At 37.2% G+C, this 271,297-nt stretch overlaps 3 protein-coding genes across 5 annotated transcripts; 2 read left to right on the forward strand and 1 right to left on the reverse strand.

Moving 5' to 3' along the window:
* The first annotated feature begins 252 nt into the window (after positions 1 to 252).
* Positions 253 to 43,009, forward strand: GGA1 (ARF-binding protein). The gene is made up of 13 exons (XM_051216625.1): positions 253 to 518; positions 561 to 721; positions 753 to 851; positions 1,653 to 1,826; positions 6,405 to 6,473; positions 9,079 to 9,159; positions 10,869 to 11,006; positions 13,724 to 13,808; positions 16,842 to 17,339; positions 19,938 to 20,100; positions 21,619 to 22,078; positions 26,741 to 26,854; positions 40,911 to 43,009. The coding sequence occupies exons 1-13, from the start codon at positions 494 to 496 to the stop codon at positions 40,998 to 41,000; spliced, it is 2,157 nt and encodes a 718-aa protein (XP_051065215.1). The 5' UTR covers positions 253 to 493; the 3' UTR covers positions 41,001 to 43,009.
* A 23,554-nt stretch (positions 43,010 to 66,563) lies between these two features.
* MS3_00008268 (uncharacterized protein) lies at positions 66,564 to 107,227 on the forward strand (the record flags this gene model as incomplete). 2 transcript variants are annotated; one of them, XM_051216626.1, is made up of 10 exons in its annotated part: positions 66,564 to 66,900; positions 68,451 to 68,582; positions 89,505 to 89,663; positions 92,447 to 93,068; positions 95,466 to 95,970; positions 98,309 to 98,711; positions 101,352 to 101,413; positions 103,077 to 103,211; positions 104,916 to 104,992; positions 106,224 to 107,227. In XM_051216626.1, 8 exons carry the CDS (start codon positions 89,519 to 89,521, stop codon positions 106,237 to 106,239), a joined length of 1,965 nt encoding a protein of 654 aa, XP_051065216.1. In that variant the 3' UTR covers positions 106,240 to 107,227. The 2 variants fall into 2 exon arrangements, with proteins under 2 accessions (XP_051065216.1, XP_012799108.2); XM_012943654.3 differs by lacking the exon at positions 68,451 to 68,582 and having other exon boundaries at positions 66,891 to 66,900.
* Positions 107,228 to 108,712: 1,485 nt separating this feature from the next.
* MS3_00008269 (uncharacterized protein) lies at positions 108,713 to 178,180 on the reverse strand. Of its 2 annotated transcripts, XM_051216627.1 has the most exons (18): positions 178,071 to 178,180; positions 170,909 to 170,967; positions 170,787 to 170,866; positions 170,651 to 170,737; positions 163,368 to 164,112; positions 161,458 to 161,589; positions 159,613 to 159,678; positions 156,751 to 157,001; positions 143,157 to 143,270; positions 140,607 to 140,949; positions 134,944 to 135,105; positions 132,836 to 133,320; positions 120,434 to 120,585; positions 118,284 to 118,363; positions 117,482 to 117,519; positions 115,370 to 116,016; positions 113,483 to 113,738; positions 108,713 to 109,698 (listed from the first exon to the last, which is right to left on the reverse strand). In XM_051216627.1, the coding sequence occupies exons 2-18, from the start codon at positions 170,963 to 170,965 to the stop codon at positions 109,695 to 109,697; spliced, it is 3,699 nt and encodes a 1,232-aa protein (XP_051065217.1). In that variant the 5' UTR covers positions 170,966 to 170,967; positions 178,071 to 178,180; the 3' UTR covers positions 108,713 to 109,694. The 2 variants fall into 2 exon arrangements, with proteins under 2 accessions (XP_051065217.1, XP_051065218.1); XM_051216628.1 differs by lacking the exons at positions 108,713 to 109,698; positions 132,836 to 133,320; positions 134,944 to 135,105; ... (8 more) ...; positions 170,909 to 170,967; positions 178,071 to 178,180 and adding an exon at positions 110,819 to 112,744 and having other exon boundaries at positions 120,434 to 122,918.
* Between the last annotated feature and the right edge of the window lie 93,117 nt (positions 178,181 to 271,297).

The raw sequence follows: 271,297 nt of genomic DNA on the forward strand, positions 1-271,297 counted from the left end.
GGTTGATTCAAGCAAATTGCTCACGACAATGTTTGACGAGATCAAACTTTTTTCAACTACTCTAGGGTTAAATATTGACTTACTTTGGGACTTTCGTGGATTAATCTCTATTTTGAACCTCACTAGTGTGATAATCAACTAAAAAGGGTAAGACAAAACGGGTTTTAAGAAAAATTCAGACCGTAGATGAAATGAATTAAGTCAACTTTGACAAATCTTCTTTGATGCAATAAATACTCCATTGACGTTTTAGGGAGTAGCTTCGTGTCTTCTTACTACTTCCAAGTGCTTTTATCATTTAATAACTATGGAGGATTCAGAAAATAACAGTACTTATTTTTAGTGATGAACGACATCATATTATCGGAATGAAGCGTCCAAAGTACAAGCAGTTTACTGTTTACAGACTGAAAGTTCAAAGGTTGAGGTTTGGGTTCTGAAAGGTCAGCGGATAATTTGAGTTAGTGCGGCTCTTGTAAAAAGACTAGTGGTAATGAATGAGCTGGAGAAGTTATTAAGTTAGTATCGAGTGTTTCTCTTTACACAAAACCTTATTATAGGTAAAGCTACAAACCCGATATCAGATCAGTATGACTCTGACACCGTGAATGAAATTGCAAAGCTGATTGATACTCAACCTAATGGTCCAATCTTTACTCTTCGACTTCTTGCCCATAAAATTAAGTCTCCACATGAAAAAGAAGCTCTTAGCTCTTTAATGGTAAAATTTATTGCTCTTTTATAAGTTTTAGCTGTTAGAGTTTTTATCCAAGCGTTGTGGTCCAACATTTATATCCGAACTCGGAAAGTTCAAGTTTCTCAACGAACTAATCAAAGTTCTCTCGCCCAAGGTAAAGTTGAAAATTACGAAATTTTTATAAAATTTGCCGTGTGAGAGACCAGCAGTCATAGGTCGCACTATTTTTCCCATGTGTCGGTCTGAACATCCTAAAGCTTCTTCCATGTTATTGTCCTTTCTTAGTCAGTTGTAGTAAGATTTCAGCCTTAATTTCCATTTGTTCTTAAAGTGATATGATATTTTACGTCAGTTCTTTTACGAACGGCAATAATAAGCCCACCTAACACTAGAACTAGTGAATAAGTCCTGTGAAATGTTTTTGTCCGAATCCGTCTTTATTATTACTTCAGTAGTTTTGTAGGTTGACTGCTTCTCTCGTGTGAAAGTCTTTTAAAACCTGTTGAATTAGATGCCGATAAAACGTCCTGACTGATATGAGAAACCTTTATTTTCTGCTGAATTACGGCACTTGTAATGTTCGATTGTCTTACGGTTAGTCGTACTGGATAGCAGTTCACTTTATCTCGTTCTATAAGTTTCAGTTTCATCTATGCTTCAAGATCAACTATTTTATTTGACATTATCCGGCGTTCTCCGTATATTTTTGGATTGTTTCTGTTCAATTCCCTTCCGTGTGCTGTTATAATATTTGGTAATATAAACGACCCCTACTTTCGTTTATCCTTAACTTTCAATGTAAACTATCACCTGGTTTAACATGTGTTCTTTTATACTTTATTATATGGCTTTAAATACTGCGAACTTTTGGTTTTTTATTTCCCTTTGTTTATAACTAAAATTTCAGTCAGTACACATTTCACATTTCTACAACTTCTGGTTTTTTACTTTTTAGTATCTTGGTGACCAGACATCTTCATGTGTAAAAAACAAATGTGCTCAGTTGCTTCATAATTGGCAGCGTGATTTCTCACCAAATGAACCGAAGTTTGCTGAGGCATACAATATGCTTGTTCGAGAAGGTATTATAACTGCGAGTCAGATAGTTTCTACTGACTCCGTTTCAGAGGTAATATTCACTATCTTTCAAACTGAAATCGTAATATAAAATTATTGGATTGTTTGTGATATGAGACAAAGTATTGGGAATCGACCATCAGCAATGAAATCTGTATTCATGCGATTAACTCAGCCCCAATACGCGTTGCCTGGTAATAGTTCCTAAATACTTAAATCAAAATAGGCAAAGCGGTTTGCAACTCATAATTCAGTGAACAAACGTTACGCACCTATCTTACTAACGGTGAAGTCCAGGGGGTTTATTCAGCCGTGTACTGACTCAAACAGTACTGGTCTAGTCAGAGCTTATTGAAAACTGTCATCAGAAGTAATTACTTCATGTGGCGTTCAGGAGGAACCCTCACTTTCACCATCTTGACCCGAATTCGTCATAGAAATGCTCTTAGCGATAACACTATCATCTAGGTTTTCAGGTATTGATGTTTTTCCAGGATATTCACTTGTTGACTTAGAATATTCAAATGATGTAGTTTTCTGGTGAATACTAGAAAAATTCGATCTTTTGACAATATCAGACAACAATGTATGGATGTTTGGGACCTCATTCTCTCCATTCAAATGTAAAACATTGTTTTAGGACCGGCCTGGCTCAGCTCCCAAATTATTGGTAAGGAGTGAAGTAGTTGGGCGTATCGACCGCTCGACTTATCTTGGGAGTCTCTCCAGTCCAGATGGGCTAGTGTGTGACAAAATGTGGCACGGAATTAGAAAGCTTGATTGACTTTTGCCAACGTGCACCACTTGGCGTAATCAAAGTATTTGTGCGTCAACCAAAAGACGAGTTTATTGCTCAGCAGTTCGCTCTGGTCTGTTTTATTAGCGTGTAACATGGTCATTGGGAATCTAGGATATTTGTAGGTTACTATTATTCAGTTATAGGTGTCTATTATTTATTCGTTCAGACGAAAATATTGGTACAAGGGCCACCAAAATTTATGTGCCACACAATAAAAACAAGGTTGTGGAGGGATAGAGAAAGGATGGTCAGTAAAATAGAAAAATGGACAAAAGCGAATACAAGTTAGTGTATGGGAGTGAAATGATAATAATAATTAGAGAAGCAGTTCATTTGGGAAAAATACAGCCGGGAAGAATTTCAATTAAAGTTCCTCTCACTTATGTGAAGAAAGTAAAAACAAGTTAAAGCAGGTTTACCACTGGCTTCTATTCTGAGCTATTTCTATAATAACATTTAAAGCCGGTGTTGCACTATCTCTAGGACCCCAACTAGGAAGTCGTTAAAGATCAACAGAAGCCAGTCCTGTACAGCTGTCATTCGAACTACGACAGCATGCCCGACACTGACCACATCACTTTTTCCAATCAGTCTCAGCGTCAGTAAATAATGTGCGACATTCTTAGTACATATCCAAGACACCGAAGTCGATGTTTGAAGATGGGGACACCAATCGAATTATCGTTTCTGCTTCAAAACATACATTGCCGGATCTCTTCATTACTAACAGCATCCACTTATCTAGGTTCAGACTATTTAGTTGGTTTGCGCGTGATTATCGTAACTAATGATTGGTGAAATGTGATGTAACTGAGCTTCTTCCTCAAGAGTACAGATGTATCCACTCTTTAGATCCTGAGTTTTAAAACTACTTCATACCTTTTATTCCGAGAATCCATTCTTTTCTGAATTATATTTTCCGTCCAATCGTTTTTTACTATCCTTGATACTACTGGTACTTCTACTACGTTAGTAATCGCCTTGATAATTTAACCTCAGTAGTGTGGCGAGTTAGGTTGATGGATGTATGTTAGCGGAATATAGATTGGATTAAAGCACATTCCGTGCAGGATTGTTCAACCGTATTTTGATTTGGGGAGTTATCGAGTAAATTGATGTCCAAGAATATCAAGCAATAGGAATAGCTGGGTTGTAATAAGAGAAATTATACCAATGTATACGCTAGATTCTACACTAAATAAAACTGACTCAATGACAGTTTCAACTCAACGTTAAATTGGGTGATTGGAAAGTATTGTCAAAGTATCAGTTATTATATTTCGAATTGTTATTGCTCATGGTAATAACTTTGTTCATTTCCTTCAAGGAATATGTTAAATACAATTTTTTAAAATAAACTATATATACTATATCTTCCTAAATACATATTTTGTAAAATGTTTAAAATTGGTAAAATAATTACTACTACGGTGAAGGTGTGGAACTAATTTATTGACAATATTCTAAATGATTTTTTTTTTGACAAACAATTTGTTCTTAAGATATTCGACGACTTTTATAGTTTTTATGTCTTATTAATTCAATAATATTGACCTTTTTCTTCATTCATTCATTCAGATGTATTATTGTTAAAATAAGTAGGACTTATCAATATAACAGTATAAAGTAGTGACAATTGTGATCGGATTTCACATTTGTCTGAAATAGCTGACGTGTGTGTGTGTGTCATTTAGTGAATTTTTGTGCATGTATCAACATGGTACTGTTCTAGGAGATAAGATTATCGATAATGTTGAACGTTATTCACTTAAGATTCTCTCTAAGCAATGTGATTGCTTTTAATTAGATGATCTTAACCTTGACATGATCAAGTTATTCCATATAGGATTTAAGATTTAAATATATGATCCACCTTTTTCTGTCTGGATTCTTGGGTATCTTCATTGGACAGGAAGTCCAGCTTAAAGCTAAGCAGTATGAACTGTTGCTTGGTAAATTAGTTAACTGAATTAACGTTCGATTGCTTGAAAACATAAACATTGGTATAAGGAGGCACCAAATATATATGCGCCACACAAAACAATGAGAATGGGGAGAGAAAAAAGGAAGGTAAAGAGCGTAAAAAAGAGGAACAATAACGACCAGATTAGTGTAAGGTAGTGTAATAATAATAATGATAATAATAGGGGAAGCGGAAAGATACAACCAGAAGAAATCTTTCAGTTAAGGAAGATACAACCACTTTTTATGAAAAAAGTAAAAGAAGGTTACAGCAGGATCGCCACTGGCTTCTATTCTGAGCCATATCTGATAACGTCTCTAGCCACTGTGTAGCACCATCTCTCAGACCCCAACCAGGGAGTCGTGAATGACAGACACAAGCCAGTCCTTTGCAGCTTTCTTTCATGCCACGACACCATGTCATACACTGACCACCTCTCCGCTTCTTCCAACCAGTCCCAGAGTCGGCAAATAATGCACGGCGTGGAATCCTCTGGGACGACATTCGGAGAACATGTCCAAGCCACCGAAGTCGGTGTTTCAAGATGGTGACACCAATTGTATTATTCTCTCTGCGCCCAAACACACGATGCCGAACCTCTGCATTACTAACATGGTGTTGCCACTGGATGTCAGCAGTCCTTCAGAGACAACGATGATCGGACACAGAGTCGTCTAAAGAGTTTCCACCATAGGCGAGTTGCTGTATAAGTTGAAAAATAAGGATACAAAAGGTGGGAATAGAAGAGAGTATATAAGTGATGTAGTATATAAAAAATAAAAATAAATGTTATCAAATGGATATGAGTTGTATGAATTTTAATTGAAACAAGAATAGAATTTCTATTAAATATTTTCATTTCATTCTAATTTATGTGTGGGCTGTGATACTACCCGAGTGCCCGAATCAAAGCAGGTGGTTTTCTTAAGGGGACCACACTCGGAGCCTTTGACCTAAAGGTCTGACCCACAAGGCAATGGAGTATCTTGAGGAGATGCAGTCCCATGGTAGCCGGTGACCAACAATTGGTTCATACGCCATTCGTTCCTTCAGGATACTGGAGCCAATGTGCACCATTGGTTCGGAATCAGAGTTTCTCAACTCCCCTAGATGAACTTACAGTGTCCACCGGCCGGATTAAAGCGCCGGACATTGGATTACTTCATATTTTCCGTGCTCCAATTTCATTTGTTTGTCCCAATATATTTCTGTTTATTTTTAGTTTACAACTACTTCTAACGTCATTACTTTACCTCCTTTGATTTTCTTGTAACTGTGGGATGATTGTGAGATTTGTAAAGGTTAGAACTGGTATATATTTGTATCAGATATGACTTCACGACTCGTATTTTGAATCGATTTATTTGAGTGACACGAGAACTGGTTAGGTGTTAGGTATCACAAACCAATTAATTGGATTTTTGAGTCGATAATTTATGGCATAATATGTATAACAGAATTAACTAAAAGTGGAGATAGTGAGCTGCTCTGGCATATACCACATGATGTGGCTATTTCAAATTGCTCTTCGTCACTAAATCTCAGTCGACGAATAGTACTTGAGTAAATTCTTACGGGCCCGCCGTAACAGGACTCCTCAGCCAACAGAGTTGAATTCTGTCTTTAGGTGGGGGAATATGATTACATTTGGACGGCGGCATCTGTTTTCTAGGATCTACTTAAGGGTAAAGGTTTGGTCAACAGATCCGTAGCCAGGATCGAAACTTGCTTGGTTTTATTAGATTACCTGTTCCCAAGCTGCATTTAAGCGTCTAGTGACACTTCATTTCTAATATAAAGAGTAACGTACGGTACATTATCTCATTTTTACTCATGTAATATTTTCGTTTCGTTCTCTTTGTTTGCAGATTTGTCGCTCAGGCTCTTCAGCCGCTGAAAATAGGCAAAATATTTTTGAACGTAACAAAAAATCAGAGGTAAGTGTTATTTGTGAAAAAAAGTTGTCATGGTGGAAGCTTTTAATAACTAAAATGACAAAAAGTTCGATTTTTAAAGCTAATGACTAGAATGGTAATCGATAGATAAGCACAATAATATGATGTGACCGAGTAATGGCTGCTTACGGGCCGTATCACTTACTTAAAGCTTTGAATATTTTGATGTTAAGATCAAAATCATTAGCCATATGAATAGGTTTTTCTGCAATGAAATAACGTGCTTCTGTACAGAAAACAAGCCTGAAATAAACATAATGAAATGTCGACTGGTCGAAGGAAATGAGCTTATAGTTTGCTCATTTCCTGGTTAGTCAAGACATGACTGTTAAGCCTAGTTTTTGGACTTGATGCCACCTCCGCCTACAATACTATCCTTCTTTGGCAACATTAGTTAGACGGTGGGACCTCTAACTTGTTTCATATATTCTTCAATTTAATAAATACCGTGCTTTTCTTCCTTCTTCCGACTGAAACCGTCTTACTAGCGCGAAATGTAGGCTAATTTTTTCTCAAAAATACTGAGGTAAACCTTTTCTTTTGAAGGTATTTATTTAGATTGGAAAATACGGCTCACATAAAAAAAGACCTTTTCACATATTACTAAACCAAATACAACCTTGACACAATTGTTCCATCCCTAGTTTGTCTACTGTTCAACCCTCTTTTTGATTTTGCTTACATTGAAAATCGATAAGTCTTGCGGGAGTTGTTTTATTTCTTACAATCTTCTTCTCCACAATGATCTTTTGATTGAGTTGAAAAAAAATCCCACAACTATCAGGATAATAAAATATGTTAAATATTTAGTTCTCATGTAGGTTTTACAACATGTGACGAAACATTTATTAAATTGTTTCCAAAGTAATAAGCAGATATATAACCATATTTTTCAACCAGAAAAAATAAATGTTTCAATAACTCAATATTCAATTCACCTGGTTTTGAGTTTCCACATTGAATGATGGTAAATCAATTGATGAGGTTGTGAATCTTCATCGATTAATATGGTTCGATCACGTGTTACGTATGCCTGAACACCGACTAGCACGACGCGCAATACTGACGAATGCTGGAGACGGTTGAAAGAATGTTAGAGGCGGCCAAACCACAACGTGGCATTAGTCCTTGAAGTCACTAACTTCTAGTGTTAGCCAGTTTGGTAGATGCAGATTACTTGGTTGGGGTCCACGTGACTATCGTAATCAATAGTTGGAGACTCTGGATGACATGGCTCAGAATCGATCACAATGGCGTCAGTGTATACATTCTCTGTCTTCCTTTAACTTCTGAAATTAAAATTGTTTTATATCTATCTTTCTACGAACTAATCCCTTCTTCCTGTATTATATCCTCATATGCAATCTCTATTTTACATTTCTATCATTGAATTAACTGCTTCTATGAGTTTTGTGTTCATCTTTTTGTGCTAATGAAGCGTGTCGACTTGGACCGATACATATATGTGCCTGGTCCTGCATTGTAGCTGATTGGCTGTCTGACACTGTTCTCATAATGGTTGCTAAAAATTTTGCACTACTGTTTCATTCTTTGCTTTCATAATAGAATTTCTATCATAATATCTCTGAATGAAAGTAACGATATCTCCCATAGATAGTTCATTGATTAGTTTTATTCTACATTGAGTTATATTTGTATATAACAATATTGAACTGTGTATTGGTCAGCTCTTTTAATGGTTGTCCAAAATCTATAGCCCTTGTTTTCGATAGTTGTTAGTTCTCACCTCTACTTTCATTGTTAGAATAAAACTTATCATTCTAAAACATAAAACCATTTAAGCAAAGATGGATAGTGGCTAGCAGTGGAATCCAGGACGCGCGTTTCGTCCTGTTTGGGACTCGTCAGCTGGATGTACCTGCATCTCAGAGTTGATGTTCACTCTGGGACTCGAACTCAGTACCGTTCGCTTCAAACGCCATCGCGTTATCCACTTAGCTACTGAGTCCTGATAGCCACTTGCTTGTGCAATGGGTTGAAGTTTAATTAACTCAGTAGCTAAGTGGATAACGCGATGGCGTTTGAAGCGAACGGTACTGAGTTCGAGTCCCAGAGTGAACATCAACCCTGAGATGCAGGTACATCCAGCTGACGAGTCCCAAACAGGACGAAACGCGCGTCCTGGATTCCACTGTTAGCCACTATCCATCTTTGCTTACAATGCTTGTAAATTAAGGCAATATCGAGGCATACGCACAGTATGCACATATGCCAATAAGAGACTGATCAATTTCAGTCCTAAAAATATCAATGGGAAGATTCAAGTGAAACAATACCAAGTGAATTATAAAACCATTTAATTCTATAATAATAATAATAACAACGCTTGTGAATGTGTATTTAATTGGGAATAGTCCAGTCATGTTTTAGACTTATGACGTTGACACATTTCCAATTAGTCAAGTATCGTATTAACTAATGTTTTGCGAAGTTTATTGACACCAATTTGAGTGCTCAAAAATGAAATAGATTTAGCGTGATTCATATTTACAACCTAACAATTAAGAATCAAATGATTGAATCAATTTACTACGCTTAAATTTATAAACTTCTTTTTTTTTTTTAGCGTTTAACCCAATTACTTCGTAGTCGTAATCCAGCTGATCTACGTGAAGCGAATGCGCTTATCAAGAGTATAGTTGAAGAAGTGAGTTTGTTTATATGAATAGTCTACTTATTTTAATTTCACTGTATTAAAAAAAGATGAGTATTTCGATATTTGGAATAAGATGATACCATTCCATTCACTTAATATATGAATGTAAATCATTTGGATGGAGGTTTTGATAATATTGGTAAAGCCTCATATACATAACTCATGTGATACCAACTTGTTAACCGGTTTCTAAACTCGAAAATTTACGATTATCAAAAGCTGAACAATTCTAGAAGGTAGACTACCTGGTTGGGGACCACGAGATGATAACAACCGATGGTTAGAGACCCTGAATGACATGGTTCAAAATCGTTTGCAATGGCGCAGGTGCATCCACTCTTTGTGTTCTCCCAAATTCTAATCTCCTGAATCCTCCTTGTCTCTTTTTTTTCTTTTCCCAAATTTATTTCACTGGATTATACTCTTTAAATAACATCTCCAAACCCTAATCTTCCCGATTACTGCTTATACTCTTGCTACCTCTACCACTACGGGATTTGAATCGACAAGTGCATCTCTATGCTAATGTGGTGTGGCAACTCGAACTGATGTACGTACGTACGAAGTTCTACGTTGTTACTGACTGACTGACTGACTGAGAAGGTAGTCTGTCAAGCTTGACTCTCATGATTGTTTTTAATACAGAACCATGCCACATAAAACCTTCAACACAGATTACAGCTATTGCTCAAAACTGAAATAGGATACCTAAATGTACTGACACATGGCTTAGACCTTTAATTAATGATTTGGTGAACTGATATCGTATCCTAGTTTCACATCTTTTATTCTTTTCTGAACCTATTTCTGTGGTAGACAGTACTGTAATTTAGGAGTAACGCGGTAGTTATGTATATATATATATATATATATATATATATATATATATACCTCTCCAGTTGATAAACATTTAAAGCATTATCAATCAACTCTTTTCTGGAGAGTGTATACTGATATGTAAAGCGCTTACATGTATATTGTATTCTTACTTAATATAATTTTTTATTGAGTACATTATTGTTGACTCTGTCTTACCTGTATGTAATATCATCACTTATGTCTAGTAGCCGGGTCAAATTTATTTATCCTAATTACGATTCAAAATAGTTCTTATGTGACAATTTGTAACAATTTACATCATATATCCTTATTAGTTCAAATAAAAATGAATTTGAAGATTGATCTATCAATTTTTGCTTCGTTAAAGTGATGATGTTTCTTGTTACTTGTCGTACAACTACATTTAATCAATTAAATCACTCAAATAGTGTATGATCGAGTAATACAAGATAACTCAGTGATCAAGATAACTAGTGATGTTACACTGATCGGATTTAACCCGTAACATTTAGTGATTTAAATATCAAAGATCAGTTATTATTTATACTAATATCTATGAAATAGGGGGCTTGTACCAACCCACAATCTTTTATCCAGTCCTGTGTTGATAATGACTGACTAATTAATAAATTATGTAACTAAACAGTTTGTTGTGAAATATAATTAATCTTTTCAGGAATTTCTCATTGCTCTAACGAACCGTGCATATTTTTTATTGTCGACGTTCATTAACTACTCATAAATTAAATCAGTAGGCAAATAGTGTTTCCTTATGTTGTGGAATTATTTACATCAATTTCACCATTTGTTGAAAGTATCTATTTATTTATTTATGTGTCTATTACACACTTATTTTAAAGGATCAAGTACGTATGGAAAAAGTAAGCCAAAGAACTAGTGAAATGGAAGCTTTAAGGAACAATACAATATTATTAGAAGAAATGATTGGGACATATTTATTAGGTGAAAGTACTGAGGCTGAATTAGAATTGATGAGTGTAAGTGATTAATCTATTTGTTTTTTTACTTATGCACTTTCATAGTACACCAATTATAAATTCATTGAATGTATTTGAAGAAATGACTGATTATTTCATGACCGTTGGCTAGAATAATATCTTCCTACAGGTGGAATGGGTAGTTAATTTGAAGTTTACTTAGACCCTTTATCGGTTGTTTCTTTGTTTTTTTCCTTACCCATTAAAAACTGTATGGAAATAGATGATGATCATCGTAAATTGACTGAGATGATCTAGATCTATGTTATAAGTGCACAGCTACCTCTTATCCTGATGTTTCATAATAGCTAGATTATGGGTAGTCGTATATAGAGTAACATAATGTAACCCAGTAGACAACTGCAAAGTTATGTGGTTGGTTTTGAGATGCACGTTTAGCCTAAAAGCCAGTGACTTTATCGGTTGCCTATAGAGAATTTGATCGAGTGAGTTTCAATATTATGATTAAATGGTTAAAATTTGATTGTTTTAACATTTTTCCCACTGCTCTACAAATCAACTGAAATAAGACTAACATATTCCAAATAAAAACATGGTTTCAGTCTGTGAACTTGTTAACCGTTAGTCTGGAATGTATGGAAAAGTGCAGACTTCGTCTGATACTCAAAAAACTTAAAATAGTAGTCGTTGTTACACAAATCTTGTTTTTCTTTACTTTGTTTTGCGTACTCGTATTACCCATTGTGAAACATAGGTCGCCGACCGGTATTCTCCAACCAACACTGTCCTTGGCTATCTTTCCTAGTTTTTGTCAATTGCTGTTCATTCTTTTGATGTCTGTCTCTAATTCCCGGGGCAATATATCCTTTAATTAGTCATTTTTGCTTTTGCCCTCAGGATTTTAAATTTGGGCTTGCCTCGTGATGCAGTTTGATTATATCTTTATTGTGTGTCCTATCCACTTTGAACGTCTTTTCCTAATTTCCTCTTCAGCTGAAAACTGATTTTCTCTCTCCCACAATAGGCTGATGCTGATGGTATCCGGTCAACGGACATTTAGTATCTTGCATAGAAATTTCTTAAAAACACTTGTCTTTTTTGATGATGGTGTGGTAGTCGTTCTGCAAGTTTCTTCTCCGTACAATAGAACTGTCTTGACGTTTTTATTAAAGATTGTGACTTTGATATTGGTTGATAGTTATTTCGAGTTGTGCAACTGTAGGAATGATGTCCTTGCACTGCGAATCCTTGCATTCACATTTGCATCAGATCTTCCTCGTTCATAGATGATAATGACCAGGTACGTTAAATTTTCAACCTTTTCCAGAGGTTCTCCATCAACTGTGATTGGGTTAGTGCTCGTTGTGTTGTATTTGAAGACCTTGCTTTTTCCCTTGTCGAGACCTACTGCTGCAGATAGAAGCTGCTGCTACACTGGCTGTCTTCATGTGCATTTGTTTATGTGTATGGATAGAAGAGCTCGGCCACTTGCAAACTCCAAATTGTTTAGTTGTGTCCAACCTGTCCATTGTATTCCATACTTCCCTTGAGATGTCGAGGTATTCATAATACAGTCAGCTACTAGAAGAATGAGAGAGAGAAAACAGCCTTGTTTGACTCGGGTTCTTACTTGGAATGTGTCTGTCAGCTGTTCTTTTTGCACCACTTTGAGTATATTCGGTCATAAGAATTCCTTATGATATTAACGATCTTCCCAGTTATAGTATATTGTCGAAGAAGTCTCTTTAAGGTTATTGTATCCACACTGTCAAACGCCCCACAGTCAATGAAGTTAATGTATAGTTACGAGTTCCATTTAATCGAACATTTAACGACTACCCGTGGTGGCGTGATTTTATCGGCGCATAATCGATCCTCATGAAATTTAGCTCATTGGTCTCGAAGCTGGAGGTCTACCTAATCTTTCATTCTTTTCACCAACACTCTGTTGTGAATGTTTCCTAGCACTGATAGTAATGGGATGCCTCTGTAGTCAGCACACTTGCTCCGACCTCCTTTCTTTATTATCTTGGTGAGGTATCCTTCTTTCCAGTTTACTGGCACTTGTTCTTCCTCCCAAATCTCTCTAAATAGAGCGTGGAGCATATTTGCCGTTGCTTCTATGTATGGCTTCATTGCTTCAGCTACTATATTGTCAGGTCCTTCTACTTTTCCACTTTTGATTTGTCTGATAGCCATCCTGATTCCTGCTGTCGTAGGCGGAGTGACATCTATAGGAAGATCTCTGTGTGCTGCTACAATGTCCGGTGGGTTTAATGTAGCTAGCCATCATCCATCTCCGTGTAGAATGCTTGTGAATTAATGGGGACATCGAAGAAACCCTCACAGGACAGATATATACCAGAAAAGACTGGTTAATCTCAGACCTATACATCAATGTGAAGATCCAAACAACCGGCATATATGTATTAACTAGAATCTTCATTATTCTTACCATTAAAACTAGTACACATGTATTCATACTAATTGTACTTTTCACCCTGTTAAGTATAGTTAAACAATCTATTTCTAAATGAAAACTATTATTTACTTATATTTATGTTATTCTATTAGTCTATTCACTAGAATTCACTCTATAACATCTACTTCTATCTAAGCAACCATTAGAGATATTATTTAATAGTACAGTGAATTGTATGAGCATGTAATTCTTTCTTAATTGATCCTTAACTTGTCACACACACACACACACACGTACATATACATCATTATCGTTATTTTTAATTCTTATACAGGAATTGACACAGAATATACGTCGAGCACGTCCATTATTATATAGTTTCTCTTTAACACATGAAGAACAAGATATTGAAACATTGAGTAAGTTTATTTTTTCTTTTCCTTTTTCTTTTTCTTCTTCTTCTTCAAATTATAGAGATTGAAATTACTTTTTTTTGAGGAATAAATAATGATTGCTGTATATTCTGTCAAATTTTAAGTTGTATTTAGGAAATAGTTTTACATTCATATGAACTATTGGGTCGTTAACTCATCTAAGTCTAGTGAGTTGATGCAGTCGAATGCCCTGGTACAGCCGAGAGTGGGGAGAGTCAGCTCATCCTGTTGAAATGCTCTCACATGGCCACATGCCTACAACCATTGTCAGGAAAGTCATACTCAATGCTTTCTCGTACCACTGGTGTTTTTTACAAAATTGAGATGAGAAGCGAATATCCGGTGCTTTAACCGGGTGGATATGGAGGATTCACCTAAGGGAGCTGGAAAACTCTGATTCCAAACCAATGGTGCACATGGGCTCCATAATCCTGAGGGAACAAATGGTGTATGACCCAATCGTTGATCACCGGCTACCATGAGACTGCATCTCCTGACGTTTTTCCACTGCCTTGTGGATTAGACCTTTAGGTCAAAGGCTCCGAGTGTGGTCCCCTTAAGAAAACCACCTGCTTTGATTTGAGCACCCGGGTAGTATCCCAGCCCACACAAAAATCGAATGATTTACGTGGCGCATATCTATTTGGTGTCTCCTTGTACCAATGTTTATGTGTTTAAATAAATAGATTTGTTGAGTTGGTGAGTTAATACACATCATAAAGTATGTATATATATCCCTGGAGTTTTCGCCGATGATGTCGTTCAGAGGGACGATGAAAGCTCCACAACCAAACCATCCAGCTCACAGAACCAAACTCCATCAAAGTATCTACAAGTTTCCAATTTAATTTCGTACTACAAGTTATTATGGCAATACTGTCGGGTTAGTTAAACCAAAGTAGACGAACCATAGTTCTAATATGTAATTCAATTGATTAAAAACTGACTAGGTGATTAGATAATAATGCTTAAAACAGTCAGTTATCATTTTGATAATTGTCGTTTCATTTAGATCACAATTAGATGATGAACAACTAGTGGGTATATCTGATACAACGGTTGGAATAAAATATTTTTGTCACCACAATATACTACGCCATTATTATAATGCGACTATAACTCAATAAGACTGGTTTAAGTGACCGAGTTTATACTATCAAAAGATTGGATACTTGAAAGATCCTTTATACAGAGAATAAATTAGGTTATATCAGATACCCGATTCACGACCAAAATAAAGAACCATCATATGGACTAGATAATACTATTAAGGACTAGACAAGCATGAGATTAATCACCACCCAGTGATCAATCAATTGTGATTACATCTCAGTCCTACAGGAGGTTAGTCACGGCTCGGATAGCTCAATGGTAACGTCTCTGACTGTGAAGCTGGGTGACACGAGATCGAATCCGCCAGGGAGCACCAGTCCCCTCAAGATTACAGGTACACCTTGCTGACGAGTGCCAAGTAGCACGAAACCCGGGTCCAGGGTTTCCTGTTGACTACCTCCAACCACCATCTAATCTCAACTAGATAATACTTTATTCCACACAATCACAAGCAGTCACTCTCAGTAATTCCGGAATAGAAGTCAACAAGAGGAAAGGAAATCACATATTTAATCGTTAGTAAGCTACCTGACTGTTTATCCATACTCATTAACTAATCACATTTATTTTTATTAACACATATCAATTCTTGTAACTCATATAGGTTCCTTTTAAGCTCTTCCATCTGATATCATAACTGTATGTTCAAAGAATTGATCGATGATTTGTCCTTATTTGATAAAGGTTTATTTTCCAAAACATTTTATGATTATTACCAACTACCTCTGTTAGTATTTCTCAGAATTTCTGATCAGTTTACAATAGTTTCTGTGACCTACTAGTTAAAAGTTGAATAAATATTGCATTACAATCTATAGTCTCAATTCAACTGTTTGATTTATGCTTACCTGCTCCGATTCGGGCGCCCGGGCAGTATTCCAGCTTTCACACAAATTAAATGATGAAGTGTCGTACATGTATATTTGGTGCCTTTTTGTACCAATGTTTATATGGTTAACGAAATAAGTAAACAATAATTTTAATAGTTGAGAACATGAGTTAATTGAAGCTAGACCACTATGGAAACCAATAGGTCCTGGGTTAAAGTCTCGCGAGGCGGGATCGTTGATGCGCACTGCTGAGGAGTTTCACATCAAGACGAAACGGCTGTTCAGGTTTTTCATGATGTTCTAGCTTCAATTGTTTCACTGGATTATACTCATTGAATAACATCTTCAAACCTTAATCTTTCCAATTACTGCTTAGACTCTTATTACCTCTGGCCCCCAAACGCCCTGGTATGGCCGAGAGCGGTGTGGGTTCGCCCTCCCTCTCGAAATACTCTCATACGGCCGTGCGTATACAGCCTCTGCCAGGGAAGTCCTACTCACTGCCTTCTCGTGGCGGGGGTGTTGTTTACGAAAATGAGAGGACGAAAAGCGAATGTCCGGCGCTTTAACCGGATTCCAAATATATGGTGCACATGGGTACCAGTATCCTGCGGGAACAAATGGCGTATGAACCAATTTTCGGTCACCGGCTACCATGGGACCGCATCTCCCTACGATGCTCCACTGCCTTGTGGGTTAGACCTTTAGGTCAAAGGCTCGGGTGTGGCCCCTAAGATAACCACCTGCTTCGGTCTGGGCACCCGGGCAGTATCGCAGCCCACACGCAATTAAAGAACTGAAATTGTGTGGCGCATATATATTTGGCGCACTTCTGTACCAATATATATCTGTTCAAATAAAATTATTACCTCTATCACTACGGGATTTGAATCGACAACTGCATCTCTGTGCTAATGTGGCATGACAACTCGAACTGATGTACGTACGTACGAAGTTCTACGTTGTTACTGACTGACTGACTGACTGAAAAATAATTAGTTATCAGTCTTAATAATGGTATATGTATTTTTACATTTATATCTTTTTTTTCTCGGTTATAAATTTTTTTTTTAAGCTGAAATTGGTCAAATATGTGACAAAGCTAGTGAAGTTTTAGCAAATTATGAACAAAAAATAGCCAAACAAAAGTCATTATCTTCATCAAAATCATCATCTATCACTGAGGATAATTCTTCTTCTCAATTATCATCATCTAATCATATTACTGATCTTTTAACACAAGATTTAATGAATTTAGGCTTATGTGATGATTCAATCACACCTATCCCATCGTCTAATGCTAATCTATACTCTCCAGATGTTTTATTATTGAATACTTCAAATTCATTTCTTGTTAATCATCTTCATAATTCGTCATGTAATCAAGTATCACGTCCAATTGAACCAAAATATTCATTAAACAGTAGTAGTAATAATAATAGTAACAATTTTATTGGTAATAATCCTGGTATTAGGAAAAAATCAAACTATGATGACTTACAGGATATTTTTTCCACAAATGCTACTAATACTTCTACTACTACGACGACGACGACGACTTCTGCGTCAACAGGTAAGTCTCTTTAATATTTTTACCCTGTCTAGTATCCTTTTATTTCAAATCAATTGATCAGGTAGTGAAGTTTTATTCATTGAGAGGTGGCTGAGATTTGTGTTATTTATGCTCAACCGCCTCGATGCGCTATATTTTGATGGTGTCGGAGTAGGTCGGAAAAAAGCTAGTGGGGGTCAAATTAAAGCATCAGTTCATAAAATCTGTTGGACTGAGCCATGTATGTGGGTAGTGACTACCGTGTTGGGGTCCACATGGTTATCATAATCACTGTCGATTAGAATCTATCATAATTTTGCAGATGTTTCTAATGCTCACACATGGCCACATACATACAACCACTGCCACGGAAATCCTACTCATTGCCTTCTCGTGGCGGGGGTGTTTATGAAATTGAGAAGAAGAAAAACGAATATCCGTTGCTTTAACCGGTGGTGGGTACGGAGAATCCACCCTTGGAAGTAAGAAAACCTTGATTCTAAACCAATGGTGTACATGGGCTCCAGTATTCTGAAGGTATAAATGGTGTATGAACCAATCGTTGTTCATCGGCTATTATGGGACTGTATCTCCTGACGTTGTTCCACTGTCATATGGATCAAACCATTAGGTTGAAAGCTCCGAGTGTGGCCACCTAAGAAAACCACCTCTCACACAAATCGAATGGTTTATGTGGCGCATATCTATTTGGTGCCTCCTTGTACCAATGTTTATATGTTTAAATAAATAAAAATAAGGAACACTGTGAAAGGGTTAATAATTTACTGCGAAACTATTTTAATTGAATGGTACTATGCTACGTACCAACAGCTGTTATTATTATTGACAACAATATAATTGCAGTATTCAGTTACTCATGTTAGTTGTAAAATTTCGATCTTATGAAACTTAGAAATTGTTTTCATCCAGTAAGTTATTGATATTAAGCAGTTGTAAATGGTACTTGTTTAAATGTATTTAAATTCGAACTATTAAGCATATAGAAAAGATTATATTCATGATATGTTGTTAGTTTGTTAGGTGGTGGAACATAGTGACCAGAAAACCTTGGAACTAGGTTTCATGCTAGTTAGCACTCATTAAATAGACTTACCTGGAATATTAAGGAGGCTAACTCTCCGGGTGGAATTCGAACCTATATCTCCAAGATACAGTTTGAGGTATTACCACTGAGCGACAAAGTTCCTATGGGACTAAGATGTTATTGATTTGTTTTTGGTGTATCATAAATTATCATCTATCCTCTTTTCTCTATTCCATTAGTCGAATGACATCAGTTTCTATTTCAGTCATAACAGATAGCTATGCATATAGGATTACATGGGACCTGATATAAATGATGTTGTTTACTCCATAGGATTTCTTAAACCGGTTGTAAATGAAGTCGTTCTTCATTGTCAAAAACCATAATATATGATATTTTTGTACCGTAACATTTTTGGTTATTCTATCCGTTGGAAACGCTTTCGGACTGGTCTGCGTCAACACCTGAACTAAGGATAGGGAGTGAAGTAGTCGAACGCGTTGGCAACTTCACTTATCTTGGAAGTCTGATCAGCCCTAATGGATTGGTATCTGACGAAATCTCTGCACGGATTCGAAAAGCTCGCTTGGCTTTTGCCAACTTGCGTCACCTTTGGCGAAGGCGAGATATCCGTCTATCAATAAAAGGACGGGTATACTGCGCGGCAGTCCGTTCTGTTTTATTTTACGGCAGCGAAACATGGCCACTAAGAGTAGAAGACACTCGTAAGCTATTAGTATTTGACCACAGATGCCTTAGAAATATTGCTGGCGTCTGCTGGGATCACCGGGTAAGTAATAGTGAGGTTAGACGCAGGGTATTAGGGAATGATGGTAAATCAGTTGATGAGGTTATGAATCTTCATCGACTGAGATGGTTGGGCCACGTGTTACGTATGCCTGAACACCGATTACCACGGCGTGCAATGCCTAACGGTGCTGGAGATGGTTGGAAGAAAGTTAGGGGCGGCCAAACCAAAACGTGGCATCAGTGCCTGAAGACACTAACTTCTAGTCTGAGCCATGTTGGGAGATGCAGACTACTTGGTTGGGGTCCGCGTGACTTTCGTAACCAATGGTTGGAGACTCTTGGTGACATGGCTCAGAGTCGATCACAATGGCGTCGGTGTATACACTCCCTGTCTTCCCTTAAACTAAGAGATTAAAATCATCTCATATCTTTCTTTCTACGAACCAATTCTTTCTTCTTGTACTATATGCAATCTTTCTCTTATATATTACCACCTTTGACCTAACCACTGCTATGAATCCGGTGTTCATCTTGTTGTGCTGATGCGGTATGGCAACGTGGACCGATGCACATATGTGCCTAGTCCTACGTTGTAGCTGACTGACTGAGAATTGAGTTGCAAGTTTTTTGTTTAAGAGTATTATAAGAGGACGAGATGGATATCTAATTCTTACTGGTTTCTAATGCGTATCACTTTTTTATATTGATAATATTCAAATGGAATGATATTTCATAATTTCATTTGCTAATTATTATTTCAATGAACTATACTACTACTAACACTAATAAGAATTCTTAATCTTTACTTTTCTCTTTCCTCCCAGTACTCTCTACTTCGTCAACGCTTTACCCATCAATATTCAGTTCTGTAGATTCTAAAACTTCAAAACAATCTTTGTCTCCTGAACATGGATCTTCTGTAAATTCCAATCCCAACGTCTTCAGTGAACTAGATTGTTTGAGTCGTCAAATGCTTAACTTATCAAAGTAAGTGTTGCTCGTTGCATTTTTATCTTTTTGTAGAAATCCTTTTTTATTATTATTTCCTGGATGATGACCATTCATGTGTAAATGGATGGTGATGTACTACAAAGCGATGATGAATAAATATTGTCATCTTACATTGAGAGGAGTCTTTGTATGATTTGTGGTAATGCAACTCTTTTTGCACTGACCTCTTTCATCAAAGCAAACATCACCTATTCATGGTTAATCCTTTATTTAGCGATCTGATTATCATGTTATTGTAATTCTAATGATCATGTATTTCTATTTTGGTGATCCGTAATCTTGAATATTTCATGGACGATTATTAGAGTATTTGCAATGATTTACTTTTCTGCCAATTACAAAGTGTTATTTCGAGACGGACATTTATCGATGTCGAATATGACCTTAGGAAGCAAATTTATCAAGCAGTTTAACTGGTTCAATTGCGTTTGTAGTCTCATCAGCTCTGATTCTTTGGGGGTTTGGTTGGATCTGTTAGCATGGACAAAAAAAGCTTGTTCGGTTTTTAAAAAAAAACTAATCCACATGTGATTCGGGTTAAATGTCGATCTACTAATAAATATGAGAATAAACTGAATAATAGTTTGATTTGTACTACTTTAAGATATTTAAGAGCAGGAAGACGGAGTAAACTGTTGGTATTTGTATGCTCATGTCTTCCAAGTAGTGTTTGCATAAACTGTGCTACTACTACTCTACGCAGTATCGAGTTGAGAACTTTCAGACTTCACTGTGTGCATGATATATCAAGATCACTGAGTCAATCCATATATATATATATATATATATATATATATATATATATATATATATATATATATATCCATTCAATTGATGATGTGTAGCACAAAGATCATCTAATAAGATTGATAATAAGTGTCCTTTGGCTATCAATGTTTCTGTAACTAATATCAATCGATGATAATTAACTGTTTCCAAATCACAAATCTCTTCAATACGAACGTCAAGAAAGTTCTACTGTACTAAGCTGAAACTTGGAGAACTACTACCACAACCATCATCAAGAAGGTACAAGTATTTATAAATAGTTGTCTACGCAAGATACATCCATTGGCTAGATACCATCAGCAACAGCCTAATGTGGGAGAGAACAAATCAACTTCCAACTAATGAGGAGATTAGGAAAAACAATGGATAAGACATACATTACGAAAATCACTAAACTGCATCACGAGGCAAGTCCTAACTTGGAATCGTGAAGGGAAGCGGAAAAGTGGAAGGCCAAAGAACATATTAGGTAGGGAAATAGAAGCAGATATGAAAAAGATGAATAATAACTGGAAAGAGCTGGAAAGGATTGCTTAGGACAGGGTTAGATGGAGAGTGATTGTGGATAGCCTATGCTCCTCCACGAAGAGTAATAGGCGTAAGTAATTAAATCACAAATCATTTCGGAAAAAATAATATACTTGCATGATGGATTTTTTTATGTAGTTTTAATATTCTATTTACGTTTCTTTCATATCTACATAGAACAAATGCTTTGACAGATACAAATCTATCAATATTACTAGCAAATAATTCTCCAAGTAAAATAAAACCCGATGGTGATGATGATGATGATGATGATAACACATCCTTATGTATTAGTGACGTAGTTGTAAGCAGGAATAACACTCCCACCAGTAATAATCACAAAGTGGAAGAAGTAACACCATCAGAAGTTACAACACAAAGTGTAATTGATCTTAAATCATTTGATATTCAACTTTCTTCTGTTCAACCTCATTCAATACATAAAACACCATTGACACTTTATCCAACTGATATATCACAAGAGAATGACAATAATGATAATACTTATAACATACAATTAACACTACATTATGCTAATAATAAACCACATCCTGAAGTGATGGTTTTTGTTGCTGTTATATCTAGTCGAAATGTTTTACCCATTACTGAAATCAATGTTAGATTTGGTGTTGAAAAGGTGAGATTATTAATATACATTATTATTATTATTGTTATTGTTATTGTCCGACGCTTTAACCGGGTTGGTCGATATGGAGTATCCACCTAAGGGATTTGAAAAACCCTGATTCCAAACCAATGGTGTACATGAGCTCCAGGATCCTAAGGAAATAAATGGCGTATGAACTAATCGTTGGGACTGCATTTCTTGACGTTGCTCCACTGCGTTGTGGATTAGGCTTTTAGATCAAAGGCTCCGAGTGTGGCCTCCTAAGAAAACCACCCACTTCGGTCTGGGCACCCGATCAGTATCCCAGCCCTCATATAAACCGAATGATTTATGTGGCGCATATCTATTTGATGTCTCCTTGTACCAATGTTTATGTTTTTAAATAAATAAATGATTAAATAATAATTATTGTTTATAATTTGTATGCAACATTTCTTGTTCACTGTTAGTCCTATAGTTAGTATTGATATCTGATGAAGAAGATTTATAACTTCATCTAAACAATTTTAGGTATGTTGTATCATATAAAGCAGATAGTTGAATGACTGGACAATATTCACTCTTGTTTTTAAACAAACAAACAAACTCACTTCTACCTGTAATAAGCTCTCATGTTGTTCGCCCCCAAACGCCCTGGTATGGCCGAGAGCGGTGTGGGTTCGCCCTCCCTCTCGAAATACTCTCACACGGCCGCGCGTATACAGCCTCTGCCAGAGAAGTCCTACTCACTGCCTTCTCGTGGCGGGGATGTTGTTTACGAAAATGAGAGGACGAAAAGCGAATGTCCGGCGCTTTAACCGGATTCCAAACCAATGGTGCACATGGGCTCCATTATCCTGCGGGAACAAATGGCGTATGAACCAATCGTTGGTCACCGGCTACCATGGGACTGCATCTCCTTACGATGCTCCACTGCCTTGTGGGTTAGACCTTTAGGTCGAAGGCTCGTGGTGTGGCCCCTTAAGAGAACCACCTGCTTCGATCTGGGCACCCGGGCAGTAACGCAGCCCACACGCAATTAATGAACTGAAATTGTGTGGCGCATATATGTTTGGCGCACTCCTGTACCAATATATATGTGTTCAAATAAAATAATAAAATAAAATAAAACTCATGTTGTTCAAAACAACAATGAACTATCCAGTTATCCAGTTCAGGAAATTCAACACTATCGAATTTGATAACCTTAACATATCACCACTTTTACTTTATCTCTTGTTCATTTGTTTCTTTTATTTAAAGGTTACTATGTGAATTGAATGAAAAAATTCGTTGATTGCTAACTAACTAGCTAAATCAATCAAAATTACCATTTTATGAATACACTTTAATTCATACTTAAAATAACAGTTTGTATGAATATGATTTATTTTATTTTATTTAAACACATAGACATTGATACAAGAAGGCACCAATTAGATATGCACCACATAAATCATTCGATTTGATGTGAGGGCTGGGATACTGCCCGGGTGCCCAGACCGAAGCAGGTGGTTTTCTTAGGGGTCACATCCGGAGCCTTCGGCATAAAGGTCTGACCCACAAGGCAGTGGGGCATCGTGAGGAGATGCAGTCCCATGGAAGCCGGTGATCAACGATTGAGTCATACACCATTTATTCCCTCAGGATACTGGAGTCCATGTGCACCATTAGTTCGGAATCAGGGTTTTCCAACTCCCCTATGTGGACTCTCCATGTCCACCAACCCGGTTAAAGCACCGGACATTCGTCTTTCGTCCTCTCAAGTTCGTAAACAACCTCCGTGGTGCGAGAAGGCATTGAGTAAGACTTCACTCGCAGAGGCTATATACGCGTGTCCATGTGAGAGCATTTCGAGCGGGAGAGCGGACTCTCCTCACTCTTGGCTGTATCAGAGCATTTGGAAACCATGAATATGAATATATTGGCCTTTAAATTAAAACTAGTGATTAGAGACTGATCCATCGCTCTCATAATGCTTACGAAAAAGAATGTAAGTTGTTCACATCAAACAGTATCGGATGATAGTATACTTGAACCCCAAATACACTGGTACGTTTGAGGGTGAGGAGATTCCTCTCTCTCTTTTGAAATGCTCTCACATGGCCTCGCGTATACAGTTTATGCCAAGGATGTCCTATTCAATGCCTTCTCACGACAGAGGTGTTGTTTACGAAATTGACAGGACGGAAAGCGAATGTCTGGCACTGAAACCGGGCTGATTGCCACAGAGGATCTACCCTAGACGAGTTAAGAAACCCCGACTCTAAATCAACAGTGCACATAGACTCCAGGACTCTGAGGGAACTAATGGCATATGAATCTATTGTTGGTCACTGGCTACCATGTGACTGCATCTCCTAGCGTTCCTCCACTGTCTTGTGAATAAGATTTCTAGGTCAAATAATCGGGGAATCGCCCCCTAAAAAAACCACCCGTTTCCGTATGGACGCCTGCACAGTATTTCAACCTAAACAAAAATTCAATAATTTGTGTGGTGCATCTATATTTTTGTGAATGTTTGCACTAATGTTTGTGTTTAAATAAATAAATAAATAAATACTTAAACCTGTTGATATCTCATGTAAGGTAAACTCGAATACTAGGAACAGTCCAACAAAAATGTGACATCAATCCATGAAATTACTGACTGTCGAATGAAGTCGTGCTGGAAGATATAAACATATCCTGTTTATGGTGTCAGTATGATGACTCGATTCAATGATGGAAAATTATTAGTAACAATTTGTGTCGCACACACGAAACAACTGTTTTCTCGGTTTCTGACTATGATGATTTATATTTTAAAAGCCAGTTATATCTTGTTTTCTTTGATTAGCTATTCTGTTAATTTGATATCAGGATATTTTACGATGATTTTATGTTTACGTTTTACATCCTTGTCAGACATGATATGACTCAGAATCGATCACAATGACGTCGGTGTATACACTCTCTATGGGATGAAAATTGCTTCATATCTTTCTTTCTACGAACTAATTCTTTCCTCCTGTACTATGGCCATATATGCAATCTTTCTTTTATATATTACTACCATTGAAGTAACTACTTCTATGAATTTGGTGTTCATCTTGTTGTGTTAATGAGGTATGGCAACTTGGACCGATGCATATATGTGCCTGGTCCTACGTTGTGGCTGACTGACTGACTGACTATACTCGCCTATAATGTTTACTAAATCCTCGAAAAAGGTGTACTGTTTCCGTATAAATTTAACAAGAAAACAAGTAAATGTATGTCAAAAATAAAAATGCAATTTATCATTGTTCACCAATACTCCAGATGCCCTGGTACGGCCGAGAGTGGGGAGAGTCCGCTCTCCCCCTCGAAATGCTCTCACACGGCCACGCGTATATAGCCTCTGCCAGGGAAGTCCTACTCACTGATTCTCGTGGCGGGGGTGTTGTTTACGAAAATGAGAGGACGAAAAGCGAATGTCCGGCGCTTTAACCGGATTCCAAATCTATGGTGCACATGGGCTCCAGTATCCTGCAGGAACTAATGGCGTATGAACCAATTGCTGGTCACCGGCTTCCATGGGACTGCATCTCCTTACGATGCACCACTGCCTTGTGGATCAGACCATTAGGTCAAAGGCTCGGGGATTGGCCCCTTAAGAAAACCACCTGCTTCGGTCTGGGCACCCAGGCAGTATCATAGTCCTCACACATATCGAATGAGATTTGTGTGGCGCACATGTATTTGGTGCCTCTTTGTACCATTATCTATGTGTTGAAATAAATAAAAAAAATACACACAGTATTTTAAAAAACATTCGACTTTCAACCCCTTATTTTCATGTTCGAACTCTGCCTCACTCACTTGAGTTTAAGCAGTCAAGTAATATCATTACCTCTCATACTTCTAGTGTGGCTCATATATAAGTACGTGTTGAATAAACTAATCTAACTTAACACATACGTACAAATATACAATGGGTAAGTACACTACTACTGTGGTGTATGCTACTGATGTCGATAGATATAAGTAGTATATATCATCAATTGAAAGTAAAAAGCCTAGTTGCCGAGAGTTAAGAAGGTCGAAGGAAAGAGAACGAGAACAGAGAATGATTACTATGGAAACTGTTGAGTCGGCTTTCCAAGAACTGCAACATAGCCTCCAGAGGCCCGTAATGAGCCGAAGAGTCCTAGCCAATCAGAGCATTATGGTGTTTTGTAGAATATCACCGTGGCGTGCTACTATTGGTCAGTAGCATAATATATCTTTTAGCGGATTGGCCAAAATATGATGTTGATTTCACAAATGTTAACATCTATAAATACCCGTGTTTTTCTGTACAAAAACGAACTCTTTGGGTTAAAGTGTTTTCGGTTATTTTGCTCCTTTTCTCTCGAGTCCAGTTCTCTGCGTAGTTCTAGCTTGAGGGTTACCAGAATAGCTTAGAAACTGAATAAAGTGTTCAAATTAACAAGACTTATCAGAAACAAAGAAACAATGAAGTCTAGGACAATTAATTGACATTTTGTAGATGAAGTATTTATGGTATGGTTCTTAGATTTTACTAGAACATTGATCAAGTCCATTGAAATCGAATGATTTTTGCACTGTATTTCAAGTACATTGTTTTCTATAGTTTCAATTGAAAATTTGCTATGCTAAGTTGAACAAATAGATACTAACTTGTATTGATTCTATTTACTCTTTTAGCCTTTTAAAATACGACAACTTATTGCATCTGGACAAAATCTTCCATCTTATACAACATTTTTACCACCTGCATCAATTAGTCAAGTATTATTAATTTATAATCCATCTAAATTAGTAAGTTAATCATTGATATATTTTCTTTGAGAAAAAGTTAATTTTCTACGAGATGGGTTAGCTAACCCCCCTATACCCAATCATTCTCTTTTATCCGAGTTTACGACCGGCAGTAACCCTAGAGGGTCTCCAGGTGGAGTTTTTGAGAAAAAGTCCAATTTGATATATATATATATCTATGTCCATATATATCGACGATTCTGATGTTATGTTGGATGTTAATAATCTTTTATGGAACCGTTTAATACTAAGTTTAGCCATGAATAGGCTTTGATTATAACAGTTAATGACAATGATGATCATTATAATCCTGATAGGGAGTGAAGTAGTTGAGTGTGTCGACCGCTTCACTTATCTTGGAAGTCTCATCAGCCCTTGTGGTTTGGTGTGTGACGAAATCTCAGCACGGATACAGAAGGCTCGACTAGCTTTTGCCAACTTGCGTCATTTATGGCGTAGGCGAGATATCCGTCTATCAACCAAAGGACGTGTTTACTGTGCAGCAGTTCGTTCCGTCCTACTTTATGGCAGTGAAACATGGCCGGCAAGAGTAGAGGATATCCGTAGGTTACTAGTATTCGATCATAGGTGTCTTCGAAACATTGCTCGTATATCATGGGACCATCGAGTAAGTAACACAGTTGTTAGGAAACGGGTACTAGGTAAAGATGGCAAATCAATTGATGAAGTAGTGAAATTTCATCAGTTGAGATGGCTGGGACACGTGTTACGTATGCCCAACGACCGACTGCCTCGACGTGCGATGTTCAGTGGTATAGGAGTAGGTTGGAAGAAAGCTAGGGGCGGCCAAACCAAAACATGGCGCAAGTCCATGAAGTCACTGACAAGTGAACTGAGTCATGTTGGTAGGTGTAGACTACCTGGTTGGGGACCGCGAGATGATAGCAACCGATGGTTAGAGACCCTGAATGACATGGCTCAAAATCGTTTGCAATGGTGCAGGTGCATCCACTTTTTGTGTTCTCCCAAACTCTAATCTTCTGAATTCTTCATGTCCTTTTTTCCCTCTTTCCAAATTTCTTTCACCGGATTATACTCTTTAAATAACATCTTCAAACCCTAATCTTCCCGATTACTGCTTATACTCTTGCTACCTCTACCACTACGGGATTTGAATCGACCACTGCATCTCTGTGCTAATGTGGTGTGGCAACTCGAACTGATGTACGTACGTACGAAGTTCTACGTTGTTACTGACTGACTGACTGACTGATAATACAATAAATCGAACCGGTATACTTTTATTCAATCACTTGGTGTAACACGACTTAAAAAGATGTTTTGTATTCTTGAATAATCAAGTCTTCCAATTACTAGACGATGGATTTCGTAAATGCGTTATTCACTTTTTTTCTTTAAATACTCATTGAGCAATGTTAAACGAAGCTTGTAAAGACATAAATTTATCTCTATACTCCAAGTGTAGAATCTACACTAAAGGTTCTAACTAAAGTATACATGAAATGTAGTTAGGAGAGGCCAAACTACAACGTGGCATCAATCCTTAAAGTCATTAAGTTCTACTCTTAGCCATGTTAGTAGATGCAGACTATCGTAATCAATAGTTGGAGATTCTCGATGACATGGCTCAGAATCGATCATAGTGGCGTTATTCTCTGTCTTCCCTTAAACTCGGAGATTAAAATCGCTTTATATCTTTCTTTCTATGAACTAATTCTTTCCTCCTGTACTATGGCCATATATGCAGTCTTTCTTTTATATATTACTACCATTGAAGTAACTACTTCTATGAATTTGATGTTCATCTTGTTGTGTTAATGAGGTATGGCAACTTGGACCGATGCATATATGTGCCTGGTCCTACGTTGTGGCTGACTGACTGACTGACTGACTGACTGAATCCATGATATTAAAACATGATGAAACTAGTTGTTAACCAACTTGTATCCAAAGTTGTATTGGAAATCTTTACGTCGCTCTCGAGTTCGACCAAATGGAAGGACTCTCAAACGCTACGCCCTTAACCAAATCGATTCTCTAAACTCATACATTGCTGAGATGGTAAAAAATATCAACGAGAGAATTTATGCTGTAGATGATCATCTCCCTGATAAATTAAGAGATCAGTATCTGGACTATGTGGAGATGGTTGTTAACTCAAGAAAGGAAAAGAAAAGAATGAAACTTAAGAAAAATCTAGACAAACAGATCCCAGAAATGAAATTTCCATCCAATCCAGGTCGGCTTTTCCCATTGTTGCGGTTCACACTTGCTTGGACTTTTGGCTGCTTGTAGGCACGATGAAAAATTGCGGCATCTGGTTTCAATATCTTGATCCATCGTAGGCCAGTATGTGTAGCTTCGAGCCAGCGCTTTCATCTTATTGATACCAGGATGACCGCTATGGAATTGTCTCAGAACCTTGTAGCGTAATACTTTTGGAACAATAATTCTGTCACCAAACATAATACATGTGTTATATCCGGTGAAGATTAAATAACAGGTAACTTCCGAGGACTATTCATGGACTAATATTCTATAAATATTCTTATTGTATAACTACTCAACAATTACACTATGTATATTTATATTATTTTTATGATAAGCTTTATTTTGACCTATAATTTATTATTGTACGATTTACGGTTCTTAAGTTATGTTCAGTCTATTAACTACTGCCTCCCTCGTTCACAGCCACTTTTTGGGCTTATTTGTGTACAAATATTATTTCCTATTTTATGGTACGTTGCGGTCTGTCTGATTGATATATAAACCGGGTATGTCTGAAATAAACGATCTGCTCTGATTCGGAAGCTGGTATTGTGTTCTGGACTCAAGTGGAAGGGCTCGGAGGACATAGGACTAATAAGGACGCTAAACTGCCCACACCTGTTGAACGTCATTGTTTGGCCTAGTGTGAAGATTCGTATAAGCCGTACTCGGATTGGTAGAAAGTCGTGTGATAGAAAGACCAGACATTCAAGGTCATAACAACATGAGTCGACCATCATAAGTGAGTCCCGTCGGCGAAAATATTGTAGCATTTCTCCTTGAAAACGACGGTTCGGCCACTTGGTGAGAAGATAACCACTAACCTCTCCTAAAGTCTTGTCACTTTCCGTGACTTCTTTGATGGCCTTGAAAGTAACTGGTAAACCATCGACTGCGTCTTCCAATACTCGATGTACTTCTGTTTCCGTCTCGATTGCTACCACCGAAGTGTCTTCTTCCTGTTTTGCTTGTGAGCCAATCAGTCTAGATAATGCGTCAGCTTGTACAAAATCAGTAATGGGCTGGTATTTGATCTTGAAGTCATAACCCAAGAGTGTAGTTCCCCAACGTTGCAGTCTGTTTGCAGTGTATACAGGTATACCTTTCTTCGACCCAAAGATGGCTAGTAATGGTTTATGGTCAGTTAATAGGGTGAACTGACGTCCAAATATCATCTTGTGAAATTTCTTGACAGCGAAGATAATCGACAATGCTTCCTTCTCGATCTGACTATAGTTACGTTCTGCTGACGTTAACGATCTAGCCGCATGTGATATCGCCTTCTCAGATCCATCTGGCATGATGTGAGAAATTGTTATAACGTGAAAAATATTTGCTGATTAAGGGATAGCGAATTATTGATCGGACCAAAGACGCGCAAACACGTAGAACGACCTAGGGTTCTGATTGGTCTCGCTTCCCTGTATAGCCCAGCCAATTGAGTCCAGAACACAAGTCTCAGCCTCGGATATATGAATCATTATATTTCAAGCATACTTTGTTTATATACCAGTCAATCAGTCCACAACGTACCATAAAATAGAAGATAACATTGTACAATAATGGCCAACAGGAAAATAACACGTTAAATAAATATTGACCAATAAGATGATACCATTTCATGTCCAAGGATAGCTTAGGCTTAACAGGATAATTTTTGGGATATTTTCCTGAATATCCCAACACCTCCCCTTTTTTTGGAGATCCGGAGTTGATGTCCGGATTTTAAATTTTTCTCGCGTCTATCCTCCCCCTCGAAATAATGTTGGGTCTTCATAAACCCAAATTACAATTAATTTGATTGTATTTAAAACACATTGCACAGGGAATCCAGTAAAATCGACCAGATAATGAGGATAAACACCACTCAATTCGAAATCATCCGAGTTCAAATCTTCTGAGATATTGTTGTCAAATTTATAAGGAGCATCATTAGTAGATAATGGATGATTATGGTAATCCGCGTCCAACAAAACTGTGCCAGGTTCTTGATTATTAGTTAATGCGTGAAACACATTTTCTGGCAAAACAATGAGATCTTCTCATGAGCTGGATATGTTACTGTCTGCACATGCTGTTTCGGGGTTGATGGAGTTTGCCTCCATTACCGGGCATGTTTCTGGAATAGAAAGTACTGGACCACTGGGCGCATGATGGATGACTGTTTCGTTTGAAGTACAGTTCATCGAGGATTCATGGAGGCTGCTGTCATTTTCCAACACACTGTGTATTTCAGATATCAATCCATCCACTTCCGTCGCGTCTTCATAGCATGAGTGATTTAGCAGCTGCGTGCGGAATTTGACTAATAACTCCAAATGTCGTTCATAGAGCAGCTGTAATCGATCGGAAGGAAGAGTCATTTTTTCGAATCAGCACCTGTGATGAAAATTACTGTATGACTAATGACCAATGTCGTTGAAGGACACTGACGACAATCTGGATGCTGATTGTTTGGATAATTAGACTGGATTTCGTCCAATTACAGAATGACTTTGGATTGTATTTTTTCTTCACCCCGTCGCCAATTGTTATAACGTGAAAATAATGCTGCTTAAGGGGTAGCAGATTATGATCGGACCAAAGACGCGCAAACACGTAGAACGACCTAGGGTTCTGATTGGTCTCGCTTCCCTGTATAGCCCAGCCAATTGAGTCCAGAACACAAGTCTCAGCCTCGGATATGTGAATCATTATATTTCAAGCATACTTTGTTTATATACCAGTCAATCAGTCCACAACGTACCATAAAATAGAAGATAACATTGTACAATAATGGCCAACAGGAAAATAACACGTTAAATAAATATTGACCAATAAGATGATACCATTTCATGTCCAAGGATAGCTTAGGCTTAACAGGATAATTTTTGGGATATTTTCCTGAATATCCCAACAGAAATAATTGCTCCAATGCCGTAGTTTGACGCGTCTGATGCCACTACAATGGGTAAAGATGGATCGTAATGTGTGAGCAGCAGATCCGAGACTAGTACTTTCTTGATTTCATCGAAAGCGGCTTGGCAAGTTGCAGACCAATTCCATTTTACATTCTTCGACAGAAGGGTATTCAAGGGGCACGTAATTGATGAAGGTTTGGAATAAGAGCTCCATAATGGCTAACTAGTCCCAAGAAGGATCGTAGTGTGGGGACATACGTCGGTCTGGGCATAGTTTTCACTGCCTGGGTATTCTCCGGATCTGGTCTTCTCCCATCTTTGTCGATTATAAACCCAAGGCAGCGTACTTTTTGCATACAGAAGTCACATTTCTCTGGACGAAGTCGAATTCCATATTCGGCTATTCGCGTCAGCACCTGGTCAAGCTTCTTTTCTAAGTCTATTCTATCTACTCCCACAATTATTATATCATCTAGATAAGCTGCAGCACCTGAAAAATCTTTTAGCATAGTATCCATTATTTGCTTAAATATGGATGGGGCCGTCTTGACTCAGAAGGGTAGTCGACTATACTGGAATAGACCCTTGTGTGTGTTTATGGTAAGCAGGTTTTTAGACTCGTCAGCAACAGGGATTTGTAAATAAGCTTCTGATAAATCCAACTTTGCAAAAGCTTATCTCCGTTCAGTTTAGCAAAAAGATCTTCAGGTAAGGGTAATGGATACTGATGAGTTTCTAAGGCTTCATTCAACCCGGTTGAGTAATCGGCACATAAACGAACGCTACCATTAGTCTTCTTTACTACTACTATCGGTTCGGCCCATTCTGAGAAATTCACTGGTTCAATGACATCTAGTTTCTGAAGTCGTTCTAACTCTTGTTCAACCACTGGGAGAGCAGCATATGGTACGGGTCTCCTATGTCGAAAAACGAGAGTAGCTGCAGGTTTTAGGGTTAACACTGCTTTGGCCTTCGTACATTCCCCAATTCTTCTTTAAACACGTTTTGGTGTCTTTGTAGCATGGCATTTTTCTGGCTCCATTCTGAGGTGTTGTCAGTACTGACTCGTCTGCAGATACTGTTAATAGAATAGTCTGCTAGTTTAAGTGTTTCTATAAGATCCAACCCCATCAAGTCGAGTGCTGGCTTCTTTGTAAGATATACTGTTGCATTTTTTGTTACAGTACCTTTAGAAACAGTGCATGGCACTTCTCCAACAATATTTAACTTCCCCCCAGATGCACTGTGTGCCAGTTGTGTTGCTGGGAAAACTGTGGGTCTTCCAATGTTCTTCCATGTTTCTGGGCTGATTAGAGTAATATCAGAAGCTGTATCAAGCTGAAGGCGAGTACGGCGTTTATTAATATTTAAGGTTACGTACTTTCTTTGGCGGCCACTTCGTGCTTTGTTATGTGATACCAATATTTTGTTGGTTGGAGCACTATATCTGTATTTCTTTGAGTAAGGTTTCAAGGAATGTTGTTTATAGTTTCTTCTCCTGCAGAGGTTTTCTTTATGCCCCTTCAGATGACATTTGTTACAACGATGTTCTTTATATGGGCAAAACCTCTTATAGTGCCAACATCCACATGCCCAGCTTGGAGATGATGGTTTGTCGCTGTTTTTACGATAATTATGTGTGCTGGAACCTTAAATGACTTTTCTCTTGACTGCATTGACATTATGGAAACAGTTACCGTTTTCTACCATTGAGGTATCATGCTTCAAGTTTACTAACCTTTGACACTCAGTAGTCACTTCCTGAAGGATCATGTTAGGGCATTGTTCGAGTTTGCTTAGGATTCTGGTTCGGATATCGGCGTCCTCGGGTGAACGCAGGCTACAGATAAATACTAAGCATTTAAACTGATTTTCAGACATGGACGACAATCTCATTCTTCCGAAGAATCCACGAGATTTTAGTATTGATGATACAGACAAAACCCTGTCCCAAATCTTCGGAGAACAATCATCTCTATTCAATATCCGTTACCAGTGCTTAAAATTAACGAAAGAATCAGGAGATGACTGGGTGAAGCGTGCAGGAACTGTGAACCGAGAATGTGAGAGGTTCAGATTGTTGTCCATGTCTGAAAATCAGTTTAAATGCTTAGTATTTATCTGTAGCCTGCGTTCACCCGAGGACGCCGATATCCGAACCAGAATCCTAAGCAAACTCGAACAATGCCCTAACATGATCCTTCAGGAAGTGACTACTGAGTGTCAAAGGTTAGTAAACTTGAAGCATGATACCTCAATGGTAGAAAACGGTAACTGTTTCCATAATGTCAATGCAGTCAAGAGAAAAGTCATTTAAGGTTCCAGCACACATAATTATCGTAAAAACAGCGACAAACCATCATCTCCAAGCTGGGCATGTGGATGTTGGCACTATAAGAGGTTTTGCCCATATAAAGAACATCGTTGTAACAAATGTCATCTGAAGGGGCATAAAGAAAACCTCTGCAGGAGAAGAAACTATAAACAACATTCCTTGAAACCTTACTCAAAGAAATACAGATATAGTGCTCCAACCAACAAAATATTGGTATCACATAACAAAGCACGAAGTGGCCGCCAAAGAAAGTACGTAACCTTAAATATTAATAAACGCCGTACTCGCCTTCAGCTTGATACAGCTTCTGATATTACTCTAATCAGCCCAGAAACATGGAAGAACATTGGAAGACCCACAGTTTTCCCAGCAACACAACTGGCACACAGTGCATCTGGGGGGAAGTTAAATATTATTGGAGAAGTGCCATGCACTGTTTCTAAAGGTACTGTAACAAAAAATGCAACAGTATATCTTACAAAGAAGCCAGCACTCGACTTGATGGGGTTGGATCTTATAGAAACACTCAAACTAGCAGACTATTCTATTAACAGTATCTGCAGACGAGTCAGTACTGACAACACCTCAGAGTGGAGCCAGAAAAATGTCATGCTACAAAGACACCAAAACGTGTTTAAAGAAGAATTGGGGAATGTACGAAGGCCAAAGCAGTGTTAACCCTAAAACCTGCAGCTACTCTCGTTTTTCGACATAGGAGACCCGTACCATATGCTGCTCTCCCAGTGGTTGAACAAGAGTTAGAACGACTTCAGAAACTAGATGTCATTGAACCAGTGAATTTCTCAGAATGGGCCGAACCGATAGTAGTAGTAAAGAAGACTAATGGTAGCGTTCGTCTATGTGCCGATTACTCAACCGGGTTGAATGAAGCCTTAGAAACCCACCAGTATCCATTACCCTTACCTGAAGATCTTTTTGCTAAACTGAACGGAGATAAGCTTTTTGCAAAGTTGGATTTATCAGAAGCTTATTTACAAATCCCTGTTGCTGACGAGTCTAAAAACCTGCTTACCATAAACACACACAAGGGTCTATTCCAGTATAGTCGACTACCCTTCTGAGTCAAGACGGCCCCATCCATATTTAAGCAAATAATGGATACTATGCTAAAAGATTTTTCAGGTGCTGCAGCTTATCTAGATGATATAATAATTGTGGGAGTAGATAGAATAGACTTAGAAAAGAAGCTCGACCAGGTGCTGACGCGAATAGCCGAATATGGACTTCGACTTCGTCCAGAGAAATGTGGCTTCTGTATGCAAAAAGTACGCTGCCTTGGGTTTATAATCGACAAAGATGGGAGAAGACCAGATCCGGAGAATACCCAGGCAGTGAAAACTATGCCCAGACCGACGTATGTCCCCACACTACGATCCTTCTTGGGACTAGTTAGCCATTATGGAGCTCTTATTCCAAACCTTCATCAATTACGTGCCCCCTTGAATACCCTTCTGTCGAAGAATGTAAAATGGAATTGGTCTGCAACTTGCCAAGCCGCTTTCGATGAAATCAAGAAAGTACTAGTCTCGGATCTGCTGCTCACACATTACGATCCATCTTTACCCATTGTAGTGGCATCAGACGCGTCAAACTACGGCATTGGAGCAATTATTTCTGTTGGGATATTCAGGAAAATATCCCAAAAATTATCCTGTTAAGCCTAAGCTATCCTTGGACATGAAATGGTATCATCTTATTGGTCAATATTTATTTAACGTGTTATTTTCCTGTTGGCCATTATTGTACAATGTTATCTTCTATTTTATGGTACGTTGTGGACTGATTGACTGGTATATAAACAAAGTATGCTTGAAATATAATGATTCACATATCCGAGGCTGAGACTTGTGTTCTGGACTCAATTGGCTGGGCTATACAGGGAAGCGAGACCAATCAGAACCCTAGGTCGTTCTACGTGTTTGCGCGTCTTTGGTCCGATCATAATCTGCTACCCCTTAAGCAGCATTATTTTCACGTTATAACAATTGGCGACGGGGTGAAGAAAAAATACAATCCAAAGTCATTCTGTAATTGGACGAAATCCAGTCTAATTATCCAAACAATCAGCATCCAGATTGTCGTCAGTGTCCTTCAACGACATTGGTCATTAGTCATACAGTAATTTTCATCACAGGTGCTGATTCGAAAAAAATGACTCTTCCTTCCGATCGATTACAGCTGCTCTATGAACGACATTTGGAGTTATTAGTCAAATTCCGCACGCAGCTGCTAAATCACTCATGCTATGAAGACGCGACGGAAGTGGATGGATTGATATCTGAAATACACAGTGAGCTGGAAAATGACAGCAGCCTCCATGAATCCTCGATGAACTGTACTTCAAACGAAACAGTCATCCATCATGCGCCCAGTGGTCCAGTACTTTCTATTCCAGAAACATGCCCGGTAATGGAGGCAAACTCCATCAACCCCGAAACAGCATGTGCAGACAGTAACATATCCAGCTCATGAGAAGATCTCATTGTTTTGCCAGAAAATGTGTTTCACGCATTAACTAATAATCAAGAACCTGGCACAGTTTTGTTGGACGCGGATTACCATAATCATCCATTATCTACTAATGATGCTCCTTATAAATTTGACAACAATATCTCAGAAGATTTGAACTCGGATGATTTCGAATTGAGTGGTGTTTATCCTCATTATCTGGTCGATTTTACTGGATTCCCTGTGCAATGTGTTTTAAATACAATCAAATTAATTGTAATTTGGGTTTATGAAGACCCAACATTATTTCGAGGGGGAGGATAGACGCGAGAAAAATTTAAAATCCGGACATCAACTCCGGATCTCCAAAAAAAAGGGAGGTGTTGGGATATTCAGGAAAATATCCCAAAAATTATCCTGTTAAGCCTAAGCTATCCTTGGACATGAAATGGTATCATCTTATTGGTCAATATTCATTTAACGTGTTATTTTCCTGTTGGCCATTATTGTACAATGTTATCTTCTATTTTATGGTACGTTGTGGACTGATTGACTGGTATATAAACAAAGTATGCTTGAAATATAATGATTCATATATCCGAGGCTGAGACTTGTGTTCTGGACTCAATTGGCTGGGCTATACAGGGAAGCGAGACCAATCAGAACCCTAGGTCGTTCTACGTGTTTGCGCGTCTTTGGTCCGATCAATAATTCGCTATCCCTTAATCAGCAAATATTTTTCACGTTATAACAATTTCTCACATCATGCCAGATGGATCTGAGAAGGCGATATCACATGCGGCTAGATCGTTAACGTCAGCAGAACGTAACTATAGTCAGATCGAGAAGGAAGCATTGTCGATTATCTTCGCTGTCAAGAAATTTCACAAGATGATATTTGGACGTCAGTTCACCCTATTAACTGACCATAAACCATTACTAGTCATCTTTGGGTCGAAGAAAGGTATACCTGTATACACTGCAAACAGACTGCAACGTTGGGGAACTACACTCTTGGGTTATGACTTCAAGATCAAATACCAGCCCATTACTGATTTTGTACAAGCTGACGCATTATCTAGACTGATTGGCTCACAAGCAAAACAGGAAGAAGACACTTCGGTGGTAGCAATCGAGACGGAAACAGAAGTACATCGAGTATTGGAAGACGCAGTCGATGGTTTACCAGTTACTTTCAAGGCCATCAAAGAAGTCACGGAAAGTGACAAGACTTTAGGAGAGGTTAGTGGTTATCTTCTCACCAAGTGGCCGAACCGTCGTTTTCAAGGAGAAATGCTACAATATTTTCGCCGACGGGACTCACTTATGATGGTCGACTCATGTTGTTATGACCTTGAATGTCTGGTCTTTCTATCACACGACTTTCTACCAATCCGAGTACGGCTTATACGAATCTTCACACTAGGCCAAACAATGACGTTCAACAGGTGTGGGCAGTTTAGCGTCCTTATTAGTCCTATGTCCTCCGAGCCCTTCCACTTGAGTCCAGAACACAATACCAGCTTCCGAATCAGAGCAGATCGTTTATTTCAGACATACCCGGTTTATATATCAATCAGACAGACCGCAACGTACCATAAAATAGGAAATAATATTTGTACACAAATAAGCCCAAAAAGTGGCTGTGAACGAGGGAGGCAGTAGTTAATAGACTGAACATAACTTAAGAACCGTAAATCGTACAATAATAAATTATAGGTCAAAATAAAGCTTATCATAAAAATAATATAAATATACATAGTGTAATTGTTGAGTAGTTATACAATAAGAATATTTATAGAATATTAGTCCATGAATAGTCCTCGGAAGTTACCTGTTATTTAATCTTCACCGGATATAACACATGTATTATGTTTGGTGACAGAATTATTGTTCCAAAAGTATTACGCTACAAGGTTCTGAGACAATTCCATAGCGGTCATCCTGGTATCAATAAGATGAAAGCGCTGGCTCGAAGCTACGCATACTGGCCTACGATGGATCAAGATATTGAAACCAGATGCCGCAATTGTTCATCGTGCCTACAAGCAGCCAAAAGTCCAAGCAAGTGTGAACCGCATCAATGGGAAAAGCCGAATAGTTCCTGGGAGAGGCTGCATGCAGACTTCGCCGGTCCAATACGAGGAAGAATGTATCTAGTCATAGTAGACGCGCTCACAAAATGGCCACAAATCTACGCCATGGTGAATTGCACAGCCAGTGAAACAATCAGCAAGTTATCCGACCTGTTTAGCTGCTTTGGAGTTCCGGAGACTTTAGTGACTGATAACGGCTCACAACTCACTGCAGAATCATTCAAGCACTTCTGCAACGTTAATGGGATTGCACACATACGATCTCCACCGTATCACCATCAATCAAATGGCCAGGCAGAGCGCTTCGTTGATACATTGAAAAGAGCACTATTGAAAGGGGGAGGCGAAGGGACGACAGGGCAGGTGATCACAAAATTTTTGACATCCTACAGATCCACCCCGAACCCGAATGTTCCAGACGGCAAGTCCCCTGCGGGAGCCTTGTTCGGAAGGCGTATTTGAACCGTCTTCGATGCCATGTTCCCATCCAAATTAGTGGATGAGCGCAGTCACGATCCAAGTATCCGGAACTGCAACGTTGGCGACAAAGTTTACATTAAATCCTACATCGGGAAGAACCGATGGGAGCCGGGAGAAGTTGTACAAAGACTGGGAAGAGTTCGAGGAGCTTTTGGGACATGTATACGACACGCAAATCAAATCCTTAAGGACAAAAGAACGGTGCAGACTCGAAGTAACCGGCCGAACTTCCCGTTAGATTTAATCTTAGATGCACCAATGCCACAAATGCCCAGGAACACTGAAAAGAAGCCTTGGACAGGGAAAACGGCAAGAATAATGGGACGCCGTCGCACCCCAGTCGTCAAACTACAAGTAGATCCCAGAAAGAAATCTTATTCGGGGGAGGTGTTGAGTCGGCTTCCGGAGAACTTCAACGGAGCCTACAGAGGCCCAAAAGGAGCCGAAGGGACCTAGCCAATCAGAGTATGATGGAACGTTCTGGAATTCCAACGTGGCCTGCTACCATTGGTCGGTAGCATAATATGTCGTTAACGGATTGGCTGAAATATGATGTTGATTTAATAGACGTCAACATCTATAAATACCTATGATTTTCTGTACAAAAATGAACCTTGGGATAAAGTATATTCTCTCATACTTGTGTCTTAGTCTGGTGTTCAAGTCGCTGTGTAGTTTTAGACTTCGGGTTACCAGAATAGCTTAGGTAATCGTATATAGCGTTTCTTAGACAAGACGTATCAGAAGGATCATCCAGTCTGCAAAGATCAATATAAAACAATTCTTTATACTTCTTAAACCACGACTGGAAAGTTATACCTGCTACACCATCAAAATTAAATTCATGGATGGCGTTAATGATTGAATCAGTATGTGATACTTGAGATTCACCAGAAGCAGGGTTTCTCTCGGACAGGCAGAATGTCTGCATCAGAGTTTCCGTGATTCTAATTTGGGACTTTTTAAACCTTTTTTCTTGACGCATCATATAGGCTTCTAATTGCTCCAAGGAAATATTCATCGTAGTTTTCATCCCCGTCGCCACTGATATGTCTTGTTGATCGATCGCTATTTACGATTACCTACGCTATTTCGGTAACCCGAAGTCTAGAACTACACAGCGACTTGAACACCACAGAGAAGACACAAGTATGAGAGAATATACTTTATCCCAAGGTTCATTTTTGTACAGAAAATCATAGGTATTTATAGATGTTGGCGTCTATTAAATCAACATCATATTTCAGCCAATCCGTTAACGACATATTATGCTACCGACCAATGGTAGCAGGCCACGTTGGAATTCCAGAACGTTCCATCATACTCTGATTGGCTAGGTCCCTTCGGCTCCTTTTGGGCCTCTGTAGGCTCCGTTGAAGTTCTCCGGAAGCCGACTCAACAGATTGTTTTCTATAAGGATAGTATTTGAAGTTATCAATTGTCTTTTATTGATATTTTGTCCTGTATGTAAATGATTCATTAAATTCTTTTGTTCTTTTTTTCTTTCTTTCTTATTTCTATAGGAAAAATTTGTATTGAAATTTCAACTGTCCTTTATATTAGATGGTGAATCGATTCTAGAATCTGGGAAGTTAGAATTACCATGTGGTTGACATTATTATTATTGCTACTACCACTATCCTTACTAACACCGCCGCCATCACCACCACCACCACCGCCACCACCACACATTTTCTGGCTATTTTTCTTTATTCTCAAGTGAATATTTTAGAGGATTGATGTTCTTCTCGTGATAATGATAATAATATAAATCTTATTATATAAAAGTATTAGTCATTTCCCTCTGATTGATGATGGTTTGTTTGACATGTGAAAAAAGAAGATGGATGATACTTGCCTTTGGCAAATTTACATTGAGTCTAGGAAAAAAAAGCTTTGTGATACATTTTTTTAATACATTTATATGTTAATTTATTAATTGCTTCTTGTAAAGTTTCATAAGTTTTTTCTCATCTTTCACTGTCTTCAATAAAATGTCTAAGCAGATATTTCTATGGATGCTTTTTCAACTAATATAAATATACTACTGATTTAAAGTTAGTAGTTAAATGTATTTCAATAAATTTATTTGTATTACTGGTATTCCTGTGAAGTTTCAGATTTCTTGAAGTGTCACTATTGTTTGTTCTCGAAATATTTGTTCACATCTATTGTCAGTTTTGTTTGTAAATCATATATGTTCTCTTTTTTTTTTAATGAAATGTTGCGAATTTACTTCAACTAATTGTCTTCTATTTCGTTTGTTATTATTTTTACTAATCTCATTCAATGTGTAATTCATTTATTCAAAAATGGTTTTGTCATAACAAAAGTTGAATCACTTCACAGACAAAAATGATTGTCCTTCGGAGTCGAATTATCTATCTTCAGCCATTTTTGACTGTTCAATATGTTTATTCTTTTGAACTCCGTGTTTTTGATTCTTTCAGTATCGACTGTGTTCTATTCTGTAATCTTTTCTTCTTCTTCTTCTTCTTCTATAGTCATGAACGTTTTTCAGATGATTACTTGATGCAAACAATAAGATTCTATTGTAATACAATACTAATATGGCTATAATTTATTAATATTCGTTCTTTTTTCCATCATTTTTTGATGTAATGTGAACTATGGTGATCTAGTTTGTTTGAATGCTGAGTTTAGTTTCAAATATATCCATATATATATGTAGGTATTAGGATCTGTTAGCTTTAACTGACACTCTCAGTGTGTTTATTTAATATGAATAACCAGTGGAACTAATTACTTTATGTTTATAAAAATTTTGGTCATTGTGGTGATTTATTTTAAAATTTAGTTTCTAATTGATAAAGTGAAATTAGGCCAGAATTTGCAAGTTTCCATGTATTTTGACAAGTAAAACCGATGAGACTATAATTTATGGATGACCTTTGAGTGACACTGAAGTGATCTTATGAGTATCCACTTAATAATCACAAGCAAATGAGGGTTATAAACTAGTGTAAGAAATTAGAATGATGATTTATCGAGTTGGTGATTAAGGTTAGAAATTAGATTTGAGATTTTGTTGTGACGTGTGGACTGCAGGTTATGATAAGCAGCGTATTTATCGATCGGTTCAGTGACACGTAAGGACGACCTAGAGTCCCAATTAGTCCCGCTTCCATGTGTAACCCAGCCAGTTGAGTCTAGAACGTAAGTCACAGCCTCTGAGTTATGAATCATTATATTTCAGACATACTCTATTTATATACCAAACAAACAAACAAACCACATCGTACCATAAAATAGAAAACAACATTTACACAATATTTAACGAGTGAAATAAATAACAGCCAATAGGAAATGTTCATTTAACGTCCAAGGACATTATTAGACTTAACATGATAATGATTGGCACATTATTCTGTATCCATAACAGATTTTCATCATAAACTGACATCAGCTTTAATGTCAAAACTCAATTGATCCAAATACTTACTTACTTACTTACGCCTGTTACTCCTCGTGAAGGAGCATAGGCCGCTCACCAGCGTTCTCCATCCAACCCTGTCCTGGGCAATCCTTTCTAGCTCCGTCCAGTTGTAATTCATCGTTTTCATATCTGCTTCTATTATCCGACGCAATGTGTTCTTTGGCCTTCCTCTTTTTCGCTTCCCCTCAGGATTCCAAGTTAGGACTTGCCTCGTGATGCAGTTTGACGATTTGCGTAATGTATGTCCTATCCATTTCCATCGTCTTTTCCTAATTTCCTCTTCAGCTGGAAGTTGCTTTGTTCTCTCCCACAGAAGGCTGTTGCTGATAGTATCCGGCCAATGGATGTTGAGTATCTTGCGAAGGCAGCTATTTATAAATACTTGTACTTTCTTGATTGTGGTTGTTGTAGTTCTCCAAGTTTCAGCTCCATACAGTAGAACTGCCTTGACGTTCGTATTGAAGATTCTCACTTTGATATTGGTTGAAAGTTGTTTTGAGTTCCATATGTTCTTCAATTGTAGGAATGCGACCCTTGCTTTGCCGATCCTCACGTTTACGTCTGCATCTGAGCCTCCTTGTTCATCGATGATGCTTCCCAGATATGTGAAGGATTCTACATCTTCCAGAGTTTCGCCATCAAGAGTGATTGGATTGCTGTTCTCCGCTTTGAATTTGAGGACCTTAGTTTTCCCTTTGTGTATGCTGAGGCCTACTGATGCAGAGACTGCTGCTACACTGGCTGTCTTCATCTGCATCTGTTCGTGTGTACGTGATAAGAGGGCTAGGTCATCTGCGAAGTCCAAATCGTCTAATTGATTCTGAGCTGTCCATTGTATTCCATGTTTTCCTTCAGATGTTGAGGTCTTCATAATCCAGTCGACCACCAGGAGAAAAAGGAAGGGAGAGAGTAAACAGCCTTGTCTGACTCCGGTCCTTACTTGGAATACATCTGTCAGCTGTCCTCCATGCACTACTTTGCACTGTAGTCCGTCGTATGAGTTCCGGATTACATTGACAATCTTCTCAGGAATTCCGTAGTGTCGAAGAAGTTTCCATAACGTCCTCCTGTCTACACTGTCGAATGCCTTTTCATAATCAATGAAGTTGATGTATAATGATGAGTTCCACTCAACTGATTGTTCGACGATGATCCGTAGTGTTGCAATTTGGTCTGTGCACGACCGATCCTTACGGAATCCAGCTTGTTGAAATTGATCCAAATGGATGAATGAATTTTGTGCCAAAATCTAAGACCTGCTATCTTATACGTGATTGGTTCGCAAAATCATTACTTATAGAGTATTCAAAACAGTACAGATACAGTACTTTAATTGATTGTAAATAATTGATAAAATACAACAATGAGCAAAATAATTTACCTGAAACTTTCCAATTTCTATTGAATGAATATGAATATGAGGGGAAACACAATTCAGTATCTTAACTTGGAGATTATAACATGTACTCAATCGACTAAATATTTAAGTTGATAATCATTTACAGTTTATTGCAATTAGATTATAAGTGTGAGTTGTAAGATTTTTGTAAAGGTAGTTGTTTTTCTTATTTAGAAATTTCTACAATTGTATATTTATTATTTAACAGACGAACTAATGTTGTGGTATATGCTACTTATGTCAACAGGAGATAAGTAGTATGTAACACCAATCACAAGAGGAATACATGGCAGGTAGAAGGCTAAGAAGATGAAGTTGAAGAGAATAAAACCGAATTGCGAATAGGAAGAATCGTACAGGATGTGAAGGATAAATGATGGAAATTAGCAAATGAAGTATTCAATTTATGGTTCTTATATTTTATCTAGACATTCTGTAATTATATATCAAAATACATTGGTTGTCCCCAGCTGTGTTCTCGTTCACAACACTTATCCGGACTGATCATCAACAATTTATCTGTCATCTGATTTCCAGTCATATATTACTTTTAGTCTCAGTTACTTAAGCCTGTTACCCTTAATGGAGCATGGGATGCCGACCAGCATTCTCCAACCCACTCTGTCCTGGACCTTCCTTTGTAGTTCTATCCAATTGTTTTTCATTCTTCACATGTCTGTCTCGATTCCTCGGTGTAATATATTCTTTGATCTCGGTGACGAACTTTTTTTCTTAGCGACTGATCTATTGATCGATTCCAATACGTTTTTTTAAATTTAGGTACATGCCTCTCCATCTATTTGCTGTCTTAGTCCTTTATAACTTTTGATCTAAATATTCTATTTTCCAAATTAAATCTTGAAAGGAAGATTTCATTTGATTTCGTGGAATCGTCCGTCGTATTGAATTAAATCACGTATGAATTGTCAGTTAAATGGAATATAATTCATTTATATTGGAAGAATCATACAGAATTTGATAGACAAATGATAGAATTTTGCAAATGAAGTTTTCCATTGTAGTGGCTTAGCTCCGTTATTATATAGATCCTAACAGTGTTTGAAATCAGAAGGCAATAATAAGAAGCGCCAACCACAATTGATTAGCGGATAGTACAAATCACAAAGGTATAAGCACATCTAGCGAATTTGAAGTGAAGAGTCGTGTGTGTGTGTGTGTGTATATGTGAGAGCAAATACCGAAGCAAATTTATAGTTAAGTTACATAAGGACACAGCAAAGCAAAACAAAAGGCTAAAATTTGGACTGAAGTACATATATACATTGGATAAGAGAATGAATCATTGAATGATATTTAAGCGGTCAACATTTTAGTTAGAGTCTGTCATGTGATCAAGCGTACACGTTCATACAAAATAGATAGTGATCATAATAGTACAAAAAAATATGCAGTTTGTTACTATTCAACAAATAGCATTGTCTGTTCAGTTAATAAAAGAGCTTAATCAACATTCAACCATGATCGAAATGGGTTGTGCGTTAGTTACTATACAAGTGATTCAATGATTTTATATATTAAAATACATTGATTGTCCGTATTTGTGTTCTCATTCATTACAGTATACGGTATTTAATTAGATTGTACAGCAATGAAATCATATGAATATGACAGACTACATAAAACTTAATTTCACATTAAAATCTCTTATATCATTATGAAATATCAACAACTGTAATGTTTTCCCCTAAATGCCCTGGTACGGCCGAGAGTGGAGAGAGTCCGCTCTCCCTCTCGAAATGCTGTCACACGGCCACGCGTATACAGCCTCTGTCAGGGAAGTCCTACTCACTGCCTTCTCGTGGCGGGGGTATTGTTTACGAAATTGAGAGGACGAAAAGCGAATGTCCGACGATTTAACCGGATCCCAAACCGATGGTGTACGTGGGCTCCAGTATCTTGAAGGAACAAGTGGCGTATGAACCAATCGTTGGTCACCGGCTACCATGTGACTGCATCTCCTCACGATGCTCCACTGTCTCGTGGATCGGACCTTTAGGTCAAAGGCTCGGGTGTGGCTCCCTAAGAAAACCACTTAATTAGGTTTGGGCACCCGGGCAGTATCATAGCCCTCACACAAATCGAATGATTTGTGTGGCGCATATGTATTCGGTGCCTCCTTGTACCAATGTGTATGTGTTTAAATAAATGATAAAATAATAATAGTATTATAATGATACTGTGTGAATTCATTGCAGCTCATTGTTATACTGTAAATGTTTATATTAACAAATTAGATTTTAGGCTGTCTTCCTTAGGATTATGAACCTGTATCACTTAGTTTCATATTGTGACACGTTATCATTGAGCTATTCGAACAGGGTATATCATGTAAGATTGAATTATCTACGGCTAACTAGTTAATGTCACATTTGGATGTTTGACCCTTGATCATTCAGCAGACATATTGAATGTGCTCGATAACTAGAGTAATATCCAATGAGTCAATTCAAGTTAGACCACCTTGGAAGCAGTGGGCAGCCATTTCGTTTATTTTTATTTTAATTTTAAAGCATAGATACTGGTATAAGGAGACAACAAATACATATACACCATACAGATCTCATTTGATATGTGTGAGGGCTCTGATACTATCCGGGTGACCAAACCGAAGCAGGTGGTTTTCTTAGGGGGCCACACACGGAGCATTCGACCTAAAGGTCTGATCCACAAGGCAGTGGAGCATCGTGGGGAGATGCAGTCTCATGGTAGCTGGTGATCAACGATGGGTTCAAGGGCCATTTGTTCCTTCAGAATAGTGGAGCCTATGTGCACCATTGGTTCGGAATCAGGGTTTTCCGACTCCTCTAGGTGGACTCTCCGTGTCCATCAACCCGGTTTACTCGCCGGACATTCGGTTTTCGTCCTCTCAAGTTCGTAAACAACCTCCGTGGTGCGAGAAGGCAGTGAGTATGACTTCGCTGTCATAGGCTATATTCGCATGGCCATGTGAGAGCATTTGGAGAGAGAGAGCTGACTCCCCACTCTCGGATGTACCAGGGCATTTGGGGGCAGCCATTTCGTCCTGACATGTGACTCTTCAGTAGTGTGCATCCACGATCCAACACACGGGATTCGAACTCAGGACCTCCGGTCTGACCTCTAGACCAGTGAGGTCATACTGTATCTGTTGTGAGTCAGTTACTCACTGAACATAATGATGGAAGGTTGCGGATTATCGTGGATTGGTTTAATTTAGAGGCTAAACGTTCGCGCGGGAAACCGGAGGTCTTGAGGGACCGTAGATACACAGTACTGAAGAGTCCCATATTAAGACGAAATGGTCGCCCAGTGCTTTCAGCCTTTTCAGGATGTTCTAGCTTAAATCAACTGATGAATTCAACCATTAAAATATTTCCTCTGTTCCATTTTTCTTTTTTATTTTGAAAAAAATTATGGTTTGTGACTGATAAAATTTAATTAGTTTTATGTAATCACTATGTGTGTGTGTGTGTTTTAATTAAAATGGAATGATGTTGTTCTTATTCAAACATATGAAACGTATTGTTTAAATCAATTCTATAATAAAATAAGTTTTTATTTGAAGAAATCAATTTATAATATACGAGGTTTTGGCAAAGTAAGGGCGGCATTCCTACAAGTAAAGAACATATGGAATATTCAGTACAAACGTCGAGGAAGTTCTATTGTACGGTGCTGAAACATCGAGAACTACTACCACAACCATCATCATAAAGCTACAAGTATTTATCAAAAGTTGTCGCATGATACTCAGTATCCATTGGCCGGATACCATCAACAACAGTCTATTAAGAGAGAGAGAGAAGAAACCAGCCTTTAGTTGAAGAAAAAATTAGGAAACGATGCTGGGAGTGGATAGGACACACAATGAGAAAATCAAAGAACTGCATCACAAGGCAAGTCCTAGCTTGGAATCCTGAAGGGAAGCAAAAAAGCGGATGACCAAAGAAAACATTGTATTGAGAATTGGAAACAGACATGGAAAGGTTGAATAGCAATTGGAAACAAGTGGAAAAGATTTTTCAGGACATCAATTAGTGGTCAGACGCCAATGACATATCCTCACTTATATCAATACATATGGAGAAATGTAGACACACATTCGACTGGGAAAATTTAGAAATTTTAGATAGAGGCAATTCTGAAAACACCAGAGAATTTTCTAGAAGCTTCGCCGTCAGTTCCATCAGCAGTGAACAAGCACATTGAAATCGATTCAACTTATCAACCAATCAGGAAAATTATGGACAAACATAGGACCAAAAATCAAACCAATAGAAGATACAACAAAAACAAAGAAGTAAACAATAACAGGTTTAAGGTTAACAAGAATCAATCAACATCGAGGTTTACAGGAGAAGCTGTGAGTCATATGTGGAGAAATTCGAACATTTCACTCTTAGCTGAAGTTTATGCTGATGATGTCATTAAGAAGAACGACGAAAGCTTCACAATCAAACTATCCAGCTCAGAGAACAAAACTCCATCAAAATACTAGTTAAGTCTTCTACTACCATTCAGACTGGTAAGCAATTAATTTCAGTAGTTTAACCATTTATGTTTTTAAACAAAAAAACGTTGTATTTGTACATTTATTGAGGTTTATAAATTGCAATACACTCTAATTCGATATTTTATGTCTGATAGTTCAGTGGTGTGGTGGGGTTAAGCGCTCGTACATGTGAGACTAATAGATCCTGGGTGTGAATCTCGCGAGGCAGGATCATGAATGCTCACTGCTGAGGAGTCCCACCATAGGACTGAACAGCCATCCAATGCTTCCAGGTTTTCCACGGTGATTTAGCTTCAATTGACTCATGATCTCAACTATTAAAATTACTTTAATATCCACATCACCCTCTTGTAATAGTTGTGTCAGAACAATTAAAATACTTCTCATTATTTACTTGGTATTTTATTGTTTCTAATTGAAGATTTAAGATACTTAGAGATTCTATTGCTCATGAATCTGTGGAGGCCCATTATTTAATCGTCATTTAGATTGAACGATGTTGTCGAAAGAGCTCTCCACTTTAGTGGTCCGAGATTTGACTCCAAAGAGATTGTGATGATGATTGTTGTTGAAATATATATCGCCTATCCTCGTATATAATCCATCGACTTAAATCACGTTAGTCAATAACGGAATTAAATAAGCCAAATAACGAGAATGGACTTTTGAATAAATATATTTTGTAAATAAAGTGAATAGAATAGAGAGAAGAGAAACGACGCGCAGTGGAGATGGCGAGTAAGCGAACTGTCGTTTAACAAAGAGTTAATGAATATTTATAGTTACACAAAAGTAAGTTACAGACATGTGATAAGTTATGGGATAAGAAGTATATCCACTCGTACGCGCTCATATAAAAACGGTCAAGATTGATAAACGAATAAATAACACAGTCAGAATTTGACTCAAGTAGAGTGTATAGAATGGGCTGTCCGAAAGCTAGAATAAGGTATATGGGCTTAACATAATGACTGACGCTACAAATCATGCGAATAAGTGCACTAATAAAGTTGAACAATGTTTTTTTTCAATGGTTAAGATCATGAGTTAGTTGAAGGTAGACCACCATGGAAAACCTGGAAGCAGTGGACCACCGTTTCGTCCTATTGTAGGACTCCTCAGAAGTGCGCATCCACGACCTCGCCCCCCTGCTGTCCAGTGCTTCCGGGTTTTCCATGGTGGTCTAGCTTCAACTGACTTATAATCTTAACCATTGAAATTACTATAATATCCACAAAACCCATCTGATACTAATGTTGTTTTTGTTAGTAGAATAGGCAGCAGAATAATTGCGAAATCATATTGATTCCTAACAGTTTAAAAACCTATTCAACAGAAGTACTTGTTGTCATAATACATGTGAAATAGTAAAAGATGTAAAAATACATTTCGATATTCATAACAGGCATTAAACTACTTTGATTTCAATCTTGGAACTATTCCATCAATAAAGATTTCTGTCTTAAATATATCGTTTTGCATTATACTTGTTCCTCAGAATGTTCTCTCCTGGTAGGATTAGTTTGTATTACATATTTGCATTTCCACTTTCATATACAATTTTACGCATTAGTTCCTGTTTTATTCTATTATGATCTCCGTCAAATGTACGTATGATGTATGTATATTAGTTATTTAGCTTTTGAGATTGTTCCGAAGTGAATGGACTTTTTGTCAGTGTGTATGGTACAATCAAGAGTGGGGAAAGACAGTTCTCCTTCACGAAATGCTCTCACATGGCCACATGCATACAGCCACTGCCAGGGAAGTCCTACTCATCGCCTTCTGTGGCAGGGGATGTTTACCAAGTTGAGAGGGCGAAAAAACGAATATCCGGTGCTTTAACCGTGTTGGTGGTGGGTATGGAGGACCCCCCAGGGGGTGGGAAGACCCTAGTTCCAAACCAATAGTGCGCATAGGTTCCAGGATCCTAATGAAACAAATGGTGTATGAACCTATTGTTAGTCAACGACTACCATGGGACTCCATCTCCTAACCGCATGAATCACGGGCGGCCTGCTTGAGCATCTGGGCTACCTGTTCCTGCCATCTAGATATTTCAACAAGTTATCTATTGTTGTTTGTTTTAATATATCATTATGTTTATTAATCGCATAACCTATTCTGCTGCGTTTCTGAAAAGTGTACAACCTTTCGTTGTCAAAGTTACAAACAACTCAATAAGAGACAATATGGTTGCTGGCAATGTACAACGAAAAGAATGTACATTATTCAGTTGTTCATTCACTGAAGTACTAACATCTAACTGGCGATTCCTCAATATTTATCGCCAGGACCGACGAAGAAGAAAGAAACAAAAACTTGTTGAAATACTTTGCGCTGAGAATTCTATATTGTACCAAAATTATAATATTGAATAAAGCTAATAATAATAATAATAATAACGTTGTTCCACTGCTTTGTGCATTAGACCTTTAGGCCGAAGTCTCCGGATGTAGCCTCTCAAAGAAAACTACGTGCTTTGGTTTGGGCACATGGAAAGTATCCCAGCCCTCACATATTTGTTTGGTGCTTTCCTGTACCAATGTTTAGGTGTTTAAATAAATAAGTAAATAAATTTGTTTGCTTGTATCATCCTATTGTTTTTTAGGACTGCAATGGATCTGTCTCTTGTTGGCATATTTGCATCCTCTGTGGACTTCCTCAATATAGCCTTAAGTCACAAGCTTTAAAAACAACGATGAGTAGTGATTAGCACTGGAATCGTGGTCGCGCGTTTCATCCTGTTTAGGACTCGTCAGCTGAATGTGTCTACATCCCAGAGTTGATGTTCACTTCGAGACTCGAACGGTACTGGGTACATGTCCTAGATTCCACTGCTAATCACTAACCATCTTTTCTTATAATCATAATTTTTCCGTCTGTTGTATATTTCACTGAATATAATGATCGTGTTAAAAGGTTTAAGTATCAAAGATTGATCTGAATCACATGTGATGTAACTGTTCTTGTTTCAATAGATAAGTAATTCATTTTTTAAATAACTACTATTGATATTACATTGTTTATGCTTTACATATTGCACATTATGGTGCATTCAATCACTATCTAAGTCATTTGATAGATTTACACTTAATAAACAAGTGAATGACCTTATTATTTAAGGACTTTGTTAATGAGATTGTTTACTATATTGATGTTTGATCTTTAATACCTTCCTTTAAGTAATCAATTATACTTGTCTAATTAGAATTCTATTAGAGCTTCTGAAATAGTGTAATGATTATCTTAAAACATAAAAACATATTGCATATTAATGGGTTTGAATGGATTATTTGTAATCATTGTATTTCTTGAATATCTTGAATTCAAATTTATTCAGCTGATGAGTCCCAAATGAGACGAAACTTACATCAAACTGGATTTCACTGCTAACTACTATCCATCTTTGCTTAAAAAGCTTATGACTTAAGGCTACATCGAGGCAATACTCACAGGATGCACATATGTCAATAAGAGATTGATCAATTACAGTCTTAAACATCAATGGGAGGATACTAGTAAAACAATACCAAGTGAATTTAAACTTCACCCTACTGCACAAGCAGGTGGCTATAAGGACTCAGCAGCTAAATGGATAATGGGATGGCATTTAAAGAGAACGGTACTGGGTAGACGTAAATCCATTTGATGAGTTACCGAATAATATGAAACGATTGTCCTGGATTCCACGACTAGCAACTATCCATCTTTGCTAATAAATATAATTTCTATCAGAATGAATGTTTGTGTAACTAACTATAACCCTATGGTGTTTGTCTTCACCTTTTATGAGGATTATTTATACAGTCAATTAAGTTTTAATGGATGAGTTTATGAGTCGATTTAAGCAAGACCGAAGGTCCTTGGTTCGAATCTCGCTTATGGGATCATTGATATGCATTACTGAGGAGTTCTATACTACGACAAAACAGTTGTCTAGTGCTTCTAGATTTTCCATGATGATCTAACTTAAATCAATTTATGAATTCAACCACAAAATTCTATTAAAATTCTAAAGATTAAAACTCAACATAATATTGATTAAGATCATGAAGCGACTGATGTTAAACGACCGTTGAAAACCTGGAAGCACTGGACGTCCGTTTCGTCCTATTGTGGGACTCCCCAGCAGTGCGCATCCACGACTGCGCTCGCGGTATTCGAACCCAGGGCCTCCAGTTTCGCTCGCAAGCGCTTAACCTACTGGACCACTGAGTCGGCATCCAGTGGTGTCGGTGTCTAATCCTGCGAGCGGGATCGTGGACGCGCGTTGTCGAGGAGTCACACAATAGAACGAAACGGCTGTCAAGTACTTCTAGGTTTTCAATGGTAATCTAACATCAATCGGTTCATGATCTCAATCAAAAACTTGACCATCTCCACAACCCTTATACTGATAATCAACACAATATGTGTATTTGTATTTCATCTCATATGATTATGTAATTTTATTGATTTTAATTACACAATTTTTTTTTTTTTTTTCTGAAGGCAAAGTTTTACCTTGTATTATTGATGTGTATAGTAATTATTATTGTATATAAAACTATTACATGTATATCTTGGTTAGATCAGATGTCTTCATTAGTATTACATAATATCATCTACTCATAGTGTTATTATTATTATTATGGATCATATGGATATTGATTTATTTTAGGAATCACATGTATGCACTTTAATGTATCACATTTGATCAGACTACATTGGAACTATATGATAATGATAATAATATGTTGTTTTTAAAGTAATCCGGTGAGTAGCGAAAGCAAGAGAGATGGAAAACGTAGCACCATTAGGTAACAGGAGATAACTGTTTAAACTTGTCAAGAAAACTGGTATTAGGAACCTAACTGTTAGCGAAACTATCTCGGATAAAGATGAAAATATTATTCATTCTCAATCCAGGAGGTTGAATCAATGGGCAGTTCAATTGGCCTTCAGTCACACTACGGTTTCTCACGATCTCCAGACGACCTGGTATATAAGCCTCGTATGTTTGAAATAAATGATGCATGTCACAGGGGCTGGGATTGGTGTTCTGTACGTAACTGGCTGGGCTAGACAGGCAGCGGAACCTATAAGGACTCTAGGCTGCTCATACGGGTTTACGCGTAATTGATCTTATCGATAAGTCACTGCTCCCTAATTGGCGGTATCGTTATACTGTACAATAACAGGGCACACAGGTCACAAGTTATAACAATCTCATTACTAAAGAATATGAAAGTAGGACAATATACCTGTCCAGTATTACTTAATCTCTAGGTAATTCTCTAACTGGTCCCATTTGGTGTCCTAAGCTTTAAATAAGCTTTAAATATTTTTTTCTGTTGGGTATAGAATACTAACTTGATCATTTATATGATGAATTTCAATATTCATCATTGAATGCAAGTCAATATTATGTTTTTTTTCAAGCCCTTAGTAGTAAACGAATTTGAGTTTCCATGTGGGTGTATGATCAATAATCTCGATGACTCGATATCATGGTATTGAACTTTGGTATTAGATAATCGAAGGTGTCAAGGTCTCTAAATGTGGCACTGAATGACACAAGTTAGAATTCAATAAACATCACTAGTTCTTTCAGCTTTACAGATACACTTTGTTGACGAATGTCAACTAATCCGAAACCTAAATTGAAAACGTTTTGGTATTTGCCTTAAACTGCATAACATATAGATAGAACTTGTGGCTGCTCTATGCATCAAATCCATTTCACTAGATTTAACTTGGAAATAAAAATCATGTTTTCAATGCTTACAATTAATTTGAAAACGATCATGCAGCTGTTTACTCCATAATCAATGATCAACATCAAAACAATTTAATTCGCTAGTCTGTGTCGGGTATGAGTTAGTTACCTACCTAAGACAATGAAAGATTGTCTCGGAATGTCATGGATTGATTAAGATTAGACACTGACATTTTTAGATACCATTTCAGTGATCTAGAGGTTAAGTGTTTGAATGACGGTTTTAGGGCCGAGTGTCGCGTATGGGATCATGGATATTCTTTGGTGAGAAGTCCCATACTAGGATGAAACAACCACCTAGTGCCCTCAGATTTTAATAGCGGTCTAGTTTAGATCGGTCCATAAATTTAATATACTAAAATGTTCAAAAGAATTTATTCTTACTGTTATAACTTGAGACCTTGTGTTCCTATTAATGTGCAACGTAATGATATCACCAATTAGAGAACTGTGATTTATCGACCGGATCAATGATGCAGAAAACTCGTACGAGCAGTCTAGAGTCTCTATCGATCCTGCCTCCCGTCTAGTCCTGTCTGTTAAGTCCAGAACACAAATCTCAGCTTCTACTACAATATAAATCATGTATTTCAAACATACTGTGTTTCTATGCAAACCAAACCGATGGCATCACACCATACAATAGGAAATAACATTTGTACAAGATGTTACCAAAATGTGTCTGTGAATGTGTGAGACTGTAACAAATAGACTGGGTATAACTCAATAACGGTAAATCGTATAACAATCATCAATGGGTCAAAATAAAGCTTGTAGTAAGAGGAGTATAGATATACATAATCTAACTATTGAATAGTTATACATTAAGAATATACCGTATAAATAGATCCCAACAATGACTATTCATTCTACTCATCGATGTATAACACTTATTAGATATTGATGTTCTGTGTAGTTTGATGAACCAATTCAATGAACACATTCACATTAACAAAAGATCTTCTAGATCTAGATCTATAAACACCTTTAATCAATTCTATTAAGATGAATTGAATAGTTTAAGGGTGATAAAAGGCATTAAGTGTTAATAAGAAAATTTCATTATAAGACTGATAATAGAAGATGTTAAATGAATTAGATAATTAAGTATAAGTGTAAAAGGTTTATTCAATTTATATTCACTTTGATTTTGTTTTAGAACATTCCATGGAAGGATCTTTTACTTTCTTAATGACATTTAATATGATATTCGGTAGAAGGTTATCGATGAGATACTTGAAGGAATTTGAATAGAAATGTTAGCTACAATGTAGGATCTGGCACATTTATGCATTGATCCAAGTTGCCATATCTCATTAGCACAATAAGATGAACAGCAATTTCATAGAAGTAGTCATATCAATGGTAGTATTATATATAAAAGAAAGATTTCATATAAGGATATAATATAGGAAGAAAGAATTAGTTCATAGAAAAAAAGGGAAAACAGTGAGTGTACACACCTACTCCATTGTGATCGATTCTGAGCGATGTCACCAAGAGTCTTCAACTATTGGTTACGATAGTCATGCGGACCTCAACCAAGTAGTCTCCATCTACCAATATCGTTCAAACTAGAAGTTAGTGATTTCAAGGACTAATGCCATATTTTGGTTTGGCCACCTCTAACTTTCTACCAACAGTCCCCAGCATTAATGAACATTGCGCGTCGTGGTAATCCGTGTTCAGGCGTATGTAACACGTGACCCATCTATGTCAGTCGATGAAGATTTACAACTTCATCAACTGACTTACCATCATTCCTTAAATACCCCGAGTCTAACCTCAGTATTACTTACCTGGTTATACCAGCAGATGAGAGCAATATTTCTAGGACATCTGTGATCAAATGCTAATAACTTACGAGTATCTTCTATTCTTAATGGTCACGTTTCGCAGCCGTAAAGCAGAACAGAACGAACTATCACTCAGTATACACGTCTCTTCAATGGTAGTAAGATATAAAAGAAAGATTGCATATAAGGATATAGTACAGGTAAAACGAATTCGTTGGTAGAAAGAAAAGTATTAAGTCATTTTAATCCCACAGTTTAAGGAAAAACAAAAAAACACCGACGCCATTGTGATCGATTCTCAGCCAATGTCACTTAGAATCACCAACCAATGGTTATATATTAGAGTAAAAGCTGATTATGATTTAATTAGAGATCATATTGTTCCATTCTATTTGGGTTATTTTAATTTCTACAACAGAAATCTTCAATGATATTATAATGATACTTTATGATGTATGAACTGTTGCTGAAACATTATTTCCCAAGTGTTTACATTACTTTATAATTTATCTAGTTCATTACGATTCCAAGTGATCACTTTTATGCTTATCAGATAATAGTCTTTATTTTATTTTATTTAAACACATAAAGATTGATACAAGAAGGCACCAAATACATAGGCGTCACATAAATCATTCAATTTAATGTGAGGGCTGTGGTACTATCCGGGTGCCCAGACCAAAGGAGGTGGTTTTCTTAAAGGGCTACAACCCAAGCCTTCTACCTAAAGGTCTCATCCACAAGGCAATGGAGCATCGTGAGAAGATGCAGTCCCATGGTAGCCGGTGACCAACAATTGGTTCATACGCCATTTGTTCCCGCAGGATACTGGAGCCCATGTGCACCATTGGTTTGGGATCCGGTTAAAGCGCCGGACATTCGCTTTTCGTCCTCTCAAGTTTGTAAACAACCTCCGTGTTGCGAGAAGGCAGTGAGTAGGACTTCCCTGGCAGAGGCTGTATACACGTGGCCGTGTGAAAGCATTTCGAAAGGGGGGGTGAGCCCTCCCTATTATCGGCCATAGCAGGGCATTTGGTGGAAGATAATAGTCTAATCTGCCTAGACTCGAAAACATCTCGTTACTAATGTGTTATGTAACTTAGAGATCATTATTCAAGATTATAATGTCTTACTGTTTATATAATTTAACAAGTATGTTATATATATGTTTACTATGGGTTCAGGATCTGGTTACATATGTATCGATGTATTACTAAGTGCTAGTATCAAAACAATGATTTTCTCATTATATCTAATTGCTCTTTAACAAAATTCAACCAATAAACAAACCATGAATAAATTTCATTATCATTCAGCTGATCCTCTTAGAACAATATAAACTGTACTCTTCAGTGGTAATGTTAGACGTCTAACAACAACAACAACAACAACAACAACAACAACAACAACAACAACAACAACAACAACAACAAGGGAAATGAGATTTTGTTTTACTCTAGTTTAGTAACTATAGTAACCTTTTAATAGTTGACATTATCCTACAGTAACTAACGTTATTTTTTAAATCATTTTAACAAATGGGTTATAAGTTTGAGTTCGAACCCGAACAATTCAGTTTTGACAGTTGGGCAATATCAGTGAGTTTCCTATTAGTCATGTGACTTAGAAAAGATTCTATAAACCTATAATTAGGAAATGAGTTATGAAATTCCATATTTCTTTATGTCTCTATTACTACTACTGATTAGCTAACCATGTACTATCCTATTATTAGACTATCTTAGATGACATTTTAGTGGGTCTATTCCTTTTCACATCAATTAGATCTCACAATGTTGTTGATGGGCTCATCACTTTAGTGGCCTATGATCTAAAATCAATTAGATCGTATGTATGTTTGCTGTCGAAATATATATATCTTGACTATTCTCGTACATAATTATCGACTTAGATCGTGTTAGTGAATAACGAAATTAATTAAGTCAAATACGAGAATGGATTTCGAATATAAATATTCTGTACAATCACTGGTCTGAACAGACAATTAGAGGAACAGAGCGAAACGATGCACGGTGGCAAAGACGTGCGAGCCAACTTCATTTAATCAACCGTTGATCGATATTTATCGTCACACATGTAATGAATGGGATAAGAAGTGTACATACATACGCTTACATAAGAACAGTTAAGGTTGATAAGTGAATAATTAATAAGGTCAAAATGTAACTCAAGTGGAATGAATAGATTGGCCTGTCTAGAAGCTAGAATAAGTTATATGTGCTTAACATATCAACCGACATTACAATATAATCAGAAAGGGGTTTTGTGTAGATTTTAATAATTTTAATAGTGAACTTCATGAATCAATAAATGCTAATGCACTAAGGAAAACCTGGAAGAATTGGACAGCCGGATCGTGAATACTCACTTCTGCAGAGTCCCATACTAAGACGAAGCGACCGTCCATATGTGAAAATCTACAAAATACCTAATTGATAGTGTGTGATATTGTAATGAATATGATAAATAGTTCATCATTCGTTAAACTATTAAAAAAACGGTGGGGGGGGAAAGGGGTCAATTGTCACCATACAAACCTTTACATAGTTCACTATTATAGGTCTCAAAAGAACGATTGACAATCTGTTCCAATATGATGTCTCTTAACTGAAGTTCAACTATATTAAATTTATATTTGAAATTCTATTGTCATATTACATCATTGAACTAACTTGAAATTCAAATCACTTTCAAGTATTCAGATGATGTAATCAGTTACACTAGTGGAATCATAAGAAAGGTGATTGTATTTCAATAAAAATTCCCTGAATTTCATTACCCATAAGATAGGTGTTATGATTGTGATTCCCATCTACTGATTGTCCTGAAGTGCGATGCTTTATGGTGTAGAAGTAGGTTGGAAGACAGCTAGGGGCGATCAAATCAAAACATGACACAAATTTATGAAGTCACTGACAAGTGGACTGAGTGAGCCATGTTAGTAGATGTAGACTATCTGGTTGTGATCCACGAGATGATAGCAACCGATAGTTAGAGACCTTTGTTATACTTTGAATAACTTATCATTATAATTTCAAATTCTATCATCAAAATTAGCAACTGGTAAAGATTGTCAAGAACAGGGTTGAATGAAGAGTGCTGGCAAGTGGCCAATGCTCCTCCAAAAGGAGTAACAGTCGTAAGTAAGTATATATCATCAAAATCATATGAAAATCATTCATACTAATCAATTAAGAATAAAATATCATAGAATTATCTTTTCATTGAGTGAATTGATGAGACATTCAATCTACCTATTCATCATATATTTCACGTGAATTTTAATGATAAGTAAATAGTGAAGTTTAATGAGACAAATTGATGGATGATAATCTATGGATGAATGTTTATTTGGCTGACATTCCTTAAATTAATAACACCAAACGTACTATAATCTAGAAAAATTGATGGCTTGTATTATAACTTGGGGCTTTGTGCTCTTATTAATCTATAACGTAATGATCCGGTCGATAATCGACCGGATCAATGATGCAGAAAACTCGTACGAGCAGTCTAGAGTCTCTATCGATCCTGCCTCCCGTCTAGTCCTGTCTGTTAAGTCCAGAACACAAATCTCAGCTTCTACTACAATATGAATAATGTATTTCAAACATACTGTGTTTCTATGCAAACCAAACCGATGGCATCACACCATACAATAGGAAATAACATTTGTACAAGATCTAACCAAAATGTGTCTGTGAATGTGTGAGACTCTAACAAATAGACTGGGTATAACTCAATAACGGTATGTCTTATAATAATAGTCTATGGGTCTAAAGGAAGCTTACATTAAGAGGAATATGAATATGTTTAGTTTAGTTACTTAACAATTACCATACATAATGGTCGTTGGGATATAACAGAAACCAATGAAATACTTTCAATGTCACTAATTGATTATTCTCATTATTGAACTCAACATATGTATTTCACGTAGAGTATGCTTTTGTTTACTAAGTAAATTCACATATAAATCGATCTAAATGTCTTTTTGTAGGCGTATGAAGGACTAAAAATTTTCAACTATGCTCTTATTTATTATAATCTAACAGGTGAATGCTGATCGGCGGCCTATGCTCTATTGGGAGTAACAGGAGTAAGTAAGTAAGCAACAGGAGTTAATTAAGGAATCCATCTATTTTGTTTTATTCTTTTCGTAGTGGTGGGATTATTACTACTGATGTCAACAAATATAAGTAGTATGTATCATCAAACGAAAATGAAATGTCTGGAGTCAAAAGGTTAAGAAGATCAAAGAAAAAAGAGAACAAGGGAAGAGTATGATTGTTATAAAAGCCAAGAATTAATAGTCTGAGAGGATTGATTGATATTTCGCAAATGAAGTATTATATGTTCGGAGGAAGAAATCAGGAAGAAGCACTGAAAGTGGATGGGATACACAATGAGGAAAGCACCCAACTGCGTCACAAGGCAAGCCCTCACGTGAAATCCTCAATGCCAAAGGAGGAAAAGAAGAATGAAGAATACATTACATCGAGAAATGGAGACAGAAATGAGAAATATGAACAAAGATTAGACAGAACTAGAAAGGAAGGCTCAGAATAGAGTGGGTTGGAGAATGCTGGTTGACAGCCTATGTTCCATTGGGAGTAAGTGAGCAAGTAAGTAATTATTTTCAAACACATTTGGTTGTCTCACACTTGGTGTTCTCTTAAGCCAAATTGGAGGGAGTTACGTTAAATATCATGTTCATAGATTATGACTAAAGTTCATATCTGATCAGAATATTTTGCTTACTTCAATACAAAAAGGTTGTAATTTTTAAAGTTCGGTTTGTCATCTTAGAATCAGAATCCAGATCAGATTGTTTTTAAATGTTTGAATTTGGGTACAAATCATTCTAACTATTCATCATAGTTATCAGTTGAAGGGTTGTGGAGATTATTAAGTTTTTGATTGAGATCATGAACCGATTGATGTTAGACCACCATTGAAAACCTGGAAGCACTGGACGACCTTTTCGTCCTATTGTGGAACTCCTTAGTAGTGCTCATCTACGATCCCGCTCTCTGGATTCGAACCAAGGGCCTTCAATCTCGCGGGCGAACGCTTAACCTACTGGACCAGTGGACTAGTATTTGAAATCATTCTGTACAAATTGATATGTAGAGCTAATTAAATAAAGTTGTAAGGGAATACTCTGATGATCACACAAGGAGATTCATCTCAGTTATTAGAATTTACATGACATAAGAACATCTTTTTTTAGTGAATCTTTACATAACATGATTGAATCGCAATTGAATTGACAGTTACCGTTATATTTCAAATGTATTGAGCTCAAAATGTACATTCTAAGTATTGATTCTGACTGGCTTACTTATTTACACCTGTTACCGCTAGTAGAGAAGTATAAGTCGCCCACAAGCATTCTTCATCCAACAATGTCATGGATAAACCTTTCCGGTTTTTTCTAGTTGCTATTCATCCTTTATATATCTACTTCCAGTTACCGATGTACTGTATTTTTCGGCTTTTCTCTTTTCTGCTTCCATTCAGGATTCCAAGTTTGGTCTTGCTTCGTGATGTAGTTTGATGATTTCTTCAATCTATAACCTATCCACTTCTATCATCTCTTTCTAATCTTCTCCTCATCCCGAAGCTGGTCTAGTTTCTACCATAATACTCTGTTGGTAATCATATCCAACCAACGGACAGCTGTTTACAGATACTTTTACCTTTATGATAATGGTAGTAGTAATAGATTTCCAAGTTTCAACTCCGTACCATAGAACCGTCTTGACATTCATATTGAAAATTGTAACTTTGATATTGGCTTGTATACATAGTTGTTTTAACTTCCATATATTCTTCAATTGTAGGAATACTGTTGTCGTTTTGTCAACCCTCCCCTTCATATCTTCATCAGTTCCTCATTCTTCATCAATGATACTGTTCAGATGATGACTGAAAGATTCCACATTTTCCAGAGTTTCATCATCAAATGTGATTGTATCGATGTTCTTCGTGTTGTTGATCAGCTTATAAACTGTAATAATTCATTTTATCAATAACACTTAAAAAAATTAGTTAATTGACATACTTTGACTGTATTCTTTCTTCTTCTTGTTGTTGTTGTTGTTGTGGTTGTTGTTGTTAAATTGAACAAACTTTCTTTTTCATTAAATATTGATTGAATACTTCAAGTTTTCTAATCATAAGATGAGTGTTTTTTTGTTTGTTTTTTTGCTTGTTTCTTTCTTTTTAGAGAAAGAAAAATAAAACATACCAATAAACAAGAGTCTATCACATGATCTATTGTTTCTTCTAATGTAATAACGATAATGAAAATGTTTATTATTATTATTACTAGTAGTGTTAGTAGTGCTAGTAACAGTAGTAGTAGTAGTAGTAGTAGTAGTAGTAGTGGTAGTAGTAGTAGTGTTAGTAGTGCTAGTAACAGTAATAGTAGTAGTAGTAGTAGTAGTAGTAGTAGTAGTAGTGGTAGTAGTAGTAGTGTTAGTAGTGCTAGTAACAGTAGTAGTAGTAGTAGTAGTAGTGGTAGTAGTAGTAGTAGTAGTCGTAGTGGTAATAAGTATTTCTCTGATTTTTATGTTATTGATGTTCACTCCGGGACTCGAACGGTACTAGGATTCAGTGCCAGAGTGAACATCAACTCTGAGATGCAGATATATCTAACTGACGAGTCCCATGTAGGACGAAACATGCGTCACTGGATTCCATTACTAGCTACCATCCATTTTTGTTTACAATACTTGTGACTTAAAACAATATCTAGGCAATTCGCACAGGATCCATATATATATACCAATAATAGACTGATCCATTCCAATCTCTTAAACATCAATGGGAAGATTCAATCAAACAGTACACACATCATATAATTCAATGATCAAAAATTTTAGATCATTATGAAATACGATTAAAGTAATAAAGTTAACTCTATTGATTTGTGTATTATGTACTTAGGAATTGAATCAATTAAACTGATCACCATTTGATTGATTTACTATTGAGGACTATTGATTTATTGATTTTTATATTATAATTCAAAACTATTTATTATAAGTCAATATTGTCATTGAATTGTTTGAAATTCTTCAATTATTTCATTGATATAATTACATAATTGATTATGTAATTATCAATTAGGGTAATTCGTTGATTTGTCAAATGATGAAATGTATATAATACACTGGTTGAATCTCGCGGGGGGGGGGCGGGATCGTGAATGCGCACTGTCACGGAGGAGTCCCATAGTAGAACGAAACGGCCGTTCAGTACTTCCAGGTTTTCTATGGTGGTCTAGCTTCAATTGACTTATGAATTCAACCAGTGAAATTTCTAAAATCTTCACAAAACCTATTCTGATAACAACTTTTTAATTTATGAAAGTTAAGTAGGAAATAAATAAATAAATAAACAAGTGAATGAGATAATGAGATAGATTAGTGAATTTGTGGAGATTGTGGTATTTTCACTGTTGTAGTCACGAACTGACCTTTGTTAGATCTTATTTATTTACTTATTTACGCCTGTTACTCCTCGTGAAGGACCATAGGCCGCTCACCAACATTCACCATCCAACCCTGTCCTGGGCAATCCTTTCCAGCTCTTTCCAGTCTTTATTCATCCTTTTCATATCTGTTTCTTTTACTCGACGTCATGTGTTCTTTGGCCTTCCACTTCTCCGCATCCCTTCAAGAGATCAAGTTAGGGCTTGCTTCGTGATGCAGTTTGATGATTTGCGCAATGTATGTCTTATCCATTTCAATCGTCTTTTCCAAATATCCTCTTCAGTTGGAAGCTGGTTTGCTGTCTCCCACAGAAGGCTGTTGCTCATGGTATCCGGCCAATGGATGTTGAGTATCTTGCGAAGACAGTTATTTATAAATACTTGCACCTTCTTGATGATGGTTGTTGTAGTTCTCCAAGTTTCAGCTCCATACAGTAGAACTGCCTTGACGTTCGTATCGAAGATTCTCACTTTGATATTGGTTGAAGGTTGTTTTGAGTTCCATATGTTCTTCAATTGTAGAAATGCGACCCTTGCTTTGCCAATCCTTGCCTTTACGTCTGCATCTGAACCTCCTTGTTCATCGATGATGCTTACCATGTATGTGAAGGATTCTACATCTTCCAGAGTTTCGCTCTCAAGAGTGATTGGATTGCTGTTTTCCGTGTTGTATTTGAGGACCTTGATTTTCCTCTTGTGTATGTTGAGGCTTACTGACGAAGAGACTGCTGATACACTGGCTGTCTGCGAAGTCCAAGTCGTCTAATTAGTTCTGAGCTGTCTATTGTATGCCGTGTTTTCCTTCAGATGTCGAGTTCTTCATAATCCAGTCGACCACCAGAAGAAAGAGGAAGGGAGAGAGTAGAAGTCTTTGTCTGGCTCCGGTCTTTACTTGGAATGCTTCTGTCAGCTCTCCTCCATGCACCACCTTGCATTGTATACCGTCAAGTGAATTCTTGATGAGGTTGACAATTTTCTCAGGAACTCCGTAGTGTCGAAGAAGGTTCCATAACGTTCTATCTACGTTATCTACACTGTCAAATGCCTTTTCATAATCAATGAATTTGATGTACAGTGAAGAGTTCCACTCAACTGATTATTCGACGATGATCCGTAGTATCGCAATTCGATCTGTGCACATCTTTGTTAGATCACCAATGTAAATTTGGAAGTAATGGAAAGGCGTTTTGTTCTCGTGTAGGACTTATCAAAAGTTTGCATTCATGAAAATTGTTTGATATCAGATTGGTGGTTTTAAAGTTAGACGTTTGCACTGGAAATTGAACGTTCTAGGTTTGATTCATGCCTATAGGGTCGTGAATGATCATTTCTGATGTGTCTTATATTAGAACAGATCGGTCGTTTAGCTCTTTCAGGTGTTCAGCAGTGTTTTATCCGAGATTTGTTCATGAATATAACCGTTAAATCTTTTTTTTGTGTGGAAAAAATGTTATAGAAGCAACTGTTATTCATCGAAAGGTACTATTGTAATACGTATAACCAGTGATGATGATATACACATAGATTGGCTGTTACTCCCAATGGAGTATAGGCCACCGACCAACATTGTCAAACCCACTCTGTCCTACGCCTTTCTTTCTAATTCTATCCAATTTTTGTTCATTCTTCTCATGTATTTATTTCTAGGAGTAATTTGTTCTTTGGTCATCCTCTTTTCCTTTAGACTTAAGTGTTCTAGGCGAAGGTGTATATTCTATCCACTTCCAGTAGTTCTTCCGGATTTCCTCTTCTATTCGAATCTGGTTTGTTCTCTCCTACAGTAGTTTGTTGCAGATAATGTACTCATTTACTGATCTCAGTCACAAGGCAAGTCTGATATTGAATGATCCATATTCTTGAATCCAGTTCATTTTATTCTGATCCAAATTCAATGTAAACGTAATTTACGTAAAGACTTAAAGTGCTAAACATTTTACTTATAACATGAAACTATATTGTAGACGTTTCTTCAAGTGAATCTGAATAAAAGAATTGGTCAGTTTCCTAAGTGAGACATGAGTTGATTAATTGTGGTATAGTCATTTTATCCTAGTATGGAATTCCTGAGCAGTACGTATACACGATCCCACTAGCGGGACTCTAACCTAGGATGTTCGGTTTTGAGCGTAAACGCTTAACCATTAAACCATTCAGACATCATCTAACAATGTTAATGTTTAACTTCAACTAATTCATGATATTACGCAATCATTCATCTATTGTCTTAGGTAAATACCTGTCTCTACCCGATTGTACTTTATTGGTCATGTCTTCTTACTAGAACTTCAGGAAATCCATTGTTTCAATGGTGGTCTAGTTTTAATTGACTCACAAATTCAACTATTAAAATCATTGCATTCTCCACAAGTTCACAGTGTAAAAATGTTTAAGAATTGAATGAATGCTCTTACTACTGCTGCTACTACGTATACTACTACTGCTATTAATACAATACTACTAATTACAGCAATGATAATAATGGTATTATTAAGAGTAATAATAATGAAATCGACCACCACCACCACCACAACAACAACAACAACAACATTATTATTATTACTATACCTCAAATCTGTTTAACCATTAAGTACAAAAAAGAGTATGATATATGTTTATACTTTCTACTGATTGGTTAATGATTCATTTGAGTTACATAAACACACCCACCCACATGTAAATTCTATGCCTATATATATATATATATATCTACATAACCATGGCAACTATTGAATATCATCATCATCATCATCATCATCACTAATATGCATGTTTCCTCTTCATTTTAACATCAAATTCTCCTCTTTTTTTGTTTGTTTTACATACTAAGGGGAGGGGGGAGTAGCGGAATGATTTCATCAAATAAACTGCGGAAATATTATTATTATTATTATTTTGATTTAACAAATTAAGGGAATTATTATTATCATTCTAAATAATTGATTGTGGGTAGCAACAACAACAACAACAAAAATACAAAAAAAAACTTCATTGTGATTTGATTCTATTGAAGTGTGATGATAATTCATGATCAATTTTTCATTAGTTCAAATGAATAATGGGTTCAGGTAAGTCAATCATTGAATGAAATTATCATTGATGGACAAGTTTTTTTTTTTTAAGGATTCCAAAGTGATCTTAAGAGTGTTCACTTAGTAACTAGGATCAAATAAGAGTTATAAGACAGTAAAAGGAATTAGAATTATGATCTGAGATCTATGATCTTATAACTGATTGATGTTGTTTATAAATTATAGTCTTGCCGTTGATATTGAGATCATACTGGCTTCCTGAAAGTAAAGAAGTTTTTAATGTTGTAAGTTAGTTACTTACTGAAGATAATGATGGACAGTCGAGTGATATCGTTGATTTATTGAAAATAAAGACTAACAACGTTGGATACTGGCTGAGTAGCCTATCTGTTATGCTTTCACGTGCGAGACTGAAGATCCTGTGTTCGAATCTCGAATGCGGACACATACTACTGAGAATTCCCATACTAGGAAGAAACAGCCGTTCAATATTTTCAGGCTTTCAGTAATGTTCTAACATTGATCCATTCATAATATCAATTTAAACCATGAATATCTGATTGGAAATCTTCATTCAGAGTGCTATCTTTGTGTTAGATCCCGAGAAAAATAATGAATGGTAACTCTAGGATCCTTTTAAGGACCAATACTAAACGTATCCCGATGTGAATATTGAATAGTAACTGTGGTGACCAATTTATGGACCAATATGATCCATATATTTTGCATTGTATAATTATTAAGTAGCGAAGCTGTGCATATTCATGTTCCTCTTATTATAAGCTCTATTTTGACCTATGAACTATTATTATACGTTTTACCATTCTTGAATTAGGCCCTGTCTATTAGTCACTATCTCGCACATTCACAGCCACAGTTGGCCAAATTTTGTCCATATGTTATTTTCTATTGTATGCTACGTTGTGGTCTGTTTGATTGGAATATAAACTCAGTATGTTTGAAATATAAGGATTCATATTGCAGAAGCCAAGGCTGGTGTTCTGAACTTAACTGGCTGGGCTAGGCGGAAAGCAGGAGCAATCAGGACTCTAGGCTGTTCTCACGTGTTGTACGCGTCCTTGGTCCGATCGAAGTTTCGTTGCTTCTGACTGGCGGCTTTGGGCTATAACACTATGCGTGTGTGGAATTTTTCTCATATCAAATAATTATTGTCTATGAGTATTAGAGGACCATTCTAATAATTAAATTAAACTAATTTAACAGAAGTCAATCATTGTCGAATAGCATTTTGACATAAAAAGAACAGACAATATGATTTGGTTGTGTGGTTTATTAAAATCTGGGTGGGGGGTCTGGGTTCGAGCGCTACTAAAGTAATAAATGGTTACACTACTGATGAGTCCGATAATAAGATAAAATGGCTTCTCTATACTTATTAGTTATCATGATGACTCTGAATATGGTTGAACTATCAGTCTAGCTATACCATATTTAGTCTTTGGTGTTCACCACCTCAATAACATACTTAGTTTAACCATTAGTATAGAATTTAAGATGAAATTAGTTTGTGTATATGTGTATCTATGCCAACCAATTGTATAGTAGTTATCTGTATGTATTTGTAGCTAATTGAATAAAGATCATTTCGGAACGTTAGAATTTCACTATCTAGATATGATCAAACGTAATTAATTGACCTTGGAAACTAAATCTAATAGTCAAAACAAATGTATTCAGAACATTCACAAATGATCTAAGTGAGTTTATAATCAATATTTATGGATTATCCCCCTTTTATGAACGGTTTTATGTATTCTAACCTTGAATAATGTCATCAAGTTATTATGTATTACATAATCCAGTAGGATGAGTTACATTTAGAAAACATATGAAGACAAATAAGTACTTAGCAACTACTAGACATCTATTCTTTATGATACTAATCAATGTTCATTGAAAGAGATTTGTTTTATTAGTGTGTTGTTGTATCCCAACAAGAATATTGAATAGTAACTGTGATGACCTATTTATGGACTAACAGGATGCATACATTTTTATTGTATAATTATTAAGTAACTAAGCTATACATATTCATGTTCTTCCTATTATTTGCTCTATTTTGACCCATTGATGATTTACCGTTCTTGAGTTATGCCCGGTCTATTCATGACAGTCTCGCACATTCACAGCCACATTCTGGTTAGATCTTGTATCAATGTTATTTTCTCTTTTATGGTGTGATGTGGTCTGTTTAGTTTGTATATAAACACAGTATGTTTGAAATACATGATTTATGTCGCGGAGGCTGAGATCGATGTTCTGGACTTAACAGACAGGCGAGGCTAGGCAGAAAGAAGGACCAGTATAAACACTAAACTGCTCGTACGAGTTTTATTCATTATTGATCCGGTCGATAAATCATAGTTCTCTAATTAGCAGTATCATTACGTTATAGAATAATAAGATCACATGGCTACAAGTTATAACAGATTGAAATAAAAATTGTTATAATTTAGTCAAACATAAGGTCTACTTTCTCTTCTTCTTCTTCTTCTTCTTCTTCTTCTCACCGCTTAAATTCTTGTAGTTTTCATAAATCTATGTATCCATTAAATGAGAATGTTTAGTAGATTGTGCTTAATCTGGTTTCTATGTTATCTAGTATCTATTAGTAAGCTGTATCTACACTGTTTAAGGTAAACATTGTTTCATAAAATCGCATCTGGTCAACTATGCTTTTTATGTGGTCGTTTCGTCCTATTGTGAGACTCCTCATCAATGCAAATCCATGATCCCGCCTCGCGAGATTTCAACCCAGGACGTATCGGTCTTGAGCGCGAGCACTTAACCTGTAGACCAGTGAGATGACATCCAGCGGCGCTACATCAGAAGGCGTTTTTATGGATATTATTGTAATTTTAATTGAGGCTGGATTACCATGGAAAACCTGGAAGCACTGGACGGCCAATTCATCCTATTGTGGGACTCCTCAGCAGTGCGCATCCACGATCCCACCTTACGAGATTCGAACCTAGGACTTATCAGTCTCTACCATATACTGTAGTATTGTCAATAAGTGTTTCACCTTACATGGTTGAAGTACTTCAAAGTATGAAATCATTAAGGTGAAATTAGTTTTAGTTCAGGTTTAAATGATCCCATCATATTATAAGCTATAGTCATTGAATCTGGATATTGTCTGACAAACATTACAATCACTGGTGTTTGAAAAACATTCCACTTGTAGGAACTAATTTTAATTACAACATTTAATACTTTGCAGTGGATATCTAAGAGAGAATGTTTCGTAATTCAATGCCTTTAATTTGTCAATCAATTATAATATAGTAGTAGTCTTTATACTTAAATAAAAAGATTGCTCAGTTCCACTACAGTACAAAGCATTATACAGTATTGTTTAGTAAAGCTTATTTATTGTGTAAACACTTTTTTACTGAGATGGTGGAGAAGATTTGTAGCTCAGGTGGATGATTTTGATGGAGTTTTGTTCTCTGAGCTGGATAGTTTGGTCGTGGAGCTTTCAAACTTCAGATAGAAGTTTGTGCTGATGATGTCGTTCAGAAGAACGATGAAAGCTCCACGGTCAAACCATCCAGCTCAGACAACAAAACTTCATCAAAAACACTTTATTATTATTATTATTTGTGGCTTTATTCAGTATTATAGTTTTGGTAGAATATAGAATTTTCAGCACAAAGTATTTCAACAAGTTTCTGTTTTATATATTTTGATCGATCCTGGCGATAACATAGTTGAGTGATTGCCAGTTAGGTGTTAACAGTTCAATAATCGACATCTGAATCATATTCATTCTTTTCAATACATATTGCCAGCTACCACAATGTCTCTCATTGGGTTCTTTTGTAAATTGTACAACGAAAGGTTGTACACTTTTCAGAAGCGTAGTTGAATAGGTTATGCGACTCTTAAGCATATTATTCTGTTAAAATAAGCAAGAAAACAGATAACTTATTGAAATATCCAGATGATAGGAGCAGATAGCCCAGATATTTGAATAGGCTAATAAATATATGAAATTATGAATCAATTGAAGCTAGACTACCATGGAAAACCTGTACGGTGGCGCATTTTCGTGGATTGGTTGAAGTTAGACATTAATACCGTTGGATGTCGACCGGCTTAGTGGTCTAATGATTAATCGCTCGCGCGCGAGACTGATAGGTTCTGGGTTCGAATCTCGTGAGGTTGGATCGTGGATGCGCACTCCTGAGAAGTTCTACAATAGGATGAAAAGGCCATCCCGTACTTCCAGGTTTTTCATTGGTAGTCTAGCTTCAACTGACTCATGATCTCAACTATTGAAATGACTAAAATCTCCACAAAATCCCTTCCAATAATAAATAGATTATTAGTTGAACTGTATCTTGTACCATTAGAGATATCTTTTTTCTTTACATGGTTTGTAATGTATAACAAATGTGTCTTACTTACTGACCTACTTATGCCTGTTACTCCTCGTGAAAAAGCATAGGCCGCTCACTAGCATTCTCCATCTAACCCTGTCCTGGGCAATCCTTTCGAGCTCCTTCCACTTGTTATCCATCCTTTTTGTATCTGCTTCTATTTGAGGAACCTGTTGTATTAAGTAGGAACATTTCTTAAATTATCAGTATAAGGTTATGGAGATCATGAATGGATCATTGTTAAAACACTATCGAATACCTGAAAGCACTGAACGGCTGTTTCATCCTAGTATGGGCGTCATAGTTCTTCTATAGATGGAGACCTTCTAACTTCTAGGGCAGAGTTTAAATGGTTTGAACTATTTTTTCTGGTTAGCGTCTTTTAGCAAGTTAGTTTTCTATAGGATAGGGTCCTTAACCCCATGCCCAACCCTCCTCCTTTATCCGAGCTTGGGACCGGCAGTAACTATAGAAGAGCTACAGGCATAGTTAACAAATGTGTCTTAGGATACTAAAATCTTCATCATCTTTACATTTGAATATGGTAACTATGACTAACTAACAATCTAAATAACTGAATAGTTCCAATTAATCATTAGTCCATTTCATTTTATGTCAATCATTTACTATTGTTTATTCATTCCTTGATCATATTACAATATCAACAATAAATCAATAAATATGAAACAATAATCTTCTTTTTTTTAAAAAAAAACAAACAAATTTAATTAAGATCTTGAATGGATCCATGTTAGATCATCATTGACAAACAAACTGAAAACATTCAACAATGAATTCATCTTAATACATAGAGAACTCTTAACATGGATCAATTCATGATCTTAATAATCAATATCACGTCAACACACTTTATAATCTAATACTGACAAATATGACTATAGAGTGAGTGAGATAAAGAGAAAGAGAGTGTACTAGTCTACATTTTGTAATGGGTCTTAATTATTATTGTTTATATAATGATGTGAAAGAAGTTACGATTCATGTGCATTGCTGAGGAGTATCACAATAGGACGAAACGGCCGTTCAGTGCTTCTACGTTTTTCATGATGATCCAGACACAATTGACTCATAATCTCAATCATTAAAAATTACTATAATATCCACAAAACTCCTTCTGATACTAATCAACATATGCTCACTAGTGTTTGGCTTCAAGAGGTATTTCTTGGAGTTCTAATGAGAAGCAGTGACCAGTGGAATTCAACCACGTTAGTTGTGAAATAGTAACTTATGATTGTCAAATTGTGGATATGTCGCTCAATTTCGTGGATTAGTTGAAGTTAAACATGAACACTATTGGATACCTGCCGGCTCAGTGGTCTAGAGGTTAAGCATTCGCGCACGAGACTGACAATTAGGACAATGGGTTGATATCCTGATATCTGTCGATATCAGTAGCACACACATACACACACTACAAGACATTCATTGACTTGATCTTTTTAAAAAAAGTGGTAATATTGACCTTAAATGTAGAATAAACAAGAAAAAAAACAAAAAAAAAGACAAAAGAAAAGAAAAAAACAGAGAAAAAAAGTTTTTCTATTGATGATGAAAATGATCAATAAAATTGATAAAAGTTTAGAAAAAAAAAGGAAAACAAAATAAAAAGAAAAAAACAACCCGGATTGATTTAATCAATAAATCGATCTACAGTTTATTCATTCATTGAATGAAATACAAGTTAGATGTAAATAATAATCGATAGGGGGATATTAATAGAATCCGATTTGGATGCATGTTTCATTCTATATAAGACTTATCAACTGAATGTACCTACATCTTAAAGTTAATATTCGCTTTAGGACTCGAACTCAGTACTGTACGGTTGAGTGCTATCGTGTTAACTGCATAGATATTGAGTCATGGATTCCACTGCTAGCCAGTATCCATTTTTGTATATGATGCTTGTGAATTAAGGCAATATGCAGGCAATCCGCACAGTATGTACATATGTCAATAAGAGACCGATCAATTTCAAGTCTTAAACATCAAGTGAATCTTACAAGTCAAATGGTTACAAAAAAGTAGAAATACGAAGTTACTAAACGATTTATTTAATATAAAGTCAGTATTTCAAATTAGTTTTCAACCGAATATGAAATGAAAGTATGTGAAGTTTTGTGTGTAGTTTCTTTATACTGAATTACAACCGTTGAATTATTTACTGACTTACGCCCGTTACCACTCATGGAAGAGCATAGGCTGCTCACTAGCATTCTCCATTCAACTCTGTCATGGACAAGCCTTCCCACTTGTTTCAATCTGCTATTTATCCTTTTCATATCTGTTTCTAATTCCCGATGAAGTATGTTCTTCGGCTTCTCTCTTGACACTTTTCCTTCAGGAGTCCAGGTTTGGTTTCGCTTCGTGATGCAGTTTGATGATTTCTTCAATGTTTGCCCTATCCACTTCCATCATCTCTTTCTAATCTCCTCCTCATCTCGAAGGTAGTCTATTTTCTCCCACAGCAGGATGTTGTTGATGATATCTAACCAACAGACATCTATTTACAAATAATTGTGTCTTTTTGCTCATGGTCGTAGTAGTTCTCCACGTTTCAGCTCCGTACCGCAGAACTGTCTTTACATTCTTATTGAAGATTGCGATGTTGATATTGGTTGACAGTCGTTTTGACTTCCATAAGTTGTTCAACTGTAGGAATGCTGTTTTTGCTTTGTTAATTCTCAAATTTACGTTTTTATTGGATCTTTCTTGTTCATCGATGATGCTGCCCAGGTACGTGAATGTTTCCAACTCTTCCACAGTTTCTCCATCATGTATGATTGTGTTGGTGTTCTCCGTGTTGTATTTGAGGATCCTGCTTTTTCCTTTGTATATTTTGATGTCTACTGATGCAGCAGCTGCTGCCACACTAGTTGTCTTCATCTGCATTTATTGGTATGTATGCGATAGAAAATCTAGATCATCTGAGAATTCTGAATCATCTAGGTGATTCCGAGCTATCTATTGTGTTTTGTGCTTCCTTCCAGATGTCGAGGTCTTCATAATCCAGTCAACCACTAGAAGAAAAAAATAAGAGCAGGTAGAGAACTACTTCAACCATGATCTAAAGGACACAATTATGTGTAAATAGATGTCCGTTGGTCAGATATCATCAGCAACAGCCTATTGTGGGAGAAAATAGACTACCTTCGAGATGAGGAGGAGATTAGGAAAAGATGATGGAAGTAGACAGGACATACATTGAAGAAATTATCAAACTGCATCACGAAGCATGATCAAACCTGGACTCCTGAAGGAAAAGTGTAAAGAGAAAGGTCGAAGAACACACCATATCAACCTTTGCTGAAGATGTAAATCATATCTTAGATGTTCTTGCTTTCGGTTATACCCAAGGCATCTCTTTAAATTCAACTATAAATATGTGTATTTTCTTTGAATGGTATACAATGCAGATAATATACCTTAATGTTGTATGTTGTGAACTCTACACGTCTGAAGCTGTTTGAATAGTAGTATAGTTACATTTAGTAAACAAAATTCCATTAATAATTACAATATAGAACACCTTAGGTATAATCTAAGAATCATAGAGTAAATACTTCATTAGTGAAAAATGTCAATCAATCTTATCAGACTTCACTGTTCCATATTAATTATTCTTTGTGTCTCGTTCTTATTTCTTTGATTTTCTTAAATTTCTACCGCTAGACATTTCAATTTCAATTAATGATACACATACTACTTATATATATATCTGTCGACATCAGTAGTACATATCACAATACCAAAGATATGTATATGTAATATGATAGTATGATAACGGTCATTTGATGGACATTTTCTGTAAATTAAACACTTCGCTTTGTCAGAATTCTGTTTTTGGAAAATGGTTAGAAAACTGATGAGATTATAATTTATGGACGACATTTGACTGATGCTAAAGGGACCTTGAGAGTGCCTACCTAAGATCAAATGAGGGTTATAAATTGGTGTGAGGAATTCGAATGATAATTAACAGATGATGGTTAAGGTTAGGAATTAGATTTGAATTTTTCATCAAGAACTGACATTAGCTATACTGCCAAAAGTACATTTAGGCAAATGAATGAATGAATTTCGCGCCAAAATCCAAGATCTGCTCTCTTATACGTGATTGGTTTGTTCAAAAATTATAATCTTGCTTTTAATTGTATTTCCAATCGATTTACAATAATCATAAAAATTCGATTTAACCTGGTTCAAAATTGATCCAACTCATATTACAAAGTTATGTCATACTTTAGAACACGCAGAGCCTTCAACCTAAAGGTCTAATCTGTAAAGCACCGGAGCAACGTTAGGAGATATAGTTACTTGATAGCCGGTGACCAATAATAGGTTCATATATCATTTTTTCCTTCAGGATGCTGGAGCCCATATGCACTATTGGTTTGGAATCGAGATTTTCCAACTAACCTAGGTGGATGCAATACATCTAACAATCCGGTTAAAGTGCCGGACATTCGCTTCTCGTAAACAACACCAGCGCTGCGAGAAAGCAATGAGTAGGATTTCCTTGGCAGTGGTTATATGCACGTGGCCATGTGAGAGTTTTTCGAGTTGGAGAGCTAACTCTCGTCACTCTCAGCCGCACCAGGGCATTCATTATGGAGAAATTGTTATTGCTTATACTGAATGATACCAACTTGTTTACTTTACACAGTAAATAATCAATAATTCATACTAACAATCCGAAAAGTGTCCAGGTTTAGGGCAATGTGAATTTAGGATTGTTAAACAAAATAAAATAAAGGAGTCATGTATTTGGAAGAATAATAATGATGTTACGCTAATAATGATAACGATAATAATAACAATATCAAGATATTTGAATCTGGATAACAGACAGAATGATATTTTCAGTACAATTGAGATCATGAACTAATCAGTGTTAGACAATTATTGAAAACATGGAAGCACTGAAAGTCTGTTTCATCCCAGATGATCGCGTAATATCGTGGATTAATTGAAGTTATACATTAACATTATTAGATACCAGCAGACTCAGTGGTATAATGGTTAGGCACTTGCGCGAAACCGCTGAGGAGTCCCATATTGGGACGAAACGGTCATTTAATACTCCCAAGTTTTCAATGATTGTTTAGCTTTAATCAATCTTCATGGTCAATTCAATTATGCAATTTTCTTTCATAATCCTTAATTCAAATGCTTTAATCTTCAACGAAACACTTCACTTTATATCTGACCATTTAGATTATATCACTGTAGTATAGATAGTACTTATAAAGACTTTATTACATTATATTAATCTTTTAAAGATCATAAAAGTTTTTCAATAATCAATATTATCATGCAAAACATAAATTCAATTTAAAAAAAAGCATTTTCCCCCTTAACTTTGTCTACATTAATCACCATGGCAACTATGGTGAAATTTATGGATATGTATATTCTTATGAGTTTAATTTATTTTTTTTAAACATTTCAATATTGATTTTAATCTAAATCAATAAATCAGTTTATTGTTTGTTTTTCCGTTTTTCAATTAATCAACAACAACAACAACAAAAAAAAAAGAAAAAGAAAGAAAGAAAGAAAGAAATTTTATGGGTGTAAACCGACTGAACTTATTATGTATCTGGGTTATAGAAATAACACATTCATTATGAATAGAATGAATAAGATTATCAGGCGAGACTGTAATTTATGAAGGAGTCAATCAGTAGCCGGTTAGAGATTTCAAGGTGACGGTGCCAACTTCAGTGCTTAAGGCTAACGTACAATCGGTTCACAGGGAATTTTGTACAAAACATGATAATTGAGCGGCTATAACAAATAAAACAGTGAGACTATAATAAGTGGACGAATTAATCAGGTATAAGATAATAGATGTTGGATTTTCCATGAAAGTCGTTCATTCATTTGGTTAAATAGAGTTTCGGCATTATACCTGATGTCAATTCATGATGAAAACACCATATATAGTTCATAACTAGGATGAATTATGACAACTATTGTGAACTGGATAATAAAAGCACCAGTAACACTGGCTGCAGCCAGGTACTACAATATATACGGGTGATTAGAGAACGTACGGACTCCTACATAGGCTTGGTTATTTGCATCGTGTCGTTATCCACGTGTAGCATTTTGTGTACTCAACAACTGGAGTGCACACAAACAATATTGAAGCTATGTGGACTAGGCTGAAAGAGTTTTTGAGACTTTATCATGACTCCAGATTCCGACTATTCTGCAGCCATATGGATGATTTCCTCCACTGCATGCATTACGATTTGAGAACAACCGATCTGATTTCTAACCTTGAATAGTTATTTATCCATGTATAAGAAGTGTATCCATTTTATGTTCATGGTTTTGCATAATATGTTTTCACTGTATACTTACTGTTTGCTGATTGGCTATTATTTCTCATGGTCACTTAAGATTCGTTCAAAGGTCGTCCATAAATTAGAGTCTCGCCGATTATCATCTTATGATGGATAAATTATAATCCATAATTTGACTTTTATCCCATTTAAGGAGTCATCAGTTACATATATTTGGATCTTAATATTGATGTACACATGATTGAATTGATCCTAGTACCTTTTTAGTGAATAAGAACATGAATGAGGCAACCCAATATGTTAGAGCACAAAATTAAAGAACGGCTTAATAAAATCTGAGAATCATACCGTAAATAGGTCATTTGTAAATATCAATCCATTGTGTTAGATTTCATTGTTCGTGCATTTTCATAGTAATTGCTTTCTGTTCCCATCCTTTCCTTCTCGATCTTCTATTGAAATACATTCTCTATTCCTGACTATTATTATATACTACTTATGTGGATATAAGTAGATCACACAACACCTTCACTTACAGAAAATAAAGCTACTGAATGTAAATAGTTACTAACTTGTTAATAGAACATTAATATACTTGAACTTAATAGTTTATTTTGTCAGTATGAGGTTGTGGAGATTATTAAGTGATTGATTGAGATCTTGAACCGATTGGTGTTAGACCATAATTGAAAAGCTGGAAGCATTAGACAGCCGTTTCGTCCTATTGTGGGACTCCTCAACAATGCACATCCACGATCCCGCCATAACCAGTGGAGTTATTCCGTGTCGGGTAGAGACGAGTATCTACCTCAGACAACGGAAAATGGTAGCGCGATTTCGTGGATTGGTTGAGGTTAGACATTAACACCGTTGGATGCCAGCTCAGTGGTCAAATAAGTTAAGCAAGACTGGAGGTTCTGGGTTCGAATCCCGCGAGCCGGATCATGGATGCTCACTGCTGAGGAGTCTCGTAATAGGGCGAAAAGGCCATCCAGTGCTTCCAAGTTTATTTTTTATTATTTAATGTCAGTAATTTATTTATTCTAAAGAAGTAGCTTACATTAAGTTACGAAACGTTATAAGAAATACGAACTATCTAAGATAAATTACATTATGAAATTCTGTATTCAAGATTTGTTATTGTATAAGGTATCAAATTTAAAATATTTCAGTTTCATATCTACTACAATACTGTTTAATGAGAAGAATTCATATATATCCAAGTTTATTCAATTCACTATTGAGTATGATAATCATTTCATGTTTCTCAATGAAAACTGAAGGGTTTATTACAGGAACTCGATTCATTTAGTTAAATGAGTAACATGCTCCTCGTGAGAATGAAAAGAATTTGATTCAATCTTTAATGAAATAATAAGCACTAATGAGTTAAAACTACTATCGAATATTGTCTGGTTTGAGATAATCCTTTTTTCAATGTTACACATTTATTTATTTACTTATTTGGACACATAAATATTGGTACAAAGAGGCATCGAATACATAGGTGCCACACAAGTCAATTGATTTGTATGTAGGCTGTGATACTGGCTAGGTTTCCAAACTGAAGCAGGTTGTTTTCTTAGGGAGCCACACCCGAAGCCTTCGACCTAAAGGTCTAATCTGTAAGGCACTGGAGCAACATCGGGACATACGGTTACATGATAGCTGATGATCGACAATAGATTCATATGTCATTTGTTCCTTCAGGATACTGAAATCCATGTTCACCAGTGGTTTGGAATCAGGGTTTTTAAACTAACTTAGATGGATTCTCCGTATCCACTAACCCGGTTAAAGAGCAGGACATTCGCTTTTCGTTTTGTCAATTTTGTAAACAATACCTTCGCCGCAAGAAGGCAGTGAGTAGGATTTCTATGACAGTAGTTGGCCTTGTTTGAGCATTTCAAAATGGAGAGCTAACTCTTCCCACCCTCAGCCGTGCCAGGGCATTTTGGGGGGTAATGTTAAACAGTAATAAAAACAACCTCAAATCACCTAACTACTAATACATATGTAGATTTTCAGGAAATGTCTGGTTGAATATAGTAAAATAGAAAGATGAAAAACAAACAGTTTTACATGATCAATGAAAGCTGATTGAAATTTAGCTATAACATAAAACGAAACTGGATCAGAATCGTTTCCGTTTTAATAACTCATCAGTATTCTTAGCTTATCCTTTGAAGATGACTATTGTAACCTTGGTAATATGTATAGGATTATGAAGAGACCTAACGTGAATTTCAGTTCTTAAAACAACGTCAATTTTGAAAGTTTCATTTAGATCATTCTAAATGTTACAAATGAATACTCAATCTAAGTCAATCAAGATCTTTGGTTGATCGCGTTCAATTGAACATGATCAAGTCAGTCTTCATATCCTTCTATTTTTTTAAAAAAAAAAGAAAATGTATTTCTCTGATTAAAGATAACATTAGACAGCTAATTCATTTATTGAAATAATATGTACTACTTATGAAGCAAATTTAAGTAGAAAGATTAAGTTTTAGTAGCTTGAGATCTAACTTCTATCGGATTGTATGATTATCATTGAAATGTATACGTCGTCGTTTATCCTTGTATATAGTTATCGACATCTTAACTTATGTTAATGAATAACAGAATTGAATAAGTCAAATATGAGAATGGATGTTTGAATATGTATATTTTGTAGAACGGTTGATAGGAACAGACAATAAGAGAGGATCGTAGCTAATGAAGCAAAAGGAAAGGATGCGTATTGGAGAAGGCATGTAGGTCAATTCCGTTTAGCCAAGAGTTAATCAACATTTATAACCAAACGAAAATAAGTTACAGATATGTGATGAATAGGATAAGAAGGATACACACATATATGCTCATATAAGAACAGTTAAGATTGATAAGTGAATAATGAATAAGATCAAAATATGACTCAAGTAGAATGGATAAATTGGCCTGTCTCGAAACTAGAATTAGTTATATGTGCTTAACATAGTGACTGACACTACAAGCTGATTGAAGGTATTTGATAAGAAGTTGGAGACTTAGATTTCATTTTACTAAACAAAAGTCTATATCTTCTATCGGTGAGACGATCTTTGAGGGACGCTAAAGAGACCTTGAGAAGGTTCACCTTCATCCTACGGCTAAATGAGGGTTATAAATTTGTGTGAGGAAATAGAATGAATATTAACAGTTGATAGTTAGGGTTAGGAATACGATTTAGTGTTTTTATCATGAACTGACATCAGCTTTAATGTAAAAACTCTATTTAACCAAATGAATGAGTGAATTTCGCACCAAAATTCAAGATCTTTTATCGTAAATCTGATTGGTTCGTCCATCATTGTTCATCATTGTTTCGCCCTTCTATCTTATAGTCATTGATGCTTGAAATCAGATTATTCATTTATTCATTCAGTTAACGGCGTTGGGCTTTAGTTGTCATTCAACCCATATAAGCTAACTAATAATTGTCTGGAATAATTAACCTGTTAACATGATTGACCTAATTAGATTTTCACGTTTAACTTCATTTCAATTCCCCCTTATCTATATTACTTATATCATCAATTAGAACGTGAAGAGAACTTCGTAGTTCCTTTGAAGAGTTCTGTTCCTGACAACGACAACAACAACAACAACAACAACAATCTATGGTCTAATCTAACTGTCTTCTTATAATCTACATGCCATTTTCTAAAAATTATTTATTGTGATGAATAGGGTTTAATATAAACGATTTATCAATCAAATCTAAGTGTAATAGTAAAATTTTCTTTAGAATTCAATATTTTGATGAAGTTTTATTCTCTGAGCTGAATGGTTTAATCGTGGAGCTTTCATCATTCTTCGGTATGACATCATCAGTACAAACTTCAGATAGAAGTAAAGGGTTCAAATTTCTCCACATGTGGTTCACAGCTTCTTCTGTACACCTCAATGTTTGATTGATTCTTGTTGACTTTAAACTTGTCAAATTCGAATAATTCACTTCTAATTGAAGTTTTTAATGATGATGTCAATCAGGAGAACAATGAAAGCTCCACCATCAAACTATTTAACTCAGAGAACAAAACTCCATCAGAATCATCTAACTGAGCTAGAAATTTTCTCCACCATCTCACTAACAATAGGATTATCAGTAGTAATAACAACACAATAATGAATATAAATATTTGTAGTCAATACTTTAGTCAGTCAGTCAGTCAGTCAGCTACAATGTACGACCAGGCATATATATACATCAGCCAAATTGATGTTGTTTTTTTTACAAAAGATTCTGAATGTAAAGTTGAACGTATTGAATTATAATCGGAATGCACATTGTCTAGACACTTCTAGGTGTGAACTTATTAGGCTTCGACAAAATATGGAATGGTTTATCTGTCTATAATCAATTCATCCGTCAGTCAGTCAGTCAGTCAGCTACAACGTAGGACCAGGCATATTTATGCATCGGTCCAAGTTGCCATACCTCATTAGCACAACAAGATGAACAACGAATTCATAGATGTAATTAATTCAATGGTAGTAATATATAAAAGAAAGATTTCATATAAGAATACAGTACAGGAAGAAAGAATCATAAAAAAGGTATAGATCAATTTTAATCACACAGTTTAAGAGAAGACAGAGAGTGTATACACCGACGTCATTGTGATCGATTCTGAGCCATCTCATCAAGAGTCTTCAACTATTCATTACGATAGTCACGCGGACCTCAACCAATTAGTCTGTGTCTATTAACATGGCTCAGACTAGAAGTTTGTGACTTCAAGGATTGATGCCACATATGGCCAACTTTTTTCCAACTATCCCTTACATCAGTCAGCATTGCTCAGTCAATACTTACATAGATTTAATGATTTGCCTTAATAGTCATAATCATTTCATTTACACGTTTTATTAAAAGTAGATTAATAATAATAATGGTGATAATAATAGTAGCAATAATAGCAAAAAGCTTGTGAATTAAGGCAACATCAAGGCAATACGCACAGTATGCACATATGCCAATAACAGACTGATCAAATGCAGTCTTAAACTTCAACCCAAACAATACTAAGTGGATTTAAATTCACCCCGTTGCACAAGTAAATGGCTATCAAAACTCAGTAGCTGAGTGGATAACGCGATGGTATTTGAAGCGAATGGTACTGGATTCTAGTCTCAGAGTGAACATCAACTCAGATGCAGGTACATCCAGCTGACGAGTCTCAAATAGGACGAAACGCGTGTGCTGGATCCCACTGCTAGCCACTATCTATTATTGCTTACAAAAATGATATTGATAATAGTTATTACAATAGTAGTGGTAATAATAATGATAGTAATGGTAATACTCATAATAATGGTCATTATGAAAAACATTAGTGATAATTTCAATGAATAATCGAATAATCAATATCAGAAGGGTTTTTTTGTGGATATTATAGTAATCTTAACAGTTGAGATCATGAGTCAATTGAAACCAGATCACCATGGTAAACCTGTAAGCATTGGACGGCCGTTTCGTTCTATTGTAGAACTCCTCAGCAGTGCACATCCACGATCCCGCCTCGCGAGATTCGAACCTAGGACCTACCTGTTAGTCTCGTGCGCGAGCGCTTAATCTCTATAGACCACTGAGCCGGTCTGTATCCAATGGTGTTAATGTGGGTACATTTGGCTCGAATACAAGAAATTAAAATTTCCAAAATAAAAATTACGAAAATATGACATTTACCAAATGAATTCTGGGGATCTAACACCCTCAACAGATACATGGTCAATCAATTAAGTAATACACTTGTTCTTATTCCTATCAAAGATTTATTGTTGTAATTATGCACATAAAAAACATTCAGCTATTCAAATAGATCTTAAATAATCAATAACTTCTCATTTCATTTGTTGCTTGGTAAGAACTATCGACCAAGAATCCAAGTTTTCTTTGCCAGTCCTACACGTACTTACTTACTTACACCTGTTACTCCCAGTGGAGCATAGTCCGCCGACCTGCATTTTCCAACCCACTCTTTTCTGAGCCTTTTTTTCTAGTTCCATCCATTTGTTATTCATACTTCTCATGTCTATCTCCATTTCTCGGCTTAATGTGAGGTCCTGCCTTGTGACGCAGTTGGGTGCTTTCCTTGATATGTGTTACATCTACTTCCAGCACTTCTTCCTGATTTCTTCCCCCTCTACAATCTGGTTTGTTCTCTCCCATAGTTGGTTGTTATTGATAGTGTCTGACCAACAGATCCGAAGTATTTTGCCTAGACAACTGTTAATAAACACTTGTACCTTCTGGATGATGGCTTTCGTAGTTGTTGACATTTGTATTAAAAATTCTGACCTTGGTTTTGGTTGACAGCTTTACACATGGGGCTAATATCAATTGGATAACAGTATTGTGGTCGAATGTATTGGGTGCAAGACGTCTGATCTCAAAAACTAATCCACTCCAGACAAATCACGTGCACATACACACACACACAAAGAAAATCAAATGTTATCCATCCTCATCACACAGCTCAAGCCAACTCTCACTCATTCGAACATTGGATTAAGAGTGTTTCACAATGAGTTTCATGTGAATGAGTCTAGTTGACCTTTCTTATCTACTAACAAATCGTAGTTATGAGTAGTGCTTATGAACTGTTACTGATTATTGTTGAGATTGGTATTCGTGTTTGGTGTATTATAGTTTCTCAATAGTTGCCTATAAAAGCAACCATAAAGACTAGTTCATTGAACTCATTCATTTAGTTCATCTAACTTATTGGAACTTTTTATTTGTTTCCAAGGGTAATACCTTCAAGTTATTCTTCTTCTTATTTACCTTGATCATCTTTTCAATTACTTTTCAATTCACTAATATCAATATTTATTTGTTTTAATGAAATTAGTGATAATTCAATTTTAAAAAAAAAGTACTTCTTTTCTTTCTTTTCTTTTCTCTCCTTTTTCTCTTTTTTCCTTTTTTTTCTTTTTAAAACTGAATTCTTTTGAACTATTCAATGATAAGGGTCATTAGAATGTGTTAAAACAAAAGAGATGACCATATTCTTTCAGTCCATGTTTAAAAAGGAATTCTTCTTCTTCTTCTTCTTCTTCTTCTTTTTCTTTTTGTTTTGTTTTATACTCAAAGTAAACTATACAATGACCAATGGTATTCATTAAAATGGTTCTATTGATTAAGATCATAAATGGTGGATATATGTTAGATCATCATTGAAAACTTGAAAACATTGGATGGTCGTTTTGTTCTAGTATAAAACTCTTTAGTAAGTTTCGAACCTAGGACTTTCTGTTTTGCATGTGATTACTTAACCTGTAAACTAATGAGTCATCATCAAATGGTGTTATTGTCTAACTTCAACTAATCTACGATATTGAGTTTGAATCCTGCATATCGGATGGTGGATGGGAACTAAAGAAGAGTCAGACACTAGAAAGAAACCACCGTCTAGTGGTTCCAGGTTTTCAATAGTGGTCTAACATTCATTCATCTATCATGATCTCAGCTACAAACTAAACATTCTCCACTACTCTACACCGATGTTTCTATTGTTATATATTAAGACAAACAAATTGATGTTTAGATATTTTAATTAATTCCTAATTCTATCTTATACATACTGAAATCTATTTTCATTTCATAATGTTAGATAGTGAATTATTATACTGATAAGCGAAAATGAATAGTGGGTAGCATTGCAATTCAGGACGCGCGTTTCGTTCCATTGGGAACTTATCAGCCGGATGTACCTACATCTCAGAGTAGATGTTTACTCTGTGACTCAAACCCAGTACCTTTCGCTTCAAACGCCATCGTTTTATCCTCTTAGGTATTGTGCCCTCATGGCCACTTGCTTATGCAATGTGGTGAAGTTTTAGATTCACTTGGTATTGTTTTCTTCAATCTTCCCACTGATGATTAGGACTGTAATTGATCAGTTTCTTGATTCCACTGCTAACCACTATCCATCTTTGCTTAAAATGCTTGTGATTTAAGGCAATATCAAGGCAATACGCACAGTATGAACATATGCAAATAAGTGACTGATCAATCGCAGTCCTAAACATCAACCGGAAGATTCAACTATGAAGTGAATATTATACTTATAATTATCACTATTCACATTTGAGCTTATTTATCAATGTAAATTGAATCGATGCAAAACAATAAGTGGCTTCAATAGAATGGTTGCATTACAGTAGGAATTTGATGGTGTATACAATTATTATAAAATGATTTTATGGCCCAGGTTCGGACTCTAGTTATATCGTATGAATGTTGTCAAAATATATATATCGTCAATCCTCGTATATTATTATCGACTTAACTCGCGTTGACGAATAATGGAACCAAATAAATTAAATATGAGAATGGATGTTTGAATATTTATATTTCATACAATTGTTGATCGGAGCAGACAATCGGAGGATCGCAGCAAATGAAGTGAAGAAGATAGAACGGAGCGAAGTTTCACCACTTCATCAATCGACTTGCCATCCTTACTTAGCACCCGTTTCCTAACAACTGCATTACTTACTCGATGGTCCCACGATATACGAGCAATATTTCGAAGACACCTATGATCGAATACTAGTAACCTACGGATATTCTCTACTCTTACGGGCCATGTTTCACTGCCATAAAGTAGGACGGAACGAACTGCTACACAGTAAACCCGTCCTTTGTTTGGTAGACGGATATCTCGCCTACGCCACAAATGACGCGAGTTGGCGAAAGCTAGTCGACCCTTCTATATCCGTGCTACGATTTCGTCACACACCAGACCACAAGGGCTGGTGAGACTTCCCAGATAAGTGAAGCGCCCAACTACTTTACTCTCGATCATTAGTTCGGGTGTCGATGCAACCCAATCATGAAGCAACATTTTGTATTTTGAGAGGGAGAATCGCATCCCGAACATGCTTGCATTGTTGCTTAGAGTAGTCAGAAGGGTCTGTATTTTGTCAGGGTTTTCACCAAATAGAACTATGTCATCGGTATATTCTAAATCAACAAGTGAATCTCTCGGTAGAAGTTCAACTCCTAGACATTTAGATTTTGAAAGTATCATCTCTAAAAGAATGTCAACGCTAAAGTTAAACAAGAATACAGAGATAATTCACTTTATTATAGAATTTTACCAAATATATTTACATAGAGAATAATTATGATTGTTTAATTTGCATAAAAATGTTTCTTTTCTTTCCTCGACCTTAAATTAATGAAGAGAATAATAAAATACAAAGATCTTTCATAGTTAAGGTCACCGTCAGGAGATGTGATATGAACTTGATGAATTCCTTTAAGTTATAATTTGGATAGAAACTGAATGTTATTTCCAATGGTGTTTCTCTCTCTTTCTCGCTCGCTCGCTGGCTTGCTCACTCCCTCTCTTTTTTGCTCTCTCTCTCTCTCTCTCTCGTATTTGTGTCAATTACTGTACTACTAGCTATTTGATCTTCTGTTGTTAATCCTAATTCAATTTGATGTAATTATCTATTGTATGTGATTATTGTTGAAGTTTATAATGTACATTCAAATTATTATCATTTGTGGCATTGAGATTAGAATTTATGGACAATCTTTGAGTGACATTAGAGTGATGTTGAAAGTGTCCACCCAACTGACGAAGACAAAATGAGGGTTATTAACCAGTGTGGAGAATTAGAATAAGGATTTACAGTTGATGGTTAATGGTTAGGAATTAGATTTGTGGTTTTCATTACGATCTGACATAAACTAAAATAGTAAAACTGTATTTAGCCAAATGGATGAGTTTACTTATACCTAATTGGTTCGTTTATAAATTATAGTCTTGCTCTTGTGCCCTATTAATAGGTTAGGTAATGATATCGTTAATTAGAGTACAGTGATTTATCGACCGAATCAATCACGTATAAAACTCGTACGAGCAGTTTAGAGTCTTTAATGGTCTTTTATCCTGTATAGTACTGCATGTTAGAGTCCAGAACGTCAAACTCAACCTCCATGATATGAATCATCTATTTCAAACATACTGAATTTATATACAAACCAAACAGACCACATCACACACACACAAACACCATAAAATAGAAAATACACATTTGTACAAGATCTTCAGAGTCTTCAACGACAAGTATTGACCAATAAAACTTCATTGGAATTAAGAAGATGTCAGTATTTTAAGTACCCAATTACTCATAAGTAACATTCCTCACTGTAATATGTTTATGCTAAAGTTTTTACCATCTCAGCTTTCTTATAAACCTGATAATTTAGTCAGGTAGTATCTTGAAACATTCAAATAGTGTGTATTATTCCTGAGTTCGAATCTCGCGGGGTCGGGATCGTGGATGCGCACTGCTGAGGAGTCTCATACTAGGACGAAACGTCCGTCCAGTACTTCCAGGTTTTCCATGGTGGTCTAGTTTCAATTGACTCATGATTTCAACCAGTGAAATTACTTTAAGATTAGTTATACTTCTCAATCTTTATTGAAAGGATAATTAACATAGAATCGTTATTATAAATAATGATGTACTAACTCATGTCTATTGAAGATTTCTTCATATCTACTTAAATCAATGTAATGTTGCGATGGTCATTAGATTTGCTTATATTCTAGTTTATTTTAGTTAGTTAGTTACTTACTTAATTATTTATGCCTGTTATTCCGAATGGAGTATACGCCACCGACTAGCATTCTCTAACTCACTATATCCTGGACCTACCTTTCTAGTTCTATCCAATTGTTATTCATTCTTCTCATGTCTGCCTCCATGTGTTCTTTGGTCTTACTTTTCTCCTTTGGCTTTGAAGATACCAGGTGATGGCTTGCTATGTGGCGCAGTTGTGTGGTCTCCTCAATGTGTGTCCTATCCACTTTCAGCGCTTCTTTCCGATTTCTTCCTACGCTGAAATCTGATTTGTTTTCTCCCATAGTAAGTTGTTGCTAATACTGTCTGGCTAACGGATCCGAAGTATTTTGCGTAGACGAATGTTAATAAACACTTGTATGTTCTGGATGATGGCTTTCATAGTTCTCTAGGTTTTCGCCCAATACAGTAGAACTGTCTTGACATTAGTATTGAAAATTTTGACTTTGGTGTTGATTGGCAGAGAGTTGTTTTGAGTTCTATATGTTCTTCAATTATAGATATGCTGCTGTTGTTTTGCCGATCCGGGTCAATAATTAATAAGTATCCATGATCCTAGGTTTCTTGACAGTTGCCAGTATGGAGTATTTGCAAACTTAAGGGTGACTAATACTCTCCGTGAGGTTCAGATTAGCATTATCCAGTATTACAGTTAAAGATATTGCATAGTTCATATTTGTACTTTATTATTTTTGTGACTGATATTTTACTGTGGTTTTACTAGTTCATACATCACATGGATATAGAATGTGTAGGCTAAGAGATGACATATCAACATACAAGATACTTTATTCTGTATCTTATAAGTTAATTCATTTTGTTAAAAATGAGGACGACCCATAGATGAATTCAAGGAAACTCTAAAAAGCTCAGAAAGAACCAAAGACATTTCATCCAGTCATTTCGTGAAAGAATATTCCAGAATCTCAGCGTTTAGCTTCCCAATTGAACAAATACTAATAAACCCTCCTCCTGCATAAGGATTGGAGGACTATAATAGTGATTTCGTCTTTACTAAAGAAAAAAACAATCTATAAATACCTAACAGTTTTGTAACATATTTGACACTGTTTAAAATGACATTCCTTTCACTTATCTTCCATCTTCTCATTTTTCGACTTCGAAGGGTTCTAGAGTTCGAGTACTTCAAGTGATATACGGTATATTCAGAATCTAACCTTCTTGATATAATAGTCAATATTAATCACTAATTCTTTCTTTAGTTCATTCATAATCATTATTTATTTCATCTTTTTATTCATTATAGTAAATAGTCATCTCATGAATTCAGATCATTCTGAATCGTTAACACAACAACAAAGTACCATTATAAGTGATAATCCAAAAGTAAATGATTCAAATACAAAATTAAATGAATCCATGATGTATACAAGTTTTTGGCATCGATTATTTAGAAGATCAAAAAGTAAGTTAAACATTCAATTTCCATGTTTTGAATGATGATTACTAGTTCCCAACTCCCAACCCCCGTCTTCCAGTCGAACAAGTTGTTGAAACCTAATAGACCCTTCTGTAGAGAAATAGGCCACATCAAAGCACGGCAAAACTATCGAAGTTAGAATAGCTGTTTTTGTAATCGATTGTATTTTGCTTCGTAGAGAGCAACACCGTATATTCCATGTACCACTTTTGTGAATTGTTTGTCGTTCTTCGATTCAGGAGTAATTGTGCTGTGATTCTTTATCGGTTTCGTAATCAGTTTGTGGGTATCGGTGATTAGCTTGATCTCTACCACTCGGGTTACTGCTTATTTTAGTTCCACTATCCAGGAGGCACGATCAGGACATGTGAGTCGGGTTTTGCCTCCCATGGTTGATAATGAGGACTAGGATATTGGTTTTGTCCTATGACTAATTCAAACCTTCTAATATTTGTCACCATTTATCAGGGTTTATGTTATATTGTTTTGTTATATTTCATAGTTAACCATTTCAAAACTATCCATAATATGTAGTGCAGCAATAATTTGGGTGACTATCCCGGTATCCCATGTACCTAAATCAGTGGTTGTTCTGGTTTTCAGAATGGGCATCAACTTCGTGACTCGGCTTTTACCATGAGGCGTCATAGTTCTTCTAAATGAAGATCTTCTAACTTCCAGGGCACAGTTTAAATGGTTTGGATTACTCTTTCTGGTTGGTGTATTTTTAGCTAGTTAGTTTTCTGCAGAATGGGGTCGCTATCCCCATGCTCAACCCCCCTCCTTTGTCCAGGTTTGGGACCGTAAGTGGCCCCAGGGGGCTCCAGGCGGGGTTTGATATATTCGACGCTACAAGCCATTTACAAGACATCTACTTAAACATCTAACTATTCAACTACATATAGAGAGAAAATTAAGACTGCTTAGCAGACTGTATTCTAGAAACCTGAATGACAGTATTGACAACTGTCACGTGTCCACATAAGTCTGACCGTTTACTGGGGCCCTTTATTTTGTCATCATTTAGATCGGACAATGTTTGTTGACGGGCTCTCCACATTAGTGGTACGAGATCTGACTCCATGTAGATCGTATGAATGTTTGTTATCGCCTATCCTCGTATATAATCATCGACTTTAATCGCGTTAGTCTATAAAGGAATCAAATAAGTCAAATGATGAGAATGGACTTTTGAATACATATATTTTGTATATGAAGCGAATGGAATAGAAAGAAGCGAAACAACGCGCAGTGGAGAAACCTCATGAGCCAACTCCATCTAATCAAGCGTTAATCAATATTTATAGTTACACAAAATTAAGCTACAGACATGTAATGAATGGGATAAGAAGTGTACACACATACGCTTACATAAGAACAATTATGGTTGATAAGTGAATAATTAATAAGATCAAAATGTAACCCAAGTGGAATGAACAGGTTGGCTTGTCCGGAAGCTAGAATAAATTATATGCGTTTAACATAATAACCGACACTACAACCGGTAACTTAGGTCACATGAAGAATTCAAGAACTTACAAGGGCGAAACTCTTACTTATGGACGACCCTATCACAAGTGTTTGTGGCATTTCAAGGTCAACTTCAGTATTTAATGTTAATGTACGATCGCTTCACAGGTAATTTCGTACAAAACGTGATAATTGAGCGGCTATAACAAGTAAAACGGCGAGACTATAATATGTGGACGAATCAATCAGGTATAAGATAATAGATCTCGGATTTGAGTGGGATACCGTTTTATCTATTTGGCTAAATAAATTTCTGGCATTATACCTGATATCAGTTCGTGATGAAAAACCCATATATAATTCGTAATTAAGGCGAATTATGACAATTATTGCTAACTGGATAATAAAAGCACTAGTAACACTGGCTGCAGCCAGATACTACAATATATACGGATGTTTGGAGAGCGTACAGACTGCCACATAGGCTTGATTATGTGCATCGTGTCGGTATCCACAAGTGACATTTTATGCATTCAACAACCGGAGTGTACATAAACAATATTGAAGCGATGTGGTCGAGGCTGAAAGAGTATTTGAGACTTTATTATGGATCCAGAGTTCGACTGTAGTCATATGGATGATTTCCTCTACTACATGCATTACGATTTTAGAACCTCTGAACCTCTTTCTAACCTTGACAAGTTTTTGAACTACGTATAATCAGTGTATCCAATTTATTTCTTTGGTTTTGTATAACCCACTTTTACTCTAAACTGACTGTTTGCTGATCGGCTAATATTCCTCAAGATCATTTAACATTCGTTCAAAGGTCGTCCATAAATTAGAGTCTCGCTCTTACAAAAGATCAACCACGCTTAAATATCTCACCGTGTAGAGATGAGATAGTATATAATCTCTTGGCCTTGACTATTCATGTTTATAGACTACTTATGTAGTGAACGAGAACACAAGGGAGGACAACCGAATATACAGAATCCTTCTAGTAAAATCTAACACCCATACAGTAAATACTTCATTTGCAAAATGGTAATCAATCATCTCAGACTTCATTGTTTCCTTGTTTCCACACCTAACTTTCTCTGTTCTCATACTCTTCTCTTGAATCGTCTTCACCTCCTGTCACCAAACATTTCACTTTCGATTGATGATACATATACTACTTATATCTAACGATATCAGTAGTACACATGACATACTTTTACTATTGAATAGTCATATATTCATAAAATAAAATCTATTTCCTTTTCTTTTCTTTTTCTTTTTCCTTTTCTACTAAGGTTTAGACAGTGAATCATCACATGCCAATTCATCTGTTATAAATGAACAACAGAATAAATTAAATATACAATCAGATCACTTACAAAATCATATTACATATCAACATACTACTAATAAACTACTTACAAATGATGAAACAAGCCTATCTAGACCAGTTTCCATAGGATATAATAATGATAATAATAATACTACTACTACTAATAATAATAGTAGTATGAAAAATTACAAAAAAGTATTTGAACGTAAACATTTTACAGAATATGGACATCATCAATTTCAAATTACTTCATTATCTAGTAGAAAACAACGTTTATTACGAAATCATCCATCTTATCAGCATAACACAACACCAATGAATAATATGAATCAATCTATTAATGAAATACAATACACTACTACTAATACTACTGATTCAATGAATATAAGTAGTCAAAAAAATTCCGATAAAATAAATTTCAATCCATGTAATTTATTAAAAAGTGAATCAAAAAGTCAAAATTATTTAGATTTAGATCAATCTCCAAAAATGCGTTATGTACGTAAATTGAACACGTTTGCTAGTGTACCAGATTTAACTAAAAAACCAATACGTAGTGCATTAAAAGGAAGTCGTAATAGCAGGTAAATTACAATTAATGATGATGATAATATGGTTTATAATAAATTATTGAGTTCGACTATCATTTATGAATGAATTAATCAAGTGTATATAAGATAATAGGTCTCGGATTTTTGGCGCGAACTTCATTCATCTATTTGGTTCAATGGAGTTTTGACACTAGAGTTCATGTCAGTTCATAATGAAAATCCTCAATGTTATTCCTAACCTTGACCATCAACAGGTTTATAATCCTGATTTGATCCTAGTTGTTGAGTGGACACTTTCAACATTAGTCTAGTGTCACACAACAGTCATCCATAAATTGTAGTTTCATCAGTTTTGTTTTGTTTAGTAGTATTTGAACAAAATGTTTTCAGATGAATGATGAATGGATCTATAACAGTTTACTAACAGGTAACTAGAAGATTATAATAGAGAGCGGAGCGAGACGAAACGAAGCGAAAGGAAAAGATGCGCAGTGGAGGAAGTGTGTGAGCCAACTCGATTTAATTAAGGGTGAATCTATATTTATAGTCACACAAAAATAAGTTACAGACATTTGATGAATAGGATAAGAAGGGTACATACATATGCGCTCATATAAGAACAGTTAAAGTTGATTAGTGAATAATTAACAAGTTCAAAACGTGACTCAATAAGAATTGATAAATTGGCCATTCGAAAAGTTAGAAAAAGCTATATGGGCTTAACATATTAACCGAACGTACAGCTTTATTATTTAAAAGAAAGTTTGAATATAGGGATATAGTACAGGAAGAAAGAATTAGTTCGTAGAAAGAAAGCTGTAAATTATCATAATCTCACGGTTTAAGGAAACACAAAGAGTGCATACACCTATGACATTGTGATCGATTCTGTGCCACGTTACCCAGAGTCTCAAATTACTCGTTACGATAGTTTCACGGACCCCAACCAAGTAGTCCGTATTTACCAATATGGAAATATAATTACAGATGAACCAGCGAGATTTTAACAAAATATCAATAAGTAATGATGTTGATTGACTTGAATTTAGAATTAATCACATCACGTTTACCATTGTGAAGTCTATTTACAACTGCATTTCACCTTTATTTGCTTTTTTTGAAGTATCTATTATACTACTTAATAAAATAGTAAGTAGTTTCAGTATATCAGGTGATTATCGTGTGCTCTGTTTTATCAATTTCAATGTCTTACTTCAATCTCGAATGTGTAATAGTACCTCTTTTATACAAACAGCTGATTGAAAGTTTGTTAAATCTTGAATAATATGACTAATCTTGAAAGGTGACATCAATTTTTTTCATTACTTAGGTAGGATTTTTCAGATAAGATTTCTCAGTCTAATGATAGGTTCCATGAAGGACTGAATTTTGCCAGACAATTTACTGTAGCTCTAGATATAGTAAAAAGTGGAGAAGATTTATAGCTGAAGTGGATGATTATTATTCACAAACACAGAAACAATAATCAACCCAACGGGAGATACAACCAAAACAAAGAAGGAAACAATAACATCTTTGAGGTTAACAAGAATCAATCAAAATCGATGTGTACAGGACAAGCTGTGAATCACATGTGGAGAAATTCGAACACTTCACTTCTACCTGTAGTTTGTACTGATGATGTCATTCAGAAGAATGATGAAAGCTCCACAACTAAGCCATCCAGCTCATAGAACAAAAGTCCATCAAAATATATTTAAAAGTTTCTGGCTTTCTTTCACAATCTTCATTATTACACTCTGATAACCATAAAATGGCTTGATCGCAAGACTACTTTTCATTGATTTATTAAATCATAGCTAATATGTTTAGTTTACTAAGGCGCATATAGTTTGTCTAATCATATTGTATTCTGTTCCTTAACTGTTATAATCCCTTAGACATTGATACATAATGATATCAATGGATAGTTGAGAATGTTTTCTCACTTTCAGGTGTACTATGATAATGAGATCAGTCACGTTATATGAGATCTAGGATTCATGACCAAGAGTAGAGAACCAGAATAACACTAGATAGTAGATTATTTCACACAATTATAAATAGTTATAATCAGTAAGTTAATGAATAGGATTAAAATGTACATATAATACATACATATGAATCAATTAAGCGACTAATAATAATAAGGTTAGCATAATGAATATATAAGTAGACAGAGTAAGCAAAGCAATGCTCAAGCATACATATTCATATAAAATTGTAACACTAATAAAGGTACAATCATATAAGATAAGTTGTTATTGTACGAATGACTCTAAATTAACAAAACGGATTAATCAAATGAACTATGAACAAATTCAATTGCTCATGATCTGGTATAATAATGTTGATGTCCAGGAATAAGGTAGCTCAGCGATATTCAAACAGATCAGTTCAGTTTCCTTCTTTCATTTTGTTACCAACTAGTGTACATCGATCAATACATGAACATGAAGATGAACATGTTACTATGTCACCAAATCCTTTAAATTCTGATTCATTTTCATTAACACCACCAACACCAAATGAAATGAGATATTTATTCAATGATCAATTAACGGATTTATCTAATACAATCATGAATATGAAACTAATGATTAAAACAAATTCGAAAACATTCAATGATTCAAATGAGTTACCAAGTCAATTAGATTTATCTAATAAAAATAATCTTAACATTGAATATAGTGAATATTCACCTGAATTAAAACGATCCAATAAGAATTATTATGAATCATTTCAAGAAGATAAAGAAGAAGAAGAAGAAGAAGAAGATCATGAAGATGACATGAAGAATTCAAAGAAAATGAATATAATAAATGATAATGAAATGAATGATGATGATGATATAATTGAGAATAACGATATGATAGAAGATGATAATGATGAGGATGTTGATTCAAATGCATTAACTCCACGATTTCATTCAAAAGTAAGCGATTTTCTTTTTCTCTCTATTTTGACAATATATAAGTGATTTAGGTTCGCTTGATTCTACTTTTCTGGTTAGTGTTTGTGTTTTCTTGGTGAGTTTTCTATGGGATGGGGTCACTAACCTTATGCAGAACCTTCTTCCTTTATCTAGGCTTTGAACCGGCGGTAGATCCAGAGGGGCTCCAGGCGGAGTTGTTCGATCCTACTACTATATGATTTAGATAGTTGTATTAGTTAGCTCCTACTATTCCAACTGTTTATGATCGTGATTTCAAGTTATCTCTTTCTATTACTCTATATACATGTCGAACTGAAAGATTCTAGTCGTTTGATTTGGGATCATCAAAGATAATAACATGTTATCTAGGTATCTGCAAACAGCATAGATTGAGTAAATCAACATAAGAACAAGTAATTCGTCAACTTCGGTTCTATTAATATGAAAAACTAGGACTATACAAGAAACTATTAAAAATATTTGGCTGAGGTATCATGGAATTAAAGTAGTTACTTTCTATTCATTCATACTAAACACTGTTTTAACAATTGCTACGATTCGGTTATTTGATCATAAGACTGGCAAAAAAGAAACAAAATGTTTTGAGCTACTCATTAGTAGTCAAATAGGAAGTTACTAAAATATCTACTAAACTCTACATATTTGAATTACCATCACTAATACTGCATTTATTCATCCGGATATAAACGAACTGAGCTGTTTGGTGTTTAACTAGTTCAAGTCCTATGATCTTAATTATCTTGTGTTGTGTATTTATGGACTGATCACCGGATAAGTATTAATGAGGTTAGATGCAAGATATTAGGGAATGATTGTAAATCAGTTGAAGAGATTATGAATCTTCATCGACTGAAATGGTTGGGTCACGTGTTAAGTATGCCTGAACACTAATTACCACGACACGCAATGCAAAATAGTGTTGGCGATTGTTGGAAGAAATTTGGGGCGGTGAAACTGACCAAAACGTGACATCAGTCTAGAAAGTCACTAACAACTAGACTTGACCATGTTGGTGGATGCAGACCATTATTATTATTAATCTACTTTTAATAAAACGTGTAAATGAAATGATTATGACTATTAAGGCAAATCATTAAACCTATGTAAGTATTGACTAAGCAATGCTAACTGGTGTTGGGGATGGCTGGAAAAACTTTGGGCTCGGCCAAACTGGTCAAATGTGGCATCAATCCTTGAAGTCAAAAACTTCTAGTCTGAACCATGTTAGTAGATGCGGACTAGTTGGTTGAGGTCCGTATGAATATCGTAATGAATAGTTGAAGACTCTTGGTGAGATGGCTCAGAATCGATCACAATGTTGTTGATGTGTAAACTCTCTGTCTTCTATTAAACTGTGAGATTAAAATTGATCTGTACCTTTTTTATGATTCTTTCTTCCTGTACTGTATTCTTATATGAAATCTTTCTTTTATATATTACTACCATTGTATTAATTACATTTATGAATTCGCTGTTCATCGTGTTGTGCTAATGACGTATGGCAACTTGAGCTGATTCATATATGTGCCTAGTCTTATGTTGTAGCTGACTGACTGGCTGACGGATGAATTGATTATAGAAAGATAAGCCATTCCATATTTTGTCGAAGCCTAACAAGTTCACACCTAGAAGTGTCTAGACAATGTGCATTCCGATTACAATTAAATACGTTCAACTTTACATTTAGAATCTTTTGTAAAAAAATATCAATTCGGCTTTTCATACAGAATTCGATTCCATTTTCAAATTCCACAAAAATGTTGTTGAAAAGTTTCTTTTAATAGTTGAATTCATGAATCGATTGAAGCTAGACCATCTTGGAGTCCCATACCAGGAGGAAACGACCCTCCCGTGCTTCCAGGTTTTCAGAGGTGGTCTAACTTTAGTTGACTCATGAATTTATCTATTAGAATTACTGTGGTGTGAGCTACTTATATTCATATAAGTAGTATATAACGTGCGTTAAAAGAACGTAATGTCCGGCACCAGAAGATGGCGAAGATCAAGAAAGGAAGAGCAAGAGCACAATGGAATTGTAAGAAAGCGCATGTACAATGGAATGGGAGACAATGGATTAGTGTTTGCAACGGGAACAGTACAGTTTCATATGATGGAATAATATTTTGCAAATTGACGATTGACTTTATGGTATTCACATTTTACTGAGACAGTCTGTAATTTTTGTTCTAAATACAGTCGATTGTCCCCACCCGTGTTCTTGTTCACTACATTACTACTGTCTCCATAAAACCCCTTTCTGAAAAGTTTAATTCATTAGAACTAAAATATGCTTCTTTGTTTTGTAATGTCACCACAGCTCTTGAGACGCGATAGTATGGAATGTTACCTTGAGACAAACAAAAAACATAATGTATGTCATGAAAGGGATCATCCTCTTTCCGATCTTATTGAAGATGTGATAAACGGAAAACATTCTTTTGGTGATTCAACGAATGGAACGACTGATTTGGTAGAGGAGGAAGAAGAAGAAAATACGAATGATGATGATGATGATGAAGATGACTGTGAAACCGATGAAAATAGTGACGATTCCTTGTCCAATTCAATAAAAGATGAGTACTCACCCAAACCTTTGATAACTGAAGTACTTTCACCTTCCTTATGTGCCAGTGGTTATGGTCCAGTTGGGCACTTGTTAACAAGATGGTTACCTCAAAGACATTTCTGTGAATTATTAATTGGAAGCAAGGAAAGTCCAGGTAAGATAAACAACATTGATACTATCTATTTGTTTTTCAGATTGAATTCAGTTCTTAAGTTTATTGATTCCTTAAAATGATTAGAGAAATGATGTTTTTCAACAAATTAACCTTCATCCATAGGCTAAGGTTGGTGAATTGGGAAGAAATGCTGAATAATCATGTATAGATGAAAAATTCTGATCCTGTTATTGATAACAAGATGATCGGTTGGCAAGACTATAATCTGTGGATGAGCTTTGAACAAATCTTTTATATTGGTACGCTCTCCAATCATCCGTATATATTGCAGCACCCCGTAGTAGCCAGTGTTACTGGTGCTTTTATTATTCAGTCCGCAACACTTATTGTAAGTTGTATTAGTCCCACACTGAATCGAGCGAAAATATCCTATTCTAGCAGACTTCTCCCTTTAACACATACTACATTGGAAGACAACATCATCACGGTAGTCTGCACAAGGTCCGCAAGTCAGCTGATTACCACTATGGCAAATAAAGAAACTTCCTAATAATCCCATTTGTTTTATCTAAATTCCTATATGAACCGATCGTACGTGAGCACCAGGTCCTAAACTGGCCGCCGTGATCTTAAAATTCCTGAAACTCTTCTGATTGGTTCGTCCATAAATTATAGTCTCGCCATTAGTGTGACCACATAAGAAAAAATACAGGGGCATCACTCTTCTCTCAATACCGGGAAACGTCTTCAACAGGGTATTGTTAAACAGGATGATGGACTGCGTAGACGCCCAACTTCGTGACCAACAGGCAGGATTCTGTAAAGATAGATCGTGTACAGACTAAATAGCAACTCTACGGATCATTGTGGAACAATCAATTGAATGGAATTCATCACTCTACATCAACTTCATTGACTACGAAAAAGCATTTGACAGCGTGCACAGAACAACACTATGGAAACTTCTTCGACACTACGGCATGCCTCAGAAGATAGTCAATATCATACGGGATTCCTATGATGGATTACACTGCAAAATCGTGCATGGAGGACAGTTGACAAAGTCGTTCGAAGTAGAGACCGGTGTCAGGCAAGGTTGCATACTCTCACCCTTTCTCTTTCTGCTGGTGATTGACTGGATCATGAAGACGTCATCATCTGGAGGGAAGCATAGGATACAGTGGACATCTGGGATGCAGTTGGACAATCTAGACTTCGCAGGTGATCTGGCCCTTCTATCCCAAACGCAACAACAAATGCAGGAGAAAACGACCAGTATGGCGGCAGGAGCCTCAACAGGAGTAGGTCTCTATATACACAAAGGGGAAAGCAAGATTCTCCCATACAACACAGCTGCACCAATCCAATCAAAATTGACGAAAAAGATTTGGAAGATGTAAAAACCTTTACATATCTGGACAGTATCATTGATGAACAGAGTGGATCTGATACATATGTGAAGGCGCGGATCTGTAAAGCAAGAGCAGCGTATTTACAACTGAGGAACATCTGGAATTCAAAACAGCTGTCAACCAACACCAAGGTCAAGATTTTCAATACCAAAGTCAAGATAGTTCTACTGTATGGGGCGGAAACCTGGAGAACTACGAAAGTCATCATCCAGAAGATACAGGTGTTTATTAACAGTTGTCTTCGCAAAATACTTCGAATCCGTTGGCCGGACACTATTAGCAACAACCTACTGTGGTAGAGAACAAACCAGATCCGAGCGGAGGAAGAAATCAAGAAGAAGCACTGGAAATGGATAGGACACACATTAAGGAAAGCACCAAAATGCGTCACAAGACAAGCCCTCACATGGAATCCTGAAGGCCAAAAGAAAAGAGGAAGACCAAAGAACATATTACTCCGGGAAATGGAGATAGACATGAGAAAAATGAACAAGAATTGGATGGAACTAGAAAAAAGAAGGCGGAGGACAGAGTGGGTTGGAGAATACTGGACTGATTATAATTAAGTGAAGCAAAGTTTTGTTTAGTGTTAATCTGATTCTTCACTTTTACGTCTCAAATCCTTACTCGGATGTAACATGATTAGTCTTATTAACGTATTAACACATCATCTTAATAGATATCTGAGAGAAGATTTAAAAGTATTTTAAACCATACGTTTCATCAGGTAGGATTTAGCCATCATCATTAAATAGAGAACATGAAATTCAATATATTTAAAGGGATTAACTTAATTCATCTTAATGAGAGTCAGCTCTCTCTCCCTCTCTCGAAATTCTGTAACATGGCCACGTGCATACAACCACTGTCAGCGAAGTCCTATTCATTGCTTCCTCGCAGCTGGGGTTGTTTTTCACGAAATTGAGAAGACAAAAAGCGAATGTCCAACACTTTAATCGGGTTGGTGGATACGGTGAATCCACCTAGAGTAGTTGGAAAACCATGATTTCAAACCAATGGTGTATATGGGCTCCAGGATCCTGAAGGAACAAATAACGTATAAACCAATTATTAGTTACCGACTACCATGAGAGTGCATCTCCAGACGTCACTCTATTGCCTTGTGGATTTGATCTTTCGATCAAAGGCTCCGAGTATAGTAGTAGGGGATTTGATAAAAGAAAACATAATCCATGATTAAACGAATACATTCTTGAATTATTAAAGATATATATATATATATATTTTGCTTAAACTTATCTTTTAGATACTTCAGAAGAGGCTAAATGGTTAAGAAGAAAAGAGTTATTAAAAGAACTTGCTAGAACTGTAAGTTTATCTCAATTTATTTTATTCTCAATATGAAATTGATATAGACAATGATTTATGGAAAATGTTCAATGAAACAAAGGACTTTTATTCTGTACTGTTGCTGTAATAAAGTCAACTATACAATTAGATTTATAATGTAATTAACTATTAGGTAGATGAATGTTGTTCAATATTAGATTAGTCATGGATATATTCATGTGAACCAAGAGATCGGTTAGTAAGAAACCGTATTAACCTAATGAGAAGGCTAATTGATGGCCATTAGAAGTGACCTGAAGAACAAGTGTATTTCATTGGTTAAGAAATGAGTCAATATTTCTAAGGATTAAAATGGTATTTATCTATATATGAATGAGTATTTGTGCATTTTATCCGATGGTCCCCTTAAATGCCCTGGTACGGCCGAGAGTCCGTTCTTCCTCTCGAGATACTCTCACATAGCCTCGCGTATATAGCCTCTGCCAGGGAAGTCTTACTCACTGCCTTCTCGTGGCGAAGGGGGGTTGCTTACGAAATCGAGAGGACGAAAGGCGAACGTCCGGCGCTTTAACCGAGTTGGTGGGCACAGAGAGTCCACGCCGGGGAGTTGGAGAACTCGGATTCCAAACCAATGGTGTACAGGGGCTCCAGTATCCTGAACGAACAAAAGGCGTATGGACCAATCGTTGGTCACCGGCTACCATGGGACTGCATTTCCTTACGTTGCTGCACTGCCTTGTGGATCAGACCTTCATGTCGGAGACTCCGGGTGTGGCTCTCTAAGAAAATCACCTGCTTCGGTCTGGGCACCCGTGCAGTATCATAGCCCTCAGACATATCAAATGAAATCTGTGTGGCGTATATGTATTTGGTTCCTCCTTGTACCAATATCTATGTGTTAAAATAAATAAATAAATAAATAAATATCCGATAGTCCAATGCATTTTCTCACTCAGGTAGTCAGTTGAGAGGTCAGCACATAGCATACCATGTTTCAATATCAGATTGTAGACATCACCTGTTATAATACTTAGATGATATCTTTAAAAACTCACTAATTTTCAGCTATCAATCCAGTTCGCTCTAGTCAAAAGCAAAGGATATACACAAAATATTGATCAAATCAACTATACAGAGAAAGTACAAATTGCAACTTGGTCGATAGTATTCGATCTGCACTAAGAAGGACTTGACACACAAGACATTGACCATAACCCAGTGATCAATCAATTGTGAATACATCTCAGTCCTACAGGAGGTTGGTTGTGGTTTGGACAGCCCAGTGGTAACGTCCCTGACTGTGAAGCTGGGTGACACGGGATCGAATCCGTCAGTTAGCACCAGTTCCCTCAACATTACAGGTACACCTTGCTGACGAGTACCAAATAGCACGAAACCCGGATCCAGGGTTTCCTGTTGACTACGTCTAACCACCATCTTATCTCAACATAGTGCAGACATTGTCGAGTTACCTAGACTAGTGGCCACATTGCAGCTTGGTCGATAGTATTCGATCTGCACTAAGTAGGACTTGATACATATGACATTGATCACCATCCAGCGATCAATCATTTGTGAAAGTAAATATTCATCCAATAACTAACTTCTAGTCAAAAATCTGATCTAATTTAGATAAAACATAATCACCATTCCTTTGTATTCTCGATCCTTGTTTTTTTAGTCATCTATCTATACAGAAGGTATGACACAAGAAATGTTTATGTTAAGATTTTCTGAATTCGTTGAAGTACAAGAATTGGAACCATGTGATCGAAGTGCTGATAAACCATGGATAAGATTAACATCAAAAGATAAAGTAAGTAAAGATCTTCTTAATCTTCTGCCTCCAGATATTTCACTTTCAGTTGATGATATATACTACTTATATATGTAGATATCAGTAGAATATACCACAATTGTTGTTGAAAAGATTTCATCTTAAGAATATGACTGAAGAAGAAACTGTTAATTCGAAGAATAAAACAAAAAGTGAATACACTTGAGACATAAAGAAGAATTCTGAGCAACACTAAGCAAGTTCTCAATCATACGAGTCTCAATCAAGCAGTCTGAATCAATCTATGGGAGCTAGTGCCACGTATTTATTCGGCTACTCTTAGCCATCTTACCACGCAGTCACCAAGTATAGATAGCTTATAAAACAAGCTGACCTTATTTAAACAACCATTCGTACTGTGAGGTAGAGTTTTGTATTCAATACCCGATAGAGTCATGGTTGTGTACTGCTGAGAAATTGCATACTAAGACGAAACGACTTTAGTTTGAGACTTATACATAGCAGTTGTTGTCCATAGAGTCTTATGAAATCCATAAGCTTTAATTTTTCTGCAAAATACAATCCCTTCAGAAAACAGACTAAGCTTAGCTATCCACAATTTTAAATTGAATTGAGTTTGATATAGCAGTACAAGTATTTATAGATAGTTGTCTACGTAAGATACTCAACATCCATTGGCTGGATACCATCAGCAACAACCTTCTGTGGGAGAGAACAAACCAGATTCCAGCAGATGAGGAAACTAGAAAAAGATGATGGAAATGGATAGGACATAGATTATGCAAATCGTTAAACTATATCACGAGGCTAGTCCTGAAGGTAAGCGGAAAAGAGGAAGCCCAAAGAACACATTACGTCGGGAAATAGAAGCAGATATGAAAAGGATGAATAACAACTGGAAGGAGCTGGAAAGAATCGGCTAGGATAGAGTTGGATGGCGTAAGTAAGTAAGTTGATATAGCAGAATCACCATTCAGTGCCGCCTTGCATACTTATTTTATTATGCAGATGGTTGAGTTATATAAATCATAAAGAATTACAGGAAATCTGAGAATTCATCACAAACTTAAATACTATTTATGGATGGTTTCTGTATTTGACGGATTAATCTATACACTGAAGTTATTTGAGCAAATTACCAGTCTAAACTATAATTTTTCAAATCAATTTGAGCCCCACAGTGAACATTAACTCTAAGATGCAAGTAAATCCAGCCGACGAATCCAAAATGGGACGAAACGCGCGTCCTAGATTCCACAAATGATATAACCCAACGACCGAAAGAAAGGCACAGGACAGAATGGGCTGGAGAATGCTGGTAAGCGGCCTATGCTCCATTGAGGGTAACAGGGGTAAGTAAGTAAACCCAACGACCATAGCATATATGCAGCAACAAATATTATATTTTAATTTTGCCCTTTAAAACAAAGACAAACCTATAAAAGAGATTAGTAGATAAAGTTTAAATATGTTTTTATTAGTTGAATTCATGAGTCGATATAATCTAGACCACCATGGAAAACCTAGAAGCACTGGATAAACGTTTCGTTCTAGTATGGCTTGCGCACTTCTGAAGAGTCCCATATTAGGATGAAACCGCCATCCAGCGCTTCCAAGTTTTCCATAGAAGTCTAGCTTTAATTGATTCATGAGTTCAACTATTAACTTACCAAAACCCCTTTTCTGGTAAAATATGTTTTATGTCAAATATATCCAATTTAGGCACAGATTCGTAGGGAGTTAAATGATTACAAAATGGCTGAAATGGATGTACATCAAGACAGTCGACAATTCACCAGGTAAATCTTAATTATTTTTGTATGTATAGAGTTGTTTATCTATGATTAGTTTATGTATATCTGATAACTGTAAAAGAAACAACCTTATTACGTCTGAATTGGAGCTTTTCTACAAAGTAACTTGAGCTAAAGTATTTTAAAGTACTAGATAACTATTAGAGACTTACCAACTATTTACATACGAGTGACTGGAATCTTAAAAATTCAAAACATATCTTAATAATGAGTAATCGTTTCTTTGTTAAAATTATTGCTATGAGATAGTTACTCACTGAAGACAATGGTAAACGGTGGCCCAATCTCGTGGATTGATTGAAGTTAGACATTAACACCGTTGGATGCCGACCGGCTGAGTGGTCTAGAGGTTAATCGTTCGCGGGCGGGACTGATATGTCCTGGGTTCGAACCCTGAGGGGGGGGTCCCGGACGCACACTCCCGAGGAGTCCCACAATAAGACGAAACGGCCATCCAGTGATTCCAGGTTTACCTAATGCTCTAGCTTCAATTGACCCATGAATTCAACCATACAATTACTATAAGATAAACAAATCCCCTTCTGATGATAATGATTTAGTCAATTTGGAGATGATATTTTAGGAGTAACTTCTGTTAGAGAAAAAGTGATAAGTAGGAACCTATGATGAAGAATGCTGGCGACCGACCTATACTCCCCCATGAATGGTGATAGGCGTAAGTAAGCAACTTAATCATGGCTATGTTCTAAGTGATTACTGGTGTCTAGTCTGTAATTTAAACAAAATGATTTTTTTTTGGTGCTTTGTTTTACAACTGTTACTACTGTACGGCCGTTTCGTACAATTGTGGGACTCATCAGCAGAGATTCAAACCTAGGGCCTTCAGTCTCGTGCGTGAGCGCTTAGCGTCTAGACCATTGAGTCGGCATCCAACAGTGTTAATGTCTAACGTCAACCAATCCGCAAAATTGTGCGACCATCTTCCATTATACTGAAGTAGATACCTATCTCTACCCGACACGGATTAGCTCCACTGGTCACGGCTTCTCACCAAAAACTCCAAGAATCCCCTCCAACATCACTCGATTCATTATCTCAATCAAAAATCTAATAATATTCACAACTGTATACTGCGAAAGCATTTTGTGTTTAGATTAACATTTAGTAAACAGTTTTTATCAATTCATTCTAGTATATCAATTCACTAAAATATTTGACTACTGAAAAATTTACTTTTTTGATTTTTATCGAACAGATTTCATCCACCGTAAAGATTTGTGGAATAATTCACTCAAGATGGGCAAGATCTATTCCATCTTATCGAATTCATCTTCTTCATGTATGTACATCTGTGTAGACCATCCTCCACATAACTGTCTATGAGTATGTGTGAGGATGTGTATACATCTCAATGAATAAATGTGGACCCAATAATAACTAATCTGTTGTACAATAAAGAAAAACTATTTGTTCTATGAATGAATTGGAATAAGAAGTTCATCTCATCTATAGAATGATCCAATTATTCATTGACATACATCAAAAGAGGATCATCTTCTATTATTATTAATACATTAGAACTAATTGTATATAACTTATCAATGTATCTTTAGTGTAAATTAGGTATTGCAAATTGATGAAAACCTTTTACAAAAAGCAGAACAATTCAAAAAGAGTATTCACATTGTGTATGTATGTTTACATTAGCAACTAAAGGGAACAAAAACACACACACACACGCACAAAGAAAAAAAGTGTTGCCATACAACATGAATCATTCATAACAGTCATATTCTCTTTTTGTTTGTTTTTTCTTTCATCAGTTGAGAGAGAGAGAGAAAAAAAAAGGAACATCATTGACCATTATATTTCGATGTATGATAAATTACAATTTCGATTTTCGTAATTCATTTATTTACAACAACAAAAAAAGGTGATATAGACATAGTTACAATTCATTGGTTTTGGTGTAATTTTTAAAATAGATTGTAACTATGCCAATATTTAAAATGTCCCCTGACAACAACAAGTTCATTTGTATATAGATAAATGTTTTAAAAATAAAGAAAGAAAAGAACAGAAGAATTCAATAATACAATTTGTTCTATCAACAAAGAGAGATAATGTCTAGTAATGCCATTCAGTAATCCATTATATATTTTGATGGAGTTTTGTTCTCTGAGCTGGATGGTTTGGTTGTGGAGCTCTCATCGTTCTTCTGAACGACATCATCATCAGCACAAACTTCAGATAGAAGTGAAGTGTTCGAATTTCTCCATAGGTGTTTCACAGCTCGTTCTGTGCACCTCACTGCTGATTGGTTCTTGTTGACCTTAAATTCATCATTGTTTACTTCTTTGTTTTGGTTGTGTCTCCCATTGGTGTTTGATTTTTGTTCCTATATTTATGCATGATTTTCCTGATTGGTTGATAAATTGGAATGATTTCAATACGCTTGTTGATTGACCTGAGTGCCAGGCTTCTAAAAATTCTCTGGTGTTTTTGGAATTTCCTCTGTCTAAGATTACCACATTTTTCTAATCGAATGAGTGTCCGCAGTTGTCCACGTGTATTGATACGAGTGAAGAGAAATCATGGCGTTTGACTGCTAATTGATGTTCATGCAGGCGAAGGTGGAGGGGGCGTCCGCTTTGTTCGATGTAGTGTTTGTCGCAGTTGGTACAATTTATTTTGTAGATGATGTTTGATATGTTTTCCTTTGTTATTTCATCCTTTGGTTTGCGTAGGATTGATCCTGTGATATCCATGATATCTCCTCACTCATATCAATACACGTAGACAACTGCGGACACTCATCCGATTACAAAAATATGAAAATCTTAGACAGAGGAAACTCCAAAAACACCAGAGAATTTTCAGAAGCCTTTCAATCAGGTCCATGACCAAATCATCCAGCTCAGAGAACAAAACTCCACCAAAATCATAAACCTGAGCTACAAATCTTCTCCACCATCTCAAAATCCATTATATATATTTGTGTATAAAGCTTGTGATTCTTAAAGACAATATCGAAACAGTTCACAGAGGATGTGATTGTTGTTACAGAATCAGTCGATTCAAATCCCATAGTGGTAGAGGTAATAAGAGTATAAGCAGTAATCGGGAAGATTAGGGTTTGGAGATGTTATTTATAGAGTATAATCCAGTGAAATAAATTTAGAAAGAGGAAAAAAGGGACATGGAGAATTCAAAAGATTAGAATCTGGGAGAACACAAAGAGTGGATGCACCTGCGCCATTGCAAACGATTTTGAGCCATGTCATTCAGGGTCTCTAACCATCGGTTGCTATCATCTCGTGGTCCCCAACCAGGAAGTCTACACCTACCAACATGACTCAGTCCACTTGTCAGTGAATTCATGGACTTGTGCCATGTTTTGGTTTGGCCGCCTCTAGCTTTCTTCCAACCTACTCCTATACCACTGAACATAACACGTCGAGGCAGTCGGTCGTTGGGCATACGTAACACGTGTCCCAGCCATCTCAACTGATAAAGTTTCACTACTTCATCAATTGATTTGCCATCCTTACCTAGTACCCGTTTCCTAACAACTGTGTTACTTACTCGATGGTCCCATGATATGCGAGCAATGTTTCGAAGACATCTATGATCGAATACTAGTAACCTACGAATATCCTCTACTCTTACCGGCCATGTTTCACTGCCATAAAGTAGGACGGAACGAACTGCTGTGTGTGTATATATATATATACCTGTGAACGTAGGCACAAACGAAAAGTAACAATTCCTATCATTATGAATGTTATTGTTATTCTTTACATGGTTATTGAATAATTTATAATTACAGTATATTTATCATAAATTATATAACAGACATACATTTCATCGATGACATAATCAATGCACAAACACACACACACACACCTCACCCCTATATAATATGCAGCACTCAATATATATAAAACCAACCATAGAGTACGTAGCACATTGAATAAAACGAAAGTAAAGAAAAAAAAAGGAGAAACAGTTACTAGTTACCTTCGCATTATCTTTATCGAATAAATTAAACTGATGTCTAAATATCAGAGAAAGAGAGAGAGAGTAAGAAAAATGAATAAAAACATCACTCATGATATACAAATTATAATAATATCCATGAATAAAAAAAAAACGGTCTAGATACAAATTTTTAGCTTAGTTTACAACTTTATTCCCCCCTTTGGATTATCTTATTAATGGAATCAATCGGTTAAACTAAATGGATTATGAAGTTTGTTTAGAAAAACAAAAGAGGGGAAAGGGATGATCAAAATCTACACACATAAATGAGAATCATTATCATTTAAATGAACCACACACACACACAGACACACAAGAAAAAAAACAAAAATAATTATGTAATACATAGTGAATAAAAGAGAAAAGGAGAGGATGTTTAAAAATTTAAACAATTCAAATAACTAGTAGGGTGTATCTGAGTAGGTTCATTCATTTGTATACATCAAAATATGATAGGGTAAGTCAGATTTCAATGTTTACAACTGGTTTTGTTAGAATAGTAATAATCATAATAATAAGAACAGCGACACCAGCAGAAATTATGACGGTGGTCATCATCGTCGAATTTTATAGTTTTCTTTCTTGTTGAGGAAGAAAGAACAAAGAAAAACATCATGTGTTGCGTAACACATTTTTACATGGACACATGTCGATATCAGATGAAATTGTGTAAGGTAATCGATATTCACCTGAAATATAGAATTAGATAAAATGAAAATTATTAGTATAGGGTGTTGGAGACAATTAATTTTTTCATTGAGATCATGAAACGATCATGGATGTGTACTGCTGAGGAGTCCTAAAATAGGAAGAAACGGCCGTCCAGTGCTTCCAGGTTTTTAATGGTGGTCTAACATCAATCGGTTAATGATCTCAATCAAAAAATTAAAATTGTAGTGATATTGAAAAGTTATAAATATAAATAAATATATATATACTACTCGCAAGTAGTTTGGAGGAATTTATAATATAGGGACACGCATATTGAATTGAAGTCAATAGGTTCAATTATAATGGAGAGTAAAACTTTATATATTTTGATACAATCTGATCAATTCTATAATTTCAATAGCTACTATGTGGTTTCAGTTGATTTGTTACATACAGATTGCATATACTTGACATTATTCACAAAAAAACAATCGGTGATTGCAAATACCTGAACTTATTTGTTCTAGTTAGCGGCGGCCTATGCTCCTCCACGAGGGGTAACAGCCGTAAGTTAGTATTGAAAACACTATCATAAATAGACTGAGAAACAGTAAAAATGACATAGTGATAGAGATTAAGACTGATTACCTGGATTTAAGAATATACATCTAAATATTATTCTATAATGGACACAAGTATGACGCAATTATTCAACAACAATGTTTCGTTAATATTATGAATATAACTAGTCAAATGTAGATTACCTATATGAATGTGATAATCCATATACTGTATAGAACAATAGAAAAGATAGTGACGTATGACAGGTTTATTATGATTACAGTTCTGAATTGTATGAATCAATGTCGACATAAAAAGATGCTTCATGGAAGAAACACTGTATGAAATGAGTAGAATGGCAGCAAACACTATTATTTCACTAAGGAATCGATACTATTGATCGCTTGGGAAAGGTAAACAAATAAAGTGATGTTATCTACCGTTGTTTTTCATGTTAATTTATGAAGTATGCTTCATGATATTGATGAAATTCTTTTACCAACTCATTTAGTACGAATATATATTTCATGTATTAGGCTGTGAATTACATCGGTATCGTGTGAGGTAAATGTAATTATTCAAATTGAATTAGTTATAGCAAGGTTTCATACTAAAATTTACTTGTTAAAAGCCGATGAGTTCGATGAACTCTTTAATACTTAATGAATATAAAAATCATTGTATATTTTATAAGGTGCCCTCCAAATGCCATGATACGGCCGAGAGTGAGGAGAATTAGCCATCTCTATAGAAATGCTCTCATATCGCCACTTGCATACAACCACTGCCAGGGAAGTCTTAGTCACTGCCTTCTTTCGGCAAAAGTGTTGTTTACGAAATTGAGAAGACGAAAAGCGAATGTCCCGAGTTTTAACCGTGTTGGTAGATATTGATAGTCCATCGAGGGGAATTGAAAAGCCCTGATCCGAAACCAATGGTTCACATGGGCTGCAGTATCCTGAAGGAATAAATGGAGTATTGTTGGTCACTGGCTACCATGGGACTGCATCTCTTTACGATGATGCTCCACTGCCTTGTGGATCAGACCTTTAGGTCGAAGGCTCCAGGTGTGATCCCCTGAGAAAACCACCTGTTTCAATCTTGTCACCGGGACAGTATTATAATCACACAGTAATGAAGTGACTTGTGTGGCGCATATGTATTTCATACCTCCTTGTTTATGTGTTTAAATAAATAAATTATAAGGTAGTTTTCGTCATTAATTCAAATCAATAATATACAAACATACAATGATGTTTAGATTATTAAAGACACAATAAATGTATTCCATGTATATATAGATATGTACTGGCTGTTGATCAAATAATACAACATTACCACAATTGATACACTATGATAAACAATCTTTCAAGATTAGGACGCATACTGTTTTGGAAGATCTAAAATAAGGATGAAACTATATGTGCTTAATGCTTGGTAGGTTTTGTTGTTGTTGTTGATTTGTTTGTTTATTTAAGCTAATGTCTGGTTACATTTAAAAAAAAGTCATTCGTTTTCATTATATGAAAAAAGAAACTGTTGTTTAACACACTATTGAAAGAGGAGAAAAATAAGGTGTTAACATGAATATGAGACTGTCACCATGATGGATTTAAATGAATCAAATTGAATAAAACATACAATACTACTACTACTACTATCCACAATTTTTGTTAGTAGTATTCACTCTATAATGAAGGTTTCATTGATACAAGAAAAAAATGACACAATTATATATGAGATAATAATTGGATTAGATTAAAGGCACACAATATTGATATCATTGATGTTTCTCTGTTAATATATTGAAAAGAAAACAACAACAACAACAACAACTGAGATTCTACAAATGATGGAACCATTGTGAATAGAAAGCGAGACTATAATGTATAGACGAATAAATCAGGTATAAAATAACAGGTTTCAGATTTTGGCATGAAATTCATTGAATCTTAGCATTGTATAGCTGATGTCAGTTTGTGATGAAAAACCTTATATCTAATTCTTAACCACTACCCATCGACTATAAATCATCATTCTACTAATTCCTCATACTGGCTTATCACACTTATTTGTTCCTAGTCAGTAGGTGAACACTTTCAAAGTCATTCTAGCATCATTCAAAGGTCATCGATAAATTATAGTCTCACCGAAGATAATTTCAACTATAATTTCAAAGGAAATAAGATAGTGACTAAGTCATTTGAGATGTATATACTGTCTTGGGAACAAGAAAACAAAAAAACTGTGTACATGTTGTGTCCTCTTTTCTTTTCTTCTTTCTTCTTTTTCTTTTCAAAACTCTTCAAATAGTAATAAGTAAAAAAAATAGTGCACATTTTGAGAATTGTGAAACATTAACTGTCAAGAATATATAGAAGAAGAGATATACACAGAGACTGAAAGCGAGACGGAAGGAGAGAGAGTGAGTGGAAGTGAGAGAGCGGGAGAGAGAGAGAGAGAGCAAGGAACAAATAGAATGAATAGAAATAAATTTAGATAATTGTACACAATTTAAATTGTCTATTCAAATGAGACGAACACACACACACACACACACGGAGAGAGAGAGAGAGAGCGATTGGGATTCAACGTATAAAAGTAATGAAATAACATAAATATAGGTGATCATTTCCAAAGTGATAATAATAACAAAAAGTGACCAAAGCACATAATATTGATTATTTCCCACCCCCAGGTCCCCCCCCAAAGAAATAAACACACAAATTAATGATGTTATAAAATAGCAGTGAGTAATGAGAAATAAACACACACACATACACACAAATATAGAGAGAGAAAAACAGAATGAAACATTATGAATTAATTTATTGGCTAATTCAATAGTTGATGTTTAACACAATAATATCAGAATTGACAATTCAGGAGTACTAGATAATAGAGAACTTAGTAATACTCATTTGTGACTTCGGTCAAAGAGTTGAATCGAAAATGTCCAGATCTTGAAGAGAACGCTTAGCTACTAATAATCCACATGTCCAACTTGAATTCAATTCGTGATACAGTGTGAAATGATCAACGAATGACTCTAGAGTGATAACTGTTTCACTACTGACATGTTTGAACATCAGTAGTCAAACACAACTATTCATGACTAGAACTTTAAGAACATCATGAATAGAGTCACTAATGTAATTTATTTAAATGGGCAGTTATCAATATTCATGATCAAAGAATAAACATAAAAGTAATTAACAATTAACATCATAATAAATAATTAATATTCAATAGAAAACATACTTTTTAAAAAAATTTGCATTTAATAATGTTACAATTGATTCAGATGAAGTATTATGTTTGGTTTGGTCTGTTTCTTCATCATTATTCAATAATTTAATTTCGATATCTTCTGATATACTACTATTAATAGTAGTAGTAGTAGTAGTAGTAGTAGTATGAGTAGTGGTAGTCGTAGGAGTAGGTATTGTTGTAGATAGTTTGCCATTACTGTTTATGCTGATAGAAGATTCGTTATTATGAGTTGTTACATAAGATACTATTCATTCATATAAATAGATAAGAAACACAACAAAGACAATTATGAAAGTCCTTAGGCATAATATTATGATTAAATTTAATGAAAGAAAGAAATCAAACAGATATTACTTATAAATTCATAGTAGTACAGTGAGTGGCCCGGGATCTGACTCCAATGAGATCGTTTCTGATTGCTATTGAGATATATATATCATTATTCCTCATATAAAATTATAGACTTAGATCGCGTTAGTGAATAACGGAATTAAATAAGTCAACTACGAAGATGGATTTCCCAATACATATATTGTGTATAATCGTTGACCGGAACAGATAATCCGAGAGATGTAACGAAGGAAGCGAAGAAGAGAGCGAAACGAAGCACAATGGAGAAAGCATGTGAGCCAACTCGATTTATTCAAGCGTTGATCAATATTTATGGTCACACAAAAATAAACTACAAATATGTGGTGAGTAGGATAAACTCATATAAAATAGTCAACGTTGATAAGTGAATAATTAAAAAGGTCAAAATGTGACTCAAGAATGGATAAAACTTGGACTGTCGGAAAGCTAGAATAAGGTATATGGATTTAACATGATAACCGACACTATAGTAGTACTTTTAAAAGAATGTAATACAGTTGACAGATCAATAAAGAAATATTATATCAACTTTATACAATTCAACAATTGGGATTGGAAACAAAAAAGGATACTGGTGAATTGTACTGTGAAGCCTTGAGCAATTCATCAGTTCCAGATGGAACTCTGTGTACAAGCAATTTCTCTTTTATTCATGAGTTTAACATTCTTTTTAATTTATTTCTCTATTTCTATAAAATATACATCAATAACAGATTGATAAGCTTAGAACAATGTATCATTAAACTATGACGTCGGGTGATACGAGTTTGAATCTCACAGGGAAAATTGGTTCCCTCGATTGGAGCAATAGCTTAATATCACTGGCTTTGATAGTGAAAGTTTGACCCAAACACAAGTATGCAGATCTGAACATGGTAGAAATAATTCTTAAATTACAGTCACATCTTGAGGACGAATATCAACTTGTACACAATCAATGTCTAGAGGCTTTTCTGTCGACAGATTACTTAATACCATTGAATATGGATTATACTTGAAATCCTGAAGGGAAGTGGGAAAGAGGAAGGCAAAAGAACACACTACGTCGGGGAACGGGAGCAGATATGAAAAGGATGAATAACAACTGGGAAGAGCTGTCAATTGCATGAGAGAAATACGAGATATTACTTTAGAGATAGATGACTAGGGAAAAAATCAGAACAATATGAACGTTTAATTGTTTTAGCTAATCACTCTTAATGTTAACAGATAGAGTTATGAAATACAAATATTGGGTTGGACTCTCAATACCACTTACGTCTGTGGAAACACGCTACCACGAGAAAGGAATGAGTAATACATCCCGAGAAGAGACTATAAACAAGTGGGGATCTAGAAAGATTTCGAGGGAGGTAGCACCAGGAAGTTGAGAAGTACTGGAAAAATATATTTTACAGCCGACCAATTTTAAAAACATTTGTAGTTGGTTAATTTCAACCGAATGATAAAAGATATAGAATAAATCCGCTAGATAATTTATAATCCTACGCAAGTCATACTCACCTTCAGTTAATTTATTTGAATCATTATGCAGCAAAGATGTTGAACTACTAGTGTTAATGATTGATTGTTTACTGGAATGTTGTTGTTTAATTTGAATTGGTGACTTAAGATCTTCTTCATCATCATCGTCATCGTCGTCCTCCTCAATGTTAAAATAACCTCTACTGTGAATATTGTCTTTGCCTTCTTCCAATTCGTCATTCTCATCCTTTTCATCATCTTCATTATCACGACCATTGAAAAAATCATCATCGCTATCAATATTGTTATGAAAATACATTTCTCCTAAAGGTCCAGGAACTCCAATATGGATATCAGGTGTTTTAACTTGATCTTTTTCTTCAGATTGATTATTATTATTATGATCATAAATACTATTACTATTATCATTATGTTCAGATTCTTCATCTGGATCTAACCATGAATCCATAAAATTCTGTAAAATAGTTTGTCGATGCAGATTAACTATTGTAGATGCTGGTATCACTGGATGATAAGCAAGATATTCATGATTATTTTTACCATATTCATCATGTTTATCATTGTCAATATCATCTAAGAAATAAGATGATGATTTTCCATTTAGATCTAATAATTTGTTTTGCATTAAATTTGATGATGTAACAGGTGCCAGAACAAATGGGACACTTTGTTGATAAGGATAAATGATAAAATGAGAACAAAATGAAGAACTGAATGATTTGATTTAATTAATTTTAAAGAATTGTTTAGAGTATACAGTGGAATACGTTCTAATAATTTTGATCGTTCATATTTTTTCGTGAATATCCAACTAACCAGTGGAAACAGTCAGTCAGTCAGTTACAAAGTAAGACCAGGGCACAACCTCATCAACTGATTTACCATCATTTCCTGCGCATCAAACCTGAATATTATTTACCCGATGATTCCAGCAGATGCGAGCAATATTTCGAAGGCATTTGTGGTCAAATATTAGTAGCTCATGAGTATCTTCTACTCTTAATGGTCACGTTTCGCAGCTGTAAAGGAGAACAGAACGAATTGCCGCGCAATATACTCGTCCCTTAATTGATAGACAAATATTTCGCCTCCGCCATAGGTGATGTAAGTTGGCAAAAGGCAAACGAGTTTTTCGAATCCGTGCTGAGAATTTGTCAGACACCACGAGTGGAAACTCTCATTTACAGCTTCACTGTTACGATCCAAAGTGGTTGGAGCGTAGATATCAGTGACTTTTCGAAAAACTACTATATTACAACACAATTTTCATAATAAAAATCGAGTACATGCATTTAGATGTGACAGTGTAATATGAAGATCTAATTACGTGGCTATTCAACATAAACTGTAATGATTTTTACAAGGTCATGTAGTCATGTAGTAGTCCAGCCATGAATTGTTAACCTTACATTTCTATGGGTCATACAAGTGTGTAGCTTGACATTATACAAAATGAAGCACACAGAAAAAATGATTCTTCATTACAGAAGTCATTGTGGATTAATGGATTCATGAATAGAGGATCCTAAAGTGATCATGAGTAAATCGATCCTATCAAACCAACTACTTCTTCAGTTTTCCTTCAATAATACAGCAGGCTTGCACCGACGTTTTTGGGGAGCTGTGCTTGTAATATCATATTACCTGACATGACAGACGCCATAGAAGCCACGCACGAACCGGCGATCAAATGAGCAACAAATCTTATACCTCCTTCCACCGATCAATGATGGCTACCACTAGAGTTCAAACAGTGTCACGACTATCCTGGATTTCAAAAGCCGTTGTCTCCGAAGGATTGCTGAAAACCGATGGTAATAACACGTTATAAATGCATGCATTCAGCAAAGTGTGCTCGAGCACAATTCAATCGGTGTCAACTATCTTCGGTGACTTGGACATGTCCTACGAATGTCATCCTAGCAAATTCCACACTGTGCATTATTTGCCTACTCAGAGACTGGTTTAGAGCATGTATTTTTTGGTGCTATATTGTACTAATATATATGAGTGTAAACAAGTAATATTCATTATGGAGATAACAATATTTTGAAATCAATACTATGGCCTTATGTTACGTAACGAACAAAAATGAAAAAGGTTAGAAAATAACAGTGGAAGTTAACTTACTCAGAATGATTAAGATTTTCAATGGCAGATTGAGATGTCTAGAAAAAAAAGAAGGAAAGGAACGATGAAATCTATCGGAGAAACAGTTCCAGAATAAATAAAGTTATGAGAAACGGAAAATATATAGAATGTGATCAATACAAAATCGATCAGTACTAACGACTAAACAAACGGTCACTGTTACAACTGTGATACTACAGTTATATGCAAAGACGGATAGTGGATAGCAGTGGAATCCAGGACATGCGTTTCGTCCTATTTGAGACTCGTCAGCTGGACGTACATGCACCTCAGAGTTGATGTACCCTATAGGGCTCGAACTAAGTACCGTTCGCATGAAACGCCATCACTCTATCCACTTACCTACTGAGTCCTGATAGCCACCTGATTGTGTAATGGGCTGAATTTTAAATCCACGAGTCGAGAATAGGATGAAATGCGTATCCTGGATTCCACCGCTAGCCATTATCTATGTTTGCATATGATGCTTGTGAATTAAGGCTATATCGAGGTTATACGCACAGTATGCATATATGTCAATAAGAAACTGATCAATTCCAGTCTTAAACCTCAATGGGAAGATTAAAACAAAGAATACCAAATGAATGTGATACTAAAAGTTCAAAATATTATGAATAGACGACTGGAGGGATTTCTTGCTATGAAATAGTAAATTATATACTATAAGATAGAGGAGTGTTAAGAAACATTATTGCACAACTAAACAGTGTGACTTTGAGTTGAATTTGAAACGTATACTATACAAATGAATTAGAAAAAGAAAAGAAGGACTTCTGTTTACCTCAGCAACTTCTACAGAGTTGATCCCATCGAGATCTTTGACAAAATCTGACCATAGTTTTTGAGTGTTCGGATGTAAATCTATAAAAAAGAAAGTAATTTTAGAAAATTATTAAACATTTTCCCTGTAAAGAAAATAAAAACTAAAGTGATAAGTGTAGTGATTACGAGAGACATCGGGTTCTCTTATGCTCTCTACACAAAACCTCGAGGAAATTATATTCATTTAAAATTAATTGTAACACTTAGAGAGAAATCAATCTGATTGATCCAATAAAGTTCACGAAGATCGAAAGGTTGCACTTTGAAACGTTTGTATATGTTAGACAAATATAACGAATCTACAAAGACAAAATAAGAATGTAAAATATAGAGTGTTATCAATCAGTCAGTCATACGTCAACTACATCCTGGTATATCTATACACTTCGATTCAAATTCATATCAAAACATTCAGATGAGAATATCATGACGAATAGTAGTCTTTAACGTTTTTATAACCTAATCACATACCACTCAATATTGTGTGTCTAGATGTGATATGACATAACACTACAATGCAAATAACTTCAAACAAAAGATCCTTGACTAAAATGGCAATATGGTATATGGGTGAGATTATAATTTATGGAAGATCTTTGAGCGAAGCTAAAGTGACCTTGAGAATATCCACATACTAACTAGGACTAAATGAGGATTATAAACTATGGTCAAGAACTAGAATTAAGATTTACTGTTGATGGTTAAGGGTTAAGAATTAGATTTATGGTTTTCATCCCATCAGCTAAAATGCTTAAAGCGTTCATTAACTAAATGGATGAATGAATTTCGCCTTTTATCTTCTATCTGATCGGTACATCCATAAATTACATTCTCGCCGATATATGTTATTACTGCCCGTTTAACATGCAATAGTAGATAGAATACAAATAGATTGAAACTCAAATATGTATACAACAAAGATATTACCTATTGAGTTATCTTAATAGGTATAACATCTTTATAGTTGAAGTCTATTTAGTAATTATCATCAACGATTTAAACAGCGACAAGTAACAATAAATACACTTTCAACGATAGCCTAAGGGAACTGCCCCTAAGATGCACTCTGAATGTACATTTTGTCTTCAACAATACTTACTATAGACAAATAGACGGGATAGCCATGGGCTCGCCTCTAGGCCCGACTTTAGCTGACCTCTTCCTAGCAAAGCTAGAAAATGGACTTTTTTTAATATCCCCAAATCAGTAGAAAATTGTATTTCTGATGTTTCGTAACTAAATATAAGATGTTTCTTCAGAGTAAATAAATGACCGAAATAATAAAAAAAAATTAACACAAGTTTAAATTGTAATAATGAAATGTCAGAAATACAATTTTCTATTTAAATTTACATTGAGACGTACTTACATGTAACAGTCTTGAAAAAATTCAACACAGCAATGAAGAAGTTACTTTAAGGGTATAGAACCTAATTTGAACTTGTTAATGCCTCTTATTTATTGATTATAGCCGCACATTGTACTTCAAGTGAGAATATAAGTTTTAAATTGATTGATATCTTTCTATGTGTAACACATACACACACATACTATTCCTTTAACTCTGAATTTACATAAAAGTTCTTATTCGGTGAATGAATCTTGTGATCGTAATACATCATTAAAGAAACATCGATATCAATGGTTTGAAAAGTTAATAGAAAATTCATAGAGTATTTAAAAAGGTCAGATATATTGGTTGATAATTCTCTATATAGTATACATATATAGATTTATGTCAATAGTTGAAATTATCAGTCAATTGAAGCTAGACCACCATGGAAGCACTGGACGGCCGTTTCGTCTTATTGTGGGACTCCTCAGCAGTGAGCATCCACAATCCCGCCCCTCAAGAAATTTGAACCCAGGACCCATCGGTCTTGCGCGCGAGCGCTTAACCACTAAACCATGGTGTTAATGTCTAGCTTCAACTAATCCAGGATAGATCTATGTAACATAACTATACAGAAGGTGTAATATCTGAAATGCAAATGTGTATTCCTCATTAGAGTAAAAGGTAAAATTAGAAAGTATATTGATGAAGTTACTAATTTTTAATCAAAGTAGTTGATATTCATGCATAGCAGCAGTCATATATTAACAAATTACCTTGAATGAGAGATTTTAAAAACTTTCCATACGGACCATTCATTGCTGCTACGATTAGGTTACCAATTTGCCAGATATGTCCTGAATAACCTGATTTTACAGGGTGTTTCGATAATCGAACTAAGCAGTTCGGTGAATCCTCATCATTCGGACTAAAGGGAATAATGATTACGAAAAACTATATATAATCAACATGTATAACAATTAATCAAAACAAAATGATTATATCCTGGATTATGAGGGTCTTAAGTGCTGTTAGAGGTATGAGGGCGGTTATCACTTCCCAGGTGCCCACACCGTGGAAGGGTTGTTCTGGAGGTACCTGAAAAGGAAATTGGATTAGAGGTGGTCTTAGTGACCTGGGAGCGTGACAGCAGTGCCCAAGGGACAACTGCTTGAGGTCGGTCACACACGACCTTTTTAAGGGTAATTTTTGTATTAGCTCCGTACTTTTTGGGACCTTACCGCCGGAGACGGATATCCGTGGGATAAGGCGAGGTGTGCATTTTTAGGGTTGACTTTTTCTAGCCCCAGCCCTCTTTGTGGGAAGGCAACATCGCTGTCATGCTGGTTGTCTGAAGGAAACACCTTACTGCTGTCACACCTCTGTACAATCAGCAGTACGACTTCGCCTTCGGACCTCGGGTTTGTTGCTTTTAGTCTTACCGCTCTTCAACCGACCTGTCTGACATGGTAGGACCTTGAGGAACGGTTGTTCCAGCCAGTATAGCTCGGTTGCTTCATCACGATAGGCAAGCCCGACCACCACGTCAAGGTAGCAACAGCGCATGATAATTATCAGTATAGAGTTGTGGTCGCGCAATATCGTGGATTGGTTGAATTTAAACATTAACACCGGTGAATAATTGTAGTGTTGGTTATTATGTTAAGCCTAAATACCTTATTCTAGCTTTCGCACAGTCCAATATATTCGTTCTACTCAAGTCATATTTTGACCTTCTTAATTATTCGCTTATCAATCTAGACTGTTTTTATATGAGCGTATATGTATGTGCCCTTTTGTCTCATTCATCACATGTCTGTAGTCTAATTTTGTGTGACTGACAATATTGATTAACGCTTGATTAAATGGAGTTGGCTAACGAGCCTACTCCACTGCGCGTCATTTTGCTTCACTCTCTTCTATTCGCTTCTCCGATATTTTGTCTGGATCAAAGATTGTATGAAATACATTTATTCGGAATTCATTCTCACCCCACCCCTCCTTGTGAGAAGGCAGCATCGCTGTCAAGCTGTCACACCTCTGTACAGTCAACAGTACGACTTCGCCTTCGGACCTTGGGTTTGTTGCTTTCAGTCTTACCTCTCTTTAACCGACCTGTCTGACATGGTACGACCTTGAGGAACGGTTGTTCCAGCCAGTATAGCTCGGTTGCTTCATCACGATAGGCAAGCCCGACCACCACGTCAAGGTGGCAACAACGGTCAGGATATCCTGGACCCAAGACATACATTTCAAATTATCTAGAACTCTTTCTTAGTTCACAATACATACACTGAGAATTGAAAAAAATATCATTATCCTTTATGAAAAATGTCCACGCGAGTGAAAACCTAAATATCACATATAAGCACATCTGTGGTGTATGCTGCTTATACTGACAGACATAAGTATTATGTTACAAAAATCGAAAGTGGATTACCTGCCACCAGAAGATTAAATTAAAGAGAACAAGAACCAGATTCGAACATGATGATTATTGTATTTAAGGTGATCAATGTTAGTCGGCTATTTGAGAAAACAGTAAAATTTTATTATGGTAAATACTATTCAAAATGGTATTTTAATTACACTATTGTTACAGTTCCTTGTTCTGATTTGTGTCAGGTTGAGTGAAGTGCCATAGTCAAAGAGTATTAAATAAGAAAGCATTTAAATAATTACAAGATTTAATCCACTAATAGCCAAGAGTGATATCAAGGTGTCAGTCTGTTAAAAAAAGACTGGTAAAATGTAGTCCTGAATTTTAACAATCAGAAAATATAAGCCGTATGATAATCAATTAAAGGAGCTCATATAAGAAAAATACAAACATCCTAATTCATTATATCAGTATACAGATTCGAATGATGGTGTAAATGAATTTGTAGAACAAATGCGGCTGAGGGTGTGGAGAATCAGCTCTCACTCTCGAAATGCTCTCACAGCCACTACCATGGAAGTCCTGCTCAATGCGTTCTCGTGACCGGTGCGTTATTCACGAAATTGAGGAAGGCGAGAAGCCAATATCCAGCGCTTTGATCGGGTTAGTGGACACGAAGAGTCCATCTAGGGGAGTTTGAAAACCCTGATTCCAAACCAAAGGTGTACAAGGGCTCCAGGATACTAATGGTCAGTCAGTCAGTCAGTAACAACGTAGAACTTCGTACGTACGTACATCAGTTCGAGTTGCCACACCACCTTAACACAGAGATGCAGTTGCCGATTCAAATCCCATAGTGGTAGAGGTAGCAAGAGTATAAGCAGTAATCGGGAAGATTAGGGTTTGGAGATGTTATTTAAAGAGTATAATCCAGTGAAAGAAATTTGGAAAGAGGAAAAAAAGGACATGAAGAATTCAGAAGATTAGAATTTGAGAGAACACAGAGAGTGGATGCACCTGCGCCATTGCAAACGATTTTGAGCCATGTCATTCAGGGTCTCTAACCATCGGTTGCTATCATCTCGCGGTCCCCAACCAGGTAGTCTACACCTACCAACATGACTCAGTTCACTTGTCAGTGACTTCATGGACTTGTGCCATGTTTTGGTTTGGCCACCCCTAGCTTTCTTCCAACCTACTCCTATACCACTGAACATCGCACGTCGAGGCAGTCGGTCGTTGGGCATACGTAACACGTGTCTCAGCCATCTCAATTGATGAAGTTTCACTACGTCATCAATTGATTTTCCATCCTTACCTAGTACCCGTTTTCTAACAACTGTGTTACTTAATCGATGGTCCCATGATATACGAGCAATGTTTCGAAGACACCTATGATCAAATACTAGTAGCCTACGGATATCCTCTACTCTTACCGGCCATGTTTCACTGCCATAAAGTAGGACGGAACAAAATGCTGCGCAGTAAACACGTCCTTTGGTTGATAGACGGATATCTCGCCTACGCCATAAATGACGCAAGTTGGCAAAAGCTAGTAGAGCCTTCTGTATCCGTGCTGAGATTTCGTCACACACCAGACCACGAGGGCTGATCAGACTTCCAAGATAAGTGAAGCGGTCGACACACTCAACTACTTAACTCCCTATCACTAGTTCGGGTGTCGATGTAACCCAATCCTGAAGCAACATTTTGCATTTCGAGGGAGAGAATCTCATCCCGAACATGCTTGCATTGTTGCTTAGAGTGGTCAGAAGACTCTGCATTTTGTCAGCGTCTTCACCAAATAAAACTATGTCATCTGCATATTCTAAGTCAACAAGTGAACCTCCCGGTAGAAGTTCAACCCCTGGAAATCTAGATGAGGAAAGTGTTATCTCTAGAAGTACGTCCACGACAAAGTTGAACAAGAATGGGGAGAGTGGACAACCCTGACGAACACCACTTGAGGTAATCAATTCTGATGACAGTTCGCCATAAGGTCTCACTCGACCAGTTGTGTTCGAGTAGAGAGCCTGTATAAGGTTAATGTACTGCTTTGGTACTCCTTTCAGTGACAAACACTGTCATAGAACCTCACGATCAACAGAGTCGAATGCCGCCTTAAGGTCGAGAAATACTACCATTGTGGGTCGTCTGAATGTGTGTCTGTGTTCTAGAACCTGACGTAGTGTGAATATCTGATCTATACAACCACGTCCAGGTCGAAAACCAGCCTGATTTTCTCCAGTCTGTTCTTCACGAGCTTTGATTAGGCGTCGAAGTATTATTGAAGCTAATATTTTAGACACTATATTAGTCAAACTGATTCCTCTGTGATTGTCACAAGAGGACTTTTGTCCTTTCTTATAGACTGGCACAATCAGTGATTGAGACCAGTCAGATGGGATTACGTCCAGTTCCCAAATTCTACCTAAGACCTCGGTTAATCTCATTGCTAATACTGGTCCACCATCCTTAAAAATCTCAGGAGTAAACCTGTCAGGGCCTGCTGCTCTCCCTCGTTTCAGATTTCCTATGGCTTTTTCAACTTCGTAAAAAGTCGGAGGACCTATATTAACTTGCCATTCAGGTTGACTAGAGATCGTGGGAAACCGAAGTGTGGCTGAAGGCCAGTTGAACTGATCCCTAAAGTGTTCTGCCCATCGATCCAATCTCCTGGATTGAGAATGAATAATATGTCCATCTTTCTCTGAGATTGTTTCGCTAACGGTCGGGTTCCTAATTCCGGTTTCCTTAACGAGTCTGAACAATTGTCTGCTATTACCTATTGCCGCTGCCTTTTCCATCTCTCTTGCTTTCGCCACCCACCACTGTTCGCTATCATTGCGTAGGCTTCTGGTCAGCTTGCGCTTAAGCTGACTCCGCTCTTCATTATGTTCAGAGCCAGGTGGAATGAGTTTCCGAGCATCTATCAGTGCGATAGATGCTGCTGAGATCCAGTGTTGCTCCCTAACCTTCTGGTTTACCTTACTAGCAGATATCACTGCTGTTTCCACAGCTTTTCGGATATCATTCCATGCTGCATCGGGGTGGGCATCACATACATGGCTGCCTAACTGTTTTCCTAGTTGTTCCTGAAACATACTCTTAGCTTGACTATCATTAAGTAGGCCCCGAAGAGGTTTTCTTGCAGCGTCTTTCCTACGTCCAGTTAGACGCAAGCAAATACGCGCTCGCACTAGAGCATGATCTGAATCTAGGCATGTGCTCCAGAATGAGCGACAGTCTTCTATCGAGCCTCTCCATCGGTGGCTGATAGCGATGTGATCTATTTGGGTCCAACGTTGGGACGAATTAGGGGGTCTCCATGTAAAAAGATGTTTTTCCTTATGTTTAAAGTTAGTATTTGCAAGAAACAGGCGGTTATCTGAGCAAAACTGCAACAGACGGTCGCCATTATCTGTTTTTTGAGCTACGACACCATAAGATCCACCTAGGTGTCTTTCCCTATCGCTTAGTTTACCTACTTGAGCATTAAAGTCACCAGCCACTAATACTACATCCGAGCGCCTAGCTTTTCGGAGAAGGTCCGAAAGCTTTCTGTAAAACTCATCTTTTACATCATCTGAGCTGCAGTCAGTGGGAGAATAGGCAGAGACGACGAAGAGGCAACGACGAGTGTCCCTATCTTTCCGGATTCTTACTGTTCCGTTCAGTCGGACAGCGCACAAACGACTGTCTACTGGGATCCACTCTAAGAGAGCTAGTTCTGCCCTAGGACTCAATGCTATACCTACGCCGGCGAGGCCGCGGGAAGCAGAATCAGGGCTCCCAGATACACGAAGTGTAAATCGAGTCGGTTCTTTATTTTGGCATGGTGAGGTCAAATGAATGACGCTACTTGGATCCTCTATGCGCGTTTCGGAGACGCAGCACACATCGATGGCGCGAGATTCTAAAGTCCTAGCTAAGGAAGCCTGCTGTCCTATTTGGCACAGTGTTCGTACGTTAAAAGCTCCTACGTGTAGTTTAGAGCGTGGTTTCAGGAGACCAGGAATGGCGTTCCACGTACTCGAATCGTTTGCCCTAGCGGTGCGAGGTGATAAAGAGACGTGGGGAGGGTTAGTCGGGGAGATAAGAGAAGTATTAGAAGGTGTAGGAAAGATTTGAATGTGACCACCTTGGTCTCTTGTGCTGTTACGGGTATGAGGGCTGATATCACTTCCCGGCTGCCCACACCGTGGAAGGGTATTTCTTGAGGAACCTGAAAAGGAAATTGGATTAGTGTTGGTCTTGACGACCTGGGAGTGTGACCGCAGAGCCCAAGGGACAACTGCTTGAGGCCGGTCGCGCACGGCCTTTTTGTGGAAGATTTTTGACGTGTTAGCTCCGTTCTTCGAAGGGCCTTACCGCCGGAGACGGAAATCCGTGAGGTAAGGTGAGGTGTGACATTTTTAGGGTCGACCTTTTCTAACCCCTTCCATCCTTGTGGGAAGGCGACATCGCTTCAGATGCTGGTTGTCCGAGGGAAACACCTTACTGCAGTAACACCCCTCTACAGTCAACAGTACGACTTCGCCCTCAGACCTTGAGTTGCTGCTTTTAGTCTTACCGTTCTCCAATGGACCTGCCTGGCATGGTAGAACCTGCAGGAACATATGTTCCAGCCAATATAGCTCGGTTGGGTCATCACGATAGGCAAGCCCGACCACCGCGTCAAGGTAGCAGCTTCGATCGGGGGATACTAATGGAACAAACGGCGTATGAATCCATCGTTGGTCACTGGCCACCATGGGACTGTTTTTCCTTACATTGCTCCACTGCATTGTGGATCAGACCTTTAGGTTGAATGCTCTGGGTATGGCCTTCCAAGAGAACCACCTGTTTCGGTTTGAGCACCCGGGTAGTATCTCAGCCCTTACATTAAATCGAATGGTTTATGTGGTGCATATCTATTTGGTGTATCCTTGTACCGATGTTTATATATATATATATATATATATATATATATATATATATATATATATATGTATATATATATATATATATATACGGAATGACATAGATTTAGGGTAATTATCTTAATTTGAATTGTATTAATGTGAGGAAAGCTCCTGGTGAACTTAAAGAAGCTCAGAAGAAGCTGAAGACATTTCATTTAATTATCATTTGAAAGAACATTCTATAATCTCGATGTGTAGATTCCGGATTGAAATATGCTAAACACCACTGCAAGCGAATTGGATGACTGTAATAAAGATTTCGTTTTCAAGTGTTCGAGTGCTCAAGTTGTATAACAATTAACTCATATTTATTCGTAACATGTACAATATTAGTTTGTAATAGAAAGAAAAGAATACTAAAGTTTCAATCACAAAAGGTGAACCGCATAATGGACAAAACATAATGTTCTAATGAATTAATAACTCTATAGTTAGGTATTTACAAAAGATAACACTTTCACGAGTATATGTTTTTTTCTTAAAATTAGCGAAATGATTTGTTACTCATTACATTAGAGTTAGTCAGCTACAATGGACGACCAGGCATTATTATTTGAACACATAGATGTATGTACAAGGAGGCACCAAATACATATGCGCCACACAAATCTCATTCGATATCTGTGAGGACTGTGATACTACCTGGGTGCCCAAACCGAAGCAGGTGGTTCTCTTAGGGGGCCACACCCAGAGCATTCAACCTAAAGGTCTAATCCACAAGGCAGTAGAGCAACGTAAGGAGATGCAGTCCCATGGTAGCCGGTAACCAACGATTGGTTCATGCGCCATTTGTTTCCTCAGGATACTGGAGCCAGTTCATGTGCACCATTGGTTTAGAATCATGGTCTTCCAACTTCCCTAGATGGACTCTTCGTGTCCACTAACCCGGTCAAAACGCCGAGTATTGGCTTTTCGCCCTTCTCAATTTCGTGAATAACGCACCGGTCACGAGAAGGCATTGAGTAGGATTTCCATGACAGAGGCTATATATGCGTGACCATGTGAGAGCGTTTCGAGAGGGAGAGCGGACTCTCCCCACTCTCGGCCGTACCAGGGCATTTGAGGGCATATATATGCATCGGTCCACAATGTCACACCTCATTAGCACAAGAAGACCAACATCAAATTCATACAAGTAGTTAATTCAATGGCAGTAATTTATTAAAAATAGATTGTATATAGTACAGGAGCAAATAATTAGTAGGTAGGAAGAAAGATATAAAAGAATTTTATTCTCACGGTTTAAGCGAAGACAAAGAGTGTATACACCTACGCCATGGTGATCGATTCTGAGCCTTGTCAACCAGTCTCCAACCACTGGTTACGATAGTCGCATAAAGCTCAACCAAGTAGTCTATATCTACCGCCCGATCGAAGCTGCTACCTTGACGCGGTGGTCGGGCTTGCCTATCGTGATGACCCAACCGAGCTATATTGGCTGGAACATATGTTCCTGCAGGTTCTACCATGCCAGGCAGGTCGATTGGCGAACGGTAAGACTAAAAGCAGCAACTCAAGGTCTGAGGGCGAAGTCGTACTGCTGACTGTAGAGAGGTGTGACAGCAGTAAGGTGTTTCCCTCGGACAACCAGCATGACAGCGATGCTGCCTTCCCACAAGGAGGGGTGGGGTTAGAAAAGGTCGACCCTAAAAATGCACACCTCACCTTACCTCACGGATTTCCGTCTCCGGCGGTAAGGCCCTTCGAAGAACGGAGCTAACACGTCAAAAATCTTCCACAAAAAGGCCGTGCGCGACCGGCCTCAAGCAGTTGTCCCTTGGGCTCTGCGGTCACGCTCCCAGGTCGTCAAGACCAACACTAATCCAATTTCCTTTTCAGGTTCATCAAGAAATACCCTTCCACGGTGTGTGCAGCCGGGAAGTGACATCAGCCCTCATACCCGTAACAGCACAAGAGACCAAGGTGGTCACATTCAAATCCTTCCTACACCTCCTAATACCTCTCTTATCCTCCCGACTAACCCTCCTCACGTCTCTTTATCACCTCGCACCGCTAGGGCAAACGATTCGAGTACGTGGAACGCCATTCCTGGTCTCCTGAAACCACGCTCTAAACTGCACGTAGGAGCTTTTAACGTACGAACACTGTGCCAAATAGGACAGCAGGCTTCCTTAGCTAGGACTTTAGAATCTCGCGCCATCGATGTGTGCTGCGTCTCCGAAACGCGCATAGAGGATCCAAGTAGCGTCATTCATTTGACCTCACCATGCCAAAATAAAGAACCGACTCGATTTACGCTTCGTGTATCTGGAAGCCCTGATTCTGCTTCCCGTGGCCTCGCTGGCGTAGGTATAGCATTGAGTCCTAGGGCAGAACTAGCTCTCTTAGAGTGGATCCCAGTAAACAGTCGTTTGTGCGCTGTCCGACTGAACGGAACAGTAAGAATCCGGAAAGATAGGGACACTCGTCGTTGCCTCTTCGTCGTCTCTGCCTATTCTCCCACTGACTGCAGCTCAGATGATGTAAAAGATGAGTTTTACAGAAAGCTTTCGGACCTTCTCCGAAAAGCTAAGCGCTCGGATGTAGTAATAGTGGCCGGTGACTTTAATGCTCAAGTAGGTAAACTAAGCGATAAGGAAAGACACCTAGGTGGATCCTATGGTGTCGTGGCTCAAAGAACAGATAATGGCGACCGTCTGTTGCAGCTATGCTCAGATAACCGCCTGTTCCTTGTAAATACTAACTTTAAGCATAAGGAAAAACATCTTTTAACATGGCGACCCCCTAATTCGTCCCAACGTTGGACCCAAATAGATCACATCGCTATCAGCCACCGATGGAGGGGCTCGATAGAAGACTGTCGCTCATTCTGGAGCACATGCCTAGATTCAGATCATGCTCTAGTGCGAGCGCGTATTTGCTTGCGTCTTACTGGACGTAGGAAAGATCCTGCAAGGAAACCTCTTAGGGCCCTACTTAATGATAGTCAAGCTAAGAATATATTTCAGGAACAACTAGGAAAACAGTTAGGCAGCCATATATGTGATGCCCACCCCGAGGCAGCATGGAACGATATCCGAAAAGCTGTGGAAACAGCAGTGATATCTGCTAGTAAGGTAAACCGTAAAATTAGGGAGCAACACTGGATCTCAGCAGCATCTATCGCACTGATAGATGCTCGAAAACTCATTCCACCTGGCTCTGAACATAATGAAGAGCGGAGTCAGCTTAAGCGCAAGCTGACAAGAAGTCTACGCAATGATAGCGAACAGTGGTGGGTAGCGAAAGCAAGAGAGATGGAAAAGGCAGCGGCAATAGGTAATAGCAGACAATTGTTCAGACTCGTTAAGGAAACCGGAATTAGGAACCCGACCGTTAGCGAAACAATCTCAGAGAAAGATGGACATATTATTCATTCTCAATCCAGGAGATTGGATCGATGGGCAGAACACTTTAGGGATCAGTTCAACTGGCCTTCAGCCACACTTCGGTTTCCCACGATCTCCAGTCAACCTGAATGGCAAGTTAATGTAAGTCCTCCGTCCCTTTACGAAGTTGAAAAAGCCATAGGAAATCTGAAACGAGGGAGAGCAGCAGGCCCTGACAGGTTTACTCCTGAGATTTTTAAGGATGGTGGTCCAGTATTAGCAGCAAGATTAACTGAGGTCTTAGGTAGAATTTGGGAACTGGACGTAATCCCATCTGACTGGTCTCAATCACTGATTGTGCCAGTTTTTAAGAAAGGACAAAAGTCCTCTTGTGACAATCACAGAGGAATCAGTTTGACTAATATAGTGTCTAAAATATTGGCCTCAATAATACTTCGACGCCTAACTAAAGCTCGTGAAGAGCAGACTAGAGAAAACCAGGCTGGTTTTCGACCTGGACGTGGTTGTATAGATCAGATATTCACACTACGTCAGGTTCTAGAACAGAGACACACATTCAGACGCCCCACAATAGTAGTATTTCTCGACCTTAAGGCGGCATTCGACTCCGTTGATCGTGAGGTTCTATGGCAGTGTTTGTCACTGAAAGGAGTACCAAAGAAGTACATTAACCTTATAAAGGCTCTCTACTCGAACACAACTGGTAGAGTGAGAGCTTATGGCGAACTGTCATCAGAATTGATCACCTCAAGTGGTGTTCGTCAGGGCTGTCCACTCTCCCCATTCTTGTTCAACTTTGTCATTGACGTACTTTTAGAGATAACACTCTCCTCATCTAAATTTACAGGGGTTGAACTTCTACCAGGAGATTCACTTGTTGACTTAGAATATGCAGATGACATAGTTTTATTTGGTGAAGACGCTGACAAAATGCAGAGTCTTCTGACCACTCTAAGCAACAATGCAAGCATGTTCGGGATGCGATTCTCTCCCTCGAAATGCAAAATGTTGCTTCAGGATTGGGTTACATCGACACCCGAACTAGTGATAGGGAGTGAAGTAGTTGAGTGTGTCGATCGCTTCACTTATCTTGGAAGTCTCATCAGCCCTTGTGGTTTGGTGTGTGACGAAATCTCAGCACGGATACAGAAGGCTCGACTAGCTTTTGCCAACTTGCGTCATTTATGGCGTAGGCGAGATATCCGTCTATCAACCAAAGGACGTGTTTACTGTGCAGCAGTTCGTTCCGTCCTACTTTATGGCAGTGAAACATGGCCGATAAGAGTAGAGGATATCCGTAGGTTACTAGTATTCGATCATAGGTGTCTTCGAAACATTGCTCGTATATCATGGGACCATCGAGTAAGTAACACAGTTGTTAGGAAACGGGTACTAGGTAAGGATGGCAAATCAATTGATGACGTAGTGAAACTTCATCAGTTGAGATGGCTGGGACACGTGTTACGTATGCCCAACGACCGACTGCCTCGACGTGCTATGTTCAGTGGTATAGGAGTAGGTTGGAAGAAAGCTAGGGGCGGCCAAACCAAAACATGGCACAAGTCCATGAAGTCAGTGACAAGTGAACTGAGTCATGTTGGTAGGTGTAGACTACCTGGTTGGGGACCACGAGATGACAGCAACCGATGGTTAGAGACCCTGAATGACATGGCTCAAAATCGTTCGCAATGGCGCAGGTGCATCCACTCTCTGTGTTCTCCAAAACTCTAATCTTCTGAATTCTTCATGTCCCTTTTTCCCTCTTTCCAAATTTCTTTCACTGGATTATACTCTTTAAATAACATCTCCAAACCCTAATCTTCCCGATTACTGCTTATACTCTTGCTACCTCTACCACTACGGGATTTGAATCGACCACTGCATCTCTGTGCTAATGTGGTGTGGCAACTCGAACTGATGTACGTACGTACGAAGTTCTACGTTGTTACTGACTGACTGACTGACTGACTATATCTACCAACATGGCTCAGATCAGAAGTTAATGACCTTGTGGACTGATGCCACGTTTTGATCAGTTTAGCCACTTCTAACTTTCGTCCAACCATCCTCAACACTTTTTAGCATTGCATATCATGGTAATCGATGTTCAAGCATATGTAACACATGGCTCAATCATCTCAATCGATGAAGATTCACAATCTCATCAACTGATTTACCAATTACATTAGAACATCACATTGGATAAGAATGATTAAATGAATATAGAATACATGTAGTATTCACTCATTTCAAATAGTTATTATCATATTATGGTTTAACCTGATCAAACACTAACAATACAAATTCATTGTAGTATTGACGAGTGAAACGAAAAAAAAAGACTCTATATGTATTTCTTAACATCCGGTTTAATTCATACATTCATACCATTATCTAATTATTGAACTATCAGTGAAAATAAACCAAACACTTCATAGACTACTGATATTATTGATATAAACATCATAAATTATGAAAACTTACCGTTCATTTAATGATGGTAAAGGGGATAATGTTAAACACCAATCAATAAGTTGATGATCTTTTATTAAACTAATTAATATATTTCTACTATATTCATTCTCATTTTGATGAATTAAATTAATATCACTACCATTATCATATGGATTAAGTTGGTTAGTATTAGATGAATTTGTTGAATTGACTACATTATCAGAATCAATTGTAGCAGTATTCGTCAATGAATCAGCTGATGATGATGATGATGATATTGAAGGGGATAAAGATTCGGTGATTTGATTATTGTTATGATTAGAAGATAGTTCAACAGTAATAGTACTAGGAGTTGTATTGATGAAATGATTTGTTTTATTATCATCAGATATATTAGTGGAATTATTATTACCATTAATATTGTTGACAAGTCCTGAATGTTTAAACACTGATTTTATAATATCAGTAACATAATGATGTAAAAATGTATTGTATGGATATAAGGCGAATAATTCCTATCAGTATAAACATGTATATATATTCAGAAAGAAAGAAAAAGAAGAAGGAAATACAATTAATGTTTGTTCAATTCAATAAAAATCAATAATATTCATGAAAAAAAAACTATACTTTAATGAGATAGTGGAGAAGATTTGTAGCTCAGGTGAATGATTATCACAGAGTTTTGTTCTCTGAGCTGGATGGTTTTGTTGTGGAGATTTCATTGTTCTTCTGAACGACATCATCGGCATAAACTTCAAGTAAAAGTGAATTGTTGGAATTTCTCCACATGTGGTCCATTGATTGTCCTTGATATTGATTGGTTCTTGTTGACCTTAAAGTAAACTATACTTTTATAGATGAACTGATCAGATAGCAGTTAGCAGATTATTACGCGAACTTCAAAACCTGATGACAAGATAGTTTGTAGCTTCATATGAGCTAAGTTAGATGGTAAAGAGAATATATCAATATTTTTAATTCATTTCGTATTATTTGTTTGAATCTTCTCACTGATGTTTAGATATATATCCAGCTAACGAATCCTAAACAGGATAAAATGTACGTCCTAAAGGGTTCCAATGCTAGCCACCATCTATCTTCTAAGTATTCATTAATGGGGCCAGAGTAACTACTATTATTAACTACTCACGATCCTACATACCTTTAAATTATTGAACAGCTTAACTAGTATTAATCTAGTATGATTCTCATTTATCATGTCAACTTGTTGAGTTTGTGTTATTTACATTCGAAATGTGACAAGTCACCGTTTAATTACACATTGGAATGTTTAGGAACTTAATATTGAAGTTCCGTTCACTTATCGTCTTATTATATACGCAGTAATAGGTGGAAGGAAATCTGTAAGAAAGTATAGTTTTATGTTAGTTGGCACTTGTCAACAATGTGCATCCCCACAATCTTGGAAATGATGCTTCCCGTGATATTTGAACGAATGTTATTCATTATCATAATCAGAGATGTCATCAACTAGTGAATTATCATGTTTGTCTTATATATTGAGTATCAATTACTTGTCAACAAACAAATATCTTCATTGTATAATAGGTATTTACATTTGCAAGAACAGGTCAAAGATTTCTAGTCAAATTAGAAAAGTGTTAAGCAAGTTTAGCTACCGCCTAGACTGATGTATACTATTACAAGGCAGAACAAAAGTGTCAAGAGTAGGATGGGAACCACAAGAATCGATGCTAGTTGATACATACCTACCTAACAACATATATAAATAATCTTTCGATTTGATTCATACTTTCCTATATCTTTTGCTGATCTAATTTCATTCTAACGATACGATAGCTTAAATGACCAAAATAAACTAATAAGATATAAACTATAATATAACAATAGTGTATACACTATTTAGCTAAATAAACTAAAATAATAGAATAAAGAATTCGATTCCATCAATTAATAGTCAGATATCATATGTCAGTCGATCATTCCACAACGTAGAACTTCGTACGTACGTACATCAACTCGAGTTGTCATATCCCATTAGCACCGAGATAAAAAGTAGCGATGCAACGCACATCATATGACTAAACTTTGAATAAGGCGCAAAAATATTTTACATGGGATATAATAGAAAGAAATAACCAATCATAATTTACCATTGAAGTTTTTACAAATCCAATATCTACAATTGCTTTAGATAAATTAGTACTAATAGGTAATGATATAAGTGAAGCAATTAATTGTAGAATAGCTAGACGACAACGTCCAAGTGGTGGATTTAATGTACAATGAGTTGTTGGCATACAATTATAAAATTGCTATAATAAATAAATAGATAAAAAATATTATGTTAATTAATTTAACGGTTATCTTGTAAATTCAATATAAATATACATCAGAAGGGATTTGTGGATATTATAGTAATTTTAATAGTTGAGATCATGAGTCCATCGAAGCTAGACTACTATGGAAAATCTGAAAGCACTGGACGGCTGTTTCGTCCTATTGTGGGACTCCTCCGTGGCAGTGCGCATCCACGATCCCGCCTCGCGAGATTCCAACCCAGGACCTATCACTCTTGCGCGCGAATGCGCCTAGCCATTAGACCACTGAGCTGGTTTCTAATGGTGTTAGTGTCTAACTTCAACTGATCCAGAAAATTGAGCGATACATTCACCACTGTCTTCAGTGAGTTACTATCTCACAACATACACGGTTGAATTCAAAGCTTTCGACCACTGATTACAATACTCACGCGGGCTCCAACCAAGTAGTCTACATGACTCAGTACAATAGTGAATATCTTCATGGACTGATGCCAAATCTTGATTTGGCTGCTCCTAGCTTTCTTTCAACTTATTTTCCCACACAAGCCATCATTGCACGTTGACATTGTCAGTAGATAGACATAAATACAGACTTACTACTTCATAGATTGATTTTCCATACTTATCTAGAACTTGCTATCAACCTCAGAATTACTAACTCTACGGTCTAAAATGTACAAGCAATGGTTTAAAGACATATGTGATGAAATATTAATAAACTACGAATATCATATATTGTTAAAGACCACGTTTCAGTCATAAAATAGAACGAAGCGAACTGTTACTATTGACAAACTGATATCTCGTCTACGTAACAAGTTGAAAAAAGCAAAATGAGCTTCCTGAGTTTTCATAATGCTTTTTTTAAGCATATAATGGTTTACGACATAACTGTTGAATTAAAATAATTTATAAATCTCATTGATTCAAACAATTTATCCTTATTTATTTAATGACTACCATCTCTTTTTTACCGACCTGATCACCACACATATAAACTGACGTGAATTGTGTGATCACACTAAGAATGTAACACTGGATATTTGGAATCAATAATCGCTCAGTGGATAACATGTCGAACGCTTGAAGCGAAGGCTACTGGATGAGTCATAAGGTATACATTAGTATTGTGGTGTAGATACATACAACTGAAGAGTCCTGAACAGGATGATCTACGTGTTCGACTGATAGCCGAAATCTACCTGTTTTATACAATGATATTTATAATTTCCCCACTGTTTTTGAGTATAAATATTTTTCCAACATTGTTTAGTCATAAATCGAATCACAAAGGGAAGTTAGGCATTTTCTAAAATTATCCAAAAAAATCAGTATAAGGTTGTGGAAATTGTTGTTTTAACTGAGGTCATGAACCGATCCATGTTAGACCACCTTTGAATACCTGGGAGTAGTGGACGATCATTTCATCCTAGTTTCAGACTCCCCAGCGTTACTCACACACGGTGCCGCACGCGAGAACCGAACCTACGACCTTTTGTACCGTGCGCGAACGCTTAACCTCCAGATCACTGAGCCGGCATCTAACGGTGTTAATGTATAACTTCAACCTATCCACGATATTGTCTCCGGCGAGTAACTGTCTCACATTCGACACGGTTGAACTCTGTTGGTCATTGCTTCTGAATAAAACTCCGAGAATTAGCTCTCGAAGCTAGTCGCTAAACAGCGCATGATAATTATCAGTATAGAGTTGTGATCGCGCAATATCGTGGATTGGTTGAATTTAAACATTAACACCGGTGAATAATTGTAGTGTTGGTTATTATGTTAAGCCTAAATACCTTATTCTAGCTTTCGCACAGTCCAATATATTCGTTCTACTCAAGTCATATTTTGACCTTCTTAATTATTCGCTTATCAATCTAGACTGTTTTTATATGAGCGTATATGTATGTGCCCTTTTGTCTCATTCATCACATGTCTGTAGTCTAATTTTGTGTGACTGTCAATATTGATTAACGCTTGATTAAATGGAGTTGGCTAACGAGCCTACTCCACTGCGCGTCATTTTGCTTCACTCTCTTCTATTCGCTTCTCCGATATTTTGTATGGATCAAAGATTGTATGAAATACATTTATTCCGAATTCCTTCTCGTATCTGACTTACTTAATTCAGTTACTGAATAATTTTCTCTGGTTAGCGTTTTTTCAGCGAGTTAGTTTTCTACGGGATGAGGTCGCTAACCCAATGCCCAACCCCCTCCCTTATCCGGGATTGGGGCCGGTAGTAGCCCCCAGAGGGACTCCAGGCGGAGTTAGGGAAAGTGCCCAACCGCGGCACAAGACAAGCCCTCACATGGAATCCTCAAGGCCAAAGGAAAAAAGGAAGACCAAAGAACAGATTACGCCGGGAAATGGAGATAGACATGAGAAAAATGAACAATAATTGGATGGAACTAGAAAAGAAGGCGTAGGATAGAGTGGGTTGGAGAATGCTGGTCGTCGGCCTATGCTCCATTAGGAGTAACAGGCTGAAAGAATAAAGAGAGAAATAATTCAGTTACTGACTAACGCGAATTAAGTCGATGATTATATACGAGGATTGACGATATGTATTTCTCAATAGCAATCAGAAACAATCTCATTGGAGTCAGATCCCGGGCCACTAAATACTGACTCAGTGGTCTAGAGTTTAAGTGTTCGCGCGCGAGATCGAAGGTTATGACTTCAAATACCACATGTGAGATCGTGAATGTGCATTACTGAGGAATACCATAATAGCTACAAAATAGCCGTCAAATGATCTCAGGTTTTTAATAGTGGTCTAATATCGATCGTTTCATGATTTCAATCTACAACAAAATAAAAACTTTAATATAAACTAAAGGATTGTTAAAATTGAATAAGAAAACAGTCACGAGATTCAGATAAAATTAGAAAACTTTAATAGAATTAACTAGGGGAATTACGAATACATATATATATGGAGTTTGAGAGTTGGTAATTAGCATGAATTATTTAATATTATTCTGTTCTAAATCGATTATTTATTTAAACTCAGAAACAATGATACAATAAAGCACCAAATAGATATGCACCACATAAATCATTCGATCTGTGTGAGAGCTGAGTTACTGCCCGGGTGCTCAAACCGAAGCAGGTGATTTTCTCAGGAAGCTCTACTACAAGCCTTTGCCCTTGACCTAAAGGTCTAATTCACAAGGCAGTGGAGCGACGTCAAGAGATGTAGTCCCACTCGAAATGGTCACACATGGCCACGCGTATAAAGCCTCTGCCAGCAAATTCCTACTCACTACCTTCTCGCACCACATAGGTTGTTTACGAAATTGAGGGGACGAAAAGAGAATTTTCGGCGCTTTAACCGGGTTGGTGGACATGGAAAGTCCACACTGATTCTAAACCAATGGTGCACATGGGCTCCAGTACCCTAAGGGAACAAATGGAGTATGGACCAATCTTTGGTCACCGGCTACCATGGGACTGCATCTCCTTACGATGCTCCACTGCCTTGTGCCATGTTTTGGTCTGGCCGCTCCTAGCTTTCTTCTAACCTATCCCTACACCATAAAACATCACAAGTCGGGGTAGTTGGTGGTTGCAACAACTATTACAATTTCCTAATAATAATGATACAAATCTATTATTAACCAATAATTAATCAGTGTTAAGATAAAACAACTAGATGACCCTGAAGTGAATGTGAATCGAACACACACACACACACACACACACACACACAGGGGAGCATGTTCTATAAACGAAACTGTGACTATTTAATTGTTCAATTTAGATGAATCATCTAAAATGGGTGTTGCCCAGTGAAGGAAAAAGGATTTACTTTAGATAGTAATAAACAAATAAATAAGCAAAATTAGGAAACTTTTTTTATTAAAAACTAGTTTTTAGAAAGAAACCATTAAAACCAATTAGATCTAAACTGCTGCTGTGTTACTACTACTCAATAATATATGGATAATAGTTACAAAATTAATCATATGCTAATCAATAATTTCAGTGATAACTAACCATTATCATGGTTACCATGCTTGAGCTGTGTTACGTAGGCTTAAAAACCGATTATCACGACGCGCAATACTGACTAGTGTTGGGGATGGATGGAAGAAAGTTAGGGGCAGTCAAACCAAAATATGGCATCAGTCCACAAAGTCACCAACATCTAAGCTTAGCCATGTTGATAGATACAGACTACTTGGTTGGGGTCCGCATCACTATCGTAATGAATGGTTAGAGACTCTGAGTGACATGACTAAGAATCGATCACAACGGCGTAGGTGTATACACTCTATGCTTTTCTTTAAACTGTGAAATTAAAATCGCTTCATATCTTTCTTTCTACGAACTAATTGTTTCTTCCTGTACTGCATTCTTATATGCAATCTTTCTTTCATATGTTACTGCTATAGAAGTAACAACTTCTATGAATCCAGCGTTGATCTTGTTGTGCTAATGAGCTGTGGCATTGTGGACCGATGCATATATATGTCTGGTCGTATGTTGTAGCTGACTAACTAAACCATTACCATATAACACACAAACTGATTATAATATATATATTTGCGAGCAGTTTATCGTTCAAATGAATTTAAACTATTATGTCTGACATATAGCGGGTGGGTGGATGGAGTGTTGGATACAACGAATGAGAATAGTCCTACTTATTGAGTTCCATGTTAATCAGTACTCATATTATAAACCAAAAGGATAGTAAAAAACTTAGACTATTACAGTGCGATATCCATTCAGTAATATTGTAGTGAACATAGGTGGGACAGTCGAAAGTATTTGAACACAAAATTACAGAATATCTAAGTAAAATTTGGGAACCATACAGTGAATACTTAGTTTGAAAAATACCAATCAATTATCTCAAACCTGACTATATTTTTTGCAAATATCAGTCAGTCGTCTCAGATTTCATTGTTCCTGTATTTCTATACCAATTGCTTTCTATGCCCGTTCCTTCCTCTTCAATCTTCTTGACCTGCTGCCAGACATTCTATACCTGACTAGCGTTATATACTACTTATGTCTATATAAGTAGTACACACCATAATATTATTAATATTAAAGAGTACAATTGGTTAAAATCTACAATAGGTGTCTATAACTATAAACCATTAACTCAACTAACTATAATTGAGATTAAGTTTCACCCGGCTGGATTGATTGTGAACATGATACTACAGATGAATGTAACATAACAAATTAATTGAACCTAGAATTGCAAATTATTGTATAGTGACTTAGTGGTCTCTAAGTTCATCAATGTTTCTGAGGATTCAATCGTGTAGATGTATACTGCTGAAGTGATCCACACTATTATATGATAGCTGTCCAACGACTGTTTAACTAAAATTAATGCATAATGTAAAACTATAAATAATAAATAATAATAATAACCAGTTACTACATGTAGAATCGATTCAAATTAGTTAGAAGATTCAATGGAAAGAATAGAAAAGCTAAAGAAATTCATCCACAACACTTACTGGATGAAATCGTTTCAACAAATCATGCAATTCATTTAAACGTGGTAGAGATGTTTTGATTAGATTTTCTGAAGCTTTCATTATATGTAATTTATCAATAACGGTATTATTATTATTATTAGTAGTAGTAGTAGTATTATCATCTTTTGATGAAGTAATGAATTGATTAGACTTTTCAACAAGATCACTGATATCATTATCAACAGTAGAAGAGAGATTATTGCCCAGATTAGTATTATTACGTAATATACATTTCAAATTACTGCTAATATCACCGGAACATTTAATTAATGCATCAAAATCTAAACCATGTCCATCTTCTCCAACAGGAAAACTTGATTCACTAAAACAGTTGCAAATAAAAAGAGAAAAAAAGGAAGAGTTAAGATAGAAAGGAGGAGAAAAAGTAATATTATACTACTTAATAACTACTATTGAATAATCTAATTAAACAAACTGATTATAAATAATTAATACACTTGTTTTATTTATCTTTTTATTTGTTCAATACATTTACAAACTTTCATCTCTTCATCAAATTTTGTTTGTTTGTGTGTTTGTGGATGGATAGAAAGTTACTTTGAATTCAGCAGGATTAGCAATTGTTTTGATAGTGAATCAGTAATAAGTAAACATAAATAATCAGTAATTTCATCAAAACAAATGATTGTCCTGAAGTTGAAACATCAGTGAGGTAATGAGTGAACGATACACACCTTGACAATTCGTGGGTTCTTCCCAGAATTTAAACAAAATGTTCAGTATTTAATGGACAGATGATTGGTATAAGGATGCACCAAACAGATGTGTCACATAGATCATTCGATTTGTGTGAGCACCGGGATACTGCCCGGGTGCCCATATCGGAGCAGGTGATTTTCTTAGGTAGCCAAACCCTAAACAGATAATTGTGGATATACACAAAAATGTAAAGTAAAGTATTTTGGTGAAGTTTCGTTCTCTGAGTTGGATAATTTGGTCGTAGGGCTTTCATCGTTATTCTGAAAGACATCAGCAAAAACTTCATGTAGTAATGAGGTGAAGAAGTAAACAATGACAGGTTAAAGGTCAACAATAACCAATCAAGATTGAGGTCTACAGAACAAACTGTGAGTTATATGCGGAGACATTTGTGATGACAATGAAAGCTCCAAGACCAAACTACCCAGCTCAGAGAATAAAACACCACCAAAATCATACACCTTAGATACGATTCTTCACCACCATCTCCAAGTGAAATATATTTATATAATTGGTTAAATAATGATACCACAATTAATTAAGGATAATAAAGACTGACAGATATAAACCTGTAACATTGGAGAATGATCTCAATATTACCCTGTCTCATTTAAATTTTTTATGCTTAAACTCAAATGTATTTGTACACTTCCGTAAAATTGTAGAGACCCTGAATGACATGGCTCAAAATCGTTTGCAATGGCACAGGTGCATCCATTCTTTGTGTTCTCCCTAATTCTAATCTCCTGAATTCTTCATGTCCCTTTTTTTCCTCTTTCCAAATTTATTTCACTGGATTATACTCTTTAAATAACATCTCCAAACCCTAATCTCCCCGATTACTGCTTATACTCTTACTACCTTTACCACTACGGGATTTGAATCGACAACTGCATCTCTGTGTTAAGGTGGTGTGGCAATTCGAACTGATATACGTACGTACGAAGTTCTACGTTGTTACTCACTGACTGACTGAGTTTCCAGTAATCAATTAGTCTAATATCTATTAGAATTAGATATTCTGAAGTTAAACAGTTTATATCTAACAAAAACATCAGTGCGCCTATACTAATTCTAGCGACGAGAGTGTTAAAAAAGAACACAACAAAGGTAGATGAAAGTTGGTCAAATTTTCAGCATCCTGTTGAAATACAATAATTTACCAGGGAGCACATATGATGGGATCAAATTGACACTGATAGTTAGGTATTAATTCTATTGACAAGTGAGTGATCCAAACTAATCTGATCTATGTGAATCGCTTGTTTGAGAAATAAAAGCTAATCATGTTTATTTTTATTCTAATATTTTGTATATAAGATATATAGGACAGTGGCTGGCAGTGGAATCCAGGACACGCGTTTCGTCCTACATGGGACTCGTCATCTAGATGCACCTGCATTTCAGAGTTGACGTTCACTCTGGGGCTCGAACTCAGTACAGTTCGCTTTAAACGCCATCACGTTATCCACTTAGCTACTGAGTCCTGATAGCCACTTGCTTGTGCAACAGGGTGAAGTTCAAATTTACTTGGTATTGTTTGTCTGAATCTTCCCATTGATGTTTAGGAATGTATTCATTTGACCTGTAGAGGATAGAATGTTAGTGAATCAATATTATACCTAGCTAGCAACCAGGTATAATGTATCACTAGTAAATTATTTATCGATACAATACGTTATTCATCATTTCAGTAGTTCAAGAAAAGGTGTGCATCAGTATGAAACCATGAAAACACCTACCGAATGATTATTGTCATGGCAATAAAAACGTTCATAAACATTTAAAAAAAGGAGAGTATTAACTTACGGCTTCCTTTTACCGATTAAAGCAATACATACATTTACACAACTGACTAAAATAGATGGTACGACATATTCATTAGCTGTAATACGATTTAATAACATTGACATAGTTTCTTCACTGAAAAGAGAGAAACAAAAGGCTCACTTTAACTACGAATTATATACAACAACAAAACAAAAACGTGATACATTAATTACGAAATAATTCAGACACTTTACATGAGGTATGATCTGATCTGATGATCTGTACCAACAACAAGTAGAAAGTGACAAAAATGAAAGAAAACAAGCCATAAAGTAACAAAAGTCGAAGGATAATAATATGCAATTACATGTGTACAATAAACATAGACATAGTCATGCACATGTTTGTTAAGAGATTTATAAGATTCGAAATAATTATCTGCTTACTTAGATTTAAGCAGATAAAAAATGAATAATACATAATTGTAAGTGGTGAACGAGGGTTAGTACTAAAAGAATTATAGAGATCTATTGGGAAAAAAGTTGTGAAGGTATTCATGTTTATCAAACATCTGTTGTATTCCGTGAGTCATAATGTCAAGAAATCTTTCAAAGTAATATGTATAAATTGGTTGCTCTTATGTTAGACAGCCCTCAAATGCACTGGTACAGCCGAGAGTGGGAAAAGTCAGCTCTCATTCTCAAAATGCTCTCACATCGCCACGTGCAACTAATCACTGCCTTCTTGCACCGAGTGTTGATCACAAAATTGAGAGAACGAAAAAAGAATGTCCAGCGCTTTAACCGGATTGGTGGACATGGAGAGACCACCTAGGGGAGTTGGGGAACATTGATTCCAAACCCATGGTGTACATGGACTCCAGGATCCTGAAGGAACAAATGACGTATGAACCAATTATTGGTCACCGGGTACCATGGGACTGCATCTTCTTACGTTGCTCCACTCCCTTGTGGACTAGACCTTTAGTTAGAAGGCTCTAGGTGTGGCCCCCTAAGAAAACCACCTGCTTCGGTTCGGGCACCTGGGCAGTATCACAGCCCTCACATTAAATCGAATGATTAGTGTAAAATATAACTATTTAGTGCCTTCTTGTACCAATGTTTATGTGTTTAAATAAATAAATAAATAAATACAGCAATCACATGTTGCATTTTCTTAAACACACATTAAAAGGTATGCGAAATCAATCAATTAATTGATTAGTAGTACTAAAAGGGAAAACGAATATCATATAACACATGAGTTATAAGCGTAATCATTACACAGTACATAAAAGAAACCGTTACCACATAGTTAATTGACATAGCATTCAACAAAATGACAATCGATTTAACAAACAAACAAAAAAAGTTTGAAAGAGACCGAAATCGACGTAGTGAGCTACTCCTGTTTTTTTTAAGCTAACCGAGTTAGAATGAAAGTATTCATTTCTCAAGATAGGATAAATATAGAATAAATTTAAATTAAAAACTAGGGTAAACCTTTGGCAGTTCAATTACATTAGCGTTATTTAATATGACTAAATAACATCAACAGATTATTATTTAATCACGGGTCAGTCCCGGGAATGGAACACATTCAACGTAAAAAAAACTGCGTGTTCACCGACAGATTATTCCGAATGATTTAATTAATGGACGCCAGCTTGATGTGATACATCAGTCAGTCAGTCAGTCAGTCAGTCAGTCAGTCAGTAACAACGTAGAACTTCGTACGTACGTACATCAGTTCGAGTTGCCACACCACATTAGCACAGAGATGCAGTTGTCGATTCAAATCCCGTAGTGGTAAAGGTAGTAAGAGTATAAGCAATAATCGGGAAGATTAGGGTTTGGAGATGTTATTTAAAGAGTATAATACAGTGAAATAAATTTGGAAAGAGGAAAAAAGGGACATGAAGAATTCAGAAGGTTAGAATTAGGGAGAACACAAAGAATGGATGCACCTGCACCATTGCAAACGATTTTGAGCCATGTCATTCAGGGTCTCTAACCATCGGTTGCTATCATCTCGCGGTCCCCAACCAGGTAGTCCACACATACCGACATGACTCAGTTCACTTGTCAGTGACTTCATGGACTTGTGCCATGTTTTCTTCTGGCCGCCCCTAGCCTTCTTTCAACCTAATCCTATACCACTAGACATCGCACGTCGAGGCAGTCGGTCGTTGGGCATACGTAACACGTGTCCCAGCCATCTCAACTGATGAAGTTTCACTACGTCAGCAATTGATTTGTCCTCCTTTCCTAGTACCCGTTTCCTAACAACTAGATTACTTACTCGATGGTCCCAGGATATATAAGCAATATTTCGAAGACACTGATGATCAAATACTAGTAACCCACGAATATCCTCTACTCTTACTGGTGCCCCCAAATGTCCTGGTACGGCCGAGAGTGGGGAGAGTCCGCTCTCCCTCTAGAAATGCTCTCACACGGCCACGTGTATATAGCCTCTGCCAGGAATGTCTTACTCACTGCCTTCTCGTGGCGGGGGTGTTGTTTACGAAATTGAGAGGACAAAAAGCGAACGTCCGGCGCTTTAACCGCATTCCAAACCAATGGGGCACATGGGCTCCAGTATCCTGCGCGAACAAATGTCGTATGAAAGAATCGTTGGTCACCTGCTACCATGGAACTGCATCTCATTACGATGCTCCACTACATTTTGGATCAGACCTTCATGTCGAAGGATCGGGGTGTTCCCCCCCCCAGAAAACCACCTGCTTCGGTTTGGGCACGCGGGCAGTATTACAGAACTCACACATATCGAATGAGATTTGTGTGGCGCATATGTATTTGGTGCCTCCTTGTACCAATATATTGGTGTTAAAATAAATATATAAATAATAAACTCCTACCGGCCATGTTTCACTGCCATAAAGTAGGACGGAACGAAATGCTGCGCAGTAAACACGTCCATCGTTTGGTAGACGGATATCTCGCCTACGCCATAAATGACGCAAGTTGGCAAAAGCTAGTCGAGCCTTCTGTATCCGTGCTGAGATTTCGTCACACACCAGACCACAAGGGCTGATGAGACTTCCAATATAAGTGAAGCGATCGACACGCTCAATTACTTCACTCCCTATCACTAGTTCGGGTGTCGATGTAACCCAATCCTGAAGCAACATTTTGCATTTCGAGGGAGAGAATCGCATCCCGAACATGCTTGCATTGTTGCTTAGAGTGGTCAGAAGACTCTGCATTTTGTCAGCGTCTTCACCAAATAAAACTATGTCATCTGCATATTCTAAGTCAACAAGTGAACCTCCCGGTAGAAGTTCAACCCCCGGAAATTTAGATGAGGAGAGTGTTATCTCTAAAAGTACGTCGACCACAAAGTTGAACAAGAATGGGGAGAGTGGACAGCCCTGACGAACACCACTTGAGGTAATCAATTCTGATGACAGTTCGCCATAAGCTCTCACTCGACCAGTTGTGTTCGAGTAGAGAGCCTGTATAAGGTTAATGTACTGCTTTGGTACTCCTTTCAGTGACAAACACTGTCATAGAACCTCACGATCAACAGAGTCGAATGCCGCCTTAACGTCGAGAAATACTACGATTGTGGGACGTCTGAATGTGTGTCTGTGTTCTAGAACCTGACGTAGTGTGAATATCTGATCTATACAACCACGTCCAGGTCGAAAACCAGCCTGATTTTCTCCAGTCTGTTCTTCACGAGCTTTGATTAGGCGTCGAAGTATTATTGAAGCTAATATTTTAGACACTATATTGGTCAAACTGATTCCTCTGTGATTGTCACAAGAGGACTTTTGTCCTTTCTTATAGACTGGCACAATCAGTGATTGAGACCAGTCAGATGGGATTACGTCCAGTTCCCAAATTCTACCTAAGACCTCGGTTAATCTCATTGCTAATACTGGTCCACCATCCTTAAAAATCTCAGGAGTAAACCTGTCAGGGCCTGCTGCTCTCCCTCGTTTCAGATTTCCTATGGCTTTTTCAACTTCGTAAAAAGTCGGAGGACCTATATTAACTTGCCATTCAGGTTGACTAGAGATCGTGGGAAACCGAAGTGTGGCTGAAGGCCAGTTGAACTGATCCCTAAAGTGTTCTGCCCATCGATCCAATCTCCTGGATTGAGAATGAATAATATGTCCATCTTTCTCTGAGATTGTTTCGCTAACGGTCGGGTTCCTAATTCCGGTTTCCTTAACGAGTCTGAACAATTGTCTGCTATTACCTATTGCCGCTGCCTTTTCCATCTCTCTTGCTTTCGCCACCAACCACTGTTCGCGATCATTGCGTAGGCTTCTGGTCAGCTTGCGCTTAAGCTGACTCCGCTCTTCATTATGTTCAGAGCCAGATGGAATGAGTTTCCGAGCATCTATCAGTGCGATAGATGCTGCTGAGATCCAGTGTTGCTCCCTAACCTTCTGGTTTACCGTACTTGCAGACATCACTGCTGTTTCCACAGCTTTTCGGATGTCATTCCACAATGCCACGGAGTGGGCATCACTTACATGGCTGCCTAACTGTTTTTCTAGTTGTTCCTGAAATATACTCTTAGCTTGACTATCATTAAGTAGGACCCTAAGAGGTTTCCTTGCAGTGTCTTTCCTACGTCCAGTAAGACGCAGACAGATACGCGCTCGTATTAGAGCATGATCTGAATCTAGGCATGTGCTCCAGAATGAGCGACAGTCTTCTATCGAGCCTCTCCATCGGTGGCTGATAGCGATGTGATCTATTTGGGTCCAACGTTGGGACGAATTAGGGGGTCGCCATATCAAAATATGTTTTTCCTCATGCTTAAAGTTAGTGTTTGCAAGAAACAGGCGGTTATCTGAGCAAAACTGCAACAGACGGTCACCATTATCTGTCCTTTGAGCCACAATACTATAAGATCCACCCATGTGTCCTTCCCTTTCGCTTAGTTTACCTACTTGAGCATTAAAGTCACCGGCCATTATTACTACATCCGAGCGTCTAGCTTTTCGGAGGAGGTCGGAAAGCTTTCTATAAAACTCATCTTTTACATCATCTGAGCTGCAGTCAGTGGGAGAGTAGGCAGAGATGACGAAGAGGCAACGACGAGAGTCCCTATATTTGCGAGCCCTTACTGTTCTGTTTAGTCGGACAGCGCACAAACGACTGTCTACTGGGATCCAGTCTAAGAGAGCTAGTTCTGCCCTAGGACTCAATGCTATACCTACGCCAGCGAGGCCACGGGAAGCAGAATCAGTCAGTCAGTAACAACGTAGAACTTCGTACGTACGTACATCAGTTCGAGTTGCCACACCACATTAGCACAGAGATGCAGTTGTCCATTCAAATCCCATAGAGGTAGAGGTAATAAGAGTATAAGCAGTAATCGGGAAGATTAGGGTTTGGAGATGTTATTTGAAGAGTATAATCCAGTGAAATAAATTTGGAAAGAGAAAAAATAAAGGGACATGAAGAATTCAGGAGATCAGAATTTGGGAGAACACAAAGAATGGATGCACGTGCGTCATTGCAAACGATTTTGAGCCATGTCATTCAGGGTCTCTAACCATCGGTTGCTATCATCTCGCGGTCCCCAACCAGGTAGTCCACACCTACGAACATGACTCAGTTCACTTGTCAGTGACTTCATGGACTTGTGCCATGTGACAGCACAAGAGACCAAGGGAAGCAGAATCAGGGCTTCCAGATACACGAAGTGTGAATCGAGTTGTTTCGTTACTTTGACATGGTGAGGTCAAATGAATGACGCTACTCGGATCCTATATGCGCGTTTCGGAGACGCAGCACACATCGATGGCGCGAGATTCTAAAGTTCTAGCTAGGGAAGCCTGTTGTCCTATTTGGCACAGTGTCCGGACGTTAAAAGCTCCTACGTGTAGTTTAGAGCGTGGTTTCAGGAGACCAGGAATAACGTTCCGCGTACTCGAATCGTTTGCCCTAGCGGTGCGAGATGATAAAGGGACGTGAGAAGGGTTAGTCATGGAGATAAGAGAGGTATTAGGAGATGTAGGAAGGATTTGAATGTGACCAACTTGGCCTCGTGTGCTGTTACGGGTATGAGGGCTGATATCACTTCCCAGCTGCTCACACTGTGGAATGGTGTTTTCTGAAGAACCTGAAAACGAAGTCGGATTAGTGTTGGTCTTAACGACCTGGGAGTGTGACCGCAGAGCCCAAGGGACAACTGTTGAAGCCGGTCGCGCACGGCCTTCTCATGGAAGGTTTTTAATTGTGTTAGCTCCGTTCTTCGAAGGGCCTTACCGCCGGAGACGGAAATCCGTGAGGTAAGGTGAGGTGTGACATTTTTAGGGTCGACCTTTTCTAACCCCTTCCATCCTTGTGGAAAGGCATCATCGCTTCAGATGCTGGTTGTCCGAGGGAAACACCTTACTGCAGTAACACCCCTCTACAGTCAACAGTACGACTTCGCCCTCAGACCTTGAGTTGCTGCCTTCAGTCTTACCGTTCTCCAATCGACCCGCCTGGCATGGTAGAACCTACAGGAACATATGTTCCAGCCAATATAGCTCGGTTGGGTCATCACGATAGGCTAGCCCGACCACCGCGTCAAGGTAGCAGCTTCGGTCGGGATACATCAGAAATTTTTAGTTAAAAATACACGAACCTAACAGAGTGATCAGTAGTTTATCTGGTAACCAATGTGCTTTTACAATTAAAGATACATTTATAGGGGGTTTTGTGGATATTATAGTAATATAATAATATATGAGATTACTATAATATCTACAAAAACCCCATCTGATATTAATCAACATATGCTCACTAGGGACTGGAATCCTGGAGTTCTAGTGAGAACCAGTGACCAGTAGAGTTCAAACCGGTCTGTTGTGAGATAATAATTCACTGAAGACAATAGTGGATGTGTCGCTCAATTTCGTGGATTAGTTGAAGTTAGACATTAACACCATTGGATGCTAGCTCAGTAGTCTAGTGGTTAAACACTCGCGCGCGAGACTGATAGGTCCTGGGCTCGAGTCTTGTGAGGTGGGGTCGTGGATGCGCACTGCTGAGGATTCCCAAAATAGGACGGAACGGCCGTCCAGTGCTACCAGGTTTCCCATGTTGGTCTAGCTTCAACTGACTCATGATCTTAAGCATTGATATAGATATGTTTGTCGAATTTAGGGAGATGGAAGGGTTTATATCCTAGGCTCATTTTGTCTTATCCTTTCTCACTAATACACATGTTTGTTATATAGCATATCACCTACAATTAAGTTTCTATACAGTTAATTTTGTCAAGCCTTTCAACTAATTTATTTGACGTATAATGTTATTCGAACAGTAACAATTTGTCTATTTCTTTATATTATTATTAATATTACTATCATGTCTGTATGGAACATGTATGCTTGATCACGTGTGACAGCCTACGCACATATTCTTCATTTTACTTTGATAGTGTTTGTAAATTTTATCACATGCACTATCCACTAATAAACTGTAGTCGGTACTTCATATTGTTACCTTCATCATTTATACAGCGTTGTTGGGATTTATTTAATAACAGTTATCTAGCTGATTGATATACAAACCCTTAGGAATTATCTCGAAGCCAAGACACTACAGTTATATGTATATATACATAGATAAAATACAGATAAACAAAATGAAAAGTTTCACATCAAGTCACATGTGATCATCATCATATTTATTCAGAAGTGAAAAAAATGTCAATACATTATATAATGATGTATATGTGTACTTGCATTATGATAATTTACTACAATGATCTGTATAAGTGCATGTATGCATGTCGACTGGATACAAATTATTGCAGGCCAATCATACAATGATAATAATAATAATATATGGATAATCACTAACAGGCACATGTGTCAAAATTTAAAAATAAAAGGGGTGAAACTATAATTTATGAATGATCTTTGAACGACGCCAGAGTGACCTTGATAGTGTTCCCCTACTGACTAGGACCAAATGAGTGTTATATAGACCAATGTGAAGACTTCGACAGTTGACGGTTAAGGGTTAGGAATTATATTTAAGGTTTTCATCATGAACCTACATTAGTTATAATGTCAACATTTTATTTTGTTAAATTGATGAGTGAATTTCGCGCTAAAATCCCAGAGACCTGTTATCTTATACCTAATTGGTTCGTCCATAAATTATAGTCTCGCCATAAAAAAGGCATTGTTGTATCTGTTGTTACTGTACGTTTTTGCCTACCTTGTGTATGAATTAGATGTATGTTATTACGTAATAGTGTAGGAAGGTAGAAAGTGATGAAAACATAAACAATGATGCTAATAGGATTGATTGATCACTGCGTGGCGATCAATGTCATGCGTGTCTAGTCCTTATTAGTGCAGATCGAATGCTATCGATCATGTTGCAATGTGGCCACCAGTCTAGGTGACTCGACACTGCGTGCACTATATATTGAGATCAGATGGTGGTTGGAGGTAGTCGACAGGAAATCCTGGACCCGGGTTTCGTGCTACTTGGCACTCGTCAGCAAGGTGTACCTGGAATCTTGAGGGAACTGGTGCTGACGAGTGCCAAGTAGCACGAAACCCGGATCCAGGATTTCCTGTCGACTACCTCCAACCACCATCTAATCTCAAGAAATATATCTGTTCATCATCAAAATTTAATTTGAAACTCATTAGTTTCATGTATATAATTGTCTCGTAGAGAAGTGTATAAGGGATATAATTTCAATCTGACTTGTATATATCATTTGACACTTAGAATAATTTGAAAAATATTGATGTTCTCTTAGTTCTTTCAAACAAAGTACTTCAAGTACCAATCATCTGAATGACAAATCTTTTAAATCATTTCAAAAGCAGAGTATTTGATTATTAAAAAAAATGTATATTGCAGGATAGGTATGCAAGGAAATCAATTCACAAGATGGACGTGATATGGTAAATGACAATATGAGAAGACTGGTCAACTTCTTCAGAATACATAGCAATCATACTTGGGGTTAATTCTTCGGGACTAGAGTTTAAAGGTGGATAATTAGAAGTTGGAGCATTGCTTATGTATTTTGGGACCACGGTTTAGGTAATGTCTGGGGTAGTAATAGAGTACTAGGGAAAGATGGCAAATCAATTGATGAGGTAGTAAATCTTCATCTACTGAAGTGGTTAGGACATGTGTAATGAATGTCCATCCACCGCCTACCTCAACGGGCGATGTTTTCTGATACAGGATTAGGCTGGAAGGGGTGGCCAAATCAAAATATAGCATCAGTTCATGAAGACTGACAACTGGATTAGACCATGTTGATAGATGTAGACTACCTTGGTTAGGGTCCGCGTGATCATTGTAACCAATGGTTAGAGATATGGCTCAAAACAGTTTGCGATGGAGCAGGTGCATCCGTTTTTTGTTTTCCATCAAATCCTGAGATTCTAAATTACATTAAATTTTCGCCAATTCATATCTTTGGTGCCTAATCTTTTCTATCACCACAGATGCTGAGGTAAAAGATTTATCATCATTAGCTACAAATTTACTCACTAATGATGGTCAGTTCTGTTTATATTGAAAGAAGAATATTCACTGAACATAGGATATCGCTTATGCCACATGCATAATTTCATCTTCGTGTTTGTTAACAACCAATGTGATATCAGTCTCTTGAACTAATGATCCTACATAACATTTACTTCATTTAGATTGTAGAATAGTTTATTGTCTTACATTCTATTTCAACGTGGTTATTCACCTTCATTCAATTGCTATTTACATCATTTTACCATAACTGTTTAGAATTAGTTAATCCGATGAACTCAATCAATTTCTGTGCCGATAGATACATATAATGAACCAGCTACCTCTAGTTAAAGAGTAATTATAACATTCAACACATACACACATATGTACCGCAGTTATATGAGTTTGACCTTGACAGTGGATTCATTAAATGAGCAAAGAATCAAATAAAATTCATGAAAAAGGTACATGCTAAGTGAACTGATTATTTATCATTTTCTCCAAGGTCAATCGTTGTAAACAAAAAGTTATGCAATAAACAATTACATTGTGTTTACATCTTGTCTAAATGACAACTAATTATGCATATATATATAACATCACAGTTATATATATGTAAATAATAAATAATAACGTAAATGAAATTTCAGACTTTGCAAACAGATACTTATTTATGTTGTAAATATTTTTCAGACAACTTAAAGAATGTTAGACCAACATTGAAAACCTGGAAGTACTGGATGTCCGTTCGGTGGGACACATACATTCACGATCCCACATGTGGGGCTCAAACTCAAGATATTCGGTCTCGCGTGCGAAAGCTTAACCTTTAGACTATTGAGCCGGCATCTAACGGTCTTAATGTCTAGCTTCAACCAATCCACAATATTGCGCGACCGTCCACCATTGTCTTCAGTGAGTAACTGTCTTACACCAGATCGAAGGTCATGGGTTCGTTTCCCAAGTACGGGATCGTGAATGCGTACTCCTGAGGAGTCCCATACTAGGATGAACCGGCCGTCCAGTGCTTCCAGGTTCTCGATGGTGTTTTAACATTGATCCATTCATGATCTCTATAACCTTAGATTGAAATGTTCCTACTTAATACAACCGGTTCCTCAAATAGAAGCAGATATGAAAAGTCAGTCAGTCAGTAAGAGAAAGATTGCATATAGAGATATAGTACAAGAAGAAAGAATTGGTTCGTAGAAAGAAAGATATGAAGTGATTTTAATCTCTTAGTTTAAGGGAAGACAGACAGTATATACACCTACGCCATTGTGATCGATTCTTAGCCATCTCACCAAGAGTCTCCAACCACTAACTACGACAGTCACGCGGACCCCAACCAATTATTCTGCATCTACCAACATGGCTCAGACTAGAAGTTAGTGTCTTCAAGCACTGATGCCACGTTTTGGATAAACAATAACTGAAAAGAGCTGGAAAGGATTACCCAAGACAGGGTTGGATGGAGAGTTCTGATGGGCGGCCTATGCTCCTCCACAAGGAGTAATAGGCGTAAGTAAGTATTTCAAAAGTTATTCAGTTTGAATTAGTTAGAAAACTATAAATAGAGAATTGACGAGCTTTTAACTTTACTACATACACATGATATAATAAACAATTCCCTAAATAGGTTCAAGGTAAACACATGTTTATATGCCAATATCGGAGCTACTCAAATATGTATCAATATTAATGATATTGGACAATACTAGGTTATTGATCTTTATTTATTAACGCATTTACTAAGTACAGATTTATGTACTTGGTTTTGAGTTATACTAAGTGTGAGGGATAAAATTACTACCCAGTAGTTACCGAAAATGAAATTAGGAAGAACACAGTACAAACCTGAGACTTAATAATCAAAAGTTGAATGTTTTAACTACTGAGTAACCGCTATACATTAAATTGTTGGAGTGAAATACATTTTGTAGCTCAAGTCACAAAATACAAAAAAGATCAGCTGAAAATACCGGTTAATTTAAATGCTAACACATATCTCAGAGCTTTTCCTTACAAAATGATGATTTCTGCTACCCAAAGTAACTAACGCAACACATACAAATACTATGTGAATGTATTAAGAATTAGACCATCAGTCATTTCTTAAGCACTAAAAGGTAATCTCGAAATTATGCCACTCATATTGAAGTCCTTAATCTTACATCGTGCTCAGTATATACCACAAGAATTTACTTTTATTTATCTATTTGATAATTATAAGTATATTTGGGGGGCGGGGAAACAAATTTATCAAGGAAATATTTCCTTTTTGAACAACTTTTCATAGTGGCATTAAATCAATAGGTTTGACTGATATTGGATAATAGAAGTGTGTTACTTTTATGGGTTACATCATAGACTGAAAACTAAGAAGTACTGGTGTTCTAGTAAAAAGCCGTGATCAGTCTAACCGAGTGGGATGTGAGACAGTTACAAATTAAGGGCATTGAGAGGTTGTTGCGCAGTATGGAGAATCTATTGGAGTTACAAATGCAAACCACTGAAAATCAAATTAGCAACCGAAAGGTTAATGGTTCGTTGTGAGACCTGAAGGAGCTGAATGCGATTCCTAGATGGAAAGTCGTGGACGTGTACTCCCATGGAGTTGCATACTAGGACGAAACAGCTGTCCGGCCGTGTCTGGTTTTTAGTGATTGACTAACTAAAATCCATGGTCTAAACTAAACTAAACAAGACCCTAATAATAATAAATTACCACGTAAAAATGTATGGGTTCGGGCTTATATCACGAAATTCGAGTGAGAGTAAATAAGCTTTATCTAACCATTTAAAACGAAGTAAGCACAGTGTGCGGTCCGTACCCTCAGCCTATTTGGCTGAGTAAAGCGGTTTATTTAAACATAAAGCTACTGAACCAATTTTAAATGATAACAACACTGAAACCAAACAAATAGTGATAACTTATTCAATCACACTTGCAATTTATATTATCTATGAGTCAACATGGAAGTAATTCAAGGACAATAAGAAATTGGGGTTGAATTGAACTTGGATATCTACGAAGTGCTTGTTTGAAAACATTAATACTGGTACAAGGAGGCATCAAATGTAAGTGCGCCACACATGAGCTTATGAAGAGATAAAAGATGGAATGACTCTCGAAATCAATCTTTATTGGGCTCTACCAATAAATCTTCCTTGAAAGACCTGTTTTTTAAAGCAGTCAGGAATAGAACAAAAGAATCTGTAGTATTCAGGCATCGAAGCGGAACTAGGGAGTTATTACTATTAATTTACGGCAAATTAATGATTAACGTGTATTCTTACATTCACAACTATTCTACTGGTAATATCAAGATGAGATGAAACTTACGTTTTGAACTGTACTAAAATACGAATAGTGGAGAATACTTGTTTAGTGCGTTGACCAAAACCATGGTCGTAAATTTCAAGTAGCTGTCGGTTGTTACAACATAAATAGATAGAAGGATATTTCAACCAATCAGTTAACAGAAACGTAGAACCTGGTTGATTTGTGCATCGGTTCAAGTTGCTATACTACTATATCAGCACAAAAAGATGGAATTATTAAACTAAATCCCAGAGTGGTCGTATGAAACACTAACCATAGACTAGATGACTCGAGAAGATAGTGAATTTACGGGACAAAAAGAAAAGGTAGTTTGAAAACTCAAGATCTAGCAAAAGGTAAATAGGAAATGAATTTTTGCCGTTGTGCAAGCCATGTCACTCAACAACTCCAACAATTGGTTAAGGTATTCGTACGGAATCCAACCAAGTTAGTCTGTACGTACAACCGAGACTAATCCAAAAGTTGATGACTTCACGAGCCAGTAAATAACTACAAGTTTTGTCAAAACGAAAGTATTTGAGCTGGGATTTGATCTGTACTTTAGTAATTGAGAATTAGGCATAGATTTTACAGCCCTTAATCATCGAAGGAATTTATACTTAATCATTGGGATGATTGTGCCAACAGATTTAATTGAAAATGTTTACAATGAAGCAAGGAGGAATCTAATATTTTAATGGAATAGACAGATGAACCTCAACACCAATGTCATTCGATCTTCAGTATATGGATTAACGAACAACACTAAACTTGCTGTATAGTGTAAAATGAGAAGAATGAAATTTAATGCTTTACTTACCTTTCTAATACATTTAGTAAATTTTCAGCTGCTTTATACGTTTCTTCATCTTTATCAAATAAACTGGAATATGTACTATTTAACGGTGATCCAAATATACTACTACCGCCAACATTATTAGTAGTGGTGGTTGCAGTTGTCATTGAATTCACTATCATATCACTATTATCTGAATTTGGAGGATTATTCACTAAATAATTGCGTAGAACAGTGATGAGTTCAATTAGACAATGAGCTGCCGATTCATGTGCCTAATTATTAAAAATGATAATATAGAGTAGTGAGAATAAATAACTGAATGAACTAGTAAGAAAAATGGAACCTATGTTCTTATTTATTGATTAAACGATCGTTTTGTCTAAACTGTAGGCAGTAAAAACAGAAAGAAACCTATTGGGAGTCATCATAAAATCAATGTTTAAAAATGTTTAAGAGTATTAATACGAGTCAACTACTTAAACCAGTCAACCAGTGATTTGCGAAGAAGATATAGAGTATAAAACAGCTGTTTTATTCTAACTCGAAACATATCAGTGGTGTTCAGCCAAGAGTTTATATGGCATCTAGTCCAATCTAGGCCAATAAGATCTCATAATAAACACAACAAAATCAGATTATTAAACTGTTGGTTATTGTTCCTATTTCAGACTATTTATGCCCCCAAATGCCCTAGTACGGTCGAGAGTGAGGAGAGTAAGCTATCCCTCTTGAAATCCTCTCACATCTCCACGTGCATACAACCACTGTCAAGGAAGTCCTACTCAATGCCTTCTCGCGGCAGAGGTGTTGTTTACAAAATTGACAGGGCGAAAAGCCAATGTCCAGCGCTTTAACCGGGTTGGTGGATATGGAGAGTCCGCGTAGGGGGGTTAGAAAACCCTGATTACAATCCAATGGTGTACATCGGCTCCAGTATCCTGAGGGGACAAATGGCGTCTAAACTAATTGTTGGTTACCGGCTACCTTGTGGATTAGATCTTTACGTCAAACGTTCAGGGAATGGCCCCCAAGGAAAATCACCTGCTTCTGTTTGGGCTCCCGGGTAGTATCACAGTCCTCACGCAAATAAATGATAACTATTACTGATCACATTGTTATTATGTGGCGCATATGTATTTGGTGACACCTTGTACCAATGTTTAGGTGTTCAAATAAATAAATAAATAAACCTACACCCATTTCTGTATCTAGTGAGTTCTGTCTTCCTGTGCTAATACACAAAGTATGGCGACACACGACCAGGTTCTAAGTTGTTTCACCTTGTTTATCTATTTATACCTTACCCAGATAATTCTATAGTAATATTAAATGTAATCAAAAGATTCATAATTGAACAAAAATAAAAAATTAAAACAACTTAATGCACATGAGGAAGTGATAGAAGTCAATACTTAGTTTACGTTAATATTAACCAAGCTACATTTCAGTCAGTCAGCTACAACGTTGAACCAGGCACATATATGCATCGTTCCAAGTTGCCATACCTCATTAGCACAACAAGATCAACACCAAATTCATAGAAGTAGTTAATTCAATGGTGGTAATATATAAAAGAAAGATTGCGTATAAGGATACGATACAGGGGATAAAATTAGTTCATAGAAAGAAAAATATGAAGCGATTTTAATCTTATAGTTTAAGGGAAGATAGAAAGTGTATACGCCGACGCCGTTGTGATCGATTCTGAGCCATATCACTCAAAGTCTCTAACCATTGGTTATGATAGTCACACCGACCCCAACCAAGTAGTCTGCATCTACCAACATGGCTCAGACTAGAAGTTAGTGACTTCAAGCACTGATGCCACGTTTTAGTTTGGCAGCCCATAACCAAGCTACATTTCAGTAAACAAAATAACTGTATTGTTAATCCTCAAAAGAAAAGAAAAGATTTACGAACCTTACTTAACGGCTGGATATTACTAACGTATTTACTGGAATTGTATGTTCACTTGTAAAGGAAAAACAAGGTTAATGAGAATAGTTTAGTGATAATTACTACTAGTTAACTCCAAGGGATTGTTTTGCCTAAATCCGTTACATAGGCATTGTTCTACTGATACACAATAAACAATTGTATTAAAGTCATAAGTTCAACTGTTTATGTAATATGCACATGTATATTGAAATGAAGCGTCACAAAATGAGTTGAATATGATCGACAAATGGATGATTTACATTATGATGTTAGATTAAATTAGCAAAATTTGACATTAGTGGTAGCCAGTCTTCTTTATAGGCATCGTTAGACCTTCTACATACAAGTATCTGTTCAGATTGTAGAATTTCATAATCAATGCAGTGAGAACAGACCAAATCATTGAATTTAGATCGATAACCACGATCAATAGTTAGAGATATTGGGTGACATGGCTAAGGATCAGTAGAAATAATGAATATCCAATCACTCTTTGTCTGATTTTAAGTCTTGAATTCCAGTATTCCTTTGAGTATGCCTTTTTCTTGAATCATACCACCAATGTTTAGTCTTTGTCATTATTATTTCTAATACATTATTTCGACTACTTTATGATTTATCACATTAATCTTCTGGTGCTTGATTTAGTATGGGATCCTAGGACAACGCATATTTTTGACAGGTTCTACGTTGATTGCAACTAGTTAAACTTAGTCAGAAGTACTGAAAACTTGTTATTTCGATTCATCTACTTTAAATCGTTTAAAGTGTAAAAGTATGTAGATTAGGATATCCAATGTCGAATTGAAACTTGTATGTCATTAACACTATTCTTTTGACAAAAATCCAACTAGATACAACATGAAATAATCATAATAATAATCACACTTATTACTATAGAAAAACAACTAGTAATGCAACAATTAGTGATGAAAAAAGACTTACGTCAGACGAATAGATTGGATCAAATTTTTCAATAAGACTTTCAACAAGTCGATCGGTCTTAAACCACTGAGAAAACATGGAAAGTAATGTAGTCAACAATTAAAAATATTAGAAGAGGTTCTGTGGATATTATAGTAATTTTAATAGTTGAGATCATGAGTCAACTGAAGCTAGACCACTATGGAAAACATGGACGACCGTTTCTTCCTATTATGGGACTCCTCAACAGTGCGGATCCATGACTCTACCTCGCGAGATTCCAGTCCAGGACCTAGCAGTCTCGCGCGCGAGTGCTTAACCACTAGACCACTGAGCTGGCATTGAATGGTGTCAATGTCTAACTTCAACTAATCCACGAAATTGAGCGACATATCCACCATTATCATCAGTGAGTTACTATCTCACAACAGACCCAGTTGAATTCCACTGGAGATAAAACAAATATGTAAATTGTATCCCAATATATTCAACATTAATCAATTAATTTGATTGACACACTCCATTTAGCTACCATTGTGATGTGTGCTACTGATATCGACATATATAAGTAGTATGTATCATCAGTCAGAAGTGAAATGCTTGGAGGCAGAAGGTTAAGAAGATCGAAGAGAAGAGAACGAGAACAGAGAATGTTTGGTGTGGAAACGAAGGAACAATCAAGTCTGAGACAATTGATTGACATTTTACAAATGAAGTATTTACTGTATGGTTTTTAGATTTTACTAAGAGATTCTGGAATTTTGTGTTCCGCCTGTGTTCTCGTTCACTACACTATGAGCGAAGTACAGAAAGATTAGTTAAAGAAGCGGTGGATTATTTTTCCCAGATTCAAATCATTTGACGTTTATTTCATTTTGGGTAGCCATGTTGTAATACCAGTCTACACATGAGTAATGTAACTTGAAGCTAAGTACGTAAACCTGAAACATTGTAGACAAGTCATAGTAGACATTATTGATCTAAGAAAAGATTTAAGTTGATGCGCTTCACACGACAGGAACGGAGAATTTACACTGTGACGAGTATTACATTACCATAATAACTAAGTGCCTGATGATATGCAATGTAGCAATGGTACAAGCATTCACAAAAACATTGCACGCGATAAAAAACGGAGGCTGGTCTTGAGTTCAACAAAAAACTTTAAAACTAGAAAGCATGATTTTCGCACATCAACAACATACATATACTTTATCCCATAACATTACATTATAAAAGGTAGTGAGTTTGAGTCCCATTATGGATATCAACAATAGGACTTGGGTACATCCAGCTGACGAGTTCCAAATACAAAGAAACAGGTATCCTAGATCCTGTTGCTAGCTACAATCCACTTATTCTAAATAAAAGGTAAGGTATAATTGATGATACGACTGAGATAAATATATTTTAGTTGAAACGATTCATCCTACTTTTATAAAGAATGTAACAAAAAAGTACAGGAGACTTACTACTGCCTTATTGTACATGCAATGTCTGATAGTCTTAGGATAAAATCATTTCACTAACAAGTGAAAACTAGCATGAAACCCAGATCTGAGGTTTTCTGCTGACTTCTCCCAGATACTTAACACCAAAATACAGTACATATACACACATAATGTCGAATTAGACTACTGACAAAATTGCCAATTGACAGAGAGAATCTGATCAACACTTATCAACAGAAAAATCTGATATCGGTTACTACTCAGTGATAAATCAATGGAAGAGATTATTACTTCTTATGAAATGTCAAGTATACACAATAAACAAGTTCCTATAAAAGATCTTTGAATGATTATTGGTATTATTTGTTTACACAATGAGTACAATTTGAACAGAATAGAAAATTTAAATGCTTACTTCAAAAATCATATGTTGTTGTTTTGTTTCTTGTTGAGATAATTGTATAATTAAATCGGCCACAGAGGAAGAATCCAAAGATAAGAATAACTGATCAAGAAATTCCTTTGATGATCGTAAATAAGGTATAATCTGTAACAGAAACATAGTTATTCCGGTTGAAAGATAAAAATATTTATGATGGTTTAACTTAAGCGCTACATATTTAGACACTTTAGTTGGTGAAGATACTTATTTATTTAAACATATAAACATTGGTACAAGGAGACACCAAATAGATATGCGCCACATAAATTATTCGATTTGTGTGAGGGCTAAGATACTGTCCTGGTGCCCAGACCGAAGCAGGTGGTTTCCTTAGGGGACCACACCCAGAACCTTCGACCTAAAGGTCTGACACATAAGGTCGTTGACACAACGTCAGGAGATGCAGTCCCACGGTAGCCAGTGACAAACGATTGGTTCATAGGCCATTTGTTCCTTCAGGATACTGCAACCCATGTGCACCATTGGTTTGGAATCAGTGTTTTCCAACTCCCCAACGTGGTCTCTCCGTGTCCACCAACCCGGTTAAAACGCCGGGCATTTGCTTGTCATCCTCTCAATTTTGTAAAAACCACCCCCTCCGCAAGAATGCATTGAGTAGGACTTCCCTGACAGTGGTTGTATGCACGTGGCTATGTGAGAGCATTTCGAAGAGGGAAAGCTGATTCTCCTGACTCTCGATCGTACCAGGGCATTTACGCTGAACTTTAGGTTTCTTACTTCCTTATCACACACTGCAATGCTGTAAAGACATAGACGCCCAAATAGTAGTAGCTAATACACGTCTTCTACCTCTACAAAACATGTTTCATGAACAACTGGGCACTATGCCCAAAGGCTGACAGACAAACATACCCTCAAACAAATAGCGAAGATCAAATCATAAACCACTAATCGGTAATTAAGTTATGTTAAATATTAAGTCTCATGTTAAGTTTGTGCATTCAAGAGTTTTGTCTGTAAGTTTAGATCGTTTGAGTAATCCAACCAGTATATTTAAATACATCTCCATATCGGAAACTAATAACACTAAAGGAAAAAAAAACTAAACACATAGGATATATCAGAAGGGGTTTTTGTGGATATTATAGTAATTTTATTAGTTGAGATCATGAGTCAATTGAAGCTAGACCACCATGGAAAACCTGAAAGCACTGGACGGCCGTTTTGTCCTATTGTGAGACTCTTCAGTGGATGCACATACACGATCCCGCCTAGCGGGATTCGAACGCGCGAACGCTTAACCTCTAGACCACTGAACCGGATATAATTCGAAAAGAATAAACAAAATGAAATGATGAAATGTATGAAATAATATGAGAGTTGAAAATCTAGAGTACAATAAAGAGTTGATAAATTTATGTTATTTGTCAGTGATTTTCAAGCAATTCGGTAAAAGTCTCTTAAATTTATCAATCCAATATGTTACATAAACCAAGTATATTTTATCGAAAATATGGAATCAATTATAATTTAATGTTAGAATTGATCACCATTAAGGCTACAAAAAAGCCATTTAGCCTCTGAGTGACATAACTCAGAATCGATCACAACGGTGTCGGTGTATACACTTTCTATCTTCCCTTAAACTATGAGATTAAAATTGCTTTATATCTTGATTTCTACGAACTAATTCTTTCTTCCTGTACTATATACAATCTTTTTTTCACATATTACGACCACTGAATTAACTACTTTTATAAATCCGATGTTGATAATGTTGTGCTAATGAGGTATGGCAACTTGAACCGATGCCTATTTATATACCTGATCCTACATTGTAGTTGATTGACTGACTACTACAAAAAAAAAAAAATAGAAAAATGAATAAAATCATATAACAAATGAACAAAATGAACACTTACAATATTTCCACGATGTAATGTTAAATGTATTAATAAACGTGAAACAAAACTAGCTGACAATGGATTAACTGGTTGATTAGAATAATGAAAAAATTCCAATAATAAATCTAAACGTCGTCGACATGTAGTCGTTGATGAATCAACTTGAATAGCCTCATTTGATTTAGTTATTTTTGTGATTGTAGATGAATGAGGTGTTGATAATGACATTGGTGGAGAAAGTTTTAAACTAGATGATAAGATTTCATTTAAATCATTTACTGAATTATTATGATTATTGTTGTCAAATAATTGACTACTATGATGACCATTGATAATAGATGATGATTCATTGATAATAGACATCGAAGATGATAAATGATTGGTACCATCATCATCATGGACATTCGAATAATGATCAATAAGATTATGATTTATTTGGTGTAGTTCCGATGAATTATTGCCAACTATTAACATATCATTATAACTTTGATCATTATTATTATTATTGATCTCTGTCAAACTATGATCATTGATAATCATTGAAGAGGATGGTAAAGGTGAAGAGAAGGAGGATGGTATTGGTATAGACTTTATCTGATTGGATTCTAACATGTGATTATTATGATTATTGCTGTTATTACTACCATTATTATGTGATTCATTAGGGGTATGTTGATCAGTTGTTGATTCGGTTAATTCAATTATCCCATCTAGTATTTCATTGATGTCATTTGTTAGAATTTCACAGGCTAAACTAGAATATCTAAACAAGAAGCAAGAAACATTATAATTGTGTTTTTCTTTTGAAAATTAATCCAGTTTTAAAAATAGTTTACCATAACTAATCCGACCGTAGTTGCTACTATGACTTAGTGGTCGACTTTGAAGATTGTGATAACCAAATAAAGATGTCTTGTCTGAAAAACGTTTTACTTCAGAGTGTACTATGCCAGATAGATCGGTTGAACAACGGCAAAACTAAAGGCAATAATATAAAGTATAAGGGCAGAGTCGTGCCGCTGATTATATAGAGGTGTGTCAGCAGTAAGATGTGGTTGAAGATCTACAGCGATACTTCTTACTCACAATGGAAGGAAGAGGTTAGAAGAGATCAGCACCAAAAATGTCGTGTCACACATTACTCCAGAGTTCTACGTCTCTGGTAGTAAGGCCTTCTGAAGTTCAAGGCCAACACATCGAAAACTTGTCACAAAAACATAGTGTAACCGGCCCAAGCAGCCATCCTTTGGATTTTACGACCATGCTCCCAGGTCGCTGAGAGCACAACTAATCAAGTTGCCTGTTCAGATTCACCAAGAAGACAATAGCCGATAAGAGTATGGGCGATTGGAAAGTGACACCTGCTACGATACTTCTAACAGCTCACGAAATAGCTTTCTACAAATATACGTGTAACGAATATAACCTTTTCCTTTCAAGAAATTAACTATCCACTTCTTTTATAAGGAATGCCAACGATGTAAATGTACCTAAAGAGAATCGAACGGCATTAAATTTAAGTGCCCAAAACAGGATGGCACATATAGACATTATTAACTGACATCACTAAATTGCATGAAAATAAAACTCTCAAGTTTATGCCGTCCCTCTCAATACAACTCTAAGGCAGTCAACAATAACGAACAAATGATCCAATTTATTACTAAACTTTAAACTACTTAACTATCGTTTCATTCTGATCACCAATGACTGAAAGTAAATGTCAAATTTTAAGGAATCTTTATCGTAGAAAGACAACCATTGGAGAACTACTGAAAACACTAGTCAATGATGTTGTAACCGTTGCAGAAGTTAGAAATTGTTTGTGCACACTGCTGACAAATTTTCACTCAACACAAACCAGATGCTCAGGACTCTCTTATCTGACGTTAATTCAGGATTAGATTTACTTTCGAACTGCTGCTACCTTGACGTGGTGGTCGAGCTTGCCTATCGTGATGACCCAACCGAGCTATATTGGCTGGAACATATGTTCCTGCAGGTTCTACCATGCCAGGCGGGTCGATTGGAGAACGGTAAGACTGAAGGCAGCAACTCAAGGTCTGAGGGCGAAGTCGTACTGTTGACTGTAGAGGGGTGTTACTGCAGTAAGGTGTTTCCCTCGGACAACCAGCATCTGAAGCGATGTCGCCTTCCCACAAGGATGGAAGGGGTTAGAAAAGGTCGACCCTAAAAATGTCACACCTCACCTTACCTCACGGATTTCCGTCTCCGGCGGTAAGGCCCTTCGAAGAACGGAGCTAACACAATTAAAAACCTTCCACGAGAAGGCCGTGCGCGACCGGCCTCAAGTAGTTGTCCCTTGGGCTCTGCGGTCACACTCCCATGTCGTTAAGACCAACACTAATCCGACTTCGTTTTCAGGTTCTTCAGAAAACACCATTCCACAGTGTGAGCAGCTGGGAAGTGATATCAGCCCTCATACCCGTAACAGCACACGAGACCAAGTTGGTCACATTCAAATCCTTCCTACACCTCCTAATACCTCTCTTATCTCCATGACTAACCCTTCTCACGTCTCTTTATCGTCTCGCACCGCTAGGGCAAACGATTCGAGTACGTGGAACGTTATTCCTGGTCTCCTGAAACCACGATCTAAACTACACGTAGGAGCTTTTAACGTCCGGACACTGTGCCAAATAGGACAACAGGCTTCCTTAGCTAGAACTTTAGAATCTCGCGCCATCGATGTGTGCTGCGTCTCCGAAACGCGCATACAGGATCCGAGTAGCGTCATTCATTTGACCTCACCATGCCAAAATAAGGAACCGACTCGATTTACGATCCGTGGATCTGGAAGCCCTGATTCTGCTTCCCGTGGCCTCTCTGGCGTAGGTATAGCATTGAGTCCTAGGGCAGAACTAGCTCTCTTAGAGTGGATCCCAGTAGACAGTCGTTTGTGCGCTGTTCGACTAAACGGAACAGTAAGGACTCGGAAATATAGGGACACTCGTCGTTGCCTCTTCGTCGTCTCTGCCTACTCTCCCACTGACTGCAGCTCAGATGATGTAAAAGATGAGTTTTACAGAAAGCTTTCGGACCTTCTCCGAAAAGCTAGGTGCTCTGATGTAGTAATAGTGGCTGGTGACTTTAATGCTCAAGTAGGTAAACTAAGCGAAAGGGAAGGACACATGGGTGGATCTTATAGTATTGTGGCTCAAAGGACAGATAACGGTGACCGTCTGTTGCAGTTTTGCTCAGATAACCGCCTGTTTCTTGCAAACACTAACTTTAAGCATGAGGAAAAACATCTTTTTACATGGCGACCCCCTAATTCGTCCCAACGTTGGACCCAAATAGATCACATCGCTATCAGCCACCGCTGGAGGGGCTCGATAGAAGACTGTCGCTCATTCTGGAGCACATGCCTAGATTCAGATCATGCTCTAGTACGAGCGCGTATCTGTCTGCGTCTTACTGGACGTAGGAAAGACACTGCAAGGAAACCTCTTAGGGTCCTACTTAATGATAGTCAAGCTAAGAGTATATTTCAGGAACAACTAGAAAAACAGTTAGGCAGCCATGTAAGTGACGCCCACTCCGTGGCATTGTGGAATGACATCCGAAAAGCTGTGGAAACAGCAGTGATGTCTGCAAGTACGGTAAACCAGAAGGTTAGGGAGCAACACTGGATCTCAGCAGCATCTATCGCACTGATAGATGCTCGGAAACTCATTCCACCTGGTCCTGAACATAACGAAAAGCGGAGTCAGCTTAAGCGCAAGCCGACAAGAAGTCTACGCAATGATCGTGATCCGTGGTGGGTAGCGAAAGCAAGAGAGATGGAAAAGGCAGTGGCAATAGGCAACGACAGACAACTGTTCAGACTTGTTAAGGAAACCGGAATTAGGAACCCGACTGTTGGCGAAGCAATCTCAGAGAAAGATGGACATATTATACATTCTCAATCCAGGAGATTGGATTGATGGGCAGAACACTTTAGGGATCAGTTCAACTGGCCTTCAGCCACACTTCGGTTTCCCACGATCTCCAGGTAACCTGAATGGCAAGTTAATGCAGGTCCTCCGTCTCTTTACGAAGTTGAAAAAGCCATAGGAAATCTGAAGCGAGGGAGAGCAGCAGGCCCTGACAGATTTACTCCTGAGATTTTTAAGGATTGTGATCCAGTTTTCGCAATGAGATTAACCGAGGTCTTAGGTAGAATTTGGGAACTGGACGTAATCCCATCTGACTGGTCTCAATCACTGATTGTGAAAGTCTGTAAGAAACGACAAAAATCCTGTTGTGACAATCGCAAAGGAATCAGTTTGACTAATATAGTGTCTAAAATATAAGCTTCAATAATACTTCAACGCTTAACCAAAGCTCGTGAAGAGCAGACTATTTATTTATTTATTTTAACACATAGATATTGGTTCAAGAAGGCACCAAATACATATGCGCCACACAAATCTCATTTGATATGTGTGAGGGCTGTGATACTGCCTGGGTGCCCAAACCGAAGCGGTTGGTTTCCTTAGGGGACCACATCCGGAACCTTCTACCTAAAGGTCTGATCCACAAGGCAGTGGAGGATCGTAAGGAGATGCAGTCGCACGGTAGCCAGTGACAAACGATTGGTTCATAGGCCATTTGTTCCTTCAGGACGCTGAAGCCCAGTGCACCATTGGTTTGGAATCAGTGTTTTCCAACTCCCCAACGTGGTCTCTCCGTGTCCACCAACCCGGTTAAAACGCCGGGCATTTGCTTCTCGTCCTCTCAATTTTGTAAAAACCACCCCCTCCGCAAGAATGCATTGAGTAGGACTTCCCTGACAGTGGTTGTATGCACGTGGCGATGTGAGAGCATTTCGAGAGGGATAGCTGATTCTCCCCACTCTCGGCCGTACTAGGGCATTTGGGGGCATCAGCCCTTGTGGTCTGGTGTGTGACGAAACCTCAGCACGTATACAGAAGGCTCGTCTAGCTTTTACCAACTTGCGTCATTTATGGCGTAGGCGAGATATCCGTCTACCAAACGATGGACGTGTTTACTGCGCAGCAGTTCGTTCCGTCCTACTTTATGGCAGTGAAACATGGCCGGTAAGAGTAGATGATATTCGTAGGTTACTAGTATTCGATCATAGATGTCTTCGAAATATTGCTCGTATATCCTGGGACCATCGAGTAAGCAACTCAGTTGTTAGGAAACGGGTGCTAGGTAAGGATGGCAAATCAATTGGTGAAATAGTAAAACTTCATCAGTTGAGATGGCTGAGACATGTGTTACGTATGCCCAACGATCGACTGCCTCGACGTGCGATGTTTTCTGGTGTTGGAGTGGGTTTGAAGAAAGCTAGGGGCGGCCAGACCAAAATAAGGCACTAATCCATTTAGTCGCTGACAAGTGGACTGAGTCATGTTGGTAGGTGTAGACTACCTGGTTGGGGACCGCGCGATGATAGCAACTGATGGTGAGAGCTGTTGAATGATATGGCTCAAAATCATTTTCAGTGGCGCAGATGCATCCACTCTTTGAGTTCTCCCTAATTCTAATCTTCTGAATTCTTCATGTCCCTTTTTTCCTCTTTCCAAATTTATTTCACTGTATTATACTCTTTAAGTAACATCTCCAAACACCAATCTTCCCGATTACTGCTTATACCCTTATCACCTCTATCACTACGGGATTTGAATCGACCACTGCATCTGTGTGCTATTGTGGTGTGTCAACTCGGACTGATGTACGTACGTACGAAGTTCCACGTTGTTACTGACTGACTGACTGACTTTACTTATTTGCTTTTTAGTCAGCATACACTAGTAAACTCAGTTAATATAGTGTTTGTACAAAGTATACCTGAGAAGTGTAAATTAAGACGCGTGTTCCATCTTGTTTTTGACCTATCAACTTGATGTACTGTACCATAGTATTCATATTGAAAGATTCCAGTCCCGCCCGTACATCGACTTCTACTTGAAAAGAATTATGCACATTCGGTTTATCAACAAATTTGATCAATTGTACAAATACTAATCCGTATTAAATTCATGTGAAGGATATTCAGTCAGTCAGGAAGGATTTGAATGTGACCAACTTGGTCTCGTGTGCTGTTACGGGTATGAGGGCTGATATCACTTCCCAGCTGCTCACACTGTGGAATGGTGTTTTCTGAAGAACCTGAAAACGAAGTCGGATTAGTGTTGGTCTTAACGACATGGGAGTGTGACCGCAGAGCCCAAGGGACAACTACTTGAGGCCGGTCGCGCACGGCCTTCTCGTGGAAGGTTTTTAATTGTGTTAGCTCCGTTCTTCGAAGGGCCTTACCGCCGGAGACGGAAATCCGTGAGGTAAGGTGAGGTGTGACATTTTTAGGGTCGACCTTTTCTAACCCCTTCCATCCTTGTGGGAAGGCGACATCGCTTCAGATGCTGGTTGTCCGAGGGAAACACCTTACTGCAGTAACACCCCTCTACAGTCAACAGTACGACTTCGCCCTCAGACCTTGAGTTGCTGCCTTCAGTCTTACCGTTCTCCAATCGACCCGCCTGGCATGGTAGAACCTGCAGGAACATATGTTCCAGCCAATATAGCTCGGTTGGGTCATCACGATAGGCAAGCTCGACCACCACGTCAAGGTAGCAGCCTCGGTCGGGAGAACGACATTAATAAGTTAGGGAGCTAACAAACTGACTGGTTTAATCCTAATAATGTGTATACTTACCAAGATATTGTTGTGCTATCTCTATCTCAATAAGTAAATACATTGATATGATTAAAGAAATCAGTTTGTTAGCTTCCTAGCTCTCTAAAAACTATTAAGCCATCTTTTAGCACGTAAAATGAGTTCATCTTTGGACTTGTTGACTCCTGACATGTTTTATGCTGAGTATTTTTTAACAACGATCAAAGTTAACGTAAACCATCAAATGTTTATAAACGGTCGTAGCTGGAGCTAAGAGCTCTTTGTTAGAAATGGAAGAGAAAAGAACACCTCTAGTAAAACAGACAAGCAAGCGCTAACTAATTGAAACACGAAACTGAAGTCGTTACTACTGGACAACTACCTTTAAAACACTATACGATATAACCTTAGTAACACTCAGTCACCAGAAACATTTGCTTAGGATGTTTCTATGTACTCGGCTTTGAACCAAAAATGTAGGAACGGTTGATACCACTTGGCCGGTGGGAACCAAACAAGTGTAACAAGGTTTAAGTACATAGCCCATTAGTTGGATGTTGTGGTCAGGAAAGATGAAATTATCAGCGTTAAAAAAAACAAATAGGATTGACAAGAAAAGACTTATCAAGGACTACATAATCCTAATTGAACTCACCTATACAAATCTCGATTGAAATTAGAACATTTAGGTGTTCGACTAACTAAATCTATTAGATAATCCAAATTATCTGACCTTGATAAACTAAGGAAAGAAATTATGAGTAATTCCAGATAGATGAATAAAAACTTACAAATTAATTAAACGTGGATCTTTTTCACGACATTTTTGTAAAACATCATCATCATCCAGAAGTTCTTTGATTGTGAGATTCTATAGGAATAAGTAAGAAGGAAGACCATGGATGATACATACCGGTCGTGATAAAATATCATTGATCTGTGAATATGCAGCAGCAGATTCCCAGAACATGGCTGTAAGATTTGTAAAAGGAATATATTTACATTGATTATCTAGTAAAGAAATTAAATGTAAAACTTTTAACCTAACAAAAACTGACAATGAAGTGAATCCTTAAAATATTAGCCGTTATATTACCAAAAAGACTCTGAACTTAGAAAACAACAAACTAAGTATACATGTAGGCTACTATTCACGAATATTGTGTGAACGCCACTGATATTGTCTGGACTCTGTTAGAATGGATCCCCGTTAACAGTCATTTATGTGCTGTTCAGCTAAAAGGCTCCGTAAGAACTTGGAATGAGAGGGACACACGTCGTTGACTTTTTATCATTTCTGCCTACGCTCCCACTGAGTGCAGCCCGGATCAAGTGAAAGACGACTTTTACAGAAAGCTTCCTGCATTTCTTCATAAAGCTAGACACTCAGACATAGTACTCGTAGCACGTGTCTTTAATGCCCAAGTAGGTAGCTTAAATCAAACAGAAAGACATTTAGATGGATATTTGAGTATCCTGGCTCAGTGAACAGATAATGCTTACCATCTGCTGTAACTGTGTTCAGACAATCATTTATTTTTAGCAAACAATAATTCTAAGCATAAGAAGAGACATTGTCTAACATGGTAACTTCATGCACTAAATCAACAACGAACTCAAATAGACCATGTTTTCGTCAGTCATAGTTGGAGAGGCTCGATAGAAGACTGCCACTCGTCCTTGAGTACATGTTTAGACTCTGATCATTCTCTAATACGAGCGCGCATTTACTTGTACCTCATTGGACGTAGAAAAGCCACATTAAGAACTTAGCGACGAGAAAGCCAAAGGCTAATTCCAGGAAAACTCGAGATCACATTTGGGTGATTCTGAAAACGAGACTGACCCAGATGTTGCTTGGAAAGATGTATAAATAGCAGTGATATCTATTGGTGATTTGAACCAAAGGGTCATGAAAAACTAAGTCTATTGAACTGATAGATTCACGTAAGATCATCCCATTAGGGTCTGAACACGATAAAGAATGAAAACAAATCAGATCTATGTTAACCAAAAGTCCATGGAACGATAGTGAACAGTGGTGAGCAACGAAAGCAAAGCATATGGAGAAGGCAGCGGCTGTAGGTAACAAGACAGCTTTTAGGACTAGCAAAAGAAACCGTAATTAGGAAGTCAAGTGTAGGTGAAAAAAATCTCAGAAAAAGATGACATTCAAATCTACTCTCTGTTTAGACGTTTAGAGGGATGAGCGGAACACTTTAAAGAGCAATTCAGCTGGATTTCAGATACCCACCATTTTCAAACACCCTTAATGGGACATTGATGACTGAAGTTCGGAGTGCTATAGCTAATATGAAGTAAGAAAGAGCAGTTGGTCCAAATGGATTAACTCCAGAGGTCGTCAAGGATGGTGGTCCAGTATTGGTCAGTCAGTCAGTCAGTCAGCTACAACGTAGGACCAGGTACATTTATGCATCGGTCCAAGTTGCCATACCTCATTAACACAACAAGATGGACACCAGATTCATAAAAGTAGTTAATTCAGTTGTGGTAATACATAAAAGAAAGATTGCATATAAGGATATAGTACAGGAAGAAAGAATTAGTACGTAGAAAGAAAGATATGAAGCAATTTTAATCTCTTAGTTTAAGGGAAGACAGACAGTATATACACCTACGCCATTGTGATCGATTCTTAGCCATCTCACCAAGTCTCCAACCACTAACTACGACAGTCACGCCGACCCCAACCAATTATTCTGCATCTACCAACATTGCTCAGATCAGAAGTTAGTGACTTCAAGCACTGATGCCATGTCTTAGTCTGGCCGCCCCTAACTTTCTTCCAACCGTCTCCAAAACTAGTCAGCATTGCGCGTCGTGGTAATCGGTGTTCGGGCATACGTAACACGTGACCCAACCATCTCAGTCGATGAAAATTCACAACCTCATCGACTGATTTACCATCCTTCCCTAATACCCTGCGTCTAACCCCACTATTACTTACCCGGTGATCCCAGCAGACCCCAGCAATATTTCTGAGGCATCTGTGGTCAAATACTAGTAGCTTACGAGTGCCTTCTACTCTTAATGGCCATGTTTCGCTGCCGTAAATTAAAACAGAACGGACTGCCGCGCAGTATACTCGTCCTTTTATTGATAGACGGATATCTCGTCTTCGCCAAAGGTGACGTAAGTTGGCAAAAGCCAAGCGAGCTTTTCGAATCCGTGAGCAGACTCCGTCAGACACCAACCCATTAGGGCTGATCAGACTTCCAAGATAAGTGAAGTTGTCAACGTGTTCGACTACTTCACTCCCTATCCTTAGTTCAGGTGTCGGCGCAGACCAGTCCTGAAGCAACAACTTGCATTTAGAGGGAGAGAAGCGCATTCCAAACATCCTGACATTGTTGCTTAGTGCTACCAAAAGACTCTGTATTTTGTCAGCGTCTTCACCAAACAGGACTATGTCATCCGCGTATTCTAAGTCGATAAGTGAACCTCCTGGAAGGAGATCAATACCCGAGAATTCAGTCGACGAGAATGTTATTTTCCATCAATAGGTCTATGATGAAGTTAAACAAAAATGGAGAAAGTGGACAGCCTTGACGGACACCACTTGAGGTTGCAAAAGCAGACGACGGTTCGCCATATGCTCTGACTCGACTAGTAGTGTTCGAGTAAAGAGCCTTCACAAAGTTTATGTACTTCTGAGGTACGTCTTTCAATGACAGACACTACCACAGAATCTCGCGGTCTACCGAGTCAAATGCTGCTTTTAAGTCAAGAAAGACCACCATTGTCGGATGCCGATAAGTATGTCTATGTTCTAGAACCTGACGAATGGTGAATATGTGGTCGATGCAGCCACGACCAGGTCTGAAGCCAGCTTGATTCTCTCATGTTTGCAGTTCACGAGTCTTAGTTAAGCGTCTGATAATTATCGAGGCTAGTATTTTAGATACTATATTAGTTAAACTAATCCCTCTATGGTTGTCACAGGATGATTTTGACCCTCTCTTATATATTGGGACAATCAGTGATTGTGACCAGTCAAAAGAGATTACATCCAACTCACAGATTTCAGCTAAAATATTAGTTAACTTAATCGCTAAAACTAGACCATCATCCTTGAAGACCTCTGGAGCCAATCCATCTGGACCAGCTGCCCTTCCTCGTTTCAGATTAACTATAGCCTTTTGAACTTCAGCTAGAGTCGGAGGACCTACTTCAATGTTCCATTCACACTGTCTGGGAATGGAGGGTAGTTGTAGAGTAGCTGAAGGCCAGTTGAACTGTTCTCTAAAATGTTCCACCCATCGTTCTAAACGTCTGGACTGGGAGCAGATGAGAGTATCGTCTTTTTCCGAAATAATCTCACTTACACTTGACTTATTAATTCCAGTTTCCTTTATTAGTCTATAAAGCTGTCTTGTGTTCCCTATAGTCGCCGCCTTTTCCATCTCTTTTGCTTTCGTTACCCACCACTGCTCACGGTCGTTCCTTAGACTTTTGGCTAACCTAGATCTGATTTGTTGTCGCTCTTCATCGTGTTCAGAGCCTGATGGGATGAGTTTGCGAGAATCCATCAGTGCAATAGACCTAGAGGAAATCCATTGGTTCTTTGTAACCCTGTGGTTTAAGTCACTAATAGATGTCACTGCTGTTTCCACAGCTGTTTGTATAGCTTTCCAAGCAACATCTGGGTCAGCCTCGTCTTCACAACTACCTAAGTGTGACCTCAGTTGTTCCTGGAACCTACTTTTGGTTTTCTCGTTACTCAAATCAGTTCTAACGGGTCTTTTTAATGTGGCTTTTTTGCGTCCAGTGAGGCGCAAGCAGATGCGTGCCCGTATTAGGGCGTGGTCGGAGTCCAAGCAGGTACTCCAGAATGAGCGACAATCTTGTACCGACCCTCTCCAACGATGACTGATGGCAATATGGTCTATTTAAGTCCATCGTTGGTTTGGTGTAGGGGGTCGCCATGTTAGACGATGTCTCTCCTTATGCTTAAAATTTGTTTGCTAAAAATAAACGATTGTCTGAGCACAGTTGCAGAAGACGATCACCATTATCTGTTCGTTGTGCCGGAATACTAAAATACCCACCTAAATGCCTTTCTGTTTGGTTTAAACTACCTATCTGGGCATTAAAGTCACCTGCTACGAGTACTATGTCTGAACGTTTAGCTTTCTGAAGTTCAGATAGCTCTCTGTAAAATTCATCTTTCACTTCATCTGAGCTGAAGTCGGTGGGAGCGTAGGCAGAAACGACAAAAAGGCAACGACGTGTGTCCCTATCCTTCCGAGTTCTTACGGAGCCTTTTAGCTGAACAGCACATATGCGACTGTTCACAGGGATCCACTCTAACAGTGCTTGTTCCGCCCTCACGTTTGGTGCTATCCCTACTCCTTCCAGTTCACGAGAGCTGGCCATCGCGTCACCAGATACACGGAGGGTGTATCTCGTTGGCTCTCCGTGTTGCCGAGGTGAGGTCAAGTGAATGACCACACTGGGATCCTGTATGCGTGTTTCAGAGACACAGCATACATCAATGGTACGAGATTCTAGGGTTCTAGCCAGGGAAGCCTGCTGACCGATTTGACATAGGGTGTGAGGTTTCAGTAGAACTGGGACAGAGTTTTGAGCACTAGAATCGTTGGCTATGGTGACATTTGAGTAGGAAGCCGAAAAAGGAATTTTAGAGGTGAAAGTCGATGTAGGAGGAGTAATAGGGAGTGAAGACGGAGGTTGATTAGGAATACAGTGGTTTTGAGTGCTGTTTGAGGTATGAGAGCGGTCGTCACTCCCCAGTTGCCCACACCGTGAAAGGGTTGTTCTGGAGGCACCTGAAAAGGAAATTGGATTAGAGGTGGTCTTAGTGACCTGGAAGCGTGACAGCAGTGCCCAAGGGACAACTGCTTGAGGTCGGTCACACACGACCTTTTTATGGGTAATTTTTGTATTAGCTCCGTACTTTTTGCGACCTTACCGCCGGAGACGGATATCCGTGGGATAAGGCGAGGTGTGCATTTTTAGGGTTGACTTTTTCTAGCCCCAGCCCTCTTTGTGGGAAGGCAACATCGCTGTCATGCTGGTTGTCTGAAGGAAACACCTTACTGCTGTCACACCTCTGTACAATCAGCAGTACGACTTCGCCTTCGGACCTCGGGTTTGTTGCTTTTAGTCTTACCTTTCTTCAACCAACCTGTCTGACATGGTAGGACCTTGAGGAACAGTTGTTCCAGCCAGTATAGCTCGGTTGCTTCATCACGATAGGCAAGCCCGACCACCACGTCAAGGTAGCAACAACGGTCGAGTAGTCCAGTATTGGCAATTAGGTTGACTAATATTTTAGCTAAATTTTGGGAACTGGACGCAATCCCATCTGACTGGTCGCAATCGCTGATTGTCTAATATATAAGAAGGGGTCAAAATCATCCTATGATAACCATAGAGGGATTGGTTTGACTAACACAACATGACATCTAAAATACTAGCCTCAATCATTATCGGACGCCTAACAAACACTCGTGAACTGCAAACACGAGAAAATCAGGTTGGTTTCAGACTTGGCTTGGCTGCATCGACCACATATTCACCATTCATCAGACTTTAGAACACAGGCATGCTTATCGGCGTCCGACAATGGTGGTCTTTCTTGACTTAAAAGCAGCATTTGACTCGGTAGACCGCGAGATTATGTAGCAGTGTCCATCATTCAAAGGTGTACCTCAGAAGTACATAAACCTTGTGAAGGCTCTTTGCTCGACCACTATCAGTCAAGTCAGAGCATATGGCGAACCGTCATCTGATTTCGCAATCTCAAGTGGTGACCGGCAAGGCTGCATGAATCCCAAAGACCCGTCTGTTGAAGACGGATAGAAGAAAGTTAGAAGCGGTCAAACCAAAACGTGGCATCAGTCTTTGAACTCACTAACATCTGGTCCCAGCCATATTGCAATATGCAGACTACTTGGTTGGGGGCCGCACGACTATCGTAACCAGCGGTTGGAGACGGAGTTGCATGGCTGAGAATCGACCACAATGGCGTAGGGGCAAGACTATAATTTACAGAAAAACCAGTCAGATATACGACGAGTCATGGATTTTAGTACGAAATTTACCCATACATTTGACAAATTATCATTTTTGGCATTATTGCTGTTAGTTCGTGATGAAAACCATAAATTCTCAACCCTAATCGTCAACTGTAGATCTTAATGCTAGTTCCTCATCGTAGTTTATGACCCTCATCTGGTCCTAGTTAGTAGGTGGACATTTTCAAGGTCACTTTGGCATCACTCAAAGGTCGTCCACAAAATGTCTAACCACTAAACCTTCCCCTATGTATCACATCCTTATATACGACCTTGTTTTTATATATTACTACAATTGAAATAACTGCTACTATGAATTTGGTGTTCATACTGTTGTGCTAATGAGGTATGGCAACTTTAACCGATGCATATATGAGCCCGGTCCTACGTTGTAACCGAACGACTGATTACCTTAAAATCCTAACATCCACATCAGCCAAAACCACGATATCAAAGCTGACATAAATCCAGATCACTGTGTCCTTTTATTCGGTTTTATCACCGCCAAAAAAATGCTTATTATGCTGTTTAAAGTTAATTAATTCACAATACAGTCAATGAGCAAGAAATCTCTAGAATGATGTATTTTACCGTTAACTGACTACATGATGTTTAGATATGTTCCGTGATCCAGAAGCTATTTGCTCGTTCGTCAGCGACCGAAGTCAGCCGGCTAATAACATAACTTATTGCCAGGGTAGTCTTAACAATAACTAGCGAGTTATTAAAATGCTATACGTCTCATAACTACACCTTTAACATACTATTCTGTCTCAGTCTAATACACATATAGCCTGTCTCGCAGAGTTACCTCGATAGAATGAGGGGCCATGCTTAATTGTTATTTATTAACTCTAATTCAACCTAACAAGTACACATGTATTTTGATGATGTGATAGCACTTCTTATTCTGATGAAAAAGAAAGCTCTAACAACGTAAATGAGAACAATAAATACCGATAGTGACCATAAATAACATAAATAAGAGAAAACATTAACAAGACAAAAAACTACTTCTGGAGTTCAGTTTCCGAAAGGCGACCAGTCAAAACAATATTGGCTTGCACAGTCCCAAAAGTATGACCTTGAGGGAGACTTAAATTATGAAGCCCGCACGATTACCGTTAGCAAAAAGTCATTTCAAACTACAATACACTAACTTTCATTTAATGGATAACGTTTACAGGCTCTCAGAATCACTAACGTGTTATTCTTATTCTCAATCACAAACTGAAATCTTTTAAGTATTTAAAATGGTTCATTTTTACGTTACTTTTCGGGTTCAAAATATTTCAAATGTTTGTGAACAAAATGTAAGAAGCCTTCACTTGCTGGAATTCCGTGACTGGGGGGTATCACTGAATTCAGATATAGACCTAAGTGGAAAAATAGAAATGTCAGCCAAATCAAATGAAATATCGTCTTGAGTCCTTAAGAACTTCACGATTTCACGGATGTTCAGGGCTTGTTAACACGTTTGTCTGTAACGACTTTGTAATCAAAAAATCTCAAGCACAGTCAAACTAGAAGTCAATAATGAAGCAGGTTGAAAATATTTTTTCCGACGTTGAGTGGTATTTTATCCTAATCGGCTCGTTCTTGGGAGGGATGCGTAGACGGGTGTACCCGATGGTGATTTGACTCAGATGCATGACCGAGAAACTTCAGCTGGTTTCTGTTTAGTAAAGTTGATGTGTAAAGTGTGATAGATAACCGAACTCACCAATGATAAAGTGAAACGCCCACCACCACATTAACTTTCTTTTACCTTGTATGACTGTGTTTTGTTTATTCACCAATCACCATTTTATGTTCATTATAAAACAATAATTGCCTTGTTGACTCATTTTTTCTATCCTCTATTTACTGTTCGGTATGTTATTTATGTCTCTGTTTTTCCCTGTGTTGATAGACTGTACCGTTTGTTTTGCACACCAACGGTGTTAATTTATGTTTTAGAAACAGATAAAGTTTACCAAACCAAATAGCTTACTTGTTCTGACTTTGGCTAAAGCAAGACTCTGTGCTCGACAGTCTAGAGAATAGCTTAGAGTTACACCTGTAGGAAATTGCTACCCAAATGATGTGATCAGGAACAGTGAATCTATATTTCGTGCTACATGACACTCGTCAGCAAGGTGTACTTGTAATCTTGAGCTATCCGGGAGGCGGCTGATCTCCTGTAGGACTGAGATGTACAACTTTACTGTCCGATATTCATGGCCTAAACCTATCCTGTACATACCTTTTATTGTTATAACGCTCGCAAAAGCTTTAAAAAAATACATTTATAACCCACTCCTATTAAATAACTTACGCACCCCAAATCATTCCACATAGCATGTGGTTTCTGACCAAGTATTTGTCTTGCTTTGAAATTGAGTTGTTATCTCTCCTACTCTATATTGCCCGTACTTCTTCCGATTATGAATCTTACAATTCCATTTAATACATAGACGTGTCCAAGTAAACACTTCGCATCAGTCGTCTCTACATTGATAATATTGTTATTTCACAAACAATCGTAAGTCACCATGATATAATTTCAAACGAAGTATTTCCCAAAACCCGGCAATTTGTGGATTATTATTATTATTATTATAGAACCAGAGGAATATTTATTAAAAAGAGTATTTTTTTGTTTTTTGTGTTTTGTCATGATGAAAATTTTTGATTTTATTTGTGGTTACTTGATACCTAATATTTTGAGCTTATCGTTGAGACACGCGAATGATTGGCTTCATTATAAGCTATAAGAAATCAAGCTATTTCACATCAACCGTCCCTTCGCAGTCAAGAGTATTGGCCCATCTGTCCACCTCACACTGCAGATGGGTTATGAAATACCGGCATTTCCTGAAACCTTGTTGTTGGGATAAAAAGAATTTTATGGTTAACAAGTAGTTACGTAAACCGTCGTATATCAAGGACTCTATGACATTTGAGGGCACTGAAAAAGTGCTAGGGCCTGGTAGTCTGAAGATTTATCGCCTTGGCGTTCCTCAACGACCAGCGTGATGTGCGTCATCTGCTGTTTGTCGAGGACTATGTTTTGACTTATGGAATACGGGATTACATACTAAGCAGTGTCACCAGATGTGAAGCCGTTTCTCTCCGTGCAGCAGAGCAAGCCATATTTGGTCTGAGAGTACTGTCCTTGTTGTGATTCTGATGTTTCAGACAAACCGATCTTGTCCGTAGGCTAATTTTTTAACTTTCCGATCGGTCGAGCGTGAAGCTTGAGTCAATATGTGTTATACGCGAGGGTTATGCAATCAGTTCATGACCGCTGTTGGTTGGACAGTTGTTATATAGCAACTGAAAACTCCGTCTTTTGTTTGTCGAAGAGAAATCGCAAAACGGAATTAACTTTTCATACAGGATACAAATTTCCCAAATGAAATGGTTTGATAATGAAGCCTATCTTTACTGAGATCCTTTGTGAATCTGTCCGTTGTTCGAAGTCTACATGTACTTGTACCCGTTCTATTTGTCTGAATTTGCCTTACGTGAGTGAACAGGGAACCTGTAGTGACATCGTTCGTAACCACACAATCATCAAAGCTGAACACGAGATAACTGAGAAAGTAGATATTCAACGGAAAAAAGTCAACTATGTAAAACGCGGGGCCAATGAATTGAATTGAATCGAATGGCATGGCTCAAACTTCCAGGCATGGTCAGTGTTGTGTAACTTATCGTCTTTATTCATAGTAAATTCATCGTTCAATCTTCAGCCTAAATGTGTTCTTTAGAAGCGCTATACATTATATTGCTGATTCCTATGATACGACGAGTCAGAATAGACAGTGACGTGGCTTTCACGTAAGATCTCATACATTAGGTAGTCACACAATGATGAATCTACAATTTTAAAATTAGGCCTACAATTATAACGGTGCTAATAACGAACTGGACCGTAATTCTACAAACCTGAATAAACGAATTTTTCCGAGTGTGTGATCCCGGTCCTTCTCATGTTTTATTCCTGCTCTGGGCTGTTCGAAGGCGCAAGCGTCTGTCTCAACACACTTCGATGCCTAATCTTCGCTTGATGCCTCCTGTCCGCATCCATATGGATTTCTGTGGCTTAGGGATATTTTTCACTACGAAATGTACCAAGAACGGTAATCCTGATTGAGGAAGAAGAGTAGGTTACATTAATCGGACGGGCTCAAAAATATCCGTCTATCTTAGTTGATTGATTGAATCGTTTTACTGATATATCATTGGGTTTGAAGAGCTACTTCAGAACTTCTATTTTTCGAGGTTGCGTTGTTAGGGTCCGTGTTCCTGTGCAATGTTATTCTTTATCAAAAGAACGTCTGGTGAAATTGTTTGAGGTTGTTGTAGATGAGATGACACTCGAGCAGTTTCTTCACACACCCACATCATATTTCAGCAGTTGACAAGGCAGCAAGAAATCCTCCACATAAGTAGTTTTAGCTAACATTACATGGTGTTTCGGATGATTTGAATGTTTATGTTCTCACGCCGGGTAAGTTGTGGGACAGTTAGTGGCTCCGTTTTTTGGAAGTTTGCACTTCCTATTTAGATTTCTCCACAGAAACATTTATTTTTCGTTTTGCAAACTCAGAGCAAGGTGAGAACAGTCTTCGAGGTTCATGTTTACAAAAAATTATCACGAGCATTCATTTGTATCCAAGGTTTTCACGTAAGATAAGTTTATGGTTCTTCCTGTTTGGGAGTGGAATAGTGGTCCCTATTTCCATGCTTTTCGCTGACTGGCAGAAGGATCTTTACATTAGATTATGCAACTAGTGCATCTACAAGATATTGGCTTTTGAGCATTTTCGAAAGTGAACTTTCGTCGCTTTTAGCCTCGTTCACTAAAGTCCAGTCGCCAGCAGCATAGTTGTAGGGGACCCCAGTTGCATTTGGAGAAAGTATACCGTGTAATATGAGCTTAATAGGAGCCTAACACCCTCGACGATATCCTAATACGTGTTGGTTGTTGATCCATGAATACCAATATCGTCGAAGACCCTCTTCTTTATACCATCGCTCGCTTTTTTTCTGTTATCCTCCTCGGAACTGCTTTTATCTAGGTTGCTGATAGTTTTCCTGCCAGCATAGGAATAGTAAGCTGTATAACAGTGGCCAATAAGTTAAATGAATGCTTCTAATAAGAAACATGTAAGTATGTATAATATAGTTACTTAACAGTCCTGCTCTACGAATATATATAATAAGAGTCCATAAGTATTTTCCAAAAGTTACCCGTGATTTAATCCTCTTAGGATACACGAACCGGCTTTGCCAGAGTAGTCGAAGGCACTGTTTTGAAATTAAAATCAGATGCGGAAAAAAATATAACGAAAATATCAACTAGTACAAATACGACAAATACCTAGCACCATAGAATTATTTCAAAATATCCCAATATCTCTGATTATGTTACCCTTCTCACTTTAACAAACACAGGCATAACCATTTATCTTTACTTTGATCTATAAGCAAATCCTATTCGTACATTTTTGCAAATTTTCCGAATATAGTGCCACTAATCTACAAAAAATCAGCTTGACTTCAGTGTGTTGTTTGGAAAGTGAGTTACTTACTTACTTACTTACGCCTGTAACACCTGATGAAGCATAGGCCGCCGACCAGCATTCTCCAACCCACTCTGTCCTGGGCATTCTTTTCTAGTACCTTCCTATTCCCGTTCATTTTTCTCATGTCTATCTTCCTTTCCCGGAGTAATACGTTCTCTCGTCTTCCGCTTTCCCCTTGACCTTGAGGATTCCATGTGAGGGCCTGTCTTGTGACGCAGTTGGGTGCTTTCCTCAATGTGCATCATATCCACTTCCAGCACTTCTATCTGATTTCTTCCTCCGCTACAATCTGGTCTGTCCTCTCCCACCGTCTTCATCAATGATGATGCCCAAATATGTAGAGGTTTTGACATCTTCCAAATCTTCTCCGTCTATTTTGAATGGATTGGTGCATTTTGTGTTGTATCGGAGAATCTCGCTTTTTCCATTGTGAAGATTGAGACCTACTCCTGTTGAGGCTCCTGCTGCCATAGTGGTCGTTTTCTCCTGCATTTTTTGTTGCGTGTGCGATAGAAGGGCCAGATCATCTGCGAAGTCTAGATCGTCTAACTGCATCCTAGATGTCCACTGTATCCTGTGCCTCCTTCCAGATGTTGATTTATTCATGATTCAGTCGATCACCGGGAGAAAGAGAAAGGGTGAGAGTAAGCAACCTTGCCTAACACCGGTCTTTACTTCGAACGACTTTGTCAACTGTCCTCCATGCACGATTTTGCAGTTTAATCCATCATAGGAATCCAGTATGATATTGATTATTTTCTGAAGCACGCTGTAGTGTCGAAGAAGTTTCCATAGTATTATTTTGTCCACGCTATCAAATGCCTTTTCGTAGTCAATGAAGTTGATGTAGAGTGATGAATTCCATTCAATTGATTGTTCCACACTGATCCGTAGAGTTGCGATTTGGTCGGTACACGATCTATCCTTACAGAATCCTGCCTGTTGGTCACGAAGTTGGGCGTCTTCGGAGTCCTTCGTCTTGTTTAACAGTACCTTGTTGAAGACGTTTTCCGATATTGAGAGACGAGTGATGCCTCTGTAGTTATCACAGTTGCTGAGATCGCCTTTCTTCGATATTTTGATCAGAAGTCCTTCGTTCTAGTCTTTTGGTACTTGTTTCTCATCCCAAATCTTATTGAAGAGAATGTGGTGTATCCTTGAATTTGCCACTACGTCTGCTTTTAGTGCCTCTGCCGGAATGTTGTCTGGTCCTGCAGCTTTGCCAATCTTGATTTGCCTGATGGCCATGCTTATCTCTTCAATTGTTGGTGGGCCAACATCGATTGGGAGGTTTGCGAATCTCTCACCATTTTCGTTCCTTTCTTCCAGTCCGTGTCGTCCCATGGTATCTTCATATCCAGTGTTGTCCGTTCCAACCATGGCATTGAAATCTCTCATCAGAATGGTCAGGTCCTTTGTTGGGCACTTCTCGATTATTGACTGCAGCCTATTGTTGAATTGATCTTTAGTGTCTTCATTGTAGTCGTTGGTAGGCGCATAGCTTTGGATGATGTTCATTGAAATGCTCTCTTTCTCTGTTTTGAAGGAGGCTTTAATGATCCTTGGTTCATGAGATTCCCATCCTATAAGTTAATTTTGTGGTTGCTTGAACAGCATCAATGCAACTCCTTGTGTACGTGGAGCACTTTCTTCTACATGGCCGGAGTATAACAGAAGTTCTCCTGAAGTTAGTCGTTGTTGTCCAACTTGCGTCCAATGTGTTTCACTGACCCCAAGCACCTCTAGGTTGTATCTCCGCATTTCTGCAGCAATTCGGAAGGCTCTCCCGATGTCCCACATTGTACGAACATTCCATGTACCTAAATAAATGATTGCTCTGGTTGTCAGAAGGGGCATTGGCCGCGTAACTTCCGAGGGAACTCGGCTTTCATCATGAGGCGTCATAGTTCTTCTAAATGAAGACCTTCTGATTCCCAGGGCAGAGTTTAAAAGGTTCGAATAATTTTTTCTGGCTATTGTTTTTTTAGCAAGTTAGTGTTCTGCGGGATGGGTTTGATAACCCCATGCCCAACCCTTCTCCTTTATCCGGTTTTGGAACTGGCAGTAGCCTCCGGATGGTTTGAAATATTTCCCTCTCGGATATTCTATGATAATAAGTTGATACGTTATTGAGGCTGATTACGTCACATCAAGTCCAGCATTCTCCACTCAGAATGGAGAGGCAGTATAACATCAGACTCTGTTCAACAGGGTTACAAGCAGTCACAGTCGATGAGACAGGAGTAGAAATAAATGTGAGGAGAGGAAATCAGATTTTTATGTCAGTGGGCTAAGTGACTGTTTGTCCGTGCTCAGTCACCAATTTTATTTCTCTCTAACTACCACCTATCAGATTTATTACGGGTTTGTTTATTGGGAATGACAACATTCATGTTACTACTTATGGTCTTTCGATATGCTACTCCTCAGAGTTTCCTTTCATTCTATCAAAGGTATAATATATTTCATGAAATTGACTAATCACACAGTCACTTTTGGTAAACTGGTTGTGCTGAATTCCTCACCTGAGTCATGACGAACTCTGTGGGCGTATCATTTGAAGTAATTTCAAACTGCGCTTTTGTGTTTTTAGTTGTTTACTCTCGCACTACATTTCAAAACATAGCGAAAATAGAGGAGTACCTAGTTTGATAACCTGTACGGTAAGCTAATAAGAAGTAGGCAAATGAGAAGTTCAAACGATTGCAATCAGAAGGAACCTGAAGGTCAAGTGAATTTCACTGGCTAAGAAATGGATCGATTTCCTCAGCGGTAGATTTGTACATACATGACTGAGTATTTGTGCATTTTATTCGGTAACCTAACACATTTTTTTCTCAATCTTCTGTTCTCGATCAAGTAAGCATTTAGAAGGAGGGTTAGCCTGTAGCACGTTATTTGTCAGTATCTGATTTCGGATACCTCCCTTCATAACAAGAACTTATATTGTACATTATTATTAATTCCGCGAAAAATTATTTGCACCTACTCTGCCAAAACTTATTATCGTTATTATTACTATCATATATTGATGCCTTTAGAGGGAAATAAACTACTACCTTTATGGGTAATGTTATTTGCATGAGGACGTATAAAAAAGAATAAACATAATAATCTAATGAGAGAGTTATCAAACTCGGTTGCGTAGAGGAAATAATAACAACAAAAGACATTGAATGCAAAGAAAATGAACCATGAAATTAATAAGTTAGAGGCGAATCATAATATGAATGTAATAAGGTGACTAAAACATTTTCGCTACAAAAAATTGAGGTAGTAGAGGGGTAATATTAAATAGAGTGATATCAAAGTATGAGAATATGAAAAACAATTAAAGAGAAAAGGAGATATTTATAAATATGGAACGTAATAATAATAGTTTAAGGCCATGGTAATGATTAGGATAAGACGTGCTTCATTTGTACTCACTGTTTCGGCATCATCTCATGAATGGGAAGAACCTGTAGCGTGGTGTCGAGTCGTGATTGACTATGAACACCGCTACAAAGGACCGCGTGCCAAATGACTTCATAAAATCCCCCGAGAAGCCAAATATCGGAAGGCAATTAATGGACCAAGTCGAGATATATTTGCTGGCAATCTCGTGGTATCGAAAGGATACCGAGATCGTGCCAGGGTACAAGCTTGGTTACAGAACGTAACCGAATTTGCGCGAAGTCACAATCAAAGTGTGTGAATAATGGATGCTTTTTAGCACAGTCAAACAAAAGCAGATTAAAACAGTCACCGGTACAATTGGTTAGAATAATAATTGTTTTAAATAAACCAATCGTGTTTTCGTGATAAAGATGAGTCAATACAACTTCTGCAGCTCTAAGTAGTTTGGCACGAAGTAATGTAGGTAGATATTGACGAATTGCATTAAAATCCCTTAAATCAACATGTGGATCAGCGGAGTGATTAGATTCGTTTAGATGTTCGAGAATGGAACTTTTAACTACTTTCTACTTACCATCGTGGAAGCATACTCGGACATATTCACGTGTCTGAGTTAAAAGAAAGCTCTGGCCATATACTACGTACCTTGTGTAGGGCTAGTGAAATGTCACTGGGCCTCAGCCAAATCACTCGGAAGTTGGGTTATTGAATATCGAACAGATCATCGATCCCTTTCAGGGCCAAGGACAACCAACTTCCATCAGTCAATATTATGCCATGGAATAATGCATGCTGTGATGGTTCGTTGATTTTCAATGCACTCATTCTTATTAATACGTTTCCATAGTAACAGCCTTTGTGTTATATGGTTTTCAAAGCAGACATAGTACTTTGATACGTCAAACGGTATGACTTCGAAGTTTGTCATACTATTCATGTCCAACTCCAGAAAACCTCCAATCATCCAACATAGATCATCTACGCTGGTGATTTACACTTGCCCCAGAAAAGCAGGTGAACTGATAGATGCACATAAATACAACCAGATGAAGAAGCTTATCCATTAAAAATACGGAAAATAAGTTCCTACAACTGAACGCTGGTCGCAGCTTTGTTGCATTGGATGTTTTTTCATCATTGCCGTCAACCGATCTCTAGTTACACAAGAATGTTGATCGTTTTGAAACTCCATGTTCGTATAAAGAAAATTCCTTAGGACAGAATTATAAAGTTCCTCTTCCCGACTTCTCTTCACTTTCTTTTCTGTGACGAAGCTTGATTAGCCGTTTTCAGTTAAATTGTTTTTGAAGGATGGGATTTTTTTGATAAATGCACTCATTACTATATATCTAATGTATTTGCTGACACAAGGAGTAAATAATATTCCTTTTTCTGTGAATGAAACTTCCCACTGATTTAAAGATGCTTTAGGTATTCGGTGTTTGACAACGTCTTTACACGTAGCACGGCATATCCACTCGTGACCTGGTGAGATTGAGTGATCGAGCGCCGTCTGCTGGGCTCACCCAGTTAAAGTGATAAGGCTAACATCAATGTCAGGGACTTTCAGAATCATTTATTTTTTAGTTTTATTTACCGCTACACACCTACCACTCCCCCTTTCCAGACGCACGTCGACAGAAAAGAATGAGTGATATAGCTCATTCTCCAAAGTGAAAACTACAGAAGGACTGCATGTATTGTTGTCGCAAATGACAAACGTCTCTCCCGTATATCTTCTGCATAGAGTGAATCGGTTTATGACGGAACTAAATTGGTTTTTTTTCAGCTAAGACGTGAAACAGTCAGCAAAGATTGGGCCTAATAGAGACCCCATTGTGAACCCGTGTCTTTGTCTATGTACTTCATTGTTAAAACTGAACTAGACATTAACCGCACAACGTAACAATAGCTCTTTTAAGTGTTTGGTCGGTAGGTCCAGTAACGGAAACAAAACGCTGAAAATCCCTCTATAGCATTTTATTGGACAGTACTGTCACTTACTTGTTTCTTCTCCCTGTCGAGCGTTCTATCCTTTATTCAAATGTCTTTTAACAAAACTTTGTGTTCTTCAGTCTTCTTCGTCTCAGCTTTTGTTATGTGACTTTGATCAAATATTTTCCCTTTGGTGCTTACATTTCTGTTGCATGTTGCCGGACTATTGACCATTAGGTCGTGTTCAACTAAGCTCGATGTCATGGCGCGGTGCGACTGTCAAATTTTGACTGTCTGCTTGGAAAAACTGCTGTAACCCCTGTAGATAGATCTTTGATCCCTTTTGTTGGGAATATTTTTGTTAATTCTCTGCACGCTAATTTGAGAACCGTTTAATTTGAGAACAGATTTTGTTTTGATATAATTTATTACGAGTAACTCAAAAACGCTTTGTACGCTATAGACAAGAATGTAGTCCGGTCTGATTGATTAAATTTGGTTCGCTATTTCTTCATTCAAACTGAATATTGGCAATTCGGTCGTTGCTAAATCTATATCTTTGTTGTTAGAATAAGTATAATCACATATGTAGCACACCGTTTCAATTAAAGCTTCGCCGGCAAAAAAGCCAACGTTTAGCGATAACATGATGTTACCGGTAGCATCAGCACCCCTAATACTATGAATAAATTTAGAAGTATCATAAATAAATACTTGCGTTCTAACTGTTTCAAATGTTTCAGTGATTTTGTGTTAGGGTGAAGTAAATATTTGAAAATGGGTCTTAATGGTAATCTATATTTACGTACTTTCGATAATCCACATGAACGCGGAATAATCAAACTTATCGGACGCAAGCGCCTATTGCGTATCGCTTTATTGACTAAATATAATAACAGCCATTTACCCATTCACTCTCTGATCATAAACCTTCGGCTAACTTTTATGGCCAAAACAACTGACATGCATTACCTACAGGGTTATCCATAATATTGAAGAGATGGTGAGGAGGATTTGTAGCTCAGATGATTTTGGTTAAGTTTTGTTTTCTGAAAAGAATAAGAAACCAGAGATAGTTTTCCTTCATTGCTTTTGATAACATAAATAACAGTTGGGAATGATCATGGGGACAGCTGGAAAATCCAGGGCGGATGCAACTATTATTTTAACCAAAAAACGCTTACTCTAGCTTCTGATATCTACAAAATAATACTCGGAACAAAACAGGTTAACATTTACTTATACAAAGAACGGAAACCCTGCTGAAAGAATACACTGACCTGAGTAGCAGTAGAAAAAGACGAGGAAACGAAAGTGGTCCAAAGACGTTTGTTATATCCTAGTGAAGATTACATTAAGAGTAACGTCTGAAACCTATTAACGGACAAATATTATTTATATATTCTCATGGTATAACTATTCAGTAACTAGATTATGTATATTTATATTTCTCGTATTATATATTTGACTTTGACCGATAATTTATTATTATACGATCTACAGTTCTTAAGCTATGTTCAGTTTATTTACTACTGCCTCCCACATTCACAGCCACTTTTCGGCTTTAATGTGTACAAATGTTATTTCCTATTTTATGGTGCGTTGCAGTCTGTTTGTTTGATATATAAACTCAGTATATCTGAAATAAAAGATTCGCATAGTGGAGGCTGTTGTTGGCATTCTGTACTCAGCTGGACGGGCTAGGCGAGCAACGGACCAGTAGGACGCTAAGCTGGTCAGACCGGTCGAACGTCATTGGTTTAGTACAGTATGAGAGCAAAAACGTCGTACTTTGATTGGCGAATAGATTACGTGATAACAAGCGGCTCATAAAGTCACTAAAACATTAGCACCAACACTTAGAATATCACATAAATTGCGGAATTTCAGTACACTCAAAGATTAAATTATGCAGCAACACCAAAAAACCGGCGAAAGAACGCAGGACGGGCCATACCGATGGTGGAAATGATAATTCCCACTTCATTCTGATTGGTCTATAAGTAGAATGACAAAATTACGAACCGGAGTTAAGTTTATTTCCAGTCTATAAGTTTGGGGGTCTTATCCCTTTGTTCCTCAGATTTTAACAAGATTATTTACCTGTTGAATGAGGCGCATTGATAATACTATGGTCCATATATTATGCGACTGATCATAATGTTCTGTTGATTGTTGCCATGTACTATATTTGAACTGTAGTGATGTGACTACTCAACTCATTTTGTTTGTGTTTGAATTACATTATACGATGATAATTCAAACTTCTTGTTCAGGTTATCCTGCTTACATAGCACTCTTAGAAAACAGAAAGAATCTTACTAACTAAAAACCCTTTTTAGTTACAAATAGTGTAGAACTTTAATATGTGGAAAAAGTGATCCATTGCTTCAACGACCAATCCCATGGTGTAGATTGAATAGCCTGCGTTAATTATCCTTGACTTTGGCTACTAATCATAAACTACTCAAAACACAGAGATTAAGTTTTATAGGTTATAATACTCATCAAAAGTTTTCACACTCCATTTACATAGAGAAATTTATTGATCATACTGGTTGATCATATTAAGTTATATTAAATTCAGTGTTTTACATACTGTATATTCTGTAGACTGATAACTTGAAATATATATACATGGTTTACTAATGAGGTATGTATGATAATTAAGAGTATTTGAGTTATAGTATAAACTAAGAATCCTAGGAATAACACAATTGAATGAAGAAGTACTAGACAAGCACGAACGAATGTACTGTATTTGAAATTCGAAATCAAGCATTCAACAAGTACAAACGAATCATTAGTTCGTTCAAACACCACAGTATATCAACTTGGACCGATGCATATATGTGCCTTGTCCTACGTTGTAACTGACTGACCGACTGACTGATATACGTGATTTGATTGTTAAAAAAGAATGATTTCGTTTGTAAATGCTTATTCTAGTTGACAAAATAAGCTTTAAACATTAAATGTTATGTATAACAAAGAAAATAAATCTATTCCAAATGAAGTGAATGGAATATATGGAAGTTAACATTGAAATGAAACTTGGTTATTGAGGACAACAATGAAAGCTTTGAGGATGAAATCATTTAGTCTAGAGAACACTATTAGATAATTCAAACAACCCATTGTGTCATTATTGAGTAAAAATAAAGACAACACCGTTAGATGCCAGCTTAGCAGTTTAGTTGTTAAGCGCTCGCCCGTGAGGTCCTGGGTTCGAATCTCGAGAGGCGGGATCGTGGATGAGCACTGCAGAAGGGTCCCACAATAGAACAAAGCAGCCGTCCAATGTTTCCAAGTTTTTCATGGTGGTCTAGCTTCAAATGACTTATGAACTCAACCACAGAAAATATATGAGTATATGGAAGGATGGAAAAGATTGCATCATAAACTGATTCGAGACTCTTATTATCAAATGAGGTTACGCAATGACCAAGAAGTAAGAAAGGAATATAAGAATGAAAATAGTTTATGGGTCAGATAATGGTCCAATCGACAGATATTGAGGAGAAAAGACAAACATAAAGGTTATAATAATAAAAAAATGATGATCTAGCTTCAATTGACTCATGATCTCAACTACTGAAATCACTGCAATCTTCACAAAACCCCTTGTGATACAAATAATTTCATTGTAGATACACATTGGTGTGGCTCAAAGCCGCTAGCTTATCCTTAAGACATCCATGAATGGTAGGCAAAGATGGTAGGTAAAGATAATATGAATATGTCAAAGAAGCTTTACATGATATAAGTGGGACTGATTCAAAAATTTTGTAGCCTGATGAATAACATTTAAAGTTGTAAGAGTTATATTTTTCAAATGAGATCATGAACCGATTGATCTTAGACTACCACTGGAAACCTGGAAGCAGTGAAGGGCCGTTCCGTCTTATTGTTGGACTCGTCAGCAGTGGGCATCCACGATCCCGATCACGAGATTCGAACCCAATGCCTTCAGTCTTGCGCAAGAAAGCTTAACCTCTAGACTACTAAGTCGGTATGCGACGGTGTTAATGTCTAACCTATATGATTAGTTGTAATGATATCATGTTGAGCAATTTACTTTACTTTAGAGATCTTTCCGATTACTTTGAATGACATAATGTGAAATGATTTTGTTAAACAGGAATGCTTTGTCTTCTTTGAAGCTTCAGGATTTGCGGTAAACTCTCTGTAATTATTGGTCAGCATGAAAATAAATCATCTTTCTAAACCAATAAGGAACCTTTCAATTGTACTTTGTTGTAAAAAATTATTTTACTAGAAATCATCTTAACGATTCTATTCATCTACATATTATAAATATATAGGGCTTGTAGAAATTTTGAATTTTTCTATTTCATATAAAGGACTGATTTTGGTTAGGTCACCATTGAAATCGCAACGGCGATTGAACCTACCAGGACTTTTAGTCTCACAGTAAGCGCTTAACATCTATTTGTGATTCAACAGAAGTTGTAAATGTAAACTGCTGACAAGTTTCATACTCGGAAAGACCGCCTATCCAGATGTAGTGAACAGAACACGAGTGGGAGCAATCGAGTGTATTTGACACAAAATTACAGGACCTGTTAATAAAATCTAACAATCAAATAGTAAATACCTAATTTGCAAAATGTCAATCGATTGTCTCAAAATGACTCATACTTCATTGTTCTTGCATTTTCATACAAATTACATTCTGTTTCGATTCTTCACTGTTCGATCCTCTTGTCCCTCTGCTATCAGACCTTCTTTTCACGACTAACATCATCTACTACTTATGTCAATATAAGTAGCAAACACCACACAGTGATACTTCATCTTTTATGGTTGACGAACGAACATTAGAAAGTGATGTAAAGTATGAATTACTTAATAAAGAGCTACATTGTATGTTCATTTCTTTAAATAATATCATTTGTAAGAAATTTTCTTTATGAACTATGATTGATCATGACAACTAATTCAAGTCAGTCTGTCAAAATTCATTGCATTTTTTATTATTTAAAGTAATTCATTCAATATAAAAAGGTACATTGAATTACCAATTCGATCAAACTAACCATTAATCATGATGTTTAGTAATGAAAGTAATGTGTGAACATTGCCAAACAGCCTAAACCTACGGACTATAAAATATGCGATATTCCTTCTTATCAATAAGTTCTACTCTGGATTCATTGTGTATGGAATAAAGTGTTCTCTAATGTTAATCTGGTTCTTCACTTCTGGGGCTTAAATCCTGATTCTGATATGCTTTAATTAATCTTATTAAAGTATTATCGTAATATACATGTAAGAGAGAAAATATATTGTAAACTATCGGTTCTATCAAATATGCTTAACTGTGACACTTAAATTCAACTGAAGAATAATTAAGTTCAAACAGTAATTCAACAAATTAAAATATCACAATGGGTTTCGTGGATAATATAGTAATTTTAATATTTGAGATCATGATCCAATCAAAGCTGGACCACTGTGAAAAACCTGGAAGCACCGAGTAGCCGTTTAGACCAATATGGGACTCCTCATCAGTACGCATCTACGATCCCGCCTTGTCGATCAAACACCATTGCGTTATTCACTTAGCTTCTGAGTCGTGATAGCCACTTGCTTGTGCAATGTATGGTTGAAAACGTATTGAGCATATAACACTTAAAACAATCACTTGTTTATATTTATGGTTATATCCTCAATATTTATTATTAGAAATATTGAACAAAGAATTATAGTTGCTCTGATGTTAATCGTAAGAATGTTGATCGTAAATGTACTTCAGAAATGGTAACGAGGCTAAAAGTAATCCTTGAAACTATAAATACAAGGGGAATTGTGAATTGGTAAATCAACGAATCACGCGAGCGATTGTTATTTTTTGTTCACATATGCTTCATCTCATTGGGCGGTTGATTGTACGTCTGTACTTCAAATATGTTGGTAGAATATACTGATGAAGACACTCATGGAGAAAATAAAGTTGTTCTCGAGTGGAAGCCTGTTTTTTGGAGAAATTCTCCCTATTTCGAACAACGAGAATCATACTACGCTCATTTGTATTTGAGATGGTAGAGAAGATTTGTAGCTCGGGTGAGTGATTTTGATGAAATTTTGCTATCTGAGTTGGGTAGTTTTGTCATGAAGCTTTCATCGTTCTTCTGAACGATATCATCAGTACAAACTTCAGTTAAAATTGATGTGTTCAAAATGTAATGAATCTTAAAGAAATTATCCTGAGGTTATGATCGTGTACAGACCAAAACGCAACTCTACGGATCATTGTGGAACAATCAATTGAATGAAATTTATAACTCCACATCAACTTCATTGACTAAGAAAAAGCATTTGACAGCGTGGACAGAACAACACTATGGAAACTTCTTCGACACCACAGCGTACCTCAGAAGATAGTCAACATCATACGGAATTTCTATGATGGATTACACTGCAAAATCGTGCATGGAGGACAGTTGACAAAGTCGTTCGAAGTAAAGACCGGTGTCAGGCGAGGTTGCTTACTCTCACCTTTCCTCTTTCTGCTGGTGATCGACTGGATCATGAAGACATCAACATCTGAAGAGAAGCACGGCATACAGAGGACATCTAGGATGCTGTTGGACGATCTAGACTTCGCAGATGATCTGGTCCTCCTATCGCAACCGTAACAACAAATGCAGGAGAAAACGACCAGTATGGCAGCAGGAGCCTCAACAGGAGTAGGTCTCAATCTTCACAATGGGAAAAGCAAGATTCTCCGATACAACGCAACATGCACCAATCCAATCACAATTGACGGAGAAGATCTGGGAGATGTCAAACCCTTTACATATCTGAGCAGCATCATTGATGAACAAGGTGGATCTGATGGACATGTGTAGGCGTGGATCGGCAAAGCAAGAACAGCAAATTTACAACTGAAGGACATCTGGAACTCAAAACAGCTGTCAACCAACACCAAAGTCAGGATTTTCAATACAAACGTCAAGACAGTTCTACTGTATGGGGCAAAAACCTGGAGAATTACGAAAGTCATCATCCTGAAGGTACAAGTGTTTATTAGTAATTGTCTACGCAAAATACTTCGGATCAGTTGGCCAGACACTATTAGCAACAACCTACTGTGGGAGGGAATAAACCAGATCCCAGTGGAGGATGAAATCAGGAAGAAGTGCTGGAAGTGGATAGGACACATATTGAGGAAAGCACCCAACTGAGTCACAAGGCAAGACCTCACCTGGGACCATCGAGACAAGGCCAAAGTAATAGAGGAAGATCAAATAACAAACTAAGCTGAGAAATGGAAGGAGACATGAGAAAAATTAACTAGAAAGGAAGTCCCAGGACAGAGTGGGTTGGAGAATGCTGGTCGGCGGCCTATGCTCCATTGGAAGTAACAGGCGTAAGTAAGTAACTTTTATTAACTTCTTTAACAGACAATGTTATTTGAACAGTAACAAATCGCATAATAATTTGTAGTATTATGATCACTATCTTGTCTCTGTAAACATGTACACTTGGTCATATGATAGGCTCTAGCTACGAATGTTGAACGTTTCAATATTGCTCCATGATTCATTCTCTTTTTCATGTATATATGTACTCATGTCCTATTATTAGTCTTTGCCTTGCCTAGCTGTGCCTTATTCGATTTGACTGTAAATTTGTCTCTATATTCGCTTGCATGCAAACATTCGCCTCTGTGCTTCAAATTCGTTTGATGTGCTTGTAGCTTTGTGATTTGTGCTATCCGCTTCTTATTGAATTCTGATTTCAAACATCGTTGAGATTTATAATTATAACGATTACAAAGATGGTTGATTAACGAAGCAAAGTCACTGCACTGTAATCGTCACCATACGAGTTCAAATAGTTTAAGTACTGTGCACTTGTAATTGTAATATGACTTGTCCAATTCTCATTATAACGTGTCAAATATTGGTATCGTTATCTCTTCATATCAACCAAACTGTTTTGTTACCATTTATATGAATTACGTCACCTGTAAATGAAATAAACTTTGAAATATCCTACTACAATCTATCCGCACGATAAAATCACTCCCATTATTTATTCGCTACATCGATGCATACTGCTCCTCTGAAAATGCATTGAATGGTCTGGCACCTGTAAATGTATCTCATTCCACAAGTAGTATTATAGGAACTTTGAATGTTTAGCCATTTTCATTAGTGCATTCCCTAAATAAAACCACCTACTTGCTGTCACTTTATGTTAACACCATCCCTAGCAAGTTTAACTAATTTGAATAACATCAACAGTATATCACCGGGTCACATGACACACTCATTTAGGTAGACCTGATTGATATATTTGGGTAATTACTACTTTGTTGTTCCATGCTCTCTGTTATCGTTTTAATTATTCTAGTTATAGATAATTATCATTAATTCGATCTGGCACACGAATTGACCTTAATTACACCGTTCATTAATCAACAGGCTGTCCATTTAAGAAATATTAAATATTCCCGGCTGTTGTATTGATTGGTTGTAATATACATGTTACTACCTTAACAACTGCTGAACTAGTATACTTAAAACTTTCTTCTATCACATGTTTGCTCTGTACATCTAATGTTACTATTTATATCAAATTGATCATGCCCCTGTAAACTGGCGTGAATTCTGCAAGTACTATTACTCACTTTCTTCGTTCTTTCTTTAAAGTGTGCTTTCAAGATTGGTGCAAATAAGGATGAGTATGTTTTCAATTTAATTAAAATGCGTATAATTAATCATCATAAATGGTGGTGAAGTAGGTGTTTCCTTTTATCATAACGTCAGATATCGATGGCTGATTTTCAATAAATGGTCTCCAATACAAGCTCACAAACATTTTTGAGAACAAATGTAGCATAAAGAGTGAGGTTGTAACCAACAAATTAGTCGACTGCCATGCGGTACCACTTCTCTCAATACCATCAAAATTTGCGGAGTCCTTGATAAACGACGGTTAACATGGCCACTTGTTGTCCACAAATTTCCCACCCCAACAACCTGGTTTCAGAAATGATCTCTTCAGCATTTTATACAGCCTGTTGACTGCAATGTACAGATAGACAAGCATACTTGAACGTAAGGGAGACGTTAATCTTATGTGGTCTTACTATTGAGAAGCTTTTGATAATATCACTATGATATGTCTCATGGATATACTCCGATTGTTGGGTATCAGGTCACGGTTAACAGAATGGTTTACTTCGCATCCAAATAATCGACTTTTCAAGGTTTGGGTGCAATTTGCTTTTCTTAGGCTGCACAATGTTCAAGTTGAGACTCCGGACATCATTGGCAAGACCACTTCTGTTTCTGTTTTGAACCAATCACATTCCTTAACAAGTATAGTCTAATTTACCACTGTTTTGTGACAATGTTAGGCTTTGCAGAGCATTTTGCAAGCGTGACGACACTACAAGGGGATCTGACTCGACTTCATAGTAGTTCGGATGAAAACGAACTTACTTTCAACATTTCAAAGCCTTATGAAGAGTGTCTCCAATCTCTGAATCTCTATCCATCAGAGTATAGGCATCTTGCAGGTGACCTTTTAATGACTTTTGGCATGCAAAATACTCCCATTCATCTTCTTAACTACTTCGTCAAGTCCAATCTCAACACGAATCTCAGGGGAAACAACCAGAATTTCGAGATCCAACATAGAAGAATGGACTGCATGCACACAGTCTACACTTTAAGAATAGTCGAATTCCGGGATTCGCTACCGACGAAGGTGGTGTAAGCAAATTTTGGGAGGCTTTCAAAACGAAACCCAACATATTCTAATGGATTCAGAACAGAATTTCACTATAATTTATCAATGTTACTCTTTTAATCGTTAAATATATCTAGCTTTCTACTTGATGGCATCGTTGATCGAATCCTACTAGATGAAGAAGGGCAATAATCTTAAGCTTGTTCTGTTCTATCCTCAATCATCCGAATCATTTGAATAAAAATGATGCCCTTGATTTTTATATTCCTCTGAGCAGTTGCATTCTCTATTTCGATGTACCATGACGCAGATTTATGTAATTGGACAATAATATTTTCAATTACATCTTCATAATGGATTCTGAAGTTCAACTTAATTGATCCGCTTTTACTTTACTGAACTCATTGTGACAAAATCTGTGTATTGTTACTGACAATGTACATTATGCTCATTTCATATTTGAGTGCTATCTGTTTGGTACAGCAACTATGTATGAAGTTTCTCGGGAGATTACACATTCCATCTCGTAAGCATGTTCTGCTTCTTGAAATAGCAGTTAGTTGATGACAAATGTTAAAGTGCACTATTATTTATGTTAAGAGAATTTCACTTTAGGTTATCAGTTAACATTGGTGTCTTATCATTAGTATTATTAAGCAACTTCCAAGTTCTCATTTGAAAAAATACATTCGAGAATATATCGGTTGTGGATTCTATTCTGAATGAACTCCACCTTGTTTTGGTATATCTTAGATTTCTTCTGATAAACTCGAATGATAGCCAACATTTGTGTAATGGAGAAGATGATAAATAGGTATGTGAAAATGTTGAAAACACTTTGGTCACATTTTCAACTTCAACCTGAACAAGATTTACATCGTCATTTTACCGAACTCGAAAAATATAGTAATCAAACCCAGAGAGTTTGTACATATATTCCACTGTGATCAGTATATGTATCAAAGCTATGGAGGTGTATAGAAAGTACCGTTTAACAGTTAACTCGTTTTTTGTAGATACAGGAACAACTTGACTATGAGATTGGTGATGTAGTTTAATGACTACGACATGTGATTTTCTGTCCTTGATGATTCTTATAAATTTTGCTCTCGAATGTCATACAGAATAATATCTGGAAGCAATTTTAGAAAATTCTCACTTTAAACACAGTTCGTTTGAATATCGAGTATATGGTTGAAGGCGCATAATTTGGTTATTTTTTTTCAGAAGGGGTCACTGTAGATATTATAATAATCGTAATAGTTGAAACTATGAGTCAATTGAAACTAGACCAACATGGAAAACCTGGAAGCACTGGATGGCCGTTTAGTCCTATTTCAGGATTCCTCAGTAGTGCGCAGACACGGTTCATCCCTGCGAGATCCAAATCCGGTGCTCACAGTTTTCCTGAGGTGGTCTAACTTCAATTGAGTCTAGATCTCGACTATTAAAATTAACATTTTTCAGTAGGCTTTGTTTCATGTGTATCAATGCACTTCATCTTAAATTGTTTTCATAAATCTGAGTTCTGTATTTACAAGTTCTAGTTCATCTTGGAGATTCGATGCGATTGCTGTATTTCTTTAGCTTGTAGCGTGGCGTCGCGCGTTGAGGTTGACTATGAACACCGCTACCAAGAAACACGTGCCAAGTTAATCAGAAGGCGAAGGTTGAACGTAACCAAATAAATCCATAAAATCCCCGAGAAGCCAAATATCAGAAGACAGTTAATGGACCAAGTCGAGATAAATATTTGCTGGCGATCTCGTGGTAACCAAAGGATATCGCTTGGTTACAGAACGTAACCGAATTCGCGCGAAGTTACAATCAAAGGGTGTGTATATCAATGGAAGCACAAAATAGCTGTCATTAGCACAGTCAAACAAAAGCACGTTAAAACAAACACTGGTACAGTTGGTTATAATAATAATTGTTTTTATTAAACCAGTCGTGTTCTCGTGATAAATGTGAGTCACTACAAGCTTATTACTCAATAACATTCATAATTATGTTTAATATGTAGGCTATGTATTTCAATCAAGCATAAAAATTATTTTATTCACAATATCCTGCATGCAAATACGATTTCAGTACTACTATCTTAACTTCTATAAATAAACATGAAGAACAAATCAAGTGAATGTACTTGAACAGGACAGATTTCACAAATGACATGAACAAGTGTAATTTGACTCAATAACAGGCATGAAATTTAAGTGAGTAAACCAATAAATGAACGTTTATCCGGGAAAATGATTTTCATTAGCTCAATACATACACCAACAAACTCTTTCAAATCAATCCATACAATTCGACATGTTAGACAGATCAAATACGAGAATAAGTAGCGAATGTCTAGAAAACTGGCAATCAGGTCAATTAGCAGTCACTGAACATACTGATATTGGTACACATTATAAAACAAGAGCGAGATAGGTTATGATAGAAAGGGGGAAATCAACAATAATGATGAATGTGGGGCTCGAAAGACAATAATGTGCAACTGATAAGAGAAGAAATTGTTTTCGCCTACTTTTATGTGTAGGTAAGATTTTAGTTGTTGCCTGGAGAACCAATGAAAACGGTCTATCTCAAACACTGTCAGACAAACAAAAGCGATCACTGAAAAATAAATCATTTGTCAAAGTCACGACACGTATGTAACTGGAAAATACGATCGTTGTGCAAAGCTATCTAGTCAATTTTGTTTGCTGTAATTTCAAGTATAATCGAAATGTGCCTCAATGTTTGTGTTGTGATATACAGAAAAATATCACAAAAATTATGCTGTTAAGTCTAATGCTATCCTTGAACGTGAAATGGTTCCATTTTCTCATTGGTCAGTAGTCATATCACGTATTGTTTCCCTGCTGGTCGATATTTATTTCACGTTTCATTTTCCTATTGGTCAATATTCACGGTAGTCCTAAATGTATAAGTAGGCATTTGTCTGTAAAGAATTGTTCTTATTTTTCTCCTGACCACATAAACCATTTTCATCTACGGTTCATGTTCTGATATATTGGAGATCGAGTAACAGTATTGGGGTGGTACTGGAACATCTGAATTTGGTCAGTCGATAGAAATTAGAGTAGCCAACCCGCGGTCCACACTAATTCAGCGATGGAGATTTAGCAAACAAGTTGTTGACTAACTATGGATCCAGCCAAATTAGAAAAATTGTTCGAACAACAGCTGAAGCTGATGAAGTTGATTACTCAGGCGCACACATCTTCTCGAGTCCCAATTACAGCGACAAGACCTCAATCAGTTGATGGTATTGCCAATGGTATTTAGGAATTTCTTTACGATCGTGACGCCAATATTACATTCGATACCTGGTTAAGGCGTTATGAAGATCTTTTCGAAGTTGATTTTGCTGACAGAGATGATTCGTGGAAGGTGCGTCCTGTCCTTCAGAAACTTGGTCCATCCGAGCTCGACAAGTATTGCAACTTCATTCTTACGCAGAAACCACACGACCATTCCTTCGACGCCACTATTCAATCTCTTCGGCAAGTTTTCGGTGATCATCACTCACTTTTCAATACTCGATATCGCTGCTTAAAACTGGTCATAAATGAGACCGATGACTCCTTGAACCACTTCGGCGTTGTCAACCGTGAGTGCGGATGGTTCAAGCTCAGATCCCTCACTGAAGACCAATTCAAGCCCCTAGTACTCATATACAGTTTCCAATCACCCAAATTCTCCAGCATCAGAACTCGGTTGCTTAACCACCTTGAACAAGACCCAACACTGTCACTCAATGCGCTCATAGACAAGTACCAACGCATCATAAATTTTCAGTGTGACCCCACTTTGGTTCAATCTGGGGGCAAGGGTGGTTCCGAAGTTCATGCTGTTCAACATCAGAAAAAATCTCCAAGATCGACAACCCCGAGTGTGTCAAACACCAGCGCTGTTTCTGTCTCTAATCACTCCAAACCGTCTCAGAAGAAGCCCCATTCGACATGTTGGCACTCTGGAGCATGACACTATGTGAAGCTTTGTGCATTGAAACAGCATGTGTGAGATCGCTGTGAGAAAGTTGGTCACAAAAGCGGCTTTCGCAAATCCGACCGATCCAATAACCGTCGAAATGCACAGACGCAGCGTCGTTTTCCGAAAAAGCCGATTACCTCATCAAAAAGTTTAGCCGTAGTCTCCTACACTCATGCCGCGACTCGATGCAAATTTCTGACCCTCTCAATCAATGGTCAGCCAGTTCGATTGCAGTTGGATACTGCATCAGATATCATTATTCTTTCGAAAATGACTTGGCGAAACTTGGACCAACCCCTCATCAAACCATCCACTCAGACAGCCGTCAGTGCCTGTGGGGGTCATCTCCGCCTTCATGATGAACCCTATTGCTGCGTTTCGTTCAGTAGTACAACCTTCAATGGTGAGTGCTGTAAGATCTGTTTTGAATGTTTTGTGTGTGTGTGAAAATCCCTCCATGTATACACTTGCACATTGTTCCTGTCGATTCCCTTAATTCTACATTGTTAGTCTTTTGATTACATTTGGGTTGTTAATATTTGTATTTTTTTATCATAGTTTTTATTTTTCTTGCGCCTTCACTAGGTTTTTGTGTTTCTTCCCGAACTGCATCTATGTTGTTTTACTTGATACTTGTTCTTTGTGACAGCCATATTGATTTGCTCCTCCTTTTGTGCGCGTTCTTTCCTGTCAGGATGGAATAGCGTTTATTTGTTGTGACTGGTAATTTTTCCCGCATCTTTTACCAACGCCCTTATTTATTGTAATTTAGATTTGATTGACTGAACAATTATTGGTTGAATAGCCGAGTGGTAATATTTGTTTTCGTCACGATGTACATTTAAATTTGTGATGAATTGTAGAACCGTCATTTACCCGGTTACTTGTTTTGATTTTGACGGGCAAGAGCGCGTGTCTAACCTACATTTACGGCTATTCTTCAGTCCAAACCGTAGTTTGGATTCTACAGTGCTACATCACCAATTCTTCGCTCAACCTTCTAGGTTTAGATTGGTTCGAAGAAATCGGTCTCGCTGATATTTTCATTAGCGCTATCCGCAATCAAGTACAAACTACTACCTCTACACAACAGCATGCTGCAGACCTTCAAAATCGATACACTGAACTCTTCCAACCTTGTTTTGGACTTTGTTCCACAACGAAAGCTGTTTTAATACTACAGCCAGAAGCCATGCCAGTTTGTCGCCAAAAACGTCCAGTTCCGTACGCAGCTCTACCACTGGTTGACGCTGAACTTCAACGTTTGGAAACTGAGGGTGTATCAGTACCTGTTTCTTATTCATCGTGGGCTGCACCAATTGTGGCTGTAAAAAAACTCATTGGTTCCGTATGCATCTGTGCAGACTTTTCCTTAGGACTCAACGCGGTTCCACAACAGCATCACTATCTGCTGCCGATCCCAGATGACTTATTTACTATTTTGAATGGTGGTGTCTACTTTGCTAAGCTCGATCTGGCGGATGCTTACCTTCAAATTCCAGTCGCTCTGGAATCGAGAGAGATTTTGACAATCAACACTCACCGAGGACTTTTTCAGTGTATCCGGCTACCCTTTGGTAACCATTGGCATGATACAAACGGGAGAGGATCTGGTGCTACACTATTAGCAAATGCCTTTCGAGCAATGCATGTTACCGCTAAAAGATGTTCGGGAAGCTACCAGAGAAGACCCGATTTTCAAAGAAGCCATCACTTATATTCAGAGGACATGACCAGTTAAACAGCTGAGTGGTGGTATGCAACAACTAGCGAGCCGTTCAGAGCCCTCTGTGTTGTTAACGATTGTTTGATGTTCGGTGAACTCTTAGTAATTCCAACAACCCTACGCTCCAAGTTCCTACGTCAATTTCACCATGGACACCCAGGGATAAACCGTACGAAATCCATCGCTCGCAGCTATGCATATTGGCCGAACATGGACAAGCGAATTTTCAACTTCGTCAAAAGATGTTCACATTGTTACACAGCTGCGAAAAATCCCCCCAACATGTTTGCAGTACCCTGGCCAAAGTCAGAAAATCCCTGGTCGCGAGTGCATATTGACTTCACCGGATACCTAGATAGTACCACATATCTGATACTGATTGACTCCTACCCCAAATGGCCGGAGCTATTGCCAATTGTGCTACCCGCTACAACTCGAACCATCAAACTCCTTAATCAGATCTTCGCTCAGCATGGTCTTCCAGAAACAATAGTAATAGACAGTGGTTCACAGTTCACATCTAGCCAATTCTGAGAATTTCGCCTGCAAACCTCGATCAACCATGCCTGTTTTACGCCATATCATCCACAATCTACCAAACAAGCTGAAAGGTTCGTTGATACGTGTAAACGAAAAATGCTTAAAGCGCGAGTGGAGGGGACCGCAGGAGATATCATAGAACGATTTCTAGTTGTGTACCGGACCACCTCAAATGACTTATTGCCAAACTAAGGCCAAGGGAAGCTAGTGAGAAAGAAGAAATTATGAAACGCGTCCCACTCGACTTGCTGTTGGATACTTTTCAACTTCCGCAATACTTAAATCAGAGAAAACTAAGTCACCAAAGGGAGGTGTTGAGATATTCAGAAAAATATCTTAAAAATTATCTCCTTAAGTCTAATGCTATCCTTGAATGTGAAATGGTGTCTTCTACTTATTCGTCAATATTTATTTCACGTGTCAATATTCACTGTAGTCCTAACTGTATAAATATGCATTTGTCTGTAAAGTCTGTTTACATTTTAAGCGAATATTTTCAATCCAAACATCTAATTCAACAAACAAATGTCTATTTAATAGAACGTCTATTATGAATAACAAAGCAGTTTACAATAATCTTCAAAATATTCCACCTGAATATCTGTGAACTGATTAAAACATTCAATGGAACAGGATCTGTTCATCGTGTCTAATCATTGTCTTGTTATTCCAATTACAATCAATGACTGAATTCAAAGAGAATATTAAACTGATGACAAGTACGATGTATTCATACATCAATAGGAAAACACAGTACAGTGTGGAAAACTGTCGTGATTTGCGATAGCTGTCCAGATAATATTTTGTGCAGGTAACCACCTGTAATTATGAAAGTGTAGATCAATACTTCGTTATCGATGCATCCATATCAATATGTGTATCAGTGAAATATTAGGCATTTAATGACTTAGGGTTACACATTTAGTAATTTCTGAACACTCATACATAACAAATGAACAGTAAGTGCCTTGTATTTTGACCCGTCAAATATTGACAGATGATCGTTTTTATAACAAAGCATCATATAGATTGAGCCGTTCAACAACTCAACGCCTCTCTTTCAGCGATTCAGCTTGGCATCTCGTTGTGTTTGCTTCAAAATGTTTCGTGATGAATGGTTGTGAATGTTGTGAATAGTCGACACTAATGCTTCAAAGTTCTAATTTAAACAGAACGATATCATTGGATGCATTATAATTAATGAACGGTTATTTGTATTTGAATTCGATTATTTATTCGGAACTTACAATGAACATTTCGCCGCACCAACAAACCAAGGTTGCAATTAGTAAACCTTCCTAAAATAAAGAAAAGAAAACAATTCACCCAACTTCATCACAGATCTACATAGGTATCAGTGGATAAGCAGTATTACTTTGTTAATTAACTTTACCAATTTTAAACTATTATGTACCAGTTCATGTATGAGACCAATCAGGCTGTTATTCTGAATTCGCACATCATGTAATCACTCTGTCTCATGCTTGACAGGTTTCTAAACAACGAATTAGGTTCGTCAAAGACTGTATCATGAAACATTCAAGCTACCTATTCATCGAATATGAAATCGTTGCCTGAAGATGTACTGTTGGCGGTTTTGACTGTAATGATCATTTTGTTAGACAATCATAATATATAGGTAGTATTGAGAATTACTTTCTCAAATTATAACATTATTTCATGATGCTTTGTATTAACAACATACAGTGTAAACTCCACATCAGATTGCTGACGTTTACCAGTTTTAATCCATGTGTAAAGGAAACTGGATTAATTAAGCAATTTATACGTGATGAAAATATGATGGTGCAAACACTGTTGTTAGGTTCGAATCCCGCGGGGTGCGGGACCGTGGATGAGCACTGCTGAGGAGTCCCATACTTGAACGAAACGGCCGTCCAATGCTTCCAGGTTTCCAATGGTTGTCTAGCTTCAACTGACTCATGATTTCAATCTGTGAAAATTTCTAAAAAATAAACTCCACAAACCCCTTCTGAAAACACTGTTAAATTTACTATTGCGGCGATATGATGTGAATAAACGTTCAACGCAGCCAAACATGTATTAGAAAACAAAGGTTTGTTTGGAATATTCCTCAGTGAAATACGAATTGAAAATGTATTTCTATTTCAATGTTGGAAACGTTTCATCGATATTCGTTATCGCAATATTTTATTAGGACAACTGTAGCTATTCAAGAAAACCACTAGTATGGTGTGGAAATCTTTGATTAAATCAACTTACAATTTTATATATCACCCCGAAAACAAAGAAAATCAACCCAGTTACAGCAAATACACAACACAATGTGAACGAGATTATCATCCATTTGATTTTTGAACCTTGTAGCTTTATGTCCAGTACAATGGCCATGATGAAGATCGCGATAGCTATAGATACAGAAATAATTTGTTCGTACCATTCTCCAACTGACATAAGTAATACAACACCGACAATAATAAAGACCATCTGAATATTGAAAAAGTAGTGTCAAATTATTATTAGTTCAGAAGATGAATCGGTCAGCAATTAAAGAAATAATCAAAGAATAATCTTCACTGTCCTGCATTCGATTGAAATGCTTAGAAATGAATACTCATAGATACAAGCACATGGGAAGGAATGCTTATCTAAGTCTGTCATATTGACAAACATGAATTAGTTTCAAAGCTAATTCGTTCATCTAGTACACATGACCATGTTTTGCGAGATTTATTACCTATAGTGTGTGAATTATACTAACTTGGGTAAACCAAGAACCACGACAGCTAGTGGTGACTGCAAATTGATGCACCAAATAATGACTCGTGTATCATTGAACACAAGTTCAGTGGCAGATAAAGTGTGTAGATGATTACACAAATGAAAATGACAGAAATCCAATTCGTTTAGTTGTTCTGTGTTTACAACTCATTCCACATCTTACAAATGGGAATATCAACAAACGTAGGTGAGAGTGGAATGTATCGGTATCACGTGTATCCACGTCTACATATTACTGAATTATCCAATAACATGGACGAATACCTTTTAATGTTACATTATTTTCACCAGTTACCAGTTAACTCATAGCCCATAAACGAACGGATCACCAATGAAATCAGTGAAACTATGGAAACTGGATCTCCAAACATATTGGGATCTTAAAATTCAACATCCAAAATCATTTGTTCAAGTCAACCTTCAAACATTCTTTTATCTCTATCACTGTCATCAAAACAACAAGACAATATTGATATTATTCAACAAACAAATCTACAATAAATTCAATCGATGGTTGAATGAAAATACCATGAATGTAATTTTAATATCATAATCAACTGACCGTTATCACTATGACGATAGTGTTCATTGTGGATTTAGTATGTAGATTTTTAATAAATATTATTATTAATCCAAGAACTAATCCGATAAATCTGAAGAACAAAAGAGAGAAATGTATAACATACTAAACTCACATAAACAATAGACCATAGTGATGTGCATCAGGTGTTCTACATAATCTGTATGCATGAAATGGTTGAACAAGTTTCTCATTGTCTCAGTTCGACATTTTCAAAAGTTTATGAAACTTGTCAAAGTAAACGATAAGTGGAATACTTAATGATTGGTCGTCTTGAATATCTTATTTCATCTTGAAAATGCCCTGGTATGGCCGAGATTGAGGAGAATAGGTCTCCATCTCGAAATTCACTCACATGGACAAGCATATACAGCCACTGCCAGAAAACTCCTACTCACTGCCCTCTCATGGTGGAGGTGTTGTTCGCAAAATTGAGAGAACGAAAAGCGAATGTCCAGCGCTTCATCCGGATTAGTTGACACGGAGAGTCCACTTGGTGGAGTTGGAAAACACTGATTACAAACGAATGATGCACATGGCTAGAGGATACTGTGGGAAGAAATAGCATGTGAAACTATTGTTGTTCACCAGCTACCGTGAGACTGCATCTTCCGACGTTGCTCCACTGACTTGTGTATCAAGCGTTTTAGTCGAGGGCTCCGGGTGTTACTCCGCAAGAAAATCGCTTGCTTCGATCTGGTCACTCGGGCAGTGTCACAGCTCACACGCAAATCCAGTGACTTGTGTGTCGTATATGTATTCGCTGACCCTTTGTACCAATATTTATGAATTCAAATAAATACTTTAAGATATTTCAGTATGGTCATTTATTATGATGGGATGTAACACAAAATGAGAGTTGTTTGTACAGGAAACTAAACAAACTAGTTTGCTGTTCCTCAATTATAACATTCTTGTCAAACACGAGTCAAATTACTTATAACACTGTATTAATCGGTTCGATGAATGATACGTAATAGTAATACATGTGAAATTGTCGTTATGATTCTCGGGGAATACATTTATTATAAACATAGATTACTTACGTTAATATGAGACCACTGAGAACAACTGGATTTGTACACTGAGTAAAGCTGAATCTGTCAAATGGAATGAAAAATGTCTTACATGCAAGTAGAATTATTCTGACTGGTTTCATTTGACAAATCATCAAATTCGAATTTCATCATCTTTGAACTATCTGCAATGGAGATTTGTGGATAATTCACCTTTGGAAATTCACCTTCCACAATCACCTATTCTAACGTTGACTGAAATAAGTAAGAATTCACAATACAGTAATGGAAATAATCAATTTTATGGATTACGTAAAACCTTGTATTTTCATTCGCATGCCTATTCCTTTCTTTTTTCATTGTATTTCAATAGTTATGGATTCATGTACAGGATTTGACTTTTATCTGACTAGTTTGCTGTATGTATCATCATTACGAGATTCATAACCAAGACCGATTTCACAATACAGTAATGGAGATAATTAATTTCATGGTTTACATTAAACCTTAACTATCTATTCACATGCCTATTTCTTTTCTTATTCATTGTCTTTCAACAGTTATGGATTCATGTACAGGATTTGACTTTTATCTGACTAGTTTGCTGTATGTATCATCATTACGAGATTCATAACCAAGACCGATTTCACAATACAGTAATGGAGATAATTAATTTCATGGTTTACATTAAACCTTAACTATCTATTCACATGCCTATTTCTTTCCTTATTCATTGTCTTTCAACAGGTATGGATTCAGCGACAGAATTTGACTTTTATCTGACTAGTTTGCCTTATCATCTTTAAGAGATTAATAGGAAAGTTCAACAGTCGATGATAATTCACCTCATTAGATTCATGCTAGCTGCTTACGGCATACGGTGTTTTGGAATCATCAACGTTAATACACCCACTCCAGTGAAGATAGTTAACATTGATTAATTTATTCATGTCAATAAACAAAACTCAACAGAAGTATGTTTTTTCGATTATTTTCTCCTGTGATTTTCAGAAAAGATTTTGTCGTATTGTAAAGTGTAATGAAGCCAGCGAGTAGAGTGTGTGGTGAGTCTTTCGAGATGATCACGAACACGGTTGTTGATAGACATTGAAAATCTTGCAAAAGGCCGACATGTGATGTCTTTCCAAATATTTACCATCCATTTCATTCATATTCTCCATCCTGTAAATCTGGGAGAATGAGGCACCAAAACATGGGAATCTATAAGAATGTCTTTCGTGTTTGTAATAGAAACTAGCTGGAATCATTTATGCTGAGTGTACTATATTCTAGTTATAATATAACATTAAACTGAACTGTTATTATTGCTACTTATAAAACAACTTATCAACAAATCTAAACTCATGCCCAATTCACACCATTCTATATAAATTAACAAACTCACATGGAATGATTCTGATGTTCACAGCAAAAATGGTTCAATAAAATTAAACGAATTTATAACGGAATTCACCAATTACTTTGAATCAACTTTGTTAACTTATGAGTGGTTACTTTTTCATTGAACTTTGGTTAAGTTAACTTTGTACAGAACAACGGAATAAGTGATTCGATTAGAAATAAAACAGACTCATTTGACTGTTTGTCCATAATAAGTGAATAAGTGATAGCACCATTGAGTGAGAATGATATTGCCGCTTTGATGTGCTCAATGGTTGGATGAAGCCTCTACAGAGTAATGACGTTAATTGAGACACCATCAAAACATTAGTGATGTTCACATATTTCTCTTTTTAACACTATGATTAGTTTTTGTGGTCGGAATCGACACATCTTGTGCACTACCAGTATATACGTATTTATGTAATGTGATTGATGAAGGAAGTCGTTGAGAAAACCTGAACCTAGCTTTCATGTGAATACGCCGTAGTGAGAAAGCTGTAACTGTAGTCTTGAGGAGAGTGATGCTTTCGATTCGGTGTCTACCAACCTCACAATTAGAGACGTTGCCACTGAAATGTAATGAATCTTAAACAAATTAGCCTGTTGATGCGGTTTCATCGTCAATTTTCATTTTAATTATTTATTGTTGTTATCACCCCCATATTTTGATAAAATATTCTGTCCTATAAGGTCACTTCAGAAGTTTATATTTCCATATTTATTTAGTTGCTTCCAATGGACGATATGTAGCTACACTGCCTTGTGGATCACACCTTTAGGTTGAAGGCTCCGGGTGTTACCTCCTCAGAAATCCACCTGCTTCGGCCTGGGCACCCGGGTAGTATCACAGCCGACATACAAATCAAGTGGCTTGTGTGACGCATATGTATTGGTTGCTCCTCTGCACCAGTATTTATGTGTTCACATAAATAATAATAAATAAATGCATTACATCTTGACTAAATCTCGAAATTCACCACACAAATATGAACTTGAATTTGTCATCTCTTAGCTGCTACTGACAAATGTCACTACTCACAGCTATTTAGTATGAATTTTTCTTTCTTTCATTGTAAAATTTATTAACAATAAGATTGAAATGCCATATTCTTACGTGAAGATCTAATCATTATTCACGGACAGTTGTAAGAATTATTGACATACTATCCTACAACCAACTTCGGTTATGAATAATTTTGCTTAAGCACTTTTGTTGACTTATCTGGTCAGCATAATTGATGAAGACGGTGGACCTGATGCAGATGTGAAGGCGTGGATCGGCAAAGCAAGAAATGCAAATTTAAAACTGAAGGACATCTGGAACTCAAAACAACTGTCAACCAACACCAAAGTCAGGATTTTCAATACAAACGTCAAGATAGTTCTACTGTATGGGGCAAAAACCTGGAGAATTACGAAAGTCATCATCCTGAAGATACAAGTGTTTATTAGTAGTTGTCTACGCAAAATACTTCGGATCAGTTGGCCAGACACTATTAGCAACAACCTACTGTGGGAGAGAATAAACCAGATCCCAGTGGAGGATGAAATCAAGAAGAAGTGCTGGAAGTGGATAGGACACACATTGAGGAAAGCACCCAACTGAGTCACAAGGCAAGACCCCACCTGGGACCATCGAGACAAGGCCAAAGTAATAGAGGAAGATCAAATAACAAACTAAGCTGAGAAATGGAAGCAGACATGAGAAAAATTAACTAGAAAGGAAGTCCCAGGACAGAGTGGGTTGGAGAATGCTGGTCGGCGGCCTATGCTCCATTGGAAGTAACAGGCGTAAGTAAGTAACTTTTATTAACTTCTTTAACAGACAATGTTATTTGAACAGTAACAAATCGCATAATAATTTGTAGTATTATGATCACTATCTTGTCTCTGTAAACATGTACACTTGGTCATATGATAGGCTCTAGCTACGAATGTTGAACGTTTCAATATTGCTCCATGATTCATTCTCTTTTTCATGTATATATGTACTCATGTCCTATTATTAGTCTTTGCCTTGCCTAGCTGTGCCTTATTCGATTTGACTGTAAATTTGTCTCTATATTCGCTTGCATGCAAACATTCGCCTCTGTGCTTCAAATTCGTTTGATGTGCTTGTAGCTTTGTGATTTGTGCTATCCGCTTCTTATTGAATTCTGATTTCAAACATCGTTGAGATTTATAATAATAACGATTACAAAGATGGTTGATTAACGAAGCAAAGTCACTGTACTGTAATCGTCACCATACGAGTTCAAATAATTTAAGTACTGTGCACTTGTAATTGTAATATGACTTGTCCAATTCTCATTATAACGTGTCAAATATTGGTATCGTTATCTCTTCATATCAACCAAACTGTTTTGTTACCATTTATATGAATTACGTCACCTGTAAATGAAATAAACTCTGAAATATTCTACTACAATCTATCCGCACAATAAAATCACTCCCATTATTTATTCGCTGCATCGATGCATACTGCTCCTCTGAAAATGCATTGAATGGTCTGGCACCTGTAAGTGTATCTCATTCCACAAGTAGTATTATAGGAAGTTTGAATGTTTAGCCATTTTTATTAGTGCATTCCCTAAATAAAACCACCTACTTGCTGTCACTTTATGTTAACACCATCCCTAGCAAGTTTAACTAATTTGAATAACATCAACAGTATATCACCGGGTCACATGACACACTCATTTAGGTAGACCTGATTGATATATTTGGGTAATTACTACTTTGTTGTTCCATGCTCTCTGTTATCGTTTTAATTATTCTAGTTATAGATAATTATCATTAATTCGATCTGGCACACGAATTGACCTTAATTACACCGTTCATTAATCAACAGGCTGTCCATTTAAGAAATATTAAATATTCCCGGCTGTTGTATTGATTGGTTGTAATATACATGTTACTACCTAAACAATTACTGAACTAGTATACTTAAAACTTTCTTCTATCACATGTTTGCTCTGTACATCTAATGTTACTATTTATATCAAATTGATCATGCCCCTGTAAATTGACGTGAATTCTGCAAGTACTATTACTCACTTTCTTCGTTCTTTCTTTAAAGTGTGCTTTCAAGATTGGTGCAAATAAGGATGAGTATGTTTTCAATTTAATTAAAATGCGTATAATTAATCATCATAAATGGTGGTGAAGTAGGTGTTTCCTTTTATCATAACGTCAGATATCGATGGCTGATTTTCAATAAATGGTCTCCAATACAAGCTCACAAACATTTTTGAGAACAAATGTAGTATAAAGAGTGAGGTTGTAACCAACAAATTAGTCGACTGCCATGCGGTACCACTTCTCTCAATACCATCAAAATTTGCGGAGTCCTTGATAAACGACGGTTAACATGGCCACTTGTTGTCCACAAATTTCTCACCCCAACAACCTGGTTTCAGAAATGATCTCTTCAGCATTTTATACAGCCTGTTGACCGCAATGTACAGATAGACAAGCATACTTGAACGTAAGGGAGACGTTAATCTTATGTGGTCTTACTATTGAGAAGCTTTTGATAATATCACTGTGATATGTCTCATGAATATACTCCTATTGTTAGGTATCAGGTCACGGTTAACAGAATGGTTTACTTCGCATCCAAATAATCGACTTTTCAAGGTTTGGGTGCAATTTGCTTTTCTTAGGCTGCACAATGTTCAAGTTGAGACTCCGGACATCAGTGGCAAGACCACTTCTTTTTCTGTTTTGAACCAATCACATTCCTTAACAAGTATAGTCTAATTTACCACTGTTTTGTGACAATGTTAGGCTTTGCAGAGCATTTTGCAAGCGTGACGACACTACAAGGGGATCTGACTCGACTTCATAGTAGTTCGGATGAAAACGAACTTACTTTCAACATTTCAAAGCCTTATGAAGAGTGTCTCCAATCTCTGAATCTCTATCCATCAGAGTATAGGCATCTTGCAGGTGACCTTTTAATGACTTTTGGCATGCAAAATACTCCTATTCATCTTCTTAACTACTTCGTCAAGTCCAATCTCAACACGAATCTCAGGGGAAACAACCAGAATTTCGAGATCCAACATAGAAGAATGGACTGTATGCACACCGTCTACACTTTAGGAATAGTCGAATTCCGGGATTCGCTACCGACGAAGGTGGTGTAAGCAAATTTTTGGGAGGCTTTCAAAACGAAACCCAACATATTCTAATGGATTCAGAACAGAATTTCACTATAATTTATCAATGTTACTCTTTTAATCGTTAAATATATCTAGCTTTCTACTTGATGGCATCGTTGATCGAATCCTACTAGATGAAGAAGGGCAATAATGTTAAGCTTGTTCTGTTCTATCCTCAATCATTCGAATCATTTGAATAAAAATGATGCACTTGATTTTTGTATTCCTCTGAGCAGTCGCATTCTCTATTTCGATGTACCATGACGCAGATTTATGTAATTGGACAATAATATTTTCAATTACATCTTCATAATGGATTCTGAAGTTCAACTTAATTGATCCGCTTTTACTTTACTGAACTCATTGTGACAAAATCTGTGTATTGTTACTGACAATGTATCATATGCTCATTTCATATTTGAGTGCTATCTGTTTGGTACAGCAACTATGTATGAAGTTTCTCGGGAGATTACACATTCCATCTCGTAAGCATGTTCTGCTTCTTGAAATAGCAGTTAGTTGATGACAAATGTTAAAGTGCACTATTATTTATGTTAAGAGAATTTCACTTTAGGTTATCAGTTAACATTGGTGTCTTATCATTAGTATTATTAAGCAACTTCCAAGTTCTCATTTGAAAAAATACATTCGAGAATATATCGGTTGTGGATTCTATTCTGAATGAACTCCACCTTGTTTTGGTATATCTTAGATTTCTTCTGATAAACTCGAATGATAGCCAACATTTGTGTAATGGAGAAGATGATAAATAGGTATGTGAAAATGTTGAAAACACTTTGGTCACATTTTCAACTTCAACCTGAACAAGATTTACATCGTCATTTTACCGAACTCGAAAAATATAGTAATCAAACCCAGAGAGTTTGTACATATATTCCACTGTGATCAGTATATGTATCAAAGCTATGGAGGTGTATAGAAAGTACCGTTTAACAGTTAACTCGTTTTTTGTAGATACAGGAACAACTTGACTATGAGATTGGTGATGTAGTTTAATGACTACGACATGTGATTTTCTGTCCTTGATGATTCTTATAAATTTTGCTCTCGAATGTCATACAGAATAATATCTGGAAGCAATTTTAGAAAATTCTCACTTTAAACACAGTTCGTTTGAATATCGAGTATATGGTTGAAGGCGCATAATTTGGTTATTTTTTTTCAGAAGGGGTCACTGTAGATATTATAACAATCGTAGTAGTTGAAACCATGAGTCAATTGAAACTAGACCAACATGGAAAACCTGGAAGCACTGGATGGCCGTTTAGTCCTATTTCAGGATTCCTCAGTAGTGCGCAGACACGGTTCATCCCTGCGAGATCCAAATCCGGTGCTCACAGTTTTCCTGAGGTGGTCTAACTTCAATTGAGTCTAGATCTCGACTATTAAAATTAACATTTTTCAGTAGGCTTCGTTTCATGTGTATCAATGCACTTCATCTTAAATTGTTTTCATAAATCTGAGTTCTGTATTTACAAGTTCTAGTTCATCTTGGAGATTCGATGCGACTGTTGTATTTCTTTAGCTTATTCGTCAGCAACATTCATAATTATGTTTACTGTGAAGGCGATGTATTTCAATCAAGCATAAAAATTATTTTATTCACAATATCCTGCATACACATACAACTTCAGTATTACTATCTTACCTACTATAAATAAACATGAAGAACAAATCAAGTGAATGTACTTGAACAGAACAGATTTCACAAATGATATCAACAACTGTAATTTGACTCAATAACAGGCATGAAATTAAATGAGTAAACCAATAAACGAACGTTTATCCGGGAAAATGATTTTCATTAGCTCAATACATACACCAACAAACTCTTTCAAATCAATCCATACAACTCGACATGTTAGACAGATCAAATACGAGAATAAGTAGCGAATTTCTAGAAAACTGGCAATCAGGTCAATTAGCAGTCACTGAACATACTGAAATTGGTACACACTATAAAACAAAAGCGTCATGGAGATAGGTTATGATAAAAAAGGGGGAAATCAACAATAACGATGAATGTGGGGCTCGAAAGACAATAATATGCAACTGATAAGAGAAGAAATTGTTTTCGCCTACTTTTATGTCGAGGTATGTTGGTTGATGATGTCTGAACAACCAATGGAAACCATCCATCTCAAGCAGTGTCAGACAAACAAAAGCGATCACTGAAAAATAAATCATTTGTCAAAGCCACGACACGTATGTATTTGGAAAATACAATCGTTGTGCAAAGCTATCTAGTCAATTTTGTTTGTTGTAATTTCAAGTATAATCGAAATGTGCTTCAATGTTTGTGTTGTGATATACAGAAAAATATCACAAAAATTATGCTGTTAAGTCTAATGCTATCCTTGAACGTGAAATGGTTCCATTTTCTCATTGGTCAGTAGTCATATCACGTATTGTTTCCCTGCTGGTCGATATTTATTTCACGTTTCATTTTCCTATTGGTCAATATTCACGGTAGTCCTAACTGTATAAGTACGCATTTGTCTGTAAGGAATTGTTCTTATTTTTCTCCTGACCCCATAAACCATTTTCATCTGCGGTTCGTGTTCTGATATATTCGAGATCGGGTAACAGTATTGGGGTGGTACTGGAACATCTGAATTTGGTCAGTCGATAGAAATTAGAGTAGCCAACCCGCGGTCCACACTAATTCAGCGATGGAGATTTAGTAAACAAGTTGTTGACTAACTATGGATCCAGCCAAATTAGAAAAATTGTTCGAACAACAGCTGAAGCTGATGAAGTTGATTACTCAGGCGCACACATCTTCTCGAGTCCCAATTACAGCGACAAGACCTCAATCAGTTGATGGTATTGCCAATGGTATTTAGGAATTTCTTTACGATCGTGACGCCAATATTACATTCGATACCTGGTTAAGGCGTTATGAAGATCTTTTCGAAGTTGACTTTACTGACAGAGATGATTCGTGGAAGGTGCGTCCTGTCCTTCAGAAACTTGGTTCATCCGAGCTCGACAAGTATTGCAACTTCATTCTTACGCAGAACCCACACGACCATTCCTTCGACGCCACTATTCAATCTCTTCGGCAAGTTTTCGGTGATCATCACTCACTTTTCAATACTCGATATCGCTGCTTAAAACTGGTCATAAATGAGACCGATGACTCCTTGAACCACTTCGGCGTTGTCAACCGTGAGTGCGGATGGTTCAAGCTCAGATCCCTCACTGAAGACCAATTCAAGCCCCTAGTACTCATATACAGTTTCCAATCACCCAAATTCTCCAGCATCAGAACTCGGTTGCTTAACCACCTTGAACAAGACCCAACACTGTCACTCAATGCGCTCATAGACAAGTACCAACGCATCATAAATTGGCAGTGTGACCCCACTTTGGTTCAATCTGGGGGCAAGGGTGGTTCCGAGGTTCATGCTGTTCAACATCAGAAAAAATCTTCAAGATCGACAACCCCGAGCCTGTCAAACGCCAGCGCTGTTTCTGACAATAATCACTCCAAACCGTCTCAGAAGAAGCCCCATTCGACATGTTGGCACTCTGGAACATGACACTATGCGAAGCTTTGTCCATTCAAACAGCATGTGTGAGATCGCTGTGAGAAAGTTGGTCACAAAAGCGGCTTTCGCAAATCCGACCGATCCAATAACCGTCGAAATGCACAGACGCAGCGTCGTTTTCCGAAAAAGCCGATTACCTCATCAAAAAGTTTAGCCGTAGTCTCCTACACTCATGCCGCGACTCGATGCAAATTTCTGACCCTCTCAATCAATGGTCAGCCAGTTCGATTGCAGTTGGATACTGCATCAGATATCATTATTCTTTCGAAAATGACTTGGCGAAACTTGGACCAACCCCTCATCAAACCATCCAATCAGACAGCCGTCAGTGCCTGTGGGAGTCATCTCCGCCTTCATGATGAGCCCTATTGCTGCATTTCATTCGGAGGTACAACCTTCAATGGTGAGTGCCGTAAGATCTGTTTTGAATGTTTTGTGTGTGTGAAAATCCCTCCATGTATACACTTGCACATTGTTCCTGTCGATTCCCTAAATTCTACATTGTTAGTCTTTTGATTACATTTGGGTTGTTAATATTTGTATTTTTTTATCATAGTTTTTATTTTTCTTGCGCCTTCACTAGGTTTTTGTGTTTCTTCCCGAACTGCATCTATGTTGTTTTACTTGATACTTGTTCTTTGTGACAGCCATATTGATTTGCTCCTCCTTTTGTGCGCGTTCTTTCCTGTCAGGATGGAATAGCGTTTATTTGTTGTGACTGGTAATTTTTCCCGCATCTTTTACCAACGCCCTTATTTATTGTAATTTAGATTTGATTGACTGAACAATTATTGGTTGAATAGCCGAGTGGTAATATTTGTTTTCGTCACGATGTACATTTAAATTTGTGATGAATTGTAGAACCGTCATTTACCCGGTTACTTGTTTTGATTTTGACGGGCAAGAGCGCGTGTCTAACCTACATTTACGGCTATTCTTCAGTCCAAACCGTAGTTTGGATTCTACAGTGCTACATCACCAATTCTTCGCTCAACCTTCTAGGTTTAGATTGGTTCGAAGAAATCGGTCTCGCTGATATTTTCATTAGCGCTATCCGCAATCAAGTACAAACTACTACCTCTACACAACAGCATGCTGCAGACCTTCAAAATCGATACACTGAACTCTTCCAACCTTGTTTTGGACTTTGTTCCACAACGAAAGCTGTTTTAATACTACAGCCAGAAGCCATGCCAGTTTGTCGCCAAAAACGTCCAGTTCCGTACGCAGCTCTACCACTGGTTGACGCTGAACTTCAACGTTTGGAAACTGAGGGTGTATCAGTACCTGTTTCTTATTCATCGTGGGCTGCACCAATTGTGGCTGTAAAAAACTCATTGGTTCCGTATGCATCTGTGCAGACTTTTCCTTAGGACTCAACGCGGTTCCACAACAGCATCACTATCTGCTGCCGATCCCAGATGACTTATTTACTATTTTGAATGGTGGTGTCTACTTTGCTAAGCTCGATCTGGCGGATGCCTACCTTCAAATTCCAGTCGCTCTGGAATCGAGAGAGATTTTGACAATCAACACTCACCGAGGACTTTTTCAGTGAACCCGGCTATCCTCTGGTAACCATTGGCATGATATAAACGGGAGAGGATTCCGGTGCTACACTATTAGCTAATGCATTTCGGGCAATGCCTGTTACCGCTAAAAGATGTTCGGGAAGCTACCAGAGAAGACCCGATTTTCAAAGAAGCCATCACTTATATTCAGAAGACATGACCAGTTAAACAGCTGAGTGGTGGTATGCAACAACTAGCGAATCGTTCAGAGCCCTCTGTGCTGTTAACGATTGTTTGATGTTCGGTGAACTCTTAGTAATTCCAACAACCCTACGCTCCAAGCTCCTACGTCAATTTCACCATGGACACCCAGGGATAAACCGTACGAAATCCATCGCTCGCAGCTGTGCATATTGGCCGAACATGGACAAGCAGATTTTCAACTTCGTCAAAAGATGTTCACATTGTCACACAGCTGCGAAAAATCCCCCTAACATGTTTGCAGTACCCTGGCCAAAGTCAGGAAACCCCTGGTCGCGAGTGTATATTGACTTCACCGGAACCCTATATGGTACCACATATCTGATACTGATTGACTCCTACCCCAAATGGCCGGAGCTATTGCCAATTGCGCTACCCGCTACAACTCGAACCATCAAACTCCTTAATCAGATCTTCGCTCAGCACGGTCTTCCAGAAACAATAGTAATAGACAGTGGTTCACAGTTCACATCTAGCCAATTCTGTGAATTTCGCCTGCAAACCTCGATCAACCATGCCTGTTTTACGCCATATCATCCGCAATCTAATAAACAAGCTGAAAGGTTCGTTGATACGTTTAAACGAGCCATGCTTAAAGCACGAGTGGAGGGGACCGCAGGAGATATCATAGAACGATTTCTAGTTGTGTACCGGACAACCTCACATGACTTATTGCCAAACTTCCAATCCCCTGCTGAGATGCCTATGGGGCGAAAGCTACGAACAGTTCGTAGTGTGATGACACCCGAACAAGTGGCCCAGCAGAGCCCCCAGATGCAGATTACGCGAATTCCTTACGAAGTTGGTGCGAAAGTGTATGCACGGGACTATAGACACAGATGTGATAGATAGGTAGACTTTGATGTCACAAAAAAACATGGGAACGCCATAAATGATGTTGAGGTGAACCAAGACATCTGTACCACGCATCAGAATCAACTAAGGCCAAGGGAAGCTAGTGAGAAAGAAGCAATTATTAAACGCGTCCCACTCGACTTGCTGTTGGATACTTTTCAACTTCCGCAATACTTAAATCAGAGAAAACTAAGTCACCTACTCTGGTAGAACATCCCTCTGTTTCTGGGTAGTTACTATGGAGGTCGGATCGCAGGCGAAGATAACCAAAGAAATTTCAAGTAAACCTTTGGATACGTCACTTCTAACTTTACCAAAGGGAGGTAGTGAGATATTCAGAAAAATATCTTAAAAATTATCTCCTTAAGTCTAATGCTATCCTTGAATGTGAAATGGTGTCTTCTTCTTATTCGTCAATATTTATTTCACGTGTCAATATTCACTGTAGTCCTAACTGTATAAATATGCATTTGTCTGTAAAGTCTGTTTACATTTTAAGCGAATATTTTCAATCCAAACATCTAATTCAACAAACAAATGTCTATTTAATAGAACGTCTATTATGAATAACAAAGCAGTTTACAATAATCTTCAAAATATTCCACCTGAATATCTGTGAACTGATTAAAACATTCAATGGAACAGGATCTGTTCATCGTGTCTAATCATTGTCTTGTTATTCCAATTACAATCAATGACTGAATTCAAAGAGAATATTAAACTGATGACAAGTACGATGTATTCATACATCAATAGGAAAACACAGTACAGTGTGGAAAACTGTCGTGATTTGCGATAGCTGTCCAGATAATATTTTGTGCAGGTAACCACCTGTAATTATGAAAGTGTAGATCAATACTTCGTTATCGATGCATCCATATCAATATGTGTATCAGTGAAATATTAGGCATTTAATGACTTAGGGTTACACATTTAGTAATTTCTGAACACTCATACATAACAAATGAACAGTAAGTGCCTTGTATTTTGACCCGTCAAATATTGACAGATGATCGTTTTTATAACAAAGCATCATATAGATTGAGCCGTTCAACAACTCAACGCCTCTCTTTCAGCGATTCAGTTTGGCATCTCGTTGTGTTTGCTTCAAAATGTTTCGTGATGAATGGTTGTGAATGTTGTGAATAGTCGACACTAATGCTTCAAAGTTTTAATTTAAACAGAACGATATCTTTGAATGCATAATAATCAATGAACGGTTATTTGTACTGGAATTCGCTTATTTATTCGGAACTTACAATGAACATTTCACCGCACCAACAAACCAAGGTTGCAATTAGTAAACCTTTCTAAAATAAAGAAAAGAAAACAATTCAACCAACCTCATCACAGATCTACATAAGTATCAGTGGATAAACAATATTACTTTATTAATAATTTCTACCAATTTTAAACTATTATGTACTAGTTCATGTATGAGACCGATCAGGCTGTTATTCTGAATTTGCACATCATGTATTCATTCTGTCTCATGCTTGACTGTTGTCTAAACAACGAATTAGGTTCGTCAAAGACTGTATCATGAAACATTCAAGCTACCTATTCATCGAATGTGAAATCGTTGCTTGAAGATGTACTGTTGGTGGTTTTGACTGTAATTATCATTTTGTTAGACAATCATAATATATAGATAGTATTGAGAATCAATTTCTCAAATGATAACATTATTTCATGATGCTTTGTATTAACAACATACAGTGTAAACTCCACATCAGATTGCTGACGTTTACGAGTTTTAATCCATGTGTAAAGGAAACTGGATTAATTAAGCAATTTATACGTGATGAAAATATGATGGTGCAAACACTGTTGTTAGGTTCGAATCCGCGGGGTGCGGGACCGTGGATGAGCACTGCTGAGGAGTCCCATACTTGAACGAAACGGCCGTCCAATGCTTCCAGGTTTCCAATGGTGGTCTAGCTTCAACTGACTCATGATTTCAATCTGTGAAAATTTCTAAAAAATAAACTCCACAAACCCCTTTTGAAAACACTGTTAAATTTACTATTGCGGCGATATGATGTGAATAAACGTTCAACGCAGCCAAACATGTATTAGAAAACAAAGGTTTGTTTGGAATATTCCTCAGTGAAATACGAATTGAAAATGTATTTCTATTTCAATGTTGGAAACGTTTCATCGATATTCGTTATCGCAATATTTTATTAAATCAACTGTAGCTATTCAAGAAAACCACTAGTAGAATGTGGAAATCTTTGATTAAATCAACTTACAATATCAAATATCACCCCGAAAACAAAGAAAATCAACCCAGTTACAGCAAATACACAACACAATGTGAACAAGATTATCATCCATTTCATTTTTGAACCTTGTAGCTTTATATCCAGCAAAACGGCAATGATGAAGAGCGCGATAGCTATAGATACAGAAATAATTTGTTCGTACCATTTTCCAACTGAGATTAGTAATACAACACCGACAATTATAAAGATCATCTGAATATTGAAAAAGTAGTGTCAAATTCTTATTAGTTCAGAAGATGAATCTGTCAGCAATTAAAGAAATAATGAAACAATAATCTTCACTGTCCTGCATTCGATTGAAATGCTTAGAAATGAATACTTATAGATACAAGCACATGGGAAGGAATGTAAGATCCATTTCGAATGCTTTGTGTGTTTGTGAAAATCCCACCATATATATTGTTATGACTGATGAAAAATAATGCTGCAGATTAAGGGGGAGCGAATTATTGACCGGACCAAAGACGCATAAACACGTAGGACGACCTAGGGTTCCGATTGGTTCTGCTTCCCTGTCTAGCCCAGTTAGTTGAGTCCAGAAGACAAGTCACAACCTCTGAGATATGAATCATTGTATTTCAAACATACTCTATTTATATACCAAGCAAACAAACCACATCGTACCATAAAAATAGAAAACAACATTTTGTACAATATTCACAAGTGAACAGATATCGACCAATAGGAAATGTCCATTTAAAGTCCAAGGACACCATTGGACTTAACATGATAATTATTGGTCTATTCCTCCGCATCCACAACACCTCCCCTTTTTTTTGAAGATCCGGAGTTGATATCCGGATTTTGAAATTTTCTGGGTTCATCCTCCCCCACGAAATAATGTTGGGTCCTCATATACCCAAGCAACAGTTAGTCTGATTCGAATTAAAGCATATTTCGCGCATTGAGTAGAGGGTTCACTAAGACTGACTAGATGATGAGGGTTGGCGACACCAGACATGAGGTCATTAAGGTTTGATTCTTGTGCAACATATTCTTCAGACCTCTTCAAAATTCTATCACTGGATAATAGGTCACTAAAACAAACAGCATCTTTGAAATTCGTATTAGATTTCTGACCATTATTTGATGCACGGGAAACATTTTCTGACACGAGAGGTTCTTCTTGTAAGCTGGATACCTCACATCTTTCAGGCACAGTGGGATTTGAACCCACGACAGGGAATGTTTCTGAATTTGACATTTCTGAACAACTGGGCGGATCATGAATGACTTTCTCGTTTACATCACTGGTCGTCCGGGATTCACAGAGGCTTTTATAGGCAGCTTCATATGTTCTGCAGTTGTTTTCCAGCTCAGTCTGCAGATGAGAAATGAACTTACCAACTTCTGTTGCATTTCCGAAACATGGAAAATTTACCAACAGTGTGCGTAAATTTTCTAAAAAATTCAACTGGCTATTTTTGAAGCACTGCTGTTGTTGCTCAAGTAGAAGCTGCAATTGATCGGAACAGGTAGTCATTTTTTTCAGCACCAGCAATGAAAATTAACTGTAGGAATAATGACCAATGTTGCTCAAGGACGCTGGTGACAATCTGGATGCTGATTGGTCGAAACAATTAGCCTGAATCGCGTCCAATTACAAGGTTCAAAATTTTTCTCCACCCCGTCGCCAATTGTTATGACTGATGAAAAATAATGCTGCAGATTAAGGGGAGCGAATTATTGACCGGACCAAAGACGCATAAACACGTAGGACGACCTAGGGTTCCGATTGGTTCTGCTTCCCTGTCTAGCCCAGTTAGTTGAGTCCAGAAGACAAGTCACAACCTCTGAGATATGAATCATTGTATTTCAAACATACTCTATTTATATACCAAGCAAACAAACCACATCGTACCATAAAAATAGAAAACAACATTTTGTACAATATTCACAAGTGAACAGATATCGACCAATAGAAAATGTCCATTTAAAGTCCAAGGACACCATTGGACTTAACATGATAATTATTGGTCTATTCCTCCGCATCCACAACACCTCCCTTTTTTTTTTGAAGATCCGGAGTTGATATCCGGATTTTGAAATTTTCTGGGTCCATCCTCCCCACGAAATAACGTTGGGTCCTCATATACCCAAGCAACAGTTAGTCTGATTCGAATTAAAGCATATTTCGCGCATTGAGTAGAGGGTTCACTAAGACTGACTAGATGATGAGGGTTAGCGACACCAGACATGAGGTCATTAAGGTTTGATTCTTGTGCAACATATTCTTCAGACCTCTTCAAAATTCTATCACTGGATAATAGGTCACTAAAACAAACAGCATCTTTGAAATTCGTATTAGATTTCTGACCATTATTTGATGCACGGGAAACATTTTCTGACACGAGAGGTCCTTCTTGTAAGCTGGATACCTCACATCTTTCAGGCACAGTGGGATTTGAACCCACAACAGGGAATGTTTCTGAATTTGACATTTCTGAACAACTGGGCGGATCATGAATGACTGTCTCGTTTACATCACTGGTCGTCCGGGATTCACAGAGGCTTTTATAAGCAGCTTCATATGTTCTGCAGTTGTTTTCCAGATCAGTCTGCAGATGAGAAATGAACTTACCAACTTCTGTTGCATTTCCGAAACATGGAAAATTTACCAACAGTGTGCGTAAATTTTCTAAAAAATTCAACTGGCTATTTTTGAAGCACTGCTGTTGTTGCTCAAGTAGAAGCTGCAATTGATCGGAACAGGTAGTCATTTTTTTCAGCACCAGCAATGAAAATTAACTGTAGGAATAATGACCAATGTTGCTCAAGGACGCTGGTGACAATCTGGATGCTGATTGGTCGAAACAATTAGCCTGAATCGCGTCCAATTACAAGGTTCAAAATTTTTCTCCACCCCGTCGCCAATTGTTATGACTGATGAAAAATAATGCTGCAGATTAAGGGGAGCGAATTATTGACCGGACCAAAGACGCATAAACACGTAGGACGACCTAGGGTTCCGATTGGTTCTGCTTCCCTGTCTAGCCCAGTTAGTTGAGTCCAGAAGACAAGTCACAACCTCTGAGATATGAATCATTGTATTTCAAACATACTCTATTTATATACCAAGCAAACAAACCACATCGTACCATAAAAATAGAAAACAACATTTTGTACAATATTCACAAGTGAACAGATATCGACCAATAGGAAATGTCCATTTAAAGTCCAAGGACACCATTGGACTTAACATGATAATTATTGGTCTATTCCTCCGCATCCACAACACCTCCCCTTTTTTTTTGAAGATCCGGAGTTGATATCCGGATTTTGAAATTTTCTGGGTTCATCCTCCCCCACGAAATAACGTTGGGTCCTCATATACCCAAGCAACAGTTAGTCTGATTCGAATTAAAGCATATTTCGCGCATTGAGTAGAGGGTTCACTAAGACTGACTAGATGATGAGGGTTAGCGACACCAGACATGAGGTCATTAAGGTTTGATTCTTGTGCAACATATTCTTCAGACCTCTTCAAAATTCTATCACTGGATAATAGGTCACTAAAACAAACAGCATCTTTGAAATTCGTATTAGATTTCTGACCATTATTTGATGCACGGGAAACATTTTCTGACACGAGAGGTCCTTCTTGTAAGCTGGATACCTCACATCTTTCAGGCACAGTGGGATTTGAACCCACGACAGGGAATGTTTCTGAATTTGACATTTCTGGACAACTGGGCGGATCATGAATAACTTTCTCGTTTACATCACTGGTCGTCCGGGATTCACAGAGGCTTTTATAGGCAGCTTCATATGTTCTGCAGTTGTTTTCCAGATCAGTCTGCAGATGAGAAATGAACTTACCAACTTCTGTTGCATTTCCGAAACATGGAAAATTTACCAACAGTGTGCGTAAATTTTCTAAAAAATTCAACTGGCTATTTTTGAAGCACTGCTGTTGTTGCTCAAGTAGAAGCTGCAATTGATCGGAACAGGTAGTCATTTTTTCAGCACCAGCAATGAAAATTAACTGTAGGAATAATGACCAATGTTGCTCAAGGACGCTGGTGACAATCTGGATGCTGATTGGTCGAAACAATTAGCCTGAATCGCGTCCAATTACAAGGTTCAAAATTTTTCTCCACCCCGTCGCCAATTGTTATGACTGATGAAAAATAATGCTGCAGATTAAGGGGGAGCGAATTATTGACCGGACCAAAGACGCATAAACACGTAGGACGACCTAGGGTTCCGATTGGTTCTGCTTCCCTGTCTAGCCCAGTTAGTTGAGTCCAGAAGACAAGTCACAACCTCTGAGATATGAATCATTGTATTTCAAACATACTCTATTTATATACCAAGCAAACAAACCACATCGTACCATAAAAATAGAAAACAACATTTTGTACAATATTCACAAGTGAACAGATATCGACCAATAGAAAATGTCCATTTAAAGTCCAAGGACACCATTGGACTTAGCATGATAATTATTGGTCTATTCCTCCGCATCCACAACATATATACTTACACTTTGTTCCTATTGATTCTTTTAGTTGTACATTGTTACCTTTTTGACTACATTTGAATTGTTAATATTTGTATTTTATTATAGTTTCGTTTTTACTACACCTTCATCAATTCCCCATGTTTCTTCCCGAACTGCACTTATATTGTTTTACTTTATACTAAGTCTGGGCGGCAGCCATTTTGGTTTATCCCTGCTTTTGATTGCTTGACCTGTGTTGACTGGAATTGTGCATTTTGGTTGTGAATTGAAGCACTCTTCCAGAATTGAAAACACTCTGTGTTATAGAGCGACCAATTATTACCTTTTGAACGAATCTGTACGTGATCTATCCAGACAGGATAGAATAACATTGATTTGTTGTGATTGGTAATTTTTCCTCATCTTCTATCAACTTCTTTATTTATTGTAATTTAGATTTAATTGATTGAACAATCATTGGTTGAATAGCCGGGTGATAATATTTGTTTAGGTAATGATTTACATTAAACTTATTATGAATTATAGAACCGCTAGTTACCCGATTACTTGTTCTGATTTCGACGGGAAAGGGCGCGTGTCTAAAATCCCCGGTCGGCTATTCTTCAACATCCAAACCGTAGTTTGGATCCTACAAGGAATGCTTATCTAAGTCTGTCATACTGATAAACATGAATGAGTTTCAAAGCTAATTCGCTCATCCAGTACACATGAACATGTTTTACGAGATTTATTACCTATAGTGTGTGAATTCTATTTACTTGGGTAAACCGAGAACCACGACAGCTAGTGGTGACTGCAACTTGATGCACCAAATAATGACTCGTGTATCATTAAACTCAAGTTCAGTGGCAGATAAAGTGTGTGGATGATTACACAAATGAAAATGACAGAAATCCAATTCGTTTAGTTGTTCTGTGTTTACAACCCATTCCACATCTTACAAATGGTAATATCAACAAACGTAGGTGAGAGTGGAATGTATCGGTATCACGTGTATCCACGTCTACATATTTCTGAATTATCCAATAACATGGACGAATACCTTTTAATGTTACATTATTTTCACCAGTTACCAGTTAACTCATAGCCCATGAACGAACGGATCACCAATGAAATCAGTGAAACTATGGAAACTGGATCTCCAAACATATTGGGATCTTAAAATTCAACATCGAAAATCATCTGTTCAAGTCAACCTTCAAACATTCTTTTATCTCTATCACTGTCATCAAAACAACAAGACAATATTGACATTATTCAACAAACAAATCTACAATAAATTCAATCGATGGTTGAATGAAAATACCATGAATGTAATTTTAATATCATAATCAACTGACCGTTATCACTATGACGATTGTGTTCATTGTGGATTTAGTATGTAGATTTTTAATAAATATTATTATTAATCCAAGAACTAATCCGATAAATCTGAAGAACAAAAGAGAGAAATGTATAACATACTAAACTCACATAAACAATAGACCATAGTGATGTGCATCAGGTGTTCTACCTAATCTGTTTGTATGAAATGGTTGAACAAGTTTCTCATTGTCTCAGTTCGACATTTTCAAAAGTTTATGAAACTTGTCAAAATAAACAATGAGTGGAATACTTAATGATTGGTCGTCTTGAATATCTTATTTCATCTTGAAAATGCCCTGGTATGGCCGAGATTGAGGAGAATAGGTCTCCATCTCGAAATTCTCTCACATGGACAAGCATATACAGCCACTGCCAGAAAACTCCTACTCACTTCCCTCTCATGGTGGTGTTGTTCGGAAAATTGAGAGAACGAAAAGCGAATGTTCAGCGCTTCATCCGGATTAAATGACACGGAGAATCCACTTGGTGGAGTTGGAAAACACTGATTACAAACGAATGATGCACATGGCTACAGGATACTGTGGGAAGAAATAGCATGTGAAACTATTGTTGTTCACTGGCTACCGTGGGACTGCATCTTCTGACGTTGCTCCACTGACTTGTGTATCAAGCGTTTTAGTCGAGGACTCCGAGTGTTACTCCGCAAGAAAACCGCTTGCTTCGATCTGGTCACTCGGGCAGTGTCACAGCTCACACGCAAATCCAGTGACTTGTGTGTCGTATATGTATTCGCTGACCCTTTGTACCAATATTTATGAATTCAAATAAATACTTTAAGATATTTCAGTATGGTCATTTATTATGATGGGATGTAACACAAAATGAGAGTTGTTTGTACTGGAAACTAAACAAACTAGTTTGCTGTTCCTCAATTATAACATTCTTGTCAAACACGGGTCAAATTACTTATAACACTGTATTAATCGATTCAATGAATGATACGTAATAGTAATACATGGGAAATCGTCGTTATGATTCTCGGGGAATACGTTTATTATAAACATAGATTACTTACGTTAATATGAGACCACTGAGAACAACTGGATTTGTACACTGAGTAAAGCTGAATCTGTCAAATGGAATGAAAAATATCTTACATGCAAATAGAATTATTCTGACTGGTTTCATTTGACAAATTATCAAATTCGAATTTTATCATCTTTGAACTATCTGCAATGGAGATTTGTGGATAATTCACCTTTGAAAATTCACCTTCCACAATCACCAATTCCAACGTTGACTGAAATAAGTAAGAATTCACAATAGAGTAATGGAAATAATCAATTTTATGGATTACGTAAAACCTTGTATTTTCATTCGCATGCCTATTCCTTTTTTTTCTTCATTGTATTTCAACAGTTATGGATTCATGTACAGGATTTGACTTTTATCTGACTAGTTTGCTGTATGTATCATCATTACGAGATTCATAACCAAGACCGATTTCACAATACAGTAATGGAGATAATTAATTTCATGGTTTACATTAAACCTTAACTATCTATTCACATGCCTATTTCTTTCCTTATTCATTGTCTTTCAACAGGTATGGATTCAGCGACAGAATTTGACTTTTATCTGACTAGTTTGCCTTATCATCTTTAAGAGATTAATAGGAAAGTTCAACAGTCGATGATAATTCACCTCATTAGATTCATGCTAGCTGCTTACGGCATACGGTGTTTTGGAATCATCAACGTTAATACACCCACTCCAGTGAAGATAGTTAACATTGATTAATTTATTCATGTCAATAAACAAAACTCAACAGAAGTATGTTTTTTTCGATTATTTTCTCCTGTGATTTTCAGAAAAGATTTTGTCGTATTGTAAAGTGTAATGAAGCCAGCGAGTAGAGTGTGTGGTGAGTCTTTCGAGATGATCACGAACACGGTTGTTGATAGACATTGAAAATCTTGCAAAAGGCCGACATGTGATGTCTTTCCAAATATTTACCATCCATTTCATTCATATTCTCCATCCTGTAAATCTGGGAGAATGAGGCACCAAAACATGGGAATCTATAAGAATGTCTTTCGTGTTTGTAATAGAAACTAGCTGGAATCATTTATGCTGAGTGTACTATATTCTAGTTATAATATAACATTAAACTGAACTGTTATTATTGCTACTTATAAAACAACTTATCAACAAATCTAAACTCATGCCCAATTCACACCATTCTATATAAATTAACAAACTCACATGGAATGATTCTGATGTTCACAGCAAAAATGGTTCAATAAAATTAAACGAATTTATAACGGAATTCACCAATTACTTTGAATCAACTTTGTTAACTTATGAGTGGTTACTTTTTCATTGAACTTTGGTTAAGTTAACTTTGTACAGAACAACGGAATAAGTGATTCGATTAGAAATAAAACAGACTCATTTGACTGTTTGTCCATAATAAGTGAATAAGTGATAGCACCATTGAGTGAGAATGATATTGCCGCTTTGATGTGCTCAATGGTTGGATGAAGCCTCTACAGAGTAATGACGTTAATTGAGACACCATCAAAACATTAGTGATGTTCACATATTTCTCTTTTTAACACTATGATTAGTTTTTGTGGTCGGAATCGACACATCTTGTGCACTACCAGTATATACGTATTTATGTAATGTGATTGATGAAGGAAGTCGTTGAGAAAACCTGAACCTAGCTTTCATGTGAATACGCCGTAGTGAGAAAGCTGTAACTGTAGTCTTGAGGAGAGTGATGCTTTCGATTCGGTGTCTACCAACCTCACAATTAGAGACGTTGCCACTGAAATGTAATGAATCTTAAACAAATTAGCCTGTTGATGCGGTTTCATCGTCAATTTCCATTTTAATTATTTATTGTTGTTATCACCCCCATATTTTGATAAAATATTCTGTCCTATAAGGTCACTTCAGAAGTTTATATTTCCATATTTATTTAGTTGCTTCCAATGGACGATATGTAGCTACACTGCCTTGTGGATCACACCTTTAGGTTGAAGGCTCCGGGTGTTACCTCCTCAGAAATCCACCTGCTTCGGCCTGGGCACCCGGGTAGTATCACAGCCGACATACAAATCAAGTGGCTTGTGTGACGCATATGTATTGGTTGCTCCTCTGCACCAGTATTTATGTGTTCACATAAATAATAATAAATAAATGCATTACATCTTGACTAAATCTCGAAATTCACCACACAAATATGAACTTGAATTTGTCATCTCTTAGCTGCTACTGACAAATGTCACTACTCACAGCTATTTAGTATGAATTTTTCTTTCTTTCATTGTAAAATTTATTAACAATAAGATTGAAATGCCATATTCTTACGTGAAGATCTAATCATTATTCACGGACAGTTGTAAGAATTATTGACATACTATCCTACAACCAACTTCGGTTATGAATAATTTTGCTTAAGCACTTTTGTTGACTTATCTGGTCAGCATAATTGATGAAGACGGTGGACCTGATGCAGATGTGAGGGCGTGGATCGGGAAAGCAAGAACAGCAAATTTAAAACTGAAGGACATCTGGAACTCAAAACAACTGTCAACCAACACCAAAGTCAGGATTTTCAATACAAACGTCAAGATAGTTCTACTGTATGGGGCAAAAACCTGGAGAATTACGAAAGTCATCATCCAGAAGATACAAGTGCTTATTAGTAGTTGTCTACGCAAAATACTTCGGATCCGTTGGCCAGACACTATTAGCAACAACCTACTGTGGGAGAGAATAAACCAGATCCCAGTGGAGGATGAAATCAGGAAGAAGTGCTGGAAGTGGATAGGACACACATTGAGGAAAGCACCCAACTGAGTCACAAGGCAAGACCCCACCTGGGACCATCGAGACAAGGCCAAAGTAATAGAGGAAGATCAAATAACAAACTAAGCTGAGAAATGGAAGCAGACATGAGAAAAATTAACTAAAAAGGAAGTCCCAGGACAGAGTGGGTTGGAGAATGCTGGTCGGCGGCCTATGCTCCATTGGAAGTAACAGGCGTAAGTAAGTAACTTTGTTTAACTTTTTTAACAGACAATGTTATTTGAACAGTAACAAATCGCATAATAATTTGTAGTATTATGATCAATATCTTGTCTCTGTAAACATGTACACTTGGTCATATGATAGACACCAGCTACGAATGTTGAACGTTTCAATATTGCTCCATGATTCATTCTCTTTTTCATGTATATATGTACTCATGTCCTATTATTAGTCTTTGCCTTGCCTAGCTGTGCCTTATTCGATTTGACTGTAAATTTGTCTCTATATTCGCTTGCATGCAAACATTCGCCTCTGTGCTTCAAATTCGTTTGATGTGCTTGTAGCTTTGTGATTTGTGCTATCCGCTTCTTATTGAATTCTGATTTCAAACATCGTTGAGATTTATAATAATAACGATTACAAAGATGGTTGATTAACGAAGCAAAGTCACTGCACTGTAACCGTCACCATACGAGTTCAAATAGTTTAAGTACTGTGCACTTGTAATTGTAATATGACTTGTCCAATCCTCATTATAACGTGTCAAATATGGTATCGTTATCTTTTCTTATCAACCAAACTGTTTTGTTACCATTTATATGAATTACGTCACCTGTAAATGAAATAGACTCTGAAATATCCTACCACAATCTATCCGTACGATAAAATCACTCCCATTATTTATTCGCTGCATCGATGCATACTGCTCCTCTGAAAATGCATTGAATGGTCTGGCACCTGTAAGTGTATCTCATTCCACAAGTAGTATTATAGGAACTTTGAATGTTTAGCCATTTTCATTAGTGCATTCCCTAAATAAAACCACCTACTTGATGTCACTTTATGTTAATACCATCCCTAGCAAGTTTAACTAATTTGAATAACATCAACAGTATATCACCGGGCCACATGACACACGCATTTAGGTAGACCTGATTGATATATTTGGGTAATTACTGCTTTGTTGTTCCATGCTCTCTGTTTTCGTTTTAATTTTTCTAGTTATAGATAATTATCATTAATTCGATCTGGCACACGAATTGACCTTAATTACACCGTTCATTAATCAACAGGCTGTCCATTTAAGAAATATTAAATATTCCCGGCTGTTGTATTGATTGGTTGTAATATACATGTTACTACCTAAACAACTGCTGAACTAGTATACTTAAAACTTTCTTCTATCACATGTTTCCTCTGTACATCTAATGTTACTATTTATATCAAATTGATCATGCCCCTGTAAACTGGCGTGAATTCTGTAATTACTATTACTCACTTTCTTCGTTCTTTCTTTAAAGTGTGCTTTCAAGATTGGTGCAAATAAGGATGAGTATGTTTTCAATTTAATTAAAATGCGTATAATTAATCATCATAAATGGTGGTGAAGTAGGTGTTTCCTTTTATCATAACGTCAGATATCGATGGCTGATTTTCAATAAATGGTCTCCAATACAAGCTCACAAACATTTTTGAGAACAAATGTAGCATAAAGAGTGAGGTTGTAACCAACAAATTAGTCGACTGCCATGCGGTACCACTTCTCTCAATACCATCAAAATTTGCGGAGTCCTTGATAAACGACGGTTAACATGGCCACTTGTTGTCCACAAATTTCCCACCCCAACAACCTGGTTTCAGAAATGATCTCTTCAGCATTTTATACAGCCTGTTGACTGCAATGTACAGATAGACAAGCATACTTGAACGTAAGGGAGACGTTAATCTTATGTGGTCTTACTATTGAGAAGCTTTTGATAATATCACTACGATATGTCTCATGGATATACTCCGATTGTTAGGTATCAGGTCACGGTTAACAGAACGGTTTACTTCGCATCTAAATAATCGACTTTTCAAGGTTTGGGTGCAATTTGGTTTTCTTAGGCTGCACAATGTTCAAGTTGAGACTCCGGACATCAGTGGCAAGACCACTTCTGTTTCTGTTTTGAACCAATCACATTCCTTAACAAGTATAGTCTAATTTACCACTGTTTTGTGACAATTTTAGGCTTTGCAGAGCATTTTCCAAGCAAGACGACACTACAAGGGGATCTGACTCGTCTTCATAGTAGTTCGGATAAAAACGAACTTACTTTCAACATTTCAAAGCCTTATGAAGATCGTCTCCAATCTCTGAATCTTAATCCATCAGAGTATAATCATCTTGCAGGTGACCTTTTAATGATTTTTAGCACGCAAAATACTCCTATTCATCTTCTTAACTACTTCGTCAAGTCCAGTCTCAACATAAATCTCAGGGGAAACACCCAGAATTTCGAGATCCAACATAGAAGAATGGACTGTTTGTACACCATCTACACTTTAAGAATAGTCGAATTCCGGGATTCGTTACCGACGAAGGTGGTGTAAGCAAATTTTTGGGAGGCTTTCAAAACGAAACCCAACATATTCTAATGGATTCAGAACAGAATTTCACTATAATTTACCAATGTTACTGTTTTAATCGTTAAATATACATAGGTTTCTACTTGATGGCATCGTTGATCGAATCCTACTAGATGAAGAAGGGCAATAATCTTAAGCTTGTTCTATTCTTTCCTCAATCATTCGAATCATTTGTATAAAAATAATGCCCTTGATTTTTATATTCCTCTGAGCAGTTGCATTCTCTATTTCGATGTACCATGACGCAGATTTATGTAATTAGACAATTATATTTTCAATTACATCTTCATAATAGATTTTGAAATTCGTCTTGATTGATCCGCTTTTACTTTACTGAACTCATTGTGACAAAATCTGTGTATTGTTACTGACAATGTATCATATGCCCATTTCATATTTGAGTGCTATCTGTTTGGTACAGCAAATATGTATGAAGTTTTTCAGGAGATTACACATTCCATCTCGTAGGCATGTTCTGCTTCTTGAATTAGCAGTTAGTTGATGACAAATGTTAAAGTGCATTATTATTTATGTTAAGAGAATTTCACTTTAGGTTATCAGTTAACATTGTTGTCTTATCATTGGTATTATTAAGCAACTTCCAAGTTCTCATTTGAAAAAGTACATTCGAGAATATATCGGTTGTGGATTCTATTCTGAATGAACTCCACCTTGTTTTGGTATATCTTAGATTTCTTCTGATAAACTCGAATGATAGCCAACATTTGCGTAGTGGAGAAGATGATAAATAGGTATGTGGAAATGTTGAAAACACTTTGGTCACATTTTCAACTTCAACCTGAACAAGATTTACATCGTCATTTTACCGAACTCGAAAAATATAGTAATCAAACCCAGAGAGTTTGTACATATATTCCACTGTGATCAGTTATGTATCAAAGCTATGGAGGTGTATAGAAAGTACCGTTTAACAGTTAACTCGTTTTTTGTAGATACAGGAACAACTTGACTATGAGGTTAGTGAAGCAGTTTAATGACTACGACATGTGATTTTCTGTCCTTAATGATTCTTATAAATTTTTCTCTCGAATGTCATACAGAATAATATCTGGCAGCAATTTTAGAAAATTCTCACTTTAAACACAGTTCGTTTGAATATCGAGTATATGGTTAACGGCGAATAATTTGATTATTTTTTTTTCAGAAGGGGTCACTGTAGATCTTATAACAATCGTAATAGTTGAAACCATGAGTCAATTGAAACTAGACCAACATGGAAAACTTGGAAGCACTGGATGGCCGTTTAGTCCTATTTCAGGATTCCTCAGTAGTGCGCAGACACGGTTCATCCCTGCGAGATCCAAATCCGGTGCTCACAATTTTCCCGAGGTTGTCTAACTTCAATTGAGTCTAGATCTTGACTATTAAAATTAACATTTTTCAGTAGGCTTCGTTTCATGTGTATCAATGCACTTCATCTTAAATTGTTTTCATAAATCTGAGTTCTGTATTTACAAGTTCTAGTTCATCTTGGAGATTCGATGCGATTGCTGTATTTCTTTAGCTTGTAGCGTGGTTGACTATGAACACCGCTACCAAGAAACACGTGCCAAGTTAATCAGAAGGCGAAGGTTGAACGTAACCAAATAAATCCATAAAATCCACGAGAAGCCAAATATCAGAAGACAGTTAATGGACCAAGTCGAGATAAATATTTGCTGGCGATCTCGTGGTAACCAAAGGATACCGCTTGGTTACAGAACGTAACCGAATTCGCGCGAAGTTACAATCAAAGGGTGTGTATATCAATGGAAGCACAAAATAGCTGTCATTAGCACAGTCAAACAAAAGCACGTTAAAACAAACACTGGTACAGTTGGTTATAATAATAATTGTTTTTATTAAACCAGTCGTGTTCTCGTGATAAATGTGAGTCACTAAAAGCTTATTCGTCAACAACATTCATAATTATGTTTAATATGTAGGCTATGTATTTCAATCAAGCATAAAAATTATTTTATTCACAATATCCTGCATGCAAATACGATTTCAGTACTACTATCTTAACTTCTATAAATAAACATGAAGAACAAAATCAAGTGAATGTACTTAAACAGGACAGATTTCACCAATGACATGAACAAGTGTAATTTGACTCAATAACAGGCATGATATTAAATGAGTAAACCAATAAACGAACGTTTATCCGGGAAAATGATTTTCCATTAGCTCAATACATGCACCAACAAACTCTTTCAAATTAATCCATACAATTCGACATGTTAGACAGATCAAATACGAGAATAAGTAGCGAATTTCTTGAAAACTGGCAATCAGGTCAGTTAGCATTCACTGAACATAGTGAAATTGGTACACATTATAAAACAAGAGCGGGATAGTTTATGATAAAAAAGTTGGAAATCAACAATAATGATGAATGTGGGGCTCGAAAGACAATAATATGCAACTAATAAGAGAAGAAATTGTCTTCGCCTACTTTTATGTTTAGGTAAGATTTTAGTTGTTGCCTGGAGAACCAATGAAAACCGTCTATCTCAAACACTGTCAGACAAACAAAACCAATCACTGAAAAATAAATCATTTGTCAAAGTCACGACACGTATGTAATTGGAAAATACGATCGTTGTGCAAAGCTATCTAGTCAATTCTGTTTGTTGTAATTTCAAGTATAATCGAAATGTGCTTCAATGTTTGTGTTGTGATATACAGAAAAATATCCCAAAAATTATGCTGTTAAGTCTAATGCTATCCTTGAACGTGAAATGGTTCCATTTTCTCATTGGTCAGTAGTCATATCACGTATTGTTTCCCTGCTGGTCGATGTTTATTTCACGTTTCATTTTCCTATTGGTCAATATTCACGGTAGTCCTAAATGTATAAGTATGCATTTGTGTGTAAAGAATTATTCTTATTTTTCTCCTGACCCCATAAACCATTTTCATCTGCGGTTCGTGTTCTGATATATTGGAGATCGAGTAACAGTATTGGGGTCGTACTGGGACATCTTAATTTGGTCAGTCGGTAGAAATTAGAGTAGCCAACCCGCGGTCCACACTAATTCAGCGATGGAGATTTAGTAAACAAGTTGTTGACTAACTATGGATCCAGCCAAATTAGAAAAATTGTTCGAACAACAGCTGAAGCTGATGAAGTTGATTACTCAGGCGCACATATCTTCTCGAGTCCCAATTACAGCGACAATCCTTCAATCAGTTGATGGTATTGCCAGTGGTATTTAGGAATTTCTCTACTATCGTGACGCCAATATTACATTCGATACCTGGTTCAGGCGTTATGAAGACCTTTTCGAAGTTGACTTTGCTGACAGAGATGATTCGTGGAAGTTGCGTCTTGTCCTTCGGAAACTTGGTTCATCCGAGCTCGACAAGTATTGCAACTTCATTCTTACGCAGAACCCACACGACCATTCCTTCGACGCCACTAATCAATCTCTTCTACAAGTTTTCGGTGATCATCATTCACTTTTCAATACTCGATATCGCTGCTTAAAACTGGTCATAAATGAGACCGATGACTCCTTGAACCACGTCGGCGTTGTCAACCGTGAGTGCGGACGGTTCAAGCCCCGACCCCCACTGAAGACCAATTCAAGCCCCTAGTACTCATATACAGTCTCCAATCACCCAAATTCTCCAGCATCAGAACTCGGTTGCTTAACCACCTTGAACAAGACCCAACACTGTCATTCAATGCGCTCATAGACGAGTATCAACGTATCATAAGTTGGCAGTGTGACCGCACTTTGGTTCAATCTGGGGGCAAGGGTGGTTCCGAGGTTCATGCTGTTCAACATCAGAAAAAATCTTCAAGATCGACAACCCCGAGTCTGTCGAACGCCAGCGCTGTTTCTGTCTCTAATCACTCCAAACCGTCTCAGAAGAAGCCCCGTTCGACATGTTGGCACTCTGGAGCATGGCACTATGTGAAGCTTTGTCCATTCAAACAGCATGTGTGAGATCGCTGTGAGAAAGTTGGTCACAAAAGCGGCTTTCGCAAGTAGAACCGATCCAATAACCGTCGAAATGCACAGACGCAGCGTCGTTCTCCCAAAAAGCCGATTACCTCATCAAGGAGTTTAGCCGTAGTCTCCTACACTCATGCAGCGACTCGATGCAAATTTCTGACCCGCTCAATCAATGGTCAGCCAGTTCGGTTGCAGTTGGATACTGCATCAGATATCATTATTCTTTCGAAAATGACTCGGCGAACCTTGGACCAACCCCTCATCAAACCATCCACTCAGACAGCCGTCAGTGCCTGTGGGGGTCATCTCCGCCTTCATGATGAACCCTATTGCTGCATTTCATTCAGAGGTACAACCTTCAATGGAAGCTACCAGAGAAGACCCGATTTTCAAAGAAGCCATCACTTATATTCAGAGGACATGACCAGTTAAACAGCTGAATGGTGGTATGCAGCAACTAGCCAATCATCCAGAGCCCTCTGTGTTGTTAACGATTGTTTGATGTTCGGTGAACTCGTAGTAATTCCAACAACCCTACGCTCCAAGCTCCTACGTCAATTTCACCATGGACACCCAGGGATAAGCCGTATGAAATCCATCGCTCGCAGCTATGCATAATGGCCGAACATGGACAAACAGATTTTCAACTTCGTCAAAAGATGTTCACATTGTCACACAGCTCCAAAAAATCCCCCTAACATGCCTGCAGTACCCTGGCCGAAGTCAGAAAATCCCTGGTCGCGAGTGCATATTGATTTCACCGGAACCCTAGATTGTACCACATATCTGATACTGGTTGACTCCAACCCCAAATGGCCGGAGCTATTGCCAATTGCGCTACCCGCTACAACTCGAACCATCAAACTCCTTAATCAGATCTTCGCTCAGCATGGTCTTCCAGAAACAATAGTAATATACAGTGGTTCACAGTTCACATCTAACCAATTCTGAGAATTTCGCCTGCAAACCTCGATCAACCATGTCTGTTTTACTCCATATAATCCGCAATCTAATGAACAAGCTGAAAGGTTCGTTGATACGTGTAAACGCGCCATGCTTAAAGCACGAGTGGAGGGAACCGCAGGAGATATCATAGAACGATTTCTAGTTGTGTACCGGACAACCTCACATGGCTTATTGCCAAACTTCCAGTCCCCTGCTGAGATGCCTATGGGGCGAAAGCTACGAACAGTTCGTAGTGTGATGACACCCGAACAAGTGGCCCGGCAAAGCCCCCAGATGCAGATTACGCGAATTCCTTACGAAGTTGGTGCGAAAGTGTATGCACGGGACTATAGACACAGATGTGATAGATAGGTAGACGTTGAAGTCACAAGGAAACACGAGAACGTCATATATGATGTCAAGGTGAACCAAGATATCTGTACCAGGCACCAGAATCAACTAAGGCCAAGGGAAGCTAGTGAGAAAGAAGAAATAATGAAACGCGTCCCACTCGACTTGCTGTTGGATACTTTTCAACTTCCGCAATACTTAAAACAGAAAACTAAGTCACCTACTCTGGTAGAACATCGCTCTGTTTCTGGGTAGTTACTATGGAGGTCGGATCGCAGGCGAAGATAACCAAAGAAATTTCAAGTAAACCTGCGGTTACGTCACTTTTAACTTTACCAAAGGGAGGTGTTGAGATATTCAGAAAAATATCTTAAAAATTATCTCGTTAAGTCTAATGCTATCCTTGAAAGTAAAATGGTGTCTTCTTCTTATTCGTCAATATTTATTTCACGTGTCAATATTCACTGTAGTCCTAACTGTATAAATATGCATTTTTCTGTAAAGTCTGTTTACATTTTAAGCGAATATTTTCAATCCAAACATCTAATTCAACAAACAAATGTCTATTTAATAGAACGTCTATTATGAATAACAAAGCAGTTTACAATAATCTTCAAAATATTCCACCTGAATATCTGTGAACTGATTAAAACATTCAATGGAACAGGATCTGTTCATCGTGTCTAATCATTGTCTTGTTATTCCAATTACAATCAATGACTGAATTCAAAGAGAATATTAAACTGATGACAAGTACGATGTATTCATACATCAATAGGAAAACACAGTACAGTGTGGAAAACTGTCGTGATTTGCGATAGCTGTCCAGATAATATTTTGTGCAGGTAACCACCTGTAATTATGAAAGTGTAGATCAATACTTCGTTATCGATGCATCCATATCAATATGTGTATCAGTGAAATATTAGGCATTTAATGACTTAGGGTTACACATTTAGTAATTTCTGAACACTCATACATAACAAATGAACAGTAAGTGCCTTGTATTTTGACCCGTCAAATATTGACAGATGATCGTTTTTATAACAAAGCATCATATAGATTGAGCCGTTCAACAACTCAACGCCTCTCTTTCAGCGATTCAGTTTGGCATCTCGTTGTGTTTGCTTCAAAATGTTTCGTGATGAATGGTTGTGAATGTTGTGAATAGTCGACACTAATGCTTCAAAGTTTTAATTTAAACAGAACGATATCTTTGAATGCATAATAATCAATGAACGGTTATTTGTACTGGAATTCGCTTATTTATTCGGAACTTACAATGAACATTTCACCGCACCAACAAACCAAGGTTGCAATTAGTAAACCTTTCTAAAATAAAGAAAAGAAAACAATTCAACCAACCTCATCACAGATCTACATAAGTATCAGTGGATAAACAATATTACTTTATTAATAATTTCTACCAATTTTAAACTATTATGTACTAGTTCATGTATGAGACCGATCAGGCTGTTATTCTGAATTTGCACATCATGTATTCATTCTGTCTCATGCTTGACTGTTGTCTAAACAACGAATTAGGTTCGTCAAAGACTGTATCATGAAACATTCAAGCTACCTATTCATCGAATGTGAAATCGTTGCTTGAAGATGTACTGTTGGTGGTTTTGACTGTAATTATCATTTTGTTAGACAATCATAATATATAGATAGTATTGAGAATCAATTTCTCAAATGATAACATTATTTCATGATGCTTTGTATTAACAACATACAGTGTAAACTCCACATCAGATTGCTGACGTTTACGAGTTTTAATCCATGTGTAAAGGAAACTGGATTAATTAAGCAATTTATACGTGATGAAAATATGATGGTGCAAACACTGTTGTTAGGTTCGAATCCCGCGGGGTGCGGGACCGTGGATGAGCACTGCTGAGGAGTCCCATACTTGAACGAAACGGCCGTCCAATGCTTCCAGGTTTCCAATGGTGGTCTAGCTTCAACTGACTCATGATTTCAATCTGTGAAAATTTCTAAAAAATAAACTCCACAAACCCCTTTTGAAAACACTGTTAAATTTACTATTGCGGCGATATTATGTGAATAAACGTTCAACGCAGCCAAACATGTATTAGAAAACAAAGGTTTGTTTGGAATATTCCTCAGTGAAATACGAATTGAAAATGTATTTCTATTTCAATGTTGGAAACGTTTCATCGATATTCGTTATCGCAATATTTTATTAAATCAACTGTAGCTATTCAAGAAAACCACTAGTAGAATGTGGAAATCTTTGATTAAATCAACTTACAATATCAAATATCACCCCGAAAACAAAGAAAATCAACCCAGTTACAGCAAATACACAACACATCGTGAACAAGATTATCATCCATTTCATTTTTGAACCTTGTAGCTTTATATCCAGCAAAACGGCAATGATGAAGAGCGCGGTAGCTATAGATACAGAAATAATTTGTTCGTACCATTTTCCAACTGACATTAGTAATACAACACCGACAATTATAAAGATCATCTGAATATTGAAAAAGTAGTGTCAAATTCTTATTAGTTCAGAAGATGAATCTGTCAGCAATTAAAGAAATAATGAAACAATAATCTTCACTGTCCTGCATTCGATTGAAATGCTTAGAAATGAATACTTATAGATACAAGCACATGGGAAGGAATGTAAGATCCATTTCGAATGCTTTGTGTGTTTGTGAAAATCCCACCATATATATTGTTATGACTGATGAAAAATAATGCTGCAGATTAAGGGGGAGCGAATTATTGACCGGACCAAAGACGCATAAACACGTAGGACGACCTAGGGTTCCGATTGGTTCTGCTTCCCTGTCTAGCCCAGTTAGTTGAGTCCAGAAGACAAGTCACAACCTCTGAGATATGAATCATTGTATTTCAAACATACTCTATTTATATACCAAGCAAACAAACCACATCGTACCATAAAAATAGAAAACAACATTTTGTACAATATTCACAAGTGAACAGATATCGACCAATAGAAAATGTCCATTTAAAGTCCAAGGACACCATTGGACTTAACATGATAATTATTGGTCTATTCCTCCGCATCCACAACACCTCCCCTTTTTTTTGAAGATCCGGAGTTGATATCCGGATTTTGAAATTTTCTGGGTTCATCCTCCCCCACGAAATAACGTTGGGTCCTCATATACCCAAGCAACAGTTAGTCTGATTCGAATTAAAGCATATTTCGCGCATTGAGTAGAGGGTTCACTAAGACTGACTAGATGATGAGGGTTAGCGACACCAGACATGAGGTCATTAAGGTTTGATTCTTGTGCAACATATTCTTCAGACCTCTTCAAAATTCTATCACTGGATAATAGGTCACTAAAACAAACAGCATCTTTGAAATTCGTATTAGATTTCTGACCATTATTTGATGCACGGGAAACATTTTCTGACACGAGAGGTCCTTCTTGTAAGCTGGATACCTCACATCTTTCAGGCACAGTGGGATTTGAACCCACAACAGGGAATGTTTCTGAATTTGACATTTCTGGACAACTGGGCGGATCATGAATGACTTTCTCGTTTACATCACTGGTCGTCCGGGATTCACAGAGGCTTTTATAGGCAGCTTCATATGTTCTGCAGTTGTTTTCCAGATCAGTCTGCAGATGAGAAATGAACTTACCAACTTCTGTTGCATTTCCGAAACATGGAAAATTTACCAACAGTGTGCGTAAATTTTCTAAAAAATTCAACTGGCTATTTTTGAAGCACTGCTGTTGTTGCTCAAGTAGAAGCTGCAATTGATCGGAACAGGTAGTCATTTTTTTCAGCACCAGCAATGAAAATTAACTGTAGGAATAATGACCAATGTTGCTCAAGGACGCTGGTGACAATCTGGATGCTGATTGGTCGAAACAATTAGCCTGAATCGCGTCCAATTACAAGGTTCAAAATTTTTCTCCACCCCGTCGCCAATTGTTATGACTGATGAAAAATAATGCTGCAGATTAAGGGGGAGCGAATTATTGACCGGACCAAAGACGCATAAACACGTAGGACGACCTAGGGTTCCGATTGGTTCTGCTTCCCTGTCTAGCCCAGTTAGTTGAGTCCAGAAGACAAGTCACAACCTCTGAGATATGAATCATTGTATTTCAAACATACTCTATTTATATACCAAGCAAACAAACCACATCGTACCATAAAAATAGAAAACAACATTTTGTACAATATTCACAAGTGAACAGATATCGACCAATAGAAAATGTCCATTTAAAGTCCAAGGACACCATTGGACTTAGCATGATAATTATTGGTCTATTCCTCCGCATCCACAACATATATACTTACACTTTGTTCCTATTGATTCTTTTAGTTGTACATTGTTACCTTTTTGACTACATTTGAATTGTTAATATTTGTATTTTATTATAGTTTCGTTTTTACTACACCTTCATCAATTCCCCATGTTTCTTCCCGAACTGCACTTATATTGTTTTACTTTATACTAAGTCTGGGCGGCAGCCATTTTGGTTTATCCCTGCTTTTGATTGCTTGACCTGTGTTGACTGGAATTGTGCATTTTGGTTGTGAATTGAAGCACTCTTCCAGAATTGAAAACACTCTGTGTTATAGAGCGACCAATTATTACCTTTTGAACGAATCTGTACGTGATCTATCCAGACAGGATAGAATAACATTGATTTGTTGTGATTGGTAATTTTTCCTCATCTTCTATCAACTTCTTTATTTATTGTAATTTAGATTTAATTGATTGAACAATCATTGGTTGAATAGCCGGGTGATAATATTTGTTTAGGTAATGATTTACATTAAACTTATTATGAATTATAGAACCGCTAGTTACCCGATTACTTGTTCTGATTTCGACGGGAAAGGGCGCGTGTCTAAAATCCCCGGTCGGCTATTCTTCAACATCCAAACCGTAGTTTGGATCCTACAAGGAATGCTTATCTAAGTCTGTCATACTGATAAACATGAATTAGTTTCAAAGCTAATTCGCTCATCCAGTACACATGAACATGTTTTACGAGATTTATTACCTATAGTGTGTGAATTCTATTTACTTGGGTAAACCGAGAACCACGACAGCTAGTGGTGACTGCAACTTGATGCACCAAATAATGACTCGTGTATCATTAAACTCAAGTTCAGTGGCAGATAAAGTGTGTGGATGATTACACAAATGAAAATGACAGAAATCCAATTCGTTTAGTTGTTCTGTGTTTACAACCCATTCCACATCTTACAAATGGTAATATCAACAAACGTAGGTGAGAGTGGAATGTATCGGTATCACGTGTATCCACGTCTACATATTTCTGAATTATCCAATAACATGGACGAATACCTTTTAATGTTACATTATTTTCACCAGTTACCAGTTAAGTCATAGCCCATGAACGAACGGATCACCAATGAAATCAGTGAAACTATGGAAACTGGATCTCCAAACATATTGGGATCTTAAAATTCAACATCGAAAATCATCTGTTCAAGTCAACCTTCAAACATTCTTTTATCTCTATCACTGTCATCAAAACAACAAGACAATATTGACATTATTCAACAAACAAATCTACAATAAATTCAATCGATGGTTGAATGAAAATACCATGAATGTAATTTTAATATCATAATCAACTGACCGTTATCACTATGACGATTGTGTTCATTGTGGATTTAGTATGTAGATTTTTAATAAATATTATTATTAATCCAAGAACTAATCCGATAAATCTGAAGAACAAAAGAGAGAAATGTATAACATACTAAACTCACATAAACAATAGACCATAGTGATGTGCATCAGGTGTTCTACCTAATCTGTTTGTATGAAATGGTTGAACAAGTTTCTCATTGTCTCAGTTCGACATTTTCAAAAGTTTATGAAACTTGTCAAAATAAACAATGAGTGGAATACTTAATGATTGGTCGTCTTGAATATCTTATTTCATCTTGAAAATGCCCTGGTATGGCCGAGATTGAGGAGAATAGGTCTCCATCTCGAAATTCTCTCACATGGACAAGCATATACAGCCACTGCCAGAAAACTCCTACTCACTTCCCTCTCATGGTGGTGTTGTTCGGAAAATTGAGAGAACGAAAAGCGAATGTTCAGCGCTTCATCCGGATTAAATGACACGGAGAATCCACTTGGTGGAGTTGGAAAACACTGATTACAAACGAATGATGCACATGGCTACAGGATACTGTGGGAAGAAATAGCATGTGAAACTATTGTTGTTCACTGGCTACCGTGGGACTGCATCTTCTGACGTTGCTCCACTGACTTGTGTATCAAGCGTTTTAGTCGAGGGCTCCGAGTGTTACTCCGCAAGAAAATCGCTTGCTTCGATCTGGTCACTCGGGCAGTGTCACAGCTCACACGCAAATCCAGTGACTTGTGTGTCGTATATGTATTCGCTGACCCTTTGTACCAATATTTATGAATTCAAATAAGTACTTTAAGATATTTCAGTATGGTCATTTATTATGATGGGATGTAACACAAAATGAGAGTTGTTTGTACTGGAAACTAAACAAACTAGTTTGCTGTTCCTCAATTATAACATTCTTGTCAAACACGGGTCAAATTACTTATAACACTGTATTAATCGATTCAATGAATGATACGTAATAGTAATACATGGGAAATCGTCGTTATGATTCTCGGGGAATACATTTATTATAAACATAGATTACTTACGTTAATATGAGACCACTGAGAACAACTGGTTCTGTATACTGAGTAAAGCTGAATCTGTCAAATGGAATGAAAAATATCTTACATGCAAATAGAATTATTCTGACTGGTTTCATTTGACAAATTATCAAATTCGAATTTTATCATCTTTGAACTATCTGCAATGGAGATTTGTGGATAATTCACCTTTGAAAATTCACCTTCCACAATCACCAATTCCAACGTTGACTGAAATAAGTAAGAATTCACAATACAGTAATGGAAATGATCAATTTTATGGATTACGTAAAACCTTGTATTTTCATTCGCATGCCTATTCCTTTTTTTTCTTCATTGTATTTCAACAGTTATGGATTCATGTACAGGATTTGACTTTTATCTGACTAGTTTGCTGTATGTATCATCATTACGAGATTCATAACCAAGACCGATTTCACAATACAGTAATGGAGATAATTAATTTCATGGTTTACATTAAACCTTAACTATCTATTCACATGCCTATTTCTTTTCTTATTCATTGTCTTTCAACAGTTATGGATTCATGTACAGGATTTGACTTTTATCTGACTAGTTTGCTGTATGTATCATCATTACGAGATTCATAACCAAGACCGATTTCACAATACAGTAATGGAGATAATTAATTTCATGGTTTACATTAAACCTTAACTATCTATTCACATGCCTATTTCTTTCCTTATTCATTGTCTTTCAACAGGTATGGATTCAGCGACAGAATTTGACTTTTATCTGACTAGTTTGCCTTATCATCTTAAAGAGATTAATAGGAAAGTTCAACAGTCGATGATAATTCATCTCATTAGATTCATGTTAGCTGCTTACGGCATACGGTGTTTTGGAATCATCAACGTTAATACACCCACTCCAGTGAAGATAGTTAACATTGATTAATTTATTCATGTCAATAAACAAAACTCAACAGAAGTATGTTTTTTTTGATTATTTTCTCCTGTGATTTTCAGAAAAGATTTTGTCGTATTATAAAGTGTAATGAAGGCAGCGAGTAGAGTGTGTGGTGAGTCTTTCGAGATGATCACGAACACGGTTGTTGATAGACATTGAAAATCTTGCAAAAGGCCGACATGTGATGTCTTTCCAAATATTTACCATCCATTTCATTCATATTCTCCATCCTGTAAATCTGGGAGAATGAGGCACCAAAACATGGGAATCTATAAGAATGTCTTTCGTGTTTGTAATAGAAACTAGCTGGAATCATTTATGCTGAGTGTGCTCAATGGTTAAATGAAGCCTCTACAGAGTAATGACGTTAATTGAGACACCATCAAAACATTAGTGATGTTCACATATTTCTCTTTTTAACACTATGATTAGTTTTTGTGGTCGGAATCGACACATCTTGTGCACTACCAGTATATACGTATTTATGTAATGTGATTGATGAAGGAAGTCGTTGAGAAAACCTGAACCTAGCTTTCATGTGAATAAGCCGTAGTGAGAAAGCTGTAACTGTAGTCTTGAGGAGAGTGATGCTTTCGATTCGGTGTCTACCAACCTCACAATTAGAGACGTTGCCACTGAAATGTAATGAATCTTAAACAAATTAGCCTGTTGATGCGGTTTCATCGTCAATTTTCATTTTAATTATTTATTGTTGTTATCACCCCCATATTTTGATAAAATATTCTGTCCTATAAGGTCACTTCAGAAGTTTATATTTCCATATTTATTTAGTTGCTTCCAATGGACGATATGTAGCTACACTGCCTTGTGGATCACACCTTTAGGTTGAAGGCTCCGGGTGTTACCTCCTCAGAAATCCACCTGCTTCGGCCTGGGCACCCGGGTAGTATCACAGCCGACATACAAATCAAGTGGCTTGTGTGACGCATATGTATTGGTTGCTCCTCTGCACCAGTATTTATGTGTTCACATAAATAATAATAAATAAATGCATTACATCTTGACTAAATCTCGAAATTCACCACACAAATATGAACTTGAATTTGTCATCTCTTAGCTGCTACTGACAAATGTCACTACTCACAGCTATTTAGTATGAATTTTTCTTTCTTTCATTGTAAAATTTATTAACAATAAGATTGAAATGCCATATTCTTACGTGAAGATCTAATCATTATTCACGGACAGTTGTAAGAATTATTGACATACTATCCTACAACCAACTTCGGTTATGAATAATTTTGCTTAAGCACTTTTGTTGACTTATCTGGTCAGCATAATTGATGAAGACGGTGGACCTGATGCAGATGTGAAGGCGTGGATCGGCAAAGCAAGAACAGCAAATTTACAACTGAAGGACATCTGGAACTCAAAACAACTGTCAACCAACACCAAAGTCAGGATTTTCAATACAAACGTCAAGATAGTTCTACTGTATGGGGCAAAAACCTGGAGAATTACGAAAGTCATCATCCTGAAGATACAAGTGTTTATTAGTAATTGTCTACGCAAAATACTTCGGATCAGTTGGCCAGACACTATTAGCAACAACCTACTGTGGGAGAGAATAAACCAGATCCCAGTGGAGGATGAAATCAGGAAGAAGTGCTGGAAGTGGATAGGACACACATTGAGGAAAGCACCCAACTGAGTCACAAGGCAAGACCCCACCTGGGACCATCGAGACAAGGCCAAAGTAATAGAGGAAGATCAAATAACAAACTAAGCTGAGAAATGGAAGCAGACATGAGAAAAATTAACTAAAAAGGAAGTCCCAGGACAGAGTGGGTTGGAGAATGCTGGTCGGCGGCCTATGCTCCATTGGGAGTAACAGGCGTAAGTAAGTAACTTTTATTAACTTCTTTAACAGACAATGTTATTTGAACAGTAACAAATCGCATAATAATTTGTAGTATTATGATCACTATCTTGTCTCTGTAAACATGTACACTTGGTCATATGATAGGCTCTAGCTACGAATGTTGAACGTTTCAATATTGCTCCATGATTCATTCTCTTTTTCATGTATATATGTACTCATGTCCTATTATTAGTCTTTGCCTTGCCTAGCTGTGCCTTATTCGATTTGACTGTAAATTTGTCTCTATATTCGCTTGCATGCAAACATTCGCCTCTGTGCTTCAAATTCGTTTGATGTGCTTGTAGCTTTGTGATTTGTGCTATCCGCTTCTTATTGAATTCTGATTTCAAACATCGTTGAGATTTATAATTATAACGATTACAAAGATGGTTGATTAACGAAGCAAAGTCACTGCACTGTAATCGTCACCATACGAGTTCAAATAATTTAAGTACTGTGCACTTGTAATTGTAATATGACTTGTCCAATTCTCATTATAACGTGTCAAATATTGGTATCGTTATCTCTTCATATCAACCAAACTGTTTTGTTACCATTTATATGAATTACGTCACCTGTAAATGAAATAAACTCTGAAATATTCTACTACAATCTATCCGCACAATAAAATCACTCCCATTATTTATTCGCTACATCGATGCATACTGCTCCTCTGAAAATGCATTGAATGGTCTGGCACCTGTAAGTGTATCTCATTCCACAAGTAGTATTATAGGAAGTTTGAATGTTTAGCCATTTTTATTAGTGCATTCCCTAAATAAAACCACCTACTTGCTGTCACTTTATGTTAACACCATCCCTAGCAAGTTTAACTAATTTGAATAACATCAACAGTATATCACCGGGTCACATGACACACTCATTTAGGTAGACCTGATTGATATATTTGGGTAATTACTGCTTTGTTGTTCCATGCTCTCTGTTTTCGTTTTAATTTTTCTAGTTATAGATAATTATCATTAATTCGATCTGGCACACGAATTGACCTTAATTACACCGTTCATTAATCAACAGGCTGTCCATTTAAGAAATATTAAATATTCCCGGCTGTTGTATTGATTGGTTGTAATATACATGTTACTACCTAAACAACTGCTGAACTAGTATACTTAAAACTTTCTTCTATCACATGTTTCCTCTGTACATCTAATGTTACTATTTATATCAAATTGATCATGCCCCTGTAAATTGACGTGAATTCTGCAAGTACTATTACTCACTTTCTTCGTTCTTTCTTTAAAGTGTGCTTTCAAGATCGGTGCAAATAAGGATGAGTATGTTTTCAATTTAATTAAAATGCGTATAATTAATCATCATAAATGGTGGTGAAGTAGGTGTTTCCTTTTATCATAACGTCAGATATCGATGGCTGATTTTCAATAAATGGTCTCCAATACAAGCTCACAAACATTTTTGAGAACAAATGTAGCATAAAGAGTGAGGTTGTAACCAACAAATTAGTCGACTGCCATGCGGTACCACTTCTCTCAATACCATCAAAATTTGCGGAGTCCTTGATAAACGACGGTTAACATGGCCACTTGTTGTCCACAAATTTCCCACCCCAACAACCTGGTTTCAGAAATGATCTCTTCAGCATTTTATACAGCCTGTTGACTGCAATGTACAGATAGACAAGCATACTTGAACGTAAGGGAGACGTTAATCTTATGTGGTCTTACTATTGAGAAGCTTTTGATAATATCACTATGATATGTCTCATGGATATACTCCGATTGTTGGGTATCAGGTCACGGTTAACAGAATGGTTTACTTCGCATCCAAATAATCGACTTTTCAAGGTTTGGGTGCAATTTGCTTTTCTTAGGCTGCACAATGTTCAAGTTGAGACTCCGGACATCATTGGCAAGACCACTTCTGTTTCTGTTTTGAACCAATCACATTCCTTAACAAGTATAGTCTAATTTACCACTGTTTTGTGACAATTTTAGGCTTTGCAGAGCATTTTGCAAGCAAGACGACACTACAAGGGGATCTGACTCGACTTCATAGTAGTTCGGATGAAAACGAACTTACTTTCAACATTTCAAAGCCTTATGAAGAGTGTCTCCAATCTCTGAATCTCTATCCATCAGAGTATAGGCATCTTGCAGGTGACCTTTTAATGACTTTTGGCATGCAAAAAACTCCTAACTACTTCGTCAAGTCCAATCTCAACACGAATCTCAAGGGAAACAACCAGAATTTCGAGATCCAACATAGAAGAATGGACTGTATGCACACCGTCTACACTTTAGGAATAGTCGAATTCCGGGATTCGCTACCGACGAAGGTGGTGTAAGCAAATTTTTGGGAGGCTTTCAAAACGAAACCCAACATATTCTAATGGATTCAGAACAGAATTTCACTATAATTTATCAATGTTACTCTTTTAATCGTTAAATATATCTAGCTTTCTACTTGATGGCATCGTTGATCGAATCCTACTAGATGAAGAAGGGCAATAATGTTAAGCTTGTTCCATTCTTTCCTCAATCATTCGAATCATTTGAATAAAAATGATGCCCTTGATTTTTATATTCCTCTGAGCAGTCGCATTCTCTATTTCGATGTACCATGACGCAGATTTATGTAATTGGACAATAATATTTTCAATTACATCTTCATAATAGATTTTGGAATTCGTCTTAATTGATCCGCTTTTACTTTACTGAACTCATTGTGACAAAATCTGTGTATTGTTACTGACAATGTACATTATGCTCATTTCATATTTGAGTGCTATCTGTTTGGTACAGCAACTATGTATGAAGTTACTCGGGAGATTACACATTCCATCTCGTAAGCATGTTCTGCTTCTTGAAATAGCAGTTAGTTGATGACAAATGTTAAAGTGCACTATTATTTATGTTAAGAGAATTTCACTTTAGGTTATCAGTTAACATTGGTGTCTTATCATTAGTATTATTAAGCAACTTCCAAGTTCTCATTTGAAAAAATACATTCGAGAATATATCGGTTGTGGATTCTATTCTGAATGAACTCCACCTTGTTTTGGTATATCTTAGATTTCTTCTGATAAACTCGAATGATAGCCAACATTTGTGTAGTGGTGAAGATGATAAATAGGTATGTGAAAATGTTGAAAACACTTTGGTCACATTTTCAACTTCAACCTGAACAAGATTTACATCGTCATTTTACCGAACTCGAAAAATATAGTAAACAAACCCAGAGAGTTTGTACATATATTCCACTGTGATCAGTTATGTATCAAAGCTATGGAGGTGTATAGAAAGTACCGTTTAACAGTTAACTCGTTTTTTGTAGATACAGGAACAACTTGACTATGAGATTGGTGATGTAGTTTAATGACTACGACATGTGATTTTCTGTCCTTAATGATTCTTATAAATTTTTCTCTCGAATGTCATACAGAATAATATCTGGAAGCAAATTTAGAAAATTCTCACTTTAAACACAGTTCGTTTGAATATCGAGTATATGGTTGAAGGCGCATAATTTGGTTATTTTTTTTCAGAAGGGGTCACTGTAGATATTATAACAATCGTAATAGTTGAAACTATGAGTCGATTGAAACTAGACCAACATGGAAAACTTGGAAGCACTGGATGGCCATTTAGTCCTATTTCGGGACTCCTCAGTAGTGCGCAGACACGGTTTATCCCTGCGAGATCCAAATCCGGTGCTCACAGTTTTCCCGAGGTGGTCTAACTTCAATTGAGTCTAGATCTCGACTATTAAAATTAACATTTTTCAGTAGGCTTTGTTTCATGTGTATCAATGCACTTCATCTTAAATTGTTTTCATAAATCTGAGTTCTGTATTTACAAGTTCTAGTTCATCTTGGAGATTCGATGCGATTTCTGTATTTCTTTAGCTTATTCGTCAACAACATTCATAATTATGTTTACTGTGAAGGCGATGTATTTCAATCAAGCATAAAAATTATTTTATTCACAATATCCTGCATACACATACAACTTCAGTATTACTATCTTACCTACTATAAATAAACATGAAGAACAAATCAAGTGAATGAACTTGAACAGAACAGATTTCACAAATGATATCAACAACTGTAATTTGACTCAATAACAGGCATGAAATTAAATGAGTAAACCAATAAACGAACGTTTATCCGGGAAAATGATTTTACATTAGCTCAATACATACACCAACAAACTCTTTCAAATCAATCCATACAACTCGACATGTTAGACAGATCAAATACGAGAATAAGTAGCGAATTTCTAGAAAACTGGCAATCAGGTCAACTAGCAGTCACTGAACATACTGAAATTGGTACACACTATAAAACAAAAGCGTCATGGAGATAGGTTATGATAAAAAAGGGGGAAATCAACAATAACGATGAATGTGGGGCTCGAAAGACAATAATATGCAACTGATAAGAGAAGAAATTGTTTTCGCCTACTTTTATGTCGAGGTATGTTGGTTGATGATGTCTGAACAACCAATGGAAACCATCCATCTCAAGCAGTGTCAGACAAACAAAAGCGATCACTGAAAAATAAATCATTTGTCAAAGCCACGACACGTATGTATTTGGAAAATACAATCGTTGTGCAAAGCTATCTAGTCAATTTTGTTTGTTGTAATTTCAAGTATAATCGAAATGTGCTTCAATGTCTGTGTTGTGATATACAGAAAAATATCCCAAAAATTATGCTGTTAAGTCTAATGCTATCCTTGAACGTGAAATGGTTCCATTTTCTCATTGGTCAGTAGTCATATCACGTATTGTTTCCCTGCTGGTCGATATTTATTTCACGTTTCATTTTCCTATTCGTCAATATTCACGGTAGTCCTAACTGTATAAGTATGTATTTGTCTGTGAAGAATTGTTCTTATTTTTCTCCTGACCACATAAACCATTTTCATCTACGGTTCATGTTCTGATATATTGGAGATCGAGTAACAGTATTGGGGTCGTACTGGGACATCTGAATTTGGTCAGTCGGTAGAAATTAGAGTAGCCAACCCGCGGTCCACACTAATTCAGCGATGGAGATTTAGTAAACAAGTTGTTGACTAACTATGGATCCAGCCAAATTAGAAAAATTGTTCGAACAACAGCTGAAGCTGATGAAGTTGATTACTCAGGCGCACATATCTTCTCGAGTCCCAATTACAGCGACAATCCTTCAATCAGTTGATGGTATTGCCAGTGGTATTTAGGAATTTCTCTACTATCGTGACGCCAATATTACATTCGATACCTGGTTCAGGCGTTATGAAGACCTTTTCGAAGTTGACTTTGCTGACAGAGATGATTCGTGGAAGTTGCGTCTTGTCCTTCGGAAACTTGGTTCATCCGAGCTCGACAAGTATTGCAACTTCATTCTTACGCAGAACCCACACGACCATTCCTTCGACGCCACTATTCAATCTCTTCGGCAAGTTTTCGGTGATCATCACCCACTTTTCAATACTCGATATCGCTGCTTAAAACTGGTCATAAATGAGACCGATGACTCCTTGAACCACGTCGGCGTTGTCAACCGTGAGTGCGGACGGTTCAAGCCGCGACCCCACACTGAAGACCAATTCAAGCCCCTAGTACTCATATACAGTCTTCAATCACCCAAGTTCTCCAGCATCAGAACTCGGTTGCTTAACCACCTTGAACAAGACCCAACACTGTCATTCAATGCGCTCATAGACGAGTATCAACGTATCATAAGTTGGCAGTGTGACCGCACTTTGGTTCAATCTGGGGGCAAGGGTGGTTCCGAGGTTCATGCTGTTCAACATCAGAAAAAATCTTCAAGATCGACAACCCCGAGTCTGTCGAACGCCAGCGCTGTTTCTGTCTCTAATCACTCCAAACCGTCTCAGAAGAAGCCCCGTTCGACATGTTGGCACTCTGGAGCATGGCACTATGTGAAGCTTTGTCCATTCAAACAGCATGTGTGAGATCGCTGTGAGAAAGTTGGTCACAAAAGCGGCTTTCGCAAGTAGAACCGATCCAATAACCGTCGAAATGCACAGACGCAGCGTCGTTTTCCCAAAAAGCCGATTACCTCATCAAGGAGTTTAGCCGTAGTCTCCTACACTCATGCCGCGACTCGATGCAAATTTCTGACCTGCTCAATCAATGGTCAGCCAGTTCGGTTGCAGTTGGATACTGCATCAGATATCATTATTCTTTCGAAAATGACTTGGCGAAACTTGGACCAACCCCTCATCAAACCATCCACTCAGACAGCCGTCAGTGCCTGTGGGGATCATCTCCGCCTTCATGATGAACCCTATCGCTGCATTTCATTCAGAGGTACAACCTTCAATGGTGAGTGCTGTAAGATCTGTTTTGAATGTTTTGTGTGTGTGTGAAAATCCCTCCATGTATACACTTGCACATTGTTCCTGTCGATTCCCTTAGTTCTACATTGTTAGTCTTTTGATTACATTTGGGTTGTTAATATTTGTATTTTTTATCATAGTTTTTATTTTTCTTGCGCCTTCACTAGGTTTTTGTGTTTCTTCCCGAACTGCATCTATGTTGTTTTACTTGATACTTGTTCTTTGTGACAGCCATATTGATTTGCTCCTCCTTTTGTGCGCGTTCTTTCCAGTCAGGATGGAATGGCGTTTATTTGTTGTGACTGGTAATTTTTCCCGCTTCTTTTACAACGCCCTTATTTACTGCAATTTAGATTTGATTGACCGAACAATTATTGGTTGAATAGCCGAGTGGTAATATTTGTTTAGGTCACGATGTACATTTAAATTTGTGATGAATTATAGAACCGTTATTTACCCGGTTACTTGTTTTGATTTTGGCGGGCAAGGGAGCGTGTCTAACCTACCTTTACGGCTATTCTTCAGTCCAAACCGTAGTTTGGATTCTACAGTGCTACATCACCAATTCTCCGCTCAACCTTCTAGGTTTAGATTGGTTCGAAGAACTTGGTCTCGCTGATATTTTCATTAGCGCTATCTGCAATCAAGTACAAACTACTACCTCTACACAACAGCATGCTGCAGACCTTCAAAATCGATACACTGAACTCTTCCAACCTTGTTTCGGACTTTGTTCCACAACGAAAGCTGTTTTAATACTAGAGCCAGAAGCCATGCCAGTTTGTCACTCAAAACGTCCAGTTCCATATGCAGCTATACCACTGGTTGACGATGAACTTCAACGTTTGGAATCTGAGGGTGTTTTAGCACCTGTTTCTTATTCATCGTGGGCTGCACCAATTGTGGCTGTAAAAAAACTCATTGGTTCCGTATGCATCTGTGCAGACTTTTCCTTAGGACTCAACGCGGTTCCACAACAGCATCACTATCTGCTGCCGATCCCAGATGACTTATTTACTAGTTTAAATGGTGGTGTCTACTTTGCTAAGCTCGATCTGGCGGATGCTTACCTTCAAATTCCAGTCGCTCTGGAATCGAGAGAGATTTTGACAATCAACACTCACCGAGGACTTTTTCAGTGAACCCGGCTACCCTCTGGTAACCATTGGCATGATATAAACGGGAGAGGATTCCGGTGCTACACTATTAGCAAATGCCTTTCGAGCAATGCATGTTACCGCTAAAAGATGTTCGGGAAGCTACCAGAGAAGACCCGATTTTCAAAGAAGCCATCACTTATATTCAGAAGACATGACCAGTTAAACAGCTGAGTGGTGGTATGCAACAACTAGCGAATCGTCCAGAGCCCTCTGTGTTGTTAACGATTGTTTGATGTTCGATGAACTCTTAGTAATTCCAACAACCCTACGCCTCTCATTCAGCGATTCAGCTTGGCATCTCGTTGTGTTTGCTTCAAAATGTTTCGTGATGAATGGTTGTGAATGTTGTGAATAGTAGACACTAATGCTTCAAAGTTCTAATTTAAACAGAACGATATCTTTGAATGCATAATAATCAATGAACGGTTATTTGTACTGGAATTCGCTTATTAATTCGGAACTTACAATGAACATTTCACCGCACCAACAAACCAAGGTTGCACCTAGTAAACCTTTCTAAAATATAGAAAAGAAAACAATTCACCCAACTTCATCACAGATCTACATAGGTATCAGTGGATAAACAGTATTACTCTATTAATTAACGCTACCAATTTTAAACTATTATGTACCAGTTCATGTATGAGACCAATCAGGCTGTTATTCTGAATTCGCGCATCATGTAATCACTCTGTCTCATGCTTGACGGTTGTTTAAACAACGAATTAGTTTCGTCAGACTGTATCATGAAACATTCAAGCTACCTATTCATCGAATATGAAATCGTTGCTTGAAGATGTACTGTTGGTGGTTTTGACTGTAATGATCATTTTGTTAGACAATCATAATATATAGATAGTATTGAGAATTACTTTCTCAAATTATAACATTATTTCATGATGCTTTGTATTAACAACATACAGTGTAAAGTACACATCAGATTGCAGACGTTTACCAGTTTTAATCCATGTGTAAAGGAAACTGGATTAATTAAGCAATTTATACGTGAGGAAAATATGATGGTGCAAATACTGTTGTTAGGTTCGAATCCCGCGGGGTGCAGGTCCGTGGATGAGCACTGCTGAGGAGTCCCATACTTGAACGAAACGGCCGTCCAATGCTTCCAGGTTTCCAATGGTGGTCTAGCTTCAACTGACTCATGATTTCAATCTGTGAAAATTTCTAAAAAATAATCTCCACAAATCCCTTCTGAAAACACTGTTAAATTTACTATGGCGGTAAAATGATGTGAATAAACGTTCAACGCAGCTGAACATGTATTAGAAAACAAAGATTTGTTTCGATTATTCCTCAATGAAATACGAATTGAAAATGTATTTCTATTTCAATGTTGGAATCGTTTCATCGATATTCGTTATCGCGATATTTTTATAAATCAACTGTAGTTATTCAAGAAAACCACTAGTAGAATGTGGAAATCTTTGATTAAATCAACTTACAATTTTATATATCACCCCGAAAACAAAGAAAATCAACCCAGTTACAGCAAATACACAACACAATGTGAACAAGATTATCATCCATTTCGTTTTTGAACCTTGTAGCTTTATATCCAGCAAAACGGCAATGATGAAGATCGCGATAGCTATAGATACAGAAATAATTTGTTCGTACCATTTTCCAACTGACATTAGTAATACAACACCGACAATAATAAAGACCATCTGAATATTGAAAAAGTAGTGTCAAATTATTATTAGTTCAGAAGATGAATCTGTCAGCAATTAAAGAAATAATGAAGGAATAATCTTCACTGTCCTGCATCCGATTGAAATGCTTAGAAATGAATACTTATAGATACAAGCACATGGGAAGCAATGTAAGACCTATTTCGAATGCTTTGTGTGTTTGTGAAAATCCCTCCATGTATATACTTACATTTTGTTCCTGTTGTTTCTTTTAGTTGTACATTGTTACCTTTTTGACTACATTTGAATTGTTAATATTTGTCTTTTATTATAGTTTCGTTTTTACTACACCTTCATCAATTCCTCATGTTTCTTCCCGAACTGCACTTATATTGTTTTACTTTATACTAAGTCTGGGCGGCAGCCATTTTGGTTTGTTAATGCTTTTGATTGCTTGACCTGTGTTGACTGGAATTGTGCATTTTGGTTGTGAATTGAAGCACTCTTCCAGAATTGAAAACACTCTGTGTTATAGAGCGACCAATTATTACCTTTTGAACGAATCTGTACGTGATCTATCCAGACAGGATAGAATAACATTGATTTGTTGTGATTGGTAATTTTTCCTCATCTTCTATCAACTTCTTTATTTATTGTAATTTAGATTTAATTGATTGAACAATCATTGGTTGAATAGCCGGGTGATAATATTTGTTTAGGTAATGATTTACATTAAATTTATTATGAATTATACAACCGCTAGTTACCCGATTACTTGTTCTGATTTCGACGGGAAAGGGCGCGTGTCTAAAATCCCCGGTCGGCTATTCTTCAACATCCAAACCGTAGTTTGGATCCTACAAGGAATGCTTATCTAAGTCTGTCATACTGACAAACATGAATTAGTTTCAAAGCTAATGGTAATATCAACAAACGTAGGTGAGAGTGGAATGTATCGGTATCACGTGTATCCACGTCTACATATTTCTGAATTATCCAATAACATGGACGAATACCTTTTAATGTTACATTATTTTCACCAGTTACCAGTTAAGTCATAGCCCATGAACGAACGGATCACCAATGAAATCAGTGAAACTATGGAAACTGGATCTCCAAACATATTCGGATCTTAAAATTCAACGTAAAAACTCATCTGTTCAAGTCAACCTTCAAACATTCTTTTATCTCTATCAATGTCATCAAAACAACAAGACAATATTGACATTATTCAACAAACAAATCTACAATAAATTCAATAGATGGTTGAATGAAAATACCATGAATGTAATTTTAATATCATAATCAACTAACCGTTATCACTATGACGATTGTGTTCATTGTGGATTTAGTATGTAGATTTTTAATAAATATTATTATTAATCCAAGAACTAATCCGATAAATCTGAAGAACAAAAGAGAGAAATGTATAACATACTAAACTCACATATACAATAGACCATAGTGATGTGCATCAGGTGTTCTACCTAATCTGTATGTATGAAATGGTTGAACAAGTTTCTCATTGTCTCAGTTCAACATTTTCAAAAGTTTATGAAACTTGTCAAAGTAAACGATAAGTGGAATACTTAATGATTGGTCGTCTTGAATATCTTATTTCATCTTGAAAATGCCCTGGTATGGCCGAGATTGAGGAGAATAGGTCTCCATCTCGAAATTCACTCACATGGACAAGCATATACAGCCACTGCCAGAAAATTCCTACTCACTTCCCTCTCATGGTGGAGGTGTTGTTCGCAAAATTGAGAGAACGAAAAGCGAATGTTCAGCGCTTCATCCGGATTAGTTGACACGGAGAGTCCACTTGGTGGAGTTGGAAAACACTGATTACAAACGAATGATGCACATGGCTAGAGGATACTGTGGGAAGAAATAGCATGTGAAACTATTGTTGTTCACCAGCTACCGTGAGACTGCATCTTCCGACGTTGCTCCACTGACTTGTGTATCAAGCGTTTTAGTCGAGGGCTCCGGGTGTAACTCCGTAAGAAAACCGCTTGCTTCGATCTGATCACTCGAGCAGTGTCACAGCTCACACGCAAATCCAGTGACTTGTGTGTCGTATATGTATTCGCTGACCCTTTGTACCAATATTTATGAATTCAAATAAATACTTTAAGATATTTCAGTATGGTCATTTATTATGATGGGATGTAACACAAAATGAGAGTTGTTTGTACTGGAAACTAAACAAACTAGTTTGCTGTTCCTCAATCATAACATTCTTGTCAAACACGAGTCAAATTACTTATAACACTGTATTAATCGATTCAATGAATGATACGTAATAGTAATACATGTGAAATTGTCGTTATGATTCTCGGGGAATACATTTATTATAAACATAGATTACTTACGTTAATATGAGACCACTGAGAACAACTGGATTTGTACACTGAGTAAAGCTGAATCTGTCAAATGGAATGAAAAATATCTTACATGCAAGTAGAATTATTCTGACTGGTTTCATTTGACAAGTTATCAAATTCGAATTTCATCATCTTTGAACTATCTGCAATGGAGATTTGTGGATAATTCACCTTTGAAAATTCACCTTCCACAATCACCAATTCCAACGTTGACTGAAATAAGTAAGAATTCACAATACAGTAATGGAAATGATCAATTTTATGGATTACGTAAAACCTTGTATTTTCATTCGCATGCCTATTCCTTTTTTTTCTTCATTGTATTTCAACAGTTATGGATTCATGTACAGGATTTGACTTTTATCTGACTAGTTTGCTGTATGTATCATCATTACGAGATTCATAACCAAGACCGATTTCACAATACAGTAATGGAGATAATTAATTTCATGGTTTACATTAAACCTTAACTATCTATTCACATGCCTATTTCTTTCCTTATTCATTGTCTTTCAACAGGTATGGATTCAGCGACAGAATTTGACTTTTATCTGACTAGTTTGCCTTATCATCTTAAAGAGATTAATAGGAAAGTTCAACAGTCGATGATAATTCATCTCATTAGATTCATGTTAGCTGCTTACGGCATACGGTGTTTTGGAATCATCAACGTTAATACACCCACTCTAGTGAAGATAGTTAACATTGATTAATTTATTCATGTCAATAAACAAAACTCAACAGAAGTATGTTTTTTTTGATTATTTTCTCCTGTGATTTTCAGAAAAGATTTTGTCGTATTGTAAAGTGTAATGAAGGCAGCGAGTAGAGTGTGTGGTGAGTCTTTCGAGATGATCACGAACACGGTTGTTGATAGACATTGAAAATCTTGCAAAAGGCCGACATGTGATGTCTTTCCAAATATTTACCATCCATTTCATTCATATTCTCCATCCTGTAAATCTGGGAGAATGAGGCACCAAAACATGGGAATCTATAAGAATGTCTTTCGTGTTTGTAATAGAAACTAGCTGGAATCATTTATGCTGAGTGTGCTCAATGGTTAAATGAAGCCTCTACAGAGTAATGACGTTAATTGAGACACCATCAAAACATTAGTGATGTTCACATATTTCTCTTTTTAACACTATGATTAGTTTTTGTGGTCGGAATCGACACATCTTGTGCACTATCAGTATATACGTATTTATGTAATGTGATTGATGAAGGAAGTCGTTGAGAAAACCTGAACCTAGCTTTCATGTGAATACGCCGTAGTGAGAAAGCTGTAACTGTAGTCTTGAGGAGAGTGATGCTTTCGATTCGGTGTCTACCAACCTCACAATTAGAGACGTTGCCACTGAAATGTAGTGAATCTTAAACAAATTAGCCTGTTGATGCGGTTTCATCGTCAATTTCCATTTTAATTATTTATTGTTGTTATCGCCCCCATATTTTGATAAAATATTCTGTCCTATAAGGTCACTTCAGAAGTTTATATTTCCATATTTATTTAGTTGCTTCCAATGGACGATACGTAGCTACACTGCCTTGTGGATCACACCTTTAGGTTGAAGGCTCTGGGTGTTACCTCCCAAGAAATCCACCTGCTGAGGTTTTGGTACCCGAGTAGTATCACAGCCGACATACAAATCAAGTGGCTTGTGTGACGCATATGTATTGGTTGCTCCTCTGCACCAGTATTTATGTGTTCACATAAATAATAATAAATAAATGCATTACATCTTGACTAAATCTCGAAATTCACCACACAAATATGAACTTGAATTTGTCATCTCTTAGCTGCTACTGACAAATGTCACTACTCACAGCTATTTAGTATGAATTTTTCTTTCTTTCATTGTAAAATTTATTAACAATAAGATTGAAATGCCATATTCTTACGTGAAGATCTAATCATTATTCACGGACAGTTGTAAGAATTATTGACATAGTATCCTACAACCAACTTCGGTTATGAATAATTTTGCTTAAGCACTTTTGTTGACTTATCTGGTCAGCATAATTGATGAAGACGGTGGACCTGATGCAGATGTGAAGGCGTGGATCGGCAAAGCAAGAAATGCAAATTTACAACTGAAGGACATCTGGAACTCAAAACAACTGTCAACCAACACCAAAGTCAGGATTTTCAATACAAACGTCAAGATAGTTCTACTGTATGGGGCAAAAACCTGGAGAATTACGAAAGTCATCATCCTGAAGATACAAGTGTTTATTAGTAATCGTCTACGCAAAATACTTCGGATCAGTTGGCCAGACACTATTAGCAACAACCTACTGTGGGAGAGAATAAACCAGATCACAGTGGAGGATGAAATCGGGAAGAAGTGCTGGAAGTGGATAGGACACACATTGAGGAAAGCACCCAACTGAGTCACAAGGCAAGACCTCACCTGTGACCATCGAGACAAGGCCAAAGTAATAGAGGAAGATCAAATAACAAATTAAGCTGAGAAATGGAAACAGACATGAGAAAAATTAACTAGAAAGGAATTCCTAGGACAGAGTGGGTTGGAGAATGCTGGTCGGCGGCCTATGCTCCATTGGGAGTAACAGGCGTAAGTAAGTAACTTTTATTAACTTCTTTAACAGACAATGTTATTTGAACAGTAACAAATCGCATAATAATTTGTAGTATTATGATCACTATCTTGTCTCTGTAAACATGTACACTTGATCATATGATAGACTCTAGCTACGAATGTTGAACGTTTCAATATTGCTCCATGATTCATTCTCTTTTTCATGTATATATGTACTCATGTCCTATTATTAGTCTTTGCCTTGCCTAGCTGTGCCTTATTCGATTTGACTGTAAATTTGTCTCTATATTCGCTTGCATGCAAACATTCGCCTCTGTGCTTCAAATTCGTTTGATGTGCTTGTAGCTTTGTGATTTGTGCTATCCGCTTCTTATTGAATTCTGATTTCAAACATCGTTGAGATTTATAATTATAACGATTACAAAGATGGTTGATTAACGAAGCAAAGTCACTGCACTGTAATCGTCACCATACGAGTTCAAATAGTTTAAGTACTGTGCACTTGTAATTGTAATATGACTTGTCCAATCCTCATTATAACGTGTCAAATATTGGTATCGTTATCTTTTCTTATCAACCAAACTGTTTTGTTACCATTTATATGAATTACGTCACGTGTAAATGAAATAAACTTTGAAATATTCTACTACAATCTATCCGCACAATAAAATCACTCCCATTATTTATTCGCTGCATCGATGCATACTGCTCCTCTGAAAATGCATTGAATGGTCTGGCACCTGTAAGTGTATCTCATTCCACAAGTAGTATTATAGGAACTTTGAATGTTTAGCCATTTTTATTAGTGCATTCCCTAAATAAAACCACCTACTTGCTGTCACTTTATGTTAACACCATCCCTAGCAAGTTTAACTAATTTGAATAACATCAACAGTATATCACCGGGTCACATGACACACTCATTTAGGTAGACCTGATTCATATATTTGGGTAATTACTGCTTTGTTGTTCCATGCTCTCTGTTATCGTTTTAATTTTTCTAGTTATAGATAATTATCATTTATTCGATCTGGCACACGAATTGACCTTAATTACACCGTTCATTAATCAACAGGCTGTCCATTTAAGAAATATTAAATATTCCCGGCTGTTGTATTGATTGGTTGTAATATAAATGTTACTACCTAAACAATTACTGAACTAGTATACTTAAAACTTTCTTCTATCACATGTTTGCTCTGTACATCTAATGTTACTATTTATATCAAATTGATCATGCCCCTGTAAACTGGCGTGAATTCTGCAAGTACTATTACTCACTTTCTTCGTTCTTTCTTTAAAGTGTGCTTTCAAGATTGGTGCAAATAAGGATGAGTATGTTTTCAATTTAATTAAAATGCGTATAATTAATCATCATAAATGGTGGTGAAGTAGGTGTTTCCTTTTATCATAACGTCAGATATCGATGGCTGATTTTCAATAAATGGTCTCCAATACAAGCTCACAAACATTTTTGATAACAAATGTAGCATAAAGAGTGAGGTTGTAACCAACAAATTAGTCGACTGCCATGCGGTACCACTTCTCTCAATACCATCAAAATTTGCGGAGTCCTTGATAAACGACGGTTAACATGGCCACCTGTTGTCCACAAATTTCTCACCCCAACAAGCTGGTTTCAGAAATGATCTCTTCAGCATTTTATACAGCCTGTTGACTGCAATGTACAGATAGACAAGCATGCTTGAACGTAAGAGAGACGTTAATCTTATGTAGTCTTAGTATTGAGAAGCTTTTGATAATATCACTATGATATGTCTCATGGATATACTCCGATTGTTGGGTATCAGGTCACGGTTAACAGAATGGTTTACTTCGCATCCAAATAATCGACTTTTCAAGGTTTGGGTGCAATTTGCTTTTCTTAGGCTGCACAATGTTCAAGTTGAGACTCCGGACATCAGTGACAAGACCACTTCTTTTTCTGTTTTGAACCAATCACATTCCTTAACAAGTATAGTCTAATTTACCACTGTTTTGTGACAATGTTAGGCTTTGCAGAGCATTTTGCAAGCGAGAAGACACTACAAGGGGATCTGACTCGACTTCATAGTAGTTCGGATGAAAACGAACTTACTTTCAACATTTCAAAGCCTTATGAAGAGTGTCTCCAATCTCTGAATCTCTATCCATCAGAGTATAGGCATCTTGCAGGTGACCTTTTAATGACTTTTGGCATGCAAAAAACTCCTAACTACTTCGTCAAGTCCAATCTCAACACGAATCTCAGGGGAAACAACCAGAATTTCGAGATCCAACATAGAGGAATGGACTGTATGCACACCGTCTACACTTTAGGAATAGTCGAATTCCGGGATTCGCTACCGACGAAGGTAGTGTAAGCAAATTTTTGGGAGGCTTTCAAAACGAAATGCAACATAGTCTAATGGACTCAGAACAGAATTTCACTATAATTTATCAATGTTACTGTTTTAATCGTTAAATATATCTAGCTTTCTACTTGATGGCATCGTTGATCGAATCCTACTAGATGAAGGAGGGCAATAATCTTAAGCTTGTTCTGTTCTATCCTCAATCATTCGAATCATTTGAATAAAAATGATGCACTTGATTTTTGTATTCCTCTGAGCAGTCGCATTCTCTATTTCGATGTACCATGACGCAGATTTATGTAATTGGACAATAATATTTTCAATTACATCTTCATAATAGATTCTGAAGTTCAACTTAATTGATCCGCTTTTACTTTACTGAACTCATTGTGACAAAATCTGTGTATTGTTACTGACAATGTATCATATGCTCATTTCATATTTGAGTGCTATCTATCTGGTACAGCAACTATGTATGAAGTTACTCGGGAGATTACACATTCCATCTCGTAAGCATGTTCTGCTTCTTGAAATAGCAGTTAGTTGATGACAAATGTTAAAGTGCATTATTATTTATGTTAAGAGAATTTCACTTTAGGTTATCAGTTAACATTGGTGTCTTATCATTAGTATTATTAAGCAACTTCCAAGTTCTCATTTGCAAAAATACATTCGAGAATATATCGGTTGTGGATTCTATTCTGAATGAACTCCACCTTGTTTTGGTATATCTTAGATTTCTTCTGATAAACTCGAATGATAGCCAACATTTGTGTAATGGAGAAGATGATAAATAGGTATGTGGAAATGTTGAAAACACTTTGGTCACATTTTCAACTTCAACCTGAACAAGATTTACATCGTCATTTTACCGAACTCGAAAAATATAGTAAACAAACCCAGAGAGTTTGTACATATATTCCACTGTGATCAGTTATGTATCAAAGCTATGGAGGTGTATAGAAAGTACCGTTTAACAGTTAACTCGTTTTTTGTAGATACAGGAACAACTTGACTATGAGATTGGTGATGTAGTTTAATGACTACGACATGTGATTTTCTGTCCTTGATGATTCTTATAAATTTTGCTCTCGAATGTCATACAGAATAATATCTGGAAGCAATTTTAGAAAATTCTCACTTTAAACACAGTTCGTTTGAATATCGAGTATATGGTTGAAGGCGCATAATTTGGTTATTTTTTTTCAGAAGGGGTCACTGTAGATATTATAACAATCGTAATAGTTGAAACCATGAGTCAATTGAAACTAGACCAACATGGAAAACCTGGAAGCACTGGATGGCCGTTTAGTCCTATTTCAGGATTCCTCAGTAGTGCGCAGACACGGTTCATCCCTGCGAGATCCAAATCCGGTGCTCACAGTTTTCCTGAGGTGGTCTAACTTCAATTGAGTCTAGATCTCGACTATTAAAATTAACATTTTTCAGTAGGCTTTGTTTCATGTGTATCAATGCACTTCATCTTAAATTGTTTTCATAAATCTGAGTTCTGTATTTACAAGTTCTAGTTCATCTTGGAGATTCGATGCGATTGCTCTATTTCATTAGATTGTAGCGTGGCGTCGCGAGTTGAGGTTGTCTATGAACACCGCTACCAAGAAACACGTGCCAAGTTAATCAGAAGGCGAAGGTTGAACGTAACCAAATAAATCCATAAAATCCCCGAGAAGCCAAATATCAGAAGACAGTTAATGGACCAAGTCGAGATAAATATTTGCTGGCGATCTCGTGGTAACCAAAGGATACCGCTTGGTTACAGAACGTAACCGAATTCGCGCGAAGTTACAATCAAAGCGTGTGTATATCAATGGAAGCACAAAATAGCTGTCATTAGCACAGTCAAACAAAAGCACGTTAAAACAAACACTGGTACAGTTGGTAATAATAATAATTGTTTTTATTAAACCAGTCGTGTTCTCGTGATAAATGTGAGTCACTACAGGAGCCCTCCGCTAGAAATGGTTTACACTTTCGATAAATAGCGGTTTGAATCGTGGGACTGATCGGCTGACGAGCGGTTGTAGGACGGAAAGATCGGCGAACAGGAAAGCGATCGTTGATCGTCGAGTTGCCAACGAAGGTCGTTTTCGGAGAACGGTACCAGGAGCGATGTGCTGTATTTGTTGCTTGAGTTGGCATGCTACACCAGAGTGGTTTGTATCCAGAATCTGAAGATGGCGTTCGTAGGGAATGCGGACCAGAAACGCTGCAGACGTAGGACGAAACCACGTTGAGCCAAAAGACCAGAAGCGACCGTAACGACCAAGTTCGAGACCAAGCGTATGCCAAGCATTCGAAACCAATATATCGACTGAGTGCGTTGACAAGAGCATGGGTGGCCAATCCAGCTTTCGCCAAAGTTGACTGAAGTCGACGGAACCAAACGGAGATGGCCGAGGGCGTGGGCTCAGGAACCAAAAATAAAATCGAAAAAGAGAAGAGTGTAGCATGCGTGTAACATAGGAATAATCCTACACCGTATCGGTTGTTCACTGTGCGGCTAGTCGCGGAAGCGTACGGGTAACCGTACTCGGCGACCGGAACGCGAGACGGTAGTCTCGTTCGCGTCGCGTGAGCCTGCAATCTCATCCGAAGTCAGAGGCGGCGTGGTCTGCTGATCTGGACGTGAGACTGTCGTCTCGTCCGTAGACGGTGCAGATGACGCGTGCTGTTGACTGGGACGTGAGAATGAGGTCTTAGATGCATCTAGCGTGGGACCTGAAAAAGATTTAAGGATCCCGCTAGGTTTGATAGGTCTAGCATTGAATCTCGGGTTACCAGATAGGGCACTGTCATCGACGTGTGCTGGTTTGAGACGATCAACGCTGACGATCTCGATGCGGCCATGTCGATCAACCTTGAAGGTCTTTTCGTGACGAGCGATCACGTGAAAATGGCCTTCTTGAGGCTGTTGCAAAGGTTTGCGTTCCGAATCTACTCGTATGAAAACATGTGAACAGGTAGATAACACTCGAGGGAGAGCGACCTGTCGATGTTGTATTCGAGTTGACACCGGAGACAGCGTTCGCATAAATGCAGACAGTCGATGGATGTAGTCTGATTAACCGAAATTAGGTCTGCTCCGTGGTGTGAAGAATTCTCCGGGCAGACGCAATGTCGTGCCGTAACCAGTTCAGCGGCGGAACATTGTATATCTGCCTTCAAGCTCGTTCGAATACCTAAGAGGATGAGCGATAAGGTCTCGTGCCAGTTGTCGTTCTCGTGTGCTTGTAGAGCACTATTGAGTTGGCAATGAAACCGTTCAACTTAACCATTTGATGCTGGGAGGTAGACGTTAGTGCGTATGCGAATGCATTCCGTACCAAGCAGCCGGGTCAGCGAGAAGAATAGTTAATAGGGGACATTTTCTCGAATAAAGCGTGGAATTCATCGTCACGCGAATAAAATGACAAGGATTCGGTACACATAAATGGGAGTCTATTATATTAATACTATTCTTATCGTTACCCGTCATGTCGAGTATATTATATATTGAAAAATATGAAAATATACGACAGACGTGGATAAATAAGTCATAGACTCACCGAATCGGATTCTTTGGAAGGTTTGACCAGAGGTTGAGGCGTGTTTCAGAACTTGGGTGACCAATTGTAGCGTGGCATCGCGAGTTGAGGTTGTCTATGAACACCGCTACCAAGAAACACGTGCCAAGTTAATCAGAAGGCGAAGGTTGAACGTAACCAAATAAATCCATAAAATCCCCGAGAAGCCAAATATCAGAAGACAGTTAATGGACCAAGTCGAGATAAATATTTGCTGGCGATCTCGTGGTAACCAAAGGATACCGCTTGGTTACAGAACGTAACCGAATTCGCGCGAAGTTACAATCAAAGCGTGTGTATATCAATGGAAGCACAAAATAGCTGTCATTAGCACAGTCAAACAAAAGCACGTTAAAACAAACACTGGTACAGTTGGTAATAATAATAATTGTTTTTATTAAACCAGTCGTGTTCTCGTGATAAATGTGAGTCACTAAAATCTTATTCGTCAATACCATTCGTAATTATGTTCACTGTGAAGGCGATGTATTTCAATCAAGCATAAAAATTATTTTATTCACAATATCCTGCATACACATACAACTTCAGTATTACTATCTTACCTACTATAAATAAACATGAAGAACAAATCAAGTGAATGTACTTGAACAGAACAGATTTCACAAATGATATCAACAACTGTAATTTGACTCAATAACAGGCATGAAATTAAATGAGTAAACCAATAAACGAACGTTTATCCGGGAAAATGATTTTCATTAGCTCAATACATACACCAACAAACTCTTTCAAATCAATCCATACAACTCGACATGTTAGACAGATCAAATACGAGAATAAGTAGCGAATTTCTAGAAAACTGGCAATCAGGTCAATTAGCAGTCACTGAACATACTGAAATTGGTACACACTATAAAACAAAAGCGTCATGGAGATAGGTTATGATAAAAAAGGGGGAAATCAACAATAACGATGAATGTGGGGCTCGAAAGACAATAATATGCAACTGATAAGAGAAGAAATTGTTTTCGCCTACTTTTATGTCGAGGTATGTTGGTTGATGATGTCTGAACAACCAATGGAAACCATCCATCTCAAGCAGTGTCAGACAAACAAAACCAATCACTGAAAAATAAATCATTTGTCAAAGTCACGACACGTATGTAATTGGAAAATACAATCGTTGTGCAAAGCTATCTAGTCAATTTGGTTTGTTGTAATTTCAAGTATAATCGAAATGTGCTTCAATGTTTGTGTTGTGATATACAGAAAAATATCACAAAAATTATGCTGTTAAGTCTAATGCTATCCTTGAACGTGAAATGGTTCCATTTTCTCATTGGTCAGTAGTCATATCACGTATTGTTTCCCTGCTGGTCGATATTTATTTCACGTTTCATTTTCCTATTCGTCAATATTCACGGTAGTCCTAACTGTATAAGTATGCATTTGTCTGTGAAGAATTGTTCTTATTTTTCTCCTGACCACATAAACCATTTTCATCTACGGTTCATGTTCTGATATATTGGAGATCGAGTAACAGTATTGGGGTCGTACTGGGACATCTGAATTTGGTCAGTCGGTAGAAATTAGAGTAGGCAACCCGCGGTCCACACTAATTCAGCGATGGAGATTTAGCAAACAAGTTGTTGACTAACTATGGATCCAGCCAAATTAGAAAAATTGTTCGAACAACAGCTGAAGCTGATGAAGTTGATTACTCAGGCGCACACATCTTCTCGAGTCCCAATTACAGCGACAAGACCTCAATCAGTTGATGGTATTGCCAGTGGTTTTTAGGAATTTCTCTACTATCGTGACGCCAATATTACATTCGATACCTGGTTCAGGCGTTATGAAGACCTTTTCGAAGTTGACTTTGCTAACAGAGATGATTCGTGGA

Source organism: Schistosoma haematobium, chromosome 6, assembly GCF_000699445.3.
Source record: "Schistosoma haematobium chromosome 6, whole genome shotgun sequence".
Classification (NCBI taxonomy): Eukaryota; Metazoa; Platyhelminthes; class Trematoda; order Strigeidida; family Schistosomatidae; genus Schistosoma; species Schistosoma haematobium.

Coding starts and splice junctions, on each gene's coding strand:
- GGA1 (XM_051216625.1), top strand. CDS start 494: ATGAATGAGCTGGAGAAGTTATTAA. Junction 1,827..6,404: donor CTACTGACTCCGTTTCAGAG/GTAATATTCACT, acceptor CTTTGTTTGCAG/ATTTGTCGCTCAGGCTCTTC. Junction 22,079..26,740: donor TTAGATTTGGTGTTGAAAAG/GTGAGATTATTA, acceptor TTACTCTTTTAG/CCTTTTAAAATACGACAACT.
- MS3_00008269 (XM_051216627.1), bottom strand. CDS start 170,965: ATGTTCTGGGAATCTGCTGCTGCATATTCACAGATCAATGATATTTTA. Junction 170,867..170,908: donor ATGATATTTTATCACGACCG/GTATGTATCATC, acceptor TTATTCCTATAG/AATCTCACAATCAAAGAACT. Junction 161,590..163,367: donor CATTACATCGTGGAAATATT/GTAAGTGTTCAT, acceptor TTTCTGTTACAG/ATTATACCTTATTTACGATC.